We start from the raw sequence: 288,358 nt of genomic DNA on the forward strand, positions 1-288,358 counted from the left end.
CGAGGAAGTGACCATGATGATATTGGCACTTATTTAAAATTGAGGGAGAATACAGACTAATACGGACATACAAAATGACTATGAATTAAGTGCGCTTTCATGAAATGTGAACCATTTAGAAATCAAGAATTCAGATATTGGTTATATATTTGGTCTTACAAAACGAATCAAGAGAGGTTCCCACTAAGATTGCGCTCCATATGATTGCTTTTCCCACTGAAGTTGGCAAATATTGTTTGCCCGCAGGGCCTCCACCCAAACATTAGTGCTCGTGTGGGTGCTACTCGTTATTTCAATAAGTGTCACCAACTTATCTATATGTATATCTTAATATAACTACCACTACCTCCACAGCTCGCTTCAACTGACCCTAACTCTACCGCTAAATTCAACTGCCCCTACCTATACAGCTCGCTTGAACTGCCCCTAACTCTACCGCTAACTTCAACTGCCCCTACCTCTACAGCTCCTTCAACTGACCCTAACTCTACCGCTAACTTCAACTGCCCCTACCTATACAGCTCGCTTGAACTGCCCCTAACTCTACCGCTAACTTCAACTGCCCCTACCTCTACAGCTCCTTCAACTGACCCTAACTCTACCGCTAACTTCAACTGCCCCTACCTATACAGCTCGCTTGAACTGCCCCTAACTCTACCGCTAACTTCAACTGCCCCTATCTCTACAGCTCACTTCAACTGCCCCTATATCTACAGCTCACTTCAACTGCCCCTGCCTCTACAGCTCCCTTCAATTGCTCCTACCTCTACAGCTCACTTCAAATGCCCCTACATCTACAGCTCACTTCAACTGCTCCTACCTCTACAGCTCACTTCAACGGCCCCTACCTCTGCAGCTCACTTCAACGGCCCCTACCTCAACAGCTCACTTCAACGGCCCCTACCTCTAACGCTTACTTCAACGGCCCCTACCTCTACAGCTCACTTCAACTGCTCCTACCTCTACAGCTCACTTCAACGGCCCCTACCTCAACAGCTCACTTTAACGGCCCCTACCTCAACAGCTCACGTCAACGGCCCCTACCTCAACAGCTCACTTCAACGGTCCCTACCTCTAACGCTTACTTCAACTGCCCCTACCTCTACAGCTCACTTCAATTGCCCCTTCTTCTACAGCTCACTTCAACTGCTCCTACCTCTGCAGTTCACTTCAAATGCCCCTACATCTACAGCTCATTAAAACAGCTCCTACCTCTATAACTCGCTTCAACTTCCCTTACCTCTACACCACGCTTTAACTAACCTTTCATCCACGGATAACTTCATCTGCTCTTACCTCTATAGCTAGTTTCAACAGCCCCTACATTTACAGTCAGTTGTTACTGTGGTTTTACATCCAGCTGTTACCGTACTGTCGTGGCACGGTACGGACGCTGTACTCGTCGTCAAGTCGTGGCACGATACGGTCGCTGTAACCGTTATCTTCTCGTGACACGGCATGGGTGTCGAGTGCCCGTGCGAAAACGGCATAAAGCCATCAGCATCTATTAGTCAGGCAGTTGTTAGGGAAAATTTACGAGCGGTAATTGGAAGTTACTCAGTTATAACTGTATCATACTGGCGCACGCGTGTCGTCGCCGCATGATCTTTGGCTACCCCCGGCTCCAGGACTAACGGAAGCAGACTTGAACTGCGGTTAGGGTGAGCACTCCAACTGAACTGTATGGTTTCTAGTCCTGCAGTATTTAAAGACATATAAATGCAAAAAAAATGCGCAGTCTTAAAATGAAGAAACTAACATAGATCTTTTGTGGCAACAGGATAATGTCATGTTCTTGGTCATGAATATATCCAACTATAACCAGTTATATATCATATGAATTGTCTGAGTACGGCGGAAAGCCTTTTGTCATTAAAGGTTTTGGTTTACCTAATAATGCTCTTGAATGGACAAATATCTATAAATTGCGTTGTTGTTCTGTTATTCAACTCATCAGGAAGAAAATGAATTATTCACATCCTCTAACATCATATACTTCTTTAGGTCGATGGCTCAACAGTGGATGTTTGGCGCTACGTCATGGAGAGCTGGCAGATGCATGTTTTGAGGCAATTCATCACGCAGCATGGCTGCAAATTACAGACTTGATGAAAAAGAGGTCCGGCTAAAGATATCTCTCAACATTCGTGGCACTGAAGTGCTCCAGGTATCGCCATTCTGCTCTATTGTTAGGCAAATACTGACATCTCGATCTCTGTGATTATTTGTCCATATCCACAATCGCTGCTCGTAATCGCGTTGATGTACCTATGATGGAACGACGGGACTTAACAATATACATCAACTTTAAATACGCCGTGTTTATTCTTCAAGCATGGAAGAAAACTAGCAAATTAGCACAAGGAAAATGTGTCAAATTTGTTCATGTAGTTCTGATTTGTAAGCTAAACATATTATTGTTATTATTATTATTATTATTATTAATATTATAATTGTTATAATTATTTTTTATTAACTATTATATTTTATATGAGTAACTCAATTTAGTTTTGATTTCCCAAGCTAAAGCTTCCCTCTCAAACTGAGTGTGAATTCTCGAAACATTTGACAAATTGCTAGTCTCTGTGATGAATATGATGACTCATCTAGGTTTGCCTCCAGAAATTATGCATGCATGGCGGTGCACAGAACGGCCACCTGTTGTTGGTCAATGACTTTCCAGTCAGGCTTTCTTCTCATGGATTACAATATATATTGCCCATTTTAGTGATGTTTTCGCATTGGAGATACGACTTTTTATTCTAACAAACACTCTTTTACCAATATGATTACTTGTTTCAGATTCTCATATTAAATATAGTATATTAGTATCTACTGTTGTGTTTCTGCGTTTATATTTTTGAAAACTACTATGATCTTTGCAAACGGGAATTGGGATTCAATAATAGGCGAGAACAATTCACTAGATACTGACGAAATACTAACACTTATTCCTTGCCAATGAAAGACGAAAATTTTCAATACTTTTCAAAATGTCATTCACTGCTAAACATGTTTCTTAAATGATGCATGCATTGGCACATTATATCATTGATTGAATGTAATCAATACGCGTACCCCGACTTGACACAATTAAATCTCCACGTTTCATCACGCGGCTAAAACAAACGCTATTAATCCCCAAAAAATACTGCCCGAACGAGCGTCGATGTAAATAGCAGTCGTAAGGAACAGGAGCTTGTGAGATTGCGTGGGTCATTTACGACAATATACGACACAGCGCCAAGATTTAGAGCTCTTTATGACAGACTCAATTCAGGAGCAGCTTCAGCGGCCGTAATTTACGAGAACACGAATTTGTGGCGCCTATTTTTGGTGGATTCTTCGTGTCGAGAATAGACCGCGGCTATAGACCGCGCCTGGTCAACCGGGCATCTTCGGGACGCTTCATTGATTCTCCGGTGGCTCGTCGGATTGTTATCTCTTAATTGAATCAACGAAAATGTTCTGCCATCGAAAGGATTCCGGGGCACTAAACTTTCATCGTATCATAACTTCTTGATTTATGATGTGGCGATTTAAGATGTACTTAGATTATTCATTCAAATTTTTTACGAAACGATTACATTACATTAGTTAATGAAATAGCCGAGTGGGTATATAGCAATGAGTCTCAGCGATTATAATTAGATGCAAGCCTTCAAAAGCGAGTATATAACAAAATCGCGTAAAAAAATTCCTGTCGATAAAAACATCCGCAGATTGTTTAGTTATGAGTAATAAAGCCTAATTCAATTGGAGTTAATTTCGATCGGCTACAGGGTGATCTTTTGCCTTCTGATGTTAATTATTAATTGCCCCGCTGTGTCCACACACGTCCACGGAGGCGCTAGCAACGTTTGCGAGGAGTAACGCAGGTTTTGTCACTGCCACTCTGCCAGTGCCAGCTTGAGAAGCTTGGGTGCCAGACTGCCAGTGCCTCGTTGGCAGTGCTCGAGTGAAGTCATGCCTCTCTTCCCCTCCGTCTTATTTCTGATCTCTCGTTTGCTGCACCTCACACTGACTCCACCCTTGGCAAACTTTGCGCTTCCCTCTGTCTTGTGAAACCTCTACTTAAAAATATTCGTTAGACGACGTCTATGTAATATTCTTATGCATATTTCTGTGCTGGGAAAAACACTTCATAGATCGGTTGACATAGAACTTAGGGGCATGAGAAGGACGTGCTTGAACACAGCTGTGAGCGACTCCACCCTCGACAAACTCTGTGTATGTGAATTGTTGTAGTTCCTCTTCTCTGATCACTCTATTGCTTACTGTCTTCAGTGCAGTGATGCTCTATCTGCTATAAATAAATTTAAAACGTATAGTTATATGTGAAGTGATTTTGTAATGATTTCGAACAAAGATACAACAGCTGAGCGATGTATCACCTGAAGGTAAGTAAATTGTATTCGAATGCTATAAGAGTGGAGGCGTACATTGTACTGAATTGCTTACTGACTACCGCTCCGAGTGATGTATTGTGAGTCGACTGAGTATGCAAATGAATCAGCTGGGCAGCCAAAGTCATCTGCGTGAAGTGTGATTTTAATAGCGAGGTAAATCATACAAGGTGGCGGCTGCTACAGTGGCTAGTGCGTGCGAGGGCAAGACTCTTTTTGCCCCTGGTTTCCTCGCCTTCCCTCGCGTGATTTTTTCTTGACTTGCTTGTAGCAAATGAGAGTAGCAGAAGAGTCCGTGTTTGCTGCCACTGAGTGCCTCTCGTGTCGCCGCTGAGTGACGGCTCTGCCAGCTCAGCTCCACTCATGCGCTCCATTTTCTATTTATTCATCATGCCGTCGCAAAGTCTGCTTAGTGATGATTGTTTAATATGATATTTCATTTAATAGATTATTTTGTCTCATTTTGCATGAGGTTTACCTCCGCCAAATTAGCGTTGTGTTCTTTATTTTAATTTACAAAGGGTCGCGAATAAATTAACTAGCATGTATTACTCACTACTCAACTTTCGTTAATTTTTAGTGCACAAAACATGTCGACTGTCACTTATTTCATCAGAAGATTTCTTCAAGTGTTTATGCTTGCTTTGGAAGTCGTGATTTAGCTAATTTATTCATGATAATTTTTTCATCCTCTTTACAAGAAGCAAATAAATATTATATAAAAATAAGAGGTTTAATTTATTTAGGCATGTGATTTAGATTGAACAGATTGGATTCTTTTTTAAATAACAATTTTACTGCGCCGTCATTTAGTAGTACAAAGAATGTTCGTTAAAGAAGAGCGCTGCAGCAACATCAACTCGGCATTTTTAGTATGTCCACACAGCGCTTCTCTACAGATATGTTGTTGCTCGCATGAAAGAATGTTTATATTATGAAGCTGCATTATTTCAGGCGTACCGTTGCACTATTCAACTGTGTTTAGACAAAGGCTGCATTCGTTCAGAATGCCTAGCACGGCAGTGTTTTCTAAAGAAATAACGCGGTTTGCTTTAACAATGGTAATGAGCCTGTAACCTCCTCTAATTATTGTAGGGTAACGATGGGAAAAAAATGAAATGCTTTGATGTGCAAGTTAACGGGAAACATTCGAGGTTCTTGTAAAGCTGAAAACGCAATACTGCCGACAAATTGAAGTGATGCCGAGGATCGAGTATTTTTGTATAATAAAATGTAAAATGATGGGTATCAAATAGTCCTTAACTTTTATTTTTGCTGCCACTTCTTATTTATTTGAAGCGTTAATTATTTCAATGGACCATTAATTGATCAAGGGCCAGACATTGCCATACTCTGTGGCCAAAATATCTCTCTTTAATGCTTCTTCGCCTCTCGGCGCCAAGTGAGGAATGTGAACAAACTCGTCTTTATGACTTAGTGATCGACACTCTCTTCGCCATCAAAATTTTACGTTTCGGGGAGAATGCGTCCCGTTTGCTGGTGATTATTGGAACGTTTCTCTGTTGTTAGAGAGGAACAACCGTGCCAGCGTTAAAAAAATACCTACGTTACAATTAATTAAGGAAATGTTCTTTTGATGGCTGTTGCTAAGTTAAAAAAACGAAGTATCGATTCTCAAGGAAATATTAGCGAGTTGACTCGAGACTAACATTTCCCGCTATGTGCACACTATTAAACTTTGTTGCAGCAAATAGTTTGAGCTCGGTGTTTTATGGCTGGCTTTCGTCACTTCCAAATAGTTTCACATTGTTCTCTTGAATGGCACTTTAACTGCGGCGGTGCTCGCGTTAAAGCGCTCGTTTGTATCAAAACTATGTCAATTAAATCAGCTCTACCAGCCGTACTCACAGCTGCAATTGTTCGCTGTAAATACATTAGGTTATAGTGAAGGAGTTTTTCGAAACGATCATAAACCAAACCAATTTCAAATTCGGTACACGCGTATTTCTTGATCGATCCCAACACAAATGAAGAAATTATGTATTTTAATTTAACCATAAAATCAGAAAAGCGACCAGTGAATATTAGGTGGAAATTCAGAGACTTTATACAGCAAGATTATAAGGATTTTAAGTAAAAAATATATGTTATTATGTACAATCATTTTAATTATTATTATATTACATATGCATTAAAATCAAAACCATAAAAAACAGCTATTAAAATAAACGAATTGTTTTTCGTAGCCGATGTTACTCATGCACTCGCCACTCAGCAGTTGAGAATTATTTCAAAGTGAGATTCATTTGACTTCACTATATAGGAGCCTCCAAACTTGTCATGCGATCTCAGCTCCCTTCATTTCTCGACGAATTAAATTGATAGTAAAAACTTCGTTCATTTTGAAGTTAAGTTCATAACGCGATATCAAGAATTAAGTTGAGCGCGCTAATTTCAAGCAATTGAATTGATATCCATGAAAAAATTAATACGGGAAGCAAGGCGAACAAACATTATCGGGGGATTAATTAATCCAAACAATGCGGGATTATTTTTTTATGGAATTTTCAATTTAATTATTTTATTTTGGTTCTGATGAATCAAATTTCCGGTCAACAATGCTCAGCGCAAATTCTTCTGATGTTTCGAAATCGAAATACTAATATAAGACATCAATTTACCATTAAAATTCATACGTTATCAAAAATGTAGGCCATTAGATGTAACACTGTTCTTCCGCATTCTTTCCATGCCATTAAAAACATATGTTTTATATATAGTGAAGCAAATTTCCTTTTCTTCGAGGAAATTTAATTTTATTCTAGGTCTAATTTTGTGCGAGGAAATCTTTTCCGACCACATTTTATTGTTGTTTATGTCATTTTTTTCAGTGCATATTATCAAGTCCATAGCCGTTCAATGACAGTATTAATTTTTGAATTAAAGTAAGTTATGAAGTATCAAAACCTGTCAGCTTTATTTGTCAGTGCTAAGCGGCCAGGCGTGTTTTGAATTCAAACCGAGGTGCCGGGTTAAGCATCGACTGGTTGTTGACGTTGCAACTGCGGATTAACTGAATGCATTAAATGACAAGGGATTTAAGAGGCTTGCATCAGTCGTGGGAAAGGCGACAGCGGCTCTTGTTCTGCGTCGAGGAAAAACACAGCTAGCGAGCTTGTCAGAGTGACACTCTCCCTCGAGTAGCCGCGGTCACGTTCTCGTTCTAACGGACGAGAGGAGTTTACTGGGACTCGCTTCTGAACGCTTCTAACGAACTGAGGTTATGAAAGTGTGGAGAATTCACAGTAAACTCAGGAACCACTAGAAACGAACGCTTAGTTGCACTAATGGCAATATAACGCTTGCAATGCGCTTCCGTAATTACGCTAACCAATGACTTGAAGACTGACCTGCAAACGTATTATTAAAAAGATCGCTTTAAAGCACTTTGAATTCAAGTATAGGCTAGGTCGTGAAAATAATCGTTGGAGTCCAGTAGAAAGATAGCTAGTGCACGAAAACCTTGCACTGTTGAGAAATCATTCGTACGGTTCATTTACGTACGACAACCACAAAAATCCCCTGCAAATTAGAATTAAAATAATTCCCGTGCGATAGAATTATTGAAATTCTCGTGTATGCCAGATAAAACATGACGCTCGAGCTCGCGAATGGTCGAGTCTTTTTGCTGTGAGCTTAACCTGATCCCAGCATCGATTTGCATAATCTCCCTCGAAAATCGGCCCCACCGTTTTCCACGATTTTTGAGCCACGTCTGCGAGAAGAAAACGACCACCTCTGGGCGTCCGGATGAGTCTTCGCCGGAGTGTCTCATAGATGCTGACGCAGCGCATTGAAGAACAACTAGTGAAATTGAGCATTTAATTTATCATCCTTTCTGTAACGACGAAGAGACCTATAGGTTGTATAATTGGTTGAAGCAACGTAACTATTGTACAATATTCATACGGAACTATAGAGCAAGCTGACTTTACATGCACTGCTATACCATCCACGAGTCGTTCTCTCCAGCTTTCTTTGCTTCATTATGTATTATAATTTTATCATATTTCACATTCGTCTGTGCGGGAAGATACATATTAGGATCTTTTGCAATAATTATGAGAATTGCTTTGTTATCAATTCAGGAACAGTAATCTTTCTACTGTGAAACTGTTTGCAACTTTGAAAATTTATAAAAAATGTGATCAATAGTTACTGCTGATTAAGGAGAAGGCGAAAAAATTAGCAACGGAAACGATGGAAGAGATAAATAACTCTGAATTTTCCTCAGACAAAGTATATCATAATCTTCAAGCATATTTATTGGTACTATTTTTAAGCTAGAATTTATACAATCAACAACAATCTTAAATATAAACAAACCGTCAATACATCTGGGGCTCCCTTTAAGCTGTATTAATCCGTCAGACTTAAATGTGGTCCAAATTTATTTCGACGCTAAAATCCATCCATTTCGTTGCCTCACTACAACGTCAGGCTCAGGAAGTTCCTCCCTGAAATGATAGCATCGTATTTTTTTGTTTATGTCGCGAGGCTCATTAAAAAGTCATCAGGATCTGCCAATTGTATATGATGCAATTCTCATTATCTCAACTGGAGGAGAGCGAAAAAATAATGGCAATGCCTTTCCCTGATCGGCCATCTATTAATGATGACTTCCCAATAAATTGCCAACTAATCGATGCCTAATTAGTTACTGAGCGACCCTCCATAATAACCGATTGTTGGAGAGAACAATGACCAAATGTCGTCAGCATGTTGAGTAAGATAAAAAATAAGGATAAAATAACATTAAAGATGGAATGAGTTTCGCATTCCCAGAAAATTGTGCTAGATTATAATATGTCGCATAACATAAAAATGAAGCCGAATGTGGAATCAATTCTTCCTATTACTGAAAGATTTTCTCGCACCGCTAGAGTTTCTATGAGCTGGCTGAACTAAAGGAGTATTAGACAATTTGATCTATTTTATATGAACTTAGCCTTTTTAAAAGTTTTTAGATGGTTTAAGAATATAAATATATATTTCTCATTAAGACTATAACTATAACTATAATTTTAATTGAATAGTCTGTTTTACTATAAATATTAATTTGTACCTACTCCATATAGCATTGCACAAATACAGTATATGTTTGTTTTGTGCATCTTATAATATATAAATGATTAGAGCAAATTTTCTTGTGAAAAATGGGTTTATTTATTTTTTTGTTAATCACCCAAAGGAGCATGTCTCGAACAATGAGCTTCTTGAGGAAATCTTATTAAATGCATGGAAGAATTTTAATGACCCAAAATTAAAATAAAAAACTGAAATATCGGCAAATATGTTACCGGAAAGTATTGTTCGTATATGATTATATATTATATAAGGTATACAATTTCGTACCCTCGACTCTTGTGCAATTAGATGTCAAAATGTTAAAATTAGATGTCATGCAAGGGATTTCATGTGACTCGTCAGTGGTTAAAAATAAATTGCTCTGTTTTATGCGACCCCGTGAACTTTCTGCCTCTCTAGTACCACCTTATTGCACACAAAAGAGGCAATTTGTGTTCAAAAACTGCACTGCTTATTAGCATGAGCGCTTATTGGAGAATTAATTGCCAGGGGGAGCCTTGCCGCCCTCGCGCGGCTGCCAACAAGCGGATAGAAATTTGGAGTACATAAACTCGATCTCAGGCCGTACGCTCTTCGTACGTAAGAGCAGATCAAATAGAATGCTAGTCTAAGTCAGCAACACTGAATAGTATTATTTAGATAAAAGGATACTCAGTGTACTGTGAGCAGTCATAGATTGCAGGCTATGAGAAACATTTTAACTTTTTCCCAGTGAAAATTTACAGTGGCTGCAGCTGATGATTTGGACTTCCGGAAGCTGGGGCGACTCTAAATTTTGTTAGGGTATGAATATCAGCGGCAATTTTGTTAGGGTGAACGATCCAGAAAACCGTCAGCGGCTTTCATCGGAGATGCTGCTATAGTCGTCCAAGAAGTTAAATGTGAAAGGAGTAGGAGAAAGTCGAGTTCCTAATGACGACTCCTTTCTTACAAAGTTTCAGTTTGTAACTGTAAATTTAAATTTATTTGAAAGTGTGTTGAACGTTTCCTAATTCATAAGTCATTAATTGATTCAGAGACTGATTACGATCACTAAAAGGCAGCTAATAATTTCACAATTTTTCTCTTATTACATGATTAATTGTCCTTCAAAAATTTGATTGTGGTGTCAAAAGAGCGGCAAAAATAATTTCAAACATTTGAGACTTTATAACTTGGAATAGTTTTAGTGCCCATTTTAAGAGAAAGAGTTCTTATCATCAAAAAAATATAAAAGTAAAAATTGGTACAGCTCGTTAGTCTCTAACAATGAACCTTGGAATAGACTTCTTCGAAGTTAACGTCGGCAACACTACCTTTATTGAGCTCTTCAGCGTGAGCCAAGTATCGGTTTTCGAGTTCGCCTTACCAGCCTCGCTTGAAAATTTTCACGTTTAAGCCACATTTTATTAAAAAAACATTCATTTCACAGCAATAGTACATTTATAAAACCCCGTGCTCCACAATAAAACCCATTCATTTCTTCAAATATCGTAAACAAGATCCTCGTAGTTTCCAAACACCTGGCGCTCCTTCACGATAGCAGCAATTTGATCCATAATTTTCGTTCATAATTTCAATAACCTGAGTAACTGCTTTCGATTACGATCAAAATCATAGCCACCCATTCCGACAGTCACATTGGGTATAAGCTGGTCTTTACGCCCCCATGCCCTAGGGTAATGCCTGGGATGGCTATAACTGACTCATATTTTTGCAGCATCGAGCTTCTCGAAACCATAGAACTGTCCGGCGGTGCTCTGCAAATCACACCTGGAGCTTCCGCGCCGAAATCTTGCAATATTTGGAGGCCCTTGGGAAACGGTTTTGTCTCTGCTGTTTAAGACATCATGCCGCACTATTTTTCATACATCACTACTATATACATTTCTGATACTTTGAATTTGAAGGTAGTGCTATAGTTACTTATAACATGCCGGAGTTAGAATCCTGGCCTATATATGAAACTGTGCCTGAAGCATAAGCACAATATTTTCAAAGGCCGTTGAAATTCGAGAAGACCAACCTTAAGTGGCCCGTTCATAGTTTGACTTTCAAGTTGTAATAGGTATTGTTAGAGAGATCCGACTTACCTAGTTAGAGGGGGAGAGTTTCTATGCTCGTGACAGAATATTATAATTACAGTGAACACATGCGAAAAACACGATAAAAGTAATTGAGAACGGTAAAGTAAAACAACAGTTGCTATGGTTTTATTAAAGCTAATCTAATTATTCTTCTCGCCTCCATTCTTTATGTTTAAAAATAATACATAATTTTCCAGTGAACATTTTCCGGTCAATTGATGCTCTGTGTTTCGTTTCCTTGCCATCTGCAGTTTTGATCTCGATCTTATAAACCAGAATAACAGGCCTGAATAACACTTAATTGCATAGTAATGTTTTTCTCACGTCACAAACATCGCGAAATGTACAGAATTTCTTCATGCCAGTGGAACAAATCCAGTTGAATTGGGATACTATATTGGTTGAATTGATGCTGATATCGAGTCCCATAAACACGAACGAGGAGATCGGGCGCCGAGATCAGTCAGCGATAGGAAAACAAGTTAACAATTCGCTCTAGAGAAAAGGCGTGTGAGAAGACAACGGAATCAGAATTTGTATCACTAGATTGCTCGAGTTGCATATATATTTGAGAATGTTTAAGCTGAAAATGCCATAGAAATCAGCCATATTTTTATAAATAAGGTTTCGATTAAAATATGATTATTTATCAAACATATTCTTCCTTTTTACAATTCTATTTACAACCAAAATGTAAAGGCTGGAACTAAGTTTTTTGAGAACATTTTTAAAACCTTGAGACTGTATCTAGTCCTAGGAATATTATACCCTTTCTGTAATGGAAAAATAATTTATGAAACGGACGATAATTAAGCCTTTTTGGTTCACCTGATTGACCTGCATTGTATTGATTTTGCTTTTCACGGAATAAATGCATGGGCCTCATAAGCTCTCCCTACTAACCGGAGAACTCAGTCCCACAAAGTCCCAGGATCGGAGGGTAAACGAAGTTTCAAATATCAAAGAGAAATTTAGCGTATATTATTGTATTGATTGCTGCTACAATGAATTGGGTTTAGAGAAAGAGAGAAAGAGAGCGCGCGAGATAGATGTAATGTTGGCAGGAAAAGAATATGAACGGGGTGATACAAGAATTGATAGAACGTATAGCCATGGAAACATTCTATGTACCCAATACCAACATATATAATTGTAATTACTCAAACCTCAAAGGATTACGAATTCGGGCTCCGTAACTTCGTCACGGTTACGTATTTGAATTACTCCTTAGTGGTTGAGAAAACCGTAAGTCAATTCATGCAGCGTAAAGCTTAGCACATCACACTGCATGAAACGCAGCACGTCGCACAGCATACAGCGCAGCGCGTCACACTACATAGAGCGCAGCACGTCATACAACATGAAGTGCAGCACGTCACACAGCATAAAGACTAGCACATCACACAGCATATGATACAGCACATTATGCAGCACAAGAGCCAGACGTAACGAAGCAGCACTTCATGGTGACGAGGAAACAAATGTTGTCCTCATCTACCTGTCCAGCATAATATTGTGGTGCACTGTAGTGATGGACCGCCAACGCTTACTAGCAAGTATATTGTTTATGGTATATTGTAGTGATGGTACATTGTAATATTAACTCTTACGAGCAGGTATAATGTTTATGGAATATTGTAGTGATGGTGCATTATAGTACTAACGCTTACTAGCAAGTATAATGTTTATTGCGAGTCTGAATGTAATCAAAACGCGGGTTATCCAGCGTTCTCATAAAATAATTAATTTAAAACCCAAAGGATATTTCGAGACCGTAAGAATAGGCATTTATTATGTAAAACATTGAAGTTACAGTAATCAAGTTTTACTTACTCTGTAAAGAAGCAGAAAGCCTCAAAAAGTTTTTTATCTCATGTCGTATTCGCCAACTTCATGGGTGAGAATAGAGTGTTTTCTTACTTTAATTGAGAGGAAATCTCTCGGCATTGTGCTCCGAACGTTTTGTTTAATTTGTTCTGATCTCATTGTCACTAAAAGGAATTTTGCCAGTTGTTGGTTTGCGGCAACGGCGTCCCTGTAATGTTCGGCTGCACAACCAACGCCCGGCCATCCTCTTAATGATCTCCGCAGGAATCTTTCGAGACCTGGTCAATTTTTTTTTACCGTTTAAAGTAACGTCCGCGCTGGTGTTTCCATTTGTGCCTGCAATGCAGAGAAGAAAACAAGCGAGCTCATGTCGTTAGGAGGCACTGATGTTAGTTTTTTCCGCAATCATTAGCTGTGCTAAATAAAAACTTACCTCCATTTTCTGAAATGGGAAATATGAGGATGAATATAGGTAAACTTGCGGAAAATAAATAAAAACCGTTATTGTAACTGATATATTATGATAAAATCTAATTTCTTGTAGTATCATAAAGAGACCAAAATCGATATAATAATTTATGCACTCAACAAATGGATCCTCAAAATCGAAAAAAATACAGTGAACAAAATTATATCTCTCGAGTTAATTTCCTTTTGACAACAACTTTACTAAATTAGTTCAAATAATTTCAGTACGAGTAAAACAGACAAAAACGACATCCATGGGCGAATTCGCCTCCTCCACAGACGCAAATACCGGCATTTGCTGTTCCATTCGAGCGACTGAAATGAAAGTCAGTTTACATTAGGTCGCCCTAGCAGGGGCTCACGAACAATCCTTGCTTGTCAACGCCAATGAACGCACAAGCCTCGTCTAGGCAGTGAGGTACAATAGCGAGGTTTTAGCGAGCAAATCTACGGAGTCTGATACTCACATTTGATTATCTCGGAGAGAGGAAGCTGCAGGCATGTGTCTTGCCTGGGCTGCAGTACAGAGTTCAGGCTGCGTTACAATGCAAGGGAAACTATTTTTGGTAGTTTCCGAATTTGCAAAAAGAAATTTTAGAGCATATCTTGAAATAAGACTACTTATTGTGATATAATATATAACGCGATATTTTAAGAATGTATTACGTAGGTATAAAATTGAATGGATTAATGAGTTTTATAATTTTAAAACAATGAAGAGCTATTGCTTACAGATTCATAAGAATTTAATGCTCGTTGAATTATCTAACGGTGATTTTGGGATTAGCAGTGAAATATTTCTGATAGATTTATGATATAGAGTTGGCTAGGAATGGTATATTACAATGAAAACTATGGTTATATATAGATTACAGTAAGTTGATCATTGATCGATTAGTCATGAAAAGTTTCGATTGAATTTTATTATACATGTCCTAGTCCAATATTTTAAACGCATTTTTTTCTGAAGCCAAACCAAGCTTCAACCCAGATGAATAAACGTTTCTCTTCTCACCCAGCTTTCAGTCGTTGACGCCCAAGAATTTTTCATACGCGATTCCGAACCACTTGAGCCACAATTTCGTTATGGTTTCTTTAATTCATTTAATTTTTTACCTTACGATAATTATTCATGAGCTAAAATTCTTTTGGAGAAAAACATGAACATAGAAATTTAAAAACCAAATCTAAAAGTCTACTCATCGAATTCAATTATCTGTGCAGGGTTCTAAAAACGCACTTGAATGTGTAAATAAAATAATAGCTAAACTATTGAGTTAAATAATGATACAAATTCTCACTGAGTTAAGTTTAAATGTCACGCTCACTGAAGATATGGTAACTCTAAACCTTATACAAAATTCGCTTTCTCAATTGAGGATAATGCGGCGGTCTTGCCTCAGGCTACTGCTTACCAGTAAATCAGCGTCAGGTGCGTCGATAACCTCGTCCATCGCTGTTGGGGTGACAAATAAATTATTCGTGAGCCAAATGTCGTTTTACAGCCAGCGTAGACAGCCGTGGCATGTGCCCCGTACCCGAGGGAACTTAGATTCTATTCTGCCAATTTAAATATCAATATTATTGATTATAAAATTTAAATTCAAGTTTTCGTTATTATCAGCTTTAAATTTATATACTTTATGACATTGTTGGGACTCTCAGAACACCCAACTAGCCTACAGGATCGTATAGGTTCTGGATATTAACGAGTACTTTTTAAAACACTTTATTAACACTTTAAATGAACACAATAAATAATAAAGAATAACCTCGGCACATTAACACTTTAACACTTCATCTTGGAACACTTGGCTTTCGAGACTAACTCTTGACTCTGAGATTTGAGGCTTTCCTACAAAAGAAACAAATAAAACAGATAAATAATAGTAACCCAAACATCAAAGTATTCATACATATATAACCTAAGTATTTACACAATTTGTTCACATCAATCTATTCAAGTATATATTTACATGTCCACATCCTAACGCAGCACATACCTCCGCTTCGGCTTTCCACGACAGAATAATCTTATCACCTTCTCCTTCCGCACTTAGCCTTCGGTAAACTCTAAACTAAAATGACAAATAAAATAATAAACCATTTTGGAACAAATATTATCGCCTCGCATTACATTGAAATAACAAACTATTTCTATCCTTTACAACATCACAGAACCTACATTTTCAACTATTTTTCTGCATTCCATAAAAATGATCATATACAAATAATCGACACGAATTTTCAATGGGTGTCTCTCTATCATTATTTTAAACCACCGCTGACAATCGCGCTTCACGTGGCTGCCATAGCTTGTCAAGCTATCACACGAGTCACCGAATTTTAAAGCAGCTTGCAGTGATGCCTCACAAAAATTCACCACAAAAAAATATGTTGTAGTGCATGGTTTGAATGAAGTTTGATTCGGTGTCAGGCTCACCTCATGCGGCTCTCTATTCAGGCATTTAACTTCATTAACTTTGAGCATGTAAAACATTTCGCTGATTCAAACTCCTGTGAAATACTCAAATTAGAGTGCCATGTAGAGCACAGTGGTCGAAAAAAGATCAATTTAAAGCAGATGAACAGCAGGTAGCGAGTGAAAAATTAATTTCAATTAAAAATCAAGTTTTTTTCCTGTTCCAGCGATATTTTGAACGCGAGCGTCAAGATTTAGATTTGATGGAATTTCGTTTGCAGCCAGAGAAGTAATCTGTTTACATGTTCATTTCATTATAAAAGTGTGGTATTTCAGTATCAGAGGAAACAATAATTCTTTAGCATGTATATATATATAATGCGCTTCTGATTTTACTTTACAATTAATGCGTTTGGAATCTATTAATAAGTTCATGGTATACTCTGCATTTTTCTTAAGAGGGATGGATAATGCACAGTTTATATTTGAACAAGAGCATATATAGTAGCTCTACAATATTCAGATACCATATACTACGTGTAAGTATAGAATATTCATAATGCAGGCATTAGAGCAAATATTTCAGGTAGAGAAAATCTCGATAGATGCATCATATTGAACCTTACGCAGATTGCGAGGCGGGCATTTCCAGTAGCGCACGCTTTAGGTCTATCGTCTAAAATTCCCTTGAAGATAAATCTCACTAAGAACCCGAGCGTCGTTTGTTTTCCAAAACGTTTCTTACTTTCCTTAGCAAATAACGTGGAGTTTCTCAAGCTCCTAGGAGCTCAAAGAAATCGTCTGCATCCGTCATGCTTTTAAAGTGCGTATAGCTGCGTTCACTTTGAGCACCCCAACGGAATGCTTTGAAATCTCCGTCCAGCAACAGACCAAATCTGGAAAATTTCGTTACTATACACCAAAGAAATGAAATCTTTTTAAGGTAGCAGTCCTTTCTGAGAAATTAGTTTAAATCAACGACAGGTATCTTCGCTATGTTTAATTGGTTTAAATTATTTGCATAAACAATTCCGACAAGTGGCCGCCTATGAATGCACCGCCATACAGATTATATTCTGTTCACATTTTCTGCTTTTTGGCCTTTGCCCGCAAGATTTACCGCCACCAGGTCATGTGTTGCGCGGTTAAAACACCCGCCAAGGTTTAAACTGGACACCTTTTGGCAGTTGGCATGAAAAAGTGAAGTCATTCCCATTTTTTTCTTGCAAACTGCGGATTGTGAATGAGCTGCAAATGTTGGTTGCGTAAGTAGAATGTCGTTGGCAAGCGTGTAGTTCATGGATTATTGTGCAATGCTATTCGCCGTATGCCTGAATTTTTGTGCCGTTTGTATTCAAACAAGCATCTGCCTTGCAACCAGATGAGCGCTCTTTTTGCATATATTTTTGCTGTATTATCGTTAAAGTCTTTGTTTAGAATAGTTATTTGAATGCCAGGTAGAATTTATGGCAATTAGATTTATATTTTTGCGAAAATATTTTGATGCGCAAAGAGATCAATACAATATTTTACATCTCAAATGCTCCATTTTCTACTTATAGATTCTAATTGCAGTTTCTGCCTGAAACAATGCTTGTATTTCTTATCTCCATCCCACGTTTTGTGATATCCTCTCCAACAAGAGTTTGTATACTCTACCGTTATTACTCCAGGAGCGATAAAAATAGTGATTGTGCCGGTGCTTATCTGGCCACATCGATTGATTTCTTCAGAAGCGACAACGATCACAGACTAGCACCCGAATTTCTGTCTCTGATTTTTTTTTGCTAGACTATTTCTCGTAGAAGAAAACCAGAAAACCTCCATGCAGCATTGCTAGTGCCCTAGCGCTCTTAAACTAATTGAGCAGCAAGCAGCTGACCATTTAAAAAATCGATACTCCGAGGAATTTTATTCTCATGAAGGCATTTTTAGACCAGCTAAGAAGCGCCGATGAAATTCTCTAAGTTATGAAAGATTTATGATGAGTTGCGGAAAATTTATTATTGGGTACAATTTATGTTAATAACATCACTATATGAACATCAAGAAGTAAATAATACAGTAAAAAGTGAATGAATGAACAGACTCGGGCAGAATGCGGTAATATTTGATAAAAGTCTTCTAATTAATAAAATAGGATATTAAAATTACATAAAATACTATGGCCATGATATTAAACTCAGTGGTACTTGAGCTGAGCAGGTAGGAACATCGCTTATATAGCAATAAATCTGGTAATTTTTATGGCAGAGAGTTTGTGGGCCTGTAATGTTGGTGATGACCGGCCTATATACGGGGGCCTGAGCCATCATTTCTTACGAGCTTGAGGATTGTGTTGCCTGAGACCAATGAAACTTATGACTTAAGGACCGCAAATCCAATGGCTTTGCCGACGGTAGCGACTCTACAATCGATTATTGGTGGCCATGAGTGACTTATGATCGGCCATAGAGTGGACCGTGATCGGCCCACCAGAAATTACCCAAATATTTTCAGTAGGGTAACAGGCGAGGCCCGTCTCCTCCACAGAGATAAAAAGACAAGTAAGGAAGAAAGACGTGGACAATAAACGGCATTGTTGTCAGGCGCTTGAGGCTCAAGAGGGGATGTAATTCCAGCCGAGGCCTGAGGAGTCGGCCTCAGGAAAATGAGCAAGCTGACGACGGGACATGGCGGAGAAGATGTCAGCTCAATCGGGATTCAGTCTTTTTTATATTAAATAAATCTAAATTTACTTCAGGTTCAAGGTGAGGTTGTAATTACCATTTTTCGGCTATTAATGTGAAACAGAAATTATACTCAACTATGAAGAGAATCGCGTTAAGCTATCGTCGTGTCGAATATTGTCTGATGCCGAAGGAAATAAAATGTAATATAAGCTACAGCGGCGATCAATTGCGTTGCTAATAAAAATTGTGGAAGATTGCAGCTAAATAACGATTGACGTCAGGCGCCGATGAAAAAGCCGAATTCAAAGATTATTAATCCTTTGAAAATTAGGATGAATTTTCATATTTGTCAAGTTGTGCGTACAAATAAGTATGAAGCCTGTTATTAGTATTTGTACAGACGAAAGATGAAACCCTTATGAGCGAATTCAGGGGAAACAAGAGCAACAAACATGTACTCTTGGTGAGGGGATCCTCTCATTAGATAGGACGTCGGCGGTAAAAGTTTCGGCCCTTCAGACGACTCTCTGTTTCCAGAAACCAATAGAGCAAATTAAACATCGTCTTGGAGATGGCGATTACATTGTGGAGAGTGGCTCAAGTACCGACGAGATTAAAGGCAAGCAGAGAATTGCCGTTTGAGAACGAGACTCCTTAACGGAAGAGATGTAGCGCAAACACGTACGTGGGATACGGAAGTTGATGAACATCAGATATATTAGGGAAAAGAAACAAATAAGAATACGTGAGATAAAAACGACATGAAATGGCTGTAGAACGGAAAATAACGAATTTTGATCGTAAAATTTTGAGTGAATGGATTCTAATTTGTTTATCTTTTTCGTACCTGAAATATTTTACTGTACATATAAATTATTTATGCCTGAATATGTACGTACAATTTACTGGTGTGAAGTTATAAAATGCAATAGCTTTTCTTAAACTAGTAAAAATAATAAATACAATAGTGATGTACCATAAACATTTGTCTTTAACTTTATCACTAACCTATTTCTATCTATCGTCAGGTGCTGGACGCTAGGATGGGGAGCCATGTGTTCATCTGAAAATATTCAACTTGAGCAAAAGACACTACACTTCAGCCTAAATCTCAATAAAAAAACTGCTTCTGAAGTTCAGCTTTAGCTTCATATCTGCAACAGGCATGCAAAATAAGATGAAAATGCAATGGAAAATAACCCATAGTGAGATATTTCTTTAATCTTCGCATTCAAACACTAAGTAAATCTGAGGTCATGCTGCTTGTTTCTTCAAAGATGGACAGTAGAAATCAATATTAGTCGAAAGTCGTGAGAAAATAAACTATTCTGCATGATGGCTGACATTGCATCTCTACTGAGCTGTCTACTGGCTTTCCTCTTCCCCATCCATGGCGCTGCTAATCTCAACCTCTACCTTAAAAGAGAAGAAGTCAAAGGGCTCCTAGGTGAGTACTTTAATTTTTATTTTCATCTTGAAACTACCAAAGTCAACATCAACGGATTAGGAGTCAACGAGAGCAAAGTGAGTAATAACAAGTACCATGAAAAGGCATGATGCTAGACATAACAACCATAGAAGACAGAGGAAAAATTACTCCAAGGTATGCAATATCCAATTTTAGTTTTACTCGTAAAAGCGGCTCTTAATATCCAACATAATCCTTTAAGAGATAAAACCACTGGACTCAGAGAAGAGAAATAACAATTTGAAATTTTTCTCTGTAGAATTGACTGTTGATTCTAATCTGTGCTCTTCAAAGTATAAGAATTGAAATGACACTTGAGGTCATTCGGTTAGCCGTTGAAGAGCTCATACAATTTGAGTCCTCTTTAACTTGAATGTAAAACATAATACCTGGTGACGTAACTAAATTGAATCAATTATGCAAGAAATTTAACTCTGATGTATTATCTTCATTGATTTTTAGTTTGGTAAAAAGAGACAGCTTTCATAAAACGCTGAAAGTGCTTTAATGTTTCTTTAAGAAGTGACTAGAAATGACTTATATGCATAGTGTATTCAGTCACCCATCAGTTAGTCAATAATTTTATAATAAACACATTTCCCGTATGCTTTGCTTCTGCAGCTTTAAAAAAATTGTGACGTGCACTCACAGTCTCACTGAATATTAAATTTAAACACTCCCTGCGCTGCTCGACCAAAATGTTTTCCATTAAACCGTATGCAACTATTTATTCATAAAAACACTAATGGCTTCGGTAATTGAACTTTAATAAATAAAAATGCAGCTCGCGCTCTGCGTAGGCTACGTTTGATGCTTTATAGCAATAATTGTGACACGTATAAACACTTTAATCAAATTCTAAATTAACGATTGACAATAATAGACATATGTTGAAATTTTGAACGAAGTGCTTTAAAATTAGGATGCAGAAGTATTTCCTAGATGCCAATAACTTTTCTTAAATTTCTTTTACGCGAAGTAAAATTGAAATATGAATTTAATTGATGCAGTCTCGTCCCGATAATATACTCCATACTCCTTCAGCCAGTAAAGGGATATTCATGAACTGGAATAATGATGGACAATACTTCTCACCACAAATATCTATTTAATTTTCCTACCAAACGCCGTTAGTCGGCAAATTTTCTCGCACTAATTCTTCTGCCGTTGATCATGTACATGATTTCTGTACAAACATTTGTGTCGTCATTTAATTTGAACTAAAAATAGCTCTCTGGATTGCGGTCAGCTACTTTGCAGATGGACATCTGGCCGATGAAATTCTTTGTGATATTCTTATTTTTTCCCGTTGAAATGTCAAGACGTGGCAGGGGGCGACTTTGATTTATAACTAACTAGCGGCTGTACAAACAAAACTTTCCGAGTACACATAGCGGCCTAAGTACACAACAAGTGTACATAGTACACTTTTTAGAAAAGTAGCGGCCTAAGATAGATGATATATATTGGCATATATAAAATCTATCATCAGTGGGTTTAGCGTGAAATCTCATCTGTGCCTGGCTGACGGCGACAACAACTCATGACTATTTGTGATAGTTTCGGTCCCGGCTGAACGGTAGCACGGATACGACGTTGTTGTGACGCTGAGGCCGGCGGTGAGAGTGGCGTGGCTCGCGCTAAGCGCTGGGCATCGGAAACCAATAAGGCAAGCAACCCACAAGTGCGGTCACCAATTGTCTTGTTGTTTACTCGGCAAAACTGATGTGTGTGAGGGCTTGTTATCGTGCCAATGCTTGTCTCAATCTTCAGAACGGTCACTATAACGAAATTTCTCGGTAGCGTTCACCTTGCTTAAATAATTTGAGTAGACAGGCTGAAGAGTTCTGATGCGCTTATTCAAGTAATGTGGCTGCATTAAACAAGAGTTTTTACCTGTAAATAAAAATATTCATATAATATCAGCGGAAATTGTAATCAAGAATTACCGCCCCACAACCTCACACTACTCAAAGGCGTTGCTACTCGTACTTGAACATAACAACTAGTACTCTGATATTGGTTATACTGGGGACTAGAAGCAAATAATGATAAAATTATCACTAAGAATATAGAAGCAAATGTTCAATCAAGAAAAACTCGCTCAATTACAGTTTCAATTCCCTCAGGACGGAATATCGTAACCCAAAATTCATTAATCTTATAACTTCCAAAAACACTAAAATATTTTGTACCACTTCGTAAAATCCAAAAACCCATTTGGATGCAAGTAGTCATTGCGAGGCATCGGGACCCAATATGAACAAATAAAAAACTAATTCAGTTACGAGCGTTGCCAGGTCGTAAAAAACGACTAATGATGGCGACTGTGCCGTGGGAATTAAATTTACCGTCACGGGTTAAAATTACCTTTGATCCGTAATTCCCTCAAAGTAGCTGCACTTTCACCCAGCAAGAGCGCCATTGGAGCGGCAAAATAAGATGGCTATTTGTGCGGGACTCCCCTCAAAACAAGCCAATAAAATGAATGAAAATATCACTCTGAAGTTCCGTCCCTTTCGTCGCCGACCGCAATGCCCGCGGAATATAAACTCGATTTTCAGTGTTGAAATGAAATGGGGCAGAGCATGTTATTTCCCGGCATTCTTGCCACGAACAATTTCTTATATCCATAAAATCAACGCAATGTGCCACGCCGAGTCCCAAACTCACTAACTTGACTGGAAGATCGTAACTTAATTAACACGTTTACAAATAAATTATTCACTGCAATAAAAAAAACAAATTTTTTGAAGATTTTAATCATTCAAATTCTGGAACGCTGAAAAGTTTCGGTTAAAAAATTTAATTTTTTACGTATCGATTCAGTCGTACGTTGTTCCGGTTGGAAACACTAACTGATTTTTACATAAAAATTTTTTGTAAATAAATGTAAAATTATATACAAAAATTATTCTCTTTACGATACAAAAAGCAGTTAATCCAAGGGTAGGCAAGCTCTTCAGATGTTAATCTCAACAGCCAAGAAAGGTTTGCTACCGAGCGAGGACCACAAGCATCTCGTGATTAAGTACAAGAAATATTATATTATAAGTATTTGTAATATATTATAATAGAAATATTATAATATATTACAAGTACAAGAAATATTATAACTTAGCGGAAATCGAATTTTTGTCTTTTTCTACCTCAAGGCTTAGAGAATTAATATTGACTCACAATTTTGGATATTCAACCTTCTGTGAATGTTTTGAGCCTTTTCTTCTTTTAAAAATTACCCATTGCAGAAAATTTACTTTCAGATCAAGGGGAAATTTGTATAAACACACGATTAAATAAAAGTCAAACATTTCTAGTCAATACCATACGAAAGAGTTCCGTTCAAACTTTAGGTTCCGATGGTTCGAATCAAGAACGGCAGGAGCAGCAGCAGATTTTGCGTATAAAACAGGGAGTATGCGGTGCAGCGGAAGCATCGCAATTTTTTATATTTTTGACGGATTATGTGCAGCAAGCGTACACTACTTCGTATTACTTTTGTACCCCGTGAAAAGTTAACTTAGTCCTCTCTTTCAGTGTAAAATTAAATGCGTGGAAATACTTGGATGATATTGTAATTTCTTTCAGCGACTCTTAAATTGTACGCATTTTAAGCATATGCCTTTTCGTTCATTTTGGTGGTCTGCTTTCAAAAGAATTCTTTATAAGAGACCAAGAGTTACATTGAAGACGTACGTTAGCGTCAGCAATATCCCCGAGTCATAAACATACTAAAAAAAGACCAGAAACCTAACACGTTGGAGCAGAGATGCTTGGGGCAGTAAGGAACTGGAGTTGGATCGTATCTGTGAGTTGTGTAAAGGATGCTAATACGACGCGTATACTGCGTAGAAAGAACGACGCCAGCACCAAATGAAGTTGCTGGAACTACGCCAGCAGCTCGCACGGTTCTTCGAAAGAGAACGAGCTAGCAAAGTCGTTTGCTTCTGGACCAAACGAGTCGCGGCCGAGAATGAGAGGGTGTAAAATAGCGCCTCAAAACCCATCTTGAGCCAAAAATACGCGCCTTATAACTTTCCTGTGTGCTAAGCGCATGCTCTTCTTCTTTGAAGACTCAAGCGATAAGTCTCTGAATCTCTTATGGAGATGACAAGTTCACCGAACTAGCACTCGCAGCGCCGTGGATCGGAATCTTCTTAACCCTAAATATTCGGGTATGATCCATGAAATTTGCAGAAACAGCAGAAGTATGCAGAGAGTTAGATTTTTCATTTCAGGATTTTCCAAGCCCAAGAGCTTCAATATCCCCACTGAATAATGGCTATCATGTTAAACTGTATAGGAGGCTCTAATAGAGCCAAGGTAAAATTATTGTGCATATCTCTCCATATATCAGTTGAAGCTTATTAAAGTTATTTTTTTATAATCATTCTTTCAAGCGCGATTTATTTATTAATTCCAATAACTTGATGAAGAAATATCATACGTAGTAGAATGCTGAAAGTTCAAACCAAACATCAGAATTTCGGTTAATAAATTTATTCCTAACAATCAAGCTGGGATTTCAGTCTCATATTGAATTATTAATATTTGACATAATCGTAGAACTAATTTATGTTTAGTGAGTATTCAAGGGCAAAGTTCTATTTCTATAGCTATTAGTCTTCATTATTACATGTTGAAATAACTAAAAGCAAAAAATATTTCAAAAACATGATTAGTTGAAACGCTCCGAATCTTCGTGCCCAGCAGCGCAGTCCTTCGCCAAATGCTATTGTGTGAGGGAGACAGAATCCTTTTCTCGGTGGGTAAGATTATGCAGATTCCTTTTGGGAACACGGCGCGGAGATGTTGTGTGGCTAATTAGAACACAAATGATCCGCCAGCTTACATGGACTGCGGTGGAGCTCGACTGAATAGGAGAATTGCAATCAGCACGACAGGCGCGAGCTCACTGGACCAGCGTACAGCGCACACTCACGGCACGCTGGTTGAGGGATTCATGGGATGACTCTTGCAACTTCACAGTTTTAGGAAAATAATTCTTTACTACTGCTTTCACTGAGGAACAAACGTAGAAATTACCTACTTATGTTTTCTGGAGGATAAAATAGGGATTCCTTATTTTATCCTTATGATGTTATCCTTAGATTCTTTATTATATCATATCCTTATTTGTATTATATAAGTCATTGTAAAATAAGAAATTAAGGAATAGCTACAAATCGAGCGTACGATCCATAAATTTGAGATTATGAATAAAATTACGATTGAAAGCATGTTAATGAATGCTATGTTTATTATTTTTTGGTATTCCTTCTCCTCATTGTACGGACTGCGGAAATAAGATTCATCTGAATTTTGTTCACTATATTGTTGCCTTTTTCTATTTGGCGCCACTTTCACCGAGCAACTCGCGATAACCATCCTCAATAAAAAGATATTTATTTTTTATTACTGCAATGCGGGATAGTGAGTTTTGAAAAGTAAAAATATTTTAAAATATTTGCTCTTCAACAAACTAAATGTGAATTTTATAATTAAAATAAATCGCTCGGAAATTTTTTATTCTCTCAATGTGAAGAATGACGCAGAAGAGTTCGAATTTGGATTAAAGTGTTAGACTTGCAACGGGTGATTTCTTTTCTTCTCCCGAAGGTGGAAGGCGCGTGTAAATGTTAAGCCCAGGTGGGCAATTTGTTGCGTCCGTCTCCTTGTGCTCCTCTGCTCTACTGCATTCCGTATCCTCTGCAACAATTCCCCACTGATGCAAATGCCCTGGAGTTTAATACATTAACATTTTGTCCGAGCTTTTTGTTAGATTGGCAAGCCGGAGATTCTCCGGAGATACATCACTGTCAGCTCTGAGAAATCCGGCAGAAGCTCGATATGTTCCTTGATTTCTGCCTCCGTTCAATTTCCAAAATTATCCGTGGTGAGCAAGTGTTCGCAGCGCCATGCTGCGACAAATTGTTTTCAGTCGCGTGAAAGATTTCCGCGGTTGCTGTGTCAGTTGACCAGCGTACTGTCAACATATGAAGTAGTTAAATGTTCCAATTCATGAACCTTTTATTGTAGGAATTTAATTCTAGAGCTGTATCAAACTGCATTGGTTGCATTATTTTTCACATAAATAAATGCGGAAATTGGGATGTTGGTAATACGGTTCATACATACTGTATTATATGAAGTGCTAGCAGATAAATCCGGTGAGACTCAGGATTGGTAATATCAGAGGTTTGAGATTATGGGATAATTTTCTTAGCTTAAATAATGGTTTTCAAAACATGTAACTCGAAATAAGAATAGAACTTTCCGAACCCTTATTTTTAGTGAGCCCTCCATTTAAATGCCTTTTCAAAATTTGAAATAATTTTAATATATATTTTTGAGGAGAATGGCATCCCTTATAATTCATGTGGACTTCAATTTTGTTCAATCTTAGCCCGTTTTCTGGGATCCACATTTAAAATATATGTCAGGTCTAGTTAATTTCTCGATACTAAATGTCGAGTGTAAACTCACTCAAATTTTCATTATTCATTTCCAGGCTGCCGTTTATTTTTACCCGGTAATAGCTAACCAGCACACAAGTCCAGGCTTCTACAATTATCGTTTAAAATTCAACAAAATTTTAGACCAAGTCTCACTTGGAATGATAAAAAATTTACAACGAAGTAACATCAAATTATTACTCACAGATCAGAGATATTCCAACTCTCTCATTGAAAACATCCAAAGCAATACAAACACGCATCACAATAACGTTTCAATAACTACTCACGTTAAAACCAATTTTGATATCTACAATCATTCCTTCTTTTGATCTAAAATAACTTTGAAAGAAGTGCCCAGCGGATAATAATGATAATAACATGGGAATAATAATGCATGATAATTTATTTTGTAGAATACGTCCAACTTAGGGCCAGCTACAAAATTGCGAAAGCGAGTGATTCTATTTGTCTCGAAATGACTTCAGTGCTGCATTTAAATAGCCACTTTTATTCAATTACTGCAATTCAGCATAATTCTGAAGAACTTGCATCTGAATTCCCATAGCTTCATCTTTGTTAGCATCGTGACAGCGATGACATATTTGATCTATTAGCGTAATACAAGGTATCTATAATAATGGCAATATTGCTACAAATCTTCTCAATTAAGACGCTCCTGCCATCTGATCTCTATTACCTTCCACGAGTGGTATTAAACAGCGATGTAATTGACACTACATCTTTTTGTATATTTGGTACGACAGTTTCTGTCTGGCATAAATGATTTTTTTTAAGTGTTGATAGAATACATAGCAAAAAACGGCTTCCATGGTAACTAACTCAAAGTTTTATCATTGATTGTACATAAATGATAATAAAATATTTAATTAAGATTAAAATGTATTATGTAAATCCTCAAATTCATTTCGGACAGAATCATTCCATTGAATGAAAACGTTCGCATGGATAAGATAGAAATATTTTACGTCTCCTACTTTCAGTGAGCGTACCGAAGTTCCCTTAATTATACATTATAATTCTATATGTTGTTGATGTAGTTCATAATATTAGAGCTAAATTCAATCCTCAAAATAGACAAACAGGTCGTGGAAGTGTAGCAATTCACGTGAAACAAGCGCGAATTTTCTCAGATCTTGAAGATCGTCAAGTGTTATAAGAGTCAAGCTTCCTTAGAGGGAACAAACCACATCCTTCAGGTCGTCTGCTCTATACTTGACCTGCGTTAGTTGATTCAGGATCAGATTTCTCTTAATTAAACTATTTTCACATTTTTATTCTCTTTATTGGATGAGCGTCTGATTTATCTTCAGATGAAGTCATGCACAAATGTCTCTGTATAAGCTGCCGACACTTTACTGGACAAATGGTGAAAGACGCCTGAAATATATGTTCAGAGATTATTATGTATGTAACATATGTATAATATATGTTTAGAGATTATTCCCAAAATAATAGAAGAACTTGTGCTCTCACAGTCGAACGTGGAGCATTTTAATTTCAATTGTAAGTTTAGTGAGTGTAAATTATATAATAGGCAATTAGGACGCATGAAGAATCTGCATGGCGTTTGGAAAAATGTTAAATTCTTAAGATACATGGGATCTTTCGTGTTAGAGGCATGAGCAGTGCTCTGTAATTTTACTTTAACTTAATTGTTTTTGATCCACGTGCGTCGTGAACATTTTCCGTTTGACTTGTTGTTACTCTATTTATTTTTATCTCTATTCCAGCAATGAAATCACAAAAATATTGAACCTATTTTCTCTATTGTATCATTCTGCTTTGAGCTACTCCTTGAGCTACTCGTAAATTTTTGAGCTACTCCTTGTTTTTGTTTTTTTTAAGCCTTCCCATAAAATTCAAGCACAGGGCTTAGCCCGCGTTCATATTAAAGATAAAACCACCTATGACGGGAACATAATTCAACAGCTCCCCTCATTTATTCGGTACTCCAGTGATTACGCGCTCATTTTCCACATAGCCCCGTACTTCCGAGCTGCGGGAACAGCTAAATCTTCCAGATTTGCTACCTTGCTTATGCGTGGCAAATAACCACTGAATTAAATTCTGACTAAAAATTACATGAATTTTCATTTTTCCTCGAGTCGATATGGAAAATTAGAGAATTCACTATAGATAATAAGTACAAGACTCGAGTAAATCTGGTGATTGCGTAATAAATTTATTCCAATATCTACGTTAAGCCAAATTTCACAGCTTTAATGAGTAATTAATAAGTACTTATCAGCTAAGCCAATTCTTTATCTACTGCAATTGATGGATTGCGATGCAGGAGAATAAGTTGCAAAACTTTTTTCTGTGAGATTCAATTTACCGTGAATTCCTTTCTTTTCCGTGTTCGGCCGACCAAAGCTAGCTAGCAAAAGTTCTTTTTCGGGTTCCTTGCAGCTGCTCAGTATTGCCCAAAAAGCCGGGCTCGGGAATGTAATACTCGCCAGATTATAGCGTGGAATGCACGCCAGACGGCGCCAGGCCTGTAAAGCTACGCGATGGACCGTGTCCAGCATCTCCGTAGGCTTACCTGCATCGGCCTCTTGCCGGCCTACAAGTAATCATATAGCAATAATAAAATTTTGCCTAATACTACTAATTAACATCTGTTGCTTTTACTATTCATTAATATCTGGTGCTTTTAATACAACTCGAATGGCCCTATTATTAAATCTGGAACAGTTTTCGCCACTTCTAAACGTGTTTATAATTCTTATACGAATGCAAAAATTGCCAATCCTATTTAATTGTCTCATCGAAAACATTCATTTGGAAGATGAACATAAACGATTTAATTCAAAACGCAGGAAAACGTTTTTCAGTTTTCATCGTAGTATCTAGAATTTATTTAACAGGCTTAGAAACCTCCGCTACTGTGGATTTTGTTCAAAGCAAAGTTTCGCATCTAATTTTAAATCTGTGGCGTTGAATAGTCATTAAATCTGTGTTAAGAGTCATTACTGCTTGGTACGAGTAATCTTATCTGGTTTTGGATTTATCAAGTCCCTTAGGCTGCAGCAAAGTTGCTGCAGGAGCCGAGCTCTGTGTTGACTTTGCCTCGATCAATTTCCGGCAACCAACAGCGCGCGGCCCGTGAGTCTATACGCCCAGAACGCTCCACTGATACTGAACCGCACAGCGCAGCGCTGTACCCGCTAAAATATTGGCGGCATCCAGCTTGTTGTGAACGTTCCTTCTGCTGGTAAAAAATAGAGAATTATTTATATCATAACAAATGTTATATATTTTTCAAGTTTATATTTAGAATTATACTAAGTAAATAAGACTCTCCGCTCCATGGCGTTCTATACAAGCGAGATTTCAATTGGGGCCCATATACGTGCGTAGGGAATGTCGCTGTTGTTCGCTGCGTAAACTTTTAGACGCAGCGTTCCGTCGAAGATCGTGAACGCGTCTAAATTTTGTTACGGGCTTTTTGAACGCTTCTCATCCGTGACTGTAAACACACAGCCGTAGTGGTGTTGAGCGGACACATTCTAATAATTATGGAGAGAGCAGTGAAGAGCGTGCAAGTTCTGAATAAAGTAGCATGCGCCTTACCGCTACTCTGTGCACTTATTAAAGCAGCCGTAAATTAGGATCTTGTTTATGGTCACCGTCAAGTTGCATACAGAAGCTCTAACGGATTAGCGGAGAAGGCAAACATGGCTGCTGGTGTGAGATAATGTCCGAAGAATTGTCGCTTGATTTGCGATGGCTGATGAGCATGTTGACTCGCGCGTCATTCAAGTTGTGCAGTCTTGCTACCTGCCTCAATGGAAATTATTTACGAAGGATGATGACACTTTCGCTCATGTAATTTTGATTTGGTATTTTATTTTCTAAAAATATGCACGGTAATTGCGTGGAAAGTTCCTTGCTTGCAATGCAAACTATGGAGAAATGTACATAACTTAGTAATGGTTGAGCGCTTCTCGGTTATTTTATGAACTCATGCACTTATCGAGTATAGAATTAATCCCATAAGGACATACTTGCTTTTTTCTTGCACATTAGGACAAAATAGCTCAGGTAAAAGAGCATGTTTATAATTTAATGTTCAAGCTGATTACTATGTGCATCAATTGCAAACGTATGAGTGAAATAACAAAAAAAAAAAAACACTCTCGAGCTCTTGTTATTTTCAAATCAAATTAAAGATGATGGGACAGATCTTACTTAAACTTCGCTTCGTTCACTGCCATTAAAGCGGAACGCTACACTGAACTCCATATTTTTCTGCTCAACCGATCAACTTGGTCACACTTGGCAGAAGTTCACTTGTTCAGGTGCATCTTATTATCATAGTCCAAATGAAGTAACTATAAATGATGTAGTTTAATGTACTTGTAGTAAATGTAAAGTAAAAATCCAAGCACATCACATTGGTGGAACTTCTTCGACTTCTTTTATTTCTGTCTCAAATACACATCAGCCAGTCAAGCTTATTGCTGGAAAATTCAAAGGTCTAATGATAATGTCATCCATAACCTCGTTTTTGTCAATATAAATATTTAAGTGTGTAAAAGTTTCGATGTAGTTACAGAATGCACCTTTAAAATTTAGTCGTCGTCTATGGAATGACGAACAAGTTTTTATAAAGTATTATAACATGAATTGAAAACTATTCCAGCATTCAGGTATGCATCTTCAATACATATTTCACAGATGAGCAGACGGTTTAACTGTAAACCATGATTAAGTTCGCCGAGCACACGCATGCTCGGTGCCTAACGCTGCTAACATAGAAGTCAAAACAAATAACGTTCGTCCTTCGCTCTGAAATAATTCATTATATTCAGCTCATTCAGAGCATTCATTAATGTTACACACGAACAAAGTTCATATTTTCAACTAGAGAGTCTTTTATCTTAAGGACGATTGGAAATTAAGTAAAGCTTATTAAAAATTCTAAATTAGAAAAGTGACCGAATTTTCACGAGCTAAATATTAAAGTTTCCGACATTATATAAATAGGTCTTGTTTTTATCTAATTGAAAACAACAGAGAAGGCTCATTATCCGTGAAATCCAGGCTAAAAACTACTTTATTATTATATATTTGGGAAGTCAAATAAGTACGCTCGTTGCTTCAAAACTTCTACACTTTCTGTAGATCTCAACCTAAATTATGATTCAATCTAGACACCCCTCTTCCATGCACGAGTCTTTCGAAATTTTCAGTTTAAACACAGCGTGTGCTGTGACATGCTTTATAATATTCGATCATCTGAACTGATTTCTCTCTCAGTTAAAAAGTGGCGATTATAATTTGAAGTCGCGCCGAAGATCACGTCTTGAATGACTCACGAAAAAATAATTGTTTAAGCTCGTGAGATATATTATTTTGATATTAATTTCAAGGGAAAATTTAATTAAGTAACAGTCATACCAAATGATCGACCAAATATTGAATTGAACCAAATAAATGAATTAAGTTGAAAAATTCGTTATTTTCCGTAGTTGATGGAAGCTGAGCTGAACAGTAAGCAAATATTTATAGCCATGATTTATGTAAATCATGAATTATAGCGCTTTTGCATTCAGCATTTCCTGGCGTTTCAGTGATAATGACTTCGAACTTTTGAATTGTTATTAATACAATAATTGGATAAATATGCAGTTTTCAAGACAAATATTTATTTGCAAAGTTTGAGAACACGTGAATGCGATCACAGGAATGCCATGAGATCATCCCACCATGAAAAATTAATTATTACGCTAAAAATAAGTTTAAGTGACCAGAATTTTAATGTAATTAATTGTAACACCGGAACACTGGTATAATACACGAACAGAATCTCATCGAGTGATCCAAACAAATTGAAAAGTGGACTGAATATCTATGATGTATCAGGTCTTTAGTTAAGCTAACGAGTCAAATTTTTTCCATGCACGGTTTCCGACAACAAACGTTTAATGAGAGCAGAGTTGTGTTGTGATAATTTTTATCCAGGCATAATTAACATCAGTTTTCATGCTCTCTCAATTTAAAAATAAATTAGCAAGGGAAAATAACGCCTCACACGTTACTGGGAACTCAATAAACAAGTTAGACTTCGTGGAAACGGATTTATTAGTGTTTATTATAGAACAAATGAAGCGAAAAAATGAATAATCACGCGCTCACGCACGCGGGGTGAATTACATTAAAAAATTATCATACACTTAGTCACATTCATTCGAATCACATTCATCCACATGTAATCGTTCATGTACCCTAAACAATGGGCACATGTAAAATTTACTTTATAGACGTAAAACCTAAGATGGTATTAGTATTACATCTGTGTAGATCATCCTTAATATTATTTTGTTGCCTACGTAATATAACATGATGCGATTTTAGCGATTTTTGATGGAGTGAATTTGTTTACCAGCGATAAAAAATATAAGCGAGGGTAAATCGCCCGACACTTGCTATTCCCTCCCATTACTCCGTACGCATGGTAGCCAATTTACAAGTGATATGGAAGTTGTAAATTTAATTATCGAATCTTTTCTATTGCGCTTCAATTTTTAATATAGACTCTCGAGTTCAGCTTGTGGCCGCTAACCAGTCTGTTTATTTCGTTTATATTCCCTGAAATTGGAATTTTAAATTGTGAAAATATGATGAGTAAGAATCTTTTAATTTTTGTCAGGCTTCTATTGAGTCAAAACAGTACTTAAAGAGTGTCATGTTAAATAATTCGAAGGCAGCTATCTGCATGTGATCATAGATGTGGAACAGTTTGAAACTTACAATCCTCTAGAATTTGATAAATTTCCATTGCTCGGAAACATGTGTAATAAAGTTGCCCGAACAATTATTAAGTCATAAAAAAATTATTTTAGAGGAAAAAGAAAAACTTTAAATTCATTTCTCTGAAGCAACGAATATTGTTTGTTCAGTTTTCCTTTTTCCCTGCTGAGCTGACGCAATAGTGTACTCTGCGTTTTGTGTGTTTTCTGGCCGACAAGCAAATTGATCTATCGTTAAAATTGTAGTTCTTGAGAACATTTCGGGACCGGGCGAACGGTTTCCAACCAACCAACGCAATATTGACACGAGAGTCCCAACGCAAACATTTCCCTCACAAAATTTTTCAGACAACATAACAGTATGAGAGCGGTACCAGTTCAGAAGCAGCTTGAATAAGAAACTTAAGCGATTGGAAATATTTTTAGACGCTATTTTAAACATTCACAGCCAATTGATAAAAATGTGTGTATAATTATTTTGAAAAAAATTCATGAATTTTCCGGCTTTTTTGAACTTACTTGAAAACATTTTGGATCAGAACTAACATGCTTTATAAATAGCGAAGTCTCAAAGTTTATCCCATCACTAATCCCTCATCTTGTTACGGCGCAAAATTAGGGATTGTAGCAACTCTTCATTTTCATGCCTCAGCTAATCATCAATCATATTACTAAGTTCAAGATCGATGCAATCGTTACTCTCATTGGCCGCGCTGTAGACCATGTTTCGTTTGCCAAATGATGCTCATCAAAGAGTTGTTTGACTAACGGTGGAAGTTTTATTGCTTTGCCGGTAACTTTGCCTTAGTTACCGGACTTTGGTGAGACAAAGCGCGCGAGATGCTCATGCTCGAGTCGCGAGATGAGGCTGCTAGGCGGCAGAGACGAAGCGCTTCATTTGCCCCGACCTTACGCATGTTGCCTTGTGTCATGCGCCCCCCACGCGGAGTAGGCCTATAAGTATACATCGTCACTTTTTATTATAATCACTGATATTAGAATTTTGCTAAAATTGATGGATTACCAATAAGGAAATATCATCACTGTTCAAGATATTAAAATTTTGCTAGAATTGATGGATTGAAATTAAATTCGATTTAGATTAGAGTTGAAAAAATGTTTGCTAGTGATCAATGCAGGTGTATAAAATGGTATCTCCCTTTGGTAGTCAAGTTCGATTCAAACTTAAAAAAATAAAAACTTGTCCCGAATGAAACACAGCAAGTAATCCGGAATGGCTGAGTTCGATCACAATCATCTTACCTCTAGAGGTAGTTGAGTTGTGTTGTGAGATTAACAGCAATTACGGCTACAAGATTTTCCCTTTCTGCTAACTTACTATCTTATGACTTAAATTTATTCTGCGAGGATATCATTTCCGAAGGAAAAATCTGTTATGTTCGTAATTAAAATTTCCTGATATGTAAATGTGCCGAGAGAATTCTGTGAATGATATTTTCACAAGACGTCCGAAATTTTTGCCGATCACATTTTCGGCATTGAAAAATCCCCAATAAACTTTTAGTTTAACATGTTTTCCCTGGAATCATTCACTTCAGCTGAGACTCTGGGGTGTCCATTCATGCTTCAAAAAGAAAGTATTTCAAGGGAGCTGCAGCTGAATATTTGATATTTACGAAATATTTTTGCCCTGATGCCACTGCTCCATTTATCAGAAATTTCCCTAAGCATGTCGTGAGCGGACGCCGTTACCCTAAATGAGGGCCGATCATGGCATAATTTAGGCGGCCTGACCCACCATATCTTACCTAATCTACCCTAAATAACTGCCCCGTTACCTTCTCAAACTGCCCATCCGTCCCGTGACAGGACCTGAAATGTTCAACTTTCCCGTTGAAATACGAATTTAATTCAATTTAAAGCGTGATTTGTTCAATATCTGGCTAAGTTAAAATTTAGCTAACAATGTAATTGCAGAGATAAACATGGATAGGAATTTGGAAGTTCATAATTATCTGAACCTATCTGCAATTTTACCCCCAAGGAAAACTCGCATTTCTGAACAAGTTCAGATATTTGATAATATATCCAGACTTAAAATTTTTTTATTCTGTATCTGGCAATAGAAGCAGTTTATTTCATCGGCTAACGGGGGAAATTTAAAATTATTTCAATTCGCACGTGAAAGTCATGGAAAATCACGCTCAATTCAAAAAGTTAAATACGTATACATTTATCAGTTCACGTAATTTATTCAAAGAATCGCTGCTGAATGGATACTGAGCGCGCTGACAAGACACGCTTTTGATGCTGATTAGATATTATGAGAACTGCCAAAGGAATCTTTTCGAAATACTATTATTGAGTGCGTTGCATAAAGAGACTCTGGTGTAAAATGACAGCAGATCTCAAATTTTCTTCCTTACTTGATTACATGAAGTAAAGCTTTAATATATTGATTAACAAGGCAAATATATTTTATTTTGATGCGATAAAATGAATTTTATCTTGAAAACATAACAGACTATTTTTATGCACAGGCGATTTTTTGGAAATTACTATGGCTCATAGTTCATAAAACATAATGTCATGATTAAAAGAATGATACTGAACCATTTGTGAGCAGTGTTAGACAAAATATGACCACGATCTGCGTTTGATTTATTTCAAGAACTAATTTCGTAATTTTCGGTCTGAGATATAAACGCAACTTGAAAATCAGATCCAATTCCTCAATTGGAATCTTGTGCAACAAAAATTGGTTGTATTTTAAATTAACTCGTGAATTGCTGCCCAGCTCTGCCAACCCCGAACCACTGGTCATGCAGTGACACGCACCGACGCGAATTATTGACCCAGCGCCCTCCAGTGAGCACAGAGTTGGACTCCAGACACAGGAAGGTACGATGTACTGTAGAAGCACAAACATGTCAGATATACTCAGAACATCTCTATATGATGTTTATAAATCATAATCGGTGAAAGAATCCGAACGAAGATAACGAGGAAACAATAAAATAAATGAATGTTTATTAACAAAAATTGATAATTTAATATAAAATTTAGTTATTAGTACTAAACAGAATAAAGTTTGTTATTTATTACTAATTTTATTTATTATTTACGAATAAAATTATTTACTGATTTATTATAGACCTAAAGGATTTAATGCTATTATGATTATTAACGTCCAGATTATTATTATCCAGATTATGATTATCGGTCCAGATTATTTTGTTGGCTTTTTAAAAGTAGCATTTCCGGCCTGATTCTTGATTAGATTCTAATTAATGACGTTCTAATTTCGGTAGCTGTTATTTCGTCCGTCAAACAAAACTGTGATATAAATAATAACTATTTCGTCCCTGTTAAATAGTCATAAGTTGTATGATAAGTTTGGAAACGATTTCCTGGACCACGCATTATGGTTTTAAATAAAAATGAACTAAGTAATTCTGCATGCAATGTCTTGGAAATAGTGATGATTTTTCAGTCAATTTACTAAGGGGTTTACTCATGTTTACACCGCAGTAGTGGGAATATCCTCATATCTATTCACATTATAAGTTAGAACTCATGTTATATCTCTTATAATCAAGCAAATTTGCTCTATTTGGACCTAACGACCAAAAGAAACTTGATGCATTTAGTTCAAGTTCAGATTCAAGATCGCATGGTCCTACAAGAGTTCCATTCTATAACTGTTGAGCTCAGCAGAAACAGGTTGGATCCTTGGTATTATTGCGCATTAATTCTTTCTTTTCTAGCGATCGGTAAAAATATACAAGAACGCGGGAATACTTGCACATTCTTTTTTTCTTTGTGATCAGCAGCCACGCTAGGCAAGAAAATGGGCATACTCACACATACGTTCGTTTTTAGTGATCAGCAAAGAAGTGCAAAATCGTGGTATTCTTTCACGCACGTTTGTCCTACAGTACTGATTTGCAAAAATATGCAGGAACATGGGTTTTCGTGCACATATAGGTTTGTGTAAGTCCAAGGGACGTTAAAACCATGCTACTGCATCTAATTCATGCACATTTGTTCGTTTATTTTAACTTATCTGCAGAAGCGGCAGATAGTGAGCATTCCTGCTGCGCGGGAGATTAATTCTCCAATTCTTCAGCCGACAGCGGAGGTGTGCTCGTATAATTTAGTAGCCGCGCCTACTCGACTATATACACTTGGAGACAAGAGCGTGCATCTCCGTGCGCATATTGATCTATTCTAGGATCATCCAATTGAAGAGGCTACGCAATTCACGCTTGAGATTCTGCAAAGCTGCTTTGCGCCTTTGGCATCTCACTCGTGTTTACGCTAGCCACTGAAGAGCTTCGCCTCTAAACATCTCGAGCTTGCGTCAGCGTCCACCGTTTCCACTAATCTAATTAGCTATACTAATTAAAGAACTTCTCAACACTCTCAGCTTCCGTTACTTAACTTCTGCGGTTACAAGATTTAACGAATTTTATTCTTGAACTATTTGAAAGAGCCAATGCAGGTTCGTTGATGAACGGAGTTTAATATCTTAGAGTGGTTTCTTTAGTTAATTTTATTAAAGAAACTTTCTTATTATTTATGATTTATATAATAATAATGATTATTATAAAATTTTTATTATCATACCATGAAGTTGAAAATGGTGGACTATTTGATCTTAATGATTTTCATTGCCGGAACTTACATATTATATAAAGACCTACCGATTTAAACCTAAGATCGTAGTATTTCTCGCAATCCTTCAATGCTCTCGCCTTGACGCGTTCGTTAGCTCATCGTGAGCTACTGTGCCACTGGGATCCATTCACTATGTTTACTCTAACGCAAATATTAGCTTTCCCTGTGAACATTATTGTCCTCATTTCCAATAAGGACACATCACAACAATCATAACTATTTATAAAAAATATTAACAATAAAGAACTAAATATTGTACAATATTATACTGAGGAGATATAATATGCTCGAATTATGAGAGGATATTATATTATCCAACTTCTTGTGACAAAAAAGAATGTACGTATGCAAAAGTTTAGCTCATAAAAAGTGTCAAGTACTGAACTCGGACAAAATTAATATGGATATTTTTCCAAAAATTTTCGGTGCATCATAACATTTTTGTGCAAAATCTGCATAATTGCTGTTACAAAAAGTGCATCATTGAAGTGTATCACAGATAATTAAGTTATGTTACGTTAGAGTTTTATGTGCAACGTTATTAGGACGACGGCGATTGATCTGTACGCTCCTTACTTTCAGGCAAGCCGCTCTACGCCTCATGAACTCATTGAAGTTATGAAACTTGGTTGAAAATATCATTGCTTTCGGAAAATCTAAAAAAAACTAGTACACATTAAATCTGCGATGACTTAGTGCTATTCGTCGAAGTTTAATTTCTGCATAAACAAACAGACTTAAATTGACGCGTATAGATATGCAAGCAATTCTAGCAAAGCAAACAGTCATGTTTGAAATGGTAGGTATCAAACTGTCCTTGGGATCTAGGCAACTTGATTTTACTTTAAATTTAGATTTCTATCACAGCCAAAAGATAAAACAGCAGAAGCATTTTAATTGTAGTTAAAAAATTAGTATTTATAATTCAGTGCTCTCTAAGAAAATGACCCATATCTGAACTCTCAAAAGATTTCTTAAAGGCGCCAGGACAAACGACGACTGTTTTGCATACGTCGAGGAGAATAAGTTTTAATTTAAAAGAAACGAGAAGCAAGCGGGGGTTTATTATAGAAATCTAGCTCTATTAGGTATCGATTGTCTTGCATATAATATATGCCTTGTCTGGGTTGCAAATTTAACTCTTAAATAAGCCCTGGAGCCAACTCCCAGCCTCATTGTGCAAAAACTTTAGCCATTGACATAACTAGAAGCCGCAGTCTTCGCTGAGACACGGTAATCCAGACCAGTGACATGCTGCTCAGAGATAATAGCGCCGTAGATCTTCAGCCAATACTTAAACAACATAAGCCGGTAATTTAGCATCTGGCCTAGCCTCTTCTGGCCTACCCTATTCACACTGCCCTAACTCACAACTTTCTTGCAACCACTAACTGGCTCTACCTGCTATCTTGAACTGCCTCTCTAACTTCCTGCAGCCAATGAGGTTAGGTTAGGTCACTCAGGTTTGTTTCGGCAAGAGAAATGTTGGTACGTGTGTAGGTTAGGCCAAAAGAGGTTACGCCGGAGTAGGTTTGGCCGGATGCAGTACGACCATGCTGAACTTGGTCTTGCTTAACTAGTGGCTGTGGACATAGGGCGCTAGGGTTTTCCGCAATTTACGTCATAGGCTAGGCTAGGGCTACTACAGTGGTTCCCAAACTTTTTCAGGCTGGCGCCCCCTTTGGTTCCATTGTGAATTTCTAGCGCCCCCCACAGATATAATCCCCTTTCTTGAAATTTAGTACGCTGCAATTTTAAAAGAGAAAGGTTAAACACAAATGTGTATTTCACAAATAGAACCTCATTTAGTGAACCAATATGTTTTTCAGCTGTTTTAACTGTTTCAGCACTAGAAACCTAACCTAGGACGTCTAGGGCGAATTTACGGCCGGACTCGTGGCCGGTCTCAGGACCAATCTCCAAATTCAATTATCAAGTAATATCTCCCAAACTAACGAACGCAGTTCTGTGAAACTTGGAACATGTATTCATCAGAACCTAGCGGTGATGTTTAGCTCGTACTTTTTTTTAATTTCACCTTCATTCATGAGGTACGCGTATGTTGCGAAACAGCCCGAAATTTGCAGTGATCAAATAATTTCTTCCAAACTATTGAACATATTTGAACGAAATTTTGAATATACATTCCTAACTACCAAACGGTGATTTTTTTAGCTTATAAAATTTTTTTTCGATTTTACCTTCGTATGCGAATTTTTCCATTTCACCGTCATTCTTGATTTCACACTTCCTTATATTCAGCCCGTATCGCCGGATAATTAGTCGCCGGATAAATTAGCTTAAATTCGCGGCGATCAAGGAATTTCTTCTAAACTACGGAACAGATTTCAACGAAACTTTTTATATGTAGTGATATTATAACGCCAGCGACTTGTCATTTGAGTTCTGATACGAGCCTGCAGTAATAGCTGTGCTCGCTGCGACATGCATGTTCTTCACCTAACCTCCCAACGGTGATGTTTAGCTCGTGACGATTTTTTATTTTGCCTTCGTTCGTGAGTTATGCAGATATAGGAGGAACGACCGGCTTTTCTACCGGCCGGTTTAACCAAGAGCAAAACGAAAAAATTGTAACGAGCTGAACATCACCTTTGCTGAGGTTGGGTATTTAAATACGAAGTTTCGTTCAAATCTGTTCAGCAGTTTGGAAAAAATTTCTTGATTACTGCGAATTTAAACACCTATTGCTGTTTAAATCAGGAATGAAGGTGAAATGAAAAAGAAAAACTCGCGAACGAAGGCACAATCGAAACAATTTTCACGAGCTAAACATTACCGTTCGGTAGTTAGGACTGCAAATTCAAAATTCCGTTCGAATCTGTTCAATAGTTTGGAAGAAATTACTTGATCACTGTGAACTTCGGTCCGTATTGCCATATACAGTAACTATGGCAAAAACAAACGATGGCAAAATTCAAACAATTTTCACGACCTAAAATCATCGTTAGGTCCTAATGAATACGTGTACTAAGTTTCATCGAGTTAAGTTCATTAGTTTTAGAGATATTCCTTGATCATTGAATTTGGAAATTGGCCGTGAGACCCCGCGAGTCCTGCCGTTAATTCGTCCGAGAGGTAAACCCAGGAGAGGTTAAAAAACAGATCTGGGTGAAAAAACCATCGCTGGGAGTCATGTGCTGCACGTGTTGTGTACCTATCGTCAAACGTTGGAACTTCTGACACTGACTTCGGACTACCGCCCCCCTATCGCCCCTCTGCCGTTCGCTTCTTCCTTACCGCCCCCCAAAATCTTTCCACCGTCCCTAGGGGGGCGATATCGCCCACTTTGGGAACCACTGGGTTACTACGTCCTCTAGCGTGCTTACCTGCGGACGGGAATATGAAATAAGTGGGAAGTTTAGGACAAAGCTGGCCTCCGGCATGCGCCCCACAAAGTTCCAACTAGTAGGAACTATTGTTGGATTAAAAAATTTTATCACAATTCGTTTTTCGTGGTTAGTAATACTAGTCAGCGAGGTGCAGGAGGAAGTCCGTCGCAGAAGGCAGCCGCTTATAGCGGCGAGTTACAGCGGCCAGCTGCCATAGTTGGCCGCATCGCCACGGCTCATCTCCATTGCAAATTGTCGCTTTGTTCAAGCGACGACACTCTGCAGTTGCCCGACCTGTCTCTTTCAGGCCGCATCTTTGGCTTGCGTTATCTTTGAGTGACAATTACGGATAAAGAGTAGGATTTTTTATATTTATTGAATATTTAATTACATTTATATATAGTAGAGTTTCGACGTATTATATGAGATGACACATCAGGTGTTTCTTGATTTATATTCTAGCACTCAATAAGTAATTCTAATTTCAATTGCTCAGAGTTAAGAATGTATAGATATATTGATGTCTGTTCAGCGAACTATAGTTACTAATTCACAGTGAGACAATATCAGAATAGATAATAATTTCAACTAATAAATCAGGTTGAGTACGTTTATATATTCACTGAACAAATATTTTCGAGACAGAACACAGTCAGAGTTTTTGCGGGCAGCACATTTTTCTCAGCCATGATACGTGCGCCGCTCCACCTGTACGGTACAAGCCGCTGCAGTGGCGACTCCAAAGCAACTTTGTTGATTGGATTATGACTGCAGTAGAGCTCGTGCCAAAGAATTGTTGAATACTCTCTAATTTTTTATATATGGATTTGGTGCGCAGACATGAAATGTTCGTATCTAGTGATCAACCTGAGTTTAGAATCAAACAGAATGGCAGAAAAAGACTTATTCACTGGTGATGAGAAATGTCAAGATTTATTGACTTATTTTCACTAAATTTTCATGGATTTTCGCACTAAATTTTCGCAGTTTCGCAGCTAGCCAGTCATTCACGGCCTCTATTTCTAAATTAAAACTCTAGTCTCAGACATTTCGCGAGTTTTTGTTAAAAAAGTTTAGTATATAATTAGTAGAAGGGACAAATTCTTGACATGGTTTTCGTTAAGAATCAATGCGAAGAAGAGACAACAACTTCTGTGAAAAAATTTCACGTTGAAATTACCAAGTTTTTTTAGGAGCCACTAATTAACCTCGAGTAGTCTAGATGTTTAGGTTTACTGACCTCACTAGAATAAAAGCGTACTCACAATTTTTGCTAAACGGGAGTGAATGCCGGAGGCTAGCTTTGCCCAACTTTACGCATTGGTTAACATTCCTGTCCGTATGTCAGCAAGCTTTAAGGTGTAACAGCTTACGAAGTAAAGGGCCGAAAGTCATAAAGCACCTGTCCTAACCTACTCTGCCCTAACCGTTTCTGGCCTAACCTCCTCGCGTTGCAACATTTCTCCACCAAAGGAAACCTGAGCGGCTATAATCCCACCTCACTGGTTGCAGGAAGTTAATGAGGCAGGGCAAACTATCAGGCAGGGTTATTGGCTGCAAGAAAGTTGTGAGGCGGGGGGGGGGGGGAGAGTGTGAACACATAAGACCAGAAGAAGCTTGGCCGGAGTAGGTAAAGCCGGGTGCAGAACACTATGCTCATGAACGAGCATGCATAAGTATTGGCTGAATGCACATGAGGATATTATTTTTGAGCAGTGTGCCACTGGTCTGGATTACGATGTTCCCTCTTAGTCTGTGGACCTGAAGCATTCTTATCAACTGGAAGGAATATGAACTTGAGTGAGGAGTTGGGAAAAGCTGGCCACCAGCATGTGCCCCAGCAAAACCAGAATGCACCATACAAAAAAATATATCCAGGGAGAAACAACGGCAACTGCATGAGCAACAGAGACCGTTTTTGCAGACTCGGACTGCACATCCATTCTCGGCGGTGCAGGTCCCATATAAAAATTTCTCCCAGCCTAGGTACTGATCAGTCAGAATTGTTACCTTTTTCCCGAGAAGGAAGGATGGCGGAGACGATTTGAAAGTCAATTTAAAAGAAGATAAACTCCATTTTTGGGAGAAGTGGATCGAATGTGCAGTGTCTCATCCCGTAACATTGACCGTTAACGTTTACGGCCAGTAGCAATAAGCTATTCTGGCAGTAAGTCAGCACAATTTCTCTGGTGAACATCTAGTGTTCTTCACCAATATCGTCTCGTGTACCGGGGCATCTCCATGCCAAAGAATGCCATGCAGATATCATGAACCTTCCCCCCGGGCAGCGATGCATGCAAATTAGCCCCGTAAAGCTCCTGCAAAACACCCAAAGCTTCCGTAGACTTTCTAAGGCATTGACTTGATGCGTTCAGGCCAGCATATTCTTCTTCCGTCTTCAGTGCAGCGAAAATACTATCATTTGACCTCAGCACTGTTCTTCCTCCATCATTGAAAGAGAAACTTATTATCTAACAATTGAAACATTACTTATCTCTTGTTGTAGTGTTTATGAAATAGGCGAAATTTTAATAGATCTGGCATAGTTTGTGCGGCTATCGATTTTTGATATTAACATTAAAAAGATCTTGTGCAGTTTATTCCAAACGTAAAGATCAGTTCTTCGTTTATAAACGGTAGTATTATTATATCTTCTGTCTAAAAAATATTGCCCATCGAAAGGAACACGCTGTGTCTATTTTGTAGAATGCACAACCCAGGCAATAAGCATTTTTCAGAAAAAAACTGTTCCCACATATATAACCAGTTGGTTGGAATGACAGTGCCATTCTCAACATAAGAGGACCAATTCGTTGTCCTTTGTGAGAGAGCACCGAATTATTTCCCGCACCTAATCGATGTAATTATAGCCTATGAAATGGGTCTAACAAATAAAACATGTGGCGTCTCTCATCCCCATTCGCTACGAATATCATAAAGACACACGGCAGAAGAGATAATCGGACAGATATAATAAATAATATTAGATAGAAGATCGTACTGCCGTTCATTAACGAAGAACTGATCTTTACATTTTGAATGAACTGCGCAAGGTCTTCCCAATGTGAAATATCGAACACCGATAACATCTCAAACTTAAACCTACTATAGTAATTTCAATTAGAAAATAAATTTTCATTTGATCAATCAACAAAATCTGAAAATTTATTAATTTCAATAAAATTTGCGATATTTATTCAATAAAATCTGCGATTTTATCGATTTATTTAGATTTCTTGGTCGCGTTGCCATTTCTCGTGTTAAATGAGTAAGTGTATTTCCAACGGAATATTCGAAATTTTTTGTGTCTGAGCGAAAAAATTCTGTACAAAAAATTTGAAACGAAAAAACGAAAGATAAACTAATGTTATTTTTATCATTCTAGCAATCAAGTTGATAACTTCGTACTCGCATTATTACAGGCAGCGCATTATTCTTTGCGCACAAAATCTGCACAAACTACTTTCATCTGCGAACAACACACGCACGGCATCGTTCCATTTAGATTCTTTGCGCAGCAGACTGAAAGGAATTCCGGCCATCCCAGTGAACACGAACCCAACGTTTTGCATGCATGGAGTTGGGCAGCTGAGCAGAGTAACCGTCTGGATAATTTGGTCGTGCCCGAAGGAAACCCGCGCCTAATGTCGCCGGTCGTCGGCCTAATGTGACTGAGGACGGCTTTGGTGATCCGCGAATGAAGATAATCACAGTTGTGCTGGGCATGCATGCAGCCTCGACTGGTTATCTCAGTGTCGATGTGAGGATAAACCATAATTACCAATTACCCGCTGGTAATGGCAAGGCTCCTTCCACAACAATGTGTGTATGCAAACTACTAACTCAGCCATTGTACTGAACTTGGTTTTCAAGTATTAGACATGATCTGGAGTATAATGCCCGAAAATAATTTCAATACAATGCACGTATGACTCATTGGATTTCCGAGACTCCTGCATCGTAGATTCAGGAAAAGAAATGGCAAAGTCGGTTGTTGACAGACTGCCTTAATCCCAGAGTCTAATTTAGACCGACGATGATGTTCGGGCTGATATGAGAAATGCAACCACTCGTACAATGGAACCCATTTCTTCAAAATAAAATAATTGTTTAGAGAACTAAAAGGTAATAACTAAGTAGCAATTCAATGGCTTAAATACTCAAATTTCATAAAACTTGCACGTTCATTGAAGATATAAAGGGATTGATATACTATGTAAAGTATAATCGTGTCCACTTCATTGGAGAATTACAGATTAGAAATTCGAATTTTTGTGTTCAAGAATCAATTCATCAAGAAATAAAACGCATCATAGTATTGTGTAAGGAATTTACACGAACATAATCGCAGATAAACTTTATTTGAGAATCCACAGGATAAATCTTCGAAGGTTTTCGAAGGCAAGAGAATAAGAAGTGAAGAAGCAGTGGAGCAACTGCTACCAGAGAAAAAACAGTCTGATTAACTGACAAATGTAGTACAAGTATGCTTTTTATGACCATATTCTGTATTCCAATTTCTCGGCACATAATTTGACAGTGAAATGAATTCCCAGCATTAACCTTGCGAAACTAAATACGGCAGCAGCAAACAGACGAGGCGTTCCTTACGACAAATTTCCCGCAGAATGGGTGACGTGAGATGCGAGTCGTTATACTGTAACGTAACAAAGATGTCTTGAATTACAGTAAAATATAAAGGGCTATTTAATTGAGCAATATGATATCACGTTTAGCTAAGTGCGATAAATTATTGATTACCCAACCTTCTAAATTATTGCCGATGGTTCCATTTAGAAGTGGCATTAGATGCCATTCAGAGGTTTGACTTAGATAAAATGTGCAATGGCTAGTAAAAGGTTGGCCCAACTCAGCTAATTTGGTAAATAAGTTAATTAATAATATGGTAAAGGTTCTAGGCCGGCAATAAGGCCTAGGTAATAAATGCGTCATATACGATTTTGCATCGTTGGGCCCAACCAAAGAAGTGAATTCGCATGCATCAATAGGACTAGGGACCCATTTTATGCACTAAATCAAGTAAATATAGCGAGAAAATGCACATATTATGCTGCACATTATACAGCAATCTCGAACGCACATTTGCCACCTCCTTTACTTACTTGGTTAAGATACGGCGCAGCACCGACGAAGGTATTAGCGCCCGCCACCTCCTTTAATTGAGCCCTGACTGTTAATTCTTAGACGTTAATAACTATTCAAACTTAATCTTCATGGTCTTCCTTAAGTTAAAACGGAACAGAATTTCTTATAATTGACAAGATGTCAAGTCTTATTTGATAGAGAATTTAAAGATGCATGGGATTATCTCCAAGAAAATTTCGCTCAAGTTTTATGTCACTGTTTTTTTTTATTTATCTCGCTTGAAAATGCAGTTCTGATTTGGTTGTTGAGGATGACATGGCGAGACATATGAGAAAATTTATCACAGTGAAGATTTCCATTAAAACGTTGGAGTGAATCCTACCATTCCATTAAATTAAAAAAATTAAACCATTAAACGTTGCCCATTAAAACGTAGGAGTGAATCCTAGACATTTGACTGATCGATATTGATTAAAGTTGATATTGTTAATGAAGTTTGCTGAACTCAGTGGAGTTTGTTGAACTTAATGGAGTTTTGTAGAGTTTGTTGAACCTAATGGGCTTTGTTGAACTTAATGGAGTTTGTTGAACTTAATGGAGTTTGTTGAACTTAATGGAGTTTGACGAACTTAATGGAGTTTGTTGAACTTAATGGAGTTTGTTGAACCCAATGGAGTTTGTTGAACTTAATGGAGTTTGTCAAATTTAAGGGAGTTTGTTGAATAAATGAAGTTCCTTGAACTTAATGGAGTTTGTTAAATTTAATGAATTTTTTTGCATAATTGGAGTTCCTCGAACTTATGAGATTTGTTAAATTTAATAAAGTTTGTTGAATAAATGGAGTTCCTTGAACTTAATGGAGTTTGTTAAATTTAATGGAGTTGGTTGAACTTAATGGAATTTGTTGAACTTCATGGAGTTTGTTGAACTTGATGAAGTTTGTTGATTTTAATGGAGTTTGTTGAACTTGATGGAGTTTGTTGAACTTAATGGAGTTTGATTAACTTAATGGAGTTTGTTGAATATAATGGTGTATCTTGAACTCATTAGGATACTCTACATGTTGTTTATATTGCGTTCCAGTGTAACCATAAATTTCCCTTGCATCCTGATACATGTCCATTCAATAAAGTTTTAGAAATTAAATTAGGTTTAGATTGTTTTGCCACATAATATCAATTAAATCACATCCAAAAAATGATTCGAAACAAGCTCTTGTCCGTTTATACCATTTGAAACGCCGTAAGCTTGATTCCAGAAATGCTCTGCTTCCTGGACGGGAATTGGTACATATCTGAAGCAGCTTTCAACACTGACGATCTTGTTGACATTAACTGCGATTTGCTAGATTGATATTAGCGTCATGTCTTGCTTACAAGCAGGCAATGAATCTCGGACAAAGGACCGCTTTCAGTCCGCCTGACGGGGCGAATAAATTTCTGCTTCCAATATGGCGGACGATCGCCATAGCTCCTCAGAGACCACTAGGCAAAATCGCTTCCGAATGCACAAGGAATTGCAGTCCATCTCCCAGAGTCGAGGTAGTCATGCTGTATCGGAAGCCAACCCCTGCACAAAACTCAACACGATAAAACAACTTTATACCAAAACTATGCTTTATTTGAAAATTATTCCTGGCTCGTCTGCCAAACCCGCGGTCGGCGCAGAAAAAGACATGCAGCTGGTTAATGGCGCAGGGACCCCGAAAGAATTTCGAAGAAACACTTAGATTCAGATCCGCATTCAGATTTTGATTTTGACTTTACGTCCTTGTCCTCGCCGTATTGGTACCTACGTGAAATCGACACTTTTAGACCCACTTTCGTACTTCCAGCTCTGCTACGAAGATGAAATTTTGGCCCATAATAGAGCCTGATTTTAGATTGACGAATCAAAAGTCGGATCCCCAAAATTCCCCATGGGGAAGACACAAATCCCCAAAAACGAATATTTTTTTCAAAAATTCACCAAAAATCAGCCGTTGCTTGCACGCGCCTCTATCTTGGCTCCTTTTCTTCTCATTGGTTGAGGCAAGTTTCCGGAAATTCCTGGTCAGATCCGCTCAAAAAAACGCCCCCCAGGGGGGGAAAAGCAAAAAAATTATCAAAAATTTGACAATTTTTTAAAAATCGGAGAAATTTTTTTGGACGTTGCCCTTTGAGGGAACGATAGAAAATAGTGAGATCTTTCACAGAAAAAATTGAAAAAATTCTGGAATTTTTTTCCGCCGAGAAAAAGCCGTTTTAAATTTTTGGCAGTTTTCTGTGGAGGCCAAACGGTTGAAGCTAGAAAGGAAATTTTTACGTCAAATTATCTCAAAATGAAAGTTAATTAGGGTTTATATCGGACAATTTCTCAATAAACTGCTTGGCTCGCGAGATATTCGAAAAAAATCGATTTTTTGACTTTTTGGCAAAAATTCAAGGCGAAATAACTCGAAATCCGTGCATCTCACAGGAACGTTTATTTCGATAAAAAATCATCCCCAGACTTGTTTTATGATATGCAGTTGAAAAAATTTCAAAATTCGANAATGTTGCAATTGAATAGATATGAATTGTGACTGTGAGTATTGGAATTCTTTACAGGAGTTGTTTTGGTGGAAGTGTGCTATTTTAATGATGGCTTTTTGAAATTGATTGTTTTTAGAAGTGATAAGATATAGAACTGTGAGTATATATTGTATATGCCTTAATGATGGAGTTATTTGTGGTGAGTGAATTGGTTATGATTTGAAAAGAGTGCGCTGGTGATTGAATTGACTAGGTGTGTTATGTGATTTATATTATTATATTGAGCTGTTTGTATGCAGGTAATGTTGAAATTATATGTGTGAAAAGGGACTGTTGCGGCATGATTGTCCCTGATGTGCTGGATGACTTGAATAAATTTCGTGAGAAGGAGCTGCGTAACTTCATATGTGGCTCTGGAGTCTTGACAACGGGAGGTAAGCTATAGAACTACGATTCTATAGCTTACTTTTTATGCAGTTCAAGCTAGTGTTGTCGGTAACTTTCTGTCACATATTCCAAAAGCTTCATGTTCCTGCTGTGCTACATATAATAATTTGAAATATTCTCGAAGGGTAATATTGATTTGGCATGTTTCTTCACAGGTCACATCTTAATGTCTGCATATCACTGCCCAAAAGTTTCATACTTTATTTTCGTACTTCTGATATTAATTTCCTTTATATCTTATATTACTACCATTGTCGATTTAGGTATTTAATGCAAAAATATCAATTTATTTAAATAATATTCAATGGTCTACTTCCATTTATTCTGCATTTCAACCGAATTCAAAGCAAAGAGTCTTAACGCAACCCGATCCTGGAAGTCGGCTGCAGGAACGGCAGAATGTTTTTTTTTCATACAATTGAACTTTTGCCAACAGACAACAATAAAAAGCTCATGAATGAGTTCAAAATACTTGCTATGTCGTCAAGGAAGAGTGTAGTAAATTTTGTTGATATAAATCTAATTATTTATGTATTTTCAGCGTTTGTTAACGTGTTTTTTTGTTTGCTTGTCGGATGCTTGGCATCGTGATTCTTGCTGTTCATGAAAATTTTCGTCTGAAATAAATTCGTGTCCGGACAATAAAAAATGATATTGCAAAGCTAGCAGGCAAAAATTGGCTCAACATTTTAATTTTAATCGATAAATGCGTAGTATTGGAATAAAATTTAAAGAAGCAACGTAGTTTCTTCATATTTTCTATATGGAAGTCAAATGCAAGATATATGCACTACGAAAAATCTGAGCCTAAATAGATATTTTTAAAATAATTAAACGTTGATTTTATTTTTGTTGACGGTATTTGGGATGACTGAATTCGTGCTAGCGGAATTCTAAAATCGCTGATGTTACCGATATCGGGCAACGCAGTGCTAACTTTGTACAACTAATGCGTGCACAATTGTATACAACTAAAGCAACATGAGTACCGTTACACCCTATATCAAGTCTCAAGTAACACGTGTATCTATAGGCGAATCGTCATTTTTTGCGCCCTAGTTGATTTTCAAATGTGCGTAAGGTACTGTTTTATTTCACCTACAAAATTGTTTTTCGCCCTAATGCATGGTCATAAATGTCCATCAATGTTTTAATGTTTAAAAATATTTGAAAATCCACTGAAAGCGGCTTTTGATTGCAGTGTCTCAAAAACTTATTTTCTTTGTGTATTATGCAATTTTTGTAAGATATTGCTTATGGTATTATATTATGCCTTCTATTTCGTATGACGCTATATATGGCCGAGCTGATCTTGATGGAAAGTTAGTTTTTTGACTTATTGAAGACAAAAAATCAAAGAAAACCATATTCACCGTGACCCATTACGAGCAACACCATTAATAATGAGATTTTCATACATGTCCACAAAACAAATCAAGACCGAAACCTAAATTTCCGGCATAATTCCACCGAGCAAAATCAAAGAAACACATAAAAAATCGCAGAAGAGGCTTAGCCATAATGGTTGGTCTTGTTATTCGCAGCAGAGCACTACTAATGGACAAATGGTTTGTCTAGAAAGTGAGCCTCGGCAAACAAAGGCTCGAATAACTTGTCTTCCGTGCAGCATGCCGCAGGCTTAGGGCAACATTTCGGAGAGGTAAATGGTGGCACACAATAACACTGAAACATTGAATTTAATTAAATTTGTATGTACAAGAAAGTTTTGAAGAAAATGGAAAATGGATGAGCTCTTGCGTGCTATGCAATTTCTTTAAATTTTCACAGAAGATCGCCGAGTTACTGCTGGTAGATCGAGGAACATGCAACTTGCGAGATATTAACGAATATATGTTTCAACATGCACGACATCTTAATTTAATAAAAATTTTGTTAAAGACCAGTGAGTATTTCTTATTAACAATTTTCTTGAACGAAACTGGTATTAAAGAACGGTTTTTGCCCAATATCAATACCGACATCTTAATTGTGCAAGTATCGGTTACAATTCGATTAAAATCAAATCTTATAGTTAGACGACTGAAAAATACATTTAAAATACGAAATTCAGATAAGGAACATGGATAATCGAGGGATTACTTGGCTCTAAGAATTAATTAGTCTTTGTGAGACGAGTTTCATACGACGACACGGTGGTTTTGAGCGTATATGTATATAGTCACTCTCATATCAACTAGATTTCGAAATTGTTCGATAGCGTCAGCTTTTCTTGTTGAAGAGCTGTCGTTGAGGTGGCATGGGTTAGACTGAAGCAGATATTGACGGCACATCAATTGTATTGATTGGCATCGAGCGAAGCTGTTCAGACTCAACGCCTTCCAATACAATTGATCTGGCATCAAGCGGGGCTGTGCACGCTAAACTGGAGCTAAAGTAGTCATATTTCTGCTGAACAGTTTTACTGGGAAGTTCTTTGATGTCGTTTGATGTATCTCTCAGAGGGCTCCCCTTTGATCGAGAAACCCCTCGTGATATTAATTTTTTCTCTCCGAGTGCACAGACGCTTGGCTATATATATAGGGAATGTAGAGAATATCGCAACCTCCCAAACATGGAAAACATGGAGCAATATTATTGAATAAATATTAAATTACCCATACATAGTTCAGTGGCCTATACTTAATATGATATCAGGGTTTGTAGTGTCAAAAATTTGGCGTTCTGTTGACTAGTGTAAGTTTGATAATTTTTATTACAACTTTTTTGTTGCAGGGTTCGTACCGGCAGGAAATACGTGGCAGTAAAAATCTGGTATGAATGTTAATTCTGCTCCATTTTTCCATTCATAAAATAAATAAGTGAGTTTCGTTTTTAATTGTGATTAGGGAAACAAATATAAAATCGATCCGATTCCTAATTCATGTACACAAAATCATGAAAACCCACCACTGAGATATTTTGTAGCTCGGCCAAACGAGGACATCCATGACTTTACGTCATTTATCTACTGCATCTCATTACCTCCAGCATTTAAATCGAGTCATTTCAGTTCATGATGAGTAAACATTACAAATCTCCATCACATGATACAACCCTTATTTACCCGTCCCTATCTACCCTAGTTTCCCTGAATAACCGACTGCACATTTCCATTATTTTCGCCTTTCCGTCATCACCCGACCAGTGCGAGTTGTTGCGGCAGCATCAAAGCCTCCATCCAGATGACTTCATTAGAGCAAAACACGCCACCTGGTGGCGCCATTCGCGCACCAAGAGCTTCGAATGGATTCTTGTCTCGCTCCAATTATTTGCGATGTTAGAACTCGAGTGTTATGATACGTTCCTCCTAATATTCAGTCACCAGGCCAACACACTGGAAGTTTGAATAATAATGACACTTTAAATCAGTGATTGTACAGAGTACAACGATACATCTCCGATGATAGTCTATAAGCGTGAGTGATTTGCACTAATTGACTCATGTGTGTTTGGTGAATACATGTTACGTAAGGCTCTAAATAGCAAAAAATGGTGAGGTTGAATAACATATAGTCGTAGTGTCAATGGAAAAACACACAATCCGTAAAATTTTTTCGTCAAAATAAAGATGTGCATCAGGAGGCGACAAATTATCATGAGATAAATAAGAAGAAATATAGAATTAATTATAATAAAATTACGTTTTTGCCCTGTAACCCAATTGCTTAAATTTGTATAATGAGTAATAGTATAGTCAAACGTAGCTCAACTATGAGCAAGTGTCGGTGTAGGACTGAAGGCTGTTCGTATTACTGGTACTATCTTAATAATTAAGCTCGAATTTAATGAAGTTGTGGAATAGTTTATATTGAAAGCTCATGTATTATAAAATTGTATAATAGATATAGTTTCTGTTAATTTATTAATCTAAATAATATATATGGGGAAAATTAAGGGCTAACATATTCTAACGAGAGGACATTCATGCCAGTTCATCTAAATAACATCTTTTAATAATTTCCAATCGTCTGAATGTAAAATAGATAGTGAGACAATAGCTAAGATTTCATTTTTCGCACGGTACTCTAAATTTACAAATATTCCTTTTAAATCTCATCACGTTATTTCCTGCTCCAACGAAGTCCTCATAGATAAAATCTCCAAGCAAAGCTCGCTAAAATGAGTACAAAATATTTTTTCTTGCAATTGCCTCACTTAGTGGTGGACATTTTCGAAGAAGCCTCACAACGCTCTAATATTAACCCGATAAAAAAACCTTATCTACTTGATACTCCATTCGACGCATCAGCACGATCGAGTGACAGATCGAGTTCGTCTGGAGCCTTATTTGCAACGGAGGCAATTACCGCGGATGGAAAATTAGATTAACTTTTTTTTAGCGTACCTTCATTGGCGTTTAATCAAACGCAGACGACGCATCGACGGCGAATCTCGCTCATCCCGGGGAACTTCCCTCCGACACGCGCGATGTCGGCACCGCTGAATGCGCCGTTACTTCAGGGCGTGCTTTCTTGATCGGTGGATTTGATGCGATTTCTCTTGCATCTATTACATTATAGCGTGAATAGCGCGACAAGTTTCGTTCGTTATTGTACAGCGTAACTTTTTGCTAAACATGAATACTGCGACCGAATGCTTACAATGAATTTTCCTTTTTAATAATTTGTTTTCGTTTCTGCGCGGCACAGTCGTGAAAAGTTTGGGTGAGCTTGATTTGCCAAGGATGGAAACACTTGATTTGTCAAGGCTGGAAACTTGAGGATTACTTCTGAGAACAACATAGGATATAGTAATGAATACTTAAAAGTCAGTCTGGTCCATAATATACTTCGAACTCTGGGAGATGTTTTTGAAAGACCGGAAGTTCACAAGTTTACTAAAAGAACTTTTGTCAGGTTTCTCAATTGCAACTTAGATGGCAGCGGCAGTGCTTCAATTAAACGGCTTGTAAAGCCCTTAATTAGCAGTTGTTTGGTAGCCCAGTAAAAAATTCTTTACCATTAATGTTCATATGAGACTCGACGGAAGTGTGTGATGTTGGGATTTAAGATCTCATTAGCAAGGCTTCATCCAGGACAGTTCTGGCGACGCAGACGAGCTTCAAAACACGCCATTGAACGGCGTGCGAGAGCTCTCCTCTCCAGGTACCTGCCAATTAAGTTTTACTTTTAGCGCAGTGCTGGAATCGCCTCTCTTTAGCTGAGCTCCCTTTGTGATACTTGCAAAATTTTATTAATGAATTAATTAACGGAATCTTTCTATACTGCCATATTCAGTAAATTGATGTCTAATACGGTGTCTGATACAAATTGAGATGTCCATTCTTTATGCAAGTCTAAAACAGTTCTGTAGCGAATTTAACAGCTCAGTAAATATCTACCGATATCAACTCATCTTTTCATTCACTAACCAAGCACATTATAGATTAAAAAATGTTTAATTAGCGCGCTGGAAAAGACGGCATTTAATCTGGTTTGGATGTTAGCGGCAAACAAACCTGGAAGCTCCCAAAGTGCAGCTGTTAGGTGGGAACCGCAGTGCCGGGCAGCCACACGACGTTCTAAAACTTGTGTTCCATTAGGCGTTTGAATGCGTCTAATCAGGCGACTAATTAGCGGCGCCTGTGGTGAGAGCTTCAGGTGCTTCATGCTGTGCCCAGGGACGGAGGAGGGAGGGTAGGTAAACAGATTGGATGGGGTGGGGGGAATGGAAGATTGTCAAAAGTGGAGGAGGCAGAGATTTTGTGGGGTAAGTGTCAGTCATTACCCACACAGTAAAACAAGAATGGAAATGAAAGAGCCTGTAATTGAGATTTTACTGCAAGGCAAATTAACGAAAAGGTGGGCTTTGAATATAAGTATTAAGATGGAAAAAGAGTGTAAAGAATAATACCCTTGGCAACGTGCGTATCTGTTGAAAAGCAAATCTAATAAATGATCGACGTTGAAGATGAATAAAGAGAAATAATAATACAATATAACAATTATTCAGACAATAAAAAGGAACCTATTAGAGCTTTAACTAACCTGCAGCGGGAATCAGCCGAACAATAATGACTAACGAGAAAATTCTGTGCGCGACGTTAACTTCCTACAGGTGTTGCCAAGGTAAAAGTAAATTATAATTTTATTACAAAATGAAAGTCGCAAATTGTCTTAACACTACAATTTGATAAATAACGATATGCATTCAAACGATTAAGATAAGAATTTAACTTTTGCAGAATGCAGTGCAACTTGAAGGAGTGCTTGCAACGAGGAAGCATTAATGTGAAATCAACGATAATTTGTGTGATTAAATATGTTTCAATCCTTGAGATATGACTTCAGTAGATCATAAAACAAAGTGTAACCTTAGCCTACTATTTTGCTTCCTAACTATCATGTGGACCAGGATTTGGAACGAACGCGGATATCATCAAAATTATCTACTCCACGCATACACTAAACACACATGGATTAATTCTGTAATTCAGACTGTTCCCACTTACCCTTCACCTATAGCAGATTTTCTAAACGACAAGATATTTAATGTCGTATTTTCGGGTCACAGGTTTGGATTCAGAGTTTTAGCTCTCCGCGCTGCAGTGTTGTCAACCTCGTCCTTTCCTCACGCAGGTTTGGATTCAAAGCTTTAGTGGCATCTCTTTACGGTGCTGTCAACGTCGTGTTTTCTCACTCAGGTTCAGATTCAGAGAATCAGTAACCCACTTTACAGTGTTGTCAACGTCGTGTTTTCTCTTCTAACTCAGATTCAGAGAATCAGTTATCCACTTTACAGTGTTGTCAACGTCGTGTTTTCTCTTCTCACTCAGATTCAGATAATCAGTAACCCACTTTACAGTGTGTCAACGTCGTGTTTTCTCTTCTCTCTCAGATTCAGAGAATCAGTTACCCACACTACATGCAGTGTTGTCAACGTCGTGTTCTCCTGTCACATGTTTGGATTAAGAATATTAGTGACCCACACTACAGTGTTAATTGTTAACGTCGTTTTTTTCCTGTCACAGGTTTGGATTCAGAGCTTTACTACGTACGGGCTGGAGTAATTAACACATACGCTCTGGGCTACACGGTGAAGGTTCCCTCCAACACGACCGGCCTTCACTTCACGTGGAGCTCACAAGCCAAGCGACCGGTAACTGCAAGTTTAATCTAGTTGCACCGAATTGAATTCGAACAATATTTACCAGAGTAATTGATTGAATTTGTCTTTATCTTGCCAATTTGAGGCTGAATATTTATTTATCAGAGTATTTATTTTGCAAATTTGAAGTTGAAATAGAGTTATTTATTCGTTCCGATGTTTTGAAGCTAATTGAGCTATTCTAGAGGCTAAAGAATTAATGGGTCTAGCTCCTTAATGATCATGATCTCATTAGCGGACTAAGTAGTTTTTCATATGAAGATGAAGAGCATTAACTTCTCTAATCGTATTAACTGCATCAGTGGATCAAGGTATAACGTCAAAGAATATCATCACCATCACCAGAGCCATTTGCTTTTAATATTAAGATTACGAGAATCTTGATCTATAATTCCTAACCCCAATCAGCGGACCTCTTTCAAACGAAGGCAACGAAGCCCTTCATTCGAGAGTCCTTCAGAGGGCTCGCCAACGGCCTCAAGTGCATCGAAATAAACCAGAGGAATATTTCCCTAAAATTTGATAGCGAGATTTCCAGCACCGGGCAAAAACATTATTTTAGAAGAATATTTTAATTCATTTTTTTCTTAATCATACTACTGCCTTTCGATTAAAATATTTTCATTATTATTATAAAATAGAATTTTTTGTTGCTCCGAGAAAATACTATAATTAGTTTTTGATATTATTTATGTTTTAAACTTTTTCAGTTGCTTAAGCGTACAACAAATAATTGGCACTGAAATTTGTCTACATTTTTTTTATAACCACATAGATGGCAAAGGGTTGATTTAATTTCAACCAAGCTGAAATTTCTGCTCACCATGTACTTACATTGAACAAAAATTTCAGATGCCGTACGAAGCAGCGGTGGAGTACGACAAGAGCGAGGCCATGTTCCAGCCGCGGCTCAATATTTCAGCCAAAGGCTTCGTTCCAAGCGAGCCTAGTACCTTCAGGTGACAGTTTACTAAACAACGTCAGTTGCGATCGCAATGCGACGCAAATTGTGGTATTAGACAGTAACAGATGAATGAAAAAACGTTCAAAAGTTCTCTTATGCATTTGGATTTTGGATAGAAAAACAAGGCGTTGTCCTTGACTAATTATGACACGAGCATGAAATTTTGCATACAGCCCCAAAAAAAGTTTGGGACATGCATGTATCAATCCCAGAGAGATGTGAAATTAGACGACAATGAATTTTTTTGTTGAAGTTGAAGAAGGTTTTACTGCAGTGTCTTTATTTCTTCTAATGCGATGATGTATATTATAATTGCTTAGACTCATTCAATAGACGAGGCAGTAATTATCATTCAATAAAGCGAGACAGCCATGTTGTATGTTAATTTTTTTGCACGAATTGATAAAATGAAATTTAAGCGTATTCAAATCCGATAAAATACTCATGGCTTCGTTTATAAGAACGAAACTTCTCATCTGAAATATTGTCAGAAATTATACAAGCTTTCAGATCAGTTAGTCATGTTATTTCCTTCCCTATTCAGAAGACATTACATTCAACGGTATGAAGTTCTTTAAATGTATATCAAGATCCGTGCTAACGTTTAGAAAAAATGTGCGTAAGCGACATCGGATTGAAGAAGAAGAATACCACTTTGGCCATGAATTCATATTTTTAAAAAATATGTGTTTTAAAAATGTTACAAGTCATTAATTTAAAAGGGCCACAATACGAAAAGAATCACAAATGTGATGCTTATGGGCAGGCTGACGCTGCCGTGCTCCGGGCGCGCGGACGCTGAGGTGCTCGTAGCGCTGCATCTGAACGTCTCCGACCGCCACCACAACCTCACTTCGGTCACCTTCCGCCGCAAGAAGATCTGCCTCAAAGCTAAACCCGAGATTAAAGGTAAAAATTTGTGTCAAAACTTTACTCACTTTACTCTCAAACTATTTTACTTTGAAACTACTTGAGCCGTAAAATTAAAGGTGAGGTCAGAACAAGATCTACCATGAAACTAGAGATGAAACTTAATACAGAAAGAACCTGAGGCAAAACTTCTTAGAAACTAATCCTGGAACAAATGGATGAACCTGAGGTAAATTTCCTTCGCTTGAATGAGTTGAGTTTGAAGGCTTGAGCTGAGACCACAAGAAAGACTCTAGATAGAATAGTCTAAGGATTCAATTCGCATTCGCTGGAATAAAAATACTGGCATCGCAATACTGGCATCCCCGTAAAATACCTCGTAGTTAACGGGGAACAGTAGGTGAAAAACAAATTGGTATGTGGATACGTATAGAGGCAGATCTTAACTCCAAAAACAATTTTCTATATTATTGTCGTGAAGAATTTGTCATGGGCGCTAAACGGATGCAGCTTTATCTCAGAAGTCAACCTTCTTATTTCATTGTAAATATTCACTTTTACTTCACTTTCTGTTAGAATATTCTTGTTTTCCCGGCATCCCGCAGACCCCGACGCGGACGAGCGCAAGGAGTCGGTGTTGGTGTCACCGCAGTTCGCGCACGCGTCGCTGGGCACCGTGTACGTGGCCATGGGCTGCGCGGCTACCGTCACGGTGCTGGTCATCACACTCACTGCCATCGTCTACCTCAGGGTTAAGCGGTCGCGGGACTCGTGAGTTGACTTACAGTGCACAGGACATCAGGGTTAAGCGGTCGCGGGACTCGTGAGTTGACTTACAGTGCACAGGACATCAAGTTAAGCGGTCGCGGGACTCGTGAGTTGACTTACAGTGCATCAAGTTAAGCGGTCGCGGGACTCGTGAGTTGACTTACAGTGCACAGGACATCAGGGTTAAGCGGTCGCGGGACTCGTGAGTTGACTTACAGTGCACAGGACATCAAGTTAAGCGGTCGCGGGACTCGTGAGTTGACTTACAGTGCACAGGACATCAGGGTTAAGCGGTCGCGGGACTCGTGAGTTGACTTACTGTCAACTTATGAGTCCCTCGACCGCTTAACCCTGATGTACTGCTTAATCCTGATGATTGTGCAATATCGCAGGATACTAAAAATTCTTGACCAGCAGCCGCCTTGAAGGCAGTGATGCGATTCTCGTGAGGTGAAGACCTGTTATCACAGGCTGTTAATGGTTGATTTCGCATTGAAGTAATATGCTAATAGTGAGTTACTTTACTAGATTTACCGCATTTACGTCATATAAAGAAAGTCAAAATCAAAAGTATTCAGAAAAAAAGGAGTAGAATATATCCCGATAAGTGGGATAATTTGTATTTGAAAAGTTTCATAAATCTTTATATGACGCTATTGTTCACAGAAGCTGAATAATAGCTAGGCATTGTCGTTTACTAATCTTGCAACTTGGAGAAAAATACGACCCTCGCTATAGGCTTGAACACTCACTATCATATCAATCACTCGTAATTTTTAACTATGGCCGCCTTCTTAACTGACGACGCTTGAAGTTTTGATTAGTATCTCCTGCCCTCAGTAGCAGCACGATCACGAGTCGCTTCTACAGCAGCCCCAGCTACTTCGGCTCCGGACGACCCCCAGCCTCGCTCAGGAGCAACTCCTACGCCACCATCGCCTCCTGCAAGCACCTCACCACCAACACCAAGACTGTGAGGCCTCAAATGTTCAGTTGAAATTCTATAAGGTGGCGCAAGAGTGGCATGCGTTCAAGCTCATTATTGTGGTTATTTATTCCACTGAGATCATGAATAAATTGAACACTTTAAGAATTAAATGATACTAGTGCGAAAGATTTTCTATCAGAAGAGAAGAGAGAGATTTTATCTGCCTTCAAAAAGTGAAATTTAAATAAATTTGATTTTTGAGTTCCATGAGCATAACGCTTAAATACCCGGAGGTCATTCGCTAAGTATGTATGAAAATTGTGCAACAGTTTCGAGGTAATTTCCTTCAGTAATATTTATTCACCGACGTTAAAAAGATTAGGTACTGAAGGAACCGTCGTTTTTTTCTCCAGGTAAGCTCTTTTATTTATTTTGTAGTTAGGAACTCAAAATTTCGAAATGCTTGAAGATAAAAACAAAAACAAATTCAATGCAATATTCAATGAAACTATTAAGTCTAATCAATGCAGTCTAGTTAATAAATCCAACGTCATTATTTGGTTCTGTTGTAACTTCTCAGGTTTTGGTGGAAAACCGCAACCCTCTCGGTTACGACCTCAGCTTCTCCTGCGTCGGCAACATAGAAAATGGCGTTAAAGATCCTCATAAAAACGACATCCAAGAAACTCCTGAAAAATTCAAAGACTTGGCAACTTCATCCTCTGTTTTGGGCTGTGGAAACAACGGTTCAACTGATAACAATTTGTCGAAGAATGTCATTAACCTAAGCAGTCGAAGCTGCGTTAGTGAAACAAGGCCATTCACGAACACTTCTTCCAGTCTTTTTGGCATAGACAAAAATAGAACTTGCACCAGCAGCAGCGTAGCCGGTGTCAGGGATGGCATGAAAAGCAGCGCCGAAAATTCACAACGTGCGCCACCAAAGCTCATGGAGATTGCTGGTTTCTCGAGCAAGAATATCAATAAGGGTGCAGCTTCAGGCATATGCACCACACTTATAGCGGCTAGAGAAGAAGCTCGTGCCAACAGTAGAGGTGGGAGTACCGGAGGTAGCAATTCTCTTCACTATGCAAGCTCTCCTCTCAGTCAAGTATATTCGACGCCATACAATGCTTCTCCTGCACATTCTTGGCATCCCAACAGTAGGATTTCTATTGCCTCTTCCTGGGGCGCTACTTTGCGTTCGCAAGTGAGTTCATCATTTCGAATATAAGCATATTAATAAAGTTAAAATGAATTTTATAATTAATTTTCTAATTTATTTCTCTCATACATGGACTAATAAATGAATTTTCTGCAATTTCTTGAAGCAAAAATTAAGTAAAATTTGTTTCTAAAATTTGTTGCAATTTGTTGACTTTCTTCTTTGCTGAAGTTCTCATGGCGGGAGAGCAGAAGAAAAGACACTAAGGAGACAATCAAGAGCTTGGAAGTGGACAGATGGAGGGTGAGTGACCGCATCTTATCCGCTGGCTGCGAACTTAAGAATCCGGTTAACTATTCATTATCCCTCAATTTCATGGTCTTTGCATGCGTTTTAAAACTGCAGAAGTCCACTAAATCTCGTGGATTACAAAAAATGCATTCGATCCGCCATCATGACATCGTGTGCGGCTAATTAGATTTACTTTACATTGTAGATGACATTAAGTTATAGATGTTCTTGTTTGTAAAAAATAAGATTAAGCGTCTAAGCGTAGCTCTTTATCTTGGACTCAATGGATATGATTTTCTGGATAAATATTCACAGATCAGGTTGTAGTTGGAGACTTGTAAGCATCAAGTACTGTCTTCTTGAACGTGCACTACGAACTATTCGCTAAACTGGTTATGGTCGGAGACATGTATCTATTCTATGGACAATTGGACATGCTTTTTGATTGTGAACTATGAACTATTTACTGAGCAGGTTCTGGTTTGAGACAAGTATCTAGTACCCTATGGACAATTGGACCTGCTTTTTGATCGTGTACCACGAACTATTTACTGAACACGTTATGGTCGGAGACATTTATCTAATACTCCATGGCCAATTGGACATGCTGTTTGATCGTGAACTACTAACTATTTACTGATCAGGTTGTGGTCGGAGACATTTATCTAGTACTCTATGAACAATTGGACATGCTGTTTGATCGTGAACTATGAACTATTTACTGAACAGGTTGTGGTCGGAGACATTTATCTAGTACTCTATGGCTAATTGGACATGCTGTTTGATCGTGAACTACGAACTATTTACTGCTCAGGTTGTGGTCGGAGACATGACCCACGGAGGGACGTTTGGCCGGGTACACGAAGGCCTCTGCAGGCACCCGAACTCTGGCGTGTCGCAGCCTGTGATCGTAAAAACGGTGTCCGGTGAGAAATTTTTAAACGTTTCCAAATAAAATCTGTGAACAAAATATTACTTTACAAAATTTTGAATAAGCGAAACGTGTGTAGTTGGAAGACGCACGTTTTATCTGACCAGTTCATAACAACTTCGACGAAAAAATACGATGCACTAGTTTGAATTTCGATTATATGATTAACTTAAAGTGTAAGTTCCCTCCGCATATTCATTCCACCTCTGGAAAAAAATTAACCACGAATGGAGGTGACTATATTGAGTCATAGTTTAATCATTGAATGGAGGTGAACTTTGGAAAAAGCATGCAATTTATTTCGAAAACGTTATTGCTCGAAAAATGTGTTAATATGACAATAATTATCGTGTCGTTTGATCTGTGCACTTAAGGCGCGGCGTCAGCCAGCCAAGCAAAGCTGGTGTTGCACGAGGGGTTGCTCATGGCGGGGCTGCAACACCCCAACCTCCTCCCCATCATGGGTGTGTGCACAGCGTCTCCTCACGCCCCTCTGCTCCTCTATCCCCTACATGCGGGGTCACATAACCTCAAGCAGTGAGTCGCTCAAGTAAATCGATACTCATATCATTAGTTGTCAATTTCGTCTTCTAAACATTCAAACTGAGTTGTTTGTTTTAATCATCCGAACTCGTTACCACATTCGAAAAGTAGTTAACAAATTAAAATTACTTTCTTAAACCAGCATTTTGGTCAACCAACGTCATCTGAAGAATATTGTTCGATCCTTATAATTTCAATCAGTGAATTCTCTGGCCACAATCCGTGTTTAAACTGTACATCCCACAGACGTAAAACTCTATGGATTTGGAAACGAACATTTCCTTTATTCCAAATGTAGCGGAAAACTATCAATTAATTAACTATATTATTTAGATGTTTGCTATATTGTGCTTTTTACAATTCACTGTCCCATCATTATGAGAATTAGGTTTTCGTACGAATATGTAAAAAATATAATTTTTTCATTCATCTAAAAGTATGATACAAGTGGTAGCATTTGCCTCTTAATTTCATTCCCTGCGCAGGTATCTGATGAAGAGCGCGTCAGGAGGCGCAGGCGTCGCTAAGCTGCTGACCCACGACGCCGTTGGTCTCGCCATTGGGGTGTGCAAAGGCTTGCTGCACCTGCACCACAGCGGCATCCTGCACAAAGACGTAGCCACCAGGAACTGCACGTGAGCAAAATACTGATAAACTTTGAATAACTTATTAACCTCATATTATTATATAATTAACCTCCTATTAAGGACCTCCAAAAGAAAATTGAAAATGATGGTTATATTGCATGACGTAATACCCGTAAAATGCTTTTAATGGTTTAATCAATCGCATAGGATGCTTTTGCAATGTAAGAAGGATAATTAAAATTGAGAATGAATTCTAAGTTGATTCAAATTATCCGTGTTTTATCTTTCGTGCGATTATGTGCATCCAATTTACTTCGATTGAAAATTGTGATTTTCAATTGATAATTCTTTAATTATCATAATCTGATAATATTGAGACAAATAATAATTTCTTGTTACACAGCATCGACAGCGAGATGTGCGTACGCGTGTGCGACACGGCGCTGTCGCGAGACCTGTTCCCCGGCGACTACCACTGCCTGGGGGACAACGAGAACAGGCCTGTCAAGTGGCTGCCCCTGGAGACCCTCCAGCACAACTCCTTCAGCGCCGCCGCCGATGTGGTGAGAGCGCTGTCGTAGTGTGAGCTCTACATTTGTAGCTCAATGAATAGGGATATTTGAAATATAATGGACCAGAAGAAGATAATTTGCATTATCTAAGTGCTTCATCTGGTGAAGAGATGACAGCACCAACTTGATTTGTTTTATTTTTTTTTTGTAGAAAATAAGGTTTGACAGTTTCAAAAGAGTTTATGTGAGTGTAGAGCATGAAAACCTTCGATTACTATAAAAAAGTCGTTTACTGGGGCCACGGATTACATGTTAAAAATCTCTTAGTAACAAGATTTTGAGTTCGGCGTTCTCATGTTTGATCCGACTGGTAAATTATTTATTAGCACAATTGAATTTAAGAGTGTTTGCGTGATTAAATAGGGGGAAATTGATAAATTGATAGGTTCTCACTTTTGATTGTATCAGATTACATTTTTCAAGTACTAGAGATTTTTGTTAACGTAGGATGTGAACTTGAATTTCTCAATTTAATATGAAATGTTTCAGTGTTTCATTACACCCTCTCTTTGTACTATATTTTGCCGAACCTGTCCAAAAAGAGAACCTTATTCACGTGCCAAACAAGTGCCACTCGGCAAACCACCTGACAAAACGATAAGTAATGAATACCGGTATCTTGAACCTGAACCTGAACGTAACGTAAAATTGGTGGAGTAATCACTCCGATTCTCCCAACTTTAAGATATATGAGACGAGAAGAAACTAAACGTCTCTCTTTTATTATATATTTTTTCCCCCTATTTAATCATGCGAATAGACTTCTGTCATATATATTGATGATGTAGGAGAAATTGTGTGAGCTTGCAGTGTGATCGAATTCAATATACCATTTGGATTGCAGTATGACTCTGCGTGACTATTCAGAGGATGTTATTGTTATGTTTGCTCAATATTAATGTCAAATTTATTGTTAATGACAGTGGATGTTCGGGGTGCTGGTGTGGGAACTTATCACCCTGGCGCAGGCGCCCTACGTCGAGGTCGACCCCTACGAGATGCTCGCCTACCTGCGCGACGGATACAGACTCGCGCAGCCCAGGAGCTGTCCTGATGACCTGTGAGGCTTGCACGTTGCGCCATAATTTAGATCATTAATTCTTAATTACTAATCATAATAACTATAGTGAATTTTGTGTCTTTATTTTAATTACTTGAGCTGACGTTATTTTGTTTTGCGAATAATGTGTTAAATACATGGAATTTTTTCATTTCAAATCCGATTCTCCAATTTAAAATCACAATTGATCAGTTAAATATTTGGCTAAGTACAAAAATAATGTATCACTTAATGAAACGTACATGGGAGAGTTTTTGTCTTCTTAAATATGACCTATTTAAAAATGATTTGTCGATTTAGCAAATGAGATCATTTCAACATTTAGATAACTTTACACTAAAGCAATGTAAAGATGCTTTCTGGTCGCCAGGTTCGGCGTGATGGCCGTGTGCTGGGCGCCGCAGCCAGACGACAGACCGTCCCTGCAGGAGCTGCTCGCCTGCCTCGAGGCTTTCCACAACACGCTCACCGCCTTCATCTGAAGCTCTACGTGGTTCTTCCTGCTCCAGCAGCTGATATTTATTTTGTTGGAGCTGCTCTTACTACTCCAGGAACTGTGCTTACTCCTCCAGCAGCTGTTTTTTTCTCCTCATGGAGCTGCTCTTACTCCTCCAGGAGCTGTTCTTATTCCTCCAGGACCTGTGCTTACTCCTCATGGAGCTGCTATTACTCCTTCAGCTTTTCGAGTGCCTCGAGGCTTCCCACAAAACGCTCACTGCTGTCATCCGAAGCTCTTCGCAGTTCTTGTCTTGTAGTTCCTCGTCGTGGCATTATTTCGCAGCATTACCTGCAGTGTTTCATTTGAATATTGCGCTGTGATTTCTTAGGAATATCTTTTTCTTTCAATTGATCGATGAGTGCGCAACGATCCGCAATCGGAATCAAGTACGTTGAAAATATTATTTTTTTTTGCTTTATTTTAAAAATACTACTATTCTACATTGCAATGCACTTTTTTCGAGAGTTCCGGTACTAGACTTTTGCCTCAATTGAAGGATTCTTCAATGCTCCGTTTACGGTACGAGGGCGCAACTACAGTTGAGTAGATCTCTTCAATGACATTACGGAAAAAATAGAAAGAAATTCTTGCAAATATCTCAACTTCTTCGTATACTATCCTAAGGCCTTGTTCTTTGTCGTAACGCTTGTTAAGGATACGTTTACTTCCATGTTTACCTCTACATTCTAATATACACACGTCATGGCGGATGATCAGTTTTCTTGGGATTATTTATATAGCGTTATAAATTTATACTCTCGGTTAAAGATTCCTCATAAAGGCTTTTTCAACCTCGGGAAATATAGCTTTTGTGCAAAATTTCGTTTGCATTTACTCAATATGTTATTGTTTTAGGAATGAAATGAAAATTATTAAAAAAATTGCATTCCTATACTTTGAAGTTCTTCTAAGTCATAAAATTTCTGTGTGCGCTTCGAGGGATTCTTTTTCTTAAAAGTATAATTATTATAAAAATATTCTACCTCCCCTGCGTTATTGCCGTGGTTATTGAAAGCGTTTGTCGTTCTGTGATGCGATGACGAAGAGTTATATGCTTTAAACGTCGGCATCATTCATTTTGTCTATTAATTGAGGTAAAACATAAATTTATTTCGTATTCTTAGATACGTACTTGCAAAGGATTCCCAAGCAATAAATCTACAAAGCATATAATCAAAACGGACAGTAATGAGCAGCATTAATATCGAGCTCATAAAGCCTAATGCAATGAAATATGTTGCTTGCTCTTCAATCCACCGTTGTGCCTGCTGAAAAAAATATATCTGGAATCAAACTTAATGCCCAAGCGAACAAAACATAACTTAAATCAAACTTGACACAACTAATAGAAGGGTTTCTATATAACGTCCGACACGTGTTGAAGATTGTCTTGTCTCGTTTGAGTGCGAGGTCTAAGCAAGCTTTGCTAGGTGTTTGGCATAAACAGGCCTCGAAATTTCTCTTTGACGCTCCACAATAACTTAGATTAAATTAAAACAATAATTTTATACTCCAGATCTTCATGAAGTTTCATGAAAAATTCATTTGGCGAACACCGGGCAGCGTATTCGACTCGAGTAAACATTGCAAGAATATCTTATCGAAAGAACTCGTATTTGCTAACTAGGTTATTCGCGTTCGATATTTACTACACAGCTTTAATCTAGGAATGTCTGCTAAAAAGCAATATTTTTGGATGCTAGAGCGGCAGTAAATATATGCCCCAAATACTAAAATGTTGCTTATGCATCGGATAATTTCTCATGCCAACCACGAGAAGTTAGCCTTACACTGATCCTCAGTCCGCTCAAGTTGTATCCATAGGTCTATAGCTTTAACAATTTCCAGCCCAACTTGTTGCATAATTCTAGTAGAAGCATTCTGAATTAGAGGGCATACTAGCGAGGTCAGGCGGCAAATTATTATAATAAAATTATATGTCATTTCTGAACTCTCTGTGTCCATATCATTGTTCTGTGTTCATTCTTATCTCTTCCTGTGTGTTCATAGATTGTGTAAGTCTAGCTGAAGTGCGGCAACCGAACGGGAGTTTGCTAGTTTCCAGTGAACTTATTCTTGACGTTTTTAATCATGAAGGAGTTGGATTTTTCTAGGAAGAGCTGACAATTAATCATCATTGTTGTGCTAAAGAAGTGCTCGAATTATGTTATTATATAATGACACTCCAAAGAGGGACAAGAATAGAAATGCCTTAGGAGCAAATAGTTTCTACATACAAGGATCACGATCATGTAGCTACAATTCCAATAAAAGTAATGAAATAAATACTCTATTATCAGAGATATTCAAATGGTTCGCAGGGAGAAAGCAGATTCATTGAAGATGTTAAAGTCGTTACAATCATGCAATTATCCCTCGACAACGTTCCACTAATTATAGGACCATGTTAATTCACTATCATTGTCGAAGAGACCCACCACGGAATGCTATTTAATGACAATTTGTTAATAAACTTGAATAGACTTGAACTGAAAAGCTCGAGTTGTTCAAAATAACATGAATTTTTTCCATCAATTTCGCATTATTTCAGAATGTAAGGGGAAACTGCCACTAATATGAAAAATGTCCGACTTTGAGTATTTACGTACGCAGAAGTTGCACACTGTAGCATTACGACTATTGAGGTTTTACAGAGTAGGTTCATTATAGGGTGGAACGTTTTTACTTGTACAAGTTGTCTTAAAAGTTACAATGTTGTAAAATGTCTTGGATAAATATAGACTGATATTCTTTACTTCATTTCAATACCCCCACTTTAAGTACTTGACAAAAGCGTCAATTAAATTTTTATAGCAAAAACGTGTACATTGATCGCTGATGAGCGAATGTTACGTCGTTAGAAGCTAGGCATTTCAGTTAACAAATTGCGTTCGAAACGAGTTTGATTTTACTCATTGAAACTTCTAGAAAACGGGAAGAATGCCTTGGATTTCAAAGAGAGCTCCTTCATTTAAAATTCCTGTAGGGAATTGACATCATAACACCCTTTCCCATCCAAATCCAAGATCTATACAAAGATCATGAAAACGCACCATAAATTTAAGACGGAAACCATCCAAAAAGAGTTCACAAAATATTGAGTAACTGGCAGTTTAATAATAATCTCATCGGGCGAGAAACATAAACTCCCAAAATCAAAATGGATAACTCAATGACGTTAGCAATACGCTCAGCATAAACATAAACTAGTATCCTGATGTAAAATGAGCAAATAATTTCACATGAAAGTCTAAGTATGAACAACATTATTTCAAGAAGACGAGTTTATTCTAAGAGGCATTAAAATATCACGTGAAGCCTTGAGTTTGTTGCTGGGCCATATCTGCGACGAGCGAAGCGAGGTGTTGCCGACACCGCTCCACCTCGAGCCTCACGGCGCTCACGTCGGGCGGCAGGCTGTACGACTCAAGCTGCGAGCGCAGCGTGGTCACCTGCAAATTTAACTCATAAGTTCAAATGGGTGGACAAGTGGATGACAATAATGTTGAACAGACATACTCTAGAAATTCAAATGTTGAACAGACAGACTATAGAAATTTAAATGTTGAACAGTGAGACTCTAGAAATTTAAATGCTGAACAGACAGACTCTAGAAATTTGGATGTTAAATTTTGTGCTAAAAAAAAAAAAAAAAAAAAAAAAAAAAAAAAAAATTAGTGCTTGAAATAGATATTTTAGTGTGTTGTTAATGAATCTCTTGTGAGAGCACCCCAATACATTCAAATTCAATTAAATTCCAAAAGCGCCATTATACATTACAGAAGAGAAGTTAATAGAGTTGTACTGAGATATTCGGTTAAAATATTGCAGGAGAACAGTGCTAGAGAACAGTCATTACAGGGAACAGGTCTTTACAGTGCAAGTGCGATGCATCGCATTCTGGTTGATATAACGTCACTCGCATATAAAAGGTAGGAGTTAGGAGAAAACTGGTGAGGATTCTGTGTAATGGAGGTCTGGGAAAATTAGACAGAAAAATAAAGTAGCGTCACCAAATAGTTTGGAGAACGATACATGGTTTACATGTACATCATTTGAGACACATAATATAGAACAAATTAAGCAATGGTTACATGTCAAGTTTCGACTACAGGAAGGGACGAGATTGACAAGGATTAGCGATGAAAAAACTTTGACTGACTTGGAGCCATTACGTCCTGCAAAATTATGCAGTTTGGCGCTCAATGGTGACTTAAGAGAACAGAATATTTTGCAACGAGCAACGAGTTCCTTCATAGTCAAGCAATGCTTTAAAGCTTACTTTCAAAGCCAGTTCATTTTTCTTAGGCATGCACATGATTAGAATTTTGATAAGAAGTGGATAATCCGTGCTGTTTTTTCAATATCAAGGGATTGCAATAAAAATACAAACATGTAACTAAATGATTATGAAAAGATTCCTTGAAAAACAAAGTTCAAAAATCAATCCATAGCGTATAATGGAAAGCAGCAATCTAGCCACAGGATCATGATGTAACGATAAGGTTTCTACTAGGTCAACAGTATTGCCGTTATAATAAGCACATTAGATAAAAACGATAGTTTGTAATAACTAGAGGTAGTTCTTTCCAAAGACCTGCTTCTGTAGCTGTTGTAACTCCTGCCACTGCTGCACGACGCTGTCGTGCGTGATGCTGCCTGTGTAGCCACGGTGCTTCAACAACGCCTGTAACGCAGACATAAGTCATTAAATCAGCGCCTGTTGAGAAGTTAAAACTCACCAACAAGGGCTCTCTAGCCACATTATCAATAATTGTAAAGAAATTATAACTCCTTAACACGATTCTTCTAACCCATAATATCAGCGCCTACGAAGCATTCATAAGTCACTAACTCTCGAGTCCCCTGCTCACAATATCAACGCTACCTAGTTGGGGACGCGAGGCACAACGTCAAGAGAAATGAATGCAATTGCAGCCTTTCGAGGTTCCGATAATTTCAATAATTTAAATTTCCAGCAAGCATGTCTCCCGAGATGCTATCACCCTTGTAAGTTTTTCAGAATATAAAGAATGTTTAGTTCAACAAAAATTGCAAAACAAATGAACACATAATAATGAGGAATTAGGTTGATGGTGAAAAATTTAATGAGGCAGAGAGCAAGCTAAATCGACAACATTATTAGGCTAATGAATAAAGTTTGAGAGAGCAACAAGGTCACTAAATCATTTCCGAAAAACATACTTCTCCTTCGCTAATATCCTTCTCATATTCCATAAGCTTCTTCTCGTGGAAAAGCGCGCGTCGTTCGTCGTTTTCTTCGTCCTTCTTCTCCAGCTCCAAGGCGACCTCCACTTGATTTTTTAGCCTGCATGGATGCTTATGATGTGAAAATATGCAAAACAAAGAATTCATACGATACGGAATATTCATGAAAATCTAAAAAATAAACAGTTCAATACCGTAACTGATAAAATCATAGTACCTTATTCAGCTGACGCAAAAACTACATGCTTTCTGATCAATGATATTCAAGTGAGGTAATAATTATTTCTACAGGTACTGAGTCAAGAAAAAACACAGTTGATAGTAGAATAGATCCAAATTTTCAGATGCTGCACAGTAAAGTCAACAGATATAGGTGGTCTAGGTGATATAGGTACGTATAGGTGGCAATGAGGCTCCCCCAAAAACACATTTTAAACATCAAAAGCCTTTAATTTCTCACTAATCTAAGTCCCACCAATCAATAAACTTTCATATATTTTCCTATGTAATACAGAAGCATGCTTTTCCCGCATGGAGACGTTCATTTGATAGTGGAGAGTAAACTCTGGTCGTGCAAACCCGTACATTTTGGCGTGCTGTATTTTCGTAGCCAGTTGCTGGGAGAGCGTGGAAAGTTGGGAGCGTAACTCGTCACTTTCCGAGGCTTGCCGGCATATCTGAACAGAAGGATACTTCTAATTAATCAATAATAAAAAAAACTCCATAACTTCAGAAATACTCTGTGGAATTTCATTTAGGAATTTAATGCGTCAACCGAAGTGTTGCTAAAGAATAATTATAGAAGCTTCCAGAAAAATAAACTAGTTGTAAGAACGGAAGAAAAACCAAATGTATTTAAAATTATAGAACTTTTAAACTGTACCAATTTGATTGATACAGAAAACACTGTCTCACCTCGTCATGCTGTGATTCCAGCTGCACACTGCCTAGCATAATTTGGCTTTCAGACGGAACTGCTGCATTTACGACCTGAAAAAACCACAAAGCATAACTAAAATTTGATTCAACATGTCACAGATCATTCTTTGTCATGAAATGAATGTGCCTACTTTAATGTACTATATTTATTCCAAGAAAAAAATCCAGCAATATTATTGGTGAAAGAACAGTATTAATGAAAAAAAACAAGAGCAAGCCAGTTTTTCACATTATAGTACTATGATGAGGATGAATTGAAACTAGAATTCTGCCTTAGCTAAAACAGAATCGTATATATGTAGCAGGTACGTACCTATTAGAAACAAATTACAGCATAGGTTGATACTCATGTTACTGAGGCTGTCATTTAGGACATGTATTAGCTTTTCAGAAGAAGTTAGTAAAAAAGTCCTAAATATTGAGGAATGCAAACTTTAAGGCTAATTAAATTAAAAATTAATTATTAAATTAAATGATTTGAATGATAGAACTACGGTATTTAGTATCATTCACAAACATATTGGTATAATATAATTATTCAATGATTAGTATGAAATAACTGAAACAAATGCAAAATCATTACTTCCTACAATATACCTATGCTGTTTAATAAAATCCTTGAAGTTGACAAATAGATTACTCACAGTTGCAGCTTGAGAAAGTTCTGTGAGAGCACATCGAGCATCATCAGTCAAGCTACTTATGCTAAGCCCCACACACCTCATAGCACTGGCTATCTGTTCACCTAAAAAATAGTTAGAAAGATGATTTTTTGCTATTAAATTTGATAATATGTGAATAGAAACACATATTGTTAGAGAAAATGGTAACAATAATATATACTAGGTTATATAATTAAAAATTAAAAGACAATAAAATATTCTGTTCTTCTGCATTTAAATTGGAATTCCTCTCTGCCTGGCTTCAGTAAAAGAAATTCATGAGATAATATCCAGCAGAATTTATGCATCATTATTGCATAGTGCATTTTCTTGTGTCCACTGCTACCAATCAGTATTACAGTCAACGCAATTTAGTATGGTGATGAAAGCAATGTTAAAGCATGAAAACATGTATAATGGTAGCTGAGGATAGGACATATTGATTCATGTCAGGACAAGGGCCCTGGCTGTGCATGAATTACAAAAAAAAAAAAAAAAAAAAAACCTATACAGAGGGGAAAAGAGAGATTGTGTAGGGTGGAATCAGTAGAGCACCTGATGATGGAATGTGAGGTGCGTGGGAAAGAAAGTGCTGATTCAGAATGTGAGTGATTCAGAAGAATGGAGAGAAAGGCAAGGGGAGGAGAGTGAAAGCAGAAATTTAGGAAACGTGTAAAGAGTTAACTGAAGAGATTGTGGGTGATTCAGAAGAATGGAGAGAAAGGCAAGGGGAGGAGAGAGTGAAAGCAGAAATTTAGGAAACATGTAAGGAGTCAACTGAAGAGATTGTGGGTGATTCAGAAGAAGCAGCTATGGCTGGGATTGAAATCTTCTGCTAAAAAGTAGTTGAGAGTGTGAGGCAGGTATGGCAAAGGTGGAGAATGCCATGAATGGTCTTGGTGTGAAGTACTGTAATAAATATAAAATCAAAAAATAAACATTAGCCTTAACAAATACCTATTCTTTACTTTTTGATTTATAATGTAGGTCCAATTTTCCAAGTTTTTGCTCCAAGGATTTTAGGGAATGTTTTTTTAAACTTGAAAGTAAATTTATTACTTCTTATATTTTTGAATATTAGTACCTACTATTAGCAGCATGGCTGACCAATGCATGAAAGGCCTGAGGCCTTCATATTAATTCCCAATCTAATTTGACCCTAAGAGTTCCAGGATAGAAAAATGACTGGTATTAATAAGGAAATACTTTCTTAAAAAAGTTCTGATTTGAGAGCTCATTGTCCAAAATTAATAATGAAATTCTTTTTTTATGGATTACATAGTCAACTATCAAACATGCAAGTAAAAATGTACTTACTTTTAGCAGTGTATTCATCAGCTCTAATTAAATAATCTTGATTCAAGATTTGAGCTTGTTTGTCAGCTTCCTTAGATACAGTCATGAGCTGATGCAGAAGATTGATGCTTGCAGAGGATTTCTCGTAACATGGCACTGCTGAAGCTGATCCATAGATAGATTCCAGCCACTGCTGCACCTGAAATATGTTGTAGAATATCAAATGATTGTCAAATTTAAACCTAAATTCCATTGAGGTTTGACTACAACTTGTATTTTTTCCTAAACTAGGATCATTTCCTACAAAATTTTTTCAAAAATTTGAGACTTCAGGGGATTCAGAGACTACTAGCATTATAGCATAGAAAATACAGACTTGTCTTGATCACTGTAAACAAAAAGTTGACTAGGGACAAATTTGCTAGCTAGATAGATTTGCTAAAAAGCTATTTTTTAAGGATACAGGTAATTGCGAAGACAGGTATGTGGAGCACAACATATCATTAAATGACAGACCAGCAGATGTTGTCTTCCCAGTCCCAGTGCATTTGGACTTTTCTGCTTATCATCATGATTAAACTCCAGGGCGCAGAGGGTGGATGCAGCAGCGCCATTATATGGGCTTTTAGGCCCTAAGCGTTGCCGGGTAATTTTAAGATGCGTCGCCAGGTAATTTTTAATGAAAAGCCATTTATGCTGAGTAAAGAAAAACTATTTACAAGCCACAAACTTATTTACAAGGTTGCATGCACGTGTTACCCCAAATAACTAATTTTACCCTAAAAACAGTCTGATTGTACAGCAAGTGTCAACTGAACATGTGATAATGCAGTCTGACCGCTCTAATGGAGTTATGTGAGTAATACTACATAATCGTAAGCTTGATGTTTAGATTTTTTTGGCGGAAACTCATCACAACTGATTTCCAGACAAGCTTCACTGCATCCTGTCCCTGATCCATCTAACATATCGGAAACCTTACTTTTTTTTAAATAGTTGGCCAAAGACTGACAAATATATTAAATGCAAGAATTTCAATGTAAATGTGTCGGCAAGATCTTCTGAAGGCGTAAATTTTGCTACTGAAGCGTCGCCAAAGATCTTGAAATATTCATCCACTCTCTGCATGGTAGATTAAACTATCAGCTTAATTAACAGGTGGCTTCTGCCTGCTCATTACTTTGATATTTGACTAAAATTAGTAGAAGATTGTAGTTTTCTTACTTACATAATTTTTCCTTTAAATGCAGATATAGCCTCATTATAGCGTCAATTTCATTGTCCAAATCAAAACATTAATTTAAACGCTCATATCTTAAAGTTTGTGCATGGCAGATACCAGATGGTTATGCTATGGATGAAACAATGGTCAGATAATTAGGGATTGACTGAGGCACAAACACAATAAGGAAGCCTTAAATTCTAACCAGGAGCAATCATGGGACGTGGGTATTTTTGTGAGGCAATTTCAAGTGACCATATTATACATACAGTGGGGGGAAATAAATATTCGTACACTTGAAAAATTGTATTTTAATGTATGTAAGTACACAAACTGAACAGGAGAAGTGATTTATATTATGTATAGAGGCGCATAGATGTGTATAAGAGACAGATATATATACTCTCTCGTTGCNAATGCGCCTCTATACATAATATAAATCACTTCTCCTGTTCAGTTTGTGTACTTACATACATTAAAATACGATTTTTAAAGTGTACGAATATTTATTTCCTCCCACTGTATATATATGGTAAAATTGGTAACTTGTCCGTGAAAGGGTCAAGCATGGCTGAGACTACCAAATAAACCAAAAACCATATCATTGCATATACTATGCTACTATTCTGAGTCTCTGAGGGTCTCTGTAGACACTGCACTGCCAGAGTGCCAAATGTTTAACATTCAAGAAAATAAATTATTTTGGTTCAAACTTCGAATAACTTACTTCAGAACGTTTGGCGTCCATAAAAACAATACAGTAGAGATTTATTCAATCAAAAATTCTAAGAGAGGGAATGCGATGAGATGGGGAGCAATTGATTCAGCCCTTACATCTTCATGACTTCATCTTTGGGAAAGAGAAGTGATCAGCACAGGGAGAATCATTCTTCTTCTTCTTCTTTTCAAGGTGTCCACGTTGGGTGGACTGAAAGCCACAGGACAGCCGCAAGGGTGACCGTTGGGCCTGAGAGCTTATGTTATGTTGGACTTCTTGGTAAGGAAAGCTGGCCTCTTTGTCCTTGTTTGTACAAGGTCAATAGAGGTGATGGATGAGCTTGATAGCATGTAAGAGAGAATTTACACATGACATGGATAAGTTACATGCACACGGAACACAGATGACTGTATGCAGTCACTCAGAAAAGTTGCACNATAAAGAAAAGTGCAATACAAAATCAAGTTAGTGATTAGTGAATGTATAACTGTAATAGTTTACAATAATATGTTTAAACGCAAAAGAGATCGTTACGTTGATCACGATTCACAGAGCACAATATGAAGATGTTTGCCGTATGAACGCCGCGGACTCTCTCCGGAGAATCATTGTTTACGTTTTTTGTTTTGGGAAATTTATTCAAATTTCGTGAAGAGGAATCATCCGCAGTCACTGAAAGCCTAAATATTGGCCCGTATGCTAAATGGGGCACGAGCACTACGAAGTAGCACTACGCACTACAAGCCGTAGTGCGGTACTAGTGCGACATGGAACACTACGGTTGGCATGCTAAATAGGGCACTAGCACTTTGAAGTAGCCTAGCACTACGCACTACAAGCCATAGAGCGGCATGGAACACTACGGTTGGTATGCTAAATAGGGCCAAAAGCATAACGCGCACTACAAAAATCTGAAGTGTCCTACACACCGCACTTCACGACGACACTACGGTACATTTAACCTTGTTCACTTTGTCAGTTATGGATCTGTTTGGCTTACAGCAAATGCATCATCGCGTAAAAACCTCAGGAACAGCATGCCATGAATATAAAAAAGTGTACCGCTTCAGTGAACAACATGTTATTCTTACGGCTGACATTTTCCTTGGCGAAACAGATGAACAGCGTAGAAGTAAAAAATACTCTTCTTGTTTTTGATACCATGTTTCGAATTTTTTTTCTGGAGTCATTTTGAATTCTTCTGCAAGAACTTTCCATGCTTCTCTCTTTTGTTCGATGTTTTGGGAAGCGTGGACTTTGAATATATGATGGGAAATGTGCGCAGACGCATTGCGAATTTCAGCTCACCATCACAATTTTCATTAGTACCATTACCATCACAATTAAATATTTTACATCAATCTTCTGCAAAGAATGAGAATTACTTAGGGAATAATTAATTATTTGAGCACTTAACTACCATTCTTCAATAGACTCATAGCGTAGTGCGGCACTATAAAGTACTCTAACAGCGAAGTAGCACTTCAAAGTCTTTTTGCATACGAATCAGTAGTGCGACACTAAGCGACACTAAACATTGTAGAGCTACTTCGAAGTGCTTAGTGTCTTTGACGTATTTAGCATACCAACAGGACACTTCGTAGTGCATAGTGCTACTTCGTAGTGCTAGTGCCCTATTTAGCATACGGGCCATTATCTGTAATCAGAGAAATGTAATCACCGGCAAAAATCATATATAGCTTTTTTCAATGATCGAAAAAAAGACAATTTTATTTACAGAATGTTTAGTAACATACTCAAGGAAAACTGAAATGTCACTGTTTGAATAGGATTTATTGCTTGCGTCCCTAATTGAAGATCTATGTATACATTATTATATGGGTTTGACATAATTGACAGTGTTCCGCACGAGCGGCTGTTGCGTGAAGTGAAGTCTTTGGGAATCGAGGGAAATGTTCTCAAATGGATCAGAGATTTTCTAGTAGGTAGACGACAACGTGTCAGCATTAACGGAACCGGAACAGACAGGGCACCAATGCGCTGTGGCGTGCCGCAAGGAAGCGTTCTTGGGCCTGTTTTGTTCGTTACGTTTAAAGTAGTGTCAATAAGAAACACTTCCAGAAATAGCATCAAGCGTGTGCTCTATGTATGGCGAAGGTACAAAAGTTTCTAATACAGTTAATGCCGCGTCAAATAAAGTACAATAGCAAGATGACCTTGATAGTTTGGTTAACTGGGCTGATATGTAACAGCTGCGTTTTAATGCTGGCCAAGTGTAGAGTAGGTACCTCAGTTCGGGAAGAACCATGAACAACATGATTACTGCATGAGAAGAAATAGTTGCAACGAGAGAGTAATGATTGTAAAGACTGGCGTGGAAATAGAATTGGCAGTTTATGTCGACAAGGAGTTAATATTTTCTTGGCACACTGAAACGCAAGCTAATAAATCCAACAAACTTCTTGGACTGATCAGACGTTCTTGAGAGTTCCTAGACGCAGAAGCGATGAAGCTGTTGTTTGTCGCTGTCGTACGTGCGCCCGAACCGTACGACCCCATCTGATCGTGTCGCTGTCGTACGTGTAGAGTTTGGAAATGCCGTGTGCTCAGTCATCGATGTTTGAAAAGGACACAAATTTAGTAGAGAGTGTTGAAAGACGGGCAGCAAGGATAATTCCAGGCTTGTAGGGCAAGTCTTAAGGCCCGTTCACACTAGGGGCAACACACGAGAATCAAGTGCCTCAAAGCGCATGCAGAGGCGCTTTGCAGCCTCTGCATGTGCTTCTTGACCGATTGACGAGCTAGCGATTGACAGGGGCCATGCCTCATGTAAAGGCCCGTTTACACTAGTGGCAACGACATGCGCTTTGAGTCGTTTGCTGCAGTGCCTCACCGCGCACAACCGTTTACACTACTTTTGTACTCGGTTGTTTGAGACCGCGCGCCAGCGTTGCCAGATGGTATATTTCTATACCAGATTTCGCAAATCTGGTATTTTCAGAAGGTGTCTGGTATGAATATTTTAGATCTGGTATATTTGCCTAAATCTGGTATTTTTCTGGTATTTTCTGACTTACTGCAAATTTACTGCATTAAGTCCCACATCTGAAGTTTGAACTTCCTCCAGCGCAGGCGTGGATTATATAGATTGCCTTCAGAGCGGCGCGACTAGAGGTTTCCTGCCATTTTTGGAACCGCAAGTTTACCGCTTGATGAAATAACCCCTATCTAATTGTTAACATTTAACATAAGTGATTAGTGCAATATAAGCAAGAGAATGATGATCATTGATTGATTACTGATCAGTGATGATATGGACTAGGACGAGTGAGGTTGTTGAACTGATCTCTGCGACGCAAGCTCCACTATTGTTGTTTGGTGGTTTTGAATTCTAGAGTGCCACTTGTTTCAGTGCCACTTGAATTCTAGGGTGCCATTCAATATTTCATTGATCTTCAAAATCATCATCCATTCATAGAACTGGCTGCCTACTGCATCACTTGTCTACTTTGACCTGTCTCCAATGCATTCGTGGAATTTTAATTCAATTTAAATTCTTAGTTAATTTGCGATTTAAGCATACAAGTGATATCAATTCTTTAATAGCTGTCTACTAAGCGCCGCGCTTGTGTTGCATGAGGCATGGCCCCTGTCAATCGCTAGCTCGTCAATCGGTCAAGAAGCGCATGCAGAGGCTGCAAAGCGCCTCTGCATGCGCTTTGAGGCACTTGACTCTCGTGTGTTGCCCCTAGTGTAAACGGGCCTTAACACAAGCGCCGCGCTTAGACTAAAGAATTGATAAATTCTTAAATTCTTAATTCTTAGATTAAAGAATTGATATCACTTGTATGCTTAAATCGCAAATTAACTAAGAATTTAAATTAAATTAAAAATTTAAATCAAATTAAAAATCTAAATTAATTAATTAAAGAAATTCAATTCGTTCTATGGTTTCAATCTATTAATTTGTGACTTCTGATTTTTGATTCTAGATTTTACGAACTGACGATGGAGCTGGTCTCCGAAACGTTTTCTATAAAGATATGAATTTTTGTGGACTATTCTTTTCTTTTAAATTCTTAATTAGTAGATAGATGTCTGTGGTCTAGTAAGGTTGATTGTGTACGCTGGTCCGGCACACCAAATGTTGACTAACACCACTCTCGTTTGGAGTCACTCTCTAGTGGAGCGCCTAATTGATCTTTATAGAGAACACTAATGCCTATGGAGTGTTCGGTCAAAGGAGTACAAAAATCGAAATGCAAATGATGTAAGTTACTTTTACATGACGTGTTTAGTTTATGTGATTGTAGCAACTCCTGACAATTTATGCATTACCGTTTAGCGATTTCAAAGGATGACATAATATCGGTACGAATATTGGAACTTTTTATTTAAGAATAGACTATATTTTTTATAAACTGTACCTTTTTGAATGTGCTAGTTCTCTAATTATGATGCCTATGCTAAATTCTCGTTTAGAACTGGCATAGTGCGAAGAATGACGGACCGCAGCACACCCGAGAACAATGGCCCACAGCTCAAATTCGGTTACATCCATCCTCATTTACGTCTAGGTGGCAACTGGTGTTCAAAGCGCGCGGTCTCAAACTACCGAGTACAAAAGTAGTGTGAACGGTTGTGCGCAGTGAGGCACTGCAGCAAACGACTCAAAGCGCATGTCGTTGCCACTAGTGTAAAAGGGCCTTTAGGAAGAGAGATTGAAAATTAGGAAGCTTCCAAGGCTGTGTTGTCGACGTCTACGAGGTGACTTCTTTGAAGTTTGCAAAGATACTCATGGATTATACAAGGTCCCATAAGAATTGCTAGAATTTGAAACAAGAACCAACACCAGGGGCCACAACTAAAAACTGAAAAACTGCGTTTCAACTCATCCACGCTACAACACTTCTCGCTTCGAGCCACCGACATGTGGAACAGCCTCCCTGACTACATCGACGACGTTCTGAGTATGAACGCGTTCAAGAACAGACTAGATGAAGCTATGGAGAAATATATGAACATTCAAGCTTGAAGTGTCTAGCACTATATCGAACCTTGTAGAAGTCTACTAACTATTTCAAACTAAGTTTTGAAAAGATCCGGTCGAAGGACCAGTTTTTAGATCTGCTGTGAACAAGTCGCAAAAGTACACGAATCGGCGACAGGCCACATCATTCCTATACTTTAGCGTCGAGAACATTATGATATGATATGATTATGAGGTAGCAAGATGTTGTTTACATTGACTGAGACGTTTCCTTGAAGTGTAAGTGGTTTCTGTGCTAAAGCGCTTCAAGGATTCTGAAAGGCAAAATACATTATAAGTACATAATTCAATCATTTGGCAAGTGTTTGGCCAAATAAAATAGGTAAACTGAATTAGTGCAACATCTATCTATGTTATGAGAATTTACTAACATCAAAAAGTTCTGAATATGGGTTATGCGATCTACAATACTCCATAAAAAATGGACATATGATTAAAGTAAAGCGAGTTATTCGAAAACAAGTTGCTACGTATTTAGGCAAGCTAATAAAAAAAGGGTAGCACCTCCATGGCACATCCAAATACATTCTCAACCAATGTAAACCTTTTAACAAAAATTGTCCATGAACTTATGTATATTTATACTATTAGTAGGAAAAATATTGTAGAACGGAAATATATTATGAAATAGTGATGCAAACACAATCAATATATATAGCAATTCCGTACTTGCATGGTCATAGTACTAGGACTCAACGGTCGGGTTCCATACAATGCGGTTGCAAGTCCCACTATACTGGACAAGTAAGAACTTACAAAAACAAACAAAACAATACACCTTCTAGAAACAAGCTAATTGTATGCATGTAATGTTTATTTTACGATTAAATTTTGCATGTGCATTCCCTATTGTGCTAGAAAAGACAGAATCATTTCACTGCTATAACATACCGGATTTTCCCGCCATAGTCCAATATAGATTGAAAAAGTTCAGCAAGGGAATGGCACCACGGATTCCCAACAAGTTCACTGCTGGACATCGTAGTTGCCGCCAAGAACAGTTGTACAAACAAAACAAGGCAGGGACGCTTATCGAACACGTTCGCAGAGCCAATTTCTGATCACGACATTAATATATCATTAGGAATAATATATTTTCAAAATTAATCAGAAAAGTAGATGACCTAGATTGAAAAAATACCGATTTATTTCGGTATTATATTGGTCGAACACAAGAACGGAACTCATCTCACATCTTCTGAACAAGTTATTGAAAGTGAAAAAAATCTCATGTCACCCGGAAAGGGATACAGCTTGATAATAATATTAAATGCCCCTAGACAGTTGTTTTTATCAGAATTCTTCAAATCTGATCGTGGTATCAGTTCAAATTTGAATTATTTCTAGGTTTATATGGCAAAATACATCAGACAGATATAAAATCATTTTATTCGTGAGATAATGAGCATATCTAACATTGGAATTGCCTAACATTGGAATTGCCTAAAACTATCTGCAATCTTCCCTTGTGATCAGCCCCATCATAAGGAATCTTACACATGCTGAAATAAGTTCGTACGCTACAAGACATCACATCAAAGGAACCTGCCTTTTATGACTCCCAGAGGATGCTGACTACCACCGACCGAAATATTTTCGGGTCATATTTTGCCATCCAGCTCGACTTTTTGCACCCCTTATTTTTTTCGCTATTGTCATCCGTACCATAGGAATAAATTTCAAGAATATGCCTCTCGAATCCAGGCTATCACTTTCGGAATCAATATTTCCGAGGGCTGTCACCTTTTCTTTGATATCCGTTTGAATAGCAGGTGGCGTCTGGACCAATGCCGAAGAGGGTTCTTGGTCTCATAAGACCTTCTCTTCTTCTCTGCTCATATTTCCTTATTGCGAGTTCAAGAGCACAATTGCTCGCATCTTTGATCAGAAGCCTCCACGCTCGATATTTTTAGATCTAAGACGAACTTGGTAGCAGCCAATAATGAATCATCGCGTAAGGATCAAATATACTAAGTCGCAAATAATGTTAGTCATAATTCCACAAAGTCGGCTAATAAGCATTTAAATTATTCGTATCATTGTTCTCGTTTATTGGCCTTCAGAGAGTCATCGGCTTAGTAATAATAATTTGTTACTACTTGCATTTCAGCTTATTACTTTTATTTGTCCTAAATCAGAATGGAGAGTGCAATCATTTTCGTACCCAGAGAAAAAAATTAGTTTTACAGTAGACAAATTTTATGGCTGGCCTCATATCTTTGTTGATTTTTCATAATTAAAGTAAATTTCCCTGTCTATTTCTTAAGCTATGACTTAGAAACTTCCTAGGAGAGCAAGAAAACAAGTGCAAACTACCTTGGGCTTTCTGAAATGTGCCAGCATTCTTTCGCCCAGTGTACGTTGGCGTGCCGGGAGATGCATGAATCATGCTTGTATCTCAGGGAAAAGTAGAACAGCCTTGCAGAAATTATCCGCGGCAAAAATGGAGCAGAAGGCCTCAATTAAGCTGCAGAGCTGAGCAGCAAGAAGAGGGCAAATTATGGTCCCGGAGCGCACAGTAGTTGCCTGAGGTCGATTGTGCTTCGTTGGCTTCCGCCCCGACCTCCCTGCTCAGCGGCCCTAACTTTGCTCGACCGTCTGTCCTATTCATGCTAACCCCTTGACATTGGGAGTAATTAAAAATACTCATAAATTCTGAGGTGGTCGTTGCCATTAAGCAAATGTACACAGGGGTGCAATAAAAGAAAATTACGTGTGGCGTTCGTTGAAACTTTTGACGACTCTCAACTTGTTGCCAAAAAGTGCATTTGGCGTCCATGCGTGTGGAATAGTAAATCAAATTTCACCGCAGGAAGAGAAACTTCAACCTTGTTCATAGATAAAAAATAACTGACACGAATAGCACTTAAAATGTTCAAAGTTTGCGGAAATTTCTTTTTTTGGGGGTTCTGAATCGCGTCATTATATCCAATTTAAGGAAATCATCCGGACCAAATATCAAGTATCAGTCTCAGAGTAATGTGTATTGATGAATAAAATATCACGCGCTTAAAATATATGGACGCAATTGATCTTGCCAGGTCGCTTAATTAAGAAACTGTGACAAAATTTTTAAGCGATAAGCGGAAATTGACGATAAGCGGAAGTCGATAAGCGATAATAGTCGATAAGCGGAAAATATGAGTGTGAAAGAATGTCTCGAGCACCGATTTGAACAAGTGCTAGGTCAAATGTGGTTGATTCTTGCTACGCACAAGCATGCAATGAATCCTTCGTGAGAAGATTTACATTACCTCAATGGAGGCACGACTTTGAGGTAATGTTACCTCAATGGAAGCACGACTTTGAGGTAATGTTACCTCAATGGAGGCACGACTTTGAGGTAATGTTACCTCAATGGAGGCACAGCTTTGAGGTAATGTTGCCTCAATGGAGGCACGACTTTGAGGTAATGTTGCCTCAATGGAGGCACGAAAAACTATATAAGATTTGATATAATACCCAAAAATAATGGATGTTTACAGTTCAAAAATGAAATACTCTCAAAATTCACTTGAAAGCAAGTAACTTCGCTCAGTTTTTCCAGTATATTATAAATCGGTTTTCCCTATTCGAATAATGCTACCTCATATATCTCTTGCAGGCCCTCGCCTGTTTGGACTGCTGTCAGCTTTAGCAAATATTCGGGCGTCTCAATTTCCGCCGAATTTCAAATTCCAGTGACGTATCCATTTACTCTGCATGAAAGTACTCTCCTTCAATCCTCATTTGAAATCCCTTTTCTCTTGCAATCCTTAACAGTTTTTTATTCGTAGGAGAAGATATAAATGTATCTGAACGAGATGATTTTAAAATTTCAAACTATCTCTTCCTGTGAACAGATTCGGACTAAATTGAATAAATAATTAACTTTAATTGATATTGACGTCCCTGCCGCATGTTCGTATTCTATCGATGAACAATATTTAGAAAGCCTTCCATAACACAGCAAAGTGAAACTGCAATAATTTAAATTAATGATCTTCAATTACTGATCATTTATTCCTGTAACTTATAATCTTGAAGGAAATTGCTAAACATTCATGTCCCGCCGGTAAGCTAATATTATTATTATGACCATTAACGACCTATACAATGAAAATCCTTATCATAACGTACCTTCTTAAAATCCTTCTCTTAACGTACGGCAAGCCAATATTGTAGTTATGACCATTAACGATGTATACAGTAGAAATCCTACTCTTAACGTACGGCAAGCCAATATTGTAGTTATGACCATTAGCGATGTATACAGTAGAAATCCTACTCTTAACGTACCACTACGTCGGCTGCAGGCGGGTTGACCATCACAGATGCGGACGCCGCGGCGCTCCTCCCCCACAACAATGGACTCGTCAGGCAGGCGTCAGCCACCCTCGTCTCTGATGAAAAATTCGCCTTACGGATACGGCGCGCATTGTTTTACTTGACAAGAGTCTTCAGCACCCTCAAAGTATCTGATTCTGAGATGATGCTTTTATTCTCCGTTAAAAAAACGGTCATAAAGACTTGAATACAGCAGAGATATGGTTCAGGCGACAGAGGTGCAATGGAATCAAGTGGAATTGTTACGGCGTGAGTGAATGTTTGTATAAGAGCAATTGGGATACTCTGATTGATTATCTGCAGTATTGTAACAAGGATTAATCCAGCAAAAAACGAACACTACGTACAATTAAAGACAGCTTTCATCACGCATATACAGCACAATGAACGTAAGACGCCAAGTTGCAAGACCACAACGTTGCGTTTGCAGAGGTATATTGATCCAATACAGCATCTCTATCCAATGATCGAGTCAGTTTGAGAGCCATGTCGCTTGAAAATTCTGAGATAACATGTCTCTTTATTTGGATATCCTATCTGATCTGAGTGATAATTGATTCACTGTTGGCAGACTCTAAGGTTGCACAAGTGCACTCCTGTAGCAACCGCTGGGACTGCACAACGACAATCAAGTAACTTTTCTCGCATGACGAGAATTTTTACCTCTTGAAGCTCTAGTTAGCCCTGAGGCCCTTAGAGAGAGATAAAATGAATTTTTAAACGCAGTTAACATCTGCGTCAGCGGAGTGAGTTAGTCAAGAATTGTGAATTTATAATCTGGTATAGATTAATAATCTCAGTCAAAATTCCAGGAGCTTTGTAAAGTATGCTACTTCTATGCTATTTCGATTTATTATTTGATTGATTTGCTTAAAAAATATAGTGAAACTTTCGGTGAACTGAAAGTTTCTCATATCCTTTTACGATTTAAAAATAATGCAAATGCTTGAGCACGAGGCATTGAGACGACGCACAGGTGCGCTCCGCTTCATTAGTCGCTGAAGCAGCGGCGTCTCAGGCGACGTTTTTCATTTGGCGACTGTGATGGAGGGGCGCTGGCGCTAAGTGCTGGTGCAACAACAATATCCTCTCTAATTACCATGAATTATGCTACGCCCTTCATGCGCGCAGCTAGGGATCATCTATTCAATTGTGACAGCCCCACGCCGCCGCTATGTAATGACACTCAGCGGCTTCGCGGAGTGCCTTATTAGAGGTAAAATGTATTCCATCAGTCAACACTAGTCGCCCACAATGTGCATCTGTGCGATCATGATATTGACACTGACAGCATTATCGCCTTAGTTTTATTCTAATGATTATAAAGCATTTACCAGTATTTCCATTTTGAAGTATTAATTATTAAAGTATTCCTAAAAATCCTTCACTTTATTTATTTTCAGCTGGATAACGAACATGTGCAGGGATTATTTCACTAACGAGTGAGCAGCGAAAAGTTACGAACTATTACGTAACGAAGCAACGTATGTGGCGTCTGAATTATTATTGTCTTTGCTGTATATTTTGTCTGGAGCAAAATTGTGCAGCAAGTATGATTTTTTAGGTTAAGTAGATAATTGGACGTATTCTTCTAAAGTAAACAATGTCGTGTAATACTGCAGAGATTTATATCGCTTGCAAATGTGCTGCGAGAAGAGCCTCTTGCTAATCTTCTTATCTAATAAGCGACTCAATTAATTTTTTGCAGCCTGGTCGCCATGGGAACTGCAGAACATATTATAGGCTTCATGGCTTAGTGAGCCTCGTTGCTTTAACAGCGTTTGTTCATCAGCCAAGAAGAAACAACGTCTTGCACAATTATCTGAACTGAGCAGCCATGCTTCAGTTTGCTTTCTCCAATAATTGGAAGTTGGATTTACTATCGCAATATTTATTTCCCAAACCATCATTTATCAACAATTATTTCATGAAATCGCAATTATAACACATGAATATAAGAAACCTGCTTTCGCCGTCAGAATATGAAAAATTGATTGTGTAGGGGGTTAAATCTAATGCCGTACAGATAAACATTTCCCAATTCAATGAGTTATTTCATATAAAGGATGGTAATGAATACTGTATCTATTGGAGTCAAGTCAAACTGTTTAAAAATTAATGAAATTGTTTCAGATAAAAACTTTTTAACTTTCCTACTAACTTTCGCTGTTGTATTCCTTTCGGGAAAAATAATCTAAGAAAGAATACCTTCTAATATCTCGAACATGTAAGTGAAAGCGACTTCTTTATAAATTAAATTAAAATATTTGTATTTATGCGCTATATTCATCATTTCGTTGTCGAACACAATGACTCCACGATGAGGAAATTCCTACTGAGGCAGTGAATTTGAGGCACGACTCTTGTCTCATTGCACAAGAATGGGTCTCTGAGGGACTAGGAAATGATTCATGGTCTCGGTATTCCGATGATACGACGACAAATAAAAGTAACTGAGTGTTCTACTCAAATAACAAATGAAAGTACAAACAATCAGCGAAATCGTTAGTTCTCATGTTGAATAATTAAATAGGATACTTGCTGCTCTTTGTTCGGTTATGCACGACAACGAAGCGAATTAACAAACTTATTTCACGCAGCTGGATTTTGCGCGTTCCTCTAACAATTGTTATGGCGCTCTGCAATCACCAAACATCCGGACCTGATTAGATCTCAGATTCTTAGGCCAAGCTCGATGTCACTTAGAAAATCCATTCGCAATTACCGGTGACTCGCTTGTGCTAAGATGCCAGTCTTCTTTTCGCTCACTGGCCATCACTTACAGAAGTCATTGGCGGGCTATACGATGCATTTTAGTAGTCGATGCACGGCCGTTATTTTGCTGTGGCCAGATGCAGGGCGGTCTCCGCAGCGGTGTCGTATCTGCTTCCGTCGCGCATCAGAGGCCGCTTTCTGAAGCACGGAAACGACTGTCGGAAACTGGAATGCGTCCAACCCCTGCGTCAGAACGAGAGGCCTCGACTGCTGGAAGTCTGAGGCTGAGCATCAAAGGGAAGATTCTAGGACCTCGAACAGCGGTTGTAAATTTCTAAGCCTCGAGTCAAGTACTCAGAAGTTGACTTGAAGAACGCAGACAGAGTTATAGAAACAAGAAAAACTGATTTAAATAAGGAGATTTGGTACTAAAATTTTGATGAAAAGTTTAAGGTTCTTAATACATGTATTTCATAAAGCTCACGACCAGGTTCCAGATCTCACCTCAAGCTTTGTCAGGGAGTTCCAGTCTACATTCACGGCTTTGAGGAACTGACATCAGTTACCATTGATGATCAACGGTGCAAGGTTAGGTTAAGAACAATAGTTAAGTTTGATAGAACTGGTCAAATTCACTATAAAAAAGCTCCTCACGAACAAATAAATGTCTGTAATTCAAAATTCTACGATATACCTTATCTTATTTCTAACAATTTCAAAAGAAGCAACGTTAATGCAGTGAAATTAAGTGACGAGCCCTTTCGTGATTATAATAATTTTTTATCATCATGATCCATATCCCTAATTCTTAATTAGTCAGTGTGTGAAGAGAGAAATCATTTCATTTATGAAAAAGAACTATTTGCTAAGAACAAAATACTTCGAAATACACGGCGAAGCCAGTTCAAAATAAGTAGCTTGCTGGTTCATCATACATAATTTTGCAGTAATATACGGCAATATCAACCTTATTTAGCACACAGACCAACCATACATTTATGTACTGCAATATCAACGCCCTATAAAATCAGACAAATAATGCATTAATCATGTAGCAATTCCGTGGCGGACATCCACATGCTCGCCCCTAATAACTTTGCTGCTACAGGAAGCTGCTCCGGTGAATCAATTCTGATGATAAACTTCGATAAATCAACGGGAGTGCGACTCGGAGACAAATGAACGATCAACGTTTCAGTTGACTAGGATCTATAAACTCATCCTCTATGGAGAGTGAAAAAATGTTCATGTTCTTGTGATTGAACTTGTAAACCAAATTAGTCCGAGAAAAGAGTTAAGAGAATTTAACGCAAATATCTTAACTAATAGGCATGCAAAGTTTATTCGATGTTAATTCAAGGAATGGAACTATTCTGGAATTCTTTTAGGCCAAATCGTATTATTATAACATTCGTTTTACTTATTTATCTTGCTATTCTTGATTTCAATTTGACAGCCGATTAATTAATTAACTCAGTTTATCTATTGGTATAAACTTAATTCAGCTCAATTTCATCACAAGGTTTCATCTGCGAGTTCAAGTTTAGCCAAGCATGTTTTAACTTGAAAGCTATAACGAGATCAAGAATAATAAATATTTGCGGTCAAAATCAAACTTAGCGACAGCAGTAGCATTTACTGGCGCCATGTCCTTGCTCTCACCCCTTAACTTCCATGGAAATTAAATGCAGAAGAGCGGAACTGACCGGAAGACGAGATCAAAGTTAGTGGCGAGTGGCCTGTAAGCCAACGAGCTGACGGTCCCTTCATACTTCTTGATTAAGTTGCAACTGCATTCCTAGATCTTGCGGCTCTCGATCACAGCCAGTTTACTGCTCTATATAAACAATAAACAATACAGCCTGCCTGCTCTTCATTAACAATAAACAATACAGCCTGCCTGCTCTTCATTAACAGTAAGCAATACAGTCTGCCTGCTCTTCATTAACAATAAACAATACAGGCTGCCTGCTCTTCATTAACAATAAGCAATACAGGCTGCCTGCTCTTCATTAACAATAAACAATACAGGCTGCCTGCTGTTCATTAACAGTAAGCAATACAGGCTGCCTGCTGTTCATAAACCGTGCATGAATTACTCTCTACGAATGTCATGATCATCATGATAATGTTATCAGGCTGCTTATCTGTGGTCTTCTTTCAGTACAATTGAACTATCGCTCCTGAATTGTCATGATAAACAGTAGCCTTGTACACTGCTGCACTCAAACATGCGTGGTGTTATATATATCGAATTTATCTACGTATCATCAACAAATTTTTAGATATGATTTCTAAACAAATCCCAAAATAACTTCTAATCTTAAATTAAAAGAGTATTTTAGAAGTTATTTCTCATTTAAGAAACATCGTATTCAGTTTTTTCCAGTTGAAAATCATACACTCTGCACTAAGAAAAAATTGCTTGCTGCTAGTCTCAACACGTGAATGAGATGGTCGACAATGTTATATAAATAACACAATGAGATGCTGAGCAGCTTTATTGTATTTATCGTTATACTGAGCGAATTATGTATATACCGAAAATATATGTGAGATAATAGATGAATTGAATAGCAGCATTTATTAAAATATGAATTTCAGATCAATCCACTAAAGCTGTTGGCGTGTTGAAAATGTTTCTGTGCTGCTCCTAAGTTTATATGAGTAGAGAGACGAGGGTAAGCACTGGCAATAGGGCCGTACTTGATCCTAATCGAGCTTTATTAACGTATATTGTGAAGATTGAAGTGCACTCTAGCAGTCAGGACTCGAATACCGAGGATATGGGGAGAACGGACATTTTTTCTTGTTAGCAACCCGTATACCCATGACTATTTATATAGAATGAATAGATGAAATCAGAACATGGGAAAGTAGAGAAGAGAAACTGGTAATCGAATATGGATAATTCGCTTGTCTGATAAATTCCAAATGATTAAATAGTTAATTCTGTACAATATTTAAGATGTAGTTGAGATATATTCATCTGAGATTTATTCTACAATGGAATGTAATGATTCTACTGAGAGTATATTAACGAAGTATTTATTGATCATGCAAGCAATAGATTTCTGAACAAATCGAAATAAGGATTAAAAACAGAGAAGAATTTGTGCCTGAATACTTAATACTGTGATAATTTTGGAGACAATGATAACAGATTTGAAGGTAAAGGAGAAAATATCAAAGCTTCTTTATAATTCTACATTCATATATCAGATATCCGGGTGTTCAAAATAAAGACTATTGGGGACAATTGCAAGCTTTTATGTCTCAATTCGGTCAATACAAATTCTTCTACTCGTCATTTTTAATTAACGTATGGTGACCCCTGACAATAAATTATTGCCCACGATTTATATTTAATAAATGCCGTGATTTTGATTCAACACCAGTCACAGCAGAGGTTTTAATGTCTTTTTTTTTCATAGTACAATAAGATACTAGAGGGTTTGCACTCGCCCTTCAAGATTGGAATCCCTTCTTTGAGCTCCTCTTTCTTCTTCCTCATTCTGGACCATAATTAGAATCTCAAAAAGATCCGGCCATGGCTTTTCTCGGTGCGCAGCAAATGTCACTGGCACTAAACCATTACGCTACCCTAAAGCTTAAGATCGTCGCTAGGAATTACATGAATGTGGTTTTGATGTTTGGCGTCTATTTTCCGGATTGATATTTACGGAAATTAGTGTAAGAAATCCCGTGGTGATCAATATGTAAAATATTCCAGCAATGACGCGGATGTGGCCTCATAAACGCTTAGGAACTCAGCAAGAACCGATTGCAATGTTTTTTGTACCCTTGTTGGCGGATATTGGATGCAATCTCAACCAGTAGGAGACGTGAGCTGAGGAGAGAGGGCCGGTAGAGGCTGTAGCAACACGTCCCGCGACAACTGCTATCTGCTGCAGCCTCTAGCGATGTACTTGAATGTGCATACATAACAACGAGATAATTTACTAAGAAATAATCTACCATTTTTTAGATTAGCAAGCGTATAGTATTAAATTTTGAAGGTGGTTACGTGTTGTGGGATGATATTTAAAATTCTATTCATGCCAGTGCTTCGAAAGGCGCAGGTGACGTACGCGGCCTTTACGCGATAGATCACTAGCTGGTCGTGGAAATGAGCTTATTATTTTTCGGCGTTTCGTTGTAATGTAAAAATATTAATCAGTATTACCCTCCAAAAGACATGAGAACGGCAGTAATTATTTCAATAGTAAATTGCCGCTGAGGTTTCGGAGCAATTTATGGCTATGGTAAACAGCACACAGAATTTACGCGCGTTAATTACAAATTATACTTAGCGTGAAAACTTTTACGATCGATATTGAAACCTGAATTCATGAATACCATTACCATGAACTTACAGCACAGGATGATTGTGAGCTCTCATAACGAGTCGAGCGCTAGAGTCAAGACCAGTATACATAATTTTTTTTACATAATTACATTTTTTACATAATTAATCTTGGGAGATAAGCTAAAAATAAATAATAACATTAAGTAGTATAGGTATCAGCTAGCTTCAAGTATCGGCCTGAGTATTACTTCAGAGCTTGAACTAAATCCATAAATTATTATTATTTACTGAAATAATAATAACTACTGTGATATTTTAACACGAGCGATCGGCTTATAAATTACAGAAAACATTTGTTCACACCGCAATTTTATAAGCTGAATGTTATTCGCGTGAATTTGCTCAATAAAAGTTACTCGATGTTGGCGGTCGCACCGAAAGTCTTCAAAAAGTTTGGCGATAAAACAAAGGTGGAACCCTGGACATCTCATCCGTGGACGTACGACGATAGACAAGCAGCGCTGTCGCAAGCACACAGAATTACCATTTAGAAACTAGGGCTTCTTTCAAACTGAGGAATAAAGAAACTTGCTTCGCTGTAAAAAGTAATGTGTAAATGCAGAGTCAACAAGACTTATCCAATGGCCGTGTTGATGAATTCTGAAAACAATTTAATTGATCTTCCTAAAAATTTTACGCTTACGCTTCAACACAAAATGTTATCCATATATCAGATAATTATCATCATTCATACAAGAAATCATAAAAATCACAATGAAATCAATGAAGATCATAATCAATCACAAGAAAAGATCAATTGAAAAACTTCCATAACTATAGTTTCCTCAGTTTGATGAATTGTTTGTTACATTAATCTCAGTTTTTTACATGAATCACTTTGAGCTACATGAATCATTTGTGTGTTACAAGAATCATTTGTCTGTTGCAAGAATAATCTATGTGTTACATGAATCATTTTCTGTTACATGAATCATTTTTATAATCTTGCACAAGATCGTTTCTGCTTCCGCAAGTGTCCGACGAGTTCGGTCGTTGCTGTAATTTACGTGGCCACCCACGACGTTTAATCGTCAGTGCGTCATTGTCTACAGTGCGCCGTCGTCTACAGTGCGTCATCGTCTACAGTGCGTCGTCTACAGTGCGTCGTCGTTTACAGTGCGTCATCGTCTACATTGCGTCGTCTACAGTGCGTCATCGTCTACAGTGCGTCGTCTACAGTGCGTCGTCTACAGTGCGTCATCGTCTACAGTGCGTCGTCTACAGTGCGTCATCGTCTACAGTGCGTCATCGTCTACAGTGCGTCGTCTACAGTGCGTCATCGTCTACAGTGCGTCGTCATCTACAATGCGTCGTCTACAGTGCGCCATCGTCTACAGTGCGTCGTCTATAGTGCGTCGTCTACAGTGCGTCGTCTACAGTGCGTCGTCTACAGTGCGTCGCCGTCTACAGTGCGTCATCGTCTACAGTGCGTCGTCTACAATGCGACGTCGTCTACAGTGCGTCATCCTCTACAGTGCGTTGTCTACAGTGCGTCGTCGACTACAGTGCGTCGTCGACTACAGTGCGTCATCCTCTACAGTGCGTCGTCTACAATGCGACGTCGTCTACAGTGCGTCATCGTCTACAGTGCGACGTCTACGGTGCGTCGTCGTCTACAGTGCGTCATCGTTTACAGTGCGTCATCCTCTACAGTGCGTCGTCGTCTACAGTGCGTCATCGTCTACAGTGCGTCGTCTACGGTGCGCCGTCGTCTACAGTGCGTCATCGTTTACAGTGCGTCATCCTCTACAGTGCGTCGTCGTCTACAGTGCGTCGTCTACAGTGCGTCATCGTCTACAGTGCGTCGTCGTCTACAGTGCGTCGTCTACAGTGCGTCATCGTCCACTGTGAGCGACGTCGATAAATCCCGCGAGTGCGGTAAGCAGTCAAGCTCTTAATGGAAAAAGTTAGTTGATTGAGTTGCATTGTTCTGAAATGAAGAACAAAACACACAGTATTTTATTTCATCTAAAATTGATCTGTGAATCAAAATAATGTACATGGAGCATACAATTTCTCCAGCTTGTTAAATGTGAGGAAATTATAGCCAAGAGCCTATAAAAATCATATGTTGCTTTTCGATAGCTTTTGAAAGACGGAATATCCACGAGCACCAGAAGCAGCGAACAATAAATTGTCTTATTATAACGGAAAGATTAAAAGCTTTTTAATGGTAGTTTATTCCTACGTTTTTTTAATTGAATATCTAAATTTTAACTTTTTAATAAAGAAAAATGACTGGACATTAGGAAAATCTTCTCTGGTTGTTGTCACCTTATGATAAAATAAGCGGTCATAATTTTACTAGTGAAATAAATATGTAGTTTCAAATCTTAACCGTTCTATGTATCGCTGATTTCAAAGTAACCTAAACCTAAAGGAAAAGTTCTACTCGTTGTTTATTCATCCTCAAGTAGGGCGATGTCAACGGGATGAAAATTTCAGCTGAACGTCTCGACTGAAAAGCTTTGTTGTCTCGGCTTGGCAGCTGCTGAGTTACAGTATGACATGATCTCCGTGAAGTATAAATTGCATCTACAAAATAACCGAATAAAGGTGGAGTGCATAAATTCAGCTCAGAATAAAAGTAGCTAAACTTTTTTATCAATAGATCTTTATTCTTTATTCACACAGGAGAGCAAAAAAATACATAACAAGAGAACATCGAAAATTTGAAGAAAAAAATACAAAATGCTTCCATGTGAATGCCCATATAAGCTAAAAAGCTTCACAGGCGACATAGGCGATATTACTCTCAATAGAACAATAACATACGGCAATTGCTAAAATCTTACATGATAATCGAAGTCAAATTAACTGGGATAGAATAAAATCGCGAAAATTTATTCTTTAAAAAGAATTTAGAACAATCTATTTAAAATCATCAGGCAATTCATTAAATTTTTTTAAACAATTAAAAACTTTACCGTTTCTTTCAATTTCTAACCAAACTGGGGGTAAGTTAAAACGCATGCCCCTGGTGTCATGGGCATGTTGAGGAACAAGAGAGGCGAATGCTGAATTAAAAAGACGTTTATCATGGAAAAGTGCCCTATTCATGAATTTTAAAAGCTGAAATTTGTACATACTTTCAAGTTTTAAAATTTTCGACTGCCTATATAGTACATTAGTACGAGTTAAAGAGATATTGTTTCCATCATACCTAACCCGAAATATTGTACGCAACAATTTATTAATTTAGGTGATTACCCGTTTCCTTGAATTAAAAGATACCCCACCCCAGATTAATAACGTGTTTGATAGTTTAGATAAGGACAATGAGTGGAAAAGAGTTCTTAATGATGGAATAGGTAAAACATTTGATAGAGCACGCAAAACTCCGTGGGCTTTACACAGCCCCTGACAGACGTAGTTAACGTGTTTATCGAATGAAAACTTATTGTCGATTATTAAACTAAAAAATATCTGAAATCATCAACCAATTCTAAAACTAGTTGTTCAGAATTGCTATCAATTGAAGAGTGTGGCAAAAGAGTAGCAGAAGTCCCTCGACCTTTTCTGAAGGTCAAGGGATTAGGATTTTTTGACATTTACATATTAGAACATTTTTAATACGTATTACCACATTTTCTAGTACATGTTGATACATTCCGCTACCGTTTATTAACTTCCTGTCAAAACAAGTGCTTGTTATTTTGCTCTATGGAAAGAACAACCAATTCATACAAATATATTTATTTCAGAAGAATCAATCAATAGCACAAAAATAAAGAGTAGTAAAAATTAATGCCTAAGTAATGACGCGTAGATATAATAAAATTACTTCTGATGAAAACAAACCACTTTCACACTTAATTTCATAGAAGTATTATGTAATTTTGCCTCTTAGAACCATTCTAAATGTAATTTCCTTTCAGAATGTTACGCAAAAAGTTTTTATGTATGTGTTTATGCATACACTGCTATAGATATGGATACCAATGAAGTCAAATGGTTTGTCAGTCAATCGCTTAATCATGTTTAATCGTCACATATACGGCAAAACAAGAAGATAGGAGACAAACATGACACTTATTGACCACTTATCATCACAATGCAATCCTATCAGTAAAATTTTCTCAATGATCATAAAGATTCAATAAGGTTGATTGAAAGCAGAAATAAAATCAAAAGGCAAATTTCTTGAATACGAATTAATATAACGAGAAAGCAATTTTGGGGAAATTTTGCTGACGATTTTTTTGCTTTTTTATTTGTAGCCACTCCTGACAAATAAAAAAGCGTTGGAAATAATATTATGACTTAAGGCCATCAAAAATATAAGATTTAAAATTAATCGAATTAAACTGTCACATGTGATATGTGCCTTTACCGGAGTGAAATGGTATACAGGTAATTGTTTTACCGTAATTACCGGTAGCAACGGTCATTACCTGCGGCTCTTGTAAGCTGATTAGTATAATATATATGACGAATTGCTGTCCATTTACGCTGCACGTTAAAAAATATAGGTCGTAAATATTGTCTGTAGACTATAGTCCCATCGATATATCACAGAAAAAGAAAGCGTAGATTTCTACAGTGGTACTTACATTACGGAGTGTAATAAAATTGAACTAATCAACTAAAAAAGTTTTAAATAAAATAAAAATTAAATTCTTATTATCTTTTATTTTCGCTGAATATAAAGTTTCGTTCATGAAGAAGTAGAATTGCACGTATTATGTTTGATATACAAAAAGAAAGATGAAGCGCATGAAAACTTTGAAGAATCTTTGATGCCTTACAGCTCAGACTGCGGAGAATCTTCAATATCTCTTGATATTTTATTACGGCATTTAATCGGAAAGGTCACTTGGAACATGAGCAGCAGACATGGAAAGATCGGAGGCGAGTGAATAAAATCGTATTTTTTTTCGATTAAAATAAATAAGTAGAGATTCAAATTTTGTAATTAAAATTATTTGGAATTGACTAATTTTCTCGAAAACACTGGCAATTTTATAAATTCTTGGTTTATTTTTCAACTTTATACCTCAAAATTTTCAGATAATAATAGAAAAGATAGTCGACAATTTCCCTGATATTAATCACCTTGTAAACGAATTACACAACTGAATGCTGATATCCTGCTAGCGCGGTCCACTGATAACAGGAATGCCGTCATCACTTATCAATATCTTACTCGAGTGCTTCGTAATCTTACGAACGCAATTGCTACCAATCACTAGCCGATAAGTGTGACATACAATCAAATGCAACCGTATTTATATATCATATTTCATAAAAGTGCGATTGTCAATAAATAATGTTCACTTGTTACATGCTTTTGATAAATTACTTGGGGTAACACGTACAATTACTTCGCTGTAGCACTTTTATGTGCATGCGGGGTGCTAGCATCCGGGTCCAAGGGTTGGAAACAAGCATTCGACGTCAGAAGTGGATCATGATGCAAATTTAACGAGCCAGTTAATAGGTCAGAATGACTCACAAAAGGGTGAATGATTAAAAAAATTGCGATGACAAAGTGTATCCAAGCCCCCTCATCTTTTGCAGTGTACTAAAGTGGTTCGTTAATCTTATGAAAGTAAATGATCCCAATCAGTATCCCACTTGAATGGTTGATTAATCATCATATGATTAGCATCTGAACAAGTCAGTATCATACTTGAGTATTACATTAATGGTGTGAATGTCATCGGCATAAGTCATAATCCTACTTTAAATGTTTTCCTAATCATGCAAATGTCATGGGATCTAATCATTATACTAATTGTATTTCTCACTAATCATATGAATGTCATTGGCACCAATCATAATCAAACTTGAGTATTGCACTAATCATATCAACGCCATGGGCGCCAAGCAGAAATTAATTAATCAGTTCCCTGAATTTCTTCAGTCTTGGACAAAGCGACAGAACCGTTGAGCTGTTGTAGTGCTGGAAATTAGCCTCATCTCAGTTGCGTTCGACTGCAAACAATCCCGAAATTTACAATACAAGTGTGAATGAACTATTTAAATTTTTGTTCATATGTTGATGTGGATAAATATGACTAGTATGATTCCTTTCATTGAACATATTTTACTTTTATTGAACATTGAAAATATTTTCTGGGCCCTCTGAGTGAAATAAATGAGGCTAGTTGGACTCATCCAGGTAAGTTAAATGTAGCGGGTAGAAACCGTGGAGTTTAGAATCGGATCACCTTTAAATATTATATACGTACTGGCGCCTAAACTTATTGACAATAACTTTTCATGTCTTTAGAGTCTGGAAGCGGCATGAAGGTAAAATCTATTGCTTATTAATTAAATAATTTTACAGGGGCTATATAAATAATTCAGTAAAGTATCTTTTGTTTACCAACGGATTCTTGATTGTCGTTGCCATAGTACAGGATAATATTTTAAAACAATTGCCATTGCGCTCCTTAATTTTATTCTTATTTTTGCTTGAGACATTAGTTTTCAGCATTGACTGAAAACTTTTAATGGAATAACATCTACAATTTTTAATAAATGTCGAAATGACGAAGTTAGCACACAAAATTGTAAAACATTTAACATGTATCCATTAATTGAAGAAATTTGATTAATACATTGCTAGTTTGTTAGTCGTTGCATTGAATGATTATTTCGTAATATAATTACGGAAAAAGTTTTGATTTTGTACAATCATCTAGTGACATCTCCGCATTTCTTCCAAACTATTTGGGAGAACAAAGCACCAGCACGGCTTTCTGTATTGTAAAGTTCAGTGGAAAAAGTAATAAGACGATCTTGCTTGGACATGTTTGATCAGAGGGCACGCAGGCTCAGTGTGCGGTGAGATGTGCTGAAGTGAGGTGTGTGGCGCTCCGGAGCTCCAGTGGATTCTAACTACACGTTCTGCATCCGCTCCTATACCTTGAATACATCCAATCCCTTCCTCCTATGTACGTAAAATATTCCTTATATGCACGAATTTTTCATTAGGGTGTTCTGTCATGGTATGATTAAGACTATTTTCTCTCAAACTGTGACGACCAAAAATTTTGCATGTTTTTCTTTCAATTGACTTGAGGACGAGATTTTAGTTGCGTGGGTCCCTTGGGTTCATTCAACTACGGGCGTATATACCCACTTGCTTTATTCTTTATTCTTCTCAAGTCTTCATAACCGAAAATGTATATTTTACTGGCTATTTGAATCCATAAAACACGAAGCATTAAAGATTCGAGTAAGTTTCGGTCAGAGCTCTATCATATTTTTGAAGTACAATTAAGAAGTTTAGCCAAAACTATTTTATATTTATTTCTACCATGTGATATATGACGAAACTTCCGTAGGTTTTTACAGTTATTGGCAAGGGTGTTTTTTTTATCATATGGAATTTTAAGGAACTTCTAAAGCTTTGCTGCTGAAAATATGCAAATAGACCAAATCGTTCAACTGTAATTTAATCGTTGAATGATTAAACTACATTGCACAATTTTTACTGCACGTTTAGGAGCAGATAATTTTTAAAAAACATGCGCGAAATATGTCAGACCAGAAAAAATCCATTGAAATTTGCAACCCAATACCTTGTTTTTAGACAAACCCTATCACCCATGCAAGTCAAGTCAAGTTCAACTTAATCTATAATCATATAATGCCTTCAAAAGTGTTCGTAAAAGTCCCAACACCTTAAATTCGGTAACATTATTTCAGGGAAATTATACTGATTTTTTCTGACTCCGGGCTCGTTCGACCACGTTTACTTAACACTACGCCGCTCAAGAAGTTTGAAATTCAGTAAATTTTCTTTCAAAACAGTTCGCCACCCGCCGGAATGAAAATAAGATAAATAAAAGTCACCATAAGCATGAATAACCCATTCTTCAAACTGACAATACATACAAAGAACATCTTCGGCGATCAAAACGAAGACGGTGGTTTATTATGGCTGGGATGAATTGTCGGAGGTGATAGAGTAGCGTCCGGTGCTGAGGGTGCAAGTGACCGCAGCGTAATGAGCCAGCCGTGACAGCCGCGACTGAAGATGTGCCATCTATACGCTTCAGCTGACTGCGACGCGTGTAGCAAGTTCAGCTGATGGTGACAATGATGTTCCCTTCGTCTCGTATTGAATAATAATATTGCTGACTAATTTCTTTTTTAGTCCAATTTTCCAAATTTTGTATCTAGATTACTTTTTCCTGCGTCAAGGTTTAAGGTTTACTATAAAAATAATATATTAGTCCAATAAATAAATTTCTTATCATCGGATATACTTCTCATTATTTTTCTAGCCCCGCAACTTTTCATGAAGACTCAACTACTGTTGACAATAATCTGCGCTCTGCAATGTATTCACTACGCGACACATCAATCGTGATCAAGAACACCTCAGAATTACATCAGAGATTATTCCAACCGATATTATTATATGAGATACGTTATATCAGAATTATATCATATTGAATATCAGTACGCTAAGGCTGTTCGCAGAGTTCAGGGAGGCTGTCTCTCTCTCTCTTGCCCTCTACGCGTAAGGGCTTCTCTCCCCTCGGCTTCCAGCTCGCGCTCAAGCGAGCGAGTAAATTCTAATTGAGAGTCAGGGTAGAAAATCTGTACTGTGATTAGAGAAGATTGAAGCGTAAATGAGTAAATCGATCCACCTGACATCACATCTAAAACTAGACGAATGATGCAAGAAGGCTTTTCGAGGAAAATTTGAATGTCTGTGCTTTGTACTAAACTAGTTTAAAGAAAGAAAGCTTTTCTTCATGCCATAAACTTGAATTTTTCAATTGTTAAAAACATTAAAACTTGCGGAAAAAACTTGTGACATTAAAACTTGTGGATAGCTTGTTAATTTTATTCAATATGCCGGTAATTATCTTACGGTATTGTTATCAACATTTTTGGATATTTAAACTTCTAATTAAATTAGGTGATTCTATTAAGACAAATAAGTAGGTCTATTATGAAAATGTTTTTTTATCAATATGAACGATGCCTTTTTATTCACTTACAAACACGGCGCCGAAAAAATCCCTAGCTGCTTTGCCTTAGAATGTTTTTGCAAGCCCTAGCTGTAGTGTTTGCCTTCATAATTGCTGCCCCTGTTTACTCGCGTGTATTCCTGGAAAATCAGACGATTTTGTTGTGTAGAAGCCTAAGCAGGTGTGACCAAGCGATAAAACTTACATAATCTCATGACACCGTACACTGATGAGCGAGACATGCTGCTTACATAAAGTTTTATTGAGCTTGGAAATGAACGTGTGCTGATTAGATGTTCTCCAATGCGTGTTAAGCCAGATTCGAAGTTTGTAATATTGTTATGAAATTAACGCTTAATCTGAATTTATATCGAAGCTAGAGTTCAAAATTTACTTTGCAAGAACTAGGAAAAGGTTTAATTTAGTCGTATATTATCCTAAGTATTCACGCAAATTTATCGCTATTGATGAATGCGTTAGGAAGATTGGAAGCTGCAAAATGCAAAATATTTATATTGAAAATAAAATAGATAATTATCGTTGTAAACTATTGTGGGAAACGGGAACAAAAATTTGAGTTATGAAAAATATTCTCAATTGATAAGTGAATATCGGCACTGAATTTAACCTGCAAAATTAGATCAAATGTATTGTCGATTGTTGCACAAAAATTTCGTTGTGATGAGCTTGATATTGACGCTCAATGTCAAACGTAAATTTGGATCATTTCCGCAGCTTTACTGAAGCGTTCGAACAATGTATAGCTCCCCATTAAAAAAGTGTAAGTGTTTGAAGCTTCCCTCGGGGAAAGCCCAAATTTGGCATCATGTGTTCCATTATATTTCACTTGTTATTTTATCGCTAAAAATTCAATGAGTTTTCATCCAGCATTCCGTCATTGGAATGCACGTTTCTCTCTAGCATCTCCGCGTTAACCTGTTCTGCAGAATTGACTTGCCAGCGTAACCTTCTTACACAACAACTCGCGCAACATCGAATTAGCACGTTATCGTTTCGGATTCATAAAAAGGTTTAATTCAAATAGTGAATTCAATGTAATAAAATTTTAAGCGAGTCTAAGCAACTTGCTATTGCTATTTAAGATACCAAGGAAATTATTACTCGCTTCTGTAAGACAGAAATTTATACGGGTTTAAATTAGGTTACATCATTCATATGATCCAGAGATGTCTATTTTTCATGTAATAGTCTACGTAAATGCTGATATTAGAGTGCCACCATTTCAGATGCCATAAACTGGGTTATATTTATTTCTTTGCATGCAAAACGCCCCCAATAAAGTGGATATTTTGTGGAATGTAATATTCCAATAGGCTTCCTGTTATGACGGTCGACGCTGGTTGCCAGGCTGCTTTCATCCAAGACTCCTATTATGAGCTCCTATTATTATGGTGTTCGTAGTCGTCCTCCTGCTCCTTCCTCCAGCTCAGATCTTTTGCTCGCTGGGGTTTTTAGCTCACTGAACTCTGCCACGGCTCATTACGGCCCTGCTCAGCGCCCCTTGAGAGCCCCACGCTGCAGCCTCTGCCACGCTCTCCACAACACCTCATTATCGTAGCCTCCTCAATTCTTTCTGACCAATTTTCTAGTGTCTTGAGATTTTTTATACTTTTTTATTTTTTATTTTTGCTATTGTTTTACCATTTCTTGTCATTTTCTTTTCTAAATTTACTGAATATAATTTTTTTTCAAAAAGAACAATTTATTTCCTTCGGTATATTTGAAACATGGAACTCTTTCTAATTCCTCGTTTCAGATATTTTTGAAAAATTCAACTTGAATTTAATTATGTTTTCCTCTCATCTAATGGGGGGTGTTGGTGTGTTACGTTAGATAACCGTTTAATCGTTAATTTTTTCAGCACTGAATTCTCGTGTACAAGATTTTGTGGCTTTAAGATGACGGTTGAGATTGAAATAATTGTTCGGGAAATCGCTAATTTAAAGCCAGTCATGTTGAGAGATATAATGAAGTGCATTCGAAGAACTAAATAATATTGTTTGTCATAAATAAAAGATTAGCCCACATCAAAGAGTTATTTATAGATAAAATCTAGTAGCTTATTCTGGATTGAACAGATGTTTTGCGATGAGTAGTTTCAAAGGTAAATTCTTTTAAGGAAAGTGCCATTCATTTCAAATTTTTACGAATCCTTCAAATGATTGGTTTACCTGCTTTATTGTATATTGGGATTTTGTGATGCAATCATTTATGTCCTAAGTGTAATTTTATACGTTTGAGTTCCATGTTTTATTTATTTGCTAGGCAATGCCTTACATTATTCAGCCCCATACGATGCCTTTTGTGGTATACATCAGAGAATTAAAAGCAAGGAAAGCACGAAGTATCTCACATCTTCATTGAAGACGTTTGGAGTCAATTGCTACATCCTCAGTTCTTCAACACTGGAAACCGAGATTAAACAACTGGATGAGAAATTTGCTGAGCAGTTATTTTACTAGAAATTTAAAAATAAAAACCATGCCAAATGTTAATAATCAAAAGTAGATAGACTTATCAATTTGTCACTTGATGCAGATGTAAGCTTATAGGGGTATTCAAACTAATTTTACAAATGTTCGGTGCTTCTATAAAACACGTCAATAAACTAAGTGAAAGTTAGAATTTTAAAGGCGCCATCGGCAAAATTAAACACGGATTTGCGTGAAGCATACAACTGGATGAGGTGGGTGCGCAAGGTGGTTTCCAGTTCGATATATTCTAGCTATTTGCTACGCCGGTGTAGAAGTGACGATGCGCGGCATCATGTCGCTCATACGTTATACTGCGTGCAGCTGATTTATACTTAAGACAAGAACATATCTGGACGTTTTCAGTAAAGTTAGGTTGAAACTCAAAAATTTATTTAGAAAGAAACTCGGAAATTTCTTTAGAAAAAAGCTTAGAAATTTTAATTTTTCAGTCAATTTTCTCTTAATAGGTTAATTGATGTAATACCTCTGCATATCAGTCTCGTGTACGTAGCCTCATAAATCGTATAACTCTTGATCGATAATTTGTGCTTTGCCGTTTGTAACTGTTTGACTCATTTACTGCCTCGGGAGAGAAAATTATTGTTTTTCAGAAGCAGGATGGGATGGAAGATTGTTTTAAGAGAATGGAAGAGTTTATAAAATATTTTGCCTAATAATTTGTGAATTATTATTGTTAACGATGAACCATATGAGATACTTTTAGTTATACTTTAGAAATGAACTCGAATTTTATGAGCAATTATGGCATTTATTTAAAGAATTATTGAGTTTAGCAACAAATGAGATATGTAATTTGGTCTTTAAATTTCGCGTCAACCACTGGACGAATTTTTATTCTTCTTAATGTCTTCGCAATGTTCTAACTTCTTGATATTTATTATGATCATTTCTGTCGTTGAGTGTTTCTACTCAATATTTCCGATGGTCGCTTGCATCGGCCCTTCTTTTATCATTAATGTTTTCGTAATTTCTATAGATTTTCCTATAAACAAATCAAATGTGCGAAAAAGAAATGCGTACGCTTTTCTTTTCGATTATTGCCTGTTCTTATTGCATCTACTGCTGACGGTTTCTTCTTCTTTCTGTTAAAACGAGAGAAATTAAGTGAAATTGAACGTTATGTGCGGGGAACAAAAAAATGAAGGTATGCACAATAACTTTTTCCTCATAAGAAAAATCTCATAAATTTATACCTGAGTGTTCGATTTTCGTGACTAAGATAAGTGCTTTGTCTTGTTTATGTTTATATCTGAAAATTCGTGCGTAATTCAGAATTTGCAGGGTAATTTCCGCTAAGCTAGCGCGTAGCCCCGCTTCTCGAGAGAGTCTTGGGGAGCGCGTCTTTCTTAAGCATAATCACCAGCGTAGACGATGATGCCTTCAGCCTCGTCCAATTTATTCTAAATTTTTTTGCACCCTTTTTGGTCTTTTATTCAAGATTCTACGAAGGGTTCCGACTTAACGTTGCCAGTCTCCCGTTTTTTGTTACTCGCATTAAGTAGGGGCTTCAGTTCATGTTTTCGATAGCCTTAAAATCACCGGCGATCTTCATATATGAATTTTTTCAGATATTCACCATCAGATTAGGCTTTCATTTCGTAAGATTTCTGTTCTAGATAGATAATAAATTTTATGCTGTATTTGCTCTGAAAAATTTTGCACTTGTAATAATATAAGAACAATTATGAAAATTAGCAATGTCCATTGGGAAAGAAATTTTGTTTCTTCTTTACTTTCTGAAGTTTTGGAAGGCTTTACGTTCTTAAATTCGAAACGCAGTTTTCTTGCGCACTTTGTGTTGCGTTTGAATAATGATTTCGTATCACAAGAGGGCAATTTGTCATTTGTACCATTCTTTCTCGAAGGCTTTAAATGTTCACAATTTCGCAGGATGAAATTAGCTTGCAACGTCTCGTCCATCCAGCATTCGATTGTTCGACCAAAAGTCGGGGACTAAGAGTTACCTACCGCAAATTTTTTGTATCAGGTCGCAGCAATGTTGATGGCGTTTATCCAGCTCAAATGATGCGCGTTGTAGAAAATAGGGCATGTTCGGGGTTAAATTCCCATCATCACTTAAATATGGACTAATTATCATTTCGTTCATTCTAAAATGAATATTTTGTCGCCTATGTGCATAAATTTGCTCTCGTGGACGCTAAATATGCCATCAAAGGAACACATTATAGTTTTTGACTTCACAACGCTTGTTCCCGTTACTGTGGCTCATAAGCTGTGGATACGATAATTGCTACAATTTCAGCCACACCCTGCAGCTCTGTGCCAGCTCTTGCAACTCCAGAGCGAAGACGCCGCAACAGCCGCGTTGTGACCTCAGGAATGACTTAGTGTTACATTTCTGAAGCGCAGTAAAACATATAACACTGAATTGTGACTAACGATAGGTATCATTAAAAAACAATCATTAGTGTGTGGGGAATTTTCGATCGTTCTGCATTTTCCCATGACCTCTGCATGATTAAGGTTGGATTTCAGTTCTCTGTAGCCTCTTCTTGCCAACTTGAATCGATTGATGGCAGATGAGCTCTTGTCAGTGTCAGCCTGCATGTTGGCCTATAGTTACAATTAAGTTATGTTCATCTCAAGTTAATACCATAAATAACAGCCAGTAGCTCAATTATCATAAGGATTACGTGTCCTAATTTTGGTACCATCGTCTGTCATAATAGATAATTGAGCCGATGGCATAAATGACGATGTTTAATAGTTGATAATTGCTGTTTAACTAAAACAGAGATTCTTTCAATAAAGATAATGAAGGGCTTAAGTAATAATATGTACTGCCTGTGCAAATGACTTTGATTCCCTGATATCTCTCACAACCAAGTTCCACAAACGACCAAACGTCGAGAAAGGATTCATGAATGCAAACTTCTTTTTAAATGCTTTGAGTTACCTTGATTACCAAAAAGTCATTAGAAATCGATTATTATGACGAAATACAGTCTTATTTTCTCGAGAAATTTATAGAGGATGGTATTCGCTTTTATCAGTCGACCAGTGCCCTGCATGGGTGGATCCGACTTGAATTATCACACATGGGTTCAGCAACTTCCTTAAACTTATTTTCTGGGTCATTACCGATAGTGGCTCAAATGTTTTATTTCAAAATTTTGTTCCAAATTTGGCTGAGTTTAACCTTTAATAAAAGCCACTTTAGGTCACTATGTATTAACCGTTCAGTGCTTGGGTTCATTGTGACTGAAGTCATATAGCAGGTATTTTTGACCTTGTCTTTGATTTATATATTTCAATGTTAACGCCCGTTCCCAGATGATCCAGGACATTAAACATGCATCTCAACTCTATTAAATGGAAACAGTGGCGGGAAGCCCGCCGTTGCCCAGGATAGATGATCTGTGAAACTTGAGAATCTCGCTACTCAGTATCTCGTCATCCCCAATGCAGTCATCCAAAACCAGTTGATAATTTAGAAACTAAAGTTCATAAAGAAATAATCCCAGTTCCACGTTCCGGTAAAACGGAAACGTGATATTCCTATCATTAAACGTAATATATACCTGCCGACGCATTAGCCACATTTCAATTCTTCACTCTAATTTCTAACTAGTAATTATATATGTGGCGTGATTTCGAGAAGTATCGATACGTGAGACACGACTATCCACGATACGTGAAGTATCGTGGAAAGTCGATCGACCAGTCCCTATATATATTTACAGCTCCAGGCTTCAAAGCACAAAAAGGAAAACATACAAACGTGACATTTCTCATATCATATAAAAAAAACATGAAACTTTTCATGGTTTTTTAAAGTATGCTCTTTCGTTTATTTACCTGGCACCATAAACATAGAGGGGATATTCGAGCGCATATCCACAATACCTACAGTGTTCGGTGTGTGTCATTTGGGTGTGGATACATGATGCTCCATAACATGAGATGACGCTTGTTGCATTATACATTTAAATGTGATTTTTTAAATGTATCATTTAAATGTGACTTTTGCTCCAGGAAATTTTGTAGATTTTATCAAGAAGTGAAGAATCAAAGTTTGCTTAAAATTTGAATATAAAGGGAGTTTTCGCTAAATGTGGTTGTAACGGGTTTGTTTTATCAATCAACTAAAATTTTGTTTCAAATGTATTAACAGGATTATCAGAAAATTGAAGCAGAAATAGGAGAAATGGATTTGGTAAAAGGGGATTGGAAACAATAGGATTATCGAACATCAGAAATTGTCAATCACGAGCAATGTAGGGTTGTGTTGCAAGTTTTGATATATTTTTATGTTTTCATTTGAAAGTTGTCAAATGTTTGTGGCCGCATGTCTATAAACAAGCTGAACATGTTATCGTTGCCTTGTCATGCCTTACACGTATAGTAGCATGAGTACTTGAATCACAATTTACTCGATTAGCTGCTTAATAATGGCTATCCTGGTAGCCTCTGTGCAGTGAGTAACGTTGGTATTTATTATTGGTTGTTATGCGTGAATGTCACTTAACATTGTAGCTTAACATGACATCTATTTTTTCATAAATTGATTAATTTATTCCTTGACCTAATCCCTAATGGGGAGCAATTCATGCCAGTTAAGCATTGCTTGCTCCGAAGCTCTGAGAAGAAATTTCTTATTTAGCCGCTGTCTCATGCCTCCCTCCTCTGGCGCGGACATTGCCTTGCTTCTCATCGCCACGCGTCGCGATGATCTCGAGTGTCTCGCTCTGCTGCGCGTTGCCTGGAGACTGAAGGCGGTCTGTGCTTCAACGTATTTGCTTCGAAGGAAAGTCATGTTGATGTAGGAGCGGCTGGCAGATTTCTCTGCAGAAAATTATAACCGGAGGTGATCTATCCCTAAACTGAAATTTTGTAAATGTGTGCTTATCCAAAGTTGCATGTTATACACCTATGTTTTTTAGCGGCTTCGGAGCTATAACAAGTTTACCACGCTTTATTTTCTAATCGTTGACTTAATGAATGAAAATAAAATATGTAATAAATTCATTGTAAAATAGGTTAAATATTCTGCCATTTGCTTTTGAAGTTCTAGTGTTGAGGGAGATTTGCTTGTGAAAATGATTAAACATTTAAATACATTTTTTTGCTGTAGATATGACGGGAGGATAGAATAAGTCTACTTAATTGTTCTTGCAATGATAAAGGTATGATAAATACCTTATCGTTAGACTATATTCATATTTCGGGTGGCCATCAGCTGAATTCCTCCAAGAAAATGAATGACTGGGCAGTTTTCATAGCGTAAATCGTGAACAAGAGAAGTACGTAAAATGATTGAGTACCGTTAATCAAGGAATAGTTTACAAAAATCTCGTTCGCTATTGAAATTTCTTACACTGCTATAGAAAACAGGAAAGCACGGATAAATGCTTAAGGAAAAGAATATGAGTTGTTGACCTTTCTAGTATGGGAAAATGATGGTCATATAAAATTTTTAAGCATAATTACGCTACTTAAATCTTGGTTTTAATAACCGTAGACTGATGTGAGTTTATCTACAAAGAAATTTTGAACATCAAATCTGCCGGTCTATAAGGCATATAATAGCGGTTATTATCATGCGTATAAGTGAATGTTTTACGTTCATGCACTTCGTAATTAGGTAAATTTAACGCTTGATTGTACGTAAAGAAGAATTAAATTATTGTATAGAAACTGTGAACGAACTGGTACGTCCGTTGTTGACTGGCTAATATAGCATTCAGAACTTTCATGTGAGTAACGACCGAGATACGCATTCATTTCTGAAAGTCTTAAAGTACTTGGTTGTTGCGAGAGATAACTCGTCTCATCAGAGCTGATGAAAAGGCAGTCACATAAAGTGAGCTTCATAGTCATCATTCTTCGAGAACTTTTATCATAATGAGTCATTTCCCTTCCATTCAAAAGTTTTCATTTCTTCGGCCAGAAACTAAAGCTAAGAGGCTATAAAGATTCCATGTAAATGCGCATGTCTTGCCATTTTCTTTTGGCATTCAGATGCACACGGTTGTACGCAAGATGATAGAGAGAATGATGAATGTCTAGCCGCTACGCAAGAAATTTTCGCCTTGAATTTTGTTCATGCAGACTCCTTATGTGCTCAAATGCTCAACTAACTGTCAAATATAAGAATTCAGTAGCAATGGAAATTATAACGCAATTGATCATTTTATAACTTGAAAAAATGAATGATTCAACAACTTGCTCTACGTAAAAATTTGTTTTCATTTGTGCTGATTAATAATAAATGTTCCTTATTGTATTATGAGCAGCATTCATAGTAGTCTGTCAAAAAGTATTGTGATATGTAGGGGCTAATTTCTGACACGGGTGCAACATAGTTTTTCTCTCATGGTTTTGTTGCTGAGAAATATTATAGTTTTTCCACAATTCGAAAGCAAATGAAAACTTATTTTCGAATATTGCATCTTCTTTGGAAAATTGTTTTGGCATATCAAACAAGTAACATATAATTACTGAATTTTGAGCGCATCAAAATTTAACACAATAAAGAAGTCGTGTTTAGGAAGAACATTAAATAAAGAGATATCAAAGCTTGGCATGGTCTGTCTGTCTTGTGAGTGAAGTTCGCGCTGACTTTTTTTAACGAATACCATCAAATTACTGTACTTGCTGATTAATGTCAATATAAACATGCGTCCCTTGATTTGATTGGGAAACTTTTCTCTGACGTCGTGCCCGAATTTGGTTTCCAACTTCTTCTATGTTCGGGAGTTTGATGTTTTGAACGTGTACCTAATGCAAAAAAAAAAAATTATCCAAAATGAGTGAAGATTAGTCGAGAACAGTTAATAGATGAATGAGCTGCATTTGTGTTGATAATATCGTGACTGAGTTCTATCCTGATTACGATATAACTTTGCCGATTCTTACTGTCACTTTTAACAACTATTTCAAGTCATTTGCGTATATTTTTTGAGCTTGATTGAGATAAGAACTGTTAAAATGGATTTAGTGGCCCAAATTGCGTAAAAGTTAGTAAATAACATTCCAAAGTTGATAGCCGAGTTAAAATGAATTCCATTAAGCGCTTGGGCTCGGTTTGATTTTTGTAATTGTTATACTTCACATCGTATATAAAGAAATTTGTCTTGCGAGGATCGACGAAGAGGATATCCTAAAAATTCTTGACAAAGTTCGGACGCATCAAATTTTCAGCAAATTTTCTGAAATTTCTTGAAGTTGATCCATCGCGACGCGATAACTTCTCGCACTGATCTTTTTGCGCTTAGAAATAGTTGGTGGCGATCCAATGTTTCTCGATGACGAGGAAGCGATATTGAATTGATATGAATATGGTCATCTGAAGCCATAATTATAATGTAGTTGGCGAGACAGTTTACGCTCACTGGTGCTTGATGTTCAGCTGTTTACTGTATGTTTTTTGCGACGGAATTGTCAATGAAAGTTTAAATTTTGTATCATTGCAACGAAGGAGACACAACGTACGAGGCATTGCTTTACGTTGTATCAAAATCTTAATTTATTAAAATTTTTGAATATCGAATTTCATCTCAAACATTAAATTTTAGGAAATTATAATTGAAAATTTATAATAATTCGAGAACTAAACAAAAAACCTGGTCGATATTCATACATTTAACATTTTTTCTATTTCAACTTGCAATTTGATCTTACGCCATCATTAACAATTATTCTTCTAAAGGCCTCTTTAAATATTTAATCTTCATAAAAAGCCTCCCTAAGTGAATGTATGGAGCTTTTGTTTCGCATGAAAGTTTCTACTAATCGTGGACTTCCCGTATGGTGGGCTCACGGCAACTTTCCTCGACGCCGCTCACCAAAGTTTCCCTTGAAAAATTTGCGAGTCCCAACTCTGGGATCGCTTTAGCACCACTTGCATCTTGCTCGTGCTGGCCGGCTCAAAATGCGAGCACCGGCACCTTGTTCCCTCGGGAAAATTGCGCTTGTACAATATGTACTTGTTGTATCTCTGGGTGGATTGTACTGTATGCACTTGTTATACCTCTGCGTAGATTGTACTGTACATGTACTTATTATACCTCTGGGTATAGAGGTAGATTGTCTTTGGACTCGTGTCTTTGCCCTGAACTCTTATGGGGTTCCGCGTTCTCAGGAGTATATGTTCCTGGCGACGCTTGCAGATTGTACATCTAACCGTGGGACTCTTTTGTGTACAGAAGTAGTTTGGACGTCGGGAATTATTTTTTATATATCTCTTCCTACTCTGCTTGCATCGTGCTGCCGGTCGAAGTGCCCTGCAGGAAGAACTCCTATATATATCCCAGTGCCGTTCAATTGCCTCTTTCTCGTTGACTTTCCATCTGCAATGCTTGCATTACTTCCATCTTGACAGTTCAAGTCCCCTGATCATAACGCCACCAGCATGTGAAAAACAATATTCTTGACTACAGAAAACTGCCCACAAGTGAGGCAGATCACCTTCTTGGCGGTCATAATTTAAATGTAAGAGTGTGAGATATTTTGATAACTTTATCTCTAGCACTTGTTAGCTATAACTTATTATGTCGCCTCAACTGGTGCACTAATGCACTCAGGCTAATGCTTATAATATTGCAGATCAAATATTCTGTAGCCTCAATTTAAAAAATCCACTCAAATATCACAGCTCTGTTGCAGGATGTGTTACAGATTCGCAGGGAGATTTGAAATCAATGTATTACATATCATAGATACATGCGCGGAGGATGAACTTTCGTGATGAGAGTCGCTCGAAGAATGATATATATCTGAAATGTTTACTATATTTACTATAATACAAAATTAATATTTACTTTAAAGTGTAGTGCTTGGTTTTATTCAAACTGCAGTTAAATTATTCGAGTTCGAGCAGAGTAAATTTTTTAGCTCGAATTCTTCTCACAAATGAGCTTGAATTGTTGTTAACTGAACTGTATTTCTTTTATTTTATTAGTAAATTCTCATCTAAATTACCATTTTCAGTATTATCAATCAAAATTTGCCATATCGATTTGTACTATAGCATCAATGGGTATGATGCATTATTTCGAAGAATCAAGCGTTAATTTATTCGATGCTTATCAGAAAAAATGTGATCTACTATATTGCTCTTGTGTCAACAAACATTTTCCTTCTATTATATTTTAGCCTGTGTAATACGAGCATATGATCGGTGTCGAACAATTTGAAAGTATCGGTGAAGCGCCAGATGTATTTTTTTATTTTCTATATACGTTTATTGCAATATCCGTTTTGATTAAAGAAAGTATTTTATGACGGCCTCTTCGACTGAACTTGAGAAAAGCCACTACATTATCCGCTATGCAGCTCATGGGACGCTAGGAAGACCTCTTCTTTGTTTTGATGGACGCTTTTCCCTGAAGAAATATAGACTCTTTTCACTTTTCGGTAAACATTTTTGAAGATTTAAATTTGATATTTTGCTCTGATTATTGTCTCGCGTTAACTCAACAGAGAAGTTCTTCTGGTCATAGAATTTTCTAATCCATTTTTTTTTTCATTTAAGGTTTCATGATTATAGTATAAGCATGAACAGATACGTGATAGTTTCTCTAGTTCATTCCAAGGTTTGAAATTTGAGCAGATATTTTCTTCTCATTGTAGAAGCAAGCATTCCCAAGATGTGTTGGTTATTATAATGTGTTGAAACTCTAGGGACGAAAATGGAGCCAGGAGCTTAATAGAGAGCTTGGCTTGGCAGAGCTGGCAGCAGTTCGGGCCACCTGTTGTCATGAGAACAATGAGTGTGTGTGCGTGGTGAGCTTCATCAGCGTGAGTGATCCATCATTGTTACGCATCCATTGTACTTTTGCTCGGCATGACAGCAAACATCGAACATTCGCTCCCTCCAATTCCCCTGTCGGCTCTCGCTCGCTTCAACGCAGGAACGCTCGACGGCCGTTGAAGAAGAAACCTCGCCATCGAAGCTTTGTCGCTGTCACGGTCCAGTGAAGCCTTTCTCCATCCCCACTCCTTGAAATAGTTTTCGGGTTTTCGTATTTTTGTTATAAATCCAAATCTGGTATCACTGTAAGTTGCTGTTAGGTTATGTGCGTCTATCGGACCGTGACACGTTGACGAGACTGGGATGACTTCTCTTTTGTGTTATATTGAGAAGTGGGCGTCTCAGGCAGCCGCAGACGCGATTCATCTGATCTAAATGCGACCAATGAACGCCGCTTTTTGCAAAATATGCTTTTATGCAAGCGTATTTCTTTTCTTTTGTATTTCCCTAAGTCATTTCCCTTTTCCTCGCACAAATGACGCACAAACCAGTCGGCTGAAATTAGTGAATCCTTAAAACATCATGCGCATTTTATCTAGCATGATTTGTACACAATTCAAATTATTTTGTGAACATATAGCAACCTTGAAGTCTCATTTCTTCATGTACCCGCATTTACGCATTTACGGATACAATGGCCTGTCATCCATCGAGTTCTCACTTCCTCATGCAGTTGAGTTTTACTCATCAAGTTTTCACTGCCGCATGCAGTTGAGTTTTACTCATCAAGTTTTCACTGCCGCATGCAGTTGAGTTTTACTCATCAAGTTTTCACTGCCGCATGCAGTTGAGTTTTACTTATCAAGTTTTCACTCGTGCATGCACTTGCATTTCACTTTTGAGATGCGGACATCCAGTTAAGAGCTGCCCGACGAGTGCATGTCGCACTGGTGTACATGCCGGAAAAGAACGACTATATAGTGTAACAAGAGCAAGTCTCTGGGTGGCCTGGCGTACATGCCGGAAAAGAACGACTAGTGTAACACGAGCAAGTCTCTGGGCGGCCTGGCGTACATGCCGGAAAAGAACGACTAGTGTAACAAGAGCAAGTCTCTGGGCGGCCTGGCGTACATGCCGGAAAAGAACGACTAGTGTAACAAGAGCAAGTCTCTAGCAGGAGGACGCTTTTAAAGGCGCGTTGCTGGCGCTCGTGTGTCCTCAAGCTTCGTCGTGTCTGGCAGGGCAGGGGCGCAGCTGCACTTCTTCTCTATTTGCATTTTACTCTTCGCTCCAGATTGTCTTCAGGTCAATTATAGCGTACTTTTATTACGGCCTTCAGTGCATCTTTCCCATTTAAGTTAAATATTCGTATTTGTTCGTTGTTAAAATTTGGCGTGGGCAGTATGGCTTTTTTTTAGGTTCATGCAGAATAAAGTTTTAATGATGTTTGATCTGATGAATGACAACACATTATTTTTATGTGTACCAGAACATCAAGTAAACATACAAAATCGTATTCTTTTTTTGAGTAAGATTTTTTTGAATATATCATGAATTCAATTAACTGGATAACGTCGAGTTTGACTGAGTGAGTCATGGTATGAAAATATAATAAAATTTACACAAATTCAGTTGATTGACTATGCAAATTGCGATGCTGATAAAAAAGAAGCTAGAACAGTTATACAAATAAAAAACTAACTGAAAACATTTCGCTTAAGAATGAATACTATTCCTGTCAGCATAAAGAAAACCTTGCAGCCCTCAAAAATTGCGGTCGACACCCGACTATTCATCTTCGACAGACTGGTATCGGCAAAACTTCTGCTGAGCTATCGACAAATAACTCTGCTGTCTGCGCTTGAGGAGATTGGATATTCGATTGTAGCGTGATTTGCATCGAAATTTACACTCTGGGGTTAGGTTCATGTTTTACGGAGCCTGAACCATGACGGCATATTTACGACATTGAACTATTTGGAGAGTTGGGCGGAAGCCACTTGAATCTTTATTATTCTTTTGAATATTTATTCAGATAATATTTTGATTCAATCTTCGCAAATCTGATAGAATAATAGAAAATTTCGAACCGTGTATTCTTCGATAAGTTAATTGGAATCAAAGTTCTATTGATCGAAGAACTTCGTGTTGCTTGGCCAAGAAACCGACTTTGTCCTCACAAAGAACTCGTTTCCGTGCTGAAAAAATCTGTCGCGGTAAAGCTATTTTACACGTACAAAAAATAGGTAAAAGGGCCAGAATTGCTATGTATGTTGATGGTATAAAGATTTGATGAAATATTGTCTCATGTGAACACATGTTCATCAGTGCATTGGTTGGCTTTTCTATCGTCAAGATCGTCAATGTGTATCGCTTGTAAGTACCATATTCACTAAGCCAGGAGACGGTAACTTTTTCCGTGTGGACTTCCTAAATATGTATTATATTTGCAGTTATGTCGACCCTGTCATGTAAATCCCAATCTAAAATGTTAATCGATGAAAAATTAACGCGAAATTGAATTTATGAGAGGAACGCGCTAAATGACATCAATATCAACGTAATTTACCTCCTCCTAAACCCCGTACATTCTCAGACTTCTTAAGTTCTGTCCTCAACACCGTAACGGTCGATTTTAACCCTTTGCTATAACCCCTGTACTAAGCTATTCGTTTATTCGCGTATGCTATGAGAACCGAAAACAAAATGAATTATATATCTTTTTATAAAGTAATACTAATTGTAAATAACTTTTTGGTAGTATTAGTAATTGCGGAAAAATGAAGAGACTTCTTTCCTGTGCGACCTTAAAGTTTATGATAGTAGTTGACAGCAAGCAGAAGTAGAAATAATAAATGTTAAGTCCTTCGTGATCCTAAGCCGATGTTAAGTCCTTCGTGCTCTTTTTTTATAATTTCTGCTGGTAAATTACATGATAAAATTCATATTCATCTGCATGCATATTCACTTCGATAAGATTAGCACAGCCAATTGAATTTAATATTTGAACTTCCTTAATGTCACTAATTGCGTGCTTATACAATCCAAATTAATTCTAATTTTGCGCTAATCTTGTTGTATTAACCTTATAACGCTTCAATCAACGTCATCTGACTCCAGGTCTCCTAAGAGAATAAATCAATTAACACAATTTATAAGGATTTAATTGCGGCGTTTAATTTATGGATTTAAATTATTTTACATTTTCGTATATCTTGATCACTACATAATTTTTCAGCAATCACAGTATTTCCATCTTCTATATTAATAGCAACCGTACGAAACCTTGATCCAAACCTCAATACATGGCGGCAATAACAAAGCTGCTAACTAAGCTAATAAGTAAAGCTAATAAGTAACTTTCTATTTATCTTGCATTCAGAATAGTACACATCTCGAAAAACTGAATTCATAATATCTAATCACTAATAAATATTTTGGAGCTACTTTATATACTAAAAACTTTTCTTTTACAACCAATATGATGAATGAAAAATATCATGAGTTTATATTTTAAAGTTCTATGCTTTTTCTTTCACTTATGAAAGAACCTTGCTTAGCAAATTCTTAATCATTATCAATGATCGATAGCAGATATTTCAATCAACGACGATGCCAAATGAACCATGAGTTCATGATAAAAATGTACTAAAGCCGATGCGTGATTTCTTTTCTATTCATCGCTCGCAAGCGGCAAGAGCTAAATCCAAACCCAAAAATGAGAGACGAGCTTCAAAGCTAAAGCAGGCGTCATCAACTGGTAGCTTTTGTACGACACTCTGGGGGTGTTTCAAATCGGCTTAGGGTGAGGACTGGAGCTGTAAAACTCTGCTCTCTTGCTCCCGGCTTTGGCTTCTAATTAAGGATTCAGTCACTTGACATATTTACTGTGAGCTGTTTTTTTATCAGTAGTACGAAGCATTTAGAGAACAAATTATTGATAACGGCTACACAATAATGTGCGCTGCGCTAAAGCAGATATGGTTTCATCTAAGTAATGCACTACGATTTTCAGTTAGTGATACTCAGTGATACTCAATAGGCTTTTTCATGAGAAATATATTAATTAGGTAGCTGGAGTAACGTTTTTCTCGGCTTTCTTTGTACATTTCTCTAGAGTTCATTTGGTTGACGAGCAGCTCAGGGTTGAGAGAATAAAAGGGAAATGTTCAGCTGTGTTGACTCTCGATTCAAATTCTGTGCAATTCGTTTATTAAATTTTTGATATTGCTGATATGGAAGTCATGCACGTCACTAGCATTCTTCTAAAAGGGTTCCGTTTAGGTTTGCGCGCTCTCAGGTACTCTTAATCATTATTAGTTAATCTCAGACTTTTAGTAATTAGTTGTTACAAAAGCTTATGTTCAAAATGCATGGTAGTAACATGAAACAAAGCCAGTGATGTGTGGTACTCCAAACTTTTTCCTGTGTGAATGGAATCTTTCTGTGTCGATTGAAATTTCAGCGTGTTTTCTGTGAAATTGTAACCTTATACCGATGGGATCCGCAATCAAGTTTGGTTATTCAAATGCTTTAAACATAATTAGGGTAAACTAGCATTGGTTATCTGTTAGACTGTGCCTTCGCGGTAGAGTAACCCGGCGTGGCTGTGTAACCTAGGATGGCGTGGCAGTGTAACCCGGATGGCGTGGCAGTGTAACCCGGATGGCGTGGCAGTGTAACCTAGGATGGCGTGGCAGTGTAACCCGGATGGCGTGGCAGTGTAACCTAGGATGGCGTGGCAGTGTAACCTAGGATGGCGTGGCAGTGTAACCTAGGATGGCGTGGCAGTGTAACCCGGATGGCGTGGCAGTGTAACCTAGGATGGCGTGGCAGTGTAACCTAGGATGGCGTGGCAGTGTAACCTAGGATGGCGTGGCAGTGTAGCCCGGATGGCGTGGCAGTGTTACTCGGCCGGCGTCATTCAGTCGAGGCCTGGCATCAGGATTTAGCTATTGTATATCACATGCACGTCTGACTGTCCGTACTAGGCAAGTTAAGTTTAATCAATAGCAATTCATCATACTTTTATAGTTATGGCCAGTGAGTATTTTTGATGTTGCCACTGTTGTTAACTTCCAACAATATGAAGGGAAAGTTAAATACATGGAAAATTAAAAAATTAAATCGATAGATTTAAATAAAAAATATCTCCGTTTGTTCTAGTAAGGAGTTGCGTTAACCTTAAAATCTGAAAAATTAATGATTTACTTACATGCTGGTCCGACAACCCAAACGTCAAAACGGCGCCGAGATAAGCTGCAGGCGTAAATTAAAGTGAATTAATGAGTGAGTTGAATTAAAACATTTACTGACAAACTTAATGAAAGCTATTGAAAGTAACGAGAATATTAGGAAAATTAACTAATCGTTTTAATTTATCGTACCTGCGTAACAGAGCCTCGATCGCTAATAAAAGAGATATAAAATAAAGACCACTTTAAATCTTTAAATATTTTAATACCACTGTTCATTGAGCCTGTATCTGCCCCAGTGTTTGCGGTACATGGAATAGCGATAACTTCGATCAATTATATCTATATATTTGTAAAGCACCGTTTGTAACAAGAAATCTAAACGCTATGAAAATTTTCAAATGGATGGAACCCGCTTAAGAGGCTCATGGCTTATATAGTTCCCTTTGTGGTCTCATGGCGAAGTGTTTCAATGATACAATTCCGCTAATGAGATGCAAAAAACAGCTGAAGAATAACCGTAGATTTTATTTTTATCATTATTATCACACCGTCATTGATAATTTCATTTACATTCAGTAGTCATGGCTACATGAATTTAGGTTTGTTCAGGCCAAAAGGATTAGGGCCAATTAAATGTAATTTCGTGTGGAGTGGTTGCTTTATCCCACAATTCAACGCTTAAGAATTAATCAGTAGGATCTACAATAGTTGATGCGCTCCTTTAAGCCTTCATTGGCAAGTCAAGCGAGCTTGCTTTCCTTATTTTCTTTTAAATTAATTTATTCAAGAAATGTTTGGCTTCAACGCAAGTCTCGGCAACAGCAACAGTCATTGTTGAATATCATGGAGAGTATAAAATGAAAGAGAAGTTGTGAGTTTGATTAAAATAATAAATTATATATATTAAAAGAACAATAAGAAAAATAATAATACTAATAGGGCTCAAGATAACAGTTATCAATTCAATCATGAATTCTTGTCAACAGTTACTACTAAATGATGTAAAATTGAACTACCGATCAGCACACTTGATGAACAATTCAGAAAATGAGTATTTTAAAATCTCCCAAAGTTATGAAATATTTTCAATTACTGAAACTCATCAGTTATTCACATTTTCATTAGACTTTTAGTAAGCGTAAAGTATTTTGAATTATGACAGTTTCACTCAACTAATTATATCAAACTTACTATTTCTTACTTGTAATTCTCCGGGTAGGGATCAGATGCATTAATCTATTAATTATTACAACGCGATAATTATTCCGCTACTGGCCATTAAACGGCCTTGAGATCAGTTGACTGCTCGTTTGGTGCCTCCATCGCGGTTAATGTTCTGGAAGCAGGTTAAATATTAGCCATTTGGAGTTAATGCCCCGCGTCCTAAACTCCATTTCACAATTTCTGTATCTTCGGTCATTAACTTCTGTCACGATAAATTGCTTGTAGATCGAGGAATAAGAGGTCGGTAGGGGGTGATGGTGTCGCTGGTGCCAGCAATTAATACCTATAGATAGCCAGGTTACGAGCTATAAAGCGTTTTTAGCTCTAGTGACAATTCGCGGCCATTGTTGAAGTACTGACAAAAAGACGAGCACGGCACCCAATTTGTCGGCAATTACAAGCGACCGGACGTTTTATTAGCGCTGCTCGCTGGCGTGAAGTGACGCGCGTGCTTCGATTGCCATGAGTGCGACAGCTATCTTCATTGCGTATTCTTTAAATGGAATTCATATTGTTTAGTGCGTGTGATGCGTTCGCGAGAGTTAAAGGCGAGAATAGATATATTTGTAGCTGGGAAAATTATGTCCGCTGGATTACGAAATTATTTGCGGGGAAAATTATGTACTCTGAGTTTGTATAAGTTTATCTCAGAAAAGACTTTAACAGGGAAACTTTCCTTACAAAATTATTTTCGTTTATTATGTAGGGCGAGATCGAGTGACGTGAGTTATGGCCAAAGCAATATAAGCATTGTAACTGTGAGCTTGAACTGTTATTTTTACCATTCCTTTAAAACTCGTAAATGCTAATTTTTTATATTGTCATTGGATGAAAATCCCGTCACCAAATTCAGACACCCTACTGATCATGTAGAGATGCTTGTGAGCTTGTAAGGGTAACGCCAAATGCCTTTGGTTTGCTCATTCATGCACGCATGGTCGTGTCGGTTGGCCAATAAAGCGAATGGGTTTACTGAGGACGCTAATTGATGGTCCGTCAATATCGGGTGTGTGAACTGTGAAGAGGGATCCCGCCTCGCAAGCCTAGAATCTCCCCACATTATTGAAGTTACCGCTGCGAAAAAGAGATTTGCTTGTCTTTCATTTGGCGTACGAATATGGGACATAAGATAGTAAATTTGTATTAAATAGATTTACATATTTTACTCTGACAAGATAGACTCAACACTTTTAACATAGATCACCGAATATGAATTCATGATTTGAGTTATAATCTAACTTCGCATCATAAAATTTGTACCTACTATAGAGTGCCGACTCGTTCTATTGTATGATAAATTTGCTTGCGATTAAACGACTGCTGCATTTGGTACACAGCTTTCCGCTCGGGCGAGGGTCAAATAACGACTATAGCGAGGGGAGAGCAAATTAATAGGGGAACTTCCGCATTTCCCTCGCAAGCGATTTATGGTTACTTTTACGTAGCATCATGGTATAAAATTACTCGGTACAATGACTTAAATTCGATTTGCAGATATTTGAACTAGATGGTTTAAAATATTAGAAGAATAAAATTAATAAAAGTTCGAAATTTGTCTTGATTTCATTTCATTTATTTTGTTTCTATTGATATATTCATAACTATTTATAATACCAATTAGTTGTTATATAACTATTAATTGGGCTTTTCTTAGGCTTATAAGTAAGCCAACTAAGTAATCAACAACCGTTTATACCTGCATTGATGTTAATTCCTCTCTGCACATTCCCCTTTCTGCGCAGATCAGACACCTCCATCCAGCCCTGAAATCCTCACCGTTATATGCCATCAGAAATTCAATCTTATGCAATGGAGCAGCAATCTTTAATAAGATGCATGTTTTATGTCGAGGACTCGCAATTACTAGGCTCTGGAATCAGATGCTATTGAAGAGTGAAATGCATTCCCGCTCGCTCGGCTGGAGCGCCCGGCATACTTGATGAGCAGTCGACATTAGCTCGCCTTGCACCTCATGAGGAACTCGAGGAGTATTCTCCTTGCAAGATGGCGAGCGATGGAATAGACTCGATCTTCTTCGTGTTATCAAGGCGATATTTGTAGAGGCATATGGCAGAAAAATCGTTTAAGCTGTGGTAATCATGTTCTCGATGTTATAATGTGATGTGAATATTGTGTAAAATGTTATGGTGCTTCTGGTTATTGCTGTTGTTTATGTGTTCGGATGTTGCGTCAATGATCGGATCGCAAAATAAGAGCTGTAAAAATCAGGCTATAATTTTTCTGGTTCCCTAGATTTTTGTTTCTTCTTCTTTATTGTCTCGTGATTTCGATTAGGTCGATTGATTTTCATTTTAGCACAAGCTATGAGTCCTAATAGTCCGGCCACCGCAGTCGTGTATTATATGTAATGGAGAGAAAAATGTGTTGGGTTTCATGGCATATTTTTTTGGTAGTTTATAATAAGATTGTAAATGACTACGATACTATCTCAAGTCTCTGTTTTTGAGAAAATCATTACGTGATTGATCCATGTGACAGATTTGCCGACTGCATTAAAAAAAGAATAATAATAAAATTGTGGTTATTTATTTACCTTATTTGCGCAATTAGAGATAGTAGTTATAGTTAGTGAGTGTAGTTATATTGAGAAATCCTAATGGCATGAGATGACGAATTCAGTTAATATGGGAATGATGTGTATAAATTATTTAATTTCTGGTAATTTCGAGTAAAATAAAAATTAATATATTTTTTACTTACTTCTTTGTCTCTATGCTAAGAAAATTTTTGATTCCCGATGACTTCTCATGAAGCATAAATTGATTTTTACATAAAAGCTTTAGGTAATAAACTTGGGTATCGAATATTCCGGAGAATAAATTGGAATGTAGAATAACAGATACGAAGCTCCTGACACTTTCAAGAGCCGAGATTTGACCTGCCCCATTAGAGCCGCTTCTTGTCGTCACTAATGAGACTCTCGCTATCTCAGACTCTCGGATCATTGGTAATCTATACGCACGCCTCTTCTGCCATAAATCCCGGCCTGGATATGTCCACTCAGCTTGTAGCTTCCTACTTCACTTGAGACCTCATCTATGACTTCATTTCTAATATTGAGCAAAAATGTTCTGGCTTGAATTAAAACTGGGTTGATGTTACTCCATGCCACTTGCATCGGGATCGGGATCCGTGAAGCCAACTTCAAACTCAGCGACATCCGGATTTTCGTTGTGATTCCAGCTGAAATAATCTGGATCAAATTACATTTGATATTAGAGTGTTGATGCCCGAAGAGAATATTGCACTATTTTAAATTCAAAATATTGTTTTCACTTTTATTACAACCCATTATATGTTGATTAATTTATTGATTTGTCTGTCATTTATTCTCTTCAAAGTTTCATTAAATAATTTGATATAACTTTCAACTTGAGTAAAGAAATAAATTTGATTCTCTTCGCGGTCGGTTTGGGTCCACACTAAAATGTGGGATAAATGGACACAATTATGTGCTTATTTTAGATCTGATTTGAAACATGAATTATCACTAATATTCATTAAAGAACCCTGGATTGTTTGTTCACAAATGGATCTTGCACCTGGCTGAGCATCAATTAATTGCTTCATTTGGTCTTTGCTAAGCATATACTTGCAAGTAAGCCGACACTTCTAACTACATTTTTAAGTCAGCCAGAAAAAAAGTTAAATAAATTATCACTGAACATTTATTATTTCTTAATTTTGCTTTTCTTTTAGCTTCGAAATCTTACAGTATTGAGCTAGAAGCAGCATAAAATTAACAGTCAGCAAATAACTTGCCTTACTTTTTATCCAGAATAAGTTAAGTCCTTGTGGGCAGCCGCAAGATTCACTAAAATTTATGGAAAATCATGGTTAGAAAATGCTACAACTCTCAACTATTATTAATTTGGGCACTGGTGAATATTTTTATATTAGTTCAACATTTTTTTTCAAGCATCGTTTTTACTTAACCTCTGCATTTGCATCTTACTCAATAGTTAAACATACCAATGTGAGTAAAAATTTACCGCATATTCTCCTATCCGGAAAATTCAAACTTTCGGATGAGAATGTGAACATTTGAATCTTCCCACTGATTCAAAATTTCTCCAATAATTCAGTGGCAACGCTGCGGGATTGGCAGAAATCGTCTCTCTAATAACGCATGCTATTCCTTCGAGGAGCATTTGATGAGGTGTGAGGGATGGTCGCTGCCACCGTGGGAATGCACCGCGTGCGTGCAAATCGTGTTGCATTAAACTGAATTAGCGGCTCCGCTGACTAATTGCAGCGCCCCGACGAGACGCTGCATTTTCAACGCATTAGCGATGTAGGCTCTACAGTGCATTTTGCATCGAACAAGTGTCGACTTCTGCATACTTCGACTTTATAGTAGTTATATTTTTCGCTCTTAATATAAAATGAAATTTGTAATTTTGGTACGGAACTTTTCCCTACAAATGTTATTTTACTTTCTAGCTTAGAATTTTTTTGAGCATTGTTTAAAAAATTATTGTAAAAGTTGCGTCCCCAGCCAAATATTTATTGCAAGAAGTGCGGAATTGAAGTCGCAAGTGATGAATAAATGAGTGGAGCTGAGGTCAACTCGCCATGTATGATTTCATACAATACATGTTAATTAAGCGAAGGGGCTATAGGTCCGCATTGCCTCCCTAGATTCATCAACATTAAATAGGAGTCAGTGTCCACGGCTCATCTTGCTTTAATATTATCTAGTTTTGTCTCTCTCTATAAATTCGGTGCAAGAGGCCTCACAATAATGTCTTCAATTAAGCTTTAAGACGTACTTGCGTGGCAATGAGTTAACTGTGATAAAAAAAAAACGATCGCTTCGAAAATAATGCATTCACAATTTAGACTTCAACATTTCTTCACTTCTGAGTAGGTTTTTCGCGTCTGGTTACACAATTTTGATGTTCATGCATTCTTTCTCCAACTTCAACTCCACCTATACATACAGGGTCATATTGCTTCAGAGGTTGCTGTTGCACCACTCCTCAAACATTATATTCTCGAGTTTGAGTTCACTTCTTTACGGTTAGAGTGTGAGACTCAGCCCTGAAGCTTTCTTTAAGCGAACAAAAAAAAACGTTAAATAAAACTTTTGACTCATCGTTCACAAATGTAATGAATTCATCAGTAAAATAATACGCACTAATAAATTATTCACATCGTGCGCACATCTACATCAATTACTCATGCCATGAACTATCACTACATGCCTCCACTCATGCTTCATTCCATTTGCATTTTAACATTCGTAACGTTTTAAATAAAACGGTAAATTCAAACTATATATTCTAATAAGACAAAATTAGCGCTTTATACTATTTCGTTAATAATGCTTGAAGTTTTCTTCTCTTTACACTGTAGTGCTGTAGATAATGCGAGTAGGATGAAGTTTTTAAATTTTTGCAATGTTTACCATTTATTCGCTTTTCTCAACACGTGTAAAAAGTGAAGAATACCTGGAATACTGACACCACCGCTGACACAATGTAGTGAGTATAGAACATGAATGCCTCGAGGCTCATGAATTTTACTCACTGCCGTGTTTTATTCAGGATCTTAGAGCCGCGATCCCAGAGAACTATTCCAGTATGTAAGGCCGGCCACTTCATAATTACTGTAGCTATCGCTTCAGTTACAGAGATCTGCTCCCAGTTATTGAATTATTGTTATTTCTCATAGTTACGTATCGAGCCGTTAAAACCTCGATAAATAACTTACGAGTAACGATTTATAATTTGTAATATTTTATCATTGAATTTATAAATTTCGGCTCAGTTTCAATTATTTTTATTTTTAGGTTAGGTAATTGATTTGTGTTGCAGTACCAAGGCAGTGGCTTTATTATGGGCATTTATTTGCCTTCGGTTCTGTATGAGCAATTTTTAGCTCATTTCCAAATATTCTTTTTAAAGCAATCATTCGTGAAAAATGTCAAACGCAATTGATCAATTCTACAATGAAATTTAATTCGCTTTCAGCAAACGAATAGGAAGAAGGATCTGTATTTGTTTTAAAGCTTTAAAAGACGAATTATTTTAGAACATTTTGTTCACAAAAATTTGTCTGAGTGCACTGGTTGTAAAGACTACTCGTGCTTCACCTGATGAACAAATGAACACATTGGAACAACTATTTTCTTTGCCTTAAAGGAATATTTACGTAGATTTCATGACATAAACAGCATTATGTTCTTTCTTTAAGGGCTTGTCCGTTCGAATATTCAGGTTGCGCCTGAAGGCGTTTGATTATTAAGGAGCACTTTTATCATCAATGCATTCCATGTGTTATGCAGGCCATAGTTTTCCTGCTCAAGCCATGAAACAATAACTCCGAGCACTTAATGATGCCAAAAAGTATGCTCGAGCTTACCTAATTTATCAGGTGTGCCTACACACAATAACGTCTTGTTAACATTTGCTATCTAAAGAAGACTAAGATTGTAGTCGGACATATACTGAATTTTCCATCTCATCTATCCGCGGTTGTCTGAGGTAGGAGAGAGTGTCATTTCATTTTTACAAATTTTGGCCGGGCTGTGCAATTATTCATGTAAAATTGACAGATGCTCGGATGTATGAAGGGAGTAAAGGTCAAAGCTTCACTGTCAATTTCTTTCACAATGTAAAAATCACTGACCAAAGTATAAGGAAGGTTGAGGACTTGTATCAACTCTAACTCATTAGGAAGTTTCAAAACATTAAAATAAATTTATTCTTTTCCGCTGTCCATTGTTTTCTTAGTTTCCATTATCGAATATGGAATGAAAAATATGCGTAGAAAAAATGTGTTAGTCATTTCTACAATAATTGTAAATTTATGTAATTCGTCGCTTTACGTAAAAAAATGCTTCTAAAACTTATATCGATAGAAAAGTGCCTGGGAAAAACAAATTTTTGACTATTTCAGGCTTCAAGACAAAGTAAAAAATTTTAAGACCGTAGTTTATTGCACTTTTGGTCCTTGTTTTAATTAATTAAGTTTCTTGGCCAGCTATCGTGGGCACGTTCGAAATATAGAAGTGTGTCTGAAATTTAAGAAATTTTACTTTTAGTTCTCTTTTAAATGTAGAAAGAGTTTTTTATGACAGGATTTCTATACGTCCTTTAGAGCTTTCGAGGAAGCAAATCGCTTCTTTTCTGCATGTGCCTTGAAAGTCTTGTTGGCTCTTGCGGCTAACTAGAAGTCGCCATCACTGAGCCTCTTGCCGCGAACTGGTTTACCGTCCGAAAGGTTAGCGAAGTAACTTCCTACATGCTGGCTCGCTAAATATTGTCAACCTTGCGTTGATATTCTTCATTTAAATAGTAGTCCAAGAATTTGAATTGGTAAAAATCTTGAGCAATGAGTGCAAAATGTTTGTCTTTGGTGAAAATTCACTTTAAGCAAGTATTCATCCAGTGATTTTTTCATCAAAGATTCGAGTAAGAAGTTTTTCAATGATCAATTAATTTAAAATAAATCGTGGTATCCAAAATCAACAGAAGATGACTTGAATTACATTTGAATATTTTGCTTGAAGTGACTGAATTGACCGTTCATTTTATAATATTCTATGATCTGTTCATAATTCCTACATTTTTCTGAATTTACTTCAAGTTACATAAAGTTTTCCATAAGTGGAGTAAGGCTTGCTTGGAAAATATGAACCGAAACTTAATTACGCTTCTTCGTTCGCGCCCCAGGTTCGGTCGATGTGTAATGCCAGCCAAGATACTCTTTATCCGCAAATAGCGAAGCCGAGCAAGAGTCGAGTGTTTGTGGGGCCCGCCAATGTCATCACTAGAATAATTGGCTCCAATTTTCCAGAATTTGCACGGTCGCTTCTGGCTCTCCTGCCGCTGTTTTCTCACTTCAGCTAACTCGCTTGGACAGCCTCTTGAGCAACGCAAACCCACTGAGTAACTCGAGCACTCCGAGTGGGTAACTTGAGTATTAGGGCTCAGTAACTCGAGAAACCCACCAATAACGGACCGCTCTCACTAAGCAACCTGATACCCCTGCCTTCGTATCACAATGCTGAGTGGCCTGGAAGTGGCGTGCCAATTTTTGGCGGTCTCCAGAAATGTTTTTCTTCTTAGCTTCGCTTCTTGCAAGGTTACAGCATTTGGATGGCTCGGGTTCACTGAGACGTTGACATGGGAATCTTGAATTCACTTTGAACCTGAATACTATTCTTAATAAATGAATGTGAACAGTGTTCTTTAATTATTGCTAGTAATTACTGCCAATTACTGCGTATTGAAGTAAACTTCAGTATTTGTGGGTAGGTGTACAATTATTTAGCTGAAATAGAGGTTCATAATCTTTGTGTGATCAGTAATCACTTTTTTAAACCCATACATTCGTCGATTATGACCAGGTTCCGGCCTCTTACCACTGATACCTCATACTTCATTCGCCATTTTTTTCTTAGTTGCATTCTATATCGATTGACATGCTAATAATTAACGCATTAACTAACAGCAATTTTTTAGTTATATGGTTGACCGCTATGACCATGTGTTCAGAGTGGGCCAACAATTGAAAATTCCATCCAGGTTATCTTGTTTTTTGAAAGAGAGCATTTCTATGAGAGGCAGAAATGCAATCCGAAAGAAAATAGTTCTTGTCACATGCTTGTCATGAACTGAAAGTTTCATGCTGAAAGCTGATCTGGAGGGAAGCGAACTACAGTTTGGAAACCACGAGTCTAAATGTACTGAGAGGAAATGAGTGTTGAGTTTGCTGTGCAGCGGCAATTTCCTGCACAGTTGCAGCACTAGTTCTCGTTCACTGCCAATACTAATTTGTATACAGCATCAACTAAAATCCGCAAGTATAATTGTTTTCATCTCTATTTCACACATTTTACTTCACTGAGAACTATATTTATAACACTCAGCGCCCATGGAGGCCCGGCATGTTTCTTTTACCACGCGCAGGCCTGCATGTTACCATTGCTTTATAGCCATGGAGTTTGATCAGGTCAGTAGCAGAAGCTCGGCGAGGTCATATTTAATGATCGTGAAGAGCCGAAGCTTTTAGCCAATTATTCCATCACTTGACATTAGTCGGTTGAAAATGTAACGTTACAAACCGTGTTAAGCTGCACAGCTCCTGATAATTCAGAACATCATTATATTTTACTGAGTACAGATTTATCGAATATTTTTTTCCAAGTTTTATTGATCCCAACACTGCAATTATATTGGGCTGGACAAGTGCACAGTACAGGTCTACACAAAACCTATATATGTATCGTACCGAGATATTAATTTTAAACTGAATATCATTTCAACTAGTCTTGACATGGGACTCTGCAAAATAAGGGAAGACATGATTAGATGAATAAATATACATTTCATTATTGATTGTGTAAATTTGTGCCCTATGGAAAAATTCATTCAAATTTGAATAGATTTTTTTGGAGTTTTGTGTTGTATATGTACGTTTGGAGCCATTCTATAATAACCATCATTGTGGGAATATTAGAATATTATTATCAACATTTGCTACTAATTGACAAAAATAAGATATTGTTCTTAAATGTTTTATGTTTGAAGAATGAAATTATTCGCACGGTTAAGATCAAGACTTTTCTCGGCACATCGAGTGTTCCAGCCAACTCGCTTGGTCGATAGAGAAATCAATCGATTGCCACTACAATGATACAGTCTACTTCTCTTTCTCCTCTACGAACCATTTAGTGAACACGTTGGTGATTATTGTATTTGTCTCCAATAATGACGACGCCATTTGCAGATAAGTGGGAAAAGTTCATCTAGAGTCTCACGCTTTGAACTCGTTTCTTCGATCCAAGAACTCCAGGATAACGAGTTCGAAATCAAGAGCCGTACGCAAATAATGAGCTTATGGAAATCAACTTGAACAAATATGTACTCGACAAATTACCTATTTTTTAGTATCTGATCTCACACTTCTTAATAAGCGCAATAATGAGCTTATGAAAATTAACTTGAATAAATATGTGCACGACAAATTACCTATTTTTTAGTATCTGATCTCACACTTCTTAATTAGCGCAATACATCCATTCAATTCAAATGATAATGTGAACAAATATTGTAGATAACATGTAATGCTAGATTCTGACAAGTCATTGGCATGCGTTAATCAAAGAAGTCAGGAAAGTAAACCAGGTAATCGCTTTCATAAATTCAGCTCATTTATCACGAGGCGAAACATGTAATTTTGCAAGTCAATATCAGTAGTGTAAGTGACTTCGTATAGTTGCTACAGTGCATTAACGTGAAATTTACCTCTCGTCGCCTTCTTTATACCTTCGTTATACTAATTGAATTGCCTGAATTCATCCTATGATCAAGCGCGATATATTTTGTTAACAAGACACAGCTCCCAACACCAATTATTTGCAAATGAATTGCCGTGAGTTTCTGTTAGCTCTAGTAAGACACGAGTATGGTTCTGCATGTGGTGATCCGAAAAGTTTTAAGTGCCGGCTTTGTAACGAGACTCTTGCACGTACGCGCCAACGACGGAAGTTTGACTGCGGTTTTACGAGCCAGAGCACGACGAGTTCGGCGAGTGTGCATTGACAGCCTCGTGGTTCTTCGTGTCTAATGAGAGGGTGAGTTAGGTCCAATCGATTGAGCTACTCCTGACTTATGACCGCAGGCACGTTAGCGGCTATTCCACTGCCTTTATATTAATGTACTCAGTCCAGCAATTCTCATACCATCGTTTAGAGAGTCTAGACTGTACTCTGGATGAAGCAGGGTGGTAGCTGGACAGCAATTTTATTAGAAAGTTCATGGTGCGTGTCAATTATTCTGATTGCGTTTAAAATCTATTTAAATTGTTACTGAGGCTACACGAAGGCTGCACTAAAGATGTAAACGTGTTTTTTAATGATTTGAAAGGACTTTTAGTGGTTTTAAATAATTGGAATTGATGTTTTGTATAAAGTTCTCCCTGCAAGTTTAGCGCGAGACGCTATATTCAAGCCATGAAATTTACAATGGCACCATAGAATGTACAAAGCCACTATTGGATTTACACCGAAATATCCTTCGAAAGCCATTCTCAGCCCTACACACGCAATGCCTGCCATGTCATTCGTTGCATGTCGTAGCGCATAACATCACTCCCTGCCTCACTCTGCCATACAATGTTATTCAATCCAAGCCGAGTTCTGTACTTGCATTTCATTCACTACACGAGTAAGAGTTACCGTATCATTCCCAGCTGTGGGACATGCATTCGATCATGCCTTGCCCTCACATATATCATTCTCGGCTGTTCTACATGCCACATGCCCTCAGTTGCAGTGTCAAGCTCTACCCTCGACACGGCCCTCAGTATATACACTCAATGACGACACCTGCAAATAAAAGTGCGTGATGTCGACCGTCCGCGCGTCAGTTTTCCTAATCTCTGTGGCGCTCGATAATAGTGGACAACCCTGCGTTCACTGAAGCAAAGTGGTCTATTAACAAGCATTCAACGGAATATTTAATCACATCCGCAATTATGAGAATATGTGACGGATAACTGCCTGAATATATTATCCTCCGTCCCCATTGATTGCGTGATTGAGTGGACGCAATAACGTTCTTAGAATATCAGGCGAAACGCTTGAGACTCGCACTCATTCTGAAATTATGACAGCAGTTTCATTCCAACGCGATAGGAAAATTTTCATGGGTTAGTATATCAATTCAGGTGTGTATATAAGTAAGAGCAATTATTATTTTTTCACCTCTGAATATTCGTTACTGTTCATGTTCATTCCTGATTATCTTAAGCTCTGCACATTCACGAGCAGACACTCAATAATTAAAATATTGCTTGCACCTAAATAGTTTTCCTTGACACTTGGATGCTAATATTGTTTGTACTTTTTGGAACTTGATAGTTTGTCTTGAAAACTTATGTTAAGAGCTAAAAATTAAGCGATTAGTTTTCGCGTAAAAAAATACGCTAAGTGTGCAACTTCACTAGCCTTGAACCTGAGTGCGTGTCACGACTTTGAAGTCGTCTACCCTCGCTCGGCAAGTGAGCTGATCTCAGCGATGCGTGCGTCGAATATCATCACCCTCGGACACATGACTGGCTTTGCTGGAAAACATCACCCTTTACAATCCAAATACCCATTTTACGTAAGATTCATATCGGGCTCTGAGAGACACGCATACTGTGAGGTTTCTTTCTTTTTAGGTAGCGCGTTATAAATGACACAAGTTTGGCGTGGCTTACACATTTCGCCTGCTTGGTGTGTGGTGACTTCATTTTCGCAAGACTGTCGCTTCTCGAGCGAGATTGTAAGGGACGGTCAGCCAAGCTCGAGGCCGCTGCTGCCCGAGCGAATTTCATTCTGACCGCCGGGAAGCTTTTTCGCCCATAATGGAAGAGAATTTTGTCGGCAGTATTTTTCTTCGGCTAAAAGCATTGCTCGGTCGACTTCCGAAAAAGTCACGAATAAAATTTAATCCAAAATTGTGCCGGCTCGGGCCGCGAATGCCTCATCTTTCTCCGAAGTGCTAGTCAAAGAACTCGGCTTGTTGCAGCTTTTTGCGCGCTATCCTGCGTTGTACTAATTCATCTAGCAGCCGTTATAATGAAGTAATTCATTTAGAAGCTGTTAAAACGAAATAATTTATCTAGAAGCCGTTATAATGAAGTAATACATTTAGAAGCCGTTAAAACGAAGTAATTCCTCTAGAAGCCGTTATAACGAATTAATTCATTTAGAAGCCGTTAAAACTAAGTAATTCATTTAAAAGCCGTTATAACGAAGTAATTCATCTATAAAAGCCGTTATAACGAAGTAATTCCTCTAGAAGCCGTTATAAGGAAATAATTCATCTAGAACACGTTATAACGAATTAATAATTCATGTTCTTTGTTTCTAGAGAGGAGAATGGTAGTCGATTTTTATACAAGACTTATTTCAGAAATATTCTCAAATTTCATTATTGTTTATAATAATTTTTCTAAACATTATTATACTCTTATACTCAAATAAAAATAAACTAATATTTCCGTATTACTCACCAAATTTTTCCATGTTCACTGTATTGGCCCATGGGCATTCTTATTATTTTTCCTTAAGAATTATATGCAAAATTATATTCCTCACAATACCGAGCATCATTTTTACTGTATCTATCATGATTCCCCACATTCATGAATAATAATAACACTCGTGAATATTTAACGAGTTGTCTTGGTGGAACACATGCAGAGTGTCCGCCGGCCTTTTTATTGGAAATCGATTCACAATGGACAATTATTGGTACCCAATTATTATGGCTAACCCTGAGCACTGAATTTTACGAGTTTTGCTCCTCTTTTTCTACGGGATTGAGTTTATAAACTCAAATAAATTTGATTCAGTCTAAAAGTAAAGCATTTGCAGGAGGCAATGGAATTTTTTTCATTGGCAATTATTGTTTCCGGCCAAATCGCAAAAAATACTTACATGATGAAAGAGTTTGTACAAAACCTCTAAATTTTATTATTAGATACTCTATATTTTACGGACCAGATTTCTTAAGGAATACTAAAGTGTCAGAATATTAAATCTAAAATGATTAATCATGGCCATGCAACTTAACGTCCGTTCACGCCAAGTTGTGAATTATAGAATTTATTTAATATGCTTCGCGATACCTTGATGTGTTATTTTACGATATGCTTTGCTTGGTACCCTGTGTTAAGATATCCATTTCAAATATTTTAAATTTAAGGTTAATTTTGCCTCAAATATCAATGGCTATCGTAAAATTTATACGTTGCAGGACGTGGAAGAGATTTATAATTATGCTCGTAATGTATAACAATAATTAAAAGTTATTTTGCTAGCAATGCTAGTCTATTAACTTGCAAATTTTTAACCTAAAAATAATATTTATTAGCCCGTTATCCGACTCATGGTTGCATGTACTATTATAGGTAGGCACAGTAATTTAGACAATGTACGTAGGCGATGCATATTTGTACGTTGTGAGCGTCAATGTTGCATGAAGTCTGGTCCCAGTTCTGATGCATTAATTATCTTTCACCTTAACAACATAGCACATGCCGACATGCGGTCGCGTTTCGTGTTTCATCCTCATGTCGTCCACCTTAAATCTTGGCTTTCTTGTGAATGCTATTTGTTTATTTGAGTGAACGTTGATTCTAAACTCGTGGGACCGAGGAATAAAATTCGGTTTGTTGATATTGCTGTCATTGCAGCCCCTTCATCCTTCGAGACGTCTTCGCGGCTTTGTGGTCGAGATTACGTAGAGGTCATTTTGGATGGAAGTGTTAGATATACAGTCGTTGATGTCCTGATGATGGAGGTGTTAGATATACAGTCGTTGATGTCCTGATGATGGAGGTGTTAGATATACAGTCGTTGATGTCCTGATGATGGAGGTATTAGATATACAGTCGTTGATGTCCTGATGATGGAGGTGTTAGATATACAGTGGCGCCATGACGCTTGTTGCTAGTGCGTGCGTCGCTCATCACTGATATGCTGCATGCGATCGTTCATAACGCGTCATTACTGCGCTCTGTCAACTCCACTTAATAGGGAAAACCCTTATAAATCTGTAGCACTGTTTGGTCTAACTGATTAACTTACTAAGGCTGCCACTTAATCTTGGAATTATTTTCTTCATGAGTGTGATAGGATAATTTAAATATTTTTGTTAATTTTTTATCGTACTTTTTTGGGCGTGATTGAGTACGACTTATACCACAACGACCTTAGATCGGTCATCATTGCTTACAACCTTACAGGCGCATGGTTGATAAAATAAAAAGGCTAACGCGGTTTTAGGTTCATGGTTAGGAAGATTAAGATCAAGGGCCGTGGTAGGATCATGGTCGGGAAAATTTATAGGGGCCAGCTCGCTCTGACCAGTACGCTTCAAGACAGTCAGGTTCACCTTTCTCAACTGTTTTTCTTATTAATTCCCGAACATAGAAAATTTCAGGTAAATTAGAGAAATGTTTTTACATTTCGAATCGGATAATGGCCTATTTACTTTGATGATATAATAGGTGATCAATTTCTATCGCTTAAGCTTCAATGAATTGTTTTTCCGAAATAAGACGACGTTAGACAATAATGGCAAAACACTGTTAGAAAATAAATGAATAATGTCTTTAATGAGTTACTTAAATTGCCTTCCATTTGAATCAATACTTAGCTAAAGACACATAATTAATCCCCTATTACAATTTTGAATCTCGTGCTGAGACATACATTTAAGGCATTGCAAATATTCTTATTACAATTATTTGTATTACATCGCTTGTACGTTGCCATTCGTTTAATGACATTTTTATGTATAGATAAATCCACATTCGAAAATTCGTAGCAATTCAACTCTCAGAGCAGTTTATTCGTCCTGATAGGTATGATTGTTGTACTTATTTATTCACACTTGATACCTTCTTCTTTAGGCTAAGCTTAAAGGCAACACTTTTCACAATGTTTCCCGCCACGTGTTACAATTAAAATGCGGCATCATGTTAACCGCAACAGCCTCACCGGTCGCGTGGTGACATTCATGCATATTCCATCCAGTAATTTCAGCTTCACCGTGCACCGAACAAATCACCGTGAATTATCCGTGCAGTGGAGTGCAGTCCCTGCACACTTTAATTTTTCAATTCCTTTTGATTCTTTGCATGATGCATATTTATTGTTTGTTATCATTTTTGCAATATTATATCCATCATTGTTTATGATATGATGCTACCTTGGATACGTTTTTAGGCCAGACGTTATTCGTTATGCAACATGCAAATGCACTGGGATTGAATAAATGATTTTTATAGTTTCGGTGTCTCAATCTTCATATATAGGAGTTCTTGTACGAATTGACGACTGTCAGAACGGCTGAAGTAAACCACTTTAAGAAAAAAATTATTAGTGATTTGTAAAAATTCTAATTTTCTGTGCTTGCAGGAATTTTGTGGTAATTAAATGGTAATATAAATTTTTAAGGAAGCAGAAAAATGTTTGATAAACATTTATAATTTTAAGACGAATACTAGATTTTCATCTCGAGACTAGATTCTGTTAATGAAATCCGGATTTAAAAGTTTGTTTAGCTTTTTTGGTTGCGATTTTTTCTTGATTACAATATGTGTAACGTTGGAAGACAGTTTTCGCTACGCACGGGATGAGAAGAGTATTCGTAAGTAGAGATTGGTATCATTAATTTCAAATAATTTTGAGATTATTAGTCTTAAATACATGTCGTCCGAAATATTCAGTCCCTGCACGGCTTGAGCAGCAGTAAGGCGCCCTAGAGTTTACAGGACTGAAGTAGTAGAGGTAATGCGACTCACATGATTGCAATAAACGGCATTACAGTCGTATCAAATAAATTATTATGGGTTTTCGCCATCACATCTTGAAGCCAATTAAACTTCTTTCGTATTCCTCCCCATCGACGACGTTAAAAATAATATAAGTAGTTTGGGCGGCCGCTTCTAACAAAAATTTGTGTCGCACCAGATTGATATTTGTCATCTCATTATTTTAGGTAACGGAATATGTGAGTTGATCAAACGCATCAAGTTGTCAATGAGATTATAGCACGATTTTAAAGGGAGAGATAGATACTTTTACATTATCGAAGGTACATAAAGATAATTATAGTGCTAACTTACGGCAGATTTCTGTAGGATTCAAAAACAGAGACGAAGGAAGAAGCTGCTGGTCAAAATTGAAATCACAGTTTATTCAACGTCAGAGTTTTTTCCTGATGAATATTTGAATGTGTTTGAGGCATAAGTGGCAACTGGTAAAGATTTCAAGATATATGAGTAAGAAAAGATAAATAATAGAATAGAATACAATTTAGAATAAATATATTTTAGAATATAGATGTAGAATAAATATTTTGTCAAGCATATTTTAAAAGTTTATGGAGAGAGAAACGAAAAATTCTAACTCGATGTTTCTGCCTAAAAAGTTTTGCGAAATGTTCTCGTTCGTTGGAAATCTTAAGAGGTTCCTGCATTATTACGAATAATATTGAAATTAGTATGGAATGGCAAAGCGATATGATTTACTGCGAGTCTAAGCAATAAGACAATGATATTTACAGGTGAAGTAGGAATGTTACTTTTATACCGGTGTCATATGTCGAGAAATTTCGCACCAGTTCAAAATGCTGCAAACGACATATATGTATGTGACACAAATTTTTTTGTTTCGTTCTAAACTGGACTTTTGCAGAACAATTCCATGAGGCACACAACAGCGATTGGATTTGTTTTCACATTACATTTCCATTTTCAGATACCCTGAAGTTGAGATTTCTTATTCCTGGGATTTTTGATATTCTGGAATGTCCTAACGTTGGAGTTAACGATATTTTATTATTTCACAGCCATTTTGTTCAAATGTTCAGATAGCTTACGAGAAAAACATTTATTGATGTTAAATTATCTCATTATCATTGATTTCGTAGAAATACTCTAACATGGAAAAGTGAGCATAAGCCAAAAAAATACTGCTTACTCCGATTCGCGCTTCGTTAAGTTCAGAGCGAAGACAACGAAGGAACTTAGCGATCGCATCGATCAGTGTGTAATGTTGATTGCTTTTCACCACCCACCTCAAGTTGAGAAGAGAACTGTGCCGTCCACAGCATGCAGTGTGGGAATCCGAAAAAATTGTGGACATAGAAATCATGCAAGTGGGTCAACCTCTAATGAGATTACTGTGTGTTACGCAAGCGATAACTACTTCCAGTGAGATTACTGTGTGTTATGCAAGTGGTAACTACCTCTGGTGAGATTACTGTGTGTTATGCAAGTGGTAAATACCTCTGGTGAGATTACTGTGTGGTATGCAAGTGGTGATTACCTCTGGTGAGATTACTGTGTGTTATGCAAGTGGTAAATACCTCTGGTGAGATTACTGTGTGGTATGCAAGTGGTGATTACCTCTAGTGAGATTACTGTGTGTTATGCAAGTGGTAAATACCTCTAGTGAGAATACTGTGTGTAATGCAAGTGGTAACTACCTCTAGTGAGATTACTGTGTGTTATGCAAGTGGTAAATATCTCTAGTGAGAATACTGTGTGTTATGCAAGTGGTAACTACCTCTAGTGAGATTACTGTGTTAATTTCGGAGGTAGGTTTAGGATAGGTAGGATATGTATAGGTAAGTAATAATCCTGAATGTCCTTATAGAAGTACTCAAGTTTTGCTCGGGTTGCTGGAAACTACCCACACTAACGTATGAATGAGTTATAAACTAGGTGAATAAGATATTTAATATCCAAAAATAAACTTAAATTTTATTGTGAATAATGATATGATTAATATACTGAGCGGTCATGCATGAATATTCACGCAGAGAAAGGTAAAAACAAAGTTTTATCTTTTGTACGGTGAAGCTGAGTAAGATTTGTTGATGAAAGTTAGTTGAGCATCGTATGAAGAGAATTACTTCGTCAATGGAAGCTTTGGAAAACCGATCATGTCGATTGCAGTGAGACCATTCGTTTGAGAAGCACAAATTAGCTCCTGTAATGAATTAACCTTCAGTGAGCCAACATCATGTAAATGTTTAAATGCATAATTTGTTTCATTTAATGATCACTAACAAAAAAGTCACCAACTGTACATTGAGCATCGAATCATATGACCTACTATCTTCTTTGATGGATTATGACCGGTAAAAATTAATTCGATGACGTCAAATGCGATTTATTCTGATTAGAATGCAATTGAAAACACGTTTCTGAAAATGCAAAAAGCTGCATGGTAAGAATGATAGTTTTGTTGATAAAATGATAATCTTGTTGCTATGGTGATTACATGACGGCACGCTACAGCCGGGAGAATTCCCTGTCACGGCCTGTGCTGTGTTCATGGCGTAAATGATTTATATTGATCAATGAATGGAATTTAGACTAAAAACAAGATGAATAAATGATGTCTTCAGTGGGTAAATTAACGGAAAACGTCATTCATCTACAATAAACAATTCATTTGATAGTAAAATGAACTTGAATGAAAATATATATCCAAACTATTTCGGAATAGAAGATATCTGAGGCATAAAAAACGAAATACTGGTCATAAAAATATTCACAAAATGCACAGTTATCAAATAAATAAAACAAGAATACAGTGGCATCGTTAATTACGAACGTCCAGACATACGAACATTTGGTTATACTTGCTACTGATATTTGACCGTCCCTGTGAGTGAACTACTTGGAGATACAGATTACTAACATTTTATGTGTTTCGAGAATCCATTTTGGCATTTTCCCATTTCCTCCGCCTCGTCGCCCACTTTGCCAGTTCATCTCACAGCGAAAGCTCCTTAATTGCCGCGATCGCAGAGAACTCAGTCTTGCTTTATCTCTGGGTTGCGCGTTGTGCTTCTTATGTTTTTGAACTTTTTGACATCGGAACTTGGTCGTGGAACGGATTAAATTCAGAGGAAACGGTACAGGTAACTGTAATTGTACAATTAAATTAAAGACAAATAATCAACGCAAATTAACAGGGTTAACGGGCTTCAATGCACAGTAGCTCAAAATTCACCCTGCTGCATTGTGTTCTGTGCAAAGCGCGTCTTGAGTGCCTGATGCACATTCACGTACGGTCTTTTTTGACAGTATTTCGAGCATCCTAGACCGCAGCACGTTTGAGCAACATTGAACACCATTGCGCATTAAATACACGAAATTTAACTAAACTGAAAATACATCGAGGTACAAATGGTTGTCAGTTTTCAGGTTGAAGTTACGTACAAATTTTCGAAGCAAAATCGCATATGCAGTTTACTATCAAGTTGCCGAAAAGCGACAACTAAAAATAACGCATCGTCAAAGTCAATCATTGTAGCTTGAAACTTCGATGAGCTTCAAGCCGAAAAATCGTGAACCTAATAAAGGATTCGATCGAGGGCGCTGAAATTGTTCCGTCGCCTCAAACAAGAAAAAAGGGAGCCTGGCGATAATCGACGCGCACGATGTGAAATTGTTGCATCCAAGGTTCGAGTACTTTTGGGCCTAGCGGACCGGATAAGAAAGGTGCCAAAAGGAAATGCAAATGGCCGGCAGCCGTCAATCTTGCTTAGAATAATCGGTCCAAATTGGCGCGAATGCATAAATAAGCGAGAGCCTCTTCTGGCCGACGTCTTCTGCCAAAACTCGTCTCCACTACGGTACCTCGATAGAAGGACGAGCTTTTTCCAGCCGTGCCCAAAAATGCATCCTCCGAGTTCCCTTCTGTTTTGTTTTGTGAATGTATAAACAACAAGTGTCGCCCTGGGAAAATATCCTATCGTTGCGTGGAGCTCGGATCCTTTTGCAAATGCCATGTGCAACCGAGCTTGGCCGAGAGACTTTTCTTGTGCTTCGATCGTTCCCATAGCGTCTGACAAAGGGAAGGAATATTGGGGTAAAGTATTTCATTAAGTATATTCAGGATGTTGTAGAAGAATCATGAAAATATTCAGTCAAATTATTATTTGTCGAACTCCAAAGTACCATAAATCAGAAAATGATTATTTAATAATTATCCCATAAGATATTCACATGATGGTTTGACTCTGATCATGTCGATTAATGTATCCCGAACTCTATAGGTTTCCACAATATAAACATATACCAGCCCTGCTCTCCGAAAAGTTGTACAAAGTAATTTCCATAAGCTGACTTAGTAATGAAAGAGTTGTTCAAAATTTTGCACTTCGAAATAAACTCATGAGTGGTTAGTATCAGTAACGACTTTTAACAAAATAACAAGCTCGCTCAGGCAGGTAAACGATATTTTAATGGATTACACAGCTTTGTGCTAATGCATCCATCACCTGTTTTGGCAGCTGTACTGCGTAAATTAATTTAACTCTTGGGCTTTATGAAACAAAAAAGTATTTTTCACGAGGATAATAGTAATATTTTGAAATTAAATTCCGTAAAAAACTCCCAGACCGTCCAAGACTGAACTGGCAATGTAGTTGTCTCCTGGTTTGATTGTAAATGTATGACTTATTTTTCATTTAATTAATATCCACAGAACCTGACAAGTAAAGTTCGTCTGAAACCACATTTTTATTCGAAATTATCATGTAGGCCAAAAAATTTTGAGCATAGTGGCCCCAAATTGATCTGTACGATACCGCCATGCTTGACAGGGAAGCGAGCCTGCTGCATACATAACAGTCAACAAGAAAATGTTAGATCGTCAAAAAACTCTTTGCAAATCCGAATGGAATCGTCAACATCGACCTTTTATTAAAACGAAAACAACTGCTAAGTTTTCAGACGAACTGGGAGATGAGCAGGCTCCGCATGCAACTGTCCGAATCTCACTATTTCAAGTTGTCATTATTTTCGTTTTAAAACGACATGATAATTATGATTTGCAAAAAGTTTTCGGCTCCTTAGTTATTTATATTGTTACGTATATCAATATCTGCTTTCTTCTTATGTATGCCACAAGCTCACTTTTCTGTGAAAGCCAATTCTATTAGCTTGGAAACGGCTATGGAGCTTCAAGCTGAAACATCGTGAACCAAATAACAGACTCAATCGGGCTTTTCGAGAGAAAGAGAACATGAAAAATAATCTTGAAATAGAACATAAAAAACTATCGAAAGAGCAAACAGCAGACCTTTTCTTCGGTAAGGCCGCACATACCTAGATTGGTCCACAGCGATAAGGTGCGAAAAAGCAAGTTCCAGAGAATAAACCGTTTCCAGACGCTCTCTTTTTCACTGCTAGAAATCCACTGTCTTACCTAAGCTTCGGATGATCAATTCGACTTGATTAAAAACGTCTGCCAGAGATTGATAGTTGAGGTTGGAAAAAACGACGCTGGATGATCTGCTCCCGAACTGGAATGGTCGATTTGCTGCTGCTGAGGTGATCTCTGGGAATTGTGGGTCTGCGGTAGAGTCGAGGAAAAAGTTTTCTGGGGCCAAGTTGCGTGCGCGTGCGTGTTCTTTGTGGGCATCGAAGTGATACATTACGACGTAACTTCCTTGGAATAACCGTCCGGAAAATTTTCAGAAACAGCGGAAGTAGAAATATTATTTAAACAAATTTTCAGGTACTGAAGATTGTCGGATTTATACAGCGATAGGAACAACGATTCCTCTTTCTATATACTATTTCTTTCGGTTGATGTTTATACGAAGAATTTATTTCCCGCGAAAATACGAAATCATGCACATCAATTTTGATAAGTACCATCATTTTCCCATAACTCCTCTAGGAGTTTATTTGTTGAACAAAAAGGTAGACCAAAAATTGTGGAAGGCATTGTGTATAAATAGCTTTTATATTAGATATTGGCATCACGAAGTTGATATAGCGTTTACATTTGATAACCTGTTGTCCAGTCCGGCAAATGCCCGGGACAACAAATGGCTCGTCCTCCACCAACTAATGGAAGCAGTCGCACTTAACGATGCCTCGAAGCAGGCGGCCAAATCTCACCGCCCAGATTGACGAATCAAGTAATGGTGTCTGAGCGACGCGGGTACTGATCTAAAAAATGCGGGAATAGTCAGTGAAAACAATGACGTCGAAGTAATTATTCTAGAATTTATTTTAAGTTTTGGAATGGAGAGTGCTCCTATTTTGATACCTGCTCGCTGCATACAATGATAATTTTGTGCCAAAAATTCACACGACGATTTACAACAACCGTTCATTTTGATTGAGAATATGAATGATCTATGATTTATCACAAGAGCAGCTGATGCTTCTTAGTTTTAATGTTAATGTAAACACATCGTGAATTAGTTGAAAATGATGAATTATGCGGAGCCTGGTAAGCTAATGAACTGGTAATGAATTTTAGTTGAATTCTGGAAGAATTCATTCTCGCTTTCACTTTTCTCAACCGCCGTTAGTAGGATGGCTTCAATATTATTTCTCACCGGGTACCTTTAAAAATATTGTACGGCCCCCAGCACGATCATTATACTTTCACTCATTATTACTAATGCCACTAATTTAGCTCATTTCTATTAATAGCTGCTGCTGTGTAAATATAGTTTAACACGGTAATAATGTCAGCTTAAACTTCAGGATCCGTGCACTTTACAATATCCCTCCATAAAAAAACTTAATATATCTGCTTTCTACCGTCAGCTGCAAGGAACAAACATTAGATAATGTTATCTTGACTCCGGCATACCTGCAATGTTTTCGCTTATTACCGCAGACATTATTTGCACTTGCTTCAGAGAGCCGGGTGGCATTTGGATACCAAGCTCATGGGGCGTTGAAGTCCGCTGGAGTTTGGCTGCCTTGCATTCGGTCGAGAAGATCAAAGAGAGTCCAGACTACACCAGTTGGTCCCAGAGTTAAAGCCTGATGTTGTATGAGAGTTTCCTGTTATGGAATACGAACTGAGAATTGGTTAAAATTGTTGTTCGAGATCCTAGATATGATTTGATTATATGGGGTATTATTCAAAATATCGAGATCCTAGATATGATTTGATTATATGGGGTATTATTCAAAATATTAGATGGATTCACTTTTGATTAGATGTAAGATTGTTGTATTCGATTCAGGATATTCGATTATTCAAGTGAATATTTCACTTGGAATTTTTATAGTTATTTTCTTGAGTTACTTTCAATAGTATAAGTTTATCAGAAGCATTGAATCCATGAGGGCTTTAATCAAATGCATGAGGGAATTGTTTACCTCAAGATTCGTGATATACTTGAAGAGATTTTTGTACGGTAAAAATGTATCCTGCAAAAATGTACAAAGTTACTGAAAATAATCTAATTCCCTCTGTAATAACAATTGAAATTTTTGTTCTGTAATTAGAAACTTGTTAGTTTCCATCTGTAGCATGGGAGTTGAGAAGAAATATTTTTTGCTTGGAAATGCCAATTCAGAACCAGTTTTAACAAGCAATAACTATGCTAATATTTAAAGTCCTATTGATAATTTGAAAATTTCTTAACAATGTGAAATTGCCAACAATACAGTTCTCTACATACAGTACTTTAGAACACTTTGAGCTCATATCATGAGGGACAATACCACGCAGTTGTACCTGCAGCAAACAAATTCTAATGGTATTTTGTCGGTTCCAATAACCCCAAAAGAACAGGTCGTATTTGCTGCCCCAGCGCTCATGGCCTCATCCCGCTGATATTAACCTCGTCGACGAGACCCGTTCTTTTGGCCCGGACAAAATAATTCCCGCTGGGCCTCAAATAATAAAAGTTGTACTGAGAACAAATGTCCCCGTGCACCGCTTTTTCCGACGAATTCTTTAGAGTTCCCCTTCCCTATCTGACCGTTCTTTTGGCGCCTTACCCTAGCCCAGCTCTCTCGCTTTCATTAAAACCTGGTCGTAAGTTCTTCCTGGAATCATCTGTTGCAGTTATTACCTTCGTTGTCAGCCTGATTACTCTGGCCTGCGTTGTGCTGGTGTCTGTCGTGCAGGTCTGAGTAAACATAATCTGCCTGTAACACCTGCGTATGAATGACTTTTCCTATGGTTGGTTTAATCCGACGCTGCCTCAGCTGCGCAAAACGAATTTGTCGCTGAAATTGCCTTTCTCTCTCTTTCGATATCAGTGCAGAAATTTGTGTGGTATTTTGGATGGCGCTGAGCAGTGACATGCGCCGTATAAACTGTTAAATTTATTTTGAAATTTTTAAGTAGTTAGTAGCAAATGCAATCGAAATAAAAAATAACATCGTGAATGAGAGCTGCCTCATTTCTTAGGAAATTCAAACATCCATTAAAATGAGAATTTGAATATTTCCAATATCAACATGCTCTATTTCCAGACTTACATTTTCTCATAATTGTGATATTTTATAAGAACATGTGTTTTCAAGGTTTTTCACACATCAGAATTAAAATTTCAGCTATTTTTCGGTAAAAATTACATTTTTAGATTTTATCACGTCATTGCGCAAAAGTCCCAATATTGGATATTTTTATATAGTAAAATTTAGGTCCAACATTCATTCATTTAGGTCGTAAGAAGGCCCGACATTCCCCTTTGGGTTTCAGGTAAAGAAATGTTCCAAACATTTTTCCATGACTTTATCCTGCTGAAAAATTGCTAAAAACATTGCGAAATTCTTATCGTCCAGTTGCCTCAAAAGGCAGTGGTTGTAGCACGAAACTGCCCGGGTGTTTGCGGCGTTGAAGGTTGGTGCTATTCAGCGGCTAGCGGTGATTAAGTGCCCGGAATAGATAGGACGTGAAAGTCAGGCCTGAGTGCCATAAGTCCTGGCGAAAGCAGTCACTTCTCAGGCAGCCGATAGCTGTTTCAGTGCCGGCCAAAATTGCCTACGCATTGAGTCGCTGCTGTTCTGTCTGCATGAGAAAGCCCATCGCTATCGCTGTGGTATGGCCAGCCGTAAATCGGCCTCAACTCGTCGATAAATCGTCAGGTCCTATAGACTGCACAATAGTCGAACCAAGATACGGCACAGTGCTATGGACGCACAAGTGAGAAGAAGCTCAAGAAAACGAAAGTCTGGTCAGTGCTCGAGGCAAGGCTATGCGGCTATATAGAAGCCGGCGCGATGCTTAATCCATCCTGTTCTTGATGTTTGTTCCAAAATGTTAGTCCCAAATCCAAAATGTTGACTTATCTTAATTTTTATGACCAGATCTGAGAAAAACTCGAAATATCATGACAAGCGCTGCTTCAGAACGGAATTCTGATCTTGCGAAACATCAATTTCGAGTTTGAAAATCACGCCACTAATTATAATTGCACGAAAGCTGAAATCTTTCAGCTACCTTACGAACTTCATTAATTTAGAGACATTCTTTTGTTCAAGCGTTTCAAATTAGTTCAATTTGTCATAATATCATTAATTTTCCTGAGTAGTTAAACTATTTATTTAGTAATAACTTTTAGCATTACTGGTTTGGGGAGCAGGTTCATCTGAATAATATTAAATATGTAGGGAATCGATATAATTATGATTCATAATTCATTGTATAAGCTGCTCTCTCTAATCGTACTTAGTTTATTAAGAGTTTGTTTCTCGGTAGGAAGTCTTTTACGACCTGTTCAAATTTCAATTTAAGGAAGGTCTCCCTTTTCAGCATAAATTAACTATTCTCAGTAGTCTATATATAATATGAGATGGTCACAATATATATATATATATATATATATATATTTTAGTATCAGAAGGCAGAAAAAGCTTTTTTTAACACGGATGGTTAATGGCCAGAGAATTCGTCAATTTAAATTTTCAGGGTCGAACAATATTCTTCAGATGGCATTATTTGATCAAAATGCAGGTTCAAGGGAATAATATCAATTTATTAACGACGTTTCGAATGTAACAACATTCATTTTCAAGTTACAAAAGCATTGAATACAGAAATTTTGATGGAAATAAGAACATGATACACGTAAATATGATACAATAAGAAATTTTGGAACCGCGAAAATAATTCCGAAATAATCTCAAAGCTTAGAAAATCAGGTGGTTATTAGAGGATAGATGGAGTCCAATCCGTAGAGAAGGGCTTCAGCTATCTTCGGTCGGATTATGTTGGGCCACCGCATGATGACGATGCTGGTGGGTTTCTCCAGCACAGCGCAAGTGACAGTCCGATCGTTGAGATTGACGTTGTCGAGAGTGCCACTTTTTTCTTTTTCAGAAGGCAGAAAGCTTTTTCTGCCTTCTGATACTAACTTCTAAACTTATGACCCGGCAGCGAGAGATCAAATTATAACTGTGCGACACAGAACCGAATTAATTCCGATAAAAATCACATTAGCCAAAAGTGAACTCAAGAAAATGAAATTTGAAAACTCGGAAATCTGTTTCGAACTGTCTCAAGGCATTTCAATCGAGCAAGTTCATCTCAAGATTCACGATGAATTCAACTGGCTCCGAGACACCCAAGGCAACAACGTCCAACCCCGAACTATACGCAGCAACGGTCACTTCAAAAGATCAGGAATTCTTCAGGAGTCTGGTGTAGTCTTTAAATTTTGCTTCAAAGAAGGTTGTAGACTTCTTCATTATTTTGACTGCATTGGAGTACTTGGAGTAACAACTGCGACATTGAGCAGCCGTTTATCCTGCCACCTGAGACAAGATCGCAATCAGACCAGGTCTCATAGAATTACAATCGTGCAACATCATTTCGAGATCCGCAGTGATTTCAACTGGCTCCATGACAACCTTGACAACAACGTCAAACCCCTAACTATACGCAGCAACGGTCACTTCAAACGAGCGGAAGTTCTTCAAGAATCTAGTGTAATCAATAAATTTTGCTTCAAAGAAGGTTGTAGACTTCTTCAATATTTTGGCTGCATTGGATCAATTGGAGTGACTACTACGACTTTGAGCAGCCGTTTATCCTGCCACCTGAGACAAGTTTGCAACCAGGCCAGGTCTCAGAGCATCACAGACGAGCAACTTGATCTTAAGACCCGCAATGAAATCAATGGGCCCCGTGGCACTCTCGACAACGTCAATCTCAACGATCGGACTGTCACTTGCGCTGTGCTGGAGAAACCCACCAGCATCGTCATCATGCGGTGGCCCAACATAATCCGACCGAAGATAGCTGAAGCCCTTCTCTACGGATTGGACTCCATCTATCCTCTAATAACCACCTGATTTTCTAAGCTTTGAGATTATTTCGGAATTATTTTCGCGGTTCCAAAATTTCTTATTGTATCATATTTACGTGTATCATGTTCTTATTTCCATCAAAATTTCTGTATTCAATGCTTTTGTAACTTGAAAATGAATGTTGTTACATTCGAAACGTCGTTAATAAATTGATATTATTCCCTTGAACCTGCATTTTGATCAAATAATGCCATCTGAAGAATATTGTTCGACCCTGAAAATTTAAATTGACGAATTCTCTGGCCATTAACCATCCGTGTTAAAAATATATATATATATATATATATTTCAATTCTCCATGATCCTTTGTTCTTCATATTTTCCCACCGGAAATATATTTAGAGATAATGGTTGTACATTCAAATTTTATTGGATAGTCAGCTAGCATCTAATTTTACCAGTCCGTAATTTTATCAGAAAAACAACACATTCTTGGGAACCGCACCCAATTAAAATGAAAAGAAATATAGATTTCTGTAAAGGCATTTATATTTTTAAATGCCTTGCTTTTTATTCAACGAAATTTTTTAAATATTTTCTTGAATTTATAAATGACATGACATTTATTGAACGAAATCAGTGACTGATTACATCACCAGAAAGTTTTATGTTCTCATAGAAAAGTGCATTGAAATCTGACCAAATCTCATGTGATCGCGGTCACGACAAAATGACTTGCACAGGCTTGAGTTTGCGTGTCGGCCACAATCACACTCTATCGACCACCAAGTCGAGAGCTCGGGTAGTAAAACTTACGCTTCCTGCCGTGCTGTAAAGCCTCTCCTGGCCGCAGCTACTTTCCGTTGACATGCGACTTTGGGCACTCGAGCATATATACACTTCTTGCATACATGCATACACTTCTTGCACTCATGCATACACTTCTTGCACTCGTGCATACACTTCTTCCACTCGTGCATACACTTCTTTCACTCGTGCATGCACTTCTTGCACTCGTGCATACACTTCTTGCACTTGTGCATTCACTTCGTGCAGTCGATTCTTTCAGTTGCCTGATCTGAAGTCTAAACGTCTTTCGAACTTTCTGACACAGGAAATGACAGAAAATGACAGTGTGCATGATCCATGACACGATGACACGACAATAAATTAAATTTTTTACGTTCCATCTAACTAGCTCACAAAGCGTCACAGAACGCATTCCACAATACAAATTGGAAAGGGGTCGATACTATTTGCATTCAAAGAAATCTTGTGAGCAAAGAAGTTTTTTATTCGTTCCATAATCCGTTGAGCCATTAATATGGGAGTGGTCCCAACATATGTAAGCTATCCGTCAATTATGGACGTGATTATGAGAAGAAGAAATTTTTCAAAAAGTAAAGGTACATATATTGGGATCTTCGAAAACCTCAAACCTAGCTGGTCGCGAATACCATTGGTCCCCGACAGACATGTTAACAGGTGTTCAACAATAAGCCCTTCTCACCGGACACACTTAAATCATAAAGCAAGAACGCACTTATAATCCATTGTGAAATTATACGAAAAACAACAGCAACCATTTGCGTTAAGTAGCAGTTGAAAAATTGGTTGACCGGCCTATGCGCGACCAGCTAGAACTCTCAGATTCCAAGGACTATAGGTTCCTCCTCATTTAAGTTTATACGTTTCAAATCCATTACAGTGGAAATTTAAATGAGCTTTACCAGAAATTCTCTGAACCTCGAATTAGAACGAAAATCTGCTACCCGCGTTCACATGGAATAACCAATAAATACGCAAAATAGGTGTAATATTTTAATCGAGCTAAGCTCGGCCACAAAAGTACAGATCGATTTAACATGTTGGGAACAGTGCAAATCAACCGAATAGAATTTAAAACTTATGTCATCGCTAAGTCATTTACCGTATCACAAGAACTAAAGGCTTGCCCGCCGCTCAAAGAGATCATGGAAGTCACCGATGCGGTAATCTAATAACCATAAGAGATTGAACTTCAGCATTGATATCGAGAAATTATTCGCAAATTTCCCTCAATTCACGTGAAATGAGATCGCAGTCACTCTCAACGCTGATCACTATAACGAGCCAAGGTGAAAGTAGCGCATCCTGCTCGTTGCCAGCGAGGACCTGCAGGACAACAAAAGACGGAAGTATGGCGCAGCTACACCATCCATCTCCTGATCCACCACTTTCGAAATTTTTAATTAATTTTTTTGAGTTTAGGTGTTTAAATTTGATTGCTCCCGAACTTTTACGACCTTAGGACGGAGCACGACTTTACCTGTTGCATGAAGTCTCAACATTTAATTACCCTGTTAAAGTTTCCGTTGTAATACTTAAAGGATAATGAGACTCATTCGACTAGCTCACACATGCTTAATTGCTGCCAATTAGATCTCAGCAGCTCGTGCTCATCGAATATGTTTAACTCGCCATCCATCGTCTTCATTTACTCATAAGCCTTCTGAAATGATGTCGTCTCTGAGTCACGTCACTGAGTCCGGATTATTCAATAGGAGATGACTATAAATGGTCTTCAATATTATTTCGAGAACATAAAACTTTCGTTAGTTTAACTCCGACGGTTAGACTTTCGGTTATAAAATATTAATAGTTACATTCAGTTTACTATTTATCGCGTTGTGCCTTATTCATACAAATGTAGAAGGCGATGTCGCATGGAAGTTCAGTCAATTCCTATTCAATAATGTGTATAATTCATGATAAATAAATATCTAAATAATTTCTAATCGAATTAACGCATTTTTTTGTCAACGTTGCTCCTAATCTGGCAATATTGATATTGAAATTCAACGAGAAATCTCACGTTATTTTTCAACCTACGTTTATGCAGTTACAACCCGCGATTTTGCTCGGGCCGGGCATGAAAACTGATGAAACTTCTCTTTTCATTTTGTCGTTGGATAACTTCCAGCTTTCCAATTAGAAGAACTTTGGAGCGAGTCTGATCTTCTTAGTAGGGCCTAGATTGTTCTCTCATCTTTGTCCCCGGTGACCGATCGGTATCTCATGATGCTGCATCTTGTGCAATGAATCATCTCCACATCAGCCATAATGCGTCTGGCACTATAATGCCTCGCGATCAGCAAGACTCGATGCGCTATCTGCACTCTTGAATAGACCAATATTGGCAATTTGTTTGCGTATATCGATGGCGAGGAAAGTTTTTCTTTCCAACTTTGGCTAAATTATATTATATCATGGATCAAGCTATTTTGCAAGATTCATTTGTTACACATAAGTTTTTTTGTCTCTGTTACGCTACTTGATATGTTTATAAAACAAAGAAAGAATGCTCATAAGCTTTTATGCAGTCATTTCGTCTGTGTGAGTTACCGCTCCTTCGGGGATGCCAGGATTTTCAGCGCAAAATTTGTATCTCTTGCTGCGTTAACCGCCGCTTCTCTTGGAATTTTTACTCTGCCTCCCTGAATTATTATTTATCGATCAATAATAATTTAATACATTATTACACAAGCTATCAGCATGACTTCTCCACTCTTACAATATTGTATCAATACTTGCACACTATTGCCTCCTTGCTGTCACACCCACAAACTATTGCCACATTAATACTTACACACTCACACACTACTGCCTCCTTTGCCAAAACCTGTACATGATTGCCTCCTGGCATTCACACACTTGGGTGTGGTTCATACAGACACACACAGGCACTATTTCACTATTTACTCCCTGCTCGTACACGTCTTACACACACTAGTGCCTCCCTGCCCTCACACACACTAGTGCCTCCCTGCCCTCACACACACTAGTGCCTCCCTGCCCTCACATACACTAGTGCCTCCCTGCCCTCACACACACTAGTGCCTCCCTGCCCTCACACACACTAGTGCCTCCCTGCCCTCACACACACTAGTGCCTCCCTGCCCTCACACACACTAGTGCCTCCTAAGTTTCCACTTTCACCTCCGTTGATTTCACACGTACCTATTTAACTTTCACATTAGCATGCATCTTCTTATTATTATAAGTCCCTTGATCTCACCTTCTCCTCCCAAACTCTTACTCCTACCTTCCACACAGTATTGTTGGGCCGCCCAGGTATTTTACTCATGGGCTCCTGTTGCTTTATCTTACCCGGTCTTACTCATGTCTGCTAGCAATATGCATTCAAATCCCGTATGAGTTGACGCATTGTTATCGTAGGTCTTCCTTAATTAAAGGTCTCTTCGTAAATACAGTCGGCATTTCGGTTTACGATGAACTTCAAGACGGATTTTTATTGCATTTGCACTGAAATTTTAATGAACTATCTTAAATTGTTAGAGGATTCAGTTATATACCAAAATTGTTTAATGATAAATGTGGCAATCTTTGGTGACTATGAGTTAATAATTAATATATCAAGTAAGTACTGAAAATTATTCGTTGAAAACATATCGCAAATTAAGTAAATACTGAAAATTATTCGTTGAAAACATATCGCAACTGTTTCGAACCGCAAAATTTCTTTGCAAATTTCTAAGACAAATTATCTCTTAGAAGGCCTTTTTTCGTACCAAGCGTTATAGATAAAATATAAAGCAATATAACCGGTGTATTATTAGGTTAAATATTCCATTTTCCAAACTAAAAAAAAGCTTTTGTCAATGGCTAACTAAAAAGTAAGACAACTTAATCATCAAATAAATAGACTAAAGTAATTTGAGGCTTTTTCTCAAGGCCCGAGATGCGTAGTCAATGCCATTAGGAGCAGTTTTTACGCAACGCTTTTAGTGAGATGAACCCGTGAGACTGATGCCGTGAAGCCTCTCACCAGCTAGCGCTGCCCCGCCCCAATTTTTTCGCTTTCAAGGCTCGAATGTTTCTGCGTTTCCCGTCCTCTTTGCTGCCAGGTTCTCACGTCAAAACAACACAAAAAAAGTTGTGCATCAAATAAGACAATGATAGGGAATTTAAATTGCGAATTATTATTACTGAAATGATTGTTTCACATAAGCGCCGAAATAGCAGCCTGCTTGCGAAAAAGTTTCTTAGAAGAGATTAAATTTCTTCGTTGAAAATTACGTTTTTTTATTGTTAATTTAAGAACACTTTCTGGTTCAGTTAACAACGATTCTATTAGTTGTTTGGGAGCGCATACACTTTATAGACGAGCAGTGTAGCTCGGGGAACTATTGTATGACGGCTTAATAGGACGCAGTATTTTTCTCACTCGTATATGAACAGCAATATCATTATTCAGCATTCTAATTTCGTTTAGCTGGGGATCGATGGCTCTTTTTATTGTCGGTCCATTCTTGAGAATCTTCAAGGGTCTCTCTCTCATTGAGGACGATCTTCGACCAGCCAGCCTTCATGTCTGGAAGCAAGTGCGCTGTGCTCTTCATTTCTTCCTTATATAGGGCCTTCTCTTCGCCTACTTTCTTCCCCTGCGTTTTCTGTCGCATTTTCGGCTGAAAGGATCCGACGCTTGCGAGTTCTTATAGCCTATTTCTTAGAATTAAATCACTGCGAGCATGGGGATTGAAGAGCCTCAGCACAGCAATAAAAGTCTTCCTGAACGAACAAAATTAAATTTAATGTTCGAGAATCGCTATAAAAAATGATTATGACGCTGCATGGGTTTGTAACTGCGATTCCGAAATTAAATCCTGTGTAAATATTAAAAATAATGGACATCTGTAGGATCAAGTTCATCTGCACAACATCTGCATTGTTTGGGCGCGCTTCATGTGCTAGTTTTGAGGGAAATACGAGCGAAATTGGGATACAAAAATGTTCAAAACGATTCAATAAATTCAATTTAATTACACTTCGTGTCCTTTGAAAGCCTGTTAGTATGATTTGATTTAAGTTTCATTGTAAAATCTTGATGAAATCATTGCCTATTTGTGAACAATTGTTCTTATAATGGCGATGATGTATACACGGAGCAATTTGTTTTCACAGAGCTTAAGAACATTAGAAATTATTAGCATTCTGTAGAAACTTTAATTACTGCATTAAATAGAAAGCAAATCGCCATCACAAATTCAAGATTAATTGCAAGCTTTTCGTTTCACGGAAAATCAAGTGTCTTTTATGTAGGCCAAAAACTTCATGGCACACTGTTTTCTAATGTGAGTGCACCTTATATGTCAAATTTATGCTTCAAATTTAATTTAGTTACTGTTGCTCAATCCAACGATATTTCATCATAATTAGTAAATCGTTTATTTGGCGTAGATGTGCTTGAAATACAAAAATAGGTACCGTTTTAGTGGGATCTGAAGCCGATTTAGAACAATTTTCTGCCAACTTAATTTTATCATAATATTTTCAAAAAACACAGCAATATTTTGGATTTTTTTTTTCTCAATTCTCTTCGCTAGAGCATAAATGGATTCAATTGTATCTCAGAAATGCTTGATTAGTCAACGGAATTTCAAACCAAATCATCCGAATCAGGTTTGTTTGATCGAAGCCTATTTTAGAACCAAGGCTTCTTCATCCCGCGTAAATAGTCATGTGTTGGCACACACGCATTGACCATCCAGCCTTGCGTCTCTGTTATCCTGTCATTTGAATAGAACTCTGGCGCCGCATGTCGCAATCCCAGAAGTTGGGAGTTATCCCTGCTTCGGCTTCCGCGAGTCCTCAGTCCCAATTGAAACTAAAGTCGGCCAACCAATACAGAGTCTGCCACCAGTAACATGTCCATGTTTCTCTGCACTGGTCCACAACTCGTACTCAGATCACGCTTTCGAGGAATACTGCGTCTAATCAGACCGCCACAACTTCCTAACTGACCAACTGACTGCAACGAGCCGCGCGCACCAGATGCAGCTGCTCGATCGTGGGTCCGGCAGAGCAGAAATGTTGTGGACTTTAGTGGGCTCTGAGCCTGGATAAATTGCCGAAAGAATCAAATGCGAATTAAATGTTGTTTATAAGGCTTTCCGCGTGGGTTAAAATCATATTTATTCCAGAAAACAGAGATAAAATTGGCTAATTTACATCAAAAATTGCGTATTTAGACGGAAGTTTTTTCAATAACATTTAGTTTCAATTTAGAAGCAAATTGAGACATCATTCTTTAACACCGTGTCTAGAGTCTATTGAATAATAAATTATTGGCAATTATAATTAAATATAATATGATTATACATTTTTCTTTACAATAATACCTTATGTGATCAGATGCCACTAATAACTTTTCACGCCACTAATCAGATCAGATGCCACTAATAACACGTAAATGATTTCTGCAAAGAATTTTTGAAAAATTAAACCTGAATAAAAATTACGGTTTGAACAAGCGCATGCTCCATTAAATTATTGACCTATCTTGTTCAAGGAACACAATGCCTTGTTCGTAGCCGCGATCTGATCGATCGATGGCGATTAGAACTTTCCGAGGCACTCCGCGCAACTTCCCGAACATCTGACACTTTGTACCGTCAAAAACTTCTCCCGAGCCTGTCACCTAGAATGCTTTTTCTTTTCACTCGTGCCATGAAAAAGAGTGATTGTATAAAGTTATTTAATTCTTATTCAAGGGACGAGCGCGAAACGGAAGCGGATGATTTTTTGTGGCTCAGATGAAAAATGCAGAATTTTTTCTGAAAAGTACGTTTCTATGATCGTCCTTTCATGTTTCATAGGGATTGAATAGACGCACAGTAAAATGGCAATCTGATGGGATTCAGTTACACTATCAGGCAACTTCATGATGTTGATTTTATTAACCCGAACATTACTTGTTTCCTGCGGAAGAGTCGACAAGCATCGACTCAATAATAGATAGACACTACGAAATTATTTTCGAAAATCAACAGTTTTGAACGATGAAAGAAAGTCATTAGCATATAATTATTCCATACAAGTTTTTCATTTGTTATCTACTCCTTAGATTTTCATTTATCCTACGCGGGATAAATTAAAAACGACACAAAATATTTTACTTGGGTATAAAGATTAAAACAAAATCTCCCATGTTGCTCGGCTGCTCCGAACGATCAAGCTTTGATTAGCGTTGATGTGATGAAAATGTATTTTTTGCCACTCCTTCATTAGAGTCCAGAAATGCGTTCGAATTTAATCAAGATCTCGTAATTACAGTGGCAAAAGCCATCAAATCTGGGAATATTCTAGTTCTGATCAATCCAAGCTCCGGTAATTTGATTTCAAATTTAATTTAAGAGCATAAAAAACTGGTAAATCGTGGAGAGCTTGATGATTCCTCTTTTGCATTTTAGTGAGAATTTTTGCTCCTACTTCACGTCGTTATTCAGATAGTGTTGCGCAATGACTAAAATGGTTTCATTCACAAATAATGCGCAGCAAATTGCATATTGCACGTGATGCCGTTCACGTGTATATTGCAAGAAATAAAGTTATTAAAGTCTCATTAAATCATTGCCTAGAGAACTATACTCGGCACTTCACTTAAGATAATAAATATAATAGCGAATCACACTTCACACACGAAGAAGTACGAGGGGGATTTTTTTCGTGATAAGAAAGTCTAAATACTTTATGTTATTCCCACAATTAGAGAAAACAAAAGCGTGTAATTTGTGATATCATGTAATTCTAATTTAAAACGTTACTAACAGTCGTGTCGAATCAATGCACTATTACATACAATAGGAATTACATCTCATAACATATGAGTCGTTAGATATGACAATCAAAACAAAACATCAATTGCATTTCTAAGAATTAAAAAAACGCTTCGTGATAATAATCTCGATAATGTGACAGTGCGGCTATTGTTTCTATCGATGAACGCAGCAAGTCATTTCTTGCATTCCAACATTTACTCTATAACTAAATAATTAAAATCATATTCCATTTGACAAATATATAGAGTAAGGAGAAGAAACAAATTTCAATATATGTATGAATTTTCGATTCGAACATATTGCACCATAGAGTTAATAATTTTTCATGCAATCCAAGCTCTAACAGTCTAACGTAATATTGAGTGTCTGATTTTCAGATAAAAAATGAGCTTTTTCTTTAATTTGCATGGGACTGAAATGAATCAGAAAGATTCATTCCTTGAACGCCTGCATGTTTATTGTTTGGCAGCCTTCGATATTGTTTTAAGGAATTCTTTGTCGTATAGTTCTCGAAAAGAATAAAAAACTGTTTGCTTCCAATCAGTGCCCTTCTCTTTCCAGGGCCAAATTTGCATATAGATAGAAAACCACAGACTTCGCATGCACAAGCTGGCGTTCTGAAAACTTAACTTATTGTATCTCAGGATAAATTCGGAGAAGCTCTGAAACACTGTAGCTGTTTGGGTCCAAGCATAATTTTGGAAGCGTGAATGCTGCTTATGTGCGGATACCTCAGAAACAATGGGATGTGTATGCTCTTCCAGCACAAAAAAAAAGAAAAAAAAACGCTTAGCCTGATTGAATACAAATGTCAATTGTGAAGAATTTTTGTTACACTTTTCACTACCTAATAATTTTTGTAATTAAATGAATTGTGTTTCATTGATTGCCTAATACAACTTAATATATTGTCTAATTATCGAATGACAATGCTTGAGGCACAACTTAATGTCTCTAATATAAATCTTTTTTAATATCGAGATTTAATATAAATGAGTGATATTCATAAGTGATTTTATAGTCTGCTCTAAAAATATTTTATTATTAAACAAAAGTTCATTCGATAGTTTATTGCAAAGTCTACATTAATAATACAATTTTGTAATGTATGATAGGATACAAAGGAATTAAAGTGCATATTATAGCATCTAATGAATAATAATTTTAATATTATTATTAATAACCATTAGTGCTCATTAATTGAATAAGTTTAATAATCTGCCCATATTTTTGCTATCTCAGGAAATGGGTCCCGGGGACCGACAATTACAGCTCACCGGGAGCCGCTGTGCCCTCGCCTCGACCCCTCGACTGCTCGTTACCCTCGCAACACTCCTGCTCGTCTCCCTGCCCTCATCACAAGGTGAGTTCTAAAACAAGTATTTAACTTGGAACTTGTTTATTTACTTTACTATTCTGTTATGATAAGAAATAATGCTTCCGCATCGGTAATTTTCTTTAAGTATTTCTTTTTCTCTTATAAACAAATCACGCAGAATTTTATTCCTCGCTGGCTACTAACGGCTAAAGTAAGTGCCACGGACATAATCCTTATGTGATGAGGGGTACAGGAAATAAATGACATCGATGGACCAGATTGATAAGTAATAAAAATCGTAAATTATGGTTGAAAAGTTATTCATATTTTGCTGCAGCGTCTCCCGTGCCAACACAAGAAAATCTCGTTTTCGCCGTTTGCGAAGGTTTTTGCATATCCCTAACGAATGATAATTGTTTCCACTTTTGTGACTGAAAAATTATGAACCTTTTAATGCATAATACTTTCACACATTTCCAGGGAAGTAATTTTTAAGCGATCTTACTCACATCAGCAGCAAGTTATGATTCCCATAATTCTGTTGGTGTCAAGTGTTAGGCACAGTTCCCACAAATTAAGAGTTTTGTCATTAAAAAAATATATCTTCACAAGCTCAATGAGCAAATTATTAATATCCAAAAGAATTAAATGAGTTACATTGTTGTCTACACATTTGTGCTGGCGAAAAACTTTCAAGTGTAAGAAGAATCTAGTTTCTAATTTCCTTATGAGCATCCTACATTAGAATCGATGCCGAAACAACTTTGTATCTAACACCTTTCATTCCCTAGATATATATTTTTAACAGACAAATCAATATGACAATTTTTTTAGCCGACAAAATGAGAGAAATAAAGTTTTTGATCATTTCTTATATAAAATGCTGTCGCTCGGTGCATCCTGCAGTCGCCCTCAGGCTGATCTTGTCGCTGAGTTTGCCCAAACTTGTTCGCTTTGATTCGACAACTTTGTACTGAAGTGACGTCTCAGTGATATTATTTGCTGACTTGCCTCTTTATAAAATGAACCTCATATTGAAATTACTTACTTGCTTCTAGATTACTCGGTTGCACATCATGTCGGTATTGCAGTCTAATTTGTCACAGAATGAAATAGATTTTAAAAATTCAGGTCAATAATTTCAAGACTGAATCTAATATAATCTATGAAATATACTTCAGTGGTTTATGTTGCTCATGCCTCTTCAGAAATTCTCTCGAGGGTCCTCAAAATCAACATTTCATGTTTGTGTAGAGTGCTTTCTGTATTTTGGATCTTATTTATCTTCGTATACTTCATTTCACAAACTGCAATATATGACATGCATAGGGTACATTCACAATCAGAAAGATTTCACGGCAAATACCTTACATGACAACGCTCACCATCTCTTGTTATCTATATAAGGTTAGCGCTCGTGCAATGCATTAGTGATTTCCGTGCTGTCAGGTGCCGGTTGCTTATTGTAGGAAGCGAAGGTTCATTTTACGTTGGGTTCTTTGTTATGAGAGTCGCATATGACGAGCGAGGGCCACCCAGGCACAAGTGTTTACCAGCAACGCTTGCTTTCGTTCGGTGCGATCGTCGCGTTCACGTCGAGCTTTGTTTGTGGGCGTCAAGCGAAAGCTTGCCGACTTTAGATCGTTGCTCTGAAACATTCACAAATGTTGTAAAACAAAATGACTTTGAGCATTAATCATACATTTTGTGATGCTATTAAAATAAAGTGAAAAATTCAACAAATGACGACTGAGAGGGATATTTTAGATTTAATGTTACGAATAAACTCTCTTGGCCTATACTATATGCGGAGTATATGGACCTAAATATGGACCTCTACAATTATGATCAGAATTATTTATGTAAATAGGGTAAACATAGTTTGAAAATAAATTGATTGATCTATTTTGGACAGTGTTTAACTTTACTGAAGAGCCCGTCCTTGTAACTATGTTCCAACTTGGTTTAACTGATTTTCTTAATTTCTTTATTCATCTTTTGATAAACATTTTTATTTTTCACTCTGTGATTCTTACTTTGTATCTGTTTGCACAGGTGCTTTAATATTTGGTCATGTGAGAATAAGCCTAACTGAAAGAATTTCGCCTGATTTATGAAATCTTAAGTTTCATTGCATAAAAAAAGTAGGATATATAGTTTTCTTTAAACTTCACAGCCACAAAATTTATATTACTGCCTCGTTGACATATTATTCTCTAGCAAGTAAACAGGTCCATATTTTGGATGCCAACATGCGGGCGCAGCTAGGATTAGGGTGTTGGTAGAGGGCAGGACTGTATGAGACTCATTAATTGGTCTCTAGCAAATATTTGTAATGAAGATAAACTTTCAGCAAAGGCTAAATTCATTTACGCATTTAGGCTCAGCTTAGATTTTTTCAATGAAGCAGTAGAAAATGTAGAAGTGATGTTGCGTAAAGTGCAGTTGCTTATTGAACTTTTGTACAAAAGTTTTAATAATTGTCATATATGTGCAGCTCACAATATAAAGATGTATATTTGCATCCACACTAATTATGGAAGAACTTTCAAGTTTTCTATAGTCCGCAGACTTTCCAGTACATTATTTCTGCTTACTACGTTACCTCTGCTCAAGGTTGTATCTTGTCCATGCTTTATTTCAAAAGATTTAAACTTAGTTCGTAGCTTTTCGTTGGCTGCGTTGGCATGGCAAGGTTGTCGAGCAAGAGATACTTTAAGAGCGGTTCGGCTGTAAGTCAGCCGCCAGAAGTCCGGCAAGAACTGCCTCCAATTTTACGACTTCGGCATTTTCTGTTCCAGAGTTTTTTCTACCAAGCAATTGTGTCCGATCGTTGGCGCTCTGCCTTTTGGCTGGGCGTGTGAAAGTTACTTGTCTCTACAACCTATATATGAAGGTAGCGTATATACGTTCACAATATTTGATGGTCATTGTACATAAAATTGTAAGTTCGATTGGTCGTTCACAGCTTCACTCTGATCCGTTTTAAACCAACATTGTGTGTTTCATGTCAATTCATTCCGCGAAAAATTCTTCATTTTAATTCATACTACCATATTGCTTGCAAAGCTGATACAAAATGTGACTGTCGAGCTCTGAAGCGTATAACTTATTATTGTAGGCACACAATGCGTGTGTGTGACAGGTTCTTATTCTCGGGTTCAATTGATCCACGTTTATGGAAATTTTCGATAATTTAATTAAACTTCGTCTGAGCTTGCGGGACAAGGGTAACCTTGTCTCGCGTTCGTCTTGCAGAAATTAGGTATATTGCATGGCTTTCAAATTTTGCGAAAGGCATTACAGGACTCAGCAGAATGACATTTTTTGGTAATGGAAAAAAGTATACAGAAATAAGACGCCAGCATGCGCTTGGATGGCTCTCACGTCCATCTCATGTAATTAGTCGGAGCTTCGCCGCTGTTATTGCCTAACTCGGTAAACGCAGTGGCGGTGTTGAGGGACCTCAAATTACCCGCATTATCCCTACATTTGGTGGGCAATTTATCCTGCCTATCTCTCTGTCCCGGCCAAGTACGTTTTCTACCAAATGACCCGCATTCTTCTTTGTGTTGGTGATCACCATTGAAGTACGTAGCTACCAAAGTTCGTTGCTTAATATTAAGTAATTTTCATTTGCCAAGAGAATAAATATATCAGCGTATTGACCTTATGGATAAGTTCGGTTTTTCGGTTGCTTAAAATAATTAATTGCTGGAACATACTAAATATGTACCCTATGTATTTCACAAAAAAGTCTATCCAGCATTGCTCTTTAGGTTGTGTGATGTTAGCTCCCGCCTAGAATGTTAAGCCACGACAGATTCTATGGAAATGATATCCCGTAATTTTTCGAAATTAATTAATTCTCTTCGATTTCAATTAAATTGTGGGCAACATAGTAAAATCGATAATTCCACTTTCTCTCAATATCGAGGTTTTCTGGTAAAACATTCGATTAGACGTCTACGGGGGTATTATCAGGCTATTTGTGGTGTTATATTAGATCTGATGGCGCGACTTACTAATTCCTGTATATTACCGAATATATATGTATAAACGTACACAAGCACACAAGCACATTTTTGAACATAATATATAAATAATTACATCACATGTGCAGAACCTGCTTGTAAACCTAAATAATATTTTTGAATTCCTCGGTAACTAGAGCCATTTGTCTTAGTGAATATGTGAAGTTCTGCAAGTGTAGCATGAATGCTAGCTGGTAACTGTTGGCGATTGCCAGTCAGAAATTTATGCTCAACAAAATTTATGGCTCTGTTAGCATGCTTTATCGCCTCATCGCGAATAGTTTATAAGTTGCCAGATATGGCCTCGATCATGCGAGGAAGTCTGTCTCTCTCTGTGTCGTCGCTAAACTTGCTCAATGCATAATTTTGTCATGCAGTTCTGGTGAATTTCCTGATGAATGCCATGCAACTGCCCGTAACTCTTCGACCATGGCACAAAGTTTGGGGGTAGATGCTATGGTCGGAATTTTTGGTTGCAGTCCAGCCATGACGGGTGGCCTATAAGAGATTATTTCTTCTCACACTTTTTTATATTAGTTCTCCATGCAACAAAAATGACGCTAAAAAGGGAATATTTATTTGGAATATACTGTAATTAACCCGTAGCATCAAAGATGTGTAGGCTAGGCAGAGTGATTTGCATGTTCGATGCACAAAATCGCTTTCATGATCCATAATGCAGTTGTAAGTGACGTTCAATGATGACTGAAGGCCACGAATGGCTACGAACAGGTAGAAGCTTTTATCATCTACGACTTAAGCTACTTTGATGTATGAATTCGTAAACCTTTTAACGGGTAAAAATTTTTTTTAACAAACGCAAGGCTGCTTCGGAGCACTTACACACACGTTAGAAATGTATTAATTAATGATCGGACGAGAACTTATAGCGCTAAAAACCACACCTTAGGTAGCCATGGAACTTGCATGGTAAATTTCTTCTTATATTGCCTGATTATTCACAATATTTAGTTAGGAAACTTTAGCTTAATTATGAGCAGGAGTCGTAGGTGAACTACTACATACAAGCCAGTAAGCGAGCGTGTACAGTGCCAGTATATGCTTCTAATTATGTGCTCACGATAGATGGCTGGTGAACGTTGATTTGTGATCCATTTTCGTCTGCCGCCGAGTGGTAATCACGTTGAAAGCTCATTTTTCATGGAGCGATATTCATTTAGGAGGTATCGACTGGACCAAATGCATAATGAGATCGAGTTCTCTGTAGTAAGCGGTCCCCACATTTACCTACGAAAATATTATGATGGGGCATTCGACAAGCATACAAATGTCCAGCTATATAAAAATGCTATAAAAAATGCTAATAAAAGCTATAATACCAGCTATATAAAATGGTATAAATTCTGATCATTGATTTTGCATTCGCCTATGATGGTGATTACCTTGCGATGTACCCGTTCTTGTAGGGAATAACATATTTCCTGGCTAATTCGTTCGTAAATTTCACATTTCACAACGTAGGTATGGATTGAACAAATTTGAACTGAGAATAAAATGGTTAGCGTAAAATTGAATTTAATTATAAACATACTGATAGTGATTAATCGTAAGTAATGAAATAAGAGTCTTTGAAATAAATGACGACATTTCTATAAATATAGCGTTCACTATTTTTGAGCGCGCGCTCGCTTTGCTGCAGCATGGACACTCAGCTATCCGCGAGTGCTGAGTAATCCCTTAATCTTCATTGCCGAGCACGCCTGCTGCTGTTGCCAGACTCTAAGATTTATGCGGCGTTCCATCCATGTCTGGATGCTCGAGTCAAAAGTTGCTAACTCGCCTGTGAAGACGCGCCTGTTAGCCGCGATACAAAACCGCAACATCGCAGACTTTCTGCAGCAAAGTTGGCGAGCGTGATTGTGAAGCTGCCAAAAGAACCAAGCCTTCCTTCTTTTATCTTCACGCTTCTTTGGTTCGTCACTTCCGTCTACCAGAGTTAGATTCAAAAGTTTTCTTCCAACTCTGTGTTTAAGTCTTTGGTTCTTAACGCTTGTCATGGCCGCTACTTCACTGAATATCATCGCTTGGTATGCTTGTAATGTAAGGGGAGAGTCTCTTGCTCAAAGCAAACCATTTTTTTGGAGGCACGAGCTGTGAATTTTACTTCAAAATGGATGGATGATGTTGAGCATGAACTTACGTTATTCAGTGACTCGGTTCCTCTCGTGGCTACGGCTCGTTAATTGACTATAATCATGAGGAAAATTATTTCAACCAATTGGAGCACGAAATTAATTTGTTTTCCCACAAATTTTTCAACTTCTGGCTCTTTCCAATAATTAGGTGAAACATAATTGGACAAATTTTTCACGTTTTCGCGTTTTTATTCGAAAATTCCATTCAAAGCTCCTCTTGTTAAAATTGTTTTATTCAACGTTGAAATCTATTTAACCTAGTTTTCGCAGCTTCTAAAGCGTCATCGTGCAGTTTTCTAAAGGAATTTCCAATAAAATTGAATATTTACTAACATTGGAAAATTTTCAGGACAAATTTTTCCTCAAATTTCGGCACACTCGCCTAACATCCGGGTGAGAAAGGCGTTCGTTGGTCCTTATAGTGTTGTGAAAATGCGTGGTATACGCAAGGCGTCCAAGGAGCTCAGCTCTCCTCTAATATCCGGCACGATAGCCTCTAATTTCCCCCTCTCTATGCCACGAGGACCACTTCCTCTTTAGACGATCAAAACTCGCAAGTTGGCGACTGGAACGAGCTTCCTCTATTGCGAGGCCTTATCAAGATGGCTTTGTTTTTTGTTATCACCTTCTCGAAATGCCTTCTTTTTGGCACATTCCTAGGCAAACGTTCATTAAGTCGCATGCGTAAGTGCAGCGTATCAGGCATTATCTTGATTGCTTCATTCCGTATGACTCGGACTTTCATGCACGATTTTTTCCTAGCGCCCTGCGTTGCGCAAGGGTTTGCTAATGAATGAGAATGAAGCTCAATTCTCAGTGGAGTCGATTATGACGGAGAAAAATGGCTCTACAGAAAAATGGCTCATTAGAAAAATGGTTTGAATGTATGTCTGTTAAAAAACTACATGCATTACAAAAATATATTTCACAGCATCTTTTTTTTGCGTCGTTTCAAATATAGAATGTTCGAATGATTGTGTACAAATAAAATATAAAATATACACTAAGGTAATTCATCATTTTGTTTTAGTAAAATTTATATGTAGACAGCAAATTAAAATCTTATTCTTACTTACAATGCAGGGTAGAAAATACAATCAATAATCCCAGCAATAATGACAATGAAGCTCATTTATGTCCGCCAGGAATCTGTGAATTGCCGAGTCACTGGAAAGGAGGATGGTTCCAGAACGGCGCCCGAGACGTCATCTCCATCACGCGCACCGAGTTCTCTTCTAAAGGAGTTTGCTGGCAGTCCAAGGACGGCCAAAAGTTCTTGTTCAAGTGAGTCAATAATACTGCTACATTTATTGTCCATATTTTTATGTTCGTAACATTAAGGGAAAAGGCAAAAATAGCGAGGAATATTTTAGCCATATTAGACCGACGTATGATTACACTTACGAGCTTAGTTTGTCAAGTGTTTAAAAATGATGAAAATCATAGCTACATTTCAGAATTTAATTTTCTTAATTAATTAATTAATTATTAATTAACTAATTCTGAAAATTAATTTTAGAATTTAATTTTCTTAAATAATTAATCAATTATTAATTAATGAATTCCGAAAATTAATTTCAGAATTTAATTTTCTTTCTAAAATTCTTGTTAGCAATTCAAAAGACGCACAGAGTATCATCTCATTACATTAAAATTGTACTTAGATTCTTAGAAGTTCGTGCATATAATTGAAGCTTTCGTTTTCAAACAATAATATATATTCATTAACTGAAGAGCAGTACTACTGAATAAAGTTTTCTTTTATTCAAAGTCTGAGCGCATAAACTTCTGGCAATATTTCATGAAGCACAAAAATGTTGCGTGAGGCTCAAGTTTCGCTGTTCAAAACCAACATGACGTGACCACGCCCTCACAGCTGCCGGTAACTCCATCTGAATATTCACCACCGCTTTATTCATTGCTTCATACATCGCAATTATTTCTTATATTAGGGGTATTACAAGACATTGTCACGATATTGAAGAAATTATTGATCAATTTGTGTCACAAGTAATATTTAGTTGAAAGATAATCACAAGCAACAATTTATATGTGTCGTGCCGAAATCATGGAATTGCCGATTCTATGGAATAGGCAGCTAGTTTGCCGAATCTGTAGAATCAGCGTTTTGTTGCTGATGCTGAAAATAGGACGTTAGAGTTAGAACATAAATCGACAGTTAGAGTTAGAAAAGGTTAGGTCAAGTTCGGTCAAGTTCCTTTACATTTAAATATTTAAAAAAGCAAATGCATCTTCCTGAACAAAACGTTGCTGTTTATTAATATCTAGTCAAAGGTCGTGACTCGAAAATTAAAGGAAAATTAATATTTGTTTTAAAATTCTTTCTGTAAAATATGAGTAATTATGCAGAAAAAAGCTAAGTCGTTCATGTGAACAATCCTGGGCGCCGAGGATTAAGGCTGTAAGGATCCTGTAAGGGATATGCACAAAATTACCTCTTACTTAATGGAACATTTTTGTAGGCTTGCTCGATGCTTGTGTCCTATGGTCCTGTCTGCATAACCTCAGGACCCTTTCAGTTTAAAAACAATATATGTCGGGACTATAATTGCTAGCAATACAGTATATGATATAGCTTCTCTTCTTTTTGACACTTCCAATCCTTAGGGCAAGTTTCATTCAAAAATCCAAGAAAAATTCTTACTCGATACTTCTATTTATGGTATATTAATGCGCAAGTTAAACAATGATACTTTCTAAACTTCTTATCTGGTCTGCTTCCATTGCACTTTAATCACTTAACTTCCATTAAGCGCAGAATATTGTAGTTTTTCTTAATATTTTTATTAAGGAGTGGACGCAAGACTTCTTCCAATGACCAATTAATTAGCAGTGACTGACTCAACTAACTTCATAAAGTAAAAGTTTTTTTTAAGCGTCATGATTAAGCGGCAACCGAGTTCTACTGGAGTTGATATTTTAGCGAGTTGCCTTTGACATTTGAAAAAAAAGAGGTTGCCGCGCCTCTCTCGGTTATTTCCTTGGAGAGATAAACTCATTTTTATTTATTTATAGCATGCCGAACTTGTATGAGTCTGCGTTGGCTTAATTTGAGTAAATGTAACAAGAACCATATAATCAATCAGGATCAATATCTCCCTGGAGGGAACTTCTGTGAATAATTCCTTATTTATTTTGATGATTTTGTATTTTTTAGATGAGAAGTATTTCCAAGATTTTTTTATTAATAGCAACACATCAACATAATTACAGCCTGGGACCAAAGAAATGTGGGGTCATTTTAGAATAAAAATTTTTAAATGAAAGAAATTAACGGTGGATGTGTGAAGGACCTGCTGCTTTACGATCATTCGAGATGTCGTGCCTCGAGTTGGGCAGTTTTCCTTTTCTTTTCAACTGGAATTGGAAATCACGAGCAAGCGATGTAAAGATTACTCAGTTCCTGATCGAAAGACTCGTACCTTCGGGTAAATGCCAGTGGGTAGTTTTCAAGTGGACTCGATTGTCTATAGTCACTCGACACTTTGAATTTACAATGCAATCATGCCATTTTCGTCGCGTGGCTGGCCTATTGATAAAGTAATCGTTGATGCGCCTTTACTTTGGCTTGTTTCGCTCAATCTCAGCCGCACGGCAAGCCTAGTCCACTCTTCGATCTTGTGCATCGGCAAGCCGTTCACTCGTGCTTCTGCAGCTCGCGAATGTCGCCCTAATTCGAACAGCTGCCTGTTCGGCAATCTCGCCGCGTCCTCAATGAATTTGTTTACATTGGAATCCTAGTTCCATTACGTCGCTCAATCTCAGATCTTATCTATAGGCAAGACAAGCAAGGCTGGCGCATTCGCCTCTGATCACCCATTCCCATTCCGGCCACAATTCTGTCAAGTCTCGCTAACCTTGTATCAACGCAAGTCTTCTTGGTGGGCCTCTTCGTTCAATTCGTGTCGACTCACAAATTTAAGTGCAAATCTATGCATATCCAAATGAAACGCCCGTATCTATTATTTAACTGCCGGGAAAATTCCAGTGTTGCTCTTAAAGAGTTCCTAAGGGACATGCAAAAGACGTGAGGATCGCTAAGCGAATGCATTTTCGCCACCACGTTAGAGGGAGCCGTGAGATCGTGGCTGGTGGCTCTGGCCGGATCCTAACATCGACTGACAGTTATCAGTCCAATAACAAGTGTCCTGACGTATAGCACAGACGGACTAACTATAAAACTAAAATTGTTTATTGCCACATATATGTGTGTAGATTGGGGAAATTAATGAACGTTTTCGTTCATTTGTGCAACTGAAACATTCGTGAAAAATTGATTATATATGTTTTTTTTCTGGAGGAAAGAGGTGGTTGAATTTTTCAAATGGAGGAATTGAAAATTGACAAAATTCGTAGTTATTTATGAACGCAGCCTACCATAAAAATGTCCTCAATTTATTAGAATACACAACAAAAAATTTCGAGCCGTAGGGAGTTCCACTCGAAAACGATGGCGAAATCGTATTTTAATCATCGTTCTGGAGCATTTCTCATGGCTTCTTATTGAAGGAGACTAATTATCACACTTGCCTGCGAGAAAGTTTGCACTTTTCTTTCAAACTTGAGCTCATTCAATGTGAATGACGATCGTTCTGCTAGCGCGTTTGCACTTTTCTTCCTAATTCCGACCCATTTGGAAGGAATAGCGTGGCTCTTGCGAGCTACCGAGCCACTGGACCGAACTCATTAAGACGGCCGTATAAGATCTCAACAACGATCAACTTACAGCCTCAGAAATGAAGTCAGTGCATTACTGCTCTCGCAATTACTTGGTTGTAAAAGTGAAATTCTGGGATTCCAAGGGTGGCGTCTAGAGCTAAATTAATTGCTCGAGTCTCTCGTGAAGCTTGTTGTAGATTGCCTCGCGATGTATTGCCACTCAAGCTCCCGGGTTTCTTTATCTTGAGGAGTGGCCTTTGTATTGCTGTACTTGCCGGATGGCTTGGCTTCTGTACTGCTTTCTCCTGGGGAAAGGCCTTTATGTTTCACATGTGTAGTCTGACTCGGAGTTTAAACTGGGGAATGTTCTACATGATACGTTACGTTGGTTTTCAGCTGCTTCATCAGGTTCATATTAATTTTATTACCACTTTTTAAAATGATACTTCAAAAAGAATTGATTATTTTCCTACAGTGACTAATACGTCTGACAATTGTATCCCCAATCTATTGAAATACCTGGTAATAATATAACGTATTTGTTTGATACTCTGTAGTAATTCTGCATTTATTCCAATACCCTTAAATAGCAACTCCTCGAATTTCAATCTCAGAAAATGTTGCATGTCTCAGCCTTCTCAGTTTAGGTCCAGATCTTTTTGTCGGGAGCTTCATCTGACACATAGTTGTCGTATGAGTTAGAAGCGGAACCATTTTAACAAAATACAACTTCATTAAAATGTAGGACGAGCTGTTTTTTTAACTTCCAAGGGAGACTTTGAGCTGATAGATCGTTACGGTGTGAGCATATTTCAATTTCACTTATGCCTTCTGCACGAGACGTGGGAGTAGCAGCTCCCTCAATAATTATGTGTTCCACACGCAATTCCCAAGTTTCATCATGTTATTCCTTACAATATCAGATGCATTCAGAGTCGACTTGTACTTAGACTGTTGAAAAGATAGCGAATGTTATCGTGCATTATATCAGCAGCGGCTCACAGTATTTGAATTAATCAAGGGAGGGTACTAGAATGCAATTTTTTGAACGAATACGAAAGAACATAATCGCCGCACATAAATTTGATGAATTTTAGCCCAGTCATTAGAATAAATTAGTCATCTTTTATTCATCATAATAATAAGTTTATTCTCTTATAGTAAGACAAATCCGCTCTGCCAGGTAGTGTGTGCAGTAGATCTTGGTGAAAGAATTTCTGGCGTTCAAATTTTCCTAGAGCTTCTGCGGCCTTCACAAATGCCAGCTTCAGCTATGGCAATATGAAGGTGGCATTCGTGCGTGTGCGTTCAGCAAGCGTGAATCTAATTTGTCTTTATCAAGCTGCCTCGACTGCGGATGCTGTTCTCTTGGCAGCCTTTCCGCCTCTCAGCTTCAGCGGTCGAGCGGTCGACATCGACACCGCTGAGGGCTGGCATTTTGTTGCGCGAGGTCGTCCGGATTTGCTGCAAGAAATAGAAAGATTTCCACGCGACGCGATATTCCGAATTTAATTTTAGGGTGGATGCGATTGGATCCGCAGGTCGTTTATTGGAGATGTCGGCCGTGGTGCCGCATTGCCGAGGCTTGCTTCAATATTGACCCTCATACAGGACCCGTTCGCTCATTTAAACGAGTTTCCAGGTGATCTCCATACCGTAACTTGATGATGAGCGTGTGCAGGCGAAGGCATTACGGTTCTTAAGAAGTTCCGCTACGTAGGGTTGGTATTGATCAGCGCGTACTTAAACAAGAAATATACATGGAATGGCAGTGATACTCTAGAGTTCTCTCGCTTTTCTGAGTTTCTTATATTAATTAATACTGGATAAAATCATCGCTATCAGAAGTATTGTTGAAATGAATCATAAAATGGTTTGGGTTTGAAAATTTAACAGATTATTGTTATTGTTGCACACAACGAAGTTCCCTGCAAACTTACACTGCGGTAACCACCATTCAAATCGCTGCAAGTGTCCTTAAGCAACTCGTTTGTCTGTTGCTCTGCTAAGTCAGCGCCTCATTAAATCACTTCTCTAATTTCAATTATTAATTTTCTGTTCGATCAAACGGCATGAGTGAATTTTTTAATCAGAGGAAATGCCACAGGCGAGGCCATTTTTTCTGCACATTAATTTGTAATTAATGAGAAAATCTTCACTTATTCAATGAGGGCTTCGCGATAAGTTGACTGGAGGTTTATGTGCGTGAGTAGAACCAACGTAAGCGAATGTTGATGAAGTGTAAGCGTGTAAATGCTCTTTGTGCCTTCCGCTTACTTATCCCGGAACGAATTTGTCACCGTTTATATCTGGCATTTGCTATGTTTGTAATTAAAACATCATTATCTCATAATAATAATATTGAATAATTATTAATTTTTCTAGCTTCTTTTCTTGAACATTTGCTTTAAATTAAATACTTGTTTTCGCGATTGTCTAAACACTTTGAATTTTGATGATTCTGACGATAATAATTTGCTAAAAAACAAAATGGTGTCCACGATTATTTTTTCAATTTGTGTCTACAAAAAAATATATTCTTCGAGGGCCAATCAAAATGATAATTAATGGTGGTGGTAATTAAAAAGATGTATATTTGATCATCAACAACATATAAAGTTGAAGTGATAATATGTCTGACATAGATTTGTAAATTGTAGCTTCATTTTTGGATATTCAAAATTCAAAATTTTAGTATCCTTGAATAATTTCGGACGGAAAACTTGTTTGAATAATATCTATAGCGGATAAAAATTTCAAGCGGAAAATTTCCGCTTGATATTTTTAATCGATCGGCTATTAATTAACGTTTCTTTACTAACTTTTTTGTATATTAAGCTTAATCTCTACGATACCAATAATTTATTCCTACCAGTAGAGAACGCTCTTTTTCTGAATTTTAATCATGACGTTGGGGGTGGTAAAGCGTATGAAGGCTTGTGGCCGATTCTAGCCAGGATGGAGGTATAAGAAGACGCTTCTCTTTCAGGCATTACGTTTTCGATTCCTTGTATTAAAACCCCGTATGAATACAATACTGTTACATGCCATACATATACACGAAATAAACAATTCAAATAGTCAAATTAATCGAAATCAGTTTATAAATAAGGAAAGTATATGACAGCATAATCCTGGCAGTACTTACTCTAATTAGAGGTTGTTGAGCAATGTACATAATCACAGAAGGTCGGAACGAAGTAAACTAAATGCTGCGTTCACGGTTCTGACGTTCACGTTGCTAGCGATAAATCTATTTTTTACATTTGGTTCTAATCTGGATTATTATTACACAATTAATAATTACATCTGGACGCTACAGTGGTTTCCGCAACGTTTGCATTGAAATTTTAGGTCGGCATTTCTTTTTTGAAATTTTGATATAAAACTGTGAAAGATGTGATACAAGTCGAGAGATATTGAAGTAAATATTGAAAAACATTTGAATGATATGAAATAAGCAGATGTCAGCAGAACTGCAAAATATGTCCGATGACATTTCTTATCAAACAATCCGACTCAGTGGAAAAACTGTGAGTAGAAATTTTAGCGCCCAGTATACGAGTTTCCAATCATGATAAATTTGGCTTCGTGCTCTCCTGGTTCTTCGACTCAACATTGCTCTGGGATTTTTCCTCCAATTTTAGCGAAATTTCCCCCCCTGATATGTGGTCGTGGACGAGCTGTTGTATATGTTGTCGTCTGGAAAAAGTTTTCTTGGTGTGGCGTTAAAGCCCTGGGCCGACATGGAAGCCCTTCGAGCGCTCTCCGAAGGCTTACTGAGTCGTTACTGGGGAAGCCTGAAATCTTGCTGTGGTCTGTATGTTCCTGTACGAAGGCTTGCCTGCCTGCGTCTGGTGACAGCATCGAACTGCTCGTCGAGTTCGTAAAGACTGGAATACACCCACGACAACATCGAGTCAGGGAAAAATATAATTTCGACCTGACTTTTCTTCCGATATTTTTTGGGATTATATGATGATTTAAATTTATTATTATAGAGATATGGCTTACATATATTTTTTAAGAAAGTCGTTGGCATTAATTTTACCGTAAAATAATGTGTGAGTGAACGTTTAAATAATAGAACGTTCTGGCCGAGTAAATTTTTTTTAGATTAGCATGAGGCCACCTCAATGCCTCAAAGCAATCTAATCTTCTAAAACTTCTAATTCAATTTTAGAATTAGACCTAATCTCAAGCTTGATCTTTTATCATGAATGATATGAAATTTGTTTCTATTTACGCAGGAAGAACGACTGCTTCAGATGCCTCGCCATAAGCGAGAAGCACGCCAACGTTCTCATGTATAAAGAAAGTGAGTATTGTTATTATGGAATTTCAATTTTAGCCTGCGATACCTAGCTTAACAAATTTGTAATCCTTACGCATGTTTCTACTGGTCAGGTGTTCATTTTCGAAACTTGATTTTTCATGTTTTTAGGGTAACTCCTTGATTGTGGAGCCGCTTGACACTCATATGGCAGAGTTATTTCAGCAATGTGCGTTGGTTTCCTACAGATCAGATGGAACAGTCCTTTGAGTTGAATGTTATCACAAATCAGAATCCAATTAATTGTATGTGTGAGTTCATACAGCCATTATGCTTTTGATCCCTCATTGATAAACCGAGTGCTACTCGAATATGATTAGTTTAGTTTAACCTATTCCACGTACTTCGAATATTGTTGCTGATATTTCAGTCCCTAGTAATATTGCTTTAGTTTTGCTTCAATTAAAATAGGAAAGTACACGAAACGTAAATATCGATTAAATAGATAGTCCCTAGATAAATTTGAATAATAAATTATGCTGAATAATGATATAAATTTTAATAATATTTTTGGACATTAAATTAATTTCTAGTAAAAATGCTAGGAAATTGTGAATTTTACTCAAAAAAATTCCTAAATAGTAATTCGTTTACTTACGATTCATTCACTGAAAGCAATGGCTTGAATAGTCGACAAAATAGACTTAAATTGTTCACTTCAATTACGAGTGTTATGTAATTAATTATTCAAAACTCGACATGCGATTTTGACTGAAACAAAATCGAAATTATTTACGAGGTTCTTGCAATTGCACTCGCTCACAAAGTAATTATTGGGATATCGTTAAGCCGAATGTTTTTTTTTGCTTTATTTTTTTTTTTTTTTGCTGCTCCAAATTATTTACGTTTTCAGCACGGAAGGAGATCACGTTTTCTAACAGTTCAGCTACTTAGCTTGAATAAAATATATATAATATATATATCTAAACATATATATCATGAAACAACCGGCTAAATAAAAAAAAGAAAGGCACAGAAAAGTTTCTGAAATAGAAGATTTTCGAGTGTTTAGTAATCCCAACTTTAACATTTCGAAGGAAGAACAAATGAATTAAATTGCGGCTTTTCAGTATCCGTTCATCCAGCTGCCAATATGTCGATGCTGGCTCATTAACAACCTCTTTTGGTATTTGTTTTTAAAATTATTTATATATGCTACCATGTTTATTCATTATCAGCAAATATGAACTGTTAGCTGCGATATTGACTTCAAATTTGGTGAAAGAAACTCGAGAGCTTATCGAAGTATATCTCCAAATAAAATTATTTAATTTAGATGGCATTTAGGAGACAAGTGTTTTTTTCACTTTTATTACATAAAAAAATTATATTTCATTAATTAATGGACTAATTTTTGCTTGCATAACGTTGTTGCTTCGAAAGTTACTATATTTCTCTTCTTATCAACTGAATGCACGCTTATGAAAATATTGATTTTGATGCTTGCACATAAAATATTCGACCGTAAAACACTACACCGTAAAACACGTAAATTCAAACAACCATATTATATTATTAACGTATTTGGATACATTTATTGAAAGATAATAATTTTAGAAGTTTTATGAATAACTATGATTTCGATAATATATTTGATGTCTCGGACATGTACGTTTATAACGTTTAATAGCATCTAGTTAATATTCATATTCAAGATTAATCCTAATGTAGCACCATTCTTTCTTAACACACACCAACCCATATATCATTAAATCTTACAAATACCTGCTAATTTCAGAACAATCAGTATTTTTCGTTCTCCGTCCAAGTTAATCAAGGAGACACTAGCAAAATTCCTAGCCGTAATTTGTGAAGGCGTTGCCAGCCGTTAGTGCGAGCGTATCAGCGTCATGGCGGCGTCTTATCAAGCCGCGGAAGACGCTCAAGATTGGCTCAATAATCTAATTGATATAATGTCGAGGTGACATTTACGAGGCCATTCTTTAGTGAGGATCCATTAGAGGGACGTGGGTCTTCCCACATTAGACATGCACACTGATAACAGTGTCTGCTAAGATCACGCATTATCATTTGACGTGTCTCCGTGGAACGCAATTTTTGGTCCCTAAATGTTATTTCAGAATGTAGTATAATTTCGGGCTTTCTTCCTGATTAGGCCATCTTGTGGTATTTTTGTTAACAGCTAATGTATTTCTTTCTTTAAAAGTGTTCGACTGAGAAGCAGTATGGCTCCCTATTATTAATTAAGTAAAATTTTATATATTCGCGTTATCATTGATGAGGCATTGTACTGACATGATTTGTTATTGTTGTTGTTATAAACTAATTTATTGATTAAAATGGTTTGTGGGTTTATGTGATTTTATGGTAATTCCGATTGCTGGGATAACGTATAGTTATGTGTACAGCAAACCATGATTTTTAAAGGATAATTTTGATCGGCAAGCCATCAATTTTTGACAAGCTTGTGTTGAAGTGTTGCAACTCATATTCATGTACCGCATTTTAGTACATGAATATTGTATTCCAGTATTATTGGCATACACTATTATAGATTCTCACCACCATAATGTTTAGTTTCAACAATTAATGTCAAATCGGACTCTATATTTTCTTTTTCAACACGTAATTTTAACCGTGAGTTGAGACGCCATTTTATTCATGTTTCAGCCTGGCTGATTTCCGCAGAAAACTGATGAAGTTGACAAATTACCTATCCAAATTGCAATGAGTTGAATAAAATCAGAAATTTTGTAAGTGTAGGCAACTAGTACTTGGTTTTCGACATTACATAAATCAATCAAAATATATTTAGTGTTTAAACAAACTGGAAAACGCAAAAAATTTGGTATATAACTAAACTATAAGAAAAACTAAATAATAATTTAAAATCCAAATATTAACGGTTTTTTCAATAAAGTGATTATGGATCATATTTTAAGAATAGAGATGATAAATACTATTTATTTGCTAACACTTTTCATTACCTTCATTGCGTTTGGTAATAAATCTGCCATGATGGTGGAAGTATACTATATGACTGCATGATCATACGATTACCGTGATATAGGAATTTTGTAGCGTTATAGCCGCACTGCTAACATGTGCATTGCGTGCAGCTTATTGCCAGCCCATCAGCGACCTCGACCACCTCTGCTCGTCTATCAACGGCGACGCTCCGCTCTACTCCATGTTCAGGCGGGACGCCCCCGCCGCCCCATGTCCCTTCAAAGGTACGCCGCGCCCCTGAATACATTCGCAGTTATAAAAGTGTTTTTCATTATTGTATAAGCAAAAGTATTTCTTAAGATATATTAAAAAGAAGCTTATATATGCCATTTATCAAAATATGATTTAAGGAAGTATCAATCCACCCAAATATATTGCACGCAGCATTAAATTAAATGACAGAGCAGCATTAAATTAAATGACGGAATCTCCAAATACGTTCTAATCTCGTGCTGCTCTTTTGAAAGTTGAGCTTCTATTTAATTCATCTTGTTACTTTTGTATTCATACTTGCTATGTCATCTCTGGCGCCTAGTCAGTTAACATTAAGCTACAATATCAAAGCTGCATAGCAACTAACTCGAATCACATGTGTCACCCAGTTTTGTGTGGTCTTCACCCCCAGGTCCTCTAACATTCAGCTACAACGTAGGGTCAGGACTGTGCACCACACCCGCGTCCAACATAGACTCGTGTACGCGAGACTCACGCCTCCTGCTGCGCTACCAAGCCTGCCCTGACATGAAGGGCACCGAGAGCCAGGGTATGCACTCATGACCCTATAAATGTTAAGGGCACGGAGAGCCAGGAGTTCATTATTATCACCTGTTTTCTCTGGTAATGCATTATTTTTTTCGATTTTTAAGATTCTAATATTTCGTTTATGAGTTTGCGCAATTAGGAGCTATTATATGGACAAGTTATTTTAAAAGAGATTTCTGCACCTGGAGTTTCCTGCTTTTGATTGCTTCTGAATAATTTCTTAGTCTTTACGATTGTGATTGTGATCTTAGCCGAAGAGAAACGCTTACGCAAGTCCTAATCCAAAGAAGCATATCCTTTATTAGACAAATAAATTTTATGTCTGGCATCAGAATTAGTTTGGTCCATCAAGTAGTTTAATACACGAATTAGTAAGCAAAATTAAGCGTCAAAGTATCCTTGGGTTAGCAAACTCTTCATTCCGAGATTGACTTTGCAACTGAGAGATGTACGTACGTACGTTACAATGTATTGTTTTGCTTATAAAGAATTAACTTTAAAGGAATATTTCTCACTTGAATACTAATTAAGATGATATCAGATCAATTCTACACCATTTTAAATCATAATTCGAGAATCCTAAATATGCCATAGCGAATAATACATCAGAATGACCTTAGTGTACATTTCATATAAACCCGAAAATCAATGTTCGGTGCTGGAATGCAAATGGCCGGACGAGAACACTGCAAGAGCTCTCACGGAACCCGACTGGCGCTTTTCAAAGACACGACTTCTTTACCCGCACGCGCACTCTCCCCTCTTTACAAATAGAACATAAGGGTCCTCCATTGGTTAATCCTGCTTTGCCACCGAAGGCAAATGCAAACTTGCCTTATGAAGAAATATTGACGTGGTCCGCTCTATGAGAAGAGTGACTCATATTTGTGCCTCTCCCGAATCCTTCTTTTCATGTCATCCTTGAGGAGCCGCTTCATTACTTACTGGATGACTCTCCTCTTTTGCATGCGTTCACAGCTAATGGTATTTGATTTGCACCCCGAGACTGCGAGCGCATCGATTGGAGGCGGCTTAACTAAAATTCCATTAATTTCAGGGAAAAGTTTTAATATAGTCAAGTTTTTATGTCTTCTTCGGTTAGGGTCTTCATCGTCTACCATGAAATGTTTGCAATCCCGAGAATTGCAGTAAAGTTGGAAGATACGAGGGCAAAAGCATATTCGGTACTGTATAATTAGGTGCTTAGATCCAAATTATATGTGCCTTATACAAGTTTTGCAGCTTCGAAAATCTTTAAAAAAACTAAGTAGAAGGAGTCTTTCATTTGGTAGTATTCCGACGTGGCAAACTGAGCACATTTTCATTAAAAATGTCATTTCATTTCGCAAATTGTTTTCTGAACCTTATAAAACGATAATTTGTTGTAATTTATTATTATTATTCCACGAAACAATATTCGTGGCATCTAGTTCAAACGTACTTCGAGGGCACCTTACATAACAGTTAATTTGTTCCAACAGAAGTGAAGCTGGAATGCATTGGGGAGTGGAAGGAAGGGACGACCAAGTATTTTGTTGGCAGAATCGACTCGCGTAAAGCGCTCACAGATGAAGACAAGTATCGGTGTTTTGCGTGGGAACATTCCAGAGAAAAAGATCTCTACGACTACAAGATGGCTCAGAGCGAGGACGCTACCTGCAATGGAGTGCCATCAGCCAGCGATGGAGCAGTCATACTTCAGATCAAGAAAGGTAAAGTTAAAATACAATATTACATTTTAAAGATATTTACAAGATTTACGGATATTTAAAGATATATAGAAGTTGTGTGTCAGCCTAATTTTAAGATATTTTCCGATTCGGTGATCGTAGCTGATTATGTATTGAATTGAAAATAGATTGAATGTCAAATATTTATTTCCCTCAATTCTGGGTGGTAAGTAAAAAAATTAATTTGCCTAACAAATCTTAAAGTACGAGATTACCAGCTCATTAGTGAAAAGCAAATAATTACAAATAGAGATGTCAGTTTTTATTCGTAATTCAGCCGTAAGTACCATTAATTTCAATTTAATGCCGGGTTCTCTCGTACATGAGAGCCTCAACTTCACGTTAATATTTGAACTGTTTAGGCTCTGTATTTATCAGTATTAAAAATTGAGTCACAAATAAACGAAAAGATTTCATCTTTCTGGCCCAAGATTGTCGTTATATTCTGTCTAAACTATCGCGTGGAGACTTTTTTCAAATGCATTTCTTCCCTTTGAAATTTTTTTAACAACCTTCAAGGAGAAAATATTTTACAGGTCTTCCGTACCAAGTTCAATTATTGTCGATTAGTTAACGCTGGCACGAGCTCACCTCTTACCATTTTAACACTAATTTAATATATTATAATACTCATTCAAGTCAAATGCTCATCGCGAGAAGTGCTCGTGTTTTGAACACTTGGCTTACGTTGCCTGGCGCTCGGCTCGTCCAATTTGAGTAAGCAGTTTAATGCCGCCAACTCCTGACTTTAAAGTAGCTAATTTGAAACAACTATTGCTTCAGATCTTTACGAGGCTGGAAAGAGCAGCCCAAGGTTGGGCCGGCACAAAAATGTTCTGTAAAACACTGAGCTATAAGATTCCACGTTGTCGCGTTAAACACGATAAAATAAAACACCTTGCTATAAGATTCCAAGTTATCGTGTGACCAGTTGGACATTTTGATAATGTAGTTCAAAAATTTTGAGCCACTAAAATTTATCGGTGGCTCATTCAATAATCGATTACTGGCTAGTGTTAATTCACCTAGAATTTTCTCTAGAGATACTAGATTTAGAATCAGTAACTTTGGAGTTTTACAATAGGTACAAGTACTTAAAACATTGACTTAATTTTACAACACTTCTCTTTAACTTCACTTCTTGTTGTTTGTCTGTCTGTCTGCTACAAATCTTATAATCGATATTTAACACACTTCTACCTGTCCAATCGATCTAAAATTTGGCACACTTGCATATAGTTGGAGACAATGCATGAATCAATTGACAGAATTAATAATTTTAAAAATTAATTTTTTTTCATTCTAAAAAAAAAAATTTCGTCTGCTACAAATCTTATATTTCATATATGACACAATTTGACCTGTTGACCTTTCCAGTCGATCTAAAATTTTGCACAATTGTATAAAGTCAGAGACAATGCATATGAATCAGTTGGCAGAAGAAATAATTTTGAAAATTTACGAAATTTTGATATCTTAAAAAATTTCGAATATTAATTTTTTAATATTTGAAAATAAAATTAGAAATTCATTGTACATGTGTAACATCCAAGACACTGGATTCTTGTCTTGGAAAAGTAGTGTTGTCTTTAAAATGTAATTTTTTAACGTGTATTATTTATTTTCAGTTTTAAGTGACATGGGACATGAAACTATTACACAATCTTGAAATACTGTTAAAAATGAATCAATTGCGAAAATTATGCGCTCAAGCATATAAATTCGCATTAATTATTCTTCTGAGAAAAGGATGCCCAGATGATTTTGAGGTGTATATTTGAGAACTTAATGTTAAAATAATTACTTTTACGCCTTCAGTTTGGACATTTGAAATCAGTTTAACTCTTTTCTCGCATATATCAATTAAAAAAGAAATCTATTGTTTGCCTGAATACTGATATGTCTTGCCTCATTAAAATTAACTCCTAAATTTCTTTTTCTTGTAAATGTTAACTTCAAAGCATAAATTTTTAACGAAAAAATACTCATTCGGTTGTGTACATCAATAAATGAAAATATTTTTCTTAAGTTCGCGTTGATGGTATTCATGGAATTCGTTCAAGAATTTCAGCCGCTTTTTCTTAGTGGGAACTAAAGTTAAATTTCACGGGGAAGCTGTCACAGAGCCATTAAATTATTGAAATTAGTCTAACAACGTTCATTTGTTTTCATCGCCTATTATGTTAATTCTAAGGACATCACAAAATTAAGAATGTCTTTTGCCTATACTGGTCTAGATAAATACATAGAAAATTTAAATGATTTAAAAAAATCGCGAGAAATAGGTAAAAAGTCGAAATCTTACGATAAAACCATAACATACATTGTATGATATTTGTAGTTAGTTATGTATTATTGCTGATATGTAAATAGCCAAACAGAATATGGCTACTCATTGCACCGGCTCTGAACAAGATCAGTTTATTCTCGCTTCAAGAGTAATTATATAGTTGGGTTTAATTGGCTTCCAAGGCATCGTGACATTTAATGAGAAGCTTACTTTGTTATGAACGCTTCAGACTTGAAACGCTTCACGAGGCACGGACTCTACCGTTGTTGTTGTAGTTGTCCGGGCAACGACACGACGCTGCTGGCTATTTACTATCTCTATCTCATATTTTTGTGACAAGATAATTTAACAAAAAATGTCTAATTATAATTTAAACTCATTTTAAGAATTTATGTCAGTGTTAAATTTAAAGCTTGTTTGTTAGCTCCAATATTCATCTAAGTGTATAAGATTGGTTCAAATGATTTAGATAAATAATCAAATTACAGCTCAAAATTGTATGCTTAAAGCGCATTTATATATCACTAAAACCCAGTCCCGTTGACGTCGTTAGAATGCACACTAGCGTTCGTAAATTCCAACTTCGCGCTTTGTTAACAATTGATGTTCATTTACAAATTTGACTTGTACAGGCAGCGCCTGTCAAAAATACCACAATGCTCAATTCTACTCCGCTTTCTCCATTGTTCGGAAGTCCTTGGCAGACAAAAATCGACTGCTCATTGAATACGCAAAATCAATCAGAATTTCACGACGAACCATTTCTAGGCATAGCGCTCAGGTGTGAACAATTACTGCAAGGCTTTCACTGTCGAGCACTGCATTGGGCGAGCCACGAGCTTCCTTTGATGTTCCTCATAATTTTTTAGTATCTTCATAAATCGATTTTGAAAGTCTTATATTTCTTAGATGCGCATATCAAAGGCGCACAATATAGTTCATCCAGCATTTATCGAATGGGTTGATTGGCTCACCTTGTATTAGACTTTCATTCATACAATTTGTTGACGCCTTATTATAGTTTATCATGCCTTGAATTTAATCTTTTAAATTTCTCACGATGAGTTCTCAAAGCTATTTTATTCATAATTCAATTGGATTTGCGCCATTTTGACTTCGAGCCCGACTTCATTATTTACCACTGTTAACCAAACGTTCAGTCTCACTGCATTGAATTTTAAATTGTTTCACTATGAATTTTCTTTGATACATTATGCAGAATATCCAAAAACATCTTATTTTTAAAGGATTCGTTAGTATCCCCCTAAGCATTGCACTAGTGTTGGCCGCCTCAGCCCAAGCGTGCGACTCGTACACGCAGAATACTTCGCACGGAGAATTTTGATGGTGTTTTGGAGCGGGCGAGTGACGGGACCGAGGTCGTATTTTCTGCCGTGAGCCGCGCGCATGTCACTCGCTGAGCAAGAGGGACGAGCGACTCTAGAGATGAGGGGCCGGCCCAGGGCTCTTATTCACCCTGACTGACGCAGAGGCTGGTGTTGCTGCTGAAACTTTAATTACTGATGCTGCATATAGTGTTATTTGTGTTGCTACGCTGTAATAAGGATTGCTTTAACTACTGTAAAGTTTTACTTTCGGATGTGAGACTCTTTTTCCTGAAAGTGTTTATACTTCTGTTGTTAGTGATGCTTCTCCGTTGTATTCATATAGGGGAAGCCTGACCGATGTAATTGCGGCTGCTACTGGAATTTAAATCTCGAGGCTGCAGTTTATTTCACATCACCTAAAACTGTGATAACATTCATCACTAATTATTTCACTAACAGATGATGCTTTCACTATCACTGGGCCCATTACGCTACAGTAGCTTAAATATACTTCTGTAACTATTGCTGATACCTATGAATTACTTTGTGGCTGATATTTCTGTTGATATGTCCCATATTACTGCTGCCATGGCTGCTGTCACTGCTGACATTGATAATATTATTGTTGACATGTCTCATATTACTGCTGCCATGGCTGCTGTCACTGCTGACATTGATAATATTATTGTTGACATGTCTCATATTACTGCTGCCATGGCTGCTGTCACTGCTGACATTGATAATATTATTGTTGACATGTCTCATATTACTGCTGCCATGGCTGCTGTCACTGCTGACATTGATAATATTATTGTTGACATGTCTCATATTACTGCTGCCATGGCTGATATCACTGCTGCTATTGATGATATTACAGCGGACATGGTTGATATTACTGCTGTGATTGCTGATATTATTGCTGCTATTGCTTATATTACTGCTGCCGTTGATATTACTGCTGCCGTTGATATTACTGCTGCCTTCGATAAATTTGGCAGCAAGTTCTGCTACGGCTACTTGCAACCAAATTTATTGCAAGATTGTTGTAATTCATCGCGTCAGGATCGTTGTAAGGCATCGTTCATAAGATCGCGAACATTCCTGCGAATTGTTTGCCACGCTCTAAATGTTTATGATAGCAGATTTATTAATGATATTCAATGTTGAAATATGATTCAAATTGGGCATTTTATAAGTTATTGCTGCCTTTAACGTGATCCTTTACGGTGACTTCTCTTCTTTCAGATTTTTTTTATTAAATAACTGATTGGTTATTGTGTATCTAAAGTTACATGTAACGCTCGAATTTTTGGTTTGCATGCATATGTAGTAAAATAAAATTCTCAATTAACATATAATTTATGATCATGATGTAGTCAGGAGTGAGTATACTAAATCACATCGCACCAATATCCCAATACTGCACAGCGAGTGATTTTTCGGCAGCATAACGGTGCTCGCGGAAACTCTTTCATTAACAGCAAAGCGCTATAACGTCTTGGAAGCACCATTACGTTCAGAGCGCATGCGTTGCGGAACGCATAAAAATGCTCGAGTACGCATCAAGATCTTCGATGAGGGGAGGGGACAGCAATAACCAGTTGTACACCAAGAATAATAAGCAAAGGCCAAGACTGCCTGCTTGTCTGGCCTATAGAAGCCTGTCCAATAGAGACGAGTTACAGATTATGTTTTGTGTTCAAATGTAGATTGTCGAACTGATGATGGAGCTGGACTACGGATCGTTTTCAATATCGATGTGGTGAATTTACTTGGCGTTATCTTTGCTTTAAAATTCCTTGTGGACTTGCGATATAAGCAAACTCATAATACAAGTACTTATATCACAGGTAGATTATGAACGCCATCAATACGGTCTGATCATCGAAATAGAAAATAGCTAGAATTACAAATAATATTTTCATATGTGGAAATTGTCGGTTGTTATTATTATTTGTAGATAATTAAAAAAATATTGGAACAATAATGGCAAAACAATAAAGGCAAAAGCTTGTACGCGCTTCTCGAATTAGGTGAAACCGAGACTTGGCGTTACTCTATAATGGTCCAGGTTCAGACGCTGGCATGAGAACGCGGTTCAAATAACTTTTATATGGTGGAACCTTGTTTTTTGTGGAGGGTGGGAGCCCTACTTCAGTGAAGGAAGGAAGCTATAGGGAGCGCGTGCCGAGCTGTAGAGAAGTAATTGAATTTTGCCGCAGCTCCAAAAGATGAAGGCCATTTCGATCAGAAATGGCCCTTGAATTGCCGACTGTTAATCTACCTTATGCCCGCTGTAGAGAAATCCTCATTTCTTTGTACAAATTCACCAATCCTGCTCAGTTCTAACGCCAGGTCAGGATTTAAAGGTCTCTGAAGTCTGGTAAGTTCATATTTGATCAGCTTTAATCCCGAAGAATTTTAAGCAATTAATTTACTTCAAACGTATCGAGATAGTTTGAAGCTCAGGTTAGGCGGGGTAATTTTTTGACAGTTTCTCTGCTCGTTTATTTGGATCTACATTAGATTTCAGCAATGCAAAGATGACATGTCAACTCACAATGTAAGAATATTTCATTTTGTTCTTCACTAGACATGAAGCAAAGTAATTAATTTAAGCGCAGAATAAAACAGTCGCTGAAATCAAATTATCTTCTGCGTGGAGCATAGTAAATTCATACAACAGGTTGTATAATCAAAAGTCATTAAGTAATATTTATAAGAATAATCCATATAAGTCTTCTCTCGTTCAATTTATTGGTAAATACCTGCCGAAATGTCACGCAAGATATAAATTGTAAGTGTTCTATCATAAACCATCTCACAAAATTCCACATTTATTATAAGAGAGACCGCAGACTTTATGCATGTTTTGAAAAGCAATAAACCCTTATTGAAGATTTGTTTTGGCGGGGCAAAGTTATTGCGAATATAGTTTCGCGGAACCTGCTTCAATTCCGGAGCGTACGTACGTACGTGGCACGCTTTTAGGCTCCATGCCTTGCGCTTCTGTGCACTTTAACAGGTCAACCTGAAAATAAAAACTGGCGGTGCACTGACCCACTGATATTGCTTTCTTGGTTGGATGCTATCTGGACCATTGTTTTTGAAAGGGGATTAGGAGGATTTATAGATCTAAGACATTTATGGGAATGATTTTAACGTCAACATTAGTCTTTAACCACAGTCAGTTCATTTCTCGTTAGTTTGTTTACGGGTTTTAACTATTATCGAAGAACCTTGAATTACATAATAAAATATTCAAATTCAAGTTATTATAAGCAAAGTTGATTTTGTTAACTTAATTATCATCATGATTATGGAATAGTTAGTGAATAATGTTGATTGGAATAGTTATTAAAATAAATGATTATTACAATCAATGCACGCATTAAATCTTCTGATCGTCAAATGATACCAACAATATTGTTCTCTGATGACTCTATCTGCATTACTATTTGCCTCGCACAACTTATTTATTCACTTTGTTCACTTATTTGTTCACTTATTTGTTCATTTTGTTTGTTCAAAAAACATAAAAATATTTATTCTCTAGGATATTAAATGAAATGAATAATTTCAATAATTTAAAATGGATTCTGATTTTTTTAAATTTCGCTCACGCGAAGAATAATCATTTACTAGTCCATATACAAAGCAAAATTTGTTTTCTAGCGGGCAGTTACAGCGGGTGCCGCTTACCCACTTGGGTGACTCACCATCGCCGCTGGCACGCGCTGGACCGGGGAGCGATATACGTAGTTGCGCACTCGAACGCAACGCTGCGCCTACATCACGTGCACAGCTCCAGCGCTGCCGTCATCTCCAGCACCGCCAAAGACAACGTCATCGACATGGGAGCCGCCTCAGGGCAGCAGGACGGCCGGTTCAAAGCAGGATATTCTGGCAAGGCGCAGGCGAATGGCGCCGGCAAGCGGAAATATTGGAGCCGGGATCACGGCCGCAGCGACGGAGAGTTCGACGAGCCTGGTATGTTTTGGAATAGAGTAGTATTGAATAGAATTAAATGAGTAATGTAAATAATGAGCTATGAATCTGTCAAGTTTAGTGTGTAAATAGCAGGGAGTGAATCATATATAACTTCTGTAATGGTAACTCCACAGCTACAGAGCACAACCTGATTTCTAAGTTAAAAACTGTTTGTAACTTTTACTGGCCATTGAGATACTTTCACAGAAAAAATTGATTTCGGTTTCAGTTATGTCAAAATTTGATGCAAGTCGTAGGAAAAGAAATTTTGTTATACGTCAGTTTTTGTTGAGAATGGATGTTTCAAAGTTTATCTCTATTGCTTTAAAATAATTTTCGTCCTTTTAGAGAATGGGAAAAGCATTCTTACCGCATTTGTTAATTCCGATGGAGTCAGCTTGCATGGTAGGAACTCGCTGGTGATAGTCTCAGTGCAGAGAGCAGGGACCTACCTAAACTGTCCTCATTTTCGGCCCCCGTAATCGCGCAGAAGTGCAGCCACAACGAGCCTTAACGGTAATAGTTCCAAGTACGTTTAAACTGCCCTGCTGCTGCTGCCCTTGCCATACACTTGCTAATGCCACGAGCCTTCTAACTGCCGAACTGTTAGGCTGCTGGCACTCCAAAACTACAGCTCACTTTAGCAATTCAAATGTGCACGAATATTCCGTCACTCATGTGATACCTTTAGGTTTCTAATAAAGAGACTAATTTCTAGTGGATGCCAGTATAGGAGTCGGCATGAAGTCTGAGTCATTTTGAAGCGCTAGGTTACGGTATCTTCTATACTTCATCAGACATCGATTTTCAATTATATCCAATAGCTATGTATATATATATTAACTGCTATATTATTATAATTGAACTTATATTTCATTCGGTTCTTTGTTCTTATAGCAAGTTTATATAAACAATTATATTCATTACATCATGAAAATAATTTTTATATTATGAAAACTTGAAAAATAGTTCTTGAATTTTTCCAATTTTCAGGAAGTTTTTAAGTTTAAGCATCGAGTCCGTGTTTTCCAAGGTCTAAGCTGTCGAGTGCAGGTCACCCGCTGCGCGTGTCTTCTTTAAGAAGTTCTGGGCAAAGCGACAGTAAATCTGTGATGGCGCTATGAACGCGAATCTGAACAGTGATGCAAGCCGTTAAAAGCCTTTTATTGCTCTTTTTTATTACAAATTAAGCAAGAAGTTCTAATTAGATTTGCTGGATCGTTTCAGTGCTCTTGGTTCTTAAATAATAAAAATCGCTCGTTGTCATAGGCTTTTCCATGATTTATTCAGATTTACAGACTAATTGGAGTGCACGGAATTCAACTTTTATAAATTACTTATTGGCAACGCGGAAACATTTAAATAGTTGAAAATTTTTTATTTTTTTTTTTCACTCTAATGTAATATTGAATTAAGTTCTTAATTGTGATTAATAGGGACTGAAATCACTGGACTGCGCATACATTGGGTGTCTGGTTGTTACGACTGACACTTAATAAGTCTAATGGTATGTGATTTGCCTTTGGACATTAAAGAGATTCTAAGCCACTGATCTTCAAGAAGGTTATAATTTTTGCTATATGAACTAAACGACATCGATCAGTGTAAGAGTAGATTTACAGATTAAAGATGCATATCGGTGCGTAGTATTCAAATGTGTACTTTATGGAAGGTAGATGACGTTACTTATACAATACATTTGAAACAAATGCATAATTAAAGAGTTCTGGATGCGGATTAATCTTTACTGATCTGCTCGGAAAATCTCATGACTCTTGTTGTTATGTATGATGACCCGCTAAACTCCGTTTAGCAAAATGAGAAGGGTACGTGCAGCTTTCATACAAATATTCTCGGTGCACGATGCTGTTCAATCGTCCGCATAACTGTCCAATATAAGTAGATGTGAACATTGTAGAATAGTGTAACGCTGGTCTCGAATGGTTGTTATTGGAGGTTGAGCATCTTTGGGGGGATTGTGGTCCATTGCTCGAGCCGGGCTTGCAGCGGTGATCAGGATGAGCCGGGTTAAGCCTCCTTATTGCTGTGGTCCAAAGGGAGCTGTGGCAGTCCTCTTAATGGCTTCGTGGAGTGTTGCGCTCGTAGGATTACACTTAATAGACAGCTTGCGGATTCGGTCTTGGATTAAAGTTGAGCAAACAAATGGAAATTTATCTCAGGGTAATGCCACAGCTCGTGGCTGTGTGCGATGGCGCTCTGGGGGCACTTCAAGGAGCAATGTTAGGAAAGGTATTGTCGATTTGGACCTGAGCTTTGGTTAGCTTGGCTTTGTAGCTTAGACATTATTCAGACATGTCTTGAATACTTTGATGCCACTCACTTGTAAAGTCGGCCGACTATCATCGGAAATTTTTACTTAGGCTGGATTTTGTTCCAATTGTATTCTAATAAGATTGGCCCTTGATCTTGAAAAATTTCTACTACTCTGTAAAAATTTTTTCTACTGTGTCTTTGAGTGACTTGTATTTTTTGTGTGCCTCGTATTATTCAAACCTTCCTAATTTTACTATATAATAAGTAATTGCTTTTTCACCTTTAAAATCGTATTTTAAATTTGCCTCCTAACAGATTTAAAGATTGCTTCAAAAGCTCTAATTCAAAACCTCTTTCCTATCATTGAACGAATTATCTACCCACATTTATCTGAATGAAGTGGAAGTGCTGGCGATTTTACCACGAATCAAATCCTTGGAACTAATTGCCGAGGACTCAGTCACTAACTTAATTCTTACATAAATAATTTTTATATTACATTTTAAGGACTTTACACAAGAAGTTACTTTAACGTCATTATTTACTGGAGTAACATTAAAATGTTTCAGAATCAAGCGTACGGGGAATGTCAAGTTTCTCCAATTTTCTCGCGCAGGTGTCGCCACAGAAGCGCGCATTGTTTGCTCGCAGCGGCTGCGCGAGTCACCGAATCACGTGATGCTTGTCACGCATTACACGAAGGGCTGGTGAGTGGCTGCATGGCTAATGCTTGATAATACATTCTTCTTGCCAATGTTGTTTGCTTGTGCCAAACTGCTCTGGTGTCGCCGTGGTTATACTTAATCATATTGTTATTTACATATAACTTCCTGTGTTGTTGTGGAAATTGATTCAAATGGTGATGAATAGCGATGTACATAATTAATTTTTATGCCTAATTTCGAATTGTTTGTATTTTTGAAAATTCTTGAGCACCATCTCATCGACGTCGTACACTCTGTAGCTCAACTGTTAAAGCTTGTTAAAATTATATTAGTTTTCATGTTTATTTGTGAAATCTACATTCAATTATATAATGTAACTAAACATAAATCTAAGCTGAAACTAATGCTCATTGCTAAAATCAGATCTTGACGATGACGAAAATCACACTGATAAAGTTTCAACTAAATAAAACGGATCAAGTTTAGCTGCTGTTTGTTTGAATTTAATGACGTGACATCAAACAGAGGTATCACGCTGGAACCTGTGGTTTCCATTACTGTAAATGCCAATAAAGTCGCCACAACACTCAAGTCGCCGGCCTTCCATTGAAACGATCTATTTTTAAACAAAACTGAACCACATATTTCCAGCGCGATCAAAACAGCTTTGTAGTCATCATGTAGTTATCGAACATACAAATCGTACTTCTGACCAGGATTGAAAGTTTTTTAGTGACAAGTGTCGAGGTAAGTGCAGTATCTGTTGAGTGGCTTGTGTGTCATTGACAGTAGTAGATTATTTGTCATTATACACAGCGCGTACGTTATCTCTGCATGGTGAACACAGTCCCTGATACTGGGAGGGGATGAGGATAAGGAGATAAGTTGGAGAGGCGGCAGGGTCGAGTAGGGGATGGAGAGGGACGGATAGGAAAGGGAGCAGGACAGGTAGGAGAGGGAGCAGGAACGGGTAGGAGAGTGAGCAGGAACGGGAGGAGAGGGAGTAAGAACGGGTAGGAGAGGGAGCAGGAACGGGTAGGAGAAGGAGCAGGAACGGGTAGGAGAGGGAGCAGGAACGGGTAGGAGAGGGAGCAGGAACGGGTGAGAGAGAGGGAGAGGGACGAGCAGCAGGTTAGGGCGGGCTCATTTCTTGTCGCTCAGCAAACAAACTCGCTTGCCAAGTATGTCCTAAAAATTGTGATCACTTTCCTTAGTACAGATAAAATGTTTTTTCGTTGCCCAGATGGTTTGCTGTGTAAAATGTATAAACAGAATGTACTCATTCATGATTTATTTAAAATATGTGAAACGATTTAATTGGATGGGTGATGATTTGCCAGTAAACTAAGGTTCGTCATTAATAACAAAATTCTGGAATTTATTTGTTTGAGTGAGAAATGGTTCAAGCAAACACGATTAATGTAAATTCGAAGGAACGTCTTAAAATCTAACTAAAATGTAGAAACAGAAGCTAAAATAGATTTTCAATGTTATAGTAAAATTTATCGCGAATGCTGCTCTCCGTTACCAAAATGTACTGCATTGCTTTATTGTCACTTTTAGCTACTGCATTGTTAGGAAATGCAAATAGGATTCGTGAAATTTGTTATATTAGTTATGATTCACCACCGATAGAACTTCGCAAATGAACGTTTTCTTATTTATCATTGTTTCTTGATCCACCACAGGAAAAAGGCTCCGAATCTCTAATCCAATAGTAGAACATGAGCTAAGGAAATGCCCGGTTTATTTGTGTTGTGGTCTCCTGTATATATCGTTCATTTATTATTATAGTTTTCATTATGATTTTTATTTATCCCATATTTACCACTAAACCCAGGACAGGTTCATAAACTAGAAGCAGTCTTGGATTATCGATTTTTTTATCGATTATATTAGTTATCACAGCGTCTTGGATAATCAAGTCTACAGCAGCAACGAAGTTGCCGCGGCGAGCGGTAAGCGCAACAGTTTCCGTGGTGCAGTTTCCGCTGGTTGAAATTTTTGTCCGGGTATGGATGATGATTTTGACCGCTGCGCAACGACGGGGGCTACATCGCTGCGGCGCGCGTGTTAGGAAGCTTTTGTTAACCGCCAGGTTGCATACAAAGCCCCATTGTGCTTCTCTGCCATCGCTTCAATAGCATTCGTCTTCTCAAGCACCGCATTCAAAAGAAGATAATTTACGGAGAATGCAAAACACGAGCATGAGACAGCTCATGTCTGTCGACGGATTTAGGACGGCTTCATGGAACATTTTTTTTTGTTAATTCCGATTGAATCACATGCGTAAAAGTATTTGCATTTCACTTTGAATTCATTTTTAATTCTGAAAACTGAAAACTGGTATTTTCATGTCCTCATTAGGCTTCAGTATTTCCTCTTAAAAGATTCATCAAACTTTGTTTTTTCTCGTCGGTTTAAAATTTGTTTGAAATGAAGTCTTTAATTTACAAGTTGAATACTCCCACAATCACAGCATAAATCCACTATTTGTTTTCGAAGCTTCAAGCATCGACCTTTTTTACCTTTTTAAGTGTATTTCAATATGAGAAAATTCAATTTTATTCCTTTTCTCGTACATCTTACTGACACGCGCCAGTTCACGCGCGTCCATTGTGCCGTGTGACTCAGTGCACTGTTGCAGCTTTCCCATCCAATTGTTGGCTGAAAGCAATTCATCATATGCGAGGGGCTCCCATGAGGGTTTTAACTCAAAGTTTTTGTTTGAAGTTATAAGCCCTCAAATACGAACAGCCCTAGCGCCACGCCCCTGGTCTGGGTCTAATTTATTCATCAGTGACGAAGAGTCGAAAAGTTCCACTTAATTTTCAGTCGCATCGGTGGCGGCCGTCACCATTGGTGTCTTTTAGCTGTTCAAAATAAGTTTGAGTTTTTGCGTTGTGTCAGTTTCTTCTTAATTAAGTGTTGATTATTTTTGCAAATAATTGAAAAATTAATTTTGGTCTATCTTTACGAATAGCCACAGTGAATGATTACTGAAGTGGTAAATATCAAGCACTTCTATGCATTATTGCGTGATTTGTGCCTCCCTCAGGAGAAAATCTGAAATCGGCAAAGTCCCAATTACATGCATGACAAATGTTTCTATATTTCCTTTCCTATTCCCTAGTTTTCCTTTCCTATTCAAATATTTGTTATAAGCAAATTCGTAATTTTCCTCGACACATCTATTCTCGTCCATTCTTCTATGTTCCGAATAGCATGAGCAGGTGATGTTCTGCAATCACTCGTGCAGCACTTATTGCTCTGCGACGAAGCGGGCCAGGCCATTACCAGCGCTCTAGGCAGGATATTAAGAGCCCGAGCCCTCAAAATTGGATCGATGGACAGTCGGTCACCGCTGAACTTTCTACTCCCGGGATTGCGTCCGCCGGAGCTTCCTTTAAATGAACGATGTTTTGAAGCAAAAATGAACAGGCTTTTCCAGCGTACATCGTTCTCGTTTCAGAATTTGATTTTATTTCATCCTGAATTGCCCATCTTCGTTTCATGTAGTGTCATAGAAAGCTCAATTCCATTTCAGCTTAATGGTTGAAAGCCCGTATTGTCGTTCATTTTTTCGGGATGCGGTGGAAGAACAGTGGATTTATTGTAGTTTTCTTGTAGACGAAAGATTTACGCCACCCGAAACGATAGGATATTTTTGGCGTTCGTCCCCGATCTGTTGATGTCGACTGTCGTGTTCACTGAAGAAACTTTAACCAATTTTCGTGTTGCAGCTCAAGTGGGTACGTGTGTACAGTGCTCTACCGCAGAGGCCAGCACATTATCGAGATGCAGCAAGGTCAGTTGTTTGATGGACTTGGATAGCACAGTAAAGCTATTCATAAATGTTTCATAAATAAAATCAGTCATTGTTTATCGTTTTCTTTCGAGATGGCGCTTCGGAATCAGACCAAATTTAGAAGTTGGTATGGTGTAAGTCCGTCACTGTTTTTCACAATGAAATCTTCGGAATTAGTGCCATGTTTACTGGAGAACAATATGGATGTTTATTTTTTGATTTCCGATATTTTATTCTGTATTTGAAGAACTGCATTGAACGTAATCGACAATTTACTATACCCACTAAAATAATTTGCAAATTATCGCTTGCCCTGGAATGGTCGTGAGTCGGCCGTAGCTTTATTCGCTCGAGATTACGTTTAGCAGGAAAATTGTTCACTCCGCCCTACCGTTGCGCAGGCTCGCCATCGATACTACCTGAGCAAGCGTGCCTGGCGTCCAACTTTAACGCTTCTGCTGCTCCTTACATCACGCTTATAAGTGAGATTTTGAATTCATATTTTGATATTGAAACTAAAATTTAAGATTTTTTCAATCATCGAACTCAAATTCTATCGTTTAGAAACCTTATATTTTGAAATTTGATTGCAATATCCGTGTTTGAGTTAATACAATTATAATATGTTTTTCAACAACCACAAACCTTGTTTACTCTAAAATAGATTCTTGAAATTTAATTTGTATGCTTTTTAAATCAAAGTCACTTCAGAATAAGAATTAATTTTAATAAAAAAGGAGTGTGGTTCTATTTCAAACATGTTCACGCAATAAAAATCACGGAGGAACTTTCTTAAATTAATGAATATTAACAAATTACAAGGCGGGTCGCCGGCTCCCCAGCCGTGCCCGCTGGCGGGTGTATGGGCGGCCCAGGAGGCGGGTGAAGGGCTGTCGGATGGCGGGTGCCAGGAGCGGCGGGTAACCCACCTGAGGGCGGGCTGTGGCGGCGTCCAGCACAACATGGAGTTCGTCCAGTCCTGCGACCCACCCGAGGCCGGCCTCCACTGTACGCTGGCCATTTTTGTTCCACTAAACCTGATGAATTTAACCTGGCCTATTCATATATGGAATTGTTTGATGAGAATATTCAAGTCAATAAGTCTTTTAAAATATGCTCAACTTTTGATTCTGTTATTATGTCATAATGGCTGTTATTATGTCATATAATGTCAAATCATCTGTGGCCTGGGTAACAAGATAATGAGTTCCTTTTCATAATTAAATAGTAAGAGAGATCTAACCTGTCACTCTTTGAATTATAAAAAACCTAATACTGCAATGCTATTGTTGGAGATATAATTCTAGCATTCTTCCTTCCTTCTCATATGTCGTGCAATCTGAATTTTCTCTCAAAAATAGGTTCCCATGCTTCATAGTTATGAATATCCTGGGCAGGGTTTGTCCCTTCATATTACCTTATCCCTCTTTTTCTACTACTATATCGTGTATCCTTTTTCTACTCAACTTTTCTTCTCGTTTTTGTCTTAATTTATTTCTTGTCTCACACATATTCTACATACACTTTTTATCGGAGATAAAAACGATTTCATACACGTTTTGATGAGCATGTTTCTGATTGGTTACGAATGCTCCACCACACAGCGTACGTGTGTCACGGACACTGGCAAGAGGGACGTTCTGTGTTCGTCGTGGCGTCACCCAGCGATCGTCCTGCTCACCGTCTCTGCCTTACGGCCTCCGTAGATTCCGAGGAAGATTCTCACAGGAATAACTTCCGTGACCAAAACTCTTTCTATAACAACCGGGATGATCACAATAGAGACTTTGGTAATCCGTACGACAGGGAGAGTGAGGAAGATTTGAGCTTTAATTATGACTCTAACTCGTTTAATAATAATGATGGTTTCCGAGTGGAAGACTACGAGAGAGCGGCAAGTCCTAAGGCTGAAGAGTACGCTCCTCGGTCCGATCAGTTAGGTAGTGGAAGCCATGTTAACAGTCATCACGTGGGGGATGATAAGGAATACAACTCGCACCGGTACGGTCCAGTGACCCGAGGAAACAGACAAATGTTGGATGGTATTAATCTCCTGCTCAGTAACCGAACTCTCGTCATCACGGCGCATGCGCACTCGTGTCCTCGGCGAGTGGTACCACCCACCACGTTCCTCAGCGTCAACCTAACCATCAAAAGTGAGTAGATGTAGACTACGTAAAATATTCTCAGTGAATTTACCTCATTAATTGAAAGAATATTTCGCCCTGATCCGCTCACACGCTTATTTTCTATACCATGTTATGGGAATTATATGTGTTGTATTGTTTTGCACTTTTGCAGCTAGGTGCGTCTTTCTATTCTTGGCAATGATGTTATTTATCAAAAATGCATGAAAATAGTGAAAAAGATTTATATCGAACACATATTGTTTCCAAATACTTTTGATTTGACTTGACTATTATTGAGATTTTCATAGAGATCTTTGCTCTAAGTAACGTAAGCAGATACCCATGAAAACGATTAATTCGATCTTGTCTCACAAGTCACAACTTGCAGTTCGCAATCCGCTGGCGTCAATAGGAGACCCAATAAAAGAACCTGCCGAACATAGCCCATTAATTGAGCCTATAATCTTTTGATGTAAAGTTCATATATATCGTAATCATACTGCGTAAGTCTCCATGAAGAAAGTTGAGCAAGGCTATGGGAGGAAACCAAAGTTTTAAATACGTATAAGGTTGAGACAGTTGTCAAAATAAAAAAATACAACTCAGTACTCACTGCAGTGAGTAACAGAGAGCGCATTTTCTCGTCGACGAAAACTTGAGGTCACGGACGGACGGACAGATAGACAGACGGACATGGCGAGCACAATAGTGTATTTTTTCCACAAATGAGAAAATGCGCTAAAAAGGAAAGCTACACGCATAGTCCTGTTAAAGCTTTCTATTAGGCAAAGTAGGCTTGAAAACAGAGTATCACTTCCCTCAATTAATAAATTATTTTTTAACTTATAATATCATCTTTCAACCTACAATAAAAAATTGTCAGCATTTTGGTTCAGCGCAAGTGAGAAAGCTTAACTTTCACAGTTTAGCCCGTTAATACGATATTTCGGCTCTCTGAATTGCGTTTTTTATTTACAGTTTGATTTTTCATGAAGTTTACCCTAGTGTCGCCAAATTAATCACGAGATGAGATGAATTCAGATAGCTTAGCGGATCAAGCAGTTATTGTTGTCCGAAATGGATATATCAGCCATAAATATGTCAAATCTTGATCAATACTTTTATTTCTGGTGCACATTTCAATTTTTCTTGATCAAAACTTTGCCCCTGTGCTACATTGGGCTCAACGATGGGCGCCAACTGCCTCTATTGTGTCGCGATCACTCGCTTTTTCTGACCCCAACTTGTGACAACTCGACTTGTTTCGTCGCGTGCACGCTTTCTTATTATTTCTGGCGCGCTTGTCGGCTTCTCTGACAGGCGTGTTATGAAGAAAAGGGGAGCCAGGTACTTCAAAGGAACAAATAAATGGCTTGGCAGCAGTGTAGTGTCATTTATACACAGGCACCAGCAACCTAATATACCTCCTTCAGACGCAAGTGTACAGGGGGAGCGTTTTGTCGCTGCTTTCCCCTACACTTTATCCTCATATCCCATACGTTCAAAAGTGCGCGCCAAGGGTCATAATTGACTATTATTCCACGCTACCTGCATTACTACAATGAGGATTTTCTCCTGAAGTACAACAATTGAAATGTTAGTCAGAGCTACCGACGCTTTTCTAGTTTCTTGGTGATGCAGTAAGCATCCTTGAATTTAAGTTTTCTCATCGGTTGTGCGACCGAAATTTCCAATTTCCAAAATAATTTTTATTTTTGAGAGCTTGGATCACTGTTATTCGAAGTAGAAGCTGTAAATATCCAAGTATCTACACAATGTTTCATTATTTATAGGTAGATTGAGGTCTTGGTTAAATTAATTCAAAATTTATGTTTATTTAATTATTTTTCTGAAGAACGTGGATGCGGTAGTCTTTAAAAAACTGGAGTCAGCATTTTCGTGAGCCACTATTCAGTTGATCAATCTCCAAGGGTTAATGATTCCTGTATGCAGTATAAATGCGACTTTATAGTCGCTCCATATGTTGGTGAACCTCATCGCGAAGTTTGGTTCAATTTGAAGGCACTTCATTGGCATACTTCGTACACTGCAATGTCACTATAGTCATCAATTGGAGTTAACTTAATTATTTTGTCCTTGACTCGTAGGATGAAACTTGGAGCATAAACACAAGAGCATTACGAGGGGTAAATTGTCCTGCTATCTAGAAAGTTAGCCTATCCCGGACTGACTGTCACGGGCGTGCAACCAACGAATCCTGCCTATTATGCATATCAAGTCCTGTATTAGGCTACGATAAGTTTAACGGCAGCGCTTCTTGGGCCTAACTTTGCGGTGGGAGATTGTTTTCTGAGTTCTAAGTAGTTTGTTTTGACGCAACTTCTCATGGAGGATTCCCGTCTATTTTTTTGTGGGCTCTTTGCTCTCGTGGCATCGGGAAGTCGAGTACTTTGCATACATTAGAGAACGCTGGACGTGAGCTGCGCAGTCACTGGAGTCTAACTTTGCTGCGCCAAGTGGCAATATCGTCGTACACTTGCGTCACTGCATGGATGCGTCTTGCTTGACGTCGTATGAATTTTGTCTTATTTCAATTTTGAATGCGGCGAATATTTTCGAATTAACATTCGAATTTCAGTATTTTTTTATGCAGGAGGGATTTTCATTATATTTCATACCTTATATACTTCTTTTTCATCTGAAATAGCTACTCATACATGGTATGTTATTATTTTTTATACATTTTAATTTTTTTATACATTTAATTTAAAATTAAGCTGAACTGTTGTTTTTTTCCTCAGCTGAGTGTCTGGTGGCCAGCTCAGGCAGGCGTGCTAAACTGGAGCTGCTGATGGCCGGCGTGGCCCTACTCTTCCTATCCTGCTCCAGCATTTCCTCCTTCTTAAGCTTGACTTTCCCATTCAGCTTTCTCTGCATTTTTAACATTTATTCTTTTAGTTTCTCACCATACCACAGCTTCCTCTCTCTTTCCAGTCACTTGCCTCCTCTCAGGATGCACTCCACTAGACGCTTTTTAAATTCTATCAGAAATTCGGTCGCCTCATCCAGACCTATTATCTCTACCAGGCCATTGGTAGTGGCCACGAGATGAGGAGTTTTTGGATAATTTAAAGGTCTGTATAAATAATGAACTGCAAACTCGCGTTCGAGAGGCGTGCGAGTTACGTCACTAACTTAGATGTGAGTTATTATAGAATTGATTGATAAGCCTAATGTATAGATAGATTGTTGCTGCATAGCGCACTTTTCAGTTCTTTAACTCAGTTAAGTTTGTAAAATGCTACTTTTTAAGCCAACCAACTTCTGCTCTGTACTGGAGATTAATGAATGTTGCAATAGTTTTGAATGTTTCATCTTGAAATTCAGTAACCGGGCTTTTAAGTTTTTTCTATGATATTTAAATAATGAATACGATGATAGCTGGCTAGATTTTTCTGAAAGGGAAGCTAATTTATTTATAGGTTTCAAATGCAACACAACTCAAAACTAGGATTAAACAGACGACTGTATTTTAGATATATAATATTTAATACTAATATCTGTTATAGGATATGTCTCGTCCATTGCTGTAGTGTTTAAATTTGGCTAATGGTTATAGTACCGCAATAATATGAATGAAATAATTAATTTTGAAACTGCAATTGGACGTGAAGTTAAATATTCATGTTATTAAAAATATTTTAGAAGAAATAATTTATTGAATTTGCGGTGCCCGAACGTTATTATCAAATGATGAACTGGTACGAGATAGATTTCTGTTCTGTTCGCCCTCTGTAATTTCATGTTTTGCACATGAAAATGTTAACGATGTTTTACAATGTGAAGACTTATTATCAATGCAATTTTTTTCAACCCGAGTTACTAACACTTGCAAGTTTTTAACTTTGGAGTTGAGACATACAAGTGCTTTACAAACTCGTGGTTAGGTCTCATGCTAGTCTGATCAATGGGAATTGAACAGACCACTCTATTGACCACTCTATTTTTCATTGTTCTGCATGTCTTATTTTAAATTATTCTAAAAAATATTCAATATGACATTTTCTGTCCTTTCCTATCAGAATAGCCTTATTTTTTCACTAATTGTCATTGTTTGTGTTATGCATAACAGAATTATGTAACACTCATGCAATCGCACTAAAACTTGCCACTAATGAACGAGGTTAATGAATTCGAATTACCCGTTTGCTATTGGTTAGTATTATGTCGATACGAGAAACTGAGTCGATACCGATGAACTCGCAATAATAACCTAATTTTAAAGTATTTTGACCTTGGGCACATTTATAAATAGTTCAAAGTATTGCAAAAAAAACTCATATTACATTTATTGCAGTAATAAGAAATCTACTTTTTGCATTTGATCATCGAAAATTATTAGGTATTGCTCGTACAACTATAATTTTAAACGTGGCAATCGTCTATTTGAATTTTTCAGCATTCCTAAGATTTCCATTTTAAACAATCACTGTTTAAATTTTGATTTTGTTAACGGCATGAAACTCTTCGGAAACATTGTAAAGACTGACGATTATTACCTAGAATCAATAAGTCATTGTTGAGGTGAGTCGATAAATATATCGTTCGCCTTTAATTCTGTGCAGTAATTGTGCAATTTAATCCTCATTCCATTTAAGCGTTGAGACATAGGACGTGTGATGTGTCTGTATAAAATATACAATATAAGAATGCATTTATATATATAACAATAATTAATTAGAGCTATAGACGTGTTTGTGAACTTCGTTGAGGATAAATTCTAGGGGAGTTACAGTTGAGTGGTCAGTAATGCATATCTTTTCGAAATTACGGCTCTCACAGATATGATGTTATGTTTCAAAAGCAATTCGTTTATGTCATACAGCAAAACCATGCATAAATTTTTTAGATAATTCAAGAAAACACTCTCGTCAGATCACACACCTTCGACCAAAAGCTTTTTAATTTATTTTGGTATTTAATTTTCCCAGTGATTTATTATCTCGCTAAAGAAATCGATGACCGAAACTGATAGTTTGCAAAAAAGGACGCCAAATTAGATCAGTTACGCTGGGCAAGACTTATTTCAATGAATATTCACTTTTTGTAACTACAATACTGTTTTATCACTCATCCTAGCTGCCTATTACTGATGAGGTCATGCATGTGAACTGCATCCTTCGACGCATAGAATGTCCCGGCTCTCAAGTCCCAAAACCCACACGGTCCCATTTTAGAACTTTTATGCTCGGAGGAACTTGCCTTCGGTGACGTCAACTTCATTCAAACAAAGTTAGATGAGGGGTGCTCGATGAGGTCGGTACCTATGGCATAGTATGAGGGTTTGAGCGTTATAATTAATTATAGCGGTGAACGCTCCTCTATTCATTCTGGAGTAAATAATTTAATTTTGTTGTCAATAACATACATTGGCTGAACTAAGCCAGTTTAAATGCCGATTGAATCACAGATTTGAAACGTTTTTATCGATAGAATGTTCTGTCTTGGTCTATAATCCTATTTAAAGCAGTAAAATGTTGTAAACAATCTCATTATTTCACATGCACTTTATTCCAATCCAGGGATCTTCACGGTTTGTTTTCGATAGATAACAGAAATTTGTGTATTTATTTCAAGAATAGCAACACATATGAATTAATACACGTCATTTTAGAAATAATAGACAGAATTTAATGATTTATTTTAGTTATAAATACATAAGATTGCAGGGTTACTACGGTTATCGGTTTATTGCAAGTTTACAATTCATTTTTTTTGTGTCTAAAAAAACACTCTGTTTAATAAATATCCTGAATGAAATTTAATTCCAAATTCTGCAACTTAATTTAAACTTCTTCACATCAGTTAACGCTGGTGTCAAGTGCACTTAATACTGACTGCTGCATCTTTTAGCTTCAACATTCCTTTCATTTCCTTCTTCATTGCTGCGTATTGATTTATATTAGGAAAATTATTGAATAATAAAATTTTAAATGTAAAATAAAATTAATGAAATACTGTCATTTGTAATCGAAGCTTAATGTAAAGGTTAAAGTCCAATTGACTAATTTATTTTTTTGCACGACTTGTTTTTCTGACCATCGCAAAATTACGTTAAACATGAAATTTAAAATATTGTTTTTAAGTTACGTTTAACACACTTAAATGACACTACAGAACTGAGTAAATAAAACTCAGCATAGCACGTAAACAATTCCAAAATATGGGGAAGGACTGTTGGACCTTAGCTTATACAAATTCTTAGAGGGAAGGATTTGAGCCTAAAAATTTGGAGGGAAGGATTAGAGTCAACAATTTCGTACCAGTCATCGTAATCTATTTCAGGTGTTCACTTTGTTATTTTTCTTGACTTGGACTGTTTAATGCGTCAAAAATTACCTTTCACTTATGCTTGAATTGTTATGTATAGTTGTTACTTAGGAACATTTAGGTCGATGTATAATCGCCATTATCTGCTAATTTACTTTTCGTCTGACATTTTCACAGCTTAATGTTCGACTAATTGCATTCATTTTGAAACATAATCAAATGACGAATATTATTTCGGATTAAGCGAAATAAATTATACATAACTTATTACTCGTATTACTCGAGGACTCGTGAGCGTCAGCCCTGAGATCTCTAACTTCAGGTCCTGTTGAGGCTTCAGTTCAAACACTTGGCAGGTTTCAGTCAAACCACCGTTTCATTATCCAGTTTCAGCCCCGCGAAGTAAGTAGACGTAAATAAACTGTGATATTGGTATTACAAACACAGATCCCAAACCTGCTGCTCACCGCGACAGCTGAGCCGCAAGTTGCTCTCCTATAACGTATACTGTACATAGGCTTAGTGAATAGCTCTATTTGTAATAGGTAATGGATAATTAATATAATGCTGTTATCTACTAGCGTAAACTAGTGTTACCAAGTACACTGTGTATTGCTGCTACTCCTACTGCTGTTGCTCTCTAGTATGCTAGCAATTTCTGACTTCTCCTAGATCTTTGGCCCCCGAAAAATGTAGGGAATGGAAGATGTTTATAAGTTGTTCATTTATTACTATTCGTATTAGCTCGTTCATCTTCTCAGTTTATCGTCCCGTACACAAGATTCCTGACCTCGACTCGACTTGTTCGGAAAAAGGAGCAATGCTTACTTCAATGAATCATCGTTTACACATAACTCAATAAACATAAATATAATAACAATGGCGAAGAAAATTTTGCTGAAAAATTTACATGTGATGTGGTTAACAAATTACAAATCGACAGGTTATCAACGAGTAAATTAGCAAAATTTTTATTAACAAAGTAGATACTTGCCGAGGCAAATTTTTCAAGTTTTGGTGACCTTTACACTCAATGCATCGTAAATGGGCACAGTTTTCTCTACATTTTCCGGGGATCCCTTAGTAGACGATGTCATTAGCGTGGTGCTGTGCTGTGAGAATGTGTGTTTTGTGAGTGCAGTTAATAAAATAGTTCTAGAAACAATGTCTTGTGATCTAAGCTCATCAAAACTCAAGTCTTGTCTTCATGGTCATGCACGCAGTCGTGTTTTACTGAAAATATTTTACATTTGTAATGTATTTTTTTATTATTTTGAAATCATCACAAATTCTTGCTTCATATTTGTGATGGACTGATGAAATTGGAAAAAATGTGAAGGTCAATGGCCGGATTAGTTTAAAAAAATGGCTCATACTATTCGATTGGAAAAAAATTTCTGATTGAGAAGATGATTGTTTGGTAGTTGACAATAACCTGTAGCCTGTGAAATTGAAAAATTTACGGTGTAGCCGTGAAATATTATTTACCTCATCAAGCATCTCCAAGTTGAGTATTTGTTCAGACTTGACTAGGACCATTTGTTAGTAGTTTCTTAAGCAAAATTTGCAACAATTGTTGACAAAAGTCATTTTATCACTTCACTGCTTGGAATGAGGTAAGTCATCATGACGCAGGACAAGATGACTTTTAGAATAAAGAGATGCATATTTTTAATTTTTATACTCAGTTTTTTATCTTTTACTTTTTACTTTTAGTTCTAATAGTACAAATCAAATATCTTTTCACTCCGAATCCTTTTATATTTGAAATCAACGTTGAATTAAAACGGTAAACCTTATCCTTGATCAATCTTGTTTAATTTAAAACACTTGTTTATCATATCTTTGGTTATCGCCTTGAAAGTCAACTGGTGTATTTTTTACGGCACACTGCGTTTGTTTTAGCCAGCTTATCTGCCCTGTATTTGCTATGAAAGTTACTGAATATTAAACTGATATGTGGTACTCATTTCTCTATAGTCACTGTTTTTGATGCTTACCTAAATTTTCAAATTGATCAGTCAATAGCGTGATAAATTTATTTCGAAGGTCTGAGTGAGCTTTCTGTTGGTCTTATTACTAAAGACGCTTAAGTTTAAATGAGAAAGACTTAAATTGAGGTAAAGATTTCTGATAGGAAATTATCTCATGGAAACCTATCGTTTAATTTTATACAGTGTAAAAAGTTCGTACAATAAAGATATTGTCTGTTAATATTGTATTTATTCCTTCACAAAAATTAACAGTAATTAAGTAAATAAGCTTCAATTAAAGTTTTAGTGATCCAAGTTTATTTGTAGAAGAAACAAACAGAATTAAAGAGAAATCGAAACTCCGCAAGTAAGCTCGAAAAAAGACAAGAAAAACCGCTACTAATTGAAATTTTAAAAGATTAGATAAGCAGGTAAAAACTCGAATAATACCTAGCAAAAGAGCAAACTGTTTCCAGTTGATGAGGTTTTAATAAGGAGGACTTTCCACAATTTTAGATTCTCCACACACTCCAAATGATACAACTCTTGGCCATGATCGGTATCAGACAAATGGATTAATAATCGGGTGTACTACTCGTCGAAATATAGTGGGAGGACTGCGCCTCGCCAGTCTGGAATGAGGCCAAAGCTCAGCCTCGTCTGCGTGGGACTGCGCCTCGCCAGTCTGGAATGAGGCCAAAGCTCAGCCTCGTCTGCGTGGGACTGCGCCTCGCCAGTCGAGAATGAGGCCAAAGCTCAGCCTCGTCTGCGTGGGACTGCGCCTCGCCAGTCGGGAATGAGGCCAGAGTTCATTCTCGTCTGCGTGGGACTGCGCCTCGCTAGTCGGGAATGAGGCCAGAGCTCAGCCTCTTCAGCTCGAGTGCTACGCCTCAGAAAAAAGGTTAAGGTTAGCAGCTGCAGCTGCTGCGGCGCAGCACATCAAGCATCATCAATTATTCGCGAGTAAAATAGTGATGTCGTTAACAGGCACGAGAGCGCACCTAAAGAAGCGTTCTTGCCAATAAACTAAACGCCCGCCCCTCCCCTTAGCTTCTGCTCAGGAATATTCCTATAATTTTCTTGCTGTTTTTGCTTGTCTTACGAGATGAATGCCCTGCCGTCAGTGCAAGATCATGAAGATTTTGGAATAAGAAACGCGAGTAAATGTGTCCCTATTGAGCTTGACCATGTTAAAAAAAATATTGAGAATATCCATTAAAGATGTGAGGAATTTAACTGCATTATTGTATATACTTCGGTTCACTGATATTAAGTAATTATCAGGTAATTATAATTTATTCACTTGTTATTTAAAAAAATATTTCCGTGCGAAAAAGAAAATATTGAAGAAGGTTAAGTAATAGGTATAAGACGCAATTATATTAACAACTTTTTGTTCACAATTTAGTTTTGTTTCTTGTTGAACTATGTAATTGCCTTAGCTATATTGTTTTTGATCAATTGATTAATCATATTTCCCATTGTTTCTCATTACGACTGAAATTAGTTGCTGCGAAATTCCGTACAAAAAAATAACTTTTATTTTGATTTAAATAATTATAACACTTAAATTAAGCCGAAACGATCATTAAGACATTGTTGTCGACTGTGACACTAAAAGGGCGAGCGGAAAATTGATTTAGTGTCAAATATCAATAATGCAGAGTCAGTCTGTCTCCGATAATGGTACTGAATAGGGGAAGGGGAAAGCAATTTGATGTCAAATATCAGGACTGAGGTGTGGTCTGTGTCGGTTGTGGCACTAAGAGTGGAAGGGGAAATTAATTCGGTGTCAAATTTCAATATTGAAGAGCCAGTCGGTGTCGGCTGTGAAAGTGTGCAGAAGGAACCGAGAAGGCTCAAGCGAAGGCCGCTTGCTCATGCATGTCTGATAGGCCATTTGCATAGCAAAGGACTGTTCGTGCTTCTAGACACAGGATACCCAGGGCCTCACAGGTGTCTCTCTTCCTCTAAATTGGGCATTTACTTCGCTAGCTTAGCACTTAAGTACTGTAACCCTCGCCTTAAGACCATTGGTCATGATTTCATTATGCGCTCGGGATTAGATGGCCGTGCAAAACCATGCGCGAATTCCGTTCGCCTTGCACGTGATCTTGAGTTCTGCTTCCTAAAGCGGTTCTCGTGTCGAATTAATAGCATTACAGCGCCATGCTCGTTCTATTACCATTACGGCTAGTTCAGAAACTTTATTTTAGATTCTTGAAATTTAGTTTCAATTCGTATCGCCAAGTCTCTATTAAAATGTTTCTAGTTTCTAAGATATACTTTTTTTATCATATTTCACAAATAAATTGTCGCAATAATTTACTTCTTGGCAGCTAATTATTTCAGCGAGTAAAGAATTAGCAAAACCAATACATTATAAACTTTTTCCTGTTTAATTCCCTCAAAATTTCGCCGCAATCAAAAATAGAAAGTCATTGCATCGACGAATAAATTCCGGTTTATTTGCGATAATGGACGACATTAAGGGGTTTCTTGTGGAATTTTAGTTATCATTCCCATTTATAGATAAATGATTTTTTCCTTATCAATGAACAATCGTTGTCGGGATGAACTTTATTCGTGACAACATCACTTGAGTTTTTGTATTAAGTTAATCTCAAATTTTCCTTCATGGGTGCTTGATTAACGCTAGATATCGACGAAGTTTCTATTTAGTTTTCAGTGCGCAGCGCATTAATGCAGACAATCCTTGTGGAGCCGCCGTAATTAGACGATAAGCTCCCTGTTCAAACATGCCTCCTCGGGACGCCATCAAAACTTCGAACTCGTTTCAGGACAGGCCCTCCTTGATGAATATTGAGTCTTTGCTCACTTGAAGATTGTGTTCTGTTTTTATTGTCAGGCAAATACGGCAGATTCTACGTGTCCGACAGATTACTAATGCAGTTCACTAAAGTCTCAGGCACTGGCATGATTCGACAATGATTAATATTTATTTATTTAGTTGATCGAAAGTTCAAGAAATTAAACTCGTTCCATGTCAAAAAGGAAATAATCCACTTGACACGAAGCTTCGAATCTGAATTTGTAAGGTAATCATTTATGACATATTAGATCCTGTCGAATGACGTATGGGCATTTCGACTACTCAACACGCCAAGCATCCAAATCAACAAAACAAGCTAAATAACTTAACCCAAATTTCTGACAGAGAACTTAATTCCACGTCTCATATCACAAATCACTGAAATTTACACAAGACTGCCAGTCCAATCCGATGACACATTGATTCCCTCTCCTCATTCTTGTTTTCATATTTTTCTGTGAATAATACAAAAGGAATGCTTTCTAAAATTTCATCTAAATCTAATTCTCACATAAGATATTCACTCCCATTTTCTGAGCGTTTCACATACACTTGACGCACCAGCCCAGTAAACACCCGCATGGTATGACCCTCAGTCGCCCTATCTTCTCACTCACGCTCCCATGATTACAATCTTAAAGCAATTTACGGACGAGACTTATACTATAAAATATTTTCCTTCTTTTCCATGGATCTAAGAGATCTGCTGAATATAGATTCAGATTTTGATTTTACAACACGCACACATACAACAGACACACACAGAGCCAATCATGCAAACAAATTATTGTCGAACCTATTGTTCATTTGACACGTCCTCATGCGAGATATGATTTCATATCACCCTACACCATTAATAAGGATTTTAAGGAAATTCTTCTAGCCTGCGTGACATAAAATAAAGAGTTACATCAACCATAATCTTGTATTTTTATTATGCGACTCTCTTCTTCTAGCAGGCCGCGCCCCACCCGCAGCTCCTATAGCCCTATTTCGTCACCTCATCATCGCCGGTCGTGACTGTGTTTACTCTACACTCGTGTAAATTAGTTCCATTGTAAGCAATAATAAGACAACAGCTTCCAAACGCGACTTTGGTTAGCCGACCAACGTTGCTGTTCAATACCGAGCAACGATTTGCCGTTCTCCAGTTATTTTTATAATTCTCAAATTATCACCAATGATGCTGCTGAAAAAATGAAGAAGAACGATAATTTTCACTAACTGAAAATGCTTCGGTTCAGTTTTCTTTCAGAGGTATGGTATAAAAATATCTTATCTGTGCATCATGGAAGTAGTTATTATATTGAGAATTGAAACAATAACAAAATTTACAATTATTTGTCAATGAAATGTGTGGTCTCCCTTCCGTATGATTAAAGTCTTATTTTTTCGTTGGGTGTCAAGCGGTCCATTAACGGCATTTAAAGATCGCGTCTCATGCGTTGCCCACCAAAACTACTCACGTTCTCCACTTCTTAAAAATAAAATTTTGTAGTTTTTCTCGACAAGTTTTAAGAGGGTACCCCCTTAATTTGCACTTCTATAGCCTCTCGTTACCCGCCTCACTGGCACTTTTTTTTCTCATCGGTCCCAAGAACTAAACGCTTGCGCAAAAAGCTTGCCTTCCATGACCAGCTCTCTAGACCTCGTACGCTGGCCGGCCTCTCAGCACAATTTCTTTTCAAGTTTTTCATTCCATTCATTACGAGTTGAGCAGGACCGAAAAAATATGGCTGTCTACAAGTAATGTAGTAACATTCTTTTGAACTAAAAGAAGGCCTCATTCTATTTTTTCAGGTTGTGCTAAAAATTTAAAACATGCATACTCTCTTTACATTAACACAATATTCGTTTAATAACCGAAGAATATTTACTGTTTTTTTCTAAATTCATCTTATTTTAAATTTTCAGTCATCTGTTTATTCCAATGTAAATTTGTAAATGTGTTTGTTTATTCCAATGTGTAATATTAAGCGTAGATCTTGAAATTCTCGGAATATTATGCGAATATCAAAAAGTGATAAATATTTTGATTAAACTTGTAAATTCTAGAATCAAATCGCACAGTGCAGTCGAGTTTCGAGCTGCCCGAAGATTACAAACGATGCTCGTGTCGGAGAGAACAAAGTGGCTGCGTGCGCATCGGATGTGCATAAGAGATAGATTGCTTCAGACTGAGCTGTTGCAAATGAGCCTCAGAGGAGCTGTTGACTGTCTTTATGAGCCTCGCTGGGGATGAAGAACTGCTCGCAGCGTCCCCGTAGGGAGCGAGGCTCCCTCACATCAAACCTTATTGCATCTCCTTGCCTGACGCGAACGCTTCCTCAGTTTGTTTCTACAAAGCCTCAAATTTCAATAGATTGTGTACGCTCAGCAATGATGAAAGGCAGAATATAACTAAAAATATAATATATTTTGAATTTTTAATTCGAAACCGCTGGTAAATTGAAATTACAGAGTTGCTGTGAGATTAAATTACTTTCATTTCTCATCTATCAAATCAGTTCTAAAATCCTCTTACATCTAAAAATTCATTAGCAGTTTCAATAAATCTACCGCTATAATGGTATGTTACAATAAAATTTTTAGCGCGAAATTTTCGACAAAAAAATCATTTTTGCCTGCAAATTGCTCAAAAGTTCTTCTATATATTATTAACTAAAAAAATTAAAGTTTAATTAAATGTCAAGTTAATTTCTTAAATTTTAAATATATTTATAATAAAAAATAATTTAATTTGAGTGAAAGAATCCCACATTTTCACGATACTAAATATTGTTTCTAATTACGTAAATCGATATAGAATACACCACAAGCATTGATTTTAGCCAGTAATATCTTTCAGTCACATCAAACGTCGCCAACTGAGCGCTGATGGGAAAATTGCATGAAATTCAATATAAAAGACAGACATTGATAACATCACAGTTAAAATCGTGTTAAACAAAAACAGTCCATAGCCAGGATCAGATGCAAAAAAAAAATAAAAACAAAGAAAAAATAAAACACAGAGGTAACCCGAAGAGGACAAGCCTCCCTCTTTTGTTGTCATTGATAACAGTGCGCTTCATTGAAGCTCATTTGTTTGCACGCTTCGTCCCTTGCCAACGAGGAGCTTCTTCGCTTTCAACAGTCACGAGCACTTGTCCTTGTGCTGCGCTACTTGCTCTTTAGAATAGAAGTGACCGAAATTTTAGACGTAATTTGCTTTCGAAACATGGAAGACAGCGAAATGGTTTAAGGCATCATGAAGGATTTCTGCTTTAAAGGTGAAATATTTGTAAAGATTATCATAATATACTAGCAAAGCTTCTTGCTCAATTCCCTCGTTTATGTTGGTTTTCCGCCAAAGTATCATTGAGAATTATGACAAAATTATATTTTTTCATACGCTGGGCTCTGATTTCGAACTTATTAGAATGCAATTAGAAGTCAACGGCAGCGAATGTATGAATGAATTACAATTGATCGAAAGAGGTACGATATGCACAAGGAAGTTGTTTAAATGTCAATCGTTGAAGATTTTAAAACGAAAGAAAAGTGAGTAACTACGAGAGTTTCAAGTTACAAATAAGTTTATAAAGTACTGACAAGATATCAGCTCAGGTAACATGCCACTAATTGATGCGATGTCAAGCGGACAAAAAAAGGAAGGAATTGCGTCGCACCGCAGACTGTCAACAAACATCGCTGTCGTGTGCGAGGCTCAGCGTTCCCCTCTCAGGTCGGCTGATCGCAAGTGTCAACAGCTGAAAAAAGCCTCGCAAACATGCGTCCCTTAGAAGCCTGGTATTATAGGCAGTCTAGACCTCGCCGGGCTGGCTCCAGTCGCTTAATGAGAGCAGTATAGGTTTCTACATCAACGAGGAATTGATTTCATGCCGCCGATTCACTTTATTCTTTCTCATATATGAAAATTTTTCTACTTTTATTCACAATTTAATCGTTTTACTCATGGTTCGTCGCTACGTTTCCATCACTATTTTGGCTAAAATATTTAGTTGGATTGAAAATTTGTATCGATTCAATCCTACGCTAGCCTACGATCTCCATTTCTCCGAATTTTTAAAACTAATTTCGACTCAATAAAGTATAATCTTGCCTCTAATGTTTCCCCATTAAAGTACAATTTTGCCTCTAATGTTTTCTTAATAAATTATAATCTTGCCTCTAATGCTTTCTTAATAAATTATTATCTTGCCTCTAATGCTTTCTTAATAAATTATAATCTTGCCTCTAATGCTTTCTTAATAAAGTATAATCTTGCGTCTAATGTTTCCTTAATAAAGTATAATCTTGCGTCTAATGTTTCCTTAATAAAGTATAATCTTGCCTCTAATGTTTCTTTAATAAAGAATAATCTTGCACGTAACCTAAGCCGTTCTACTCAGCAAGCAAAGCTGTCCCTGTAGCCCGCCTGAGTGTGCCGGAGGCCGAGCCGGCAGACCGCGTTCTCGTTTAGAGCGCGCATTTTGTGCCGAGGCTCATCCCAATAACAGTGGCTGGCGTAAGCTATGACAGCGTTAATTACATCTTGTGATGCCATTGCCGAAGGCATTTGCTCTCTTATTGCGCCCTCTTCTAAAAAGCGCGCATGGCAGGCACTTGTGACTAGTCGAATGGGGGCCAAACTTCGTGCGAAAACTCGACTAGATATTGTGAAGATAGCGCTCGGCTATATAGGATCCCAGCTCTGCTACCTTCTCAGATGCTCACTTGCGAGGAATATTCTGGTGAGACTGCCACATGCAAGTTTTAATACAGGTGAAATATACTGTTTTTATTATTATTATTATTGTTATTATTATTATTATTATTATTATTATATTGAATGATGATTCAAATATAGCTCTAGTAAACCATATAATTAAATAACTATATAAATGTATATATAATATATACATTTATAATATAAATGTTGATATAAATATAAATGTTGATATTTCAACATTTATAATATAAATGTTGAAACGGCAGCATAAGTATGTAATAAAATACAGCATGCTTTTCAGCATTGTTTTTTTGAGTTTTTATGCAACTTTTACCGTCGGTATTTTGTCTGCCAATGAAAAAAATTTGAATTTATTATAAATATAATGCAAATGTGCTTTCCATAATGAGCGAATTTCTACAAGCTATTTTTCTCAAATTAGACAATCATATTCAGACCAATAATTCAGGGCAGGCTTCATTTGGCAATTTAAGGGTTAGCTTCGAAAATGGCCTTACAAGAAATCGTCAACACTTTATTTCTCATGCATTAACAATCTGTCCTTCTTCAGCTCTTTAGTTTTTCATTACAGAGCAGTATTACCTCGATCATGGATACGGGGTAATCCTATTAGAAGTTCCTATGATCACTGGATGATTTGTTGAAAGACGAGAACAGTGAGTTGTAAATGATTCGCTACATGGGAATCTTACATAAATTAATAGTCAAATTCAAATTCAATATTCAGGAATAACAGGTAAAGGGAGTTAAATCTTGAAGCAGACATAGGGCTGTATTTGTAGTGATATAGTTAAAATATTTTTACTCTGGCATGCCATTGAAGTCGGGCAAAGCTAGAACCAACTAGAGATGTTCCTGAAGATTCATATGGATGCTCATCCAGTGAATTAACGTGTAAAATTTTCAACTCGTTTATTATAGCAGTAAACGAATAAATCAAAAATTTAATTTAAAAATAAAAGTTATAAGATACAGAAGTATAGAAACACGACAATATTCCTATGATTGAAATTCCCATCAAGAAAATCGAACTATATCTGATCGTTAATAACAAGAATTGTTCGATGACGTTGCAAACATACGTTGTTCGACAGTGAACAGGTTAGGGAATTACAGCCTGCACTCACTTTACCCTGTAATTTTCTAAGCTAGAAGTACAGTTCTCTCCGTGACAGCCTTTACTACGGCTGTAGCTCACGAGTTATTGAGGGGATAAATTTGGAGCTGCCGGTGTTTTATGACCGCCAACGAATAAATTAACAAAACTGCACACTTTTTCAATGTTTCCCAGACAACTTCTGTTGCAGTAATTACAAAATTTTATTCCAGTAACAGAGTGGCATCTAGTTCATTCTCTGACTCGGACGGCAACTCTGTGATTCGTATTCCTTGATATTCGTTTCCCCAATACGAAGATGAAAGTAAGTAAGGATGAACTGAAGGAGCACAGTTCGGTATAGAGAGAAATGTACAGCCTTTTGCATCTCAACGTTTGTACTTGCAAATTTAGCACGAACAAGTCCTTGAAAGTTGTTTTTTGCGCGGTTGTACGGCTGTTGTAACATATTTTGTTTCGAATTTGAGAACCCCAACATGCTAGACCATAGTTACATATCAAAACATAAATCATTAGAATACTTTTTTTGAAAGAATTTTCCTCTCTTCGTGCATTTTCAGAGCCCTTACGAAAATGCTATCGGTGCCAATACAGGGCAATTTTTGGGTGCCAAGTGCCAGGCAAGTTCACCATTTCGGTTGGCAGCAATTGCAAATATGAAATAATTGAATCTAATTAGGTATGTTAACTTGCAATATACAGTGGGGGGAAATAAATATTCGTACACTTGAAAAATCGTATTTTAATGTATGTAAGTACACAAACTTAACAGGAAAAGTGATTTAAATTATGTATAGAGACGCATAGTATTCAAAAATACTAAACATGTTGCATTGTTTTTTGTTGCATTGAGATTTAATTTCTTTTGACAGTATTTTTGAATACTATGCGTCTCTATACATAATTTAAATCACTTTTCCTGTTAAGTTTGTGCACTTACATACATTAAAATACGATTTTTCAAGTGTACGAATATTTATTTCCCCCCACTGTACATCTAAATTACGAATTCGTATTGGAACTTATAAAATATACAGGGTCGATAGCACGCACAACACAAACCTAATGTTATTTAAATTGTTCAACCTAATATCAGTTTCGAGAACAAAAGTGTGATACTACAAATAAAAAATACAGAAACTTTTATTTAAAAACCAGGGACCAAGTTAGGAAAATTGCAATTTATGTGCCTGCGTCTCCCTAAAATATAGAAGTAACTTCTTAATCTGGTACACATAATCATTTGAGCAGCATTACACGGTGCTGCTGTGGGAGTGCAATCAAGCAGCCAAGGCCTCCCATAGCAGACTTTTGCTTGCCTTGTGTAGTTCCAGTAAACCACCTATTATCTCTTAACTACAAAGATTACGAGCATAAATAAAAATTTATCTTTTATCTATGTAATACCATGGGTGGAATTGATCCAGCGATACGCCGCCTGTTGGTTTCCGTGGGGACTGGAACGCTGTGCTGGACAAAGCGACTACAGCGCCTGGCGTCTCGCCAAGTCTCTGCTTGGACACCACCGAACCGCGGCGCTGTTCTGATGTTGCGTTCTGCTGGTCCCGGAACAAGATGCTTCTTTGATGTTGCGTTATGACGCTGATTTAGGCATGCTAAGCTGGTGAATTAAGTGATTGGTCGACGAATAGGACTTTTTTTTATAATTGCTAGGTATTAAATTTCAGTCTTACGTCTACTTACAAAACGCAGCAACAGACTAACGCTGATCGCAGTGAAACTAATTGAATTTCAAATTGATCCTTCTGTGCTTTAATTGGGCCTATGCACGAACTGACAACACAATTATAAAATCATTCCGAACGAGTGTCGAGTGAATAGACTTTAGGTAAGAACTATCAGACTTCGCATAATCACCGATGTTGAAGATGCCGTGACATTGATATTCGTAACCATACATGAGACGGAAAGCAATCAATCATTATTTAGGATGTTCCTACAGTGATATTAAGAGTTGTTTCCATCATTATTTACTTCAATTAAATCGCCGTAGAAAATATTATTTACATTTTTATTCTTCAGCGGGTTAACTTAACTGCGGAAATGAAGTGTGTCGTCAGATGTCAGAAGAATAAGCAGTAGAATAATTAGGATTTTCCAAAATAAACTGAATCATAAATAAATTTCTCAGCTGATTTGTGAAGTTGCACTGCGTGTTCCGACTTGCCCTGCATACACGGCGCTATGACAGGAAGTTACTTAAAAACTCGAGTTCCCAATTCAGCAGGGGCCCAAATATTCAACAAGTTCCAAATTCTAAGCCTATCGCTTTAAACTGTCAATTATTAATAAATACGTTGGATTAGGAAAATAGACTATTCAATCTGCACTGACTGCTTAAAAACATATATCCAAAATGTCATCCACGCATAAATTGTTAAAGCCGTTGTTCAGGTTAACAATGAATACGAAGTATTGTTCGCAGCTCAAGAGTCGAGTGGTTTATTAGGACAACATTTTCTGGTATTGGACCAGCTAATTCTTATGAATTATTCATCCCGTTCACCAAAAAATTACTTTTCTTAATCAATCGTGAAATACAAAGCTTACATTATAATATTGCACAAACTTTTCTAGTAAAATTTACTTAAAGCGACTGCAAAATCTCGCAAGAAAACAGGAAAAAGTGGCAGCTGATCCACGCTATCTACCATTGACCTGCTATTAGCCAATAAATCCCCGTACGCCAGCTTCCTTCTTTAAATTTGGAAGAAATTATCGCTCTAGATACGTTTAGATCACCTCAATAAATAACAGTTGTAAAGGAATGATGTCTCGGCAAGTCAGAGTTGCACAGTCAGCACTTTTTGTTCGGAAGAGCCATAGATGACCTCTATGAAAGCCTCATACCGTTACCATAAGATTAAAGATCGTCTTGCTGCGCTTTCCCGAATGCGATGGGAAAGAAGTCGCTCAATTATCGGGAAAATTTGTTTCGTCCGATCCTTGTGTCCACATTGCTATACGATGAGAATGACCAACTCCTGAAGTTTCATAGAACTGCAGAGAAAGCATTGGCGAAGTTTCCTTTATCGTGGCATTGTTTAAGAAGAAATGTGCTGACAAATACAAAACATATTGCAAATTAATAAAATTATCTCAATAATATCATTGTTTTAAATCATATTTTATATTTTCTTTGAACTTTTTTTCTCAAGCAATGCTTTATTAGTATAAATTTTAATATAAATAATATATTAGTATAAATTATGAAATTTAAAGGTTTCCCTAATGTTTTGGTGCCAATTTATATTTTCTTCTAGAATCTCGCTCATTTAGAATTAGTGATGGAGATTTGGGAACCCTAAATTAAGCGCATCGGAATTGAATTCATTCCAGCTTGAGCCTCTGATCTGATCGCAGCTTTGTCTTCTCTAGCTTCCTTGAAAGTCTAATTTCTGCTCCTGATAGAACTGTTCTGTTCGAATCAGTATGTTTTAATAAAGAATCGAAGGATCGAAATCTAATAACTCGCTTCTTTTAGATAACATAAAAATGTTTTGAAATAATTCCTTTAGTTTCTGCTCTGTTTCAGCTCAAGATGAAATTCGACAGCGCCGCGTTAAACTGGGGGACTTTGGGGCCTTTTGAAACGTCCGAGTGATACTAGAGGAGCTCTGTTGCGTGCCAAACCTTAAAAATCCCCCACGTTCATTTCATCGAGAATCAAAGCGACCAATGAAAATTCTGGAAATAACTGTTTCAATGTTATTCGTACGTATTCAATGGTGAAGAAAAGTTCGGTCTCGCGACAAAGAGTGAGAGTCTGAACGGCCAGGCAGATCGCTATTCTAGCTGCTGCCGGTCGCTTATACAATCGAGCGAAAACAATCGACGATCCAAGGCAATATCTTTGACTGCGACCTCCTGATCTTTGCATCGGCTTAAACTTAGAGCCCCAGTCGCATTGACCGTCACAATTGATGCGGGGCTAATGCAGCAGCTTCGGCAGCCCGTAAAATAGAGGATCGTATGGCAAGATAAATGCCCCTCTCACCCTATCTGATGCAACCAACGCCACATAAAATAACTCTTGGTGGCCAACGAATATCTACTGCGTCTCATCATGATGCGTAGTAATTCATGTTCGAGCGAAAAACTAGTACTCGCTTCGTATAAGTTTAAACTGTAGTTAAAGTATTGAAATTGTTTTGAAATATTTTTAGATTGATACGAGAATATTTTTCTCTGTGAAATTTCACATATATAAAACATTAAAATTAGTGAGGAGCTTATTTTCGTTATCTAATCTTTGAATTCCATCTCTCTATTGCATTGGATTGATCGAAATAAACTGATTCGTCACCCATGCCCTTTTTTATTCAATTTAAATTGAAATAACCTGCATAATTAGTTTACAATAAATTCGTTGAAGAACTTAAAAATTGTATGTCGTCTTGTCGTGTTGGACCATTTTCTGAATTGTTTGCAGGAGATGAATTTCAATATGTATATAATCCCATTAATGCTGTGCTAATTTTCCCTCAAAATTTTAACTATAAACTCCGATACCAAGTGTAACGCATGCTCCGCTCGCTGATAAGTGTGTTGCTACATGAATCCAATAGAGTATAAAGCTACCATTCCAAATGATATTTAAATAATGCATTATAACTGGCGATGGGGTATTAAGTTTCATTTCCGTCACCAATTCGAGATTCCGCAACATACATAAGAGCGAATGGGACAGTTGCTCAAGGACCGCATTCTCATAGTTGTTATTTATCCAGCGGAGGTAGCGCCCCGAAGGGACCAGGGTCGAGAACCCATATTTTCATGTGCGGGTGAGCGGTCGCTGATAAATTGCTTCCATAGTTCAGGCCCCTCAAGTCCGGAGGCCTTTATCGCCTAAGGAAAGCACCATACATGAGCTCCCCTGCGGTTTTTATTATTACCTTCCGAGGGGAAGTCTATATTAGCGGGCAAATAATAACCTTCACTCACAATCACCACTGGAGAGAACGTAGAAAATTCAAAGCCGTAGAACAGCTTAGGGCCATCAACTGGACGAATACATTGAAAAAAGTGTACATAAATCAGTAAAAATTTAGCACTATAATGACGGATCTTTTTCATCAAGCATACATTTGATTTAATTTAATAATAAAAATTCAGACAAATATTGGTCTATATACCAAAGAAACCAAAATAATGTCTAACAAAAGAAAAAAACGAAAGAATTTGTTGTCTCAAAATTATAGACCAGCGTAAAATTATATTTAATTGACATCAATTAATCTACCGAGACGAATGAGAACGAAAGCATCAATAAAAACACAAGTGAAGCGGAACGCAAGATGCGAGCATAAAATGTAAGCGACACGAGGGGAGCGCGACTCAAACACAAAAACTGACCACTCAGCCCTCACATTATGGACGTCACATGTCCCTCATACTTGGCCACTTGAGCAGGTTTTTCTATCACATACCGGTACGTAGTTCACGACTCGCGTATTGTGCTCCCGTTGACAGATATTTGGAAGGACATTGTGCACAACTATCCAATAAATGAAACATTAGAGTTCGCGCAATATAGAAAAATTATTAATCAATCGGAAAATATAATGACTATTAGACTAATATAATGACTATTAGACTAATCTCAGTAGGCTCACCAAATTTTACACGTAACCCTGAAGTAATTAATTTTGTTTTCACCTCGTAATGGAGAAATATTATACAACATAATGCCACATAACTTTCTATTGAGCTCGCTTCAGATGAAGATTTTCCAAATGAGACTAGCTAAAACAATTAAACTTTCTGCCAAACCACTTGTGCACAGTTGTAGTGGTTAACTTTAAAATTTTGCTTCATAAAAACTAACCTCGCCACTAATAGCTCATATTATTGAGCAACTATGCATAATATTTGCAGGCTTCACCTCCGTCTCTGCCGCATGTCGGTGTCAGAGAGCCGTACTGCTGAGGCCGGAGATGACCAGAGAGATATCAGCAAAACTGAGGGGAAGGGAGTTTAGAAGAGCCGCACGTTTAATGGGATTATTATTGGGCTTTTGTGGTCGAGATTGCACTGAGCTCGTCATTTGATCTACAGCGCACTTCGTAAGACGACGCTCCTTACAATCTTTGCAGTCTTGTTCGTGTAAGAAGTTGTCTTCTTGTTCTCTAAGGTGCGTGGTTGAGAAATTTCACATCCTGGCAATAATTTTTTTATACTTAGTGTTCTAATTTTTTTTTCAATATAAATCTTTCCATTAACATAATCACGTTATTTTCAATGTTAGGCGCTGAATTTAGACATTTTTACGGCAAATTGAAAACTTTATGACGTTCTGGAATCATATTAGTTTGATTATTGATATTACTTTGTTGAAAAACAATATTAACAACAAACTCTAATTCGTGTTCTCAATCTATCTAAGCCCCGGTAAAGAAAAAATATAACTCAGTACTCACTGCTGTGGGTGACAGAGAGCGCATTTTCTCGTCGACGAAAACGTGAAGTCACGGACGGACAGACAGACATACAGACGGACAGACGGACGGACGTACATGGCGAGCACAATAACGCCTTTTTTCCATAAAAGAGAGAATGCGCTAAAAAGCCTGAGTAACCAAAAATAGTAAAAATTTGGCGGAAAAAGTATCATCGTTTAATTGAAATTAATGAGATGTTAAATAATAAAATTTTGCTCAATTGTCCCACTAGAATCGAGATTTTACTGAAGTATCCAGACTTCTGCGGTCCTAAAATTTCTGCGTGAGTGAAATGCCTTATGCTAGAATTTCTATTGTGTATCTACCGCAATAAATCTGATAAATGAGGTTATGAAATTTATCCGCTTCTAATTATGAGTGTTCCTTTGTATAAACAAGGAACGTAGGATGCAAAATATTGTCGAGAATATTGAAAATGAATGAATTGAAAAACTGTTCAAACATTGTAAAGAGCTCGGCGAGAATAGAGGCAATAGAACACATTTATGTAAGCATCATCAAAATCGACTTCTGGGTACATTGAAGACTCATTAATGAACAAGTTAAATGTTCACCACGCTCACCTTACCTTATTTTATAAATAATAAGCAAAAATGGGTTTAAATACAAGATGATTTATCTTATCATAACCTTAGTAGTGAGTTAATGCCTTACCATTTTAGAACGGTTTTAGTGTTAAATTACTTCATTGTTAAATTTCGTAAGGCTGCAGGGGCCAGCCGAGTTTAAATCCATTCTAACGTCCATAAAAGAAGACTTTTTCTCGGGGCGATTGCTCTTTTGTCAGGCCGCATTTGTGAGGCGGCGATAAAATCAGTTTGTGGGGGTCCCACCGTCACCACCATGAAGATCATCATCATCATCAAAGTCTATTCACAGTCTCCCCCCATCTTATTCCTTCCTGACAATTTAATCGCAATTGGTTTGCTGGGTTGCAGCCAACTCCGCACCACTTTTATTGGCAGTGCCGACTGATTTAAAACCGTTCCCAAAATTGTGTGCAATGTTTTTCTTCCTTTTGGAGGATACAATTCCATGTGTGCTTTGTGACCAAACTCAATTCAAAAGATTGAAGCATTTTGTGGGCTTCACGAACGGCACGCTTGTTGTCTCTTTTGATAGAACTATTTTGTTTTGAATGTCATGAAAAGTTGCGATGTATTTTTTTACCACTCCTCCAACGCACGAGTGGCTTACAAAACCATGGAAATTTAGTAACACTTCAGTTCATGTTGCTGAAACTGTGTTTTTAGTTTCTGTTCATAAAAATAATATAGCCACGCAAATTAACTTAAAAATTGTAGTTTCGTGTGTTGATTTTCAAATTAAATTCATGATTCGGTAACATTTGAATACTCAAAAAATAACACTTGGAACCAGATAGGCACAGTGGCACGGTGAACAGACTGCAAATCTCTGCCGAACTTTTTTAAAAGCTCGTTATAAGAGCTTCCTTGTCATCAAAGTTCACTTAAGATCAAACTTTTGACGGACAAATGGCTACTGCTGTTCGCCGAATCATAGAAAGATCAGTAAAACTTCTACAATTATGTTCAAGAAGGGCAGATGGGAATAAATTCTCTGGCAGAGAAGATGAGCAAAAAAGAAGGAAATGAAAGGGCTTTAAACTTAAGTGGTTTCTTCCTTTTATTGCTTGCGAGTCATGAAAACTTATCGCTGAATTACGTACGGCTATGCGAACAACGTCAGTCATCAACGAACAAAAACTTTACAGACGGATTTGATCATGTTTCAGATCCGATGTTTGATCATGTTCATGTGAACATTTCAGGCAAATTGAATTTTTCATATAAATATATTCATTTTTAAGAAAATTCTAATTTAGTTTTGATTCTAAATATTTGAAATATTACGGTCGTGGAAGATGGATTGAAGTAAAAGGTTATAGAGTTTTTTTCCACCACCATTAATGTCATCGATTGGTCAGAAGTCATGCCTTTAATTATGAACGGAGCGGCACGCAGCTCGAAGCTCTGGAACGATCAACGTTAGTAGCTCATGTTGGCCAATGAATCACTAAGTACTCACTCAAATAAGTACTAAGTACTCACTCACTTCCACGTAGTGGAATATCAACATTATTTGGGATGTAGAAAACCACCAAAAGAAAATACCTCAATCTATTAAATACCTCAAACTTTATTTACCTACGAGAGCATAAATAGTACTCAAAACAGAGAACCAAGAAATTCATAACCCAACGTTCGTAGTTTGAGCATCAGACTTCACAGGTAGCTGAGTAATAGTAAAGTTTTTGATAAATGATTTACACCAAGAGTAGCCTCAGGCCATTTCATATGTGACGACTTTTCCGCATGAAGTCTCCACAAGCATACATAAAAAAACTGCATCAAATATTCCCTCGCTTTAAAGCTTTCTTGTCCCTCACGAGGTGCTGTCATTGTGAAGGATCCGTGGCAGCGCCCCCAGCTCCACCTTCTATAAATTAATGAGCCGGAAAGTCTCAGTTCGCTGTCGAGTTTCCGCCACGCGGCCTCGGACGGAACTCGCAAAAAACACCGTCTCTACTTATTTTTTTGTAAGTATGATTGAAAACGAACTGAATTCAGTAAATAAATGTTGAATTAATTATCTATGAATACGAAAGATGAATTACATCCGTTCCTAGTTAAATTATTTTAACAAATTTTCAAATAAATTTCGGATAATATTCACAGTTTAAACACATATAAATAGGAATTAAGTGGCGATTTTACTCTACATAAAACCATCGATTTTTGGACTCCATGTTATCACGTCAATTGTTTACGCGTATTTTAACGTGCATGAAGACCAAGCCATTTCCGTGGTCAAAATATGCGAAGACAAGTGACGACGATAATTGATTTCTCTGGGAGACGAGAGCGCCCGCTCAGTAAGCAAAAAATCGATTCAGAGGAGAGCCTTGACAAATCTGCTGAGTCATCAACTCGATTACTGTGAGTTTAGGGCTAAAGTAGCAGCCATACCTCGCCGTGTACGTGGACCAAACGAGCGTGTAGCAGCCATACCTCGCCGTGTACGACCAAACGAGCGTATAGCAGCCATACCTCGCCGTGTACGTGGACCAAACGAGCGTGTAGCAGCCATACCTCGCCGTGTACGTGGACCAAACGAGCGTGTAGCAGCCATACCTCGCTGTGTACGTGGACCAAACGAGCGTGTAGCAGCCATACCTCGCTGTGTACGTGGACCAAACGAGCGTGTAGCAGCCATACCTCGCCGTGTACGATCAAACGAGCGTGTAGCAGCCATACCTCGCCGTGTACGACCAAACGAGTGTGTAGTAGCCATACCTCGCCGTGTACGTGGACCAAACGAGCGTGTAGCAGCCATACTTTGCCGTGTACGATCAAACGAGCGTGTAGCAGCCATACCTCGCCGTGTACGTGGACCAAACGAGACGCAAACTACTTTCGAATCGATGTTATGCTAGGAAATAATAATAAACTTTATTAAAGGTACAGTTAGATTATGAGGTAAATACATATAACTTTATTATTGTAATGGATAATAATCTGATACAAGTACATCAATATGTGCCCTTGAACAAATATCCCCTTAATAATTTAACCGTACAATCAAAATTCGAATTTGATTCTTTTAACCAGTTTTGCAACTAAGACAGACTTAAAGCCATTCACATATTTTGTGCGAAGATATTAAAATGTTTTATTATAGTTTTCCCTCAGAAAGGATCGGCGGAGGAATTGCAGTGACCAGAAGGCAATTGTGCTGCATGGCGCGATTAATCAGCGCAAATGAAGCCTGGGTCACCGAGCAATGGATCGCGCCAGGCAGCGCCACTACTCGACGATCACGAAAGCGATTTTGGTCGCTGGCCTTTCGGGAACAATGGGCTGTAATATATCGGACTGGCCAGCCCGCGCCCAACCGATCGCGCTCCAGACTTCGATATTAACACCTTCTGATTTATTGGCTGGCGCGCTTCGATAAGTCATCTGTTACAACAGCCGCTGCCGACACTGTCCAGAAGCAAATATTTGGTAAAGTATCCAAACGCGAGAGTCCTTGCTTATACTACTTTTGTCGCGCCGATTGAGAGCTCAAAAAGGAAGTTTATACGCAGAGTTTTCTGATGCTCTGCCCTTGATGAACGAAAGTTAGGCGAAATTAAGTTTGATTCATAAAAGAGGATAATTTGACTGACATTGAATTAAAGTAATAAAATAAAAGCGATAATTAGAGGGGACTATAAAATTACTATAAATAAAAACATTCAAAATACCTTGGATCATATGTTTAAAAGGATTTATTCAGTTTCATTATCCTTCCACTACGAACAAATGCAACAATAAACGGACAAATGACGTTTAACCAAAACTGTGGATGAAAGAGTCAGATTATCTGCAAAACAGGCCAACATCGTATATAATTGCTACAGTTGGTTTTCAACAAGAATGTTGATATTTTATTGGATGTCTCAATATCAAGTTACGTCGAAGAATAATTTGTTTTAAAAGCTTCACTTTGATGCCATCAATCAGGTTATTGTCGCGTAATTGAACAATGCAGTCACCCACTCTCCGGCAGAATATTTCGTTCTGAAAACAAAAGACAAGAATAAATGGTGATCAAAAGACAGGAAATTCCCTCGGTCGATGGACGAGAAGATAAAAGGAAATCTCCCTGCAAACAACTGAGTGAGTTATCAGGAAAATCTTTCCAGACCAGCGAGATCAAGGGATGAATTCACCATGTTCTGACTCACGACGTCTCATACTAACATATACTAACTATACTATATTCACATTCTGCGTTTAATATGAAATCAAAGTTATTTCTTAATAAATTTGAACAAGATAAAAGAAACAATGAAATGACAGATATCATTTTATTGGATATCGCTTTCTCTGGTTCATGATCGCGAATGAAAATAAATTGTTTCATTTGCATTGAGTTTGAGTATCGGTTAAATTAACAGCAGCATTCCAAACAGGAGGTATTAAAACAAATGTTATGAAAATGATTTATTTTGAGGTCTTATAATTCATGGGAATGATTTCTATCTAAAAAATTCACAATACCATTTAAAATAATTAAATACACGTCTCTGAGAAACCTGTTTCTTTGCAAAAAATATTAAGCATTCTTCAAAATTTGGAACTATAAACACATTTTACCGGATATTATTTTCTGATTTAGCATGGGAACGGATTTATCCAAATATCGAAAAATTACTTTACTCCATAATTAGTGCATGATGAGAATGTTAATATTAGGCAAAAATATTTAATAATAAAAATATTTTGCGCAAATAAAATTTGACAATACTTATTCAATCAAGTACACAAAAGAAGTAGTATATAATTAAAGCTCAGTTTTGGAAATCGCGTATCTAATATTTGAAAATCCCATTGGACCCAGTCATTTTATTTTCAACAAAAATTAATTATTGATCAAGCTTCAATCGGTTGCAGCCTGAGGAAAATATTTCGCTCTTAATGCACGTCTTAAATCTAGCTCTGAACAGAACCAAGTAGGAAGCGTCGGTATCAACAAAAAACATGGATTGATGACATAAACAAAAATTATAACTTAATACTCACTGCAGTGGGTGACAGAGAGCGCATTTTTTCGTCGACGAAAACGTGAAGTAACGCACGGACAGACGGACGGACATGACAAGCACAGTAGGGCATTTTTTCCATAAATGAGAAAATGCGCCAAAAAGATTAAGTTGAGCCTTTCTAGAAGTCTATAAATTCTGAATCCAAATTGTCTAAATTCAATCAGAGGAAAACATTCGTAAATATTTTCGGCAAAAAGGTATCTAAATATTGGGCTTAGTTACCGTAGACTTGAATGATAAACATCTGGTGCTTCATTTATTCTGTTTAATTTTGTCTGATTATTCTGTTTTGATGCGTCGTTGGGATATTTATCAACATCACAACGCTCAACCATTTATACGGAAAGAAGTGAATATCAGTTTCCTCTAATGAACGACTTATCGAACGTAATAATATTTGTGAGGTTGAAATATAACATGTTACAACATTTATTTCATTGAATGCCACCTCGCTCTTCAACATTGAAGACAGGCTGCATAACGAAAGATGTATGTTTGAAGTTTCAAAGACATTGATACTATTAGAAAGCATTATGATTATCAAACAATAAAGTTCTTAAATAAAAACTATTTTACATAAGCAATATTAAAAAAGTTCACAAATCATAGGTCAACAGAATGAACAAAGTCTTTATTTAAATTGGCTTGATAAATGAAAAAAATGTCATGTCACTATTTCATAGCCTTCGAATTCTACCAATTAGGTGACAAAAACAACGCCATGTAAATGCCAACATTTGTGAAGCCAGTAAATATTTCGTAAAAACATTTTTTCAGTCTGCCACACACGGAAGTAAAGGATTCGATATCACAATGAATGTTAGAGATAGAACGCATCTACCAAGCGGATGATGAAATTATGCTCGGCTTTCCCCCAGCTACAATATTCTGTCCTGCATGATGAAGATTGAAGTACACTTGTGCGCCATCTCTGCTTGGAAGCTCCCTGCCGAGCAGCTAGGGTAAGTTAATTTACTTGACTGAGAAGTAAATGCGTGGACGCTTCCTATGCCTCTATAGTGTTCAGCTGACTGGAAGACTACAATATTCAACATGAGGTATACCATGCCAAACGAATATTGAATTATGCTAATGACCGTGTTCTGCACTGGAGGCAATTATTGCAGAAGTATTTATTTCAAAATATTTTAATAACATGATAACAATATGGCGTATTGTATTCACTTACTATTTGCATACATTTCAATTCTTGATATTTTATGTGGAGTTTCATCCCTTAATCAAATTATTAATCTCGGCGTTCCCTGTGAAATTAAAACGTTATTAAATATGTAGGAAGGGGCAAGCCATCGAGCGAGCAGAACCCACTAGGGAAGGACCGCCAAAATACACAGCAATTCACTTAGGCCGGCAATGACGTCGATAATGTCGACGCGATGAGAAAATTCCGTGCCGCTCAGCACGTGCATATTACCACTCATTGGCAGCGGATGAGGAACTGATTGACAAGTTATTGATGTGGTCATACATCATTAATTCTGTAATTAGGTTTGAGTGCTGGCCTTCTTGAATTGTTGCTGACATCTCTTGAATTTGACTGGGTGATTAATCATATTAGGTATGTGAAAACATGCAGAGAAACTAATGTTATTAGGCACTATATGTAACATGCTAAGAGACTGAATACATTAGGTGTGAGGTAACGTGCAAACGTCCAATGAAGTTAGGCATGATACATTATAATGAGCACCCTGTATTAGGATCTACCATACTAAGTGGCACATTGTATGCTGTGTGTTGTAAAATCTTCAATGGCTGATGATATTCGGTATAATGTAACATTCAGCATGACTGATCGCATTTTTTATAATGTACAGCAGAAACCATGTAACTAAATAATTGCTTCACTCTTCCGCTGACTAAGCCAAACCAAGTTTGTGCCAAAGCCTGATAATAATCATTCATATACGCTCATTTTTTAAAGCTTCACAAGTTCATGCCAAGAGCAACGTACAAAAATTGACTGTTTTATATTCCCAACGCCCGCATAAAGCGAGAAGAAGCGCCACAGCATGAAATTTTCACAAACAAATGCGAGCATCAAAGCGAATTTTGTGAGCAATGGCCAGCCCACCTCTGGATTTCGTTCACCGGGTATAATGAAGCGAGGGACGCAACTCAGTCCCCGGTGGGAGTCGTAGTCTCAATGCTTGTTTGTGCATCTGCTTTCGGCAAATTTGAAGAAAATGTTCCTGGTTTTACGGAAGCTGAACTTCAAATTCATGCGAGACTGTGTCCTGTTTTCGTCAGTAAAAGAGCTTTTGAAGCAGTGGCGCAGGAAATGGCATTGTGATGTAAAGCAAATGCGCGATTGCACCAAAGCCAGCAGAGCCAAAGCCAGCTCTGGAAAGGGAGCTGGATCGCACCGCCCCAGCTCGCCCCACATCCGACGCTCGTTTGCAGAGCGCAACATGAAAAACTTCTCACATATTGCCGCCTCGAGAACATTCCTCGTGCTATTTTGCCTGGTCAACACGTGTCTCAATTATAAAGGATTGCACCCAGCACTCTAGCTTGCTGCTGATGCTCAAAACGCATTCAGTTGACAATTTGTTATTTGACTGGAAGTTTAAAATTTTTTTACTAATGATTAACTTGTGGGTTTCATTTGCCATTACATACCAATTTTACCAATTTATATCAAATAGCCGTTGCACTTTGTTATCCAAGACAAAAATTGCATGTTCTTAGTTGGGAATATTTTATGAAGAATAAAATCCACAATGGGCCAGTGCATGTAAACGTCAAGGCCCAAAATATGAGCTCGTCAAGGGAAACTCTCCGAGCTGCCACCTCCATTTACGGCTCCCAGACCAGGCTGATAAATTCTGAAAGAGTTAAATTCCATAATGGACTTTTAAAATTTCAAGCTTCTATTGAATTGCAGCGCTAAAACCCACTCGTTGATATCAATGAATGGAATCGAGCAGCTATTTTCTATCACGAGATAATTATCCAGAGAGACACGAAATAAATTTTTCCAATTATTTATAGAACCTACAAATGTAATATACAGGTCACCAAAAGTTCATTTTTAAAGAAGTATTTGTAATAGGCATGCCAGGAGCATATATTATTTGTAATTATTATCCAAATACTATGCAATAATCATGCAAATTTTTTAGCCGAATCCGATTGCTTTTTTTAATAATGAAGCAAATGTGAAAGATTGGGTCAAGTTTGGCTCGTCACAAAACACTGTTATTGCGAAGATCGAATAAATCATGAATATGAGTATGAATTTATTAAATTTCCTAAATGAATTAGTTGACATTCATTGAAGAATTTCACTGATTATGTATGACTAACGGTTCATTATCTCAATGAATTTCTAAAATAATTGGCTCGTGAGCTCATTTTTTTACCCATACAAAAATTGATTCATATTCGATAAGAAGCTTAGGTTATTGTTCTTTTCCTGATTATTTTACTTCATTATTTCTCACAAAATCATGAACGGGAATTTATCCGCAAAGATCCCCGTATTTCTTTAAACTTGACTCCAGCCATGGAAGAAACCTATGCGTGTCTCACGTTGTCTGGTACAGACCTGGCCTGGTGCTGCAAAGAGCTCAGTGAGCACCACAGCCACGTGTAAGCGACACCCATCACTGCCGCAGTGACGCTCATCCCATAATAGGATACAATATGGAAATCCTCGCTCAACTTCCATATTGGTAGGGTGCCGCCGTATGGAAATTCGCGGCAGAGAAGCGCTGAATTCTTCAGAGCCATGCACCAAACAATGCACTGCTCAACTGCACAGCAAGTCGATTCACCGCTGGTATGTGAGTTTTAGTGAAATGACTCACGCTGAGAAATTTGTAAATTATGAATTTGATCATTCATAATTGATCTCTTCATAATTTATGCATCAAAGTTATTTGTTTCATAAACGTTGAATATTTTGGTATTGTATGCAAGTGAAAAAAAAAACGCTCAGGTCGACGCCGAATTGACAATGGTCAAGCGATTGAATATCTTACGATTACATATTGGTGGGATATATTCACAAAGAACCATATTATTCGCCAAAAAACTCTTACTAGATAAGGTTCGACTAAGAGTAGTGTAGTTAGATTACAACTTATATGAACAGGTCTCAAAGGCGGATTGGAATTACCGAAATCTGCTGACTATATATAGTGACACAATTGACGATGATTAGCCTGCATTGATTATTTTTTCCTAATGTGCTACGTATGATAAATGCGGTATGGTGAGGTATCAGCGTGTTCAAGATGGCCGCTCATTTTCCTCCCCTGACTCGCCTTTACCTAATATCAAGAAATGCATGGCACAGGAACCTCGCTAGAAGAATTTTGCAGGGCAGCGCATTAAGGCGGAGGCACGCTTTGGCATCGATCAGGTGCCCGGTATAATTTAGTGCCGTACACCAAACAACGCAACGCAAACTTCGTTCCAGTTTCTCTATAACAGCGAAAATTCTGCTGCATTCATTGAATAATTTGCCTTGAAATATCATTTAGTTGGGAATTGATATCCTTGCTGGCATAAGTTAATTTAAGGCTCATTTACTCGTGTATCAAGTAATTCAACTAATATATACTGTATCTAGAGAAACTGCTCAAAAATTCAATAAAATATTTTTTTTCCCACAAATGAAAATGAAATTTGGAAACCAAATTTCCAGACATTGTATTTAATAAATGTAGGTGAAATTTCGGTAAAATTTCTCTGAATCTAGAGAAGGTTTACCCTCATTATAATGGTAAATCAATGTGGAATAATTGAACTCATTAACTTTTTAAAGATCTAAGCGAAAATGAACCGCCTCTCGGCAATAATAAGAACCCTGACACTTGGCATCGCATAAATCTGAACCCAAGAATGGCTAGGAATATCTTACATTTTATAAATATTTTTGAAGATGGCACCCTCCTTTGACGGCCAGTGGAGAAGTTTTCACTCTTCGGTGCACGTAGGAAAATTACAAGAAAGTTAGTTTTAAAATAAAAAGTTAAAAACAGCTAACAAACAGCATCAACTTTTGCTTGAAAAGGAAATAAAATTTCCCGCGTTACATTAATGCGCGGATATTTTACATTCTGAAATACATGTTATAAAAAAAAGCTTGTACAATATTCTTTCCTTCAGAAATAATTAATCTCTCTCTACTCAGAGTATTATTATTCAGAAATAATACTCAGAAATAATTAATACGGGTAATGAATGAGTTTTATTCGATTATTAGAGCAAACTGAGCATTATATTATTTAGCTCTAATAAAAATACTGAATCCTTTGTTTGCACTGCGATGGCGGTCTACTGCCATCAGCCGGCAGCTGTTATTGCCCCATCACGTCCATCCTAAACTGTGAAAAATCCTGGCGCAGATGTGCAAATTTATTCATTGCGTTGTTATCCGTTAACAAATTGACTTACGGCAACAATTAGCGTGTTATAATGGCTTTGTGTACAGCGGTCACAGATTGCCTTGTGCAGCTTAGGCGTCCGCCCAAACTGAGTGTCGCTCAGGAAGGCCTTGTGCTGTGGGGCAACAAACCATAATCCATTTTCTGAATGCATGATTTGAGCAATAGAACATTGTAAATTACGCTAATCTTGATGGTAAATCAAACAATAAAAGGAAGCAAATTTGTTATACTGAACTATAATTTGAATTAATTTAATATTCAATGACAGAAATGATAATATAACACAATGGTTCATTGGAACACAATATGAAAGATTGCACAGAACAGATTAAATATTTTTTGAGTCGTTAACTCAATCTGGTTCAACGCCCGTCGTAGGCTCAGCTCAGCTCAAAGTTCATCGTAAATTCAGTGCATGTTTACGACTTGTTTACATTCAGAGCATGCCGGGCCAGTCGTAAATTCAGATCAGCTCAGCGCCTGTCGTAAACTACGCTCTGTTTAAGGTCAGTCGTAAACTCAGCTCAGCTTAAGGATAGTTATAGTGTAGACTAAGCGTAGGTTATGGAGAGTTGTAAACTCAGCCCACAATGAGGACTGTAATAAACTTAACTCATCGTGCCTCCTCTAGTCGTAAATTAGGCCCGGAGTGACGATAGTCGTAAACTCAGCTACCCACGGTCTAAGTCGTAAATTTTGTCCAGCATGACTCGAGTCCTCAACTCTCGGCATGAATCGAGTCGTAAGCACAGTTCAGTATGACTCGAGTCGTAAACTCAGGTCGGTGTGACGACAGTCGTAAACTCAGCTTCTCCCTCGCAGCAGGCTGCCGTCTCTCTAGAACGGCTTGCTGTCACCCACAAGCCTGTAATCCAACCCGAACACTGGCTTATCTGGAAATTAATTTTTCGACTTCAAATCACGTATGCAAATCGTGTCAACCTCTGATTGGCGGACGGGCAAATTAGATTTCCAAGCCGAAAGAATATCGCATTGGGCTTCCTAATTATAATTTCCATATTAATTGAAAGTAGGTGATCAGTCGAACGTGAACGTTGAATGTTGAAACCGGAGCATGACAACAAATCTGGGTCGCATTTGCCGTGGGCCCAAAAATGCTAGAATATTACACACATTAATGAACTGTCATTGAAAAGAAAAATGAACTCATGGCTGCGCCATCGAATTTGACATGCGCGAAGCCACGAGTTGATTGTTCAGAGAATGGAATGGAATATTATAAATGGAAGAATAAATATTCACATTGTAGTAAAGTTGAGATTTTGACTGGTATCGAGACGGAAAGTATAAGGATGATTCTAAATTGTAGTAAACGTTTGACTGCGATCTCGTTTCCTCCCCTTGGATCTCGACGCTGAAGTAAGCCTGTTGGTCGCCACGAACGGATATGAGGGGAGCCTAATCCTTTAGAAATGGATTACAGGATTCGTCCCACAAAAAGCTTTAATCCTCGACAAATGGTAGCGATGGAGCGCAGATGGATTGCACATGCAATCGAACAGGGCCTTATCGCATTGCAATCTCAATGATGTGCTCGCCTTATCCACATTTGAGTAAGGGTTAATCGCATGACGATGAGCTCATGTATGTATAAATGAAGAGTTCATCGTAATATCATTAGAAATACTTAAGAATGTTTTTTAATGATTTTTAGAAGTTAAGGTGTCATAACACTGTCGCTAATACTTTAACGTAAAGCGAATAGAGTTGTATATTTAGGAGTAATAATGAAATTAATTCAAGACAAAAATTTCGCCTTTAGTGATCACTAGGCATCTTTTATAACAGGCATGTCTTAGAAAGAATAAAATGATTTCCTTCAAAATTAAACTCTACCAATTCTACTTATTGAAAATCAAAATAAAAAATTACAAAAATCAGGCTCCTGCTGACTCGCATGTCGGTATAGATTTTCTCTGCCTGCGCACAAGCACACTGTCCACGAGCGGTTCAATATCTTCAAGTGATATTGGTCAGGTCGGCTCGGTTTGGATCCTAATGTGGTGCGATTGATCATGGTAATGACCATCATTACCTCCGAGGAGTTCGTGGGGGTGGCAGCAATCAGACGTCGTGCGGTGTGACAAGGCAGTGCTTACGTGAGAAAATTACCTCCTTGCTTGAGTCCCTAATATTGGCTAACGATTTGTAATGCTATACTCGTCCCATAGCTTCCGCTAAGCCGCAAAAAAAATCGTCAGTGGGTTATGAGTGGCAGCTGTTGCTTGACAGTCTATTTGCTTTGAAGTGAAGAAATATATTGTGCAATATTTCTCTTGTGTCAATTGCCTGCATAGATTTCCTGGGCTGAGACTTGATCTCAATCTCATGCACCCCTGCAATATAAAAATTATTTTTATTCAACTTCGATTTATTGTAATACAGTGAGCAAAGTCTAATAAGAAAGTAATCTTAAGGATAGGAAAGATCTCATGTTATCAGAGTTCATCATAACATGACTTGCTTTGAATACGCTTCACGGATAAACGATGATAATTTTTGTTCATGTAATACATTCTACAATGAAATCCAGAATTAAATATACGTTAGGATAGGCTCATTTCTCTTCTGATAAGGCGTGCTACTAATGCAGGACATAAACATAGTTAAATGCTGGCACACATTCCCCTAGACTGCATTCTGTATCTACATACATGAAGGTTTTTTTTATGACGTTTCCATTTATTGGCTGCCCGCTGGGTATTGAAGCAGGAAGACATCAATAGAAGATAGACCTGAAAAATGAAATTATCACACGATTTAATTAAAACTTCGCTCATCCGTAATATTTTGGTATAATGAAACTGCGTTGTGAACGATGTGTGACAATGCAGAGAACAATCTTTCTCTCTGGTCATCCTAGTAACAACTCCTTGCAACAGCAGCACCTTTGAGACGACAACAAAAATGTAAATAGTCGAGGCAACTTCCTGCAGCGATTACACCTTCAAGACGGCACCAAGAGTCTCGCTAGTCAAGGCAACTCCCTGCAGCGATTACACCTTCAACTAGTCGAGGCAACTCCCTGCAGCGATTACACCTTCAAGACGGCACCAAGAGTCTCGCTAGTCTGCGCATTACCGCCCAAGTTCCTTTGATGCTCACCAGTGCCATTGAGAACATCTGTCTGAACATGAACGGCTCGAACGCTCCTCTGTGTAGACGGCAATGGAGGCATTTGGGATCAATAAGGCACCCTTACGATGAAAGCATGTGGCTGAATCCTGAGTCAAGCTAAGCTCCATATGATATGACGCCCAAATGCTTGATGCTTGAATAAATGTTTTGTCAATTAGCATTATACCTAAAAAGCTTTATTTGTATAAAAAGTATTTAAAGTATTGTGGGAACTAAGTTTTATTTTCGTAACTTTCATCTGGGTAAATTCAGCTCGCTGCCTTTGATTGGAAGTAACTGAAGAAGGCCCGTATATAAATACATAATAAACGTATTTAATGTTCGGTTTTGTTCATAATTCTAACCTATTAACGGTTATTGTTTTTTCGGTCAAACCTTAACAGCGTCTCTTGTCGGAAATCAATATTTTCAATTGACGAGGAAAATAAACAAATGACCGTTACAATGTCGGACGGAATGAAAACACTAATCGGTAAAATTACATTCCATCAAAATTCACTAAATATTCTGCGGAAAATTTTGTTCCGTAATTGAAGTTGTGAATACAAACTTTGAGAAATATTTTCAATTATATTTTGTTTTTGTTATCAAGGTCTCGGCTTAGTTCCCAGATTTTGGGGACAGGAGGCTTGGGTGTTAAAGCAAGGAACTAGTTTTTTAGCCAAGATCTGAGTGGTATATATTAGCTTGTAAAGTTCTTGAATGAAATAGTTGAAACAACTGCCTGCTTATATTATTAACCGAAGTCTGATTCTAATCAACTGGTTGATAGAATATGTCATTTGAGCTGATGACGAGTTAGCAGAGGTTCCACTAGCTGTACATGAGTCGCGGTATCGAAGAGGGCTCCAGATGACAGTCTAAGTTCAAAGCTCTATGCAACTATGAGGTAAACTTGGCATGAACAACAACTGGTTCAAGAACCATGAGATCGATTGGTAGCATTCGAGATTTAATATTAATTGTCATGCATCAATTATTGAATCTTCTGTGAACTTCCTCATTTATTACTGTATGTACCCCAAAATTAACTGGAAATGGTTGCTATGAAGTATAGAGAGCACGGTCGGTCTTGCAGTAAACGATTTATTGTATGGCAATTAGTCAAGAATAATTTGTGTTCGATGAATCACTGCTAATCAGAGGACGGGTGTTATCTGAGTTTGGGCACATATTTATATGTGCGCCCAAATATATATATATTCAACTATTTTTTCTAGTGACTTGCAAAATATGTCATTTTAACAAATTTGCGCTCTTGGTTTCAACAAATCTTTCGACCAGCAATGGAATGCAGGAAACATATTTAAAGCTCTTCTAAATAGAATTTGAGCTATTTTAATATTTTTTGTCGTATTATTAATAATATTTTACTTATAGTTCAAACTCATTGGAAGGAAGTATTATGTTAATGACGAAAAATTATTTGCTAATAATGTGTGATTGTCAACCATCGAAGTGAAGGTACGGTACTTTCTGCAACTTGTTTTTCGGATATATTGAGGGTTCGAATATTGCTTTTTGTGGTATTTTTTTTACTTCCAACTAAATGTTTAACAAAAAAAGACTTTAATATCTCTGAGTTTCTAGAACAATTATAAAAATCTGGAAAATTTAGAGATGAGTAACTTCTTTAAGGAAAATAATTATATTGCTCATCCAGTTTCAGAATTTTCCTGCTAAATTAGAAACGTTTGTTTATATAGCTTGCTTCTGGTCTGACGGCAGGATTAAATGACCAGTAAATGAGAAGCGTGAGTTTAATGAACTACTTGAACGAAGTTTCATCAGGAAACCACTCTGCATTATTAAGTTGAACAAATCTACAAAAATATAAAATAATTTGAACTTTGTTAAGCCAAATCCTAACCTGAAAATTTTTCTGCAAGTAAAATAGCGATGAAATACTAGTTTTTTGTAAAAACTTTTGTTTTAAAATTCCAACGAAGTACCTGTAGAAGTTTGAATAACAATATCGGATTTTTTTTAAACTGGGTACATTTAAGATTCAAGATTCACAAAGGACAAGGAGGTTTATATGGAAACAATTTTCCATCTGTGTTGAAATATAACATCTCTAACAATGCTGCTTTATTTTCCGTTAGCGTATGAAACGGCTTTAGGACACCGGCCTTTAATCTTTGGAAGCTCTGATATAATGGACGACAATTTTCCAAATCATTTAACATATTACGGCTGCCTTATCAGATCTGCCAGCGTGGGTGTGCTTTAAAAGATCAATTATATTTTTAAGATAGAAGCTCAAATAATTATATGTAGAATTATTGTTTGTAAAATTGTCGGTGAGAAGATTATTTATTAAAGTCACTAGTAGCGTATTGAGACAAATTCAGGTAATTTTCATGATGTGAATCATTGAGTGCGAGTGCAAGATCATTATCATTACATTTGAATGCAGCTCATCCGCAGTGTGCGGCTCTGCAACTACTGCGGCTCTAATTTAATGTCAGTTATGCATTGTGAATGCGTCACATATATGTTGTTATTACTAATCATTTATGCAGACGAACACAAATTCCCGTAACGGAAATTGAAATATTCCTAGGAAAATAGCTATGGCTCGCTTTAGTCGATAGATAATATTGATATGAGATTCAAAATTTTCTTTGGGTATGTTGGATTTTCTGGGATTCTAGTTTATAAAAGCTCACTCTATTGCAATTTATTGGGTGAAAAGAGAAAATTTTCATGTAAAAGACTCAAATTATGGAGTAGGTTTAGAGTCAAGCCGTGCTATGAATACTGATGCAAAGTCTGAAAGTAATTTAGAAGCCGTTGAAGGAAAGTAGCTGAAGGCCAACTATAAATCATACACCCTGCACGCAGCGCTTTTTAGTAAGAGACTTTGAACAGTTCGAAAAACACTTTCTAAAATTGCATTTTCATGGGCGATTTATCCCTGTTGTCTGCAATGCATTTATCCAAGAAAACTTTGAGCCAGCAGTGTAGTCAGACCGATGCTCTTGAATGAATCATTGTTATTAAATTCGTATTGTTGAAACAACAGGATAGAGCGATGGCTTTCGATGCACGAAGTCCGCATACGGCAAGGCATTATCAACTCAAGTTTAATTCTTCAGAATTATTTTTCTCTGTTTTGCAGGCAAACTGAAAATTATAACCTCTGAGCATCGTTAATAATTCATTCTGCATCATTCTGTGCGAATTGTACGAGGCTTAAGAAAAGCAAATGTCCACAACTAATGAGGAAAGTAACTTTCCGGTGAGGACGGAAGAAGTATAATAAAAAATTGCTAAAAGTGGCCAGGTGCCCATAAATCTAATTTGTTTTTAATATTAAAATTTCCTGCATTCAGCAGCAACAGAAGATTTTATTTAATCATGACAATATAGACTGAATATAATATCAGCTAAGGAAATTTTTTTGAAGATTGTTATTCCCTCTCATTCAAGTGTATGCATTCCATGATAATTTGTGGAATAATCCATCTTCTGAGAGAAAACAATTTCAGAGTAGTTCTTCAAAAATACTCTTTGTATCACCCATACTTTCCTCTTGCTACAGCGTTTTTGCTTTTTCACTTGGGAATATATTTCTTTTGCCTTCGCTTATCCCTGTTGCTTATATATTTTTTAAATTATATTAAATTACGTTAGAGACGCGTCAAGAGATTCATCGACATGTAACGCGGAAAAGATTATTATTCCTTATAAGTGTACCTTATAACTGTTCCTAGTATATTATCGGATTATTATTCCTCATAAGTGTACCTGTTTTCAAATATTCAAGAAAACTGATACTTTGGGTATTTTTGTTACGAAATGCACAATGGACAATGACACGGGGAGAAAAAATACCTACGGGCAGTATGAACTAGCATGTAGCCAGATTAATTTTTTGGGTTTTTTGTGGGGAAAACACAAACCGTGAGCAAGGCAGGGCCACAATCGTAAAACAAGCAGATGGTAAATCAGCTTCTTTGTAGCGTCCGACCACGCGCAGGTTTTTGTACAGAGTTTGTGAGTATCAATATCGCGGCCGCGTTGCCGACACATGAAGGATGGCATGGATTGCGTTATTCATGGACGTACATCCGGAGAACTGAGCCACGAAACGAAGAGAAATGGTGCCGCGTGCATCTGAAGGGATGCTGACTTTGATACACAGAATAATATACTTTCACTAGCTGTACTTCATCAGCGCGTCGAAGATAGTTATGGAAAAATCTAAGTCAAGACTATCAATAATGCCTCGTTAGTGGTGCAGAGATCAAGTGAGATTAACCGAAGATCGCACTCCTTAGATGACGGTTAGTATAAAAAATAATTTTATTACTTCAAAGTAAGCGAGGTTGAATTTATGGCTGACCAATTTAACCAATCAAGTTCCTAGTCAAATAGAAATTTAACCGAACTAAATATTATTGGTATGAGGACTGAAATCTAAAAATCTTCGATATTTAATTACTATCAAATAATGCAGGGATCAAGCAATCATTTCGTAAGAAGTTCTTCGAGTTTCGCGAACTTTTCAGAACCCTCGATTGTACATTTCAATATACGCTTGAACATACGCTTGCAACTTACAAAACAACACATGAAATGCAATTATTGCTCCCTGATCTGCGAAGCTCGACGAAAACATCAGTTGAAAGGATCTCGATTCAAACGAACAGTTGCCGCAATCAAGGTTTGGTCCGACTCAAAATACACGGATATTAAACGCCTGAGTTACAAATTTCAAGTTTCTCTAGATGAATGGCAATATTATGCAAATTCTTGTCGCTCGACCGAGCAATATTCCGTGCAGTGGAAATCCTTTGGGATCTTTGCAGCTCAGTTCATGGCTCACTTGCAAATCGCATCGAGTTCAAACTCTCACGAAAATGTTTCAATTAGAACACTTACAGTACGATATTAATTTTACTCAATGAAAGTTTTTTTTCAAAGCTCACCTTATAATTTTATTAATAAATCTTGTCATGCGGATGACTCACAAGAAACAAGTATTTCCCACGAAAACTGACACTCATAAAATGTTTACGAATTTTTTAGCTCTGTAGGTACGTATTCTTCACAATTCTCCCGCAAAGTTTTTAACTTTCTATTGCCCTCATTGTAGAGCTTCTCAAAAGATGAAAGTAAATTCAATCCAGTGCGCTGCTAAAGGAAACCTGTTTTGAAACTCTCGCAGCTCCACGCGTTGCTTACATATTATAATTGCCTTCTTGCATAAAAATTGGCAATTACAGAATCAGTAAATTCACAGCAAATGTATGTTTCCTCCTGCACTTCTTGTACGCTCCATTTCCCGTCATCCCAGCTGTCGGTTGGACTCAGCGCTCAGAGCGAGGCTGATTCCCTCTCCTAATTGACAGGCAATGGAATGCGAATTGTTTGCATTATCATGACCCTTCAATCTGAAGTACAGCCCTCATATATCATTTTTATTGCTCCTCAAAAAAACAAAGCGTTGGCAGTTGTTGCATTCGTAGGTTATTTAGAAGGCTATAAATTCTGTAGGGTCAGTGGAAACTGGCAGCAGTGCTTCTTATTTATTTCCATTCATTTATTTTTTGCTTATGTCCCGAAGATATATTTCATATAAGGGGAGTAACAGCTAGGGAAATGTTTCTCCTTATTTCTATATAGAAGTGATTTTTTCTCTTTAAGTTACAACAAGGAGCAAGGAAACATTAAATAATGTCAGAATAAATAGTAAGAAAGCCAGGAAATTATCTTGTATCAAATTCATGCCGTAGATGACATGTAAAACACAGAAAAAAATATCGAGGCCAAAACAATCAGTTAGTAAAATTCCTACAAGGCAGGCTCTGCATCGGGCAAATGATGCAATAATTACTAATATTGGTACAAATTTAACTGGAACAATACATGTGCTTGAACTAAATTATTTTTCTGATCTTTCGCTTATTTCATCGTTCCTAAACCCGACATCAAAGTCCACGGATTAAAATTGCATTTTTTCATCCTCTGTACGTCAATTACTCCAAATATACTTCTCATACAATAAAATTGACACTGAGAAGCACCAAAAATACAGTCATCGCCCCAAATATAAATTCAATAAAAATAAACAAAAATACGAAATGAACGCGGAAGCCGATCCTGTATTTGCATATCCATGCTGTACTGATGGAACTATTTTCGACCGTTTCATTCCAGCCGCTTCTTGCTCATAAATAAAGCGCGGCTTCTGTCACCGCTCATGCACGAGCTCTGCCCAGGATAATGTTCAGCAGCTTGAGTGTGTCTTTAATGCCATGTACGACAAGCCTGGGCCATAAACATGCAAGACCCGCAACTTCAATTTTTAGTGGCACATTCGTTTCCATTTCCTGAGACCATAACTGAAAAAAAATCGTCAGCGGTATTTATGACCTTGGAGTTCACCAATGTCGTGTCGTTCATTTTATTTGCGGCTTATCCAGCAGCAAAGAATGGGAAATCATCAGCCTGTGTAGCGTTACGGTCTTTAGTAAATGATTAATTGGAACGTGGCTCGCGACTAGCGATGGCTCATCCATCACTACCGAGCCTAAACGATCGGCCGACACGACATCACAGTTTTAAAGTTAAAAATCATGGCCGTATCATCGTTGACCAACCATTGGCCGGTTACTAGCCTCCTATTATCTACACGCAGATTTTGTCAGGGCGTGACCTGTAAGCGTCACTTCATTGGGGTACATTCCTCATTATTGCAAGGTGCCTCCTCTATTTTGCTGCCGGCATATATGACAGCAAATTACACTCGCATTAGGTACAGGTTTGCAATTCAGTGAATTATTCGACCTCCCCGCAATATTTATGCAGAAACCTGCACTACTCAGACGACGGTTTCTTCTGATTAATGTTGCTCAATCTGTATCCTCTGAGCTTCCTTCCAAGAGTGATGAAAGATAGTTCCGTTGACAAAATTTGCAAGGTTTGTTGTGTATGCTCCGATATAACGGTGAGATAATAAGGAAAACTTTATATTATACTGTCAGAAACATCCGTAATTTTCTTAAAATTGAGTAAATTAATTGTTAAAAACATTTGCTCGTTATGTCTAGCATAAGTACAACTGCTTGTGTTGCGCCAAATCCCAGCAATCATTTTTACTATCAACATTAATTAAAAAAAATTAGTAATACTGATACTACATTCGTACTGCACAAATTTTGATTGAGTTCACTGTACTGACTACAATGTCACTTCAGTGAGGCGGGTTCCACTCACTGATTCACCAGCTCTACTTACACGAGCTTCAGGCACTATTGTCTTCGTCCGATCAGCGTTTCTCTGCGTAAAAAGTTTTATTTCTAAAATTGCTGAGGGATTCATTAACAAGGTGCGCCTGAAAGCTCTCACCTGCTTCTTGAAGCCCATTCATCGTGCCAATTACTCCCTTGTTACCAGAACCGTTCGACCAAAAATACCAGCCAACATAATAGTGCGAGATTACCGAGGGATTATCGGGCCGAAATATGATTATGGGCAGAAATTAGTCCCTCTTAATGGCTTGCTGGACCTGCGCAATTGCCCAGCGAAGCTCACCGCCCAGATCATAAGCAGGCTTAGGCAGTGTTCACGCACAACCTACGTGCGGCGCTTCTAGACAGACTTTGTCTGTAATTTACTAAGCTATTTTCTCCTAAATGTGGAACGAAAGTTTGTCATTTTGGTTCGTCGCTCAGAGAACATGCTTGAGTTGCTGGCATTCAAGGTTAACCTGAACATGACCGGCGGATTTTTACGATATATATAACTATCATGGATATTTTGTTTATATTTTAAAGCCTTTTCTTTAGAATTTCATTTACGTGTTTGATTCACGAGGCCAAGAATTCCCAGCTCACAACCTCGCAGTGTAAAATTATAAATTAATTATATTGCACTCCTTACCATTATTCAGGTAAATGAGACAAATTCGTTACAGGTGAACGTCTAAATCCCCCTAGTTCCATTACCTCTAAATTGAGATCTTGGGCTCAATTTGCTTGCAGGTTAATCAAAGTTGATTGCAAGGCTGCACTTCGTACGAGTCTGTACGTGTGCGGGGCTGCCGCATGCAGAGGACTGACTGAGAGCTGCCCGGTAAGATTAAAAAAGAATCATAACATGAAATGCGTTCATTTTGAAACCTGACTGCGCTCGTCATATACGAATAAACTGACGCAAATTTGGAATATGCGAGTGACTGGACTTACATGTATTGGGGACATTGTGCTTCGAATATGCGGTTGATGACTTTGACATTGATAAAAAGTTATACATATTTTAACCTCGCTCACCATATTTTATAGGACAAAAAATAAAAGGTTTTGGCGTGAGCCAGGAAATAGGAGGTTGTGTTAATCGTAATTAACTGACAGAAACCATCCGTCAAGATGATATTAATTTGCATTGTTTTTCATGATAAAATTACAATCCAGGTCAGCCTATCCAGTCCAGAATAACGTCTCAATTAATTCCTTTAGGTAAACATGCAGGATTGTTAATAACTCTTCTGAGCTTTGAGATGCCTTCACATGTGCGTCACTAATTTTACCTTTTGTTTGTCCATCGCTAGCAGCTGCGTTCGTCGAAAACAGATTTGTGCGGCGAGATCTTTTAAGTCTTCAGTCGAGTGAGAACATTTAATGAGGAGGGCGGCCGAGAGACCTGCCTTGTTTTGATCAGAGGCCTTCAGATGTCCGGCATAAAGATGCAGGCTGAGCTGCCAACGTTACTCAGATGATATCATTTCTTGGTATCATCACAACATCGAAGATAACGGTCGCTGTGGGGAAAATTTGTTGAGGTATTCCAAAGAGTTAGGCAATTTATTTAAAACTTTCATATGACCGTGTTAGAATTTAATACCTGCTTCGAATTGAGAATGATGTTTATTGTAGACGTGTAACGTTCGTTGGCAAAATATGACGCGCTTTATAAACAGACAATCCAAGCAGGAAAAAATTAAAACGAATACGTGAACTTGTAAAAATACTCTCAAAAATAACAAAAGTGCGATATTTATGAGATTTTCTGCAAGGAAAAGAATTATTTGCCATAAAACAGGCATTTATGGCAGTACACTTACTGATCATTTTTTGTAAACACGTGTGTTGAACGATATACATAACAGGCTTCCAAATGAAGATATCATTTCCAGAATTCGAATGCAAACAAGTTTTCATACTGACAGGAAATTTTAATTCTTGTCCTTAATTGGATGGTGTATATAGATGAGAGCGAGACATAAAAAAAACTATGTTGTTTTGTTTTTTGGATTAAAGCCTCGGAAAAAGTCACTTTTAGTTTTATTTTACTAAGAATAATCATTTTTTCTTCATTATTGATCTTTTCTCTTTAAAATTTAATTTTTGGTGTTCGATTTCGAAGCTTTATGGCAACGACTTGCATTTAGACACTGACGAGTTATCATTAAAATGTTGATGTGATTAATACACTAGACAGATCAATTAGTGTAAATGATTTAATAATTATAATTTAATGTAAGTGGAATAAAATAATTTCGTCCTGTCACAGATAATGATTGGGTAAAATTGAGCCCAATTAACGCAAGGTTAGTAGCATCGTTCTGATCAGCAGTGGATGGACGTTGTTATTTGACCTATTGACTTTCACCATGTGTCAGGTCCGGCTTGGATAATAATAATAATAATTATAACATATAATACTAATAATAATTTAATTTTTATAACCGAATGACGACAAAAAGTGATTTCTTAACACATTGAGGATTAAACTCAGTTGAACTTTGAGCGTTTTCCGCAGCCAGCTGTAGGTACTTCTGTACTTGAAAAATTCATTTGGAATTGCTGCCTAACGATAATTTATTATAAAGATGACCACGAAAAAATGAGACCAATGAAATAAATAAGAAAAAATGAGACAAATGAGCCCACGTTAAAAAATTGTATAATAAACTCAGTTGGTTGGATATATTACCCCTCAAATTCTATGTAAGTGTTTAATTTTCCTAAGAAAACTTCTTACTCGAGTTTATATTCTAATAGAAGGAGTAAGTCTGGGACTTTAGTGGACCTCAGGATCCCTGAATTATTCACCGCAACGTCCTCTCAACTCGTCTTATTGGTTGTATTGTTCATTGATTATAATTTTAATTAAATAACATATTTGTATCATGAAATTCTTTCAGTAACTTTCGCTATGTACAAAGTCTAAAGCTATTGTGTTCAAGTCTCAATATTTTAAATAAGGGATGTCTCTATTTCCACCAAATGGTGCTTTGTTTAAACTATTAAAACAAAACATAAACATTACTGCTGAAATTAGGGCGTTGAGGGGTGTTCAATGCATAAACACAATTAAATATTCTTAGACACTCCTGTTGCTAAGCCCGCCTTTATTTTTGTTAAAGGCCCCGCCTGTTAATAAGCCCTCAGATGCATCCCGTGGCTTTTGCAGTTGTGTTAGACAGTTTCTACTTCTTTTAGGAAACAAGTATGACAATGTTTGTCGAATACCAAACCAGGTAATATATTATTTCTTTAACTTTTCTTGCAACCAAGACGCATTCATGCTACAATTTTTCCTCAAGCCTGACACGTGATCTGGTAAGTTTGAAAGTAATAGTAAATGAATGGCTTATTTGTGTTTTCAAACCATAACCTCTACATAGGGTAATTTGTTAGGTTTTGATGTAAGTGACTGGTAGAAATTATAGAAATTCTATTCACTGCCTAGGAGGTGGCAGGGGTAGGTGCAAGCCTGAAGAGATCGCAGCGTTACGATGTGACGTTGGTATGCAGGAGGTTCTTGTCTCCTGAGTCATATTAGAGTCCATCCCATCCTTAGGCATAAGCTATGTCTTCAGATACGACGCCAGAGAACCGTAAAGAATCTTATTAGATTCACTCCAGAACTCGAACTTCGCGCCAGCAAGACGTTACGTGCAGGAGTGACGGCTAACTATCGAAACTTTCCTGCGATCATTTGAACACTCGCAGTACGTAATTACTTGATATATAAGATTATTTGCGTCCAATTAATGTTCATTGAAGCAATGTAACTTTAAGAAGTTCACCTACTTACTATTCTGTAGAAATTTACCCCAATGAAGATAGGCGAATAGTCTATTACTCACTCGGTATTGATCGATCACAAATTAAATATAACCAGGAATATTCGCTGCCGGCTGCGAAATGCGAAGCACCGAATTCGGGAGATGCCCTGATTGACGCATTCTGTATCTAACATCTGACTTTAAGGGCCAAAGTCTCTATTAGCTTTAACGGCAGGTGTAAACTTATATAGCCAAGTTCATAGGCTCAAGGAACTTTTTGACGGGCCTTTTAAATTGTTTTGACTTTGATACTACGTAATATCATACGCAACCGAGCAAATTTAGCTGCATTTTTTGTCTGGGCATTCGATTAAATATTAGCATGTGGTTCTTAACAAAGATCGGTTATAATGGTAACTCATGACTGTCTGATGTACATCAGACAGTCAAAACCGCCTGCAAAGCTGGTTGCTGGTCCAAACATTGATCGAGCCGCACGCTTCACGTGTGAACGAAAAATGTCATGCATTTCTGTGAATGCGGTCCTAACCTTCTATTTGCGAAAGCTCTCAACGTTCACCCTCGTTTTTGGAAGTCTTCCGCGTAGAAGCATTTCGTAGGGAACCTTCCGGGCCGAGCGGTCGCTATGCTAATCCAACACCGGTAAAAACCGACGGTCACCGCCTGCATACCAATGCACAATCAGCGGCGCCTGAAACCTATGTTCGTTTTTTTAAAGGATGTTTCGTGCGACCGACGCTCGGCTTGCAGTATGAAGCTTAGGGAAAAATGTTCTGACGGCCAATTTCGAATAGCGCCAAGGCAGGAGATAAAATATAATGGAAATGCTCTTCCTCTAGAAGGGAAATTGAATTAGAGTTTAAGCTACGATCATGTTTGGGTATTGTACAAAAGATTTACAGGTGAATGAAGGATCAGCGCTTCCAAGGTCTGACATCCATTTAATGATTACACGTTAAAGGCAAATATCTGACTGGTCTGCACCCTTAAAATACTTATTGTTCACCATACAAGATGCAAATTCAAGTTTCACGTAATGTTTCGCGCTCTCGTCGGCTTTTTATTAATTTAATAAACAATTCTACTTGAATTCACCGAGTTTTCTCGAGCATTTTCCACACAAAATTATGGAAACTTGAACCGGAAAAAATAAACTGCTTTTGTGAATGCAACCATTGCAAGAAATTGGAATGAAGCTTTTTGAGAGTCGCATTCGAACTGAATTTACCCTTGGATACCAGCGCACGTTAAAATAATCCTGTGCGACTCGCATGGATGTTTGAACTCCCTTTAGTAAGTATACTTCAAACATTCACTCTCAAGGATTTTTCGTGTTCCACACTGAGCCTCTTGAGATGAATTGGCATGTAAATCCGATCGCGCACGAGGGATCTCTCCCAATCCCTCGGAAAAGTTAGCCTCTGCATTGCGAGTTCAGTCACGCATGCTCTGGCCTTCCCACCCAGCCTCGCGGTTGCCAGCCCAAGAATCTTTGGCTGCCGTCCGAATAGTATTTAGTGGTCAACTGAACAATCTTCAGTTTTTGTCCAAAAATATCTGCCTGATACTTGCAGTAAATACGTATTTATTTCAATGATATGCATACTGCCGATCTAAAGATATATCGGCGAAAGATATATAAAAGATATACAAACATACTGCCGCGAGATACGTACTGCTTGGAATAAATAGTTTTTTTAATTTCAGTCAAAAATATACGACTTTTGTTACAGAATGATCGGGTAAAGTTTAAATAATAATTAGTTTCGGGTCGTCCACATTTGAAATTTTAACGGCTGTAACCGTTTTATCGGCAAATTACTTCCGCGTGGGGAATGGAAAATTTGTGAGTATGTAAATTAAATTTAGTCAAGTATATCTTATTATGCTAACTCGGCTAGTGCTAATTTACAAGCACACTCGATTATGTCGCACTCATCATATTTTATTTCTTTCCGTCTAATTGTCATATTTTTAATTCTAAAAATTTCGTTAGGACGTCCGAAGAGTTCAGTTGGTCTGCAACAACGCGGAAGCAAACCGTCTATTGGAGAAATTTTACCACGCAACAACTACGCCGCTTAACGCCCAGCCAACTTAGTTTACTTAACAAAAAATTCTCTGTTTATGGCCTTGATGTGCTGTTCTCCGTTTGTGGCTTTGCAGCGCTGTTCTCTGTTTATGGTTTCACTGCAGGACTGTTCTCCGTTTATGACCTTGAAGCGCTGTTCTCCGTTTATGGTCTTGCAGCCCTGTTCTCTGTTTATGGTCTTAGCGCTGTTCTTCGTTTATGGCCTTGCAGCGCTGGTCTCTGTTTTTGGTCTTAGCGCTGTTCTTCGTTTATGGTCTTGCAGCCCTGTTCTCTGTTTATGGTCTTAGCGCTGTTCTTCGTTTATGGCCTTGCAGCGCTGTTCTCTGTTTTTGATCTTACAGCGCTGTTATCCGTTTATGGTCTCACAGCACTGTTCGCTGTTATGAGCTCATAGACTAAAGATTAGAAGAACCCTTAAAATCTATTCAAATGAGCAACAACTTTTCACCTTAACATGAATTTCAATTGGTTGCAATCCTACAATTATTGCAGTCTCTCTGTGGTCCATCAGGTTTCGTTACTTGATTTCAATAAAAAATATAAATCAGTGTCAAGATACGTACTAATGAGGGTTAGACAAAGGTTTGCTGTTACTGCTAACTATGATCGAATGAGGTGTGAAATGCATTATTGTAATCCAAATAATATTTGAAAAGCCAACGCCGTACACTTCGGCATGTCAACAAAGGGGCGATGAAAATTAGTTTTGCGTCGTGCATTTTTACTAGCCTCGTAAGACAAATGCTCAACTCGAGCTCAGCAAGAATTTCTAAGAGATTTTGGATGTTTTTCTTACTTGTTATTCGACCTTTTAGCCCAACTCACAGTACGTGCCGGGCATGTCGAGGGTGCGTGTGTCTTGGGCGAGTGTTTCAGAAAACTTACAAGGGCAGGCCGAAATTCTGCCGCAATTTCCTATCTGGCCTCATCCGACAATGTTTGTATTGGGAGCTTACCTTGCAATCTTGGATGAATCAAACGAGTACACTTTTTCCAAACAAAGAAATTCAATTAGGTTTGAAAAACGCTGTGAGATTCTCTGATGGTCCTGTTGGAAATCTCAAAGTGAGGGACAGTTTGCAGACTCAATTGAAATGTTAATCGAACCTACGGAGATTCATCGGAAAAAAATTCCTTACGGAGAAAAAAAATAGAGTAGTCCCAAATTTTTAAATAAATCATACCAACTGTGTGAAATAACAATCATTTTTACAATTATAATTTCTTCTCTAAGCTAGGAAATAGAAAATCAGCATTTACTACTGGTATTTGGCACAACTACCTTGTAGTAACTTTGCAATAGTTAAGGCTAGATTAAATGTGTGGTCACATCTACTACGACAAAATAGTAATTTATATTTAAATGAAGATTTTTATGAAAGAAATACATCAAAATGAATTTTATATCTAACGCTCATAGTGATGGAGAATAGTGTTGTTTTTCTTCAGTTCGGTATACGCTGCAGAACACACAAGCCACACCTCGTTAATATTTGAGTCGGTGGTACCGATTCACGCGGTCTGATTGAACTCTGTTTACCTAGCTCAGCGAACTCGTGATTGAGTCAGCCAACGCTTGCATTAAAGTGACATCGGGTTAACCCTTAGCACCTTGAACCGTTGCAATGCACTAACATGAATGAAGCTCGCGGTAGCTCTATAATGCTTCGTTCCATTTTAATTATCAAAAGGAGCCAATAAGTTAATTCATTTATTTCTACGCGTCTTTAACGAATTGAATAGAAAAATATTGAATTATAGCAAGTTTGCCATATTCTGGTTATTCATATTGAATGTTTTCTCTTGTGAAAGCGTTGGACCTGTAGACACCTGCTTCGATTTTAAATTATCTAGTTCAAAAGCCGCTAGTAAACCAATTAACTAGGTCCAAAATTTCTCCTTATTATTGAATTTAGCAATAGTATTCTCCCTTAGGACAGTTCATTATATTTCGCTTCGACTATGAATACTTTAAGCGTTCAGTATCGCCACGATTAATTATTGTAAATGGTATCGAATATCTCAATATTCGATTGGTGTTGTATATAGGGATAAAATAAATTGCCACATTATCTAATAATCCTAAATAACCATATCCATGAAATATTAGATCTGACCCAACGCCTTTTTGACTTTTGAATTTTTCGCCCCCAATTGTCCGTGATACTAATAAAATTCAGAGCAAGGAAAAGCCAGGGTGCGACAGCTACAACAGCGCTGTGGCTCCAGTGGAAGGCAGATTTTTTGGATGTACGGACGGATCTGGATCCTACTGTTGCTACGGAGAACTTGAGCCTGTGTTCGTGTTGAGCTCGTGATGTTCACGTTGGATACCTCCTCCAAGTGATGTTCCCTGGCCCTGTGGACCGACGTCTAATGTCTCCTTAATCTATACCTGCACCAGCCGCCCCGGGATGATGGACCTCTCTTCGAAGACTCAGCTGGATCAAACTTACCATGGAGGCCAAGTCTTTATTCAATACACTGTAAGTCCGGCGTTGACAGGGCGTGATTCATTGTCAAGGATGGTGTTGGGTTAAAGATCTAATAGCCGCTTCACGGCCTGATTTATAATAAAGATGTAGGGCCAACTGATCTAATCTTATGTTTTCAATAGAGCAAATGATATGAAATGATTTTTATAAATTGATCCAAATGATGTATAATTGAGTTAGTGATCGATAACTAATTCCAAATTGGTTAAATGATTGTTAAACTCGCTAATTGATCTCAGAGAAACCAATGACAAATTCCAAGTACAACGATTGATCAATTAATCTCTTCTCGGTATATTGATGTGATCTTCATTATTTACTTAATAGATGCCGCATGATGACGTACGCATGACGTCATCCGCCTCAAGTTTTCTGCTGGCCCTTCATTGAACGAAACAGTGGCGGAATTCACGCAATCTTATTTTCTTCCTGCACACGGTTGATCGAATAAATTATTTCGTATATACAGTTTTTGTCTTTCCGCCATAAAGTTTTTCGTTAAATGGTCGTTTTTTCAAAGCCGCATCAGCATATTCATTAAAATTCGTAACGGTGATGCTCTAACGTGAATCTGACAGACCGGGCAGGCCGTGCCGAATATTTCATATTTGTGGCGCGGTTGTCGAGAAGTTGGAGTCTAGCCTCTATGAGGTCTCTCGTCCAGCACCACCGCTTCTGAGGGTGTCTCCAGGTGCCTGTCAATATGTTGCTGTTGCTGCCGTGTTTCTCAACTTATTGAATAAATTGACTCGAGCAGCAAATGCAGGCTTTATTGTGGCGCGCCTAAACTCCTTGGAAGATGGACTTCCTTCCTCCGTGCGCAACTTCATATTTGGAATTTCACGCTGCCGTAATTCATATTCGAGCTCGACATAAAAAGATGCTGGCGTTCGGAGAGGTGGTATTGCTTGCGTTGGTCTTAAACATCGCTGCAAGACGTTATATGAAGCTGAGAAATTCCACAGAATTACGTAAGTCACGTTATTAGATGATCTCGAGGTCATCGGCGACCGCAGAATTAATTTTATTTTTATCAACTCAGAATAATCTGTTGGTTGCTGGATATTATTTGTTGACAAGAAAATATTTCAAGCGCTGTTTCCGGGTATCTGCTGGCAAACGTGACCTGACTTGAGAAACAATGATGGTCCTATTAAATTTTCATCAATAGTTAATGTATTTTAGAAACTTCTAAAATTCTTTTTGACTCGTCGCTTCTGGGCGCAAGAATGAATATGCATTCAACAGTATTTTCATTATTTTATATAACAAGTTTACAAAGATTCTTCAATGCTCCATTAAATGCACCTGCTTAATAAAAATGAACACGCAAATCTGATTTTGTTTTGTTCAATATGTCAGTAAGTTTTCGGCATTTGTTTTTTTTCTCAACTCTTGATCAGAGAGAGCAAAAGTTCATGATTGCCCAGGAGCAAAAGTTAGCGAGCATTTTGTGACGCCGGCTCTCGGCAGACGCTCTCCTCGCGCTCAAAATTTCCGGCTTGCATCCAATCTGGGCTCCGTGAATCTTGTTTGCAGGAAATCCTGCGAAAGACCGTATTTATGGGCCAGATTAACTTTATTGACTCGAGGATTACTGAAATGAAACGAGATGAAAATTCAGGGATTTGCCAGAATTCAAGTGAGACGCATGACGCTCGTATGAAAAGTGTTTTTGAGGCCCATCTGTGTGGCCTTTGCTAAGATGAAATTGCTTGACGCCTTCTGAAGATTTTGTTTTCTACAGGTCCGCCTTCATATCCGGCTTCAATTATCGTGAATATGTGAAGCAGCTCCATATTAAAAGGCTTATAATGTCATTGTTTCTAGCATAGCAGACACCAAGAAATAAATCAGGAACGAAATTAGATTCAGAAGCCAAATTTATTATTATTAGATTCAGAAGCCAATTTTTTTCTGTTTGTTTGGTGCATCATTCAATTCTAGGTTTTAGACAGACTTTTATGTTTGGATTATGAATTGAATTATTCAATGCTTTCTGAATTAATGCGCTTATTTCTATTCAATTCCGCGTGTTAAGCTTGAATACTATATTCGTATAATTTATTAATGAGGAATGAGAGGAATATGATATCTGTGATAGTCATGATGTGCATGTATAATCCCTGCAGTGCATTAAACACGTAGTGCAATCTTTAGCCGCAGGTTACTTCAAATATTTTATACTTTTTCGTTTTTTGACTTATCTGAAGAGCGTCGGCGACTCTAAGTTGGGAAGCTGTTGCCGACAGCTCGGATGGTTCTTCTCAAAGGATGGTGAAAACTTCCCGAGATTTCTTTCTTATGTTGCTTGAAAGTAACTCATGAGTTTCCGGTCGTTAACAAGAAGATAAGCGGGTTTTCTGCTCTTCGGCTCACTAAACCGACAAGGAACAACGGCCTTAAATCTCCTTTCACCTAAGATTAATGGTTCTGACGAAAGAGCTTCACTTTTTTTACATTCCCGCTGCGTTTAACAGGTCGTAAATTCTGTGAATGCTCGTGTCATGTAATTTGCGGAGGGGAGAGTGACTAAAATGACCATCTACTTGGATGGTACGTTTTGTGTCGTTCTGCTTCACTGGGTCACTATAATGGTTCCATGGTTAGGTTTATTACAAATTGATATTGCATGGCGTTTTCCTCTTGTCACTATATAAAAAGATGGAAAACCGTAGCTTCTTTCGTATGCAGGCTCCTCACTATTTTTTTTGAGTGATAGGTCGATGAAACATTCACATTAGTTTTTGGCTTCAACTAAATAGGCTTGAAAATTTAATGCATTTTCCTTATAATTTCAGCGGATGTAATCACAGAAGTATCACATCCGTGGACCTTGAGGTTCCTGCTAAGCCGACATTGGTTTTCCTCGTCACGAATGCCTCGAGTAAACCACTCTGTCTTCATTCTTGCTCCTCCGACAAATGAAACGCAAGACAGAATTTGGAGCGCTTTTTACTCCCGAATTTGTTCAGTCCTGGGAAGACCTTAAATGTTGGAGGCCTTTACGTCTGATTCAGAGATGTTTTAACCTGTCGGGAGAATCGCCTAAGAGCACCGACCGACCAGAGGTTTCTTCAGCTGAAGCCAAAAATGCGCTTTAGCAACAGGAAAATTTCCACGCAGTATCCACGCTAGTAATATTCCTTGAATGCGCAATCGAAAAAAGTTGCGGAGTTTCAGTCTGCGTCTCATCAGAGACATCATTGCTGTCAGCGTGCTTCCTTTGGAGCGAAAGTTCGTTAGAGGATTAGAAGTTATTCTATTCGATGCAACGAAGCTTGCTGTTGGCTTGCCACTCTCAGAAGCTAAAGGCGAAAATGGCCTGCACCTCCGCGTCGAATGAGCGCTTGAGAATGTGAGAGTTTTGAGCTCCTCGAGACCCAACCTTAGAGGCCAGGATTTTTTGCAGACCTAGGGTCACTTTAGAAGCCCTTGGTATTAGAATCTCTTTTGAACTGCTGTAATAACACTTGAATGGAGTTAACTGAAAGCTACGACTCATTCTGTCTTCTTCTCCTTCAGAACAATACAGTAGTTCAAAAAAACATGGGGCTTTTTCTGCGCGAATTGCGAGTATTAATTTATCGTACTTGACTATTTTATTTGACTGCATTTCAGTTTAAAAATTTGTCCATAGATCAATGATGAGAATTTAATCTAGTAATAATAGTTTGTAGTCATTGATTGATCAATAATAGAATTTGAAAATAATTTATAATACACAGGATGAAGAGTTAATATCAAATCAAAATTGCCTCTCCTAGCTAGTTTTATTAATAATAATGTAAAAGAAATGTTTCTATTTTCTTTCACAAATACTTGAACAAAATCAAAAGCCTGCACGGCAATATTACTGAGGCCTTGGAAGTTGAGCGCCTTAATTACTAGAAGCTGTTTTGAAAGCGAGTCGTGCTATATAACACGAGTTACGTTATACCGCAATGCGTGAGTTTGTTGCTTTGCAACCGAACGGCGATCGAGATCTCTTGCGTCTCTTGTCTTGATCTTGAAATGTTAAAAAATTTCAATTCATTTCATTAATACAGTAAACGTCTCCAAATCTAATTTTTGCACGCATGCCATGTTTTTAGACACGACTTGAAGCTATCAACTTGTATTTCATTCTCAATATTTTGGTCATTGAAACGAGTCTTTACTTTAAAAAATTCTCCATTGCAAACTTTACAATTGAGTCTGCCGCCTTGCAGAGCACTATTCTGCTTGTATAATGAAAATTTCTATTTTATGGTTCAGGTATTCGAAAATAATATTTCAATTGAGTTTCTTCATTGCGTGTGATTATAATTATATTTATTATCGTTATTGAATTGAAAGGACATTAACATATTTTCCTGAGAAGTGTTGCGCTACCACGATCTGGTCCGGGCTATTCATAGATGGCCAGTGGCACACCAACATCTTAGGAAAGAATTTTACGCTCCTCTCACTACTCAATATCATACACTTTATCCATTTATCATTACCATCAGGTAACATCACGTGCGATGCGATATGTCAACACCGAAAATTTTATTGTTCAAGACGAGTTGAAGTTGTATGGTAGATATCGTGGAGCTCGAGGGTAACTGCGACATTTTTTTTTCGCCCATATGCCGCTGAGGTTTTTATTTAGTTTTACTTAAGATATAATTAACTGAAGCATTCTCTGGAGTGCGTATAGAAAAAGGAAGATATCTATACAAATGAAGCACGCGTATTTATGTGGAATTATTTCAACTTACAAGCTCTTTCATGGTGACAACAAAACTGGTTAACCTTGAGTACCTACGATGATGGCAGCATTTTTATAATTCGAACAAAATTAGCAGGGTCGACCCAACAATAAGTGGAGGAATTAAGATCGTCGAAAACTATAATTATCAGGAGCTTGAACCGTTACAACCATAAATCGCCAAAGGTTAACAAATACGTTAATAGCTAAATAACCAATGAATAAAATAATCAAGCAATAAACCTTAGTTATTTAACAGCATTACTGCACCAACATCTGCAACAAGAACTCCACCTCAAGGCAGAGCGATGCAGCAACCCTTAGATGTAACTCGAGACTAACAGATCCATCTGCAGCGAATTGCCCGCGTTGTCTCTTCTTCCCCTGCAAGATAAATGTTGTTATGCAGACGAGTTGTAACGAATATTATGAGGAGTACTTTATGATGCATTGAAATAATTTATACGAACACCAGCAACATAAAAAATATATACCTACAATATCCGGCTGCAAGGGAGATATTTGACTATAAATATATTAGTGTACACGCCATTATAAGATGATTCTTACATGATGATTTATGCGTACAGAATGCTCCGTAAAACTAAAAATTTTGAAGGTCTTTCGAGATCACGAGCCTATAAAGGAACTAATAAACATTTTCATTTACGACCAATTTCCCCCGCCAAGAAGACAACCTCTAAATGAAATTGTCACAAAAATTGAATGGTTTATAAAATCGTTTTTTGCCAAATATTGAGTAACATATAATCGGTGAATTACAAAAACCCATAGCCTATTTTGAAACTAGGTTTCTTGCAATTATATGACACTTAAATTATATGACATCAGAAGATGATTTTTGCCTCAAACTTAATAATCATTCATCACACAACTGTTAAAATATTTATCAAAATGTGTAGTAAATTAGCCAATAATGCAGGTATGGATTTTCTGCCGTTCACGCAGCCAAATCATTCAGTCTTTGTTCAGTTTTTGTGAATTTGGTTATTGAAGCACAGAACTCGCCTGATACTATGCAGGAAGTTACTCCATTTCGCAAATTTCATTAATGGTTGCAATTGATAGCCCCAGTTCTAAACATGAGCTTCAGATACGGAATTGTTAAAATAAATTGTCAGCAGGTATATATTAAATTCCTTTCATGCCATTCAGGCGCAATGGTAATGCTCCATGTAACGCGATCGCATAGGCTGTCGATCTCCTATAACTCACATGTATCACAACTGAAAAATCAATTTATATTTGTAATAGAAGTTTGCATGAGCTCATATGTACAAGTCGAAAGCCCGCCCCTTGAAAATTTAGTGTTACTTCCTGCGTGTGTTGGGATCTCCTGCAAATCCTTGCTAGATCCCGTTCCTGAAAATATTCGCCGAGGCGTTGCAGCGAAAAGCAATGTCTTGCTTGTTTATTTTCAAGTATCCTCCCTTGCACAAGACTGAGAGTAAGCCCGTCTCTGACAATAAATTCCCTTTAATGCCTTGCGTATGAGATAGTATGTAAGAAATTCTCGCAACTTATGAGGCATAAAGTTTAGGTTACAACCAACTACAGAACTCCAAAGTTGCTTGTTTTCTACATTTAGAACTGTAATTTCTTAAGGCAAGATTACCAGCTATCCAACGTAATATTGAAATTTCGAAAGATTCGGATACCCTCAAATTCTCCCCACGCAAAAAAGTAAAAACTTTCTACATTTTGTTATAAATGTCTTGTTAATTATTTTCCTTTATGTGAATTCGATGTCGAATCCAAATTAATTTTCAGTATCGCTTAGGAGAAAGATTATTGAAATCATACACGAAAATTTCAGTAAATGAACTGGTGCGACTTAAATCGTCACGGGAGCATAAATTACTTTCAATATAACGACGAACATACACAAAACATAATATTTTTTTTTCGAAATGATCAGATTACGAACTGAACCTAAGCCTGAGCAAATGGAGCCTTGAAGTTTCTAGTTGCAAACAGGATCTGCAGGGAAGAAAGGACTGCCAGAGGATATATCTATGTATTATTATGCGCGAATAGCCAGGAAACAGTTGATGAGAGCGAGGCTGGGTCAAAATAGCGGGCCATTAGAGGCTGCGTGGAGCGTTCTGTTTACCTCCGCCAAACAAGCGCTGCAGTCGGGGACCAGCTCTGTCAACAGATAGCGCAGCGGCCGCCGTGCGCTCGCGCTCTGCGAACGCCGCTTTCCCTCGCAGAGCTGCTAGCGTTCTTGCTACATATGCGCCTTTTTCCCGAGCAGTACTGCGTGCGCTTACGCTTTGCGAACTATTTTTTTAGCATTGCTTGCGCAATATACACTTCGAAGTAAAATCGCCCACTCAAACAACTTTCATTTCAGAGAATGAAGCTCTTCCACACATAACGTGCAAATTTTCTGTGACGAAGTCCGATGATTACCATCAAACGAAGTCAGGGTTGCACGGACGTTTTAATCCTCTAAGTTCATGAAGAGAGAATTTTTATATATGTGTTTGGAATGCGTGGACATTAACCTTCTGAAATAATTTATTACGAATAAAACAATTAGAGAAATCCCATTCTGAAGATTTCAAATTGCCAACCATTTCTTCTGTGAAATAATTAGTCGAAAAGACAATGAAATAGAATTATACTCGATTCTAGAAAGTTTTCTTAAGCTTCCCAAGCCGGAAAGATTCCGAGGATAGACCGGGCCGTCAGCCGACTGGGGTAAGTCCCAACAATTTCCCAGCACTGCAGAAGCGGCGCTTTGCTCCAGCCTCGGTCTTGGATGATCTGCTTCCGCTAAACGCTGCCCGCATTTCTCAACTAACAGAGAAACTCGAGCTTGCTTGAAACAGCACGGCGGAGAAATAATATAAAGGTACTATATTCTTTCATTTTGTCCTCTTATAAGCCAGATTTTATCCCTCAACAATTACTTGGTTTTCATTTATTTATGTTTGTAGAAAATTTGTTTAAAACCTGATCTAATGCCAAAATCATTTTTATGACTTAAAATTGGGAAAATTTCAAGTCAAATGCCTATGCTTCATTCAGTGGTTACAGATGGAAAGTAGTTGGAGAATTTTCCAGGCGAGTTAATATCCTGACTTTTTAGTTGAAAAATATGATCTAACCTTACCGCCAATTTATCCAAACGTTCGTTGGAATCACTATCAGGGCTTTTATAATTTAAAACCAGAACAAAATTTGATAAGCATCACAATTTTTTTCTTCTAGTAGAAGCAGTAGCCACAAAACGACATAAATGAACCGGAATCACACCTCCACTCCGATCCTTCCTAAAATTGCCCTTCAAGGAAAATACTTTTAGGTGAGATCAGCAAACTGGAGCAAAGAGGGCTATAAAATCTTCGAGTTTAGTGGGCAAAAAAAGGAACGAACTGGAGATGAAGCGAGCCTCTTGCATTCTAATCCATGGCCGGGTGATGCTGTTTCGGGGCCACTAAATCTAGACAAGCTGCCCCGCGGTGGGCTCTCTTAAATGTGCTACCCTGAAACTCTCTTAAGGATTCATCTTCATTTTGGGCCTAAAAAGCGTAGCCGTGCCAGGTCTCTGTGCATCCAAAGTAAGCATAAGAATCGTCTAAACCTCAAATAAACTAAATGCCTTTATAAACATTTTTTAGTATCTAATGTAGAAATTTTTTTCAGAAATCAGGATAATCAGGTTGTTGCTGGCGGTGCTCTTGTTTGAGACAATTCATAACATTGCTATTTAAAAGCGCTAACACTCGACAGTGATTTCAAAATTGAAATCCAAACCTGCAAAATAACCATGTAAACAATGGGTGTGCAAAAAAATAATAAAAACCAAAATTTTTTTTGGATCAAGACAAAATTAAGCCAACAATGAACCTGCATCAAACGGTAACATAATGACCATAAACTAATTAAATCAGATTTAAAGAATATGAACAGGTCCAACAGTCAATCATGCAAAATAACAGCAGAAGCGCAAGAGAATATGACAGAATTAAAATTCTGATCAAGTACAACAACCAAAAACTGAAAACCATGTCATGAAGAGTTTTTCTAGTAAAGAATCAAGGACCATACTTTCAAAACTCGCTAAGTGAACGTAAGTACTTACGTTCTGTTTTCTTGTCTATGATTGGTGGATTTGGCTTGAAAGGCCGTCAGTGATTGGCGGATGAACTTACGATCTCTTGACTTTTTTGAAAGTATAGGCCCAGGACTTCTGCTGAGGAGCTATGAAATTTATAGATTTCATTACAATAAATAATGTTGTGCACTTCTTAAAAACAATAACCTTATTGATTTGACTGCATCTACGTTATGTCGCCATCTCATTGGTCACCTCCAGTCCTGAGTGCTAAGAAGCGACACCGAAACATGCCCAGTCTTAAGGCCCGTTCACACTAGGAGCAACACACGGGCGTCAAGCGCCTCACCGCCCCTCTACGTGCGCTTCTTGTGGGCAACGATGCGATTGACGGAAGAGCTAGCGATTCACAGGCGCCCAGCCTCATGCAACACAAGCGCGCGCCGCACTCAGTAGACGGTAGGCGGCTGTCAGTGGGCTAGCGAGGTTGTCTGAATGCGTAGGTCTTTTACTCACGCTGGTCCTTCACTCACTGGTCCTTGACTCACTCTCTAGGAGAGAGGCTAATAATTGATCTCTGTAGAGACAACGAATGCCTGTAGAGAGTTCAGTCCAAGGAGTATAAAAGTCGAAATGCAAAAAAAAAAAAATAAGCTCTGGTGAAAATAGTTGAAGTTTTAAGAAATTTTTGTATACAATTCACCATTGACCAGGTTCGCAAGAAAATTCGTACGTTGCGTTCGCAATTCCATCGTGAAATGAATTTCATTGCATATGAATTCAATCGCAATTCCATCATCCTGCTTCTAAATGAGTGGCATTATTTTCTTTGGCAGACTGTCAAACAATTCCACTGGCAGTCTAGTATAATTTTGAAAGTCTGCTGCATTCGCAACTGGTAATTATTTGAAAATGTAATTGTGTAAATCGTGTTTGTGTAAATCTTAACAGCAGCACACCCGAGAACTATGGCCCAGAGCTCAAATTCGGTAATATCCACCTCCACTGACGTATTATTAACTGGCATCTAATCTTCAGAGCGCGCGGTCTCAAGCTACCGCGTTCAAAAATAAGTGTGAACGGTTGTGGGCGGTGAGGCGCTGCAGCAAGCGCCTCACCGCCCATGTCGTTGCCCCTGGTGTAAACGGGCCTTTAGGAGCCTGCACCACCATTGTCGTGCGGGGCCCCGACGCTACAAGATTGGCGATAGCTGTATAAGGTACGGAACCCTGTTACAAATCTTCATTATATACTTTTCCTTCAAAAATGCTATCTTACGCTGAAGAATGGACGAAACATGAACGATGCTTTACACAGTGTAATGAGTAAGTTATTTATAGTCATGAACTCTTAATCGGGTAATATCATAGGAAATTTGATTATGTCCGAAATTTCAGTTTCTTGAATTATCTACTCCAATCATATCAGCTTTCCCAACACTGAAGCTGTCATATACCCTATTTCGATCCAGTTTTTTTCAGCACAAATGAAACAAAAATTTGCCTTTTAGCAGTTTAAACTCAGTCTTGGAAAAATGCACGAGAGGGCATAACCTTAACCTTGTTCGAGGCGATGAATTGGGTAGTTTTCAGGCCACGCGTCGTCAGCAGCCATGCTTTACCTTGAAGCTTCCCTATGAACGTCAGTCGCGTCGTAAAAGAGGCTTTTAAATAATGGAGTGAGATGGGCCAGCACGATCGTTCTTGCCATGCAAAGACAGCGATATGAGCGTCTTGGCTTCTGCCAAGTTCATGCTTACATGCACTAGGAACTACCATGTTCAATCTTACATGCACTAGAATCAGTTTTTCTTAGCCAACAGTGAGCTTTTAAGTAAAAAAAAAAGAGCTTTAGTTTGTAAGTTCTGAACACATTTGCTCACAAAACAATTCCTTTTCAATTCTCACTGGGACAAACAAATGATTATAAAACTCGAAATAAAAATTAATCTTTGAGTCAAGCTTGTAGCTTAACCTGGAATGCGAATGATTGCTATAACAGACTCAATGCATTACGTGCGCGAATGCTTGAAGCAAAGAAGACAGAGAACGAGAATAAAACTTGTAGCAACTACATGAGACGAAGCGGGAAGAAAAAAATTAACGTTCAGCCACAGTATAAACTCAGAATTAAAAGCCTTGCCAAACTGTGGACCTAAGTCAAGGTTGACGCGTAGTAATGATATTGCATGGAGAATCTCTGGCGTCCCTGACCACATGCTTGTGTCTGGGCGCTGATATGAACGTGAATAATGACCGCAAGCCGCTCCATGTGCTGGGTTCTTTGGGCGATCTCATTTCTGTTCTTCCGTATCGGGCGAATATCTAAAGCATCTCATTTCCGAGCCCTAAGAGTCGCTCCTCTTCCACAAAACCTGGGAAGCACATCCACAAAAAGTCTGCGTGTATACCTGAGCGTCAACGATGTCACTTCAACATGCACTGCATGGCACGCAATGGTCAAGTTTAAACATGAATATTAAAATATCTGAAGCCTTCATTGTTATTTTTAATTTTATGGTTTATTCATATTGGTTAGTTCAGCCATTCTGTACTGATCGGACAACAAATTAAAAATATTATCGAGCACAGACAAGATTTATTGGAAAACAACATATTGACGGACGACATACTTCTTTGAATTCGGAGAGCGGACAAGAAGCCGTGAAAGCCGTGACAAGAAACTAACTATTGCCATGAATGGAAACATAGAAACTGCATATTGAGATAAGCTCAACTTACGAGCAGTTTTTCAGATAAGAAGAAAGATAAATGAAAGTTCTCTTATGTCCTGAAATTGGCAGGAGCGTTACTAATTAATTCTCTTCGGTACTCACGAATGAATCAAAACGTAATAACTCTATTATGAAAATTAGGACGACAGCGCGCGAAAGAAACACACTCTAGAAGTAACTTTAAAGCTCATCATTCCTTTGGGAGCTGGACGAAATCATCAAATTAGAAAAAGAAACAAACACTTTATTTTATGTCATCGTTGTCAAGACTTGCCGAAAAATTAATACTAAGAAGATAACCATCGAAAATTCATTCGAAGTTAAATTTATATAACAAAATTTTCGATCTAAATATAAATCAACTAACCGCGAACGCCGGTAACGTTAGCTTAATTAAACTGTTATCGAGAAAAACCGATGCGAAAATGACTTTAAATTGCTTAAGACAATTCAATTTGAAATTAAGAAATAATAATCTTCAAATTAACGTTTAAAATATGAGTTAGAGAAATTTCTGCATTTTATTATGATCCCTGGTTTTGTATTCAGCCACTAAAACATAGTAAGAATTTATACAAAAAATAATAAGAAGTTCCAAAATATTTTCGGCAAAAAGCTCCATCAACAGTTCAAATTTAAGCAAGATTGTTTTCCTTTCTGGAAATCTTCAAGTGGTAATGAAGCTGATCTCGATAGTTTTTTCATAAAAATTCTCATGATAAAGCATATTATATTTTATGGACTTTCACTTTGCTATATTAAATTCTATTTCACTAGCTATGTAGATTATCTAGGAGCCTTTAAGAAACAATAGAATAATTCAACAAATAAAAGCTGAATTTTTGCGAAGTGAAAAAAAATTGATCAATTAGTATCCTTTCCTTACGATGTCCACGCATTAATCAAATGTATTGACAATCAATCTTACTCATATTCCTTCATTTAGATTATATTTTGACGTTAAAATAACTGCGTAATTGGTTGATTTCAATGTTAGCGGGTATTTATAATAGAATTAAATTATGGAAATAGTTGCCAAGAGGTGCGCATCGAAGATATTTTGGTGCACAGCTTCATGATACGAGGATGAAATAATATGTTTTCGGTCGTTTGCAAGCATTAAAATTAGCTTGAGATCAGAAACTCATTTAGAATATGCCATTCAAACATTTCGTCATGTAACTGCGAAGTCCTATGTAAATAAACTAATCTTATGTTTATTAGCTTATTTTTAATTTAAGGAATGTATGAATAAATATTGCCAAGCCTATAATTACATTAAATTTGTTGTGTTTCACTCAGTGCGTTGTATTCGATTGTTATCATAAGCACCTTTAAATACAAAATGCCTTTTATTAGAATATATGTAATTACCAACAGATAAATTGTGTGGTGTGAGGAATTGATATCGATGAAATGTAATAGAATATGCTCATTACATAATATTATCGATCAGTCGCATGCAGTGCTTCTGGATATTTTTAAATAAAAACAGACGCTATCGTTTTTAATTATTGATCATAGATTAATAAATGCCAACTCCTCAATACTGTAAGCCAAAGAAGCGAGACGTACGTAGATGCATCAGCTCTAGTAATCTGAAATCAAAGGTTGAGATTCCACAGTCGTCATGCACCGATCATGGTATTAATTACTCCACCTACGACATGTTACTAAGACATGTAGTACAATCACTACATTTTTATGTGCAATAATACATGCATTAAATTACCAAATTATAACTACCTGCCACTCCAGGAATCAATAACGTTAGGAAAAAAACTTAATAATTCAACGAACTTCCATAAAATTATTTCAGCCCCATGCAAACCGAGCCATGTCACAGGCAGCAGCTGTGCGAGCTACAGTTTGGTTGCTGGTGTGTTTGCCTTTGCAGTGATTCGCTGGCGTCGCGCTTGCCTTCACACGATTCACTACGCACTCTTGTTTGGCTTCTCGTTGGGTATACGAGCGACGAGCTAACTTGCCCCTTGATGTTACGATGTTGCCCGAACATTCCTTCTATCGCAGTCACCGTGTGCAAATACAAGCTCTTTATGAACCCATTACGTTCAAGCAATCTAAGAGCAGTAATAACAATTCGTTAGTGAACGGTTTAACTAATTTAGAAGTATATTCATGAGTGAAATAAATTCTATTGAAATGTAACGTATGCTATGATGTTAATGTTGTGATCCAATTTCTCAAGCGAGTGACTTTAAGACAGGTTATTCAAGTTCATTTACCACTTTATTAATACAACGAATATATAATCATGAATCAATCCTGTTTGTTAATGATGCTGAAATTATTGTGCACCGCGCCGTACATGCATGAACTTTCCGCAAAAAATACACGCTCTTAATTCGAAACAAGCCTAAATAAATGAATAAAATCAATCGAAATTTTCTGTTGCTACGATGCAAAAAAAGATAGAGTAGATATATATTATCAATGTCAGAACTTGCAAGTGGCTGCGATGCACAACGAAACCATTATGAAGTCATCATTTATATTTGATGGTGCCAATAACGACGTCGCGAGTGACCCTCAGCCACTTACTTAAGCCATTGTGTGTGAACTCCTGGCGAGCTTCTATTTCATGTGCAGCCAAAGTCCCTGGCCGAGCCATAACTTCCTTCACCAGATATCGGTTATGGGCTTCGAGAAGATCTTCCTGTATAGCAAAAGATGGCACGATAAATTAGACAAAAACCTCTGAAAAAGACGTAAACGCCCATGAGCTCTGCGCAGGTCCTATTTTGTGGTAGCCATTTTGTTAAAGTTCAGTTTTCGGTTTCCGAAACAGGTCTTGTTTATTGTTATTGAGTTCACATCTGCGGTAGAGGAAACTGCATAAAAATATAATACTTATAGTTAACGCGCAAACAAGGTCGTAAGGTGGCGCAACGTGGCGAAGTTTTCTCATCGAAGCGAAGATGCGTACAAGAATTTTGGGTATTGGAAGCAGTGCGCTGCTCTACTGGCAAACTTGGAGTCTGTGCGGCTCGAATAAATAAGACTTCACATTAACCTCAATATAATTGCGTTCGCGTAAAAAGAAAATAGTCTTACAGAATGAAAGTCTCAAAATATTGGATCGGAAAACAGATTACGTCGTAAAAAAGGTTCGTGGCTGTCATTCCCAGCTAAAAATTTGGTAATACATGCAAACTAGAGCGGTTCAGTTTTTTCGGATACTCTTATTTTGAAAAAATATTTTTTTGAACACATCCTAAAATGCGGAGAAGTACTTAAAAAACAGTATTACTGGCGAGTAAAATCGATGTTTAAAAATAATATTCTTTCATGTTGCCGGCTATGATTGTCAGTTAAATGCTTTTTGAAATACAGATGGTTAAATTCTTGTCACCTGATAGCCCAGCCCCACACTAATTTCTACTTAGTTTTCCGGAATAACGTTCACTAATTCTACTGCTCCCAGTCTCGTCACACGAGCTGCCCCTTTCGTCTTTTTTCCTTCCTCCAGAGAATGGCAGGGAATTTTCTCCCGGACAGGTTGATGAATTGGGGAACAAAATGAGTTTTACAAAACCTGCTTTTTAGAACTTCTCCAGGAACTGGCACTGACGACCATATCAGTTTTTGCCTTTAAAAATCCACGTTCATTGTAGAATATAATTAAAGGCTGAATTAATGGTTGATAGGGAACAATTATATGACTCAATGTCAAATTAAAATCTATGTTTCACTTTAGAGCAAGATCACCGAAATTATGATTCATTCTAGCACATTTCTTTTCACCCGCATCAAATCATTAAATACGAGCGATACGAGAGCCAAGTAACTCGCTTACAAAAAACTTAACTTTCCTTTGAAACCTCGGATCGTGTTTTTTAGCGGACTTTCAGTCTCTCGCTGTATGTCACCATTAAAAAGTAGACATTGCGTGTTATTTTTATGAAAGAATAACTTTGGACGGAACTCCTTTGTAATTACGTAAGATTCGCTTGATAATGTGATTCAACGACGGTGCTGCTCAATTGAGTTATGGGCAAACTTTAATCCTGCTTTTATCGGCCCTTTGATTTTTTGCTCACTAACGAATATTTTACGGTCATCACGGAACGTAGCGCACTAACTTTCATGCGAATTTTTCATTTCTCAGACTGCGGCCCTGAATAGTCAAGAAATAAATAATCTAACCGTGATTGGACGGTAGCTATGGATAAAAATTGAAATAGTAGATATTAAATTTCATTTCAGCATTATGCACACTCTTCAATGATTGCTAGATATGATCTGTTCTATTCTATAAAACACAAAATTTGATTCACATGAGGTTCCACTAAATTAAAATTAATTTATAAATTGATTTAATAGCGAATTGATACTTCAGAGACACTGTTCGCTATCTCTGTCGGAAAAGTTTCAAATAATGCGATCCAGTGGCTCTCATCAAGACCACTTGGGAGCAAAGTATTTGCTCAGTAAAGCCCACACGGTGCGCGAGGTAGATGAGTCTGAAGGAAATGCACACAAAGAGTGGCGCGGTGGATGAGTTAATGAACGGGCTCGGGACTGCTCCTAATGGTTGCGTAAATTAATGTCCAGCGAAGAAGACCTAAAACGACCAAAAATCTGCAATACGCCTCGATATATTCTCTATGACTTTGTTGTTTTTAGCGCATTTTCTCATTTATGAAAAAAATGCACTATTGTGCTCGCCATGTCCGTCTGTCCGTCCGTCCGTCCGTCTGTCTGTCCGTCTTTCTGTCCGTCCGTGACTTCACGTCTTCGTCGACGAGAAAATGCGCTCTCTGTCACTCACTGCAGTGAGTACTGAGTTATATTTTTTTCTGGAAGTAAGCAAGCATGCGTGGTTTTTGTATTTTAAGTAATATATCATAAGCTCCTTTTACCACCAAGATAATAAATGGACACAAATTAAAAGACAATTCTGTAAGTTTGAGGGCTTCTAACAGTCTGACATTATAGGTCTGACATCAGTGACATGTAAATTATAATTTCAATAATTCCACCAAGGGGTCGTTCTATTCAATCGTTTCACCCTGATACTTTACACCTAGAACGTATTGGGGGCCGAAAATTCAACTGGACGGTGAACGTAATGAATGTTATGTTAACTTTTGAGGTTGTAAGTAGCATGGACTCAATATAATACGGCCGCGGCTGAGGTGACAGAAATCTAAATAAATATAAATGAAACACGTTTGTGCGAGAAACCCGAAATTTGGGACGAGTGTGAACGCGCCCAAACGCCCCTGGCGCTCCACTTCAAAGAATGATGCCGAAAATGAGCTCGCCTTCCATCGCGTTTCGTCGAAAAAACTTGCGACTCACACATGAAGAAACGGTAACGATTTCGTCCACAGCAACTTTGGGTCGCAAACGAGCTTTGGATTGTTTAGCGCACAAAAATACAACAGGTTTTTGCCTTACAAAAGAGAAATGATGATATTTTGCGTCTTCAAGATGAAAGGCAGGAAATAAAAATGAAGCTGGCCATTGTTGTGAAGAAATTGGTTTGTCATCAGAAATTTGCAATCAAAATTCTGTATGTCTGTGAGTGGGGTATTTGAGGAGAAAGCATTCCTGTAACATGCAATGAAAATTAACAATTTTCCATTGAGTTCCTTGTCTGTCGTCTTCAATCGTCTGCTCCAATTTATATTCCATTTGGTATAAATTAAGTTTATTTTGTTGACAGTTTTAATAAATTCCAAAAGTTTTAAATTTGAAATATGGCTTCAAATTCCTCAATCAATAGCGACATGTTAAAATAAGAAATGTTATAGGCATACTTAGTTTGTATAAAAAAATTAAATATATGTGAATATATAACGAGTGATGCAACAATTGAACGCATTCCTCAAATATTTAACTTTATAAATTTGTTAGTTGCCTTATTCCCCCATTCAGTAAAACATTTATTGCAGTGCATGACCATTGCGGTTGTGTAGACGATATGTGTTGCGAACAACCGTGAAGGCGTCTAAGGCTTGTCAGCATTCGCGCCTCACTGCCGTCATTAAGGCCTTTGAGGCGAGATTTAGGCGAGGCATTGTGTGCTCCATAATAATGTGACGAACATGGCCATATAACGTCTCAACTCACGCGTTCGTCCCAGCTAAATTGAACGCAATAGATACTTACACGCGGATGTGTTCACTGAGTTTGAGATAGTGGCTTGAAATGTACGGCTTCGCTCACTGAGAGGACGATAGTGCTTTCAGATTTACGGAAGCATTCACTGGGATTGCGATATTATCATCAAATATATGCCGGAGACTATTGAGATACGTAGCGATATAGGGGCTCAAAATGTATATCTGTTATTTTTTGCGGCTGAGATTGTGGTGTCGGATTTGCATACGAGTTCACTAAGAGAAAGTAATCGATGCTTCACATAGCAACATGCCATCACATTGCTCTTTTCAAAATAATTCAGTGCCTTCACGGCGACTGAAATTTGTGAAGCAAAAGCTAAGCCACTTTCACTTTATGAAATTATATATTATATCTCTTTAATATGATTACTGGGTTACACTCGAATTGCACCGTTCATTTCTACTCAATTCGATCGCTTCTTAGGCATGAATTGGATTTAAACGCGAATGAAAAACCTGAAAAATTTCTGAGAAACGGTCAAACGATCGCTTAGTTGTCTGTATTTAATTTTGAAAGAGATTTCTGTATTTTTCACTCATGGATGGATTTTTTTCCGCTAAATTCAGTTGAGAACGTTTCGAAAAAATCTGGTGTAGTGTTTATACAGGTATAATAATTACATGCATATGAAATACTTTAATAGTTAGCCGCAAACCATTGCATACGTAAAATACTTATTTCCTATCCACAATAAGCGAAGTTTTACGGCAATCTCTGTCACTTTTTCCTGAACATTTCCACTTCGATCGCTGACCTTCTTTCCATTCTTGTGCATTCTTAATGACGATGTTTCCGATATTCTGACCAGCACCGAGCCTTGTACAAGCTATCGATAATCTTTCCGCTGAATCAGCTCGGCCTGCCTTGCAGTGTCCTCTGAACATCATGTTTTATGCAGCTTTTTATTTCTTGTACGGAAATTGCAAAGAATCTGGTCGTATGCTAGACGATATTTCCAATAATTGAAAATATTTACAAGAATTGGTGCCTATTATTATTTATTATAGGAAACTAATTTTGGCCTCCTCTTTCTCTAACGTTTTCTTTATAATTTATATTAACAATCAAATATACTGTATATTCAGTGAGTTTGAAAAAGAGTTATTTGTGCGTATTACATCCATAGCATTCGATTATTTGTAAGATGTAGAAACTGCATTTCGAGAAGATCCTTTTGAAAGTGCATTCCAAGTCGAATGTGAAAAGTTCGTAGCCGAGTAATTCGGTATGGGGAAGAGAAGTCAGAGCTTATGAGAAAGCTTCTGGACAAGCGTAGTTTGATTTTTATATGAAGAAGTTTTGTAAGAGTGACTCAAATGCTTCGTGATCATATACGGAGTTGTGCAATAATTGTTATGTAATCTTATTTTAAGCGCAATTAATACGGAAAATTGCGGAATAATCGAATCCGAATTCTGCTAATCTGGTATATTAACCACTTATGCAGGCAAGCATAAAAATATTTAAAAATTAATTTTTCTTAAACCAGTGTGAGGAAGTATGAACAATCATCAGATATATTTATTCGTGTCTCTTCTTCTAAATTTGACATATTGAAGGAGTATTCCGCAAACGAAGAATTTAATGAATACCTTCATTACTCAGAATCAAATGAAAAGATAGTGCTGCTTCCGTCTCTTTAAAAAATGTGGTAGGAGCGTCAATTTCATTATCCGAAACAAAAGTTTCAATTATATACATATTTTCAGTACTTTCTGATATATTTTAATTAGTGAGCATGATGGTAGAGGATAATGCTATGTACGGAACAGAACAATGGTCAGATAATTGTTGATAGGCAAAGGCATGATAAAGGAGACTCAAACACAAACCGAGAGCCGTGGTATAGGACTTTTCGGGGGGAGATTTGAAGTATCCAAATATGGTGACTTACCCACGAACGGGTTAATATGTGCGCATAAATGAACATGATTTTAATTAACATGATTTTCGAGACACACGATCCGCTACGACCATCTTGATAATATACGCACAGCAATATGATTTTTATTTGAGATAATTTCGGTTTATTAAGTTGATATATGTGTCATAACGCATCAAAACGATGGCTGAATTGGACAGGTTGAATGGGTTAGACCAAACGTTGCCACAAACCGACATAAAAATGGATAATTAGTAATATTATAATCTATTTCATGTCGCATAAAAATATCACGGGATATCGTAGGAATAAATCAGGCTCTTTATTAACCGATATATATATGGACCGATAAAATGCTACGCGTATCTCACCAATAAGTAAATTACGCCAGGAATGAAGCAGTCGGTACCCGAAGTTTGTACGTATTCCGTAACAATGGACACGGCTACAGGGCTCTTTGTGAACGCGGTTGGAGCAGCAAAACTGCCCCGATTGGTCTTCCACAAAAACATAGCAGTCGACCAAGAAAAGTCTGCAACGGAAGTCCAGGGGCCGCTTGCCAAACACTCGGATAAAACCCACAGCGAAAGGCTACACCGTGTCCTATTTCTGCTGTAGGCTTTCCTGTTCTTTACTAGATCTTTGTCGGATAATCGAACAATCTTTAGTTCTACGCTAATCTATAGGACTGTGTTGAAACTTCTCAGTGGCTATCCAATGTTGGTGGGTTGCCATTATGGTTTGGATTTCGCTAATGAGTAAGTTTTGGTGATGAGTTTTAAGTAAGTAAGTAAGTTTTCGCTAATGAGTAAGTTTGTAGCGATTACGCTACATAAAAAATTAAGGTACTAGTACTTTACATTTTATCCGTGGGATGGAATGTAACTCGTTTTTTCAGCAAGTGCCTATGAATGGTCCAAGTTATAACGGGAACTTTCATAACACTTATATTAAAGACCAATAAGATTGAGAGTAAATGAGAACAGCATTTTTTTGCGAGTAACATTATATTGAATTTTAAAACAGTGCTTCAAATGAAAACGCAGCGTTAGTGACGATGGAATGTAATTCAGTTATTGTTTTTATTCGATTAGTTAATAAACTACTGATAACAAAATTGAGTAACATTTCTTTTAATTACATACGATGTGAAGAGAAAAGCTAATCTACTCAATTTTTTTCCATATATTTGCAGAAAAATACTCGAGCCCACGAGGACAACTCTTAACATATTTTAATGCTTGCACATCATTCAGTGAAGGAAGCGGTATAACGGATTAAAAATTCATATTGCTGTACCTCTTCTCCCACATTCAGATCCCATCTCCAATTTTGGAGGCATCAAAGTCGAAAGTTAAGCCTTAGTCCGACATCAGAACTTTTGTGTGCCGCCGAAGAAATCGTAAGTTTTCAGGGGTTTGGCGGGAAGTCGGCGTAATGCAATTACCTCGAACCTTTTGAAGGTAATAACCACCGAGAGCCAAACTCTGCTTGTCTCTCTTTGCCTATTACGAACTCTAGAAATCTCCGGCAAATTTACCTTCGTAAAATTCCCAGCTTTTTGACTAATTAAAGTTCCCTTCCTTCAATATTCCAGAAATATTCGATGCTTCGGCTTGAATGTCCGTACTATAATGACGCTAGGTTTCACCGAGCATATATTAATTTGCTCAAAAGCCTTAAAGGAACTCGTGTTCTGCTGAAGCTCATTGAACTTCAATTAAAGGTCATTGTGGTGGTTCTATCTTTTGCCTGAAGTGAGTTCTCAATGTAGAAACTCCTTGAAAATTTGTTATGCCTGGCATTATTTACCATTTGAAGATGAATTATAGGAAGAAACTCCATGTTCGAGTCAATTAGAATTGCTGTGACTAACATAACTAACAAATCAGGAAGTCCCGAAGTCCCTCAGTATTGCTTAAGAGACGAAATTTCTTTTACCACAAATAATTTCTGAAAAGTTTTTACATCGGAAGAGATTTTTCCTTGCTTCTTATCAAATTTCGCCGCACTTCTCATTGATGCTCTCTGTATTCGTTCATACCTGCACCTAGGCATTGATACCGAAGGCTTCAATAATTGATTGGTGTGTTCGGGCAAGGTAATTACGGATGAAATATATAAGGGCACACGAGTGGCGACGACCTCGACTACACAGCAGTGCATGTGACATCGTCGCCACGACTTGAGTCTAGCCTTGATGGATGCCGGCACTCAAGGCGCGTGTAAATCACGCTTTCGCCCACACGCTCTATTTGAATAAGCGAAGCCTGTTTACAGCGGCCCAGAGTTACGGCGCTGCCAAAATTGCATCACCGCGCCAAACGGAAGCTCCATAAGGACTTGTGAACAGCCCGCACAAAATGAAGTACCCGATGCCGGCCCCGTGATGCTGAAACGAGCGTTCGTGTGATGCACGAAATGAGCCAACAGGCATCATGCGCGGAATGAGGTAAAGAACGGAGGCCTTGCGTAAGGTTAATATGCGAGAGCAGTGCCCGTTTGTGGGAAAAGATGTTGCGTTGGCTTGGCACCAGATGTGAAGAAATAAGGGCGGAACCTGGAATGTAACGCAAAAGTTTTTTGGGCATCGCAGATATTGAATTCGACAGTAACATCGTTCATCACACCGACGAAAATTGTTGATAAAGTATAGAAGAAAACAATATCATCTCAGATAAAAGGAAATAATTACACTTTCACATATCTTAGGTTTCAAAGACAAATGTAGCAAGGGCTCATAACATCTCCCCAGTAGGCAATCATCGAGAGTTGCCTCTCAGGCGCCATCATTCCGATAACAGATGATCCAAATAACATATTTTTTTATGTTATTTGGCTGACAACCATTTCAATTTATTGATAATGAGGCACTCTTTCCAGAAGTGTTCATTGTTACTATTTACCACATCAGTAGCTAATTAATTACGCTTCTTTTTCTGGGAAAAAAGCGTTTCCATATGTATGTAAGAAGAATACACACTAATCATGTGAATCTATCTTTTCAGCAGATTCACAGTTCAGACAGAAGACAGTTGCCGAATCCGCAACTGTCTATTCATGTAATTTTCATTTCTACATGAAATTTGTTTGAATAGAAAAATATTTCCGACATATTTGTGCTTTGACTAACCGTATTTGTATTTAGTAATTATGCAAACGTCAATTTCTCTGCCATTGTTTTGATTATTTTCGTGGTGCACCTCTGAGTGTGCGTAAGAGGATAGCATGCTTTCTTGCCTCATCGTTTTTCAACAGAAAGACTAAGCCTCATTTGTTGCCTCATCTGCCTACTCGTACGTTAAGTTAAACAAACGCTTCCCAAAAAACTGCACCTGAAATTTTCTCCGCAAGCCCGTTCTTCAACTGCAACTTGGCCAAAATGTTGGTGTTTTTAAGCGGATGCCGCGGCGTAGAAATGAAGCACGACGCTCCCCAAGAATACTTTAGCGCACTTGTTTACAGGCGATATTTCTCGCGTCTGTTGAACAGGTCATTAAAAAATCGGGTAATGTAAAGAGTTTGGAGAAGGAAATGGTGCAAAAAAACTATTGCTTAATTTTCAGCCTGAAAGTTTCGTAAATATATGTGAACATTTTGGTCGAGAATTTGTGTTAGTTTTCAAGCAGCAGTCCATTTAATTTATGCTGATTTGTGAATTGCTGTAGTAAAATTGTAGGAAATTGGACCTGAAATGAATGAAATTATTAAAAATTGACTTGTATCACTTTAGAGGCGAAATATTGTGCCGCATGGAAAACAGGCACTACATACTAATGAATGAAATTCAATTTAATTTCGTAATTTATTCGTATCAGACTTTTTGATTGAAACCTCTGACGAAGAAACATACAACGATCAGTTTTATGTCGACTGTTAAATAAAAGACTCCCTTTTTGTTATAAAGATAGAATTGCTCAATGTTGTCGTTGCGTGAGTATAATATCATTTTTCTTCATCATTTTTCGAGCCCCTACAAAAAATTGAGAGATTTATGCTTCATTAAAGAAGCAGGAGGATATATTTCAACTCGTAAGGTTACTAAGATTCTTACCTAAAAATTTTTGTACCTATTTATTTCTTATCATTTATGACGCCTATGGACAGTTGACAACCTACGTTCAGTCCCTACGATGGGACATCGTTCGATAATGCTCCCTCGCACTTTAATGTCGCCCTCATTAATAATCAAATCAAGTCCCGATTATAAACTCGTCACAAACTTGTTAATGGAAATTTTACAAGTCCTTAATTTCAATCACGGAGACAGAGGACCTTAACTCTTAGCTTTAGCCCCGTTGATCGACCGACATTACTGGAACCTCTCGAGATTGAACCGCTGCTGGAACGAACAAAGGCTATCGATATATTCCTATGGTCCTCCTGTACTCCTAGTTCAATTATCAACTTAATACTCGCAGCGTCCCATTATTGAAGACTTTTATACAGTACTCTCATACTCTCAAACATACTATTATTGAAGGCTCTTATACAGTCCTCTCATACTCTCAAACAAAATACCTTGTTTTGATATGGAGGAATCAAATTCCTTATTGGCATACACAATGATTCTTTTAATAAGTCCAGAAGCTCAAATAGAAATAATATGTTATTAAGAGAGTAGGCGAATCAATTAATATGGAAATTTTGTTGGTCGAAAAATGAGTCTCACCACTAGATGACATAGAAAAAATCTTGAACGATTCAATGTGTCAATATATTGTACATGCCACTAGCAAATACAGTTAGTTTAGCATTTCTAAACCTTCAAGAATGAAGAATAGCGCAAGGCATTTACCTGCTAATGGAAATATTCATACCTAATGATAAATAATTCCTTTTTCACAAATTCCTTTTTCACATATTTCTCTGGTATTTTGGGCCAATAAATAACGTCGACCAAATATTAACAATGTATTTAGGCATCGAGAAGCAACGTTTGACTTCAGTCCTACACACTCGCCATAGAAGCTTCACTTAACAGGGGCATAAAGGCGTTTGGGATTTACCGAAGTCGGTGACAGAACTCAATTAAGTCTCCAATGTCCAGCTCAGGTGACACCTCAGCAGATTTCATTAAATAGTTTGTGCGTAGCAATTATTACTCCTGTATGCTTTATTCAAAACAAGTAAACAAGGTCTTTGTCGATGGCAGCTGCGCGATGTTGTGAGCATAACAGGGCCGCTATAGAACATACATTCGCTTGCTGCCAATAACACTAACGTAAATAACTCGCGATGAAACGACCAATGTTTCTAGCCAGTGTCTTGCCCTTCCCCACTTCATTATGTATGCTAAGATAATATGCTAATCTGGCCTTCATCCTGCTCCATTCATCCAATTTAGTAACTTTTTTAAAGATTTACTTAAGAATAATAAGTACGCATTTCAATAAAATTTTCTACATGAATAAAACCTTTCAACCTGAAAAATGGTACTATATCGGTCGAAATTATCTATTGAAAATGTACCCACTGTCGAATATATGCACTTAAATGCAGCAGGGAACGCTTACAAGCTGTTACGCGCTAAGTTCACATTTATGAGTGCCTGTGTACCGTTATGTGAACGCTTGGAAGCTGTCCAGCTCCTGAATTCTGATGTACATGTGTGCGTAACTACCGTCTTGAAAAAGCCTGGAAGGTCGCTTGCTCTTGAGTGCTAACATATATAAACCAAGTACCGTCTTGTGAACGTTTGGAAACAGTCCAGCTCCTGAGTTCTGATATATGTGCCCCTGAGTACTGTCTAGAGAACGCCTGGAAGCTGTCGTGCTCCGGCGGCACATCTCTCAGCCTTGCAAGCGTATAAGCAATTCCAGGGAAGTCGTTGAGTTTAGGCGCGGCCTTAGAGTCGTCCATGCAATCAGCAGGTGGCATGGTAGGCTGAGCATTGCTGTCATGTTCGTATGGTGAGGGCCTCGTCTCAACTTTACGAGTGCCTTCCCAAATTAAGGGGTCATTCTCAGAGCCTTGTATCGACCTCATAACTTCTGGGAAACCCCGCATATTCAGCAAAAAAATTCTGCTTTCCTGGATTTTAGTAATCTGATTTACAAGCACGAAAGCACTTGCCACTTTTACTCGAAAGAGGCTATCTGTGGAATGATTTGAAATGTTGCTTATTTTTTAAGATTTTTATTTTCGCGCCAAGATGCGATGAACGGATTTTAGGCGAACCAATAATATTGTAGTATAAAATTTTGCTGGACATTGAAAATTTTAGGATGTGGACAAAAGTTTGACTATAAAAGATGAATTGTTAGATGAAGAAATAAATTAATAACTTTCTTTTGAGAGAATTTGCTAGAACGTTCATCATTTGAGGAAAAGGAAGCATTATTTTTTTTATCAATCACTGATTTCATTACTTTCCTAAAGTATAAAGAGGAATATAAGTTACTATTAAATAATGCAACCATGTATCTGTGAAGACATATTTTATAAACTGATAGGCACATTCTATTACTGCATTTTGCATGGACGTATAATAAAAATAAAATGATCCATAATTCTGCTACATGAAGTTTGCAATATGTCACTGTCAGCCACATAGTAATATAAGCTCATCTCTGTGCTTACTGAAAAAATAAACTAAATATTCCTGATAAGCTGAATATTCCTGATAAGTTGAATTTTCCTGACAGGTCATAAAAGCCGAGCAGTGTTGCTAAAGCTTGGACTGCATGAGCTATGACGACAGGTCGCGACGTCGGTAGAGGAATTTCTCGCAGCTTGTGATCAAATGTTACAGAATGTCGCAGAAGTTATGCACAAAGTTCGAGCCTCTAAAATGCACTGACGATCTTATTTCTCAGTATATTCTTATCATTGTTGATCCAACACCCATTGTTTTTGCGAATTTGATGCAACACTACAAACAATTGGTGATTGATTTGTATTGGTATAGAAAAATGGATAAGGATCATAACTTAGTGGCATAAATAATGATAAAAAATATTGAATGTGTTAGGTTATTTATTATTAACATACATAACACTAATTCTAATGTCGCAATATCATCCATATTGCTTATTGATTTTCATTAGTAGAAGTTACGTTATCTAAAATAAGATACGTATTGGCAGCAAAATCGTGAATTTGTTATTTACGTACTTACTTAATTAGACGGAGACCTAATGTCGAGGTCTCCGACTATCGGCTACTGCAAAAAGTGTTTCTTACTATTGGTTTATTTATTAACAAGTGCGGCGTTTGGTATCACGTGTAATAATAAAGTTATTTTCTCTCTTCTCATTTATATTGGACAACAACCATAATTTAACGCATGACGCCATTCAGAACGCGCATAATTTACTCAATGCAGGTTTTTATCGATAAATTGTACAATGATATCGGAAATGAGTTTTCCTGCCTATTAAACCATTTTCCAACAAACTGGATATTTTCTTTCCAAGTTATATTACAATTAATAACTTAAATTAAGCTAATTACAGTAAATAATTTGCATGATCTTGAACTATCAGCATCCAGACTGGTGAATAACCAGTTTATTATTGAATTGAACGAATACTTCTTCATATCCCAAAAGCCTTTCGAACAAATGTGAAAATTTTCACATGTTAATAACCGGTATAACATAAGATTTTCAACAATAGAATAGCATTTCAATCAAATTTTTAACAATCGGAAAAATTGAAAACCCTTACAAGCTACAGCGCATCAAAGGCATCCTCGTCATATTTTAAGAATAAAATATATTTTCCGAATAATTCACCACTCTTATGTTTACGGTAAAAAAATTCTCAGAGGGTAGGATTGCATGATGTATATGTCAGGGCGAAAGTCTGTTGCCACACATCGCCATTCATGAGATACAATCTAAAGGAATTTGTGAGGAATTGGAACTGTCCAAATGCAATATTGCTGAGGCTCCGGTAATACAATACGCGTTCGCGCACCGACTCGCCGCAAAACAAAGCCTGTCTACGATCAATGACTTTCATATAACAGACGTTCACTGTTCACCTTCACCTGCAGCAACCGCACTTGCATGCTCATGGGAAGAGATTCAATGTCAATTTGTTCGTTGATTTTATTTGTAAAAAAAGAGTATTGGCAATTTCCTATATCTTAGGATAATAGTATAATGCGCTCATTTCGTTTTTAGCAAGATTTAAAATCAAAATGTTAAACTAGGGAAGGAAAAAGGCTAAAATTCCTTGCACTGTTTAGAGACAATATTGAGTGGCATGATTGTGCGTAATAAAAGTGTTATAATACGCCAATAACGAATGAAACAACTCATTACCAAGATTATAGGGATATTTATATATATACGATTGAAAGGTCTCTCTATCGACCGTGCCAATTATTTTTTGTAGGATTTCCACATCGAACATAAAATTTTTTCAACAATTGTCGTAAAGCGACACGCTGATTTTTTAAATTGGCTTTATTACATAAGAAAATGGCTGAGGTCTCAACGGTCAAACTTTTACGCGGTAGGGGTTGAAGCCTATAGAATCGGGACATTTGAATTTATGCCACGATCAAAGGTTGAGCCTTACGGCTGAAAAAGGCCTCCAATTAGGCCGTGATTGGACGAGATCGTCTGTACAAAGTCTTCGGTGGAAGCCTATCAACCAATCAGCGTAAATAGCATTGGAAGAGAATGACGCGAGGGGTGCGCTCTGCAATAGCGGCACTGAACATGGGATCAGAGCGTTGCGGTTCCAAAAGATTGAATTGTTTTAAGATATTATCATTGTAAATTAGAAAATTAGAACCAATTCTTTAAGAATATTATGATATTTGTCAGAAAAAAATTACCAAGAAATCAATCACCTTTTTATTTGCCAATGAATAATTAATCAAATTTACAGGAATTCAACCTTGTTTCTTTTGTTGTCTATAACAGAATTTTCATATACTTGTGTTTTCGATTTTAGTTGTCTAAATGAATATAGGGACAAGATTCTTTGTATTTCTTTTCATTAGTAGCGCATTTTATCATTTATGGAGAAAAAGGCGCAATTGTGCTCGTCATGTCCGTCCGTGACTCGCTCATGTCCGTCCGTGACTTCACGTTTTCGTCAACTACAAAATGCGCTCTCCGTCACTCACTGCAGTGAGTACTGAGTTATATTTTTTCTAGCCATTCACGTCTGCACCCATTGCGACAGAATTTTTTTTTATTTCATTCTTGCAAAAGCAGAAAGACTTATGATATATTTTGTCATTGAAAGTTGAGTATCGAAAATGTTTTTAATAATTTTCCCCAATTTTTCTCATCCCCATATTTTTAAGGAATTTCAAATGTGAACGTGTCTCCATGTATTTTAAGTAAATTTTTTCACACAAATTTATTCTTCTTCGAAATAATAGGCCCCCTGCCAAAAAATATATTTATTCAACTTTTCTAATTAATCCCTCAATAATACTATAAAATTCTTTTTTATTTCAATTTCAGGCTTATTCTCCCTTCAGGAATTTTTTGTGCAATAGCGTTGTATTTTGTTGACTTCAAAGCGAGTTCCTCCCGAGGGGTTCAGTCAATTTACTTTGGCACGAGGCTGTCTTTTAGAGAGCCCAGGCTAGGGCATTGCAATGCAGAGCTTGTTGTTAGTTAGGGAGAAATTTGTTAGGTCCTTGATTGCTTGCACGCTCGTCAGTTCTTGTGCTCTGTCTCTACTCGCAATCTAAGTCAGGGTTATCCCCTGAAGTTTAGATTGAATCCTGCCTCTGAAAATAAAAGCTATTTAATTACAGAGGCCCAACTCGCAAGCGTTGCTCCCATGCTCCTGCACCTTGTTTTTTTCGGGGAAACTTTTCCAAGCTTGAAATTGACAGGAGATTTTTTAGTCTAGCTTCCTCCTTGGGTATTTGTTGTAAAGAATATGTAGATATATAAATCTTATAAATATATAAAATAATTTCTAGCCGCCTTTAATCTGTGGCGTGGACATGATCACTATTTATAAATAGTATATTTTAGAAAGTAAATGTAAATAAATGTTAACCAATAATTAGGATGGAGCCGCTCGATTATCAAGAAAGACAATTCTCATTCTTCAGCGACTCGCCTATGAATACCACAGGCATCAACACTATAAGATCTCTACATATAGTTCACGCATATTGAAAGGAAGAGTCAAATTCGTTACTATAACATATAACATATAATGATATGCATTTTTGTATTTGCTGATGTCTCTCCTGGAACCACATTATGAGAAAAAAATTTTTAGTCATAGTTTGATGCGAAATTATATAACAGAAATCAAATGCACATAGTGCAAGGGATTTCAAACCCGAACAAATAATTTTCGTGCAGATAAATATTTTCGTTTATTTGGCGAATGTTTTGTTTTGCTTATTTGACGTGAAGGTACAAAGTTGAAATAAATATGTTACATTTGAATTGAATATTCTTCGTTTTTCTTCACGAGTTAAACAATTTTCATCTCTACTCTTTTGAAGAAGGTCTCAAAATTTAATTAGAATCTAACTAATATGACCTCAAATGCCTTCATTTTTATGTGATTCAGTCACTGTCATTGAGTTTCTGTTATATAAATATTGGCCAATAGTTTGTTGCAGAATTTACAAGATATCAATCACTTAGCAGCACATTATACAGAACTTCAATTACTTTACAGCACATTTTACAGCACATCAATCCTTCATGGGTGTTAGTGAGATAAGGAGATATGCTTCCCAAAACTGAGTTGCGCTTTCTTGTCAAACTCAATACTTTTTCTGCACATAATTTCAAGTTTATTCAAACCATATACATATTCATAGCAAAAACTGTTTTTCTCCAATTATTTTTTTATAGGAGGGGAAAATCAGAGCACATTGATGGTAGAAATTAATATTATTAAACTTAAAAGACATGCAGATTTATCAGCAATAGCAATCATTCCTACACTCAGGGATGAATATCTTCAAGGAAAATAAATTTCTGTAGGCACAATTGCGTGAAAAATGTTTGAAGCTGAGAGATACGCCTATGCTTGCGCTAAAAGTGCTTCGGCGTTCATAAATGAAAGGATCAGCAGCCACTTTCATCTCACGTTTGATCTCCATGTTCGCTGAAAGGAACCGCATTGAACTGCCTCTCCGCTGATGATTGCTCCGAAACGAGCCGTGCAAGTGCTGTAGACTTAGCTCATTCTGGCTCGTGGAGTAACGCCTGAACTTTTGTCATAGCTAGCTAATGTTAATGAACACGATATAGACTGAATGGCGCTCCTCAATTGGATCAAGAGGAAAGTTTAATCCAACTTTAGAGACTGGGACTGTTTGTGGTTTCACTTTATAATAATTGTCATGTTGAAGTGATATTGTAATCAATTATTCAAGGAGCCGCCTTCAAGTCTTCACAACTTGGAGCTCTTGAGACGTTAAAGTGGGATATTGTTGATCCTCGGCTTTTGATGAGCATATGAATGTCTTTGTTCTAGTACGAGCACTTATAAAATCAGTTTCACTGGTGATACCTAAATGCTCTCAAAGATTAGGACAGATTTGTTACAGTCGAATTAAATGAATGCTGTTGAACGTAAACGCCAGTTCAAAAAAATAAAGCTTAGGGTTAACCTTATTAGTGAAATAAACCGTATTTTAAAACCTAGTATTATTTATAGAACAATCGGACCAGGATATTAAAATCGCATTTATAAAAATTCAAATTAAGACGCAGGAAATAGTTTCCATAAACGGGAGATGGAGTCAATATTACATCATCTTGATTCATAATTTGGTGAGTTAGTGAGGATTTGACCAGATAAAAGCGCCACTCGACACGATCATGTTTTACTGAAAGGAAAGTACACATATAGTAGCTGGTTACGAGCCAAGCATTCCTAACTTTTGTCAGGGACGAAATAGGTGATAAATACTGCACATGTGCTTGCCGGCCAGTATCTTTAAATGTCCAGCCTTCTGATGTAACACGGGTATGGTGGAAGTCAGTGTAGGAAATCCATTTAAAATAAGCAGCTAGCTCATGTTACACGGGTATGGTGGAAGTCAGTGTAGGAAATCCATTTAAAATAAGCAGCTAGCTCATGTTACACGGGTATGGTGGAAGTCAGTGTAGGAAATCCTTTAATTAAGCAGCTAGCTCATGTTACATGGGAATGGTGGAAGTCAGTGTAGGAAATTCATTTAAATAAGCAGCTAGCTCATGGTACACGGGTATGGTGGAAGTCAGTGTAGGAAATTCCTTTAAATAAGCAGCTAGCTCATGTTACACGGGTATAGTGGAAGTAAGTGTAGGAAATTCCTTTAAATAAGCAGCTAGCTCATGGTACACGGGTATGGTGGAAGTCAGTGTAGGAAATTCCTTTAAATAAGCAGCTAGCTCATGTTACACGGGTATAGTGGAAGTAAGTGTAGGAAATTCCTTTAAATAAGCAGCTAGCTCATGTTACACGGGTATGGTGGAAGTCAGTGTAGGAAATCGCTTTAAATAAGCATCTATAGGTCATGTTACACGAGCATGCTAGAGGTGAGTGTCGAGCGGATGCCCCCATGGAAACTCTCTCAAAGCGATCAGGTAAACAAATTAAACTTTTCCTCACTCGGTGACTGGCGTCGGTCTCCTCGAAAACTTCTGCCACCAGGGGCTAAGTTTTTTATACCAACGTTCACTGGAAATAAATTCTCCTAAATGTTGAATGAGACCAGATGAAAAGTAAACTTCCAGTGACCAATAAATTGGCAATAGTTCACTACAGTTTTTAGGTTTAAATTTCACTAAGGAAAAAAATTCAGGGGCTGAATTCCCATCTTTAGGCATGCTTCCGTAAAAACCTAGCATTATATTTCATTAGAGCTTGCACGAAGAAATTCACGAGACGTACGCGTGACTCGCCATTGTTAAAGTGGAATCTAGTGTGGCTGATACAAATTTTCGCGGAATTTTATAATCCCTTAAATTTTCTTCAATGACTCAGAATCAATAAATTTAAACGAGCATGAACAACTTCGCAACGAAATAAACGCCATCAGCAAAGAATTCTCAGTTGTTTTCATGGAGTCGAGTCATGTGAGCAACAGCTACTAAAGTTGTCTGGCAAGGACTTTAGTGGCATTAACTATAGACGAAATGGCGCCATTTACGATCGCATGGCACAGCAATGGATGCGCCGCATAGCCACACACACGTGTAATTTACGTCTTCTTGCTATGATCTCCTGGCCGAGTTTATTGCTGGAATTACGTCGAAATTATTCTCATTAACAGATCTAGTGCCAACCTCAACGGCAGCAGAATTAGGTGAAGTATAGTTCTGGAAATTAATCACAAAAAAGGTTATTACATTAATAAGTTTCTCAAAAATTAATGTTTATTTCGTTTCTTCGTTTGATTAATATTTTAGTGTTTTAATAAGATCTTACCCTAGCAGCTTCATTGATGTTATTCTTCGTGCAACGCCAACTGCAGCTATCCAATGATTTTTCACAGTTACGTTTTTCACAATTAATCCTTTGACAGGGCAGTTCAAATTGTCGATGGAGATTAAAAAATTCCATTCATCAACCCGTTCAAGCCCAGTACCTTAATCACAATAATAACCAAAATGCAATAATGTGGTTTGACCCTGAAAAATTTTTGGTTTCATCTTTGCAGCAAGTCCATCAACTCAAATTCTTGCAAATTTTGAAATTTTTTGGAAATTATATATGGCCAATAAAAAGTCATTCATGTCCAATTTTCGCAGCCTAAATTCGTCTAATTTTGATTTGCTTGTCGGAATTAATTATTTGTGTGAGATAGAAAGAATTGTTCTACCTTGAGTGAATTGAATTCTCAATTTAAATTCCATTAATACGGTTTTCTAACTTCACGTTCTGCATTCAATCACTAATTGTCAGCCTCCCTAGAAGAGGCATTGTGTGCTCTAGAGGCTTAGCTTCCTTCGAGGCCAGGTTTGTCTGTTCTAATTCCCAGCAGGTTATTGCACATCGACTCCCGGTGCGTGAAATTTGTAAAGCCTTTCTGGATATGATTTCGCTGACACCGTTGTAAATACTACATAATAAAATAAACATTTCGTGGAAGATCGTTGAGTTGCAGTGTATTTAATAATCTAATTCAAAAGATCATCGAGTACAAGTTTACAGTCTCTATCTTTTCCGGAATTCTACAAATAGTTTTCATGAAAACTGCATATATAAATGTCTTGCAATCTCCGTTGAACATTTCTACGAAATACTTATATAACTTGATTGCATGAATCGAAAATTTACAAGGAATTTCAAAACAAAAACGATGCAAAAAAATTTTGGGCTCAATTTATTAATAAAAGATCATTTTTAGAGGTCCTGCTCCATCGTCAGTTCGACAATCCTATAAAAATATAACTCAGTACTCACTGCAGTGAGTGACAGAGAGCGCATTTTCTCGTCGGCGAAAACTTGAGGTCACGGACGGACGGACAGACGGATGGACAGACACACAGACGGACATGGCGAGCACAATAGTGCATTTTTTCCATAAATGAGAAAATGCGCTAAAAAGAAGTAAAATTATCTAACAATCAAGCAAGCAGTCATCAAGACCTAAGAATGCCTTTAATTCACATGCATGCATCATAACCTATAATTGATGAAGACAATACGACTTTATATAACCAGAGGAAAACTTGCCTATCAGTAACAACCTCAAGAGGATAAGAACTCGGTGCGGTATTTAGGCTAGGCTTCCGCTTCATCAATAATACCCAAAAATTTATATTTGGAAAGTTCTTCATGAAAAAAAAAATAACTTTTTAGACATAGTCTTGCAAAGAAATCAGTGAGAAGGGACCAACGTTTCACGTACGGCGACATGACAATACGCTGTTCACACGAGTCTGCCATCGATATACAGAAAACTCATCGGGGCCCCGTCCATAAAATTGGCAAACTCGGGCCTTGTTTTAGGCGCTGGCCAGGGGTGCCTGATAAATACCGAAAGATTTTCTTGGTGACTTTTGGATGACTTCCGCTGACTGCTTTTGAAACGAGGATCATCAGGGACACGCAAAGTTTTGACGAAAGTTCTCGCGAAAAAATAATGGATCCCATTCCGAACAACATCAAATTCAAATAAGAAAAACGCAAGACGGATGAAAGCCCAAATGGAATATTTTAAACTTTTCTACTCACAGGCATATTTTGAGCAGTTTTTTGTGAGATTTTGGCCCTTGAGTGACTTTCTGCGATGCACAGCAGATTTTACGAACTTTTGTGCCAGGCAGTACGAGGGAGTGCCCCATAAGTGAACCCAGACGGCTCAACAAAAGGCTAAAAAAGTCTAACTTTAGTCGAAGTTTGCAACGAAATTATCATTTAATTTGTTCATAAGGTCATGGAACTTTATTCACTGAATAATTTATTCGTTTTCATTTGGTTTTCTACTTCAAATTTCCAACTAATAGATCATATAAGGAGGTTTGGAAAAAAGCGGTAAAAAATCAATAAAAAGGAAACGAACAAGTGAGTAGTTAGTGGAAAAATCAGCTGAATCTATTGTAAGTAAGAAAATTATAAAATAATCAAGCTACTGTATTTCAAGCTCAATTAACTAACATATTTATTGCATTTTACATTTGCCGGTATAAACATTGTTCAGACATGTCCGTACCCAGAGATTTAGTACGTAATATTTGTCTGTAGTATAGAGTGGGTTGTTAACTCTTCGTCAAACAAATAATTCCTCTAATTTCCTGGATTAAATTCCTACGTTATAGTAATCTTAATGTTGGTTGAACCGGTGAACGAATATTTAATTTTCCTTTTATGCGTGTACGACTGACGAACGCTCACGAATTCATTTTGCGCTAACTGATGTCGATGAAGTTTCGTGATACAATACGCTGAGACAATTTCTATTTTAATAATTAGGGATAGCTACTCCGAAAATAATGATCTCAGTACCATGATTAACGGCTACACTGATAATTGTTTTCTTAATCAAACCGGAAAAAACCTAATTTGTGTTCAATAATTCGAAATTTAACTCGTATTAATTAGTTATAAATCTAAGACGCAGAAAAACGAGTTAGTTTCCTATACTAATTCAACAATATTTAAACTACTTTATAGGGCATCGTGATAGCAAGGTTGCACTAATTAACGACGAAGCAAGCTCATAATCGGTCTGAGATTCCATAATTAATTCATGAAATTTGTTTTGACTAAATTTTTATTCTTTGGCTTGGATTTTGGTTTGAATGGCAGTCTTTAATTAGTTTTTGATCTAATAAACTAATTAGCCATCAGTTATCCATAAAGACCTTATAGCAGCAACTAAATTATAGGATGGATAATTGGAAATTTCACTCTGCACGAATTAACTTAGAAAGATGAAGCCACAAATGTCGTAATTTACTGCAGGTAATCAAAACATCTTTGCAAATAGTTTTACTAAACAATTTTAGTTAAGTGTTATTATAATTCCAAGAAATGTTACATCAGTCTTTAAATCACTGAACACAGGCTTATCAATGTAATTTCTACATCGGAGAGTATTTTTATCAAAAATTCCCTGCGCAAATTCGTAATAAAAATAAAAAAAAACACGGATTTATACTTTATTAAATTACAACTTAAATGCTCCCTTCACCAAACTCAAAGCTTTGCTTCTTTCTAGGTCTGTAATTATAATACTGTATAGTTTAGTCTATAATTGTCATAAGATAACGCCTAGGCGAGTATCGTGCATCTGGGTTGGCGCTATGCCTATCACCGAAAATTATTATCGTGGACTTCAGACAAATAAAAAATGCTAGAGTGTAATGTTATATCTCTTCGCCTTATTTTTTCACGTTAATTCGGGTGATGGATTGCCTTATTTGGCTTTTTGAAAAGATACTTCTTGCAAGTTTCAATCAATCTTCTTAAATTTTGTTCAAGTTTCAAATGAGATGCGCTATCTAAATCAACTCGAGGGAAAGTTCACGGGCTCCCAGAATACACATTGCCTCCATCCATCTCCTGAAAACGCAAAATAAGCGTCAAAAATCAGCAAAAAACACGAACTGCATAAAATATGAGCTTAAATTATAGCCTTTGAAATTTGAGAGCAAACTTCACTGAGCTGAGATGACCGGGATGATTGTTGTCGATGCTCGTTCCTAAACGAAAACCTCTGACATAGACTTTTTCGAGGGAATAAATAATTAACTTTTTATCATTAATTAAAACTGACAATCGAGGTAGGTGATGCTATAAAAAATTGTCCGGTAACACTTATTTGCCTGGTTTTTGGAATTCTGCATATTTATGTTATGCATAATAAATGTGATATAAATAGTGATATTTAAAATTCAAGTTAAATGCATCACTATTTAAATTAAAGTGATGCGCAAAAAATGAAATCACGCGAAAAAATTCAAATTAGTTGATTGTCATTGATTTCAACGAAAAAATATTATTATATTAGAATATTAAGTCTAATATTATTAGAATCTTTAAGTCGAACTATGATGTGTATTTTTATTTGAGTAGCTGGTGACTGTTGCAATGGCCATTAAATATAAAGTAAGAAAGGTAGTTCCATAGTCTAAACAGAAATAAAGGAGACAGAAGAAGGTATAGAAAGCAGAGAATGAACGAGACAGGAGAAGATAGAAGGCTGTGAATGAAGGAGACAGAAGAAGTTTGAAGTCAGAGAATGAGGGAGACAAAAAGAATGTTTTTCTAGACCATGCAGTAACAGGAGTTGGCGGAGCTCGGTGAGGCCTCGCTAGTTCACTGCGATGAAGCACCGAAGTGAAGCCAAGTTACGTAGGAAATGATGGAATATCCGGGAATCCCGTATTGAAGCGCAGTCCGTCGGGAACGGCGCACTGTTTTTTCCTGCAAACGGAAACTCGCGCTGTGCTTACTTATCCAACGAGAAGCATACAAATCGTATAAATTTCGTATAAATTTATTCCTTATCCTTATTCTTAAGACATCATTATCATCATTTCAATCGAATTAGCGTCAAGTTTTACTGTAATACAGATTTATCTGAGCCAAACGATTGATTGCTATAGATTGTGCTTACTACAATTGCAAGCTATTCAAGTATTAGCCTCAGCCGAGCTTTTTATTCAGCTTAGATCCGTCCATTGTGTGCTTCGCCTGCTTCGTTCCCTACAGGCTCTAAAGTAGTGCAGGTTCTGAGGCTAGCTGGCGAGACTGAGACTATACATGGTTTAGGAAGGAATTGAAACAAGATGCAAGATGGGCAAAAGTCTTCAGTGGAATAATCGGCATACAAGATTAAGTTACAACATAGAATTCGGTCTACATTTAAGAATGTCGGATTATTGAACTAAGTGATTTGAGTACGGTCGCTTCATAATTTTCTACAGGCACGACATTCCTTGACTCTTACTTCAATGCAGCGGATTCAGTGCATGGAGCTATCGATCATTTTTATCCGAATAAAGTTTTGTGTTTTTATTTAATTTGACCATCAATATAACTTTCTGAGCGGTGATTTTCTGCATTGCAGAAATGCACGACTTATTCCAAATTAAAGACTTAACTAAAATGCTGCGCCATGAGTTGTCTCGAAATGACAATGATTGAAATTCTGCGACAAATGTTCCGACATATTTCATTTATTCGCTACCCTTTGGACATGCGAACAAGAATTGAACATCAGACGAAAATTTAATAGAATGAATTTGATGTTCAGGATCATTGGCTGATCACGTGAAATGTAAATGCCCTTCTTGATTTGTTCCGGTGAATAACAACACTCGTGAATGTCAAAAAATTTATTTGATTGAACCATGAATTTTTCAAGATTCTGTATTCGAATATGATAACTCTTTCAGTTCCCTCATTTGTAATTTGAAGGATTGGCTAAATATAATTCATAAAACTAAAGCAAATATTTTATATCGTACATATGATGAATCTACTTTATCCATCTACTATTTCTTTTAATCTCAACAAAGATTAACTATTAATAAGAACGTAAATTATGTATGACCGAGCGCTTCTGATTAGAGCTCGTCTACTCTGATCGAATGCGCTGAGCTGCTGGATGCTGATAACATATTGCGGTGTCAGGGCTGAGATGGTAAATGAATAACGACTTAAATATAACATGGGATTATCTCGTTATTTATTTATTTTCATTATTCTCTGCACATGTTGTGCATGTCATCGCTGGAAAAATTTGTTTTCGACGATATATTTAAGAGTTGCGAAGGGGAAAAATGGTTTATATTGCTTACGATTGCATGGTTCTGTTTCACGAAATTTATTCTGCTTCCTAACGTGTAAGAGCAAACGGATAAACCGATACAATTTGTAATAGTACATTCTTCAAACATGTAATGTTGTGACCTGAAAACATCGAACATTTCCTATTTAGGATTCATAATATAACATTTTTTTATTAATCCAACCTCATTTAGACGAAACACAACAATTGATGAGATTCATTTGCATTGAAGACCATTACAGGCAGACTGGTAATGTTTTCCGGAAAAGTGAGATTATTCATAGTTGATCATATTCATCTCTACAGAAATATCATACCGCATGAACTGTCATCTTATTTTAGATATTAATAGCGTCTTGATTAAAGCTTAAATTTGCCTCAGGCTCGTAAGTAAGCTGATTATCTAAATCATGCAAATTACCGTAGAGGTCATTAGCGACTTACAAATTGGTAAGGCGGAACTGAGGCGGTCGAGAACGCTTCTATAATCTACGAGTCCAGGGAGCCCATTATTGTAGACCGTTTCATCTACCATCTACTGTCTTCCGACGGAGCTCATGAGAGACTCTTGGTCTTAAAAAAATTATGACATTTTCAGTTTCTCGACGGTTGTTGTATCGCTATATATATAAGGTTTGAACACCATGAATTTTCTGTTGAATGAAATGTCATTTGGGGTTTGTTGAACAGCCATGCCTCAATTTTTATTGTAATTCTCAAGAAATTATTAATATTTACTTTCCTGATACGAAAGATTATTCTCCCTGATGTTAAATAATGGTTCTTCTCCCTAACATAAACATCCCGGCTCATGCAACAGCAGATTACCGTCGACTCGTCTGAATCCTGTTTACCTCGACAGATCCTTTATTATCTTCCCGGCGCACATCACCACATGGATGTTTATCCTGCAGCACATCACTTTGACTCGTCCCTTAATGCTGCTACAATTACGACGACACTCATCCTTGATCTTTTATCATGAATACGCCGGCACCGCAGCTCTGCCAGACCTAAAGGTGCGTCATAAAAACTTAGGTAAGGTTGAGGCACGGACGGCCGACCACCGGCTTGTGAGTGGCCAACGATAATCAATCTCATCGTTTCTTCAGAAATGGCACAGCTGAGCAGCACACGTTCTTGACGAGCTCATTAATCATGGAAGATTAACAAATGTCCCTCGGAACGTTCCTTATCACTGCTTGACAAAGAAACAAGCATCCTGAGGCTGAAGAACGTGTTTGCAGTGAGCTGTTGGGCGGCAGCACATGAAAGATGAAACGCTTCAGACGTATGTGATGGCGGCAAATAAACTTTAAATAAACTCTTCTAACAAATTATGATTTGGATCTGATGATAACAAAAATCAAAGCTTAAATTGACCGTTACTATGCTAATACCTATTCACTGAGTGATCACTTATTCGGAATTCTATACAATTCATCCCATTTGAGAGGTTAAATCCGAAATTTTTAGTTGTCTTTTGGTGCATACACAGGAACATAATATAAATCTGAGCAACCAGGGACAGTTTTAAGTTGCTGGCCAAAGACCCATGAGAGAAACGTGTGGCGCTGGC

The 288,358-nt window shown here is 37.5% G+C and overlaps 4 protein-coding genes across 5 annotated transcripts in view; 3 read left to right on the forward strand and 1 right to left on the reverse strand.

The window, feature by feature from the left end:
• LOC108669037 (putative GPI-anchored protein pfl2) overlaps positions 1-1,200 on the forward strand; it is a 1,404-nt gene extending 204 nt beyond the window's left edge. Inside the window, exon 2 of the mRNA XM_018156321.1 lies at positions 355-1,200. Within this exon, the coding sequence (XP_018011810.1) occupies positions 355-1,200 (846 nt within the window). The remainder of the gene's footprint in view (positions 1-354) is intronic.
• A 2,757-nt stretch (positions 1,201-3,957) lies between these two features.
• Positions 3,958-66,858, forward strand: LOC108669038 (tyrosine-protein kinase RYK). Of its 2 annotated transcripts, none has more exons than XM_047882242.1 (15): positions 3,958-4,400; positions 19,999-20,417; positions 56,700-56,827; positions 57,689-57,795; positions 58,567-58,709; positions 59,276-59,441; positions 60,279-60,411; positions 60,947-61,576; positions 61,763-61,834; positions 62,637-62,748; positions 63,128-63,290; positions 63,782-63,931; positions 64,287-64,446; positions 65,379-65,515; positions 65,886-66,858. In XM_047882242.1, exons 2-15 carry the CDS (start codon positions 20,303-20,305, stop codon positions 65,995-65,997), a joined length of 2,328 nt encoding a protein of 775 aa, XP_047738198.1. In that variant the 5' UTR covers positions 3,958-4,400; positions 19,999-20,302; the 3' UTR covers positions 65,998-66,858. The 2 variants fall into 2 exon arrangements, with proteins under 2 accessions (XP_047738198.1, XP_047738199.1); XM_047882243.1 differs by having other exon boundaries at positions 60,282-60,411.
• Positions 66,859-68,674: 1,816 nt separating this feature from the next.
• On the reverse strand, positions 68,675-76,254 carry LOC108669042. The gene is made up of 8 exons (XM_018156327.2): positions 76,090-76,254; positions 74,162-74,339; positions 72,827-72,927; positions 72,159-72,233; positions 71,829-71,920; positions 71,220-71,343; positions 70,612-70,701; positions 68,675-69,466 (listed from the first exon to the last, which is right to left on the reverse strand). The coding sequence occupies exons 1-8, from the start codon at positions 76,108-76,110 to the stop codon at positions 69,323-69,325; spliced, it is 825 nt and encodes a 274-aa protein (XP_018011816.1). The 5' UTR covers positions 76,111-76,254; the 3' UTR covers positions 68,675-69,322.
• A 23,045-nt stretch (positions 76,255-99,299) lies between these two features.
• Positions 99,300-201,540, forward strand: LOC108669039. The gene is made up of 15 exons (XM_018156323.2): positions 99,300-99,403; positions 157,524-157,644; positions 164,935-165,073; positions 172,720-172,787; positions 175,883-175,996; positions 176,398-176,535; positions 178,016-178,246; positions 185,558-185,872; positions 188,763-188,853; positions 192,555-192,619; positions 193,021-193,101; positions 193,442-193,627; positions 194,224-194,775; positions 197,511-197,563; positions 201,487-201,540. Exons 2-15 carry the CDS (start codon positions 157,527-157,529, stop codon positions 201,538-201,540), a joined length of 2,205 nt encoding a protein of 734 aa, XP_018011812.1. The 5' UTR covers positions 99,300-99,403; positions 157,524-157,526.
• The last annotated feature ends 86,818 nt before the right edge of the window (positions 201,541-288,358 follow it).

Source organism: Hyalella azteca, unplaced genomic scaffold (assembly GCF_000764305.2).
Source record: "Hyalella azteca isolate HAZT.00-mixed unplaced genomic scaffold, Hazt_2.0.2 contig10017, whole genome shotgun sequence".
Classification (NCBI taxonomy): domain Eukaryota; kingdom Metazoa; phylum Arthropoda; class Malacostraca; order Amphipoda; family Hyalellidae; genus Hyalella; species Hyalella azteca.

Bases quoted from the DNA above. Each gene is read 5' to 3' on its own strand.
- LOC108669039 (XM_018156323.2), top strand. From the start codon at position 157,527: ATGGGTCCCGGGGACCGACAATTACAGCTCACCGGGAGCCGCTGTGCC. The intron at 172,788-175,882 runs GTGAGTATTGTT...CATTGCGTGCAG, and splicing joins CGTTCTCATGTATAAAGAAA to CTTATTGCCAGCCCATCAGC. The intron at 185,873-188,762 runs GTATGTTTTGGA...TTTCTCGCGCAG, and splicing joins CGGAGAGTTCGACGAGCCTG to GTGTCGCCACAGAAGCGCGC.
- LOC108669042 (XM_018156327.2), bottom strand. From the start codon at position 76,110: ATGGACGCCAAACGTTCTGAA. The intron at 71,921-72,158 runs GTGAGACAGTGT...CCTTCTGTTCAG, and splicing joins TGGAATCACAGCATGACGAG to ATATGCCGGCAAGCCTCGGA. The intron at 71,344-71,828 runs GTACGGGTTTGC...GCATCCATGCAG, and splicing joins AAAATACAGCACGCCAAAAT to GCTAAAAAATCAAGTGGAGG.
- LOC108669038 (XM_047882242.1), top strand. From the start codon at position 20,303: ATGATGGCTGACATTGCATCTCTACTGAGCTGTCTACTGGCTTTCCTC. The intron at 20,418-56,699 runs GTGAGTACTTTA...TTCCTGTCACAG, and splicing joins AGAAGTCAAAGGGCTCCTAG to GTTTGGATTCAGAGCTTTAC. The intron at 65,516-65,885 runs GTGAGGCTTGCA...TCTGGTCGCCAG, and splicing joins AGGAGCTGTCCTGATGACCT to GTTCGGCGTGATGGCCGTGT.